This window comes from Drosophila subobscura, chromosome J (genome assembly GCF_008121235.1).
Source record: "Drosophila subobscura isolate 14011-0131.10 chromosome J, UCBerk_Dsub_1.0, whole genome shotgun sequence".
Classification (NCBI taxonomy): Eukaryota; Metazoa; Arthropoda; class Insecta; order Diptera; family Drosophilidae; genus Drosophila; species Drosophila subobscura.
This window is the reverse complement of record NC_048532.1, coordinates 2,755,065-2,969,106: the sequence shown is the minus strand read 5'-3', so window position 1 is coordinate 2,969,106 and position 214,042 is coordinate 2,755,065. Positions and strand designations below refer to the sequence as shown.

The 214,042-nt window shown below is 44.9% G+C and overlaps 41 protein-coding genes across 60 annotated transcripts; 22 read left to right on the top strand and 19 right to left on the bottom strand.

Moving 5' to 3' along the window:
- Positions 1-1,530: 1,530 nt before the first annotated feature.
- LOC117893177 (arginine/serine-rich coiled-coil protein 2) lies at positions 1,531-2,205 on the top strand. Its single transcript, XM_034799668.1, has one exon. The coding sequence runs from the start codon at positions 1,613-1,615 to the stop codon at positions 2,129-2,131; it is 519 nt and encodes a 172-aa protein (XP_034655559.1). The 5' UTR covers positions 1,531-1,612; the 3' UTR covers positions 2,132-2,205.
- An 866-nt stretch (positions 2,206-3,071) lies between these two features.
- On the bottom strand, positions 3,072-31,890 carry LOC117893175 (Down syndrome cell adhesion molecule-like protein Dscam2). 16 transcript variants are annotated; one of them, XM_034799657.1, is made up of 22 exons: positions 31,218-31,890; positions 25,543-25,875; positions 25,283-25,444; positions 24,586-24,732; positions 24,317-24,434; positions 22,566-23,014; positions 22,337-22,481; positions 18,156-18,307; positions 16,183-16,455; positions 15,282-15,569; positions 11,390-11,509; positions 11,155-11,328; positions 10,929-11,079; positions 10,589-10,869; positions 10,040-10,528; positions 8,667-9,983; positions 8,308-8,595; positions 8,104-8,253; positions 7,771-8,027; positions 7,253-7,379; positions 6,499-6,589; positions 3,700-5,462 (listed from the first exon to the last, which is right to left on the bottom strand). In XM_034799657.1, the coding sequence occupies exons 1-22, from the start codon at positions 31,264-31,266 to the stop codon at positions 5,045-5,047; spliced, it is 5,979 nt and encodes a 1,992-aa protein (XP_034655548.1). In that variant the 5' UTR covers positions 31,267-31,890; the 3' UTR covers positions 3,700-5,044. The 16 variants fall into 16 exon arrangements, with proteins under 16 accessions (XP_034655557.1, XP_034655548.1, XP_034655549.1 ...); XM_034799658.1 differs by having other exon boundaries at positions 7,867-8,027; positions 10,040-10,525; XM_034799659.1 differs by lacking the exon at positions 15,282-15,569 and adding an exon at positions 14,473-14,757 and having other exon boundaries at positions 7,867-8,027; positions 10,040-10,525.
- A 57,731-nt stretch (positions 31,891-89,621) lies between these two features.
- LOC117893802 lies at positions 89,622-90,419 on the top strand. Its single transcript, XM_034800546.1, has 2 exons — positions 89,622-90,180; positions 90,236-90,419. The coding sequence occupies exons 1-2, from the start codon at positions 89,657-89,659 to the stop codon at positions 90,375-90,377; spliced, it is 666 nt and encodes a 221-aa protein (XP_034656437.1). The 5' UTR covers positions 89,622-89,656; the 3' UTR covers positions 90,378-90,419.
- A 1,347-nt stretch (positions 90,420-91,766) lies between these two features.
- On the bottom strand, positions 91,767-92,480 carry LOC117893202. Its single transcript, XM_034799717.1, has 2 exons — positions 91,972-92,480; positions 91,767-91,908 (listed from the first exon to the last, which is right to left on the bottom strand). Exons 1-2 carry the CDS (start codon positions 92,478-92,480, stop codon positions 91,767-91,769), a joined length of 651 nt encoding a protein of 216 aa, XP_034655608.1.
- Positions 92,481-93,449: 969 nt separating this feature from the next.
- Positions 93,450-95,134, top strand: LOC117893911 (folliculin). The gene is given in 4 exon segments (XM_034800692.1): positions 93,450-93,607; positions 93,610-94,672; positions 94,744-94,846; positions 94,911-95,134. Coding segments are annotated over 4 exon segments (1,404 nt in total). The 5' UTR covers positions 93,450-93,490; the 3' UTR covers positions 95,032-95,134.
- LOC117893919 (60S ribosomal protein L18) lies at positions 95,084-96,109 on the bottom strand. The gene is made up of 3 exons (XM_034800701.1): positions 95,976-96,109; positions 95,750-95,836; positions 95,084-95,680 (listed from the first exon to the last, which is right to left on the bottom strand). Exons 1-3 carry the CDS (start codon positions 95,976-95,978, stop codon positions 95,204-95,206), a joined length of 567 nt encoding a protein of 188 aa, XP_034656592.1. The 5' UTR covers positions 95,979-96,109; the 3' UTR covers positions 95,084-95,203.
- Positions 96,110-96,812: 703 nt separating this feature from the next.
- On the top strand, positions 96,813-97,690 carry LOC117893918 (39S ribosomal protein L50, mitochondrial). The gene is made up of 3 exons (XM_034800700.1): positions 96,813-96,957; positions 97,018-97,127; positions 97,188-97,690. The coding sequence occupies exons 1-3, from the start codon at positions 96,928-96,930 to the stop codon at positions 97,621-97,623; spliced, it is 576 nt and encodes a 191-aa protein (XP_034656591.1). The 5' UTR covers positions 96,813-96,927; the 3' UTR covers positions 97,624-97,690.
- On the bottom strand, positions 97,642-98,929 carry LOC117893912. Its single transcript, XM_034800693.1, has 2 exons — positions 98,442-98,929; positions 97,642-98,377 (listed from the first exon to the last, which is right to left on the bottom strand). The coding sequence occupies exons 1-2, from the start codon at positions 98,864-98,866 to the stop codon at positions 97,678-97,680; spliced, it is 1,125 nt and encodes a 374-aa protein (XP_034656584.1). The 5' UTR covers positions 98,867-98,929; the 3' UTR covers positions 97,642-97,677.
- A 176-nt stretch (positions 98,930-99,105) lies between these two features.
- Positions 99,106-100,473, top strand: LOC117893201 (meiotic recombination protein P22). Its single transcript, XM_034799715.1, has 2 exons — positions 99,106-99,531; positions 99,810-100,473. The coding sequence occupies exons 1-2, from the start codon at positions 99,114-99,116 to the stop codon at positions 100,400-100,402; spliced, it is 1,011 nt and encodes a 336-aa protein (XP_034655606.1). The 5' UTR covers positions 99,106-99,113; the 3' UTR covers positions 100,403-100,473.
- Positions 100,474-100,630: 157 nt separating this feature from the next.
- LOC117893910 (cell division cycle protein 27 homolog) lies at positions 100,631-104,476 on the bottom strand. 2 transcript variants are annotated; one of them, XM_034800691.1, is made up of 4 exons: positions 103,915-104,476; positions 103,725-103,800; positions 103,114-103,619; positions 100,631-102,795 (listed from the first exon to the last, which is right to left on the bottom strand). In XM_034800691.1, exons 1-4 carry the CDS (start codon positions 103,936-103,938, stop codon positions 100,924-100,926), a joined length of 2,478 nt encoding a protein of 825 aa, XP_034656582.1. In that variant the 5' UTR covers positions 103,939-104,476; the 3' UTR covers positions 100,631-100,923. The 2 variants fall into 2 exon arrangements, with proteins under 2 accessions (XP_034656582.1, XP_034656581.1); XM_034800690.1 differs by having other exon boundaries at positions 100,631-103,619.
- Positions 104,477-107,206: 2,730 nt separating this feature from the next.
- On the bottom strand, positions 107,207-108,239 carry LOC117893916 (mediator of RNA polymerase II transcription subunit 4). The gene is made up of 2 exons (XM_034800698.1): positions 107,931-108,239; positions 107,207-107,850 (listed from the first exon to the last, which is right to left on the bottom strand). Exons 1-2 carry the CDS (start codon positions 108,165-108,167, stop codon positions 107,317-107,319), a joined length of 771 nt encoding a protein of 256 aa, XP_034656589.1. The 5' UTR covers positions 108,168-108,239; the 3' UTR covers positions 107,207-107,316.
- A 167-nt stretch (positions 108,240-108,406) lies between these two features.
- Positions 108,407-116,323, top strand: LOC117893908 (protein KIAA0100). Its single transcript, XM_034800686.1, has 10 exons — positions 108,407-108,565; positions 108,635-108,761; positions 108,830-109,363; positions 109,429-109,707; positions 109,774-109,917; positions 109,986-112,072; positions 112,134-112,614; positions 112,677-113,715; positions 113,769-115,876; positions 115,942-116,323. The coding sequence occupies exons 1-10, from the start codon at positions 108,513-108,515 to the stop codon at positions 116,002-116,004; spliced, it is 6,915 nt and encodes a 2,304-aa protein (XP_034656577.1). The 5' UTR covers positions 108,407-108,512; the 3' UTR covers positions 116,005-116,323.
- Positions 116,324-117,556: 1,233 nt separating this feature from the next.
- LOC117893909 (trafficking protein particle complex subunit 11) lies at positions 117,557-131,515 on the bottom strand. 2 transcript variants are annotated; one of them, XM_034800687.1, is made up of 10 exons: positions 130,529-131,512; positions 130,239-130,469; positions 129,733-130,173; positions 129,277-129,675; positions 128,799-129,209; positions 128,505-128,695; positions 118,771-119,285; positions 117,927-118,697; positions 117,677-117,871; positions 117,557-117,598 (listed from the first exon to the last, which is right to left on the bottom strand). In XM_034800687.1, exons 1-10 carry the CDS (start codon positions 131,266-131,268, stop codon positions 117,569-117,571), a joined length of 3,924 nt encoding a protein of 1,307 aa, XP_034656578.1. In that variant the 5' UTR covers positions 131,269-131,512; the 3' UTR covers positions 117,557-117,568. The 2 variants fall into 2 exon arrangements, with proteins under 2 accessions (XP_034656578.1, XP_034656579.1); XM_034800688.1 differs by lacking the exons at positions 117,557-117,598; positions 117,677-117,871; positions 117,927-118,697; positions 118,771-119,285 and adding an exon at positions 128,225-128,332 and having other exon boundaries at positions 130,529-131,515.
- Positions 120,566-121,379, top strand: LOC117893921 (trypsin alpha). The gene has a single exon (XM_034800703.1). The coding sequence runs from the start codon at positions 120,566-120,568 to the stop codon at positions 121,352-121,354; it is 789 nt and encodes a 262-aa protein (XP_034656594.1). The 3' UTR covers positions 121,355-121,379.
- LOC117893913 (trypsin) lies at positions 121,415-122,650 on the top strand. The gene has a single exon (XM_034800694.1). It carries the CDS (start codon positions 121,547-121,549, stop codon positions 122,552-122,554), a length of 1,008 nt encoding a protein of 335 aa, XP_034656585.1. The 5' UTR covers positions 121,415-121,546; the 3' UTR covers positions 122,555-122,650.
- LOC117893914 (trypsin alpha-3) lies at positions 124,499-125,435 on the top strand. Its single transcript, XM_034800695.1, has one exon. It carries the CDS (start codon positions 124,591-124,593, stop codon positions 125,374-125,376), a length of 786 nt encoding a protein of 261 aa, XP_034656586.1. The 5' UTR covers positions 124,499-124,590; the 3' UTR covers positions 125,377-125,435.
- LOC117893917 (seminase) lies at positions 126,465-127,393 on the top strand. The gene has a single exon (XM_034800699.1). The coding sequence runs from the start codon at positions 126,483-126,485 to the stop codon at positions 127,230-127,232; it is 750 nt and encodes a 249-aa protein (XP_034656590.1). The 5' UTR covers positions 126,465-126,482; the 3' UTR covers positions 127,233-127,393.
- Positions 127,479-128,423, top strand: LOC117893915 (trypsin alpha). Its single transcript, XM_034800696.1, has one exon. The coding sequence runs from the start codon at positions 127,614-127,616 to the stop codon at positions 128,385-128,387; it is 774 nt and encodes a 257-aa protein (XP_034656587.1). The 5' UTR covers positions 127,479-127,613; the 3' UTR covers positions 128,388-128,423.
- Positions 131,516-131,937: 422 nt separating the features above from the next.
- LOC117893920 (stress-associated endoplasmic reticulum protein 2) lies at positions 131,938-132,529 on the top strand. The gene is made up of 2 exons (XM_034800702.1): positions 131,938-132,042; positions 132,368-132,529. Exons 1-2 carry the CDS (start codon positions 131,959-131,961, stop codon positions 132,476-132,478), a joined length of 195 nt encoding a protein of 64 aa, XP_034656593.1. The 5' UTR covers positions 131,938-131,958; the 3' UTR covers positions 132,479-132,529.
- A 1,361-nt stretch (positions 132,530-133,890) lies between these two features.
- On the top strand, positions 133,891-134,437 carry LOC117893101 (UPF0235 protein C15orf40 homolog). The gene has a single exon (XM_034799532.1). It carries the CDS (start codon positions 133,975-133,977, stop codon positions 134,392-134,394), a length of 420 nt encoding a protein of 139 aa, XP_034655423.1. The 5' UTR covers positions 133,891-133,974; the 3' UTR covers positions 134,395-134,437.
- Positions 134,438-134,514: 77 nt separating this feature from the next.
- Positions 134,515-138,063, bottom strand: LOC117893099 (heat shock protein 83). Its single transcript, XM_034799531.1, has 2 exons — positions 137,911-138,063; positions 134,515-136,970 (listed from the first exon to the last, which is right to left on the bottom strand). Exon 2 carries the CDS (start codon positions 136,968-136,970, stop codon positions 134,817-134,819), a length of 2,154 nt encoding a protein of 717 aa, XP_034655422.1. The 5' UTR covers positions 137,911-138,063; the 3' UTR covers positions 134,515-134,816.
- A 2,741-nt stretch (positions 138,064-140,804) lies between these two features.
- Positions 140,805-142,030, top strand: LOC117893006. The gene has a single exon (XM_034799362.1). It carries the CDS (start codon positions 140,862-140,864, stop codon positions 141,966-141,968), a length of 1,107 nt encoding a protein of 368 aa, XP_034655253.1. The 5' UTR covers positions 140,805-140,861; the 3' UTR covers positions 141,969-142,030.
- Positions 142,029-142,524, bottom strand: LOC117893008. The gene has a single exon (XM_034799364.1). It carries the CDS (start codon positions 142,481-142,483, stop codon positions 142,064-142,066), a length of 420 nt encoding a protein of 139 aa, XP_034655255.1. The 5' UTR covers positions 142,484-142,524; the 3' UTR covers positions 142,029-142,063.
- Positions 142,075-144,978, top strand: LOC117893011 (cell wall protein IFF6). Its single transcript, XM_034799366.1, has 5 exons — positions 142,075-142,875; positions 142,935-143,150; positions 143,214-143,229; positions 143,827-144,769; positions 144,835-144,978. Exons 1-5 carry the CDS (start codon positions 142,852-142,854, stop codon positions 144,953-144,955), a joined length of 1,320 nt encoding a protein of 439 aa, XP_034655257.1. The 5' UTR covers positions 142,075-142,851; the 3' UTR covers positions 144,956-144,978.
- A 92-nt stretch (positions 144,979-145,070) lies between these two features.
- On the bottom strand, positions 145,071-145,594 carry LOC117893009. Its single transcript, XM_034799365.1, has 3 exons — positions 145,496-145,594; positions 145,276-145,415; positions 145,071-145,212 (listed from the first exon to the last, which is right to left on the bottom strand). The coding sequence occupies exons 1-3, from the start codon at positions 145,577-145,579 to the stop codon at positions 145,086-145,088; spliced, it is 351 nt and encodes a 116-aa protein (XP_034655256.1). The 5' UTR covers positions 145,580-145,594; the 3' UTR covers positions 145,071-145,085.
- Positions 145,595-145,820: 226 nt separating this feature from the next.
- Positions 145,821-147,736, bottom strand: LOC117893007. Its single transcript, XM_034799363.1, has 6 exons — positions 147,617-147,736; positions 146,763-146,830; positions 146,601-146,697; positions 146,335-146,539; positions 146,025-146,267; positions 145,821-145,962 (listed from the first exon to the last, which is right to left on the bottom strand). Exons 2-6 carry the CDS (start codon positions 146,793-146,795, stop codon positions 145,836-145,838), a joined length of 705 nt encoding a protein of 234 aa, XP_034655254.1. The 5' UTR covers positions 146,796-146,830; positions 147,617-147,736; the 3' UTR covers positions 145,821-145,835.
- On the bottom strand, positions 146,939-153,140 carry LOC117893005 (girdin). The gene is given in 10 exon segments (XM_034799361.1): positions 146,939-148,051; positions 148,222-148,326; positions 148,505-148,668; positions 148,736-148,811; positions 148,879-149,117; positions 149,185-149,259; positions 149,261-151,238; positions 151,294-151,572; positions 151,637-152,376; positions 152,733-153,140. Coding segments are annotated over 10 exon segments (4,182 nt in total). The 5' UTR covers positions 152,802-153,140; the 3' UTR covers positions 146,939-147,594.
- An 854-nt stretch (positions 153,141-153,994) lies between these two features.
- Positions 153,995-159,823, top strand: LOC117894664 (titin homolog). Its single transcript, XM_034801840.1, is given in 5 exon segments — positions 153,995-154,307; positions 154,668-155,431; positions 155,501-156,938; positions 157,005-158,050; positions 158,052-159,823. Coding segments are annotated over 5 exon segments (4,413 nt in total). The 5' UTR covers positions 153,995-154,228; the 3' UTR covers positions 159,138-159,823.
- A 247-nt stretch (positions 159,824-160,070) lies between these two features.
- Positions 160,071-161,019, top strand: LOC117894669. Its single transcript, XM_034801846.1, has one exon. The coding sequence runs from the start codon at positions 160,090-160,092 to the stop codon at positions 160,927-160,929; it is 840 nt and encodes a 279-aa protein (XP_034657737.1). The 5' UTR covers positions 160,071-160,089; the 3' UTR covers positions 160,930-161,019.
- On the bottom strand, positions 160,934-163,205 carry LOC117894671. The gene is made up of 3 exons (XM_034801849.1): positions 163,093-163,205; positions 161,315-161,473; positions 160,934-161,226 (listed from the first exon to the last, which is right to left on the bottom strand). The coding sequence occupies exons 2-3, from the start codon at positions 161,471-161,473 to the stop codon at positions 161,053-161,055; spliced, it is 333 nt and encodes a 110-aa protein (XP_034657740.1). The 5' UTR covers positions 163,093-163,205; the 3' UTR covers positions 160,934-161,052.
- On the bottom strand, positions 161,508-163,081 carry LOC117894667 (tRNA (guanine(37)-N1)-methyltransferase). Its single transcript, XM_034801844.1, has one exon. It carries the CDS (start codon positions 162,952-162,954, stop codon positions 161,557-161,559), a length of 1,398 nt encoding a protein of 465 aa, XP_034657735.1. The 5' UTR covers positions 162,955-163,081; the 3' UTR covers positions 161,508-161,556.
- Positions 163,206-163,803: 598 nt separating the features above from the next.
- On the top strand, positions 163,804-168,273 carry LOC117894668 (short/branched chain specific acyl-CoA dehydrogenase, mitochondrial). The gene is made up of 4 exons (XM_034801845.1): positions 163,804-163,983; positions 164,065-164,173; positions 166,683-167,161; positions 167,464-168,273. The coding sequence occupies exons 1-4, from the start codon at positions 163,948-163,950 to the stop codon at positions 168,085-168,087; spliced, it is 1,248 nt and encodes a 415-aa protein (XP_034657736.1). The 5' UTR covers positions 163,804-163,947; the 3' UTR covers positions 168,088-168,273.
- A 25-nt stretch (positions 168,274-168,298) lies between these two features.
- On the bottom strand, positions 168,299-168,979 carry LOC117894670 (ninjurin-1). The gene is made up of 3 exons (XM_034801848.1): positions 168,718-168,979; positions 168,502-168,656; positions 168,299-168,444 (listed from the first exon to the last, which is right to left on the bottom strand). The coding sequence occupies exons 1-3, from the start codon at positions 168,950-168,952 to the stop codon at positions 168,313-168,315; spliced, it is 522 nt and encodes a 173-aa protein (XP_034657739.1). The 5' UTR covers positions 168,953-168,979; the 3' UTR covers positions 168,299-168,312.
- A 1,425-nt stretch (positions 168,980-170,404) lies between these two features.
- Positions 170,405-182,105, top strand: LOC117894665 (long-chain-fatty-acid--CoA ligase 5). Of its 3 annotated transcripts, XM_034801841.1 has the most exons (8): positions 170,405-170,698; positions 172,544-172,737; positions 173,075-173,229; positions 179,219-179,392; positions 179,472-180,649; positions 180,724-180,952; positions 181,033-181,206; positions 181,266-182,105. In XM_034801841.1, the coding sequence occupies exons 2-8, from the start codon at positions 172,671-172,673 to the stop codon at positions 181,401-181,403; spliced, it is 2,115 nt and encodes a 704-aa protein (XP_034657732.1). In that variant the 5' UTR covers positions 170,405-170,698; positions 172,544-172,670; the 3' UTR covers positions 181,404-182,105. The 3 variants fall into 3 exon arrangements, with proteins under 3 accessions (XP_034657732.1, XP_034657733.1, XP_034657734.1); XM_034801842.1 differs by lacking the exons at positions 170,405-170,698; positions 172,544-172,737; positions 173,075-173,229 and adding exons at positions 177,822-178,027; positions 178,188-178,223; XM_034801843.1 differs by lacking the exons at positions 170,405-170,698; positions 172,544-172,737; positions 173,075-173,229 and adding an exon at positions 177,823-178,027.
- Positions 182,106-182,396: 291 nt separating this feature from the next.
- LOC117894663 (UDP-glucose:glycoprotein glucosyltransferase) lies at positions 182,397-187,588 on the bottom strand. The gene is made up of 2 exons (XM_034801839.1): positions 187,200-187,588; positions 182,397-187,135 (listed from the first exon to the last, which is right to left on the bottom strand). Exons 1-2 carry the CDS (start codon positions 187,423-187,425, stop codon positions 182,721-182,723), a joined length of 4,641 nt encoding a protein of 1,546 aa, XP_034657730.1. The 5' UTR covers positions 187,426-187,588; the 3' UTR covers positions 182,397-182,720.
- A 93-nt stretch (positions 187,589-187,681) lies between these two features.
- On the top strand, positions 187,682-189,371 carry LOC117894063 (cell cycle checkpoint control protein RAD9A). Its single transcript, XM_034800916.1, has 4 exons — positions 187,682-187,800; positions 187,861-188,087; positions 188,144-188,295; positions 188,354-189,371. Exons 1-4 carry the CDS (start codon positions 187,767-187,769, stop codon positions 189,315-189,317), a joined length of 1,377 nt encoding a protein of 458 aa, XP_034656807.1. The 5' UTR covers positions 187,682-187,766; the 3' UTR covers positions 189,318-189,371.
- On the bottom strand, positions 189,300-189,994 carry LOC117894066 (biogenesis of lysosome-related organelles complex 1 subunit 3). The gene is made up of 3 exons (XM_034800918.1): positions 189,887-189,994; positions 189,673-189,814; positions 189,300-189,613 (listed from the first exon to the last, which is right to left on the bottom strand). The coding sequence occupies exons 1-3, from the start codon at positions 189,947-189,949 to the stop codon at positions 189,375-189,377; spliced, it is 444 nt and encodes a 147-aa protein (XP_034656809.1). The 5' UTR covers positions 189,950-189,994; the 3' UTR covers positions 189,300-189,374.
- Positions 189,995-190,114: 120 nt separating this feature from the next.
- Positions 190,115-190,853, bottom strand: LOC117894067 (glutaredoxin-C4). Its single transcript, XM_034800919.1, has 3 exons — positions 190,564-190,853; positions 190,371-190,475; positions 190,115-190,312 (listed from the first exon to the last, which is right to left on the bottom strand). Exons 1-3 carry the CDS (start codon positions 190,708-190,710, stop codon positions 190,217-190,219), a joined length of 348 nt encoding a protein of 115 aa, XP_034656810.1. The 5' UTR covers positions 190,711-190,853; the 3' UTR covers positions 190,115-190,216.
- Positions 190,854-190,890: 37 nt separating this feature from the next.
- LOC117894065 lies at positions 190,891-192,277 on the top strand. The gene is made up of 3 exons (XM_034800917.1): positions 190,891-190,997; positions 191,070-191,449; positions 191,567-192,277. Exons 1-3 carry the CDS (start codon positions 190,897-190,899, stop codon positions 192,079-192,081), a joined length of 996 nt encoding a protein of 331 aa, XP_034656808.1. The 5' UTR covers positions 190,891-190,896; the 3' UTR covers positions 192,082-192,277.
- A 165-nt stretch (positions 192,278-192,442) lies between these two features.
- LOC117893226 (dysbindin protein homolog) lies at positions 192,443-193,536 on the top strand. The gene is made up of 2 exons (XM_034799763.1): positions 192,443-193,256; positions 193,315-193,536. The coding sequence occupies exons 1-2, from the start codon at positions 192,506-192,508 to the stop codon at positions 193,422-193,424; spliced, it is 861 nt and encodes a 286-aa protein (XP_034655654.1). The 5' UTR covers positions 192,443-192,505; the 3' UTR covers positions 193,425-193,536.
- Positions 193,537-196,190: 2,654 nt separating this feature from the next.
- Positions 196,191-197,391, bottom strand: LOC117893827 (trypsin 3A1). The gene is made up of 4 exons (XM_034800584.1): positions 197,255-197,391; positions 196,831-197,169; positions 196,477-196,772; positions 196,191-196,414 (listed from the first exon to the last, which is right to left on the bottom strand). Exons 1-4 carry the CDS (start codon positions 197,319-197,321, stop codon positions 196,259-196,261), a joined length of 858 nt encoding a protein of 285 aa, XP_034656475.1. The 5' UTR covers positions 197,322-197,391; the 3' UTR covers positions 196,191-196,258.
- Between the last annotated feature and the right edge of the window lie 16,651 nt (positions 197,392-214,042).

The following is a 214,042-nucleotide window of genomic DNA, read 5'->3' as shown; positions in this document are numbered from 1 at the left end:
ACATCTTTTATCAACATCTACATCACTTCTCACGCTAACACGCTCCTTTAGCTCGCCCCCTCCCCAAGAACCACACACTGCAGAGGCAGAGGCCGTACACTGAGTGAAGCAGAGTGTGAATGAGAGAATGTGCAAAAAACAAATAAAAGCTGCGGGACGGGGTGGGTTTAGCCACTGCAAATTAATTTCTTCATTCTGACTATAATAATGATCCAATCGGATCCCAATTCTGTGTTTTTTTTAGTGTTCTTTTATCTTCAAAATTGTAGTTTTGGGAGGTTTTCGCCCTTTTGTGCTCATTTTTGAAATACAATTGTAACAATGAGAGAATACAGAAGGCTGGATGCAAAATTTGGTGGCTCTAGCTGTTAAGGTCTCTGAGATCCAGGCGCTCAACAAGACGGACGGACGGACGGAAGGACGGACGGACAGACGGACATCCGGACGGACAGACAGACAGACAGACAGACATGGCTCAATCGACTCGGCTATTGATGCTGATCAAGAATATATATACTTTATGGGGTCGGAAACGTTTTCTTCTGTGCGTTACGTACATTCACTTTGTGCACAAATACAACATACCCTATTAACTCTTCGAGTACCGGGTATAAAAACCCTCAGTCTATCAGAAAAATTGGGTTTGGTTCGAAGCGGAAAAAAAGTTCAATTTTGTCGAGTAGTTTTATCGAAGGATGAAACCACCGTTTCGGACCCGTTTCCATTACAAAGGATATATGTACATATGTACATATGTATAATCTTGAGCATTTTAGAATATATCATTAGCCGAGTCGATATAGCCATGTCCTTTCCGCCTCCACAAAGGATGAAAGTCTGCATCCATCTGTGATGCATCTGCTAGCTCATTCTTTCTCGCTCGCACAGTCTTGCTGGGGAGATCGAGCTGAATCGGAGTGTTGTTGTGAGCAGATGTGTAGACATAGATGATGAACTTACATATGTACATACATACGTACATAATTATGTACATATGTATGTACAAATAAAACTGTAAACAGAAAAAATCTAAAAAAATGTAATTGTTTCTTATGTATGTATGTATTTATGTTCATAGAATATTATGTATTTTAATGTATGCACTTTGGACGCGTCTCACAATGTTCCTCCTCGCTTTTTTTGCATTCTCGGCTCTGCCCATTGCCTTATTCTTCAAAGCAAATAAATTGTATATTTTTGTATTACTTTTTATTTCATTAATAATTGTAATCCAATACGTTTCTGGTAACATTTTACAACCTTCGAAACACGAGAGATACATATGTACATACAAATATACATTTTTATGTACATATGCATGTACAGCAAGAACAACAAAATTTCGCATGAGTATGAAATCATTTGATAAAAATAGACTCGATGACGTCAACCAGCGTGACCGGCGAGCGTGCGAAGACTCATGTTTACAGAGCAAAAGCCGCGATAAGCTTGGAGCGAAACTAGCGTATAAAAGGTTGGACAGCATTGCAGAAGTTATCATTTGTTTGTGTTCCAGGTTCCAGTGAAGCAGCAGCAGCAAAACCGACGGAAGCGGATATAGTAAGGTGTTACTCGTATTATCGTTAAAACAGGGTAGCGTATTATTGTGAAAATGTCGAAACCTGATAGCGTGGAAAGAAAGCAAACTGCTCCCCATGAATGTATAGATTGCAGCGGTCGACTGCCACATCCAAATCCCGTAGAGGTGGAGGACATGGGTACTCCTGCGTTGGAGAAGCTCATACGCAAGGCTAACATTGCTCAGAAAATGTTGGAGGATGTGCTGATGCATCTGCAGAAGCAACAAGCTACAGAAAATACAAAGTCGAAGCACCGACCTTCTGCAGGAGGTAAACGACACAAGAGTCATGATCCTGCCACTCTTTCCTTACACAGCTCCAACATCGATGGCAGTGCCAGTGAATGCGAGGTGATTGCTGTGGCGGAGGAGAGGATTTCGAGGCCGAGGCACATTCGTGACGATCGCAAGCGGGATCGTTCCCGCTCTCGTGGCCGTTCCCGCGGTTACTCTCGTGGCCGATCCCACGGCCGTTCTCGTTCCAGGTCCTACACAAATCCCCGACGACCCACTGCTTTGCCCTTGGCGTTGCCCGTTCGGATTTCAGTGTGAGTAGCACCTGGTTTGAACACTCTTTTGTGACAATATTATTTGTGAAAAAAATACAATAAAACTCAATAAAAATTTATTTTAATTATTTTAAAAAAATATATCAATTTGAATCTGATTTTTCTTTATAAAGACGCTGGTTATGGTGGGGCGGGGGCATTCTTGCCATGATAATATGTTCCGCTTTCCCACTTATTTTCATTGGCATCACGAAGCATTGATTGCATATAATTGACTCAAAATAATCATAGAGTCAAGTGGGCCAGTAATCACATTGTGGAGGAGAGTTACTCGTAGTAAAAGTCTTCTTAACTCCGCTCCTGACAGATTCCAGTGTATTCCGTACTTTCTGGAGTTGTTTCAGGCGTTTGCCTATGTCCTCAACCTCTACAGGTGTGTGAAGGGGCACTTGACCACTGCAATATCGGCATGCAGGGGGTACCATTCCCTCGGCAGTTATCTTACGATCGTCGCAAAAAGGTGGCAGCATTTTTGCACTGGTTTCCATCTGAACTGAAGAGAAAATGTTCTCTGGTTAAATCCGATTGCCTTGGATAGTCGAATTATACTGCTTAAAGCCATCATGTATCTTAGGGTTTTTATAGGGAACGAATCAACGCCAACCTTATCGCAAAGTTTGCTCTGTAAATGTTTAGAAATCAGATTTTCAGAAGGAGCAGACACGTTGATGCTGATGAGGTCATAATGCTGCTAGTTTTGATGAAAAATGCGGGATACCATTTGTTTTTAAATATTTCTTATATTTTTTAAATGCTGTTTGTTTTTACATTAATAGTTTTTATTATTTAGTTGTTGTGCTAATTATATGTTAAACATAAAAATTGTTTTCCGTTCTTATATTTTTGTTGTTGTTGCTTCTCGATTTGATTGTGATATATTAAGTAATTTCTCTTTTGATTTTAAGACTTTGCTGTTGTTTATTAAATTCGTAAAATTCGATGTGAATGTAATAAACAATTTTCTTGTATCGTATAAATAAATTCATATAAAAAACGGAATATACATACATCTGCATCGCTAGTGCGGCATTGTAAAGAAAGACTGCCCGGATCCCTGGATCTCTGTTGTTCTGCAGCAAATGGGACTCGAACGAATTAATGATCCATAAATTCCCCCGAGCGAACACCTTAATCTGCAGTTTGTCTTGTGGCTTAGTGTCTTACTTATTTATTGTACTTGTGTATTGTATAATTTAAGAGAGCTTTGTCTAAAAACAAATTTTGGCACATGGTTCCGAAAGGGGTGGTCTGATCTGTTCCTTATTTAATTCTGGCTGTTCTTGTTGCTGTTGCTGTTGTGGTATATGGATTTTGTATGGATTCGTAGACTAGTTAAAATACAGCTATGTACTCGTATTATGTGGATTATTCGATACAAACTAAGAGTTATGTATATTAATTTGTAGTTTGTTTGTCTGCTCTTAGATTGGCGTTCTGCGCTGCTTCTGATTCTTGATTGAATGTTTTGCAATATTTCAAAATTTGATTACGATTTTTTTTTTGATTCTACTTTCCCTTCACATTCTTCTCTTCATTTTAAAAACATTTATCTACAACTCGACGAACGACAGTTTATTGTAATGGAAACACTAATGAGTGGATACTGCGATATTTTGTCATATTATATATGAATACTGCTTCAGCTGGCGACACAATCGACATACATATGTACATATGTATGTTAATATGTATTCTTCGAGCTACTACATTTAGTTAACATTTTCATTGTGATTTTCTGTTGGTTTCTTTGGAGTAATGCATGCATCATTGTCAGTCCATTAACGTGGTTGCCTTTTTGTTATATACAAAATATATCAATATGTAGATTCGCTAACAACTAAATAGATCGATCCTTTGTTTTGTATATCTATATACATAAATGAGCATTATTTTGACACCCACACCACATACATTTATAATCGTAAATATACAAGACATATAAATTTGTACATAGCATAAATCTGAGTTATGTCCTAGATTCCTCGTTTTTTTTTATCGTTTTACTCGTAGCTCTACAAACTCAAACCTACAAAACCTACTTAGGAGTAGCAGCCATAGCCAAAGTTTTTGGTACTACTCGTATTAGTGAGTGAGTGGGGGATATTCGCTCTCTGCAACACGAGTCTACACACGATGAAAGACAGTTCCGGTACGAGTACAATTTGATACTCCGCCATAAGTACCAAGCTAGTATTCGATAGTTTAGTTTCTTGCAGTTAGTAGTTTGAGTTACAGTTTCGAGTGATACACGCATTAGTTATTAATAGATAGGTATATGTATGTATGTATATGTACTTAAAAAACTATGTTAGTATATGTATGTACAATGCACATACATACAACAGTTGTGGAAGTTCTACAACTGACCTGGGTTCTGGACACATGCCACCATATACATAAACATATATGTACGTATGTATGTATGTATGTACAAATGTACGTACGGGCATGCACAAACGTTAATACTTACATAGAGTATTTGTGGTATTACGATTACGAGTACGAGTATGACCTCTATTTAAAGGGGGAGGAGAGAGATTGCAATGGGATGTGTTTCTGAGTATTCTCGTTTTGGATGGGTGTGCAGAATTTTGATATTGATTGTCCGAAAGTTTTCACTGTGTCATTGTGTGACTGGGGAGGTTTCGTGGGGTCTTGGATTGGCAAACTGGTTACGGGGTCAACAGGGTGGGGGTGACTCAGGGTTCGGGGTGTTCAGGCTTCAGGGAGTTCAGGGTTAGTGGGCAAGGTAACAAATGTATTATAAAATGTACAAAAAACGGCCCGGCTGCGGAATGACTCACTTCCCTACTTTGCTTATATTTTGTTTCCTATTGCCTCGGGGCAGGGCCTCATCCTATATATGCTGATCCTGCGATCAGATCTTGCCAATGTCTCAGACGGATATCGAGTAATCCGATTTTTCGCTAAGCAATTTCTGGCCTGGAGCGGGTGAATGCTGTTGTGGGCGTGGTTGCTGCAATGGCTGCTGTTGCTGTGGTTGCGGCGACTTGGAATGCGCCCTCTTGTGTGGTGGCTGCTGTTGCTGGCGCTGCTGCTGCTGTTGCTGATGCTGGTGCTGTTGCTGCTGCTGCTGCTGTTGGTGATCCTGCTGCAACTGGGATGTGGTGGAGGAGGGGCGCGACCAGAGCGAGGATCGCTGGCCGAGCTTTAGTTTCTTGATCGTGTCCACATCGCACTCCACTTCTGCCAGCTCGATTCGCTCGCCCAGGCCCTCCTCGGCGTGATGGAAGGCACCAGGGGTGCACTCCGCCTGCAGCTGGAGCGGATGCAGCGTTCGCAGGATGCCAGCCCTGCATGTGGAAGCATGTGAGAGCGTGTGGAAGGGGACAAGACAGACACAAGAGAGAGTCCAGAGTTGGTTCAAGAGTTGGTGCAAGAGCAACCACAGCTCAAGCTTCAGTTAAGACTTAGTGGTTGTTGTTGTTGTGGTGTTGGTGGTGGTGGTGGTGGTCTGTGTCTCGGCCAGATTAATGGGCTCCCTCGGGTCCACACACCTCACCGTAGGCCAAGTCTCATGTCTGATCTATGGGATCCATGTAGGTGCAGGAGATCTCTCCGCTGTCGTAGCCGAAGCCACCACCGCCTCCAACTCCCATGGCCATGGCCTCCCTGCCAACATATTCACTCCCCCCATTGGCCGTATCCTATTTGGGCAGCGTGGGCGCTGTAAAGAACTTGGACGAGAGCAGGGCCGTCGAGGGGTTCAGGAGCGTGCCGCTTGTGGCGGACACGCCCTGATGGTGATGGTGGTGCGGTGGCTCATGCGCGGTCATAATGGACTTGTGTGGTATTGGTCGGAACTGTGAGGATGGGGGCATGCAAGTCACAGGCACAACGGATGCTAGGGGACTACCGACAACGCCATCGAGACCCACCAGCTCCTGCCCATTCACATGCATCGACGACGATGGGACGGACTCGAGCTGGTGGAGCTTGGGCGTGATCAAGAGGGGCTGCTGTTGCTTCAAACTACTACTGGTCTGGTTGGGGTTATGGTTCTGGTTCTGGTTCTGGTTCTGATTGTGGTTTTGGCTATTTATCTGCTGTTTGTGGAACTGTTTCTGTTGCTGTGTGCTGATCGATGGCGATTTGACCAATGTGGGTATGTGGCATTGTATGGAGTCTTGTGATTTGAAGGTGCTCGATATGGATTTCAGATTGCCGCCAACGCCGCCAACGCCGCGTGGAGATAGAATTTTGCTCGAGTTTCCGGATGATGTGGCTGTATTTGTGGCAGTGGTGTTTGTGGTGTTGTTGTTCATTTTGTTGCTGTTGTGGTGGCGCGGTGTGGTGTTGGTGGAAAACTGATATTGCTGATGATGATACCTGGAGCGACCGCGACGTGGCAGTGACTTTTGCTCGGACATTGGCGACAGGTCGGAGGATGTGCTTGATTGTGCTCCATGGTAGATGATGCCTGCAAACACAACGATACGATGCACGATGCGGTTCGGTTCGGATCGGATCGGTTCGGAGCGAGAGGAAGAAAAGAACGGAGGAGAAAAAAAACGAAAATCGATATCGGGCAGATAGAGAGAGTTGTTTGGAACGGGACGGCACGGCACAAACAACAAAAAAAAACTTATCGCTAACTTAGGTCTAGGCTTAGGGCTAACATAGTCTTGGTGTTGGTCTAATTCGGTTGGTGTTGATTTTGGTGCTGTGTCAGTGGATGTGGCATGTCTGCTGTACGACAGCAGACTACAGATAGGTTATCGAGATATTGTGATTTGGAAAGTGTTGAATTAGTCTAGAGTCTGCAAAAACAAAGCAACACAAAAAGAGAGCAGAGCTGGCAGATTACATAATTTCAAAGCCTCCAACATTATGGGTACCCTGAGGGAGAAAACAGGAGCATACTGTCTACATATACTGAATATATTATATTTATATATATATTTATGTATATGTATTGTAGTTGTGTTCTCTCCCGAAGTACAAATAAGAAAACCAACTAAAATGCTAGTTTAGATGATTTGAATGGAGAGAAGGTCCATTGCCACATCCCATTCAAACCCATCCAATCGGATAGAAATCAATAGAAAATAATTAAAGTATAACCCTCACGACATGAACTTACTGTGCTTGATCTTGCCCTCGTGCTGGTTGGAGGACTCGGTGCGACTGGAGGTCAGCTGGTCCTGGTCCGACTCCGATTCCTCGCTCTCCGGCTCGGTCTTGCGCGAATGACGTCTACGGTTCTTGGACTGTACATGGAACAGAGCAAAGGGAATTAGTGGGGTCTGTCTGCGTCGGCCGGTGGCTGAAACTAGCGACTAAGGAAGCGCCTCGGGGATGGAGCGCCTCTCGAAACGAACAAAGGAGAACTCAAGACTGGCAGGTGACAATCACACGATGCAGGGGGCGAGCACTCGCCCCCCCTCGTACTCATTGCTTACAGTTATGGCATTGCAATTAAGGGATTTTCGGGAATATCGGGGATAAAACAAACAATAGTCGAGCATAACAACATAAAAAGCACGTTACATTATTACTGGGAAAACACTAAATGTCGAACCACTGACAGAGCCAGAGGCACGAGCACAAAGACAGAGAGAGACAGAGAGCTAAATCAAGGAAATGATTAAACAAACGCACGATATTATGAAACGGTGAGGTCTGATAATAATTATGAATTGTCTTTGGAGGACGTTGGTTGTGGTGGTGGTGGTGATGGGTGGTTGGTTTTAGTACCGCAGCTGGTGGTGGCGATGAACAGCCCTCGGCCAGAGCCCTCTCGTGGTACATGAACGAGTGCAGCAGCGTGTTAGCCGGTCCGCTGTGGTGCGGCTGGGACATGTTGCCCGCCTCCGACAACTGGAAGGTGGCATACGGCGAGATGTCCTCTGAGGTTTCTGCGAAATACACAGGCCCATGGCAATGAGTGACAGCTGATTCCCCGATTGAGTGACAGCACTCCACACTGCTTACCTGGAATCTTGTCATTATTCTGCATGGAAACCTTGTGGATTGTGGCGTAGTAGCGTTCACGCTGCGCCGCCTCGGAATTGGCACGATTCTCCAGCGACTCCTTTTGTATGTGATTGCTTTGCTCTGCGGGCGACGGAGCAGGGGGCAGAACTGAGTCAATTAGGAGCGACATCCTTCACACCGCCTCCTCCCCCATATACTTACTGTGTCGGTAGCAAATGATGACCATGGCGATGGTGCAGATCATGCCCGAGAGCGCCGCTATGCTGGGTATTAGCAGGTTGATGTTTCCATAGAAGACGGTCGGACCGCGCTGGCCCCTCTGCACGATCTCCGGCGGCGGTGGGTCGCCGTCCTTGGTCAGCGTCACGAACGAGAACTCTGCCTGCGAGGCTCCTGCTACGTTGTGCGCCTCCATTCGCATCTGATAGAGAGTCGAGGGCTGCAGATTGGACACTGTCACACGTCGCTGCGGCTTCAAAGCATTGGACACTGCAAGAGGAGTGGAGATCACACATGAGTGTGATCCATGGATCCAGCCATTGAGCTGTCTGCGCACTCACCTAGTACCCACTCCGTTTCGGGATCGTCAGTCACGGCGCGGTACTGCAGCACAAAGTACATCAGGGGGCAGCCATTGTCCGGCCACGTGTGGAGACGGATTAGCACCGACGTGGAGTTGGGGGCCAGCAGACTCGTGGAGGCGGGCATGCCCGGCGCCTGTCCCTGGGTGCGCACGTGCAGCATGATGCTGGTGGGAGAGGTTCCCACCTTGTTCTGGGCACTCAGGTGAATCTGGTAGGTGCTGCCGCAGACCAATCCTTTGAGCTCGTGGCTAGAGGCGTGCCGCGAGAGCTGCATCTCGTCCGTGTTGCCAGAGCCGCGGCGGTAGAACAGGGTGTAGCCAGTGATGGGGGCGTTGCCGGTGAAGCCGCACTTCCAGTGCATTAGGATGCTGCTGGATGTGGCGCTGGTCACGTAGAGGACCGGAGCGGAAGGTGGAACCTGCACCAGCAGCGTGTGGGTGAGGCGGTCCGTGCCAATGCCATTGTCCACCTGACAGCTGTAGTTGCCACTGTCGGCCAACTGGAGGTTGTTGATGATCAAGTCGCCCGAGTCAAGCAGCTGGGAGTTGTGGAGGCCGCCTTGCCGGAGGGCCACATCTGACTTGAACCACTCACGTTTGGGCTTGCCCACCGCCGTGCAGGGCAGCGTTACGGTGGCTCGCCAGGGCCGCACCGCTGGCCCTCCGAAGGAGATGATTCTTGCCGGCACCCGATTGGTGGTTATCTGAGAAACCACCCTTGAGCTCTTTCCCTCACCCACGCGGGTGCTGGCAGTCACCCAGAACTGGTACTCCATGTGGGGGTGCAGGCCCTTCGACTCGTAGAAGTGCTGCTGCGATGGCAGGCTCCGCTTCTCGTTGTTCAGCTCCTCCCGGCCATTGACCACGCGCGTGTACAGACTGTACTTGGTGATGACTCCATTGGGCTCGGTGGGTGGCAGCCAGGAGATGTAGAGCGACTGCGTGGAGCTCACCACCACCTTGATGTCTGCCGGGGCCTCGGGCACATCCTCCTCGCTGTGACAGAAGAGGGCCTTGGACACGGACCCGTCTCCCATGCGTGTGTGGGCCAGCACCTGTATGCTGTAGTTAGTGTATTTTCGTAGACCAGTCAGCACCATTGTCAGGGCCGTTGTCTTGCGGGACTCCACCTCGTCCTTGCTGGGCAGAATGTCGTCCATGATGGGCTCGAAGACCAGCTTGTAGCCCTGCAGCAGTCCGTTCGTGTGATATATCGGAGGAGGCTGCCAGGAGACTTGCAGCGACTGTGAGGACAGGGCGGCACAGCGCACATCCTCCGGCGGACGACTGGGCACTGAAGCGGGGAAAGTTTTAGCATCTCTGAAAGAGCGAGGATACCTAAAAACTCACCATCTTCCATGGTCTGGGCTGCGCTTGGTTCGGAGAGGGGTCCAGGACCAACCTGATTGAAGGCCTGCACCACAACATTATAACGGGCGAACTTCGCCAGTCCGCTCAATAGGAGCTCCCCGCTGCTCCCATCGCCGTCGCCCGAAACGGAGGTGAAGTTGTAGGCCGTGTTACCGGAGCTGGCCAGCTTGTAGCCCACATTGTAGCCCTGGATGTCGCCGTGTCGGAGCTCTGGCAGCGGTGCCACCCAGCTGATCAGCAGCTCGGTGGAGGACAGAGGTCTGGCGGAGAGATTAAGGGGCGGGCCCGCTGGCCGCTGGGGCTCTGTGCGCACAATCAGCTCCTGGCTGGGTGCACTACGTCCCGCATTGCCCTCGGCTATGACCCTGAAGGCGTACTTCGTGGCCGGCTTTAGGTTCTCTATCAAAGCGTTAAACGAGGGCGGATCCTTCACCTCCAGCTGTTGCCACTGTTCCACGAACAATGCTGCTGCCATAAAAAATATAAATCATACAATCTTTGAAAACAATCCACTTGGTCTGCACTTACGATCGGCCTCGCGGTACTCCACCAGGTACTTGGATACATCTCCCGTGCCCAGAGACTTAGGCTGCCACTTGAGGTTCACCGATCGACTGCTAATCATGGCCGCCTCCAACACACTAGGTGGCTGCGGTGGCTCCTGGACCTGCAGCTGCACCAGCTGCTGATCGTTACCGTACAGATTGCTGGCTCTGCAGAAATATGGCCCGCTGTCCGTGGCATCCACTGTGCGTATTTGGAGCTCAGCCGAGACTCCGTCCGGAGTGGCTTCCTGCTTGACGGATATCCTGGAAGCAATTGTTGAACTTAGGCCCTTCCTTACCCTCTTTACGTTGCCTGCACTCACTTGTAGTTGGTCGACGGGTTGAGCGTGTTCTTCCCAGAGCGCATCCACACAATGTTAATCGGCTTGTCGCCGCTCACGGCGCACTGCAGCAGTGCCGTGTCGCCCTTCTTCACAGTGACAGAGCGGGACGTGGAGGAGAAGTACGGAGACGCTGCACATTTGAGAGAAATATTTCTAAATAGAACCACACTGTGAAGGCAAACCTACCGAGGCGGTTGGTACTTACAGTTCACTTTTAGTTGGATCACCTTTCCGATGCCAGTGCCGATGCCATTGTTTGCTTGGCACAGATAGAATCCCTCCCGATCCTCCTTCACGTGCTGCAGCAGGAGCGAGCCGTTGGCTAAGAGCTTAGTAAAGGGACGCTCCCGAACCTCCTCGTACTCCCCGGATTTGCTGCCTACGAATGGGATGCAAATGGGTGAGCCTTGGACCTTTGGGTGGGTGGGATGTGGTCTCACCTGTGGCCTTTTTCCAGACAATGCTGGGAGTGGGAACTCCCTGGGCCTGGCAGTGCAGCATAATGTGACGATTACGCTCAACATTCGCATCCGCTGGCTCGATAATCCAGCGCGGCGGCACTACAGGGCGTATGTGTAATACAATATATACGTTAATGGAGTTTAAAATTCGACCTATATTCAAATGAAAACTGCTAGGACATATAGAAGGAGTAAAGGTTCTTAGAGATAGATAGAGACAGAGACAGAATGAGAGAGAGAGAGGGAGGAAAGGTGAAGAGTTCTGGCAAAGTAAAAACGAAAATAATTTTGGTTTACGTTCTTTTGGATTTCCTTGTGCCTAGCACAAATGTAAAAACTTGGTAGCATATAGTAGAGTAGAGTATGTAGTAGAGTAGGAGGAAGTTTCAACTAATGTACAAAAGGATAGTTTGCTGGGGTAGTTTGCTTCAAAATCAAATACAAAATCAGTTTTCATATGCAACTTAGTCAAAAATCGAACAATCGAAAAATCGAAAAATGATAGTAGTCGATGCTTTTGTTGGTTTGATTGTTGTTCATTGTTTAAGAGTATTTTATTGGGGACTTCCAAGGGGAATTTATTGACTGTGATTTGTTGGTGTGCAAGGATTTTTATCTGAACTTTTATTTTATTAACATTTAAGTCTTGTTATTTTCGCCCACGCTCTGTGCCTCGCTGTTCGTTATTTGTGGGACAACAAATTCGGAAAAACAGTTAAATGTATTCTGGTATATTTGGCGCATAAATTATAAAACAAAGGCATGCCAGAAATGGAAAATATATTTGCATGGAAATGATAGAACTCGCAACATAAATGGAACGCTATGTGGGGGGAAGGGTGTTTATAGTTGGGGCACTCAGCTAACAAAACTCAGGCAAAACACGAAAAAGCGAACCAATAAAACTGAAACTCCAAAAATAATCTCCTCGATAGGACACGGCTCCGCCCAGTGAATTGTTTTTCAAAATGTTCCATAAATCATGAGGCCAATGAAAACGTTTACTTAGCAGCTGCATTTAATTGCCAAGCTTTTGTTTGTGCAGCGCTATTAAAATTAAAAATATTAATTAAAATGAAAGCCGGACCAGGATCAAACATAGCGCAATAAATTAAATTAACTGCAGGTCCCACAGTCCAGCCTGGCATATATTTAATGAAAAGCATTTCTGGTCATTTTATTAATTTTTTCGGTTTTTTGCAGTTTTTCTTTTTTGGCACGATACAAAGCGGGTTAGATATGATAATATATTTCAAATGCGTGGGAAATCATTGCACACAACAACAGCAGCCTGGGAATTCGAGCATGGGGCGAAAAATTAACAAATAAATTTAATATTGGATTTGTCTTCGTCAAAATATATGAACGTAAGGGCCCCCCGGAAAAGCGCTTTGCGGACCAATTTTGGGGTGTGGAAAGCACATAATCGGCAAACGGAAAACCAACTGAAAGCAGGGGCTTAAGAACGGAAAAGAGAGCAAGCAACTCATAGATAAATGGAAATAAAAATTCATTTTTTCACCGCAGCATGCGCATGCCATGCAGTCATCAATCGTCATCCTATGTACAGTTTGCATGCGGAAACAAAAAGTGCACTAGCTATTGGGTGGGGTGGAACAAACGAAAACACTCATTCTAACTACATTAGCAAATACTGCGAAGCTTTAAATCTTATCTATTTATTTGGTTTTGTTTCATCTTTCATCTCGTTTTGTGGTTCTGGGGGGTTCTTTTAGTATCAGCTGTATTAAAAGTATGTATGGATGGGGTGGTGTTTTTTTTCTCTGCAACAAGATTATGTTTATTCTTTTTGGGTACAGTCACTTGCACTAGAACACACACACACACTCGAGAGAGAGAGAGAGAGAGAGAGAGAGAGTTAGCAATTAGAGAGACCAAAGCCGAAAAGAAGCGTAAGCGCGTGTTTTGTGGCATCTTTGGGGGATTTGTAGCTCGTTCATTCTTTTGCAGCATTCGTTTTGTTTCACTCATTCGTTAATTAAGCATAGTACAGCACATCGAGGGATTTGGGGATGGGTAAAATGGGGAACAAAAATGAGCAGAACTGGTCATTTTTTAATTTCTCCAGTATTTTCTAGATGCAACCGTGGCAGCAGTAGCAGAGACAGAGCGCAAGAGTTCGGCAGCGGCAGCAGCTTCAAAACATCAGCGACGGAGGCTAAGGCAAAAGGCGAATGCGGCAACCAAAAAAAGTGTATGAAGCGAATAAAGCAAATGAATATTAAAGCAGCTTAAGTTCCATATTTATGCACGAGTAGTTGTATAAATTATAAATTACAGCTCATCGCGAATGCAGTGCGCTCTCCAAACTCCCACAAACTCAATTTGAATGGGGGTCTGGCTAGACTCCACAATTATTTTCGGGGCGAGAGCTGGGATAGTGCACCTGTCGCGACTGTCGTTCAAGAAGCCGCTCAAATAAAATTCCGCAAATTAAAATATACATTATATAATACTGGATACAGTGTGTGAGAATTGTACAAGGTTCTTTGTTGTTTTTGTTTTTTAGTTTTTTTTTGGTTACGAAGCGCATAAGAAGCAGTGCAGTAAAACGGTTTACCTGGTGAGAGACTGTTGTCAAAAAACCCACAGCGTGCCAAAGCGACTTAAGGGTGGATGGACTCTTATGTGGTATGTAGGTTAGTTTTGATTTTGGGTTTTTTAAGCGGAGGGCAGGGCTTTCATTTAGTTATTATCGGGTTTTCCGGGAGTTTTCTTTTGTGAGACTCAAAAAATCAAAGCACCTTCGGGCTCGCACTCGCACTCGGGGTAGAGCCAGAGCCTGAGCCAAAGCGAGGTAATGGGGCAGCGATCAACTGCTCCAAAAAGCTTGTCAAGGGCTTAGTTTATTTAAAAATCAACCAAAAATCATACATATCATCAACAACGGAAAATAACCATTAAGAAGCTTTCTTGAATACATCAGCAGGAAAGCAAAAAGTTCTTGAGGGGCAAGTGAAGATCGCTTAGTTAATATTCGTGTATTTTGTGTGTATTGGGGTTGGGACAGTTGGTGTTCGGTGTGCAACCTTGTACGCTACCTTTGACCTGCAACAGAGCTGTGTACTTGATCTCGGCCGCCGGATTCTTGGCCACGCACGTGTACTCCCCGGAGTGCGTGGCCGACAGCGACGGAATGCTCAGAAGCGAGCTGTACTGATCTAGCATGGTCACATTGGCCCCCAGCAGTTCGGGCAGTGGCTCGCCGTCCTTCAGCCAGATGAGCTTCAGGGGCGCGTCGCCCCGCGATACACCACAGACGGTGCGAGTGCGCATGCCCTCGGCAAGGCCCTCCTGGAAGGCGAAGGGTTCTATGCTCGGCGGCACTGCAAGAGGGAAAGATCATGCGAAACTGGTTAAGAATGGATCTGGATGAGGAGTCCATCACTTTCGAAGACTGCTGAAGACACTGTTGAACGGCTGAGGGCGGTCCATCCCCGATCATCAATGCGTTGATTCCCACGTTGAGAGCCGTTTGCTATTTCGTTCTTTCGGTTTGTGTGGAATTGGTTAATGATTCGATTTACAGCTAAACCTTCGCAGTTTTGTTAACACATTTTGAATGAAAACTCTACTAAATATGGCACGTATATTATCTCAGATATTTGTACAAACATTCCAAAGTCGAAACATCATTTACAGAGGAGAGAGAGTAAGGAGGAATATGCATTGTAACTTGTAACGGGTGGTCTGCTCGTGTGTTTGTGATGAATCAAAGTGCATACGGAAAGAACTCAACTACTTGCAACTAAACAGGATTACTGGTATACGGGATAACGGTAGACGGTGGACGGTGGACGGTTGCAGTCTCAGGCTGTGCTGAGAGTGCACCGCCGCCTCATGTGTTTACCATTGACCAGGAGGGCCTGAGAGTTCTCCACCTCGGCCGCCGAATTCCGCACCACACAGGAGTAGTTGCCGGTGTGGTCGCTGCCCAGGTTCTCGATAACCAGGATGCTGTTGTACTGGTCCACCTGCTTCACGGACATGTGCTGCGTTTGATCGATGGGGCGCCCGTCCTTGCGCCAGTTGATGGTCAGCGGCAGGTCGCCCTTGACCACGGAGCACGTGAGCGAGGCTCGATCCCCCATATTCAGCTGCAGGATGTTCGTTTGGAAAGGACTAAGCTTCGGCGGCACTGCAAGGGATTTGGTCAAGCATTCGGTGAGCACAAACGGAAGCAGAAGGAGTCAAATCAGAGCTCATCACTCCACAGGGCCCAGGCTTGGGTCCAGGGAAAAAATTGGTTGGGTTGGGAATTATGAAAATTTAATCAGCGTCACGCTTCATTAGGACGCGAATTCATTAACATTAACTCTGATGAAAAAAGGGACGGATACGGCCCTGTTTCTCCCTCTGCTTCGTTTTTAATTTACAAACTTTTAAGCTTAGATTATTGCGCATACTTAATTACAAGGGGTGCAAAAAGTATACACACACCCGCACCCCACAGAAGACCGAAACAAAACAAAATTAAGCAGAACCAGAAAAAACCCGAATGGAAAAAGGTTGGCAAAAGGAAAGCCTGAAGCGCCATAGGAAACTACTTAGTTTGCTGTAAATAATTAAAATGCAATTTTCACTTCGTTTCGTTTGGTTTTGCTTGGCTTGGTTGCCCGCCATCAGACGATGTCATCGCTGTGAACAGAGCTATGAAAAAGAAATCAACCTCGACCCGATCTCGGGTCTTCTTCTCTGTGTTCTTGTTGGGGAAACACAGGGCTATGTGCCCTGGACGAGTGAGTACTAACCTATGACCGTCACCTCGCCGCTGCGCCGGGCGCTGTGGCCCTGCTTGTTCCGGGCCCAGCACGTGTACACTCCAGAGTCGGAGTTCTTCTGCACGGGGCTGATAGTCAGTGAGCCGTCCGGCTGCACACGCTGCCGTATGTCGTCGGGCAGCTCCCGGCCGCCGCGCTCCCAGTGGATCTCCTCGATGGGGTACCCAGCCACGGGGCACTTCAGATTCAATGTTTCGCCCGAGACGGCGGTCACCTTTGGAATCAGGCGAATGTACGGAAGGCCTGTGACATATATGCAGAGAGAGAGAGAGAGGAAAAAATATAGAGGAAACGGAATGGAATGCAAATGCTTAACAGATTTGAGCGCACGTTGTTTTTTTAATAATGCAGTAAGCAACTACAACTACAACTGCATTTAGGGAACAACAAGGAGCAAGGAGTCGGAGTCTGAGCAACAATGTAATATGCATATCCTGCCTTCCTGCGTGCCCATCCCCTATGCCAAAACACTTTCGGGAAGCGTGGAAGGAAATAATGCAGTAAATGTCGGACCTGGCGGCTGTCGAGGGAGTCGGAGTTTGAGTGGTAAAGGGATTGTGGTTCTGGATTCCTTGTGGGTTCTTTACTTTTTTTCTGCAGAATATGCATAATTTTCGAGCATGTCATACGTGAGTCCCAGTGTTCCTGTGCCTGTCCCTGTCCTTGTCCGTGCCCATGCTCATGCTTATGTATGCAGATGTGCAGTGCGCGGCAGAAGAGGATTTTTGTAATCACCGCCATTACCAAGTCGCGCAATCAGCGACATCGCCTGGCTTTAAACTAAATGATGATGGGGGGAGTGGGATTTAATGCCTCTCTCACCAGCAAACAATGTTTGAAGGGTATGCGAAAATTTATATCAGGCTGGAAAGTACGAGTATGCAGTACATTCCATTTGATTATTTGACTCAAACATTTCTCTTTTGAATTTCTTCTCTAATATTACAGTCGGCAGAGCCTCTTAAGATTATTGTAAAGCCTTTTGATTTTTGTGTCGGCGTTGAGGTTCCATTACAGGTTATTATCTATTGTCATTATGATGGAAATATATTGCAATCTTTTGCGAGTATTTACTCCAATCCGCCAGAGTTTGTAGAATAATTTTTACTGAAGAGCATTAAGAATTCGCTGCTGGCTTCTTCAGGAGCTTCCTTGACTTTATTTTTCAACTTTTCCACTGCAAAACTTTGTAAACATGGCGCAGTTTTTGCCGCTGCTGTCGTTTTGTGTTTGTGCTCCTCCGCTTCCCGTCTCCGCTCGCACTCGCTCGTGCCTGGCAACGCCATTTTGTTTGCCTGGCGACACAAAAATATTTGATTTCTTGCAAAAACAAGGCAGATGGTGTGCGGGCAGTGCTTCTGCACTGCACCCGAAAGCCGAAAGCGGAGAGAGCGGATAGAGAGCCAAGAGCCATGTTCAACAAAAGTGTGCGCCTCGAACAACACTTCACTGCTGCAAAGGCACAAAAGCAAAGATTGGAGGGAGGCCCTAGGTGGTGGAGGATGATTCTGGGGAAACGTAGGACATGGCAAACGAGCTGTAAAACAAAATCAAGCAAATGTAGGCGAATGCCAGACAGCAGGGAAAACATTGAAGTGCATGTGTAAAGTAGCTGGCCATGTTTGAAATGCATATAGGAGCAATGCTTGTATAAATTCCACTAAAAAGTGATGCTTGAATGTCGCAGGAAGTCCGCTCAAGTTGGAAAAGGGATGACCAGGCCAGCCCAATTTCGAATATGTTATAGATTAAGATTAATTAAGTTATAGATTATAATTATTTAGTTTTGTTAAGCTTTTTATAACATCAATTAACTCTTGCCGAGTGATTAAGTGATGAAGTCTTGAGTTGCGGCTTCATACGCCAGCACGAAGAGTGAAATCTACCGCTTACCACACATGCATGCAAAAACATAGAGAGCCTTAAATGAGAGTACAACATACCATATATATTCAGTCGGGCCGCATGCTGCACTCGGCCCGCACGGTTCTCGGCGATGCACGCGTACTCGCCACCATCCTCGACCATGACGTGGCTTATGTTAACATGACTAATTACATCGCCATGCACTGTGATGTATTGTCCGATCATAAATCTGCAACGACAAAAAGAGTGGAGAAACAAAGGCGAGAGAACACATTAATATAGCGTGATTTCCGCGGGTGTACGTGGCGTATGTGCAGTGTGCGGGTTTTGGAATTGTTTTCGTGTTGTTCTGCATATTTAAGCGAGCTTGCTTACTTTCACACCCCTTGCGGCTCTTGTGGCGGTGGCCCATGCCACACTGCACCTCACCACTCGTCATCCTCAGGCCCGGGCACATTTGAAATGCAGCCTGACCCACATCCTTCGTTCGTAGGCATCATTTTGTTTTCGTCGCTATGTTCGGGCCGAAGTGAAGGCTGTCAGATTGTCAGTCTGTCAGTCTGTCAGGAGCTGGCCCCGCAGTCGGAGCTTAGCATAGTTTCTATATTGCTGCCAATGTCATGTGCCACGCCCATACACACACGACTCCTATTCTCCACTTAATGCGGCCGTTACGCTTCAACGAAAATAATGAGAAAAAAAGGATTTCGTGAGAATCCCAAGTTGGCATTAAGTTCTGCTCACTTGCTCGCTCGCTGGTTTGTTTGCCTGGCTGCCTGGCTGCCTCTTTTACTGTTTGCACTGTTTACTGTCTGCCTGCTCTTTGTATTGGCACAGAAATTAATTACAGCTAACATTGTTACGCATACGCCATGTGGCATTCGGGAAACGGCTTCCGTGGCGTCTTGTGTGGGATTCGAATCTAAGCCACCCCGAGGCTCATTAGTTTGCGGCTCAGCGGAAACTTTTCAATTGGCATTACGGTTGAAGTTCGAGTAGCAACTACTCGTTTAATACAACTCGCAGCAGCGGAGGGAAAGTAATTACAATTTTAATTAACTTTTTCAGGCTGTGGTGGGGCTTATGAATGCATAAGCCTCGCCAGATTGCAGCCCGTCGCTTCGATTTCGCTTGCAGAAGGCGGCCAAGCCAAACCGAAACCGAAAAATCTTTTGCAGTTTTAAGGAGTGGAGTGGCCAGGCTTGTAAAAACAGCGAAAACTGAAACTGTAGTTAAATGAAAATGAAGCTGTGGCACAGACAGAGTGCGGGTCTGCTGCAGCACTTGAGCGCACTGAAACAATGGCGGGGACATAATTGCAACAAAGTTGCACACATCCGCATCCGCCAAAGAGGGCGCCTCACCCTCCAACGGCTTAAACGGCATTGCACAAGTTTAAATGTGTGTGTTTTCTCTGTGTGTGTGTGTGTGTTTCTGTGTGTGTGTGTGTGGGACATAAAACGCTTTGGCTGCAACAATATAAACCTAATAGCTTGGCGAGGCTTTTGTGTGCTGTTTTAGCCTGATTGTTGTGTGAGTCCCTCCATCCGCACATTCGCCCGCCTCTGTAGGTGGCTTAATGCCAACCAACTAAAAAGAGAAACAAGGACAAGAATCCCTAGGTGCGACTTGGTGGAGACGAGGTGAAAGGTATTTTGCTGGCAAAAGTTTCCGAAATTATGAATTTCAATTTACGCGAATGGAGTTTGAACTTGGCCCGGTGGAAAAAGAGGCTGTGCCTGGCCTGGATTTCGACGGTGGTTGGAAAAGGATCCCAATCACTTGAGTTTGCAGGCACAGATTAGGGCATCCTCTATCCTCTGCGAGTATGGAATCGTGCTACGTACAGTGTCTGCTTAAGAGCCTTCTCACTTTACCCGAAATTACACACAACATTTTCATAGCGCCTGCAGTGGCAGACTAACGCATCACATCACGCACACACGCCTCCATCTTGGAAGCCCCAACGCCCGAAACGGAAGGAAGGAAGGGGCAGCCACCGCCGCAGACAAACTTTTGAAAATGGCGTAAAATGAGCGTTTGAGTGCTGAGTTACCTCGTGCGCGCAATCATTTAATTTCCGCCCCAAGGCTCTTCGTCTGGCTCCTCGCAGAGCCTCTCCAACCGTCCTGCCTGCTGCCTGCCTGTCTGCCTGCCACTGCGATTGCCTTGTCATGGTGGGTCTGCGAATGTGTACGTCTGAACGTGTGTGTGTGTCTGCATTAAATAAATACACTTACCAAGTTGATATGCCTTTAAACCGAATAATGTAACCCACTTAAAACTCGGCAATAACAACGCAAACGAAAAGCAACACAAATTTATGCAGCATTGCGGAGCAGGCAAATTAGGTTGCCAGGCTCGGTAGGATAATGCCTCCTTCAGGCACTGTGTGTCAAAATTGTGTTGCTCAAATAACTTTTAAATTAAAGCCATCGGCGTCAACTCTGCCAAGCTGTATCCCCTCCCACCCAGTCCGAAAGCAAATTTTCACACCGACCACAGCCCACAAATTTTTGTAATCAATTTTGCCTTGTGGTCAAGCCCTCCTCCGGCACCAACTCTGCCGGATACAAGTCATCCTAAGCTTCCATCCAGCCAGAAGGCCAATAACAGACCGCCTCTTGAGTGAAGAAAATTCATGACAACAGCTTTAAGATGCAGTCTTAAGTGTTTTACATGCATAATTTTTGGAATGCTTTTTATGAGATCTTAGATTCAAGGATTGAAGACCTGCAGAACTATCCTTGTGGGACTTTTAGACTGTGATATAGCACTGACAGACAATAGATTCATGTAAGCTGTGGAGTATGGATTCATATTGTAGCCAGGCTAAAAAACTTTTGTATGGACAGTCTTTTAAAGCTCTTTTTCCAGCACATGCACCAGCGATTTGCAGATAATAACTCGGAATTCCTAGCGGCACATACAAATATGATCGTTTATGACCGAACGTGATCGATTTCCACCAAAGTATTTCTCAGGCGACTCTCGTCCCACACAGCCACGCTATCCATTATGCCAGCAGAGTGATGGCACTCTCGATAATGGCTCCTGCCCTCGACATATTGCATAAGTTTTAATTAAAATACTGTGCAGACGGGCGACGCAGGACAACAATCAGGGCACGACTGCCATCCCTTTTAGCTTTTGGTTTGGTTTCGGATCGCATCACTAAGCTAGAGCCAAAGTCAGTGGCAAATGCAAATAAAAATCTGTTGGGGATGCGGGCAGTGCCAACTGCTGCCACTGCCACCGCCATGGCTCATGCTGCTGCCGGTAAGAGTATTTTTTAATCAACAATAGAAGTCAACAGTCGCCGAGTGAAAACTTTGACTTGCAAATCATTACAGACGTAACTCAAACAATTAGTGGCAGCTGCCAACAAACTGCAAATGAAGTGCGGTTCCGGCTACAGTCTGCGGCAAAATAAAAAAGAAAGACGGAGTGAGAAAGGGCGATAAAAATCCAATGAAAAGCCGATGACAATGTCGGAGAGACCGAATTGGCAATCAATCGATTCGCTGTTGAATTTCACTGATATTTGTGTGTTCCCTAAGCAACCAAACTATTCCGAATTTTTCGAATTCGAGTTGGAGTTGATTCGCTTCTTTCCCTATACGATACCGTCGACTACACTCGATGTGACGCAAATGTCAATGTCATTAGGTCTCACTTAGAGGATTTAATAAAATTGGCAAATAGCCAACTAAAAATGCAATTAAATGCGTACGCTGTAGGCAGCTCCATTGGAATCAAAGGCAGACCAGGACTCTCTCGGCCAGGGCTTAATTAACAAATAGAAAGCCTGGCCAAAACCTTGGGCCAGACACAGACTCAGTCGCACAGTGGCAGTGGCAGTCCCGAGGTCCCACCAGGAGTGAATGAACGCTGAAGCAGACGAGGACGACGACGACGACGACGTCACACAACTTTCCAGCCACCCACCCACCTTTGTAGGCACGGCAGCAGGCAGCCAGTTTCTATGTGTGTATGTGTCTTTTTTTTTATTTAAAATATTTATGTGTGTGTTTTTGAAAGGAAAATGCAAAAAAGCAATGGGGGAAATTCAGAAAATACACACAACGAGTGCAATAAATGCAACCACAGCCACAGCCGCAGCCGCAGTAGGGAGCCGCAGTGAGATACATTTTTTTTCAGAGAATGCCCGCAGCGCTGCCATTGCCAAGCCCCTTTATCCCCCCACAGATCTGTCAGAGCCCCTCCCCCGCATCTACTTTTCAACAAGTTCAATTACCTTCCGTTTGATGGCAGCGGAAATCCGTCCAGTGTCCATGAAATTTGCGGAGTGGGATTGCCGGCAGCGGAGCACTTGAGGCTCACAGCTGGTCCCGGCTGCAAGGTCTGCTCGATGAAGCTGTATAGGAGCACGGGCGGGGCATCTGTTCGGAGGGGGAATCACATTTATATTGCAGCCATAAGCTAGTCCTCGGATAGTAGGAGTCAGTTTTTCCGACGAGACTTACCCCCCAGCTGCAACTCGGCGGTGGCCTGGAATGTATCGCCCTCGGGTCGTCGCACCACACACTGGTACATGCCCCGATTTTCGCGGCTCACGCGTGACACCATCAGCGTGTCCTCGACGCGGCCCGATGAAGGCAGCTGGCGCCCGTCCTTGTACCATAGGATATTCTGCATGCCCACGGGGCTGCCGTTGCTGGTCACCAGGCATCGGAACTCGGCTGTGCCCCCCATGTGCACGCTGAGCACATTCGGCGAGATCTCCACTTGGATGGGCGTGGCCACGGTGAGGCGAAGCTCCGCACTGGCCTCACCGCCCACATTGCTGGCCGTGCACTTGTACACGCCGGAGTCCTCTCCCGTGACGGCCTCAATGGCCAGGATGGGGCCGAGCAGACGCACCCGGGGCCCACTCAGGACGGGTAGTGGTCCGGCTCCATTGTGGGTGTACCAGCTGTGGGTTGGAGGAAGAAATTGGGAAGATTTATTCGGTCCAACTATTATAAATGGTTCCCATTAATCGCTGTTTTCAATTGGGAAACCTACAAAATGACTAAAACGAAAGATGCGGTGAAAAAGTAAACGTGCAACGTTTCCTTTCGGCAATCCTTGCACGGCATTGGCTAACTAATGCACATACATACTGAAATTGCTTTTAAATAAATGGTAATGGAAATAGCCTCTTTGATAGCATACTTTTCCTCACTGACTTTAATTAATGGAGCACCATTTCGGACTGTCATTTGGAGTTCATTTGTCATGGCTTTTGCTGAACATTTTTCAACCGAGACTAATGTTTGTGGTTCAAGGACTTGGGGACATGTAGTCCCTTATGCTCTTCCACAGCTTTTTTAGCTTCCACCTCTTTTGTCTAATGTTGCATTAATCCCGTGCTGGCTCATTATCCCCATGCTACTCTTTCCTTTATGTTCTATTAATTATGAAATGGCTGCAACTTTGTATCCTCGCACTGCAATCTATCTATATATCCATCCATCCATCCATCCATACATCTATCCTGCTGACGTCGTCTGGTCTCGCTTATAGATTATTTTGTTCCCAGCCGCCAGTCTGACATTGCCCCTCATCTGTCTATTTGTGTGAGTACTCGTACTCCTCCCCAACAGTTTATACTTTGTTTTACTTGTCTGCTTATCAAAGCGTAATTATGGCTGTGCATACGCTGGTCTGTCCGCTATTCTGTCCGCCCATCGTACGTTCTCTCATCTGTCCGTTATTACTGCAGATTTGCGACTGTGCACACATAGTTACCTATGCCATTGTTGTTGATGTCTGGGCTCAACGTGGCATATACTCAAAACATATACATTTTATATCATACATATTTACGTTCCATCATCAGTTGAGAAAGTTAGTTAACGCTTTTAGCTCACATTTCAATTAGGGCCGTCTCTTTAGACATATTATATGCACTCTTGTTCGTGGAATACAGCTATCCTACCTTCTACTTTTCCCCCCGATAAAAGCCAGTCTTCATTTGCTTGGCCGCAAACTAAATGCCCTGCCCGCACATTTTATAGATGTATGCGTTGCCATTAACGCACACAAGTTGCTGCCACTAATAACTAATAGCAGTGTGTGTGTGCCACAGCCAACGGCAGAGTCATAGCTGGAGCCATAGCCTATCAACGTCAAAAGTTTCGCCAGAAATGTGTGCTAAAGCCTTCGTTGAGCGGTGTGTCGTTTGGTCGACTTTGTGTGTGTGTGTCCCATCGATTTCTGACACCATACACACCTGTATTCGGGAGAAGGACATCCCTGAGCGACGCACAACAGCACTGCGCCCTCGTCCTGCGACACCTGCACATGAGCCGTGTGCTCCACCACACTCGGCGAAATAATGCCGCGATGCGCTGCGGCGGTAGAGATGATGAAGAGATATGACATTGGTTAGGTATACGAGTAGAAGCTACGTGGCGACGACATGTGCCGTGATAGCGTGCCTTCGGCTTTTCCGCGGTTCGGTTCGGGAACCCGAGGTGTGCCCGGTGCAGGTATACTCACAATTAATACGCAATCGTGTGGGCGAGCTGACGACAACCTGGCGGGTCAGGCGATGCATGCTCCGACAGCGGAAGGACTGCGATTCATCGGTCTCCTGTAGATTGTGAATGAGCAGCTCGCCAGTGGGCAGCAAATGGAATTTTCCATCTGTGGAAAGATAAGACTTAATTATCGTGCGAATGTCTTTTGAAAATGGATGTCCAAAGTCAGTCCGAAGTTCAGCTATATCCCCTAAACACTCGACTCTTTACCGAATACTTAAGGTATCCTTGGAGGTTAGAGAGAAAGCTGTTTTAAAAGGGGAGATTTCCAAGCAAAGAATGAGTGGATTAAGGCAGTCCAAAAGCTCTTCTCAAATTGCTAAAGGACAATATTAATTATGCGCCAAAGAACGGGAGAGCCAGGCTCGGTGTAGATGGTTGCGGCAGTTCAGCAGGCAAACATGTGAGGCAAATACTGCAAACAAACAATGCACTTTGTTGGCTTGGGAAGCCGCTGCCACACAGGGACAAGGATGCAGACTCGAGGCGGCTCTAGTCGAGTCGAGTCGAATTGAGCCCCGTTCCGTATCCTTTTGGTCCGCCTAGTCAGCAGTCAGTAGTCAGTAGTCCCTGCAGCCAGTGGCAGGGACGCACACGAAGCAGACAGAGAGGAGATGTTGCCTCATCCCTTTCTGCCATCCTGCCAGGTTACTTACCGCCTTGCAACGAGGGATAGATGTAGATAGCTGGTTCATGAACCCACGAGACCACTCGTACCAATTCCTTGACAAACGTGGGCACCACACAACGCAAAATGGCGGTGCAACCCCGCGACGCAGATAGGACCTCCACATCCACTTTATAGGCCTGTGCCACGACTGCGGAGCACACAAAAAATACGAGAATATTTAATTTGACTGGGCCATGCCACAGCCCCATAACGCATTTAGCAGCCCGCATCTTACATCCCACTTACCAGCCCTCACTTGCACGTCCCGGGACACAATGCGCCCCACGGAGTTGCTGGCGATGCAGCGGTAGATCGTATTGTGTATGTCCTGATGATACGCAGCCGCCGCAAAGGGCATCAGGACCAGGGTTCCGTTTCGTAGGACACGTCGCACGCCGTGGATCTCGGTAACGGCGGTGCCGTCCGCGTGCACCCAATCGATGGTGGGTTGCGGACTGCCCGAGGCGGAGCAGTCGAGCCAACCGCCCGAGGAGTTCGAGAACTCCACTCGACCCGGCGGCTCCATTACGAATCCAGGACCACGAAGATGTGTCTCAAACGGTTCACTGTAGGTGGCATCTGCAAGATGTAGATGGTATTTATGAAAATGAGTTTAGAATTAAGACTGAGAAAATTCACAAAATTTGGAATATATATTCCGGATATTGTGTGGATCTAAGTTAATTATTTTTAATATATACATAAATACCTACACTTTATTATTTAATTTTCGGATATTGTATTATGACATTTTCTGTACTTTGAGAGTATTTTACTTGTCTTGAAACTTTTCTTCAGTTTATTTACATTACTCGTTAAACTAAGAAAATATTGAGTGAAGAAAATCCACAATTGCTTTTTATACCCGGTACTCGAAGAGTAAATAGGGTATATTGTGTTTGTGCGAATAACGGTTGTATGTAACGCACAGAAGGAAACTTTTCCGACCCCATAAAATACATATATTCTTGATCAGCATCAATAGCCGCCGAGTCGATAGAGGCATGTCTGTCTGTCCGTCTGTCCGTCCTGATGAGCGCCTAGTACTCAGAGACTATAAGAGCTAGAGCCACCAAATTTTGCATCCAGACTTCTGTATGCTCACACTGTTACAAGTGTATTTCAAAAATGAGCCCCGCCCCATCAAAAGGGCGAAAACCTCCCAAATCTACAATTTTGAAGATAAAAGAAAACGCCATTCCTTAAGGAATGACCATATCTATGGGATCCAATTGGATCATTATTATAGCCACAATGAAGAAATTAATTTGCAGTGGCCAAACCCACCCCGTCCCGCAGTTTATATTTGTTTTGCTTTCTGCTTCGCGCAGTGTTTGCGGCCGCTGCCTCTAACACGTCTCTGCCTTTGTCTCTGCCGCGTCTCTGCCCTGACTCTGCATTGTGTTGCTCTAGGGGAGGGTGGCGAGGTAAAGGAGCGTGTTGGCGTGAGTAGTGTTGTTGATGTAGATGACAGATGAAGAAAAATGTAAAATTTGACAAATAACCGCTAAGGTGCAGATGTAGTACGGCGTGCCGGGTATAAAAGTTGTGACGCGTAAGAAGCGTCTCACACGTCCCTTCTCGTTTCGTTTAAAGTGGGATGTAAATCAGCACAGATCTGAGGATCATTTCCCAATCAACTACTAAGAGGAAGTTCATCATATATTTCAAGCACATATAAGTACATTTATATTATAACTATGATTGCAGTGCTTAATATTTCTTCTTAAAATTCAGGAGAAAGGCATGAAAACATTTATTGCTACTCTCATTAATGTCAGCTTCCATTAAAAATGCAATAATCTGTAAAGAGTGATATAGAAAATGCACAAAAGTTCAAAGTCCTCTTGGGAATGTTGTGGGAGTGTCCTTTTAACCTTTTTGCTCCTTAATAAGCAAGACGATTTTGTAGGATACCCAAATAGCAAGGAGTTGTTGCTTTTGAAAACCATTTCCATTTCATCCGAACCCCCTTTTTCAAAAACAAACAGATTTTGCCTTATCTTAAATTAGAATAACAATTTCGTCTTTAGCTTGGGACTTGGTCTTCCAGTTACCACTCCCTCCTTCCCATTGGGGAGTTTTGGAACCAAGTACGAGTACATACATAAATACATATGTATATATATATCTCTAAATGTATGTATATGTTTCTCAAATTGACATTTCGCTTCATATTCCACATGAATGCGCCTCGGCTGTCTCTCGTCTGCCCCTGCGGCGCTGTACAAATCCTTGCAACTCGTTCAATCTTCAACAACCTTCCCCCTCTGGCATTCTTCCCCTTCTCCACGAGTCATTGTGTCTGCAATTAGAGTTGTTTTTTGTTGTGTTTTTTTCCTCTTTCTTTTCCATTTTTTCCGAGTTCTTGTTGTTTTTTTTTGCCTTTTGTACGGGTTTTTGTTGTGCCTGGCCAGGCGCTTTTTGTTTTATGCTCGACAGCATGGATTTTTATGTAACTGCTTTCTGGTTTCCTTACAGGCTCCGTCTCCGTCTCCTCCTCGTTCTATTTCCAGAAATTTCCCCGCTGATTTCATGGCTACCATATCCCGCTCCTACCCAGATTCCTACTCCAGCAGCCGAGCAGCTCAGCCGCAGCTCCCGGGCAAGGGTCCTGGACGCGGATGAAGATGAGGCCTCTGCCAGGCCATAAAATTATTGCAAGTATGTCTTGAGTATGCCCAGCACTCGTCTCTCATGGTAGAAAGGGTATGTTTTACGAGCATGTGCCTTACAGCAAGTTCTCATGTGTGTGGGTGGGTCTGGTACTGGGTGGTTGGGTTGCTTGAGCGGTTAGGTGGGTGCATGAACGTACATATATCCACTTGTAGGGTTTTTTATTCTTTCCTGCGAAAACAAAAAGTCCACACTCTCCTTGTTTCTGTGCGTGTCTTCCGCTCTTCATTTTATGTATGTGTTTGTGTGCGTGTATTTGTGTGTGTGGGCTTTGTCCCAATGCATATGCCTTTCCTTTGTCCATTCGACTTGGTCTTCGGCCATCGCCAATGGCTCCAATGGCGAATTGTAAATTCACTAAACTCCTGCTCTGTATCCGCTTGGCAGAGCATTTAGATATTTCGACAAACCAATTGAAAGTTCAGTGGAATAACTAGAAATAGAGACAAGATCCATCATCCGTCTAAAGGTTTAGATTACATTTAAAGCTACTTATAGTGTTATGCCATTTCATGATGCTTTGAGGATCTTTATTTTTTTCCGTGATGGTTAAATTTAATTTCAAGCAACAATGAAAAAGAATTTGAAGACATAGTTTATTATTTATTAATAAGATCGTCTTCGATATCGATCAAATTCTTTTATATCTCGAATGCTGCTCCAAACATCCCTCGTTATGGCATTCAGTAACTGTTTTCTAAAGGTTTCCTTTCCTATTAAAATTGTTGACTTAACGAGTTGAGGTGCAAACGTTCATAGGTTTGCACCTCAACTCGTTAAGTCAACAATTTCGTTTTACAGCCTTCGTTTCGGCCAGTGGAAAAGCGCATTAAAATTGTCTCCATTCGCTGCAAATTTCCTTTCCAAATGGTTTTCTCCAGTTCCCTGCGTTTGTACTTGCCACTGGCATTGCAACTGGATGCATCCCCGCATCGGTCTGTCTGCCCCTCGGCTTTGGCTCCCATTTCCGCTCGTTTTGTGTCGAGCATTTCCGCGCCGCATTCCCCCGTTCCACTGCCTCACCACCACTCCCATTCCCAAGCGAATATGCTCTTCTCCGTCCACTTGTGCGAGTCTTGAGGGGTTACTTTGCCAAGCTTCTCAGACATTATTTCTGTGTTCAGCTTTCTTTGCACTCGTTTCTCTCGACGGAGCTTCTTTTTCTCTCAGTTTGGATTATGCCCTTTTGGCACTTTTCAAAATTATTTCGTAGCCTCCAGGCGGGCGCATACGAGCATGCACATATGTATGTACATTACAGATGTACATATGTGTAATGCATGCAGTAGACTGCACTGGCTGTTCCTGCCACAGACTGCAGAGGTAATAATTCTAATGGTGCACGATCTGGGCACAAGTTTTGTCTGCCTGCCGCCAGATCCCCTTAGAAAGAGATGGACTCAAAGGGGCTAAGTAGCCACCGATATTCCTGAGCGAACGCCTTGAACGGAAATGGGGGACGGACCCGTGTAAGCAATCAGCTCGAAAAATGCTGGAAATTCAATTTTTATGCTCATAAACAGGCATGGAGGCGTGACCGAAACACCCAAAAGATATCGACGGACGCTCAATATTGCTTGGGAAACGGGAAAAAAAACCGAAAAATATAAATTTGAAAGAAGTTAAAATGCTTACAGACCAGCGCGTAAACCCACAACAGAAGCAAATACTAAAACAACAAACAGGCTTTAATAATTGATAATATCTTGATTTTGTTGTTACTTTTTGGGCAGACTTTTGGTAAGCCTACAAAATCTCTTATTTTGCAGAATATCTACGGGCCGCTATGAGTCTATGACAGTCTGAGTGGCTGAGTCTGAGTGTGAGTTTATTAACAAAAACTCCTCTATTTAACAGAATTTAAACTTTTATCATTACTAATAAATGCAAGTGCATCCGCCAGAAGAGCTGCCATATGGCACGTGCATATTTAACTAAAACTTTTCCCTCGCACTTCATTAATCCTCCAGCAAATTAAAGCGTTTGTCACAAAAGGTTTAAAAGACAATCAATCAAAGAGCTCACAAACACGAACAAACTTCTCCATAATTGTTCATAATTTTTTCCATCACAATTTCCCTATGTAGAGTCCCATATAAATGCCGTCTAATCGGATTTGCGACGATGCTGTTGCTGCTCCTGCTGATTTGATATAACGTATTATATTTTTTATGTATCTGCATGGAAATGAAATAACAACACCGAGAAACGTGAGCCATCTCTCACTCTGATACGGGGACGTGGACGAGGACGAGGACGAGGATTGTTGCCCCCAGAGCAAAGTGTGTGAGCGGTTAGACATTGAGCAACAATTTCATTTGCATATTTTTCATTTGCTTCCAAAGCTTAGTGTACCAGCGAGGCTGCACATACATATGTATACCGATACGAAAACAAGAATACATACAAACTTACATATATAGGAAACATGAGATATCTGTGTGGCATTTTAATAATTTTTTTGGATAAAATATTCGAGCTTTGTAAGCCATCCACCGAATGCCGGAGCTAGGCAATGAAATTGGAAAATATGAAAAGGTCGATGGGTCGATCGAATGCTCTGCTCCTGACACATTTCATTAGGCAGCCCGACACTCACTCACATGCCGAGGCACACAATGGGATATTACTGGAATGACGGAGAGGTTGGAAGGGCTGTTCTTTGGAGCATAAATTGACGCCTGGTTTTTATCATGGGAAAATTTTATACGAGTATTATGTAGAGGCAATTCGGCTTTAGTTTGCCTGTCACATTTATGGCCGTCTGCTCTTCTTGGCCCGTCCACAAAGCGGCCAAGTAATTTACACTTAGCTCGTATCATAAATAACGTAGCCACTCCTTCCCACCACTCACCAAGTCTTCACTCATGTGAATCACCATCAATTCGGGTCTCTATGTGGTACTGAAGATTGCGTCTTGAAGAATAATAAAGTGAGTAATTGCTCCGTTCATAATTTCCGCCAACAGTTTGAGTCCTCCCCCACCGGGCGTCTAATGCCGCCACAAAGCCCTGTAGAAATTCCCGCCCAAATCCCCAAAATCCTTTTGTTTTATTTTCACGAAAAGGCGTAAAACCGAGATCCAAAAAATATGCCGACAGCTGTTGCGACTTGTTACAAAAACACATTACAAAAACAAACGGGTATAACTTGGAGCCGCGCGCCGTGCGGCTTAGACGGGATACAGGGAAAGGGACCGGGGCAGCCTGGTCTTAAGAGTGTGGCAGGAGATTTGTGGCACCTACCATGATGGAGCAGCAAACAAATCACGAACAGGCGGCTACTAATCCACATTATTTCCGGATTCTGTTTTGATTTTGGTTTCTATGTTTGGTTTTGATTCTTTATCTCTCTGTCTCTCTCTCTCTGGTGCAGGTTTCTGACGATTTCCCCTCGCGAGGCAATGAATTTTGTAATTTGGTTTAGAGCTTTACTTTGCAGCTGGTTTACATTTCAGACACTTGACTCCTTGGTCTTCTTTGGCACAACTTTTCAATCTTTTTTTTGAATATGTCGGGTGATGATGATTTGGTGTTTTGTTATGTTTTGGAGGATTGCATGGCCGGGACCTTCACTCACTTCACTGCCGGCACACACTCTATTCGGAGCAAAACACACACGTATAACATAGAGCTCTCCCGTCCAGACAACCGACTGCCAGCAAGGACTCAACTTGACTGCGATGCTTGGACGTTTGAATGGATGCCACCGTGTGGCACGGCACTCTCTTAGTCTAGGGACGGCCCGGCTCTCTTCCGGAGGCTCTCTTCTGAAAAAATTCACCACACTCACGGAACCATTCGTACTCGCACTTCGCTCATTCACTTCGCACTCAGTCTCCGTCTTTTTCCGCTTCGTTCTCTTCGAGTTGCATTTCCACTTTCTGCATCCGCGAGAGCCGTGCGTATCCTTCGAGCCTCGAACAGCAACTGCCAAATGCCGATTCCGATTCCGTTGGGTTGGCTCAGTGGTGGCTCTACTTCGGCGGTGCAAGTGCCAGCTCTGCCAGCTCGACGCATGCGCCCCCCCGCCAATTGTTGTCTGAGGTTAGGCAAGTCGTTTCGGGCGCCTTCTAGAACAGCTGTGATTACACTGTTCCCCCAGATGACGAACAAACAGTGTGGGGTAGTGGGATAGTAGCTGCCACATGCGTGAGTACCTTGGCTAATGTTTCAATTATTTGGACAGTTCTTTTTTTTGCATGGATTACGCCCTTCGAACTTTGCGATGATGATGAAGAATGGGTTTACTATCTTGCTTTTCCAAAGACTATCAAGTAACTAGATTTAGGCTCTGAGACATAAGACTTGTAAAAACAATATTTTATTACGGAAAGCCATATGATTGCCCAATGTACATACTTACATATGTATGTATGTTCCAATGTATCTTCTCTGTGGATGTACTGTCTCTGCTTACCACGTACTTTATCTATGATAGTCAAACTATTTGTCATATTGTCGACTATACCTTTTCCTCTGAGCTGGTAAAATCGTTGTTGTATCGCTGTTGAAGGATAGACACAATGAAATGAAGTGTGGTTGCTTTCACTTGGGATAATTATTTCCTTTATAAGGAATTTTAATTAGGGAAACAGACATTCGAGGGAGCCTGCAAAGCCCCGTGAAATTCAACAGTCCCTAAAAAGTTGGCCAAGCGAAATCCTGTTTCGCATCCTGGGGCACCGTTAATGGACTCGATCTTTATTTGCATACTTTACTTGGCATTATACAAAACAATTTCACACTTAGGGCTCTGCCTGCCGTCGCATAAATGTTGTGTGCTCTTTTGGCGCTCCTGCTAATGAGCGTCAGGGGAAATTATTGCAAACATAGAAGGGGAATAAGAGCTCTGCCAAAATCATAATACTTGGCCTAAAAGCATGCGGACTGATTCTATCTCAGTCGGCATTGGGGCTGTCGCTGTAACTGGCCAATGTGTTGCTGGTTTTTTGTTGGGATGCGTAAAAAGTGTGAGGTGGTGTGGGTTGTGCTGGGGGATGGGGCATAAAGCCGCAACCGCATGCTTCTTTCTGCCTTCTGCCTGCCGCTGACACACATTAGGCACACCAAGGACACCAGCAGCAGCAGCCAAAAAAAAAAAACAACAACAACAATAAAACATAAGCCAGAACCGTGTTTGCTGCCAAATTTATTGCGGACCTACTCGCATTTCCCTCAGAGCCACAGCCACCAAGGCAGCAGCAACCAACAAACAACCAACAACCAACAGCCAACAATAGCAATATTCATGAGTGTGTTTCTTGTATCAGTGCCAGTGCCTGCAACAGGATGTGTTTTTGTATCTGTGGAGAGTGCTGTGTGTATGCTGTGTGAGGCAGCTGCGTGCGTGTCTGCGTCGTTACTAATGACAACGGGACCGCGTTGCGCATCAACGAGCGACACCAAAAAGTCATTGACTCATTGAGTCCCTGTCTCTCTTCCTCTTCCTGTGTACGTGTGTGTGTGTGTAGTGGTATGGCAAGAGCCCTGTGCTGCAATCACCCACCCCTTTAGCACCCACCACACACACAGCTGCAGCAGCAACACTCTCTGGCTCATGCATCGTGGGGCTTGTTTGTTTGTCGGTTGGTTCGCTGGTTGACTGCGTCCGTCCTTGCCTCTCCGCCTGCCAGTGCGTGCTCCGCCGTACCAAACACACGTTGCACTGTGCAAAAACAGCATCCACATCAACCGTTACGGCTGCCCACTGTTCATTCTACTTCACTCACACTCTGCTAGCCCCACCCGCCCCACTTCTCATCATTAGACATTGTCAGGTAGTGGTGTGCCGGCCAGCAGCCAGCTACAGCCACTGCCTTGGCCCTTTCGGCCAAGCAACGAATGCCAAAAACTGTGTATGCCAAAAAACCAGGCCATGGCATAGCAGTGACAAAATATTTTGCGTAAAGTTATGCATGATTTTTCTTTATAATCGTTTAAATTTGCATTTGAATTGCAAACCCTCTTCACCAAGGAAAAATGGTGAATAAAATATTCCCCAAGGCCAAACATTCGTTTGTTCATTTTAGAAAAACTTAAATATTTATTTGGATATTAAGAATTTATTTCAATTTCATTATTTTATTTTATTTTTATTTATTTTATTTATTTCATTATTTATTTAATTGCTAACCCCAAATTTTGTTATATGTACATACATATGTATATATGTATGTATGTATGTACATACTTACATCATATACTAATGAAATGATCAAATCATCTCCATAAAAATAAATGATATATCCTTCAGGATTCTCATTCAAGTCATACTACCAAATTACATTGCTTTGAGCCGTGAATGTGTGTTATCAATCTTAAATTCTAAGACAAATTGAGTGTTCAATATTTTTTGGCGTTCCGTCTTTAACCAAAATAAATAATCTCGATAGTTCGCCCACTCGAAAACATGCCACGTATAATTTAGGAGCATAACATAGTGTTCCTAAATATAATATACAAACGGTCATTGATGCTGATCAAGAAAATATTTTCTTTGTGGGGTAGAAAACTTTTCCTTCTGTGTGCTACATGTGTGCTCTTCGAGTACCGGGTAGAAATATTATCGAAGCAACCATTTTGAATAGAAAGTTCATAGGAAAAAAGGTTTTGTTACCAAGCATTTACCGACGTGCAAATTGAATTCAAACGCGTTCAGTTTCCTATTAAATTAACATTTGTAATGAACATTAATATGTCGCAAGCATTGATGGAATATTTTCCATAGCCCCTCTAACACTACTCGAAAAAATCGAACTTTATTTAACCGCTTCTGTTAACCGCTTATACATATATGTATGTATATATCTTATTTATTTTTTTTACTTTTCCTGAGTATGCAAAATCAAAATTTCATAAAGAATTAATTTCTTAAAGAATTTTAAATATTTTTCCAACGGTAAGCTACACCACAAACTGTTTGGGTATAAGTACATGCATTATAGATGCATTCATCAGCTTTATAGAATGACTGCAACCAGATGTAAGATACTTAAGTTATGTGAAAAAAAGAAGGCGAAAAAGTGTCATTCCGAAAAAGTTAGTTTGGTTCGAAGAGGAAAAATCGTGTCGAGTAGTGTAATTATTTTGCAAATGTTTCAGCCGTAAACTTTTCCTTTTATATTAAATAAGGAATTGTATTGTTGATTATTTGTTGCAGTATTATTGACTATTCCTGTTACTTCGAACGATGTAATTTGGAAACATGAGTTGAGTTTTTGAATGAACTCAGGGAAGACGTTAAAATCTGGATCGGTGCCGAGGAGCACGGTTCAATGGTTCCGGTGGTGTCTCAATTCCAGGTGGTTGCACTTTCCTAATGCATAACCATTTGACTCAGTAAGTACATATGTATGTATGTATGTATGTACATACATATGTATGTATGTATTTATGTTACCTTAGTATGATAGGAGTACATATGTAACCTTATGATATTTTCAAATTTAACATTAATGTATTTATTTCATACATAATTACATAAAAATTATCCGATCTAATCCTTATTCATTCTCTACGGAACTGCATGTTTAGTTTTCTCTTATTAATTTTCTTTCTTGTGGATATAGCTGATGTTCGCCCTTTTGTGGGGGCAGAAGGGTGCGGGGCGAAATTATAAAAAAAAGTTGATTCAGTGTGATATCACGTACATAAGTCTTCAACCAAAATTTGATGACTCCAGCTCTTATGGTATCTGAGAACGATGCAACACACAAGACGCACGGATAGACGGACAGACATAGCGATATCGTCTCTTTATGGGGTCGGAAACGTTTCCTTCTGTGCGTTACAAACATCCACCTTCGAGCACAAATACATTTTATGTATTCTATTTACTCTTCGAGTAAAGGATATAAAAAATAGATCAAATATACACACAGAGACCAATTTTATTTATGTCAAAAACTGACAGCTCCCTCAAATCCAAGTTTAGCCAAGATTAAAAGGTAACAGGTTGTCATACATATGGTGATGATATATAGAAACAAAAATTTCAAAAGAATCAATCGAGCCGTTAAGGAGGAGTTCAGTCAAAAACCCCGAGACACGAGGGTCTTAGTTTGAAAAAGATTTCTCCCACGTTTCAGAGGATTTCGAAATTCGAGAAGTTTTCTTCAGTGGAGGGTCCTCTCCTTGTATTGCATTCAGAGCCGTTATTCAGTTGGGCAGTTGTCTTTTGCAGATGTGCATCCATTGTTTGAGTGCATTCAATGGCTCGGTTCATATCCGATGCCGGCCACTGGTCACCGCTCTACACCGCCCCCACCGCCCACCGCCTGGCAAACCAATTCTATAAATCTGCATAACAATTATGATCCTGGTCCTAAGTATTAAAAACAATAACAAAGAAAGGACTGTGCCCCAGACCCAGCCCACAACTACGGCTATTAACCATTCCGGCTCTGCCGTCCGTGTCCTCTGACAATTTCTAAACCAGAAGAGAAGGCTAGCTTCGGAAGTCGCATCTTTTGATACTCTTTTAGTTCAATCGTTGCTTTGGCATATATATGTATGTACATCTGTATGTACAATATGTATGTAAATAGTGCAAGGCAGAAAAAACAAGGGTATGTACAAGTTATTTTTTCAAGTAATAACTCATCCCGTACACTGCCAACATTAGATTATAATCGGAGTACCCTCTGTTAGGAGACAACAATACGTTTATGCTGCCAGCTGGACCCAGGATCCAGAAGGACAGTCGGACACAGCTATATGCACTGAGCGATGCTGCTCTTCTTGTTGTTGCAGTTGTTGAGCGTGGCATTTATGCGCCTGTTTGCTCAGCGTTTTGTATGTAGGTCAACATTTGCACGCTCTATGACTGACGTCAACATAGAGCAGGCCTGGTCCCGGAGCCTGTCTCCCTCTGTTGCTATTCCTCTGGTCCGTTTCCGTTTCCCGTGTTTATGCTGTTGCTACACCTCGCCCGCAGTCGCTGCTGTTGCTGTTGTCGCTGTTATGACAAATCCCCACCCATGCGCTTATGTACGATTCATGTACTCGTACAGCAGCTGACCAAACCAGCCCAGCCCCCATGGAAACCTGCCTCAACATCGTGTGAATAGTGCGTTATATAGGACTATTCGTTATGTATTGGGCAGTATGTATCTATATATATTTGTGTGTGTGTGTTTCATGTCCATGCATATGTACATATGTATGTATATGTGAATGCAGGGAAGAGGCATGCATCACTATTGATTTTCATTTCTGCGCGTTTTACAACACGCTTTGTTGCATTTTATTTGCGCTGTCATTGACAGCAGCCGAACAGCCACCATCTGCACTCCACATGCCACACGTTTTTTTGTACCGTTCTTGTTTTGGGCGTTGTCCACTACATTTTTAATTGGTATACAGATGGGGCATTGGGACGCTGCGGATCCAGATCTGCCTCATATGTGTGTATGTGAGTCGCCGGCCTGCCTGATGCACTTGAAAAACGCAATCGTCAACGCACTTTGCATGTTTTCATTTTCGCTACGAGCTTTACTCGCTTTTTTCATCGCATTTCCTCCCACAATTTCTTTGACGACATTCATGGAAACGTCATTCACCATAATTACAGCCTTGAGGCCGCCGCGTCTCGAGTTTTCATATTTGGATGTATTTTTTATCCTTTACTTCGCCCCGTTCATTTTTTATTGATTTTCGTGCGGCACTTGTATTTAGCATTTTTTAATGACTTTTTTACCATGTTGTTACTTCATTAGGAGCCAGATATGTTTGCGCAAATGTTTCATTTCTTGTCGAAAAAATATTTACAAGTGGTGGAGCACTCAAAAAGGGAGAAATAATTAGAGTGGGAATTGGAGGCTGAGGTGGGAACCAGTGTCGTTGTCAGCATAAAGAGATTTTAATAAACCGATGATAGGGCGGGAGATTCCCGAACAAAGGGAATCGCATACATCATTACAATATTTACCCACTCTTAACCTCTCCTCTCCTCCGCTCCAAAGACAAAGGAGCTCCCGCTGCCTGTGAGGCGGCGGCATTGAGGAAGCGCATTTGCATGTAACACGTGAGCTTACAAAAGCCAAGTGACATTGTTTGGGGGCATGGCATGGAGGGTCGTGGCACATAAATTAAAGTGAGAGTGTAAATGTGTGGCAAGAGAGGGTTGATGTTTGACACACACATACACAGACAGGCACACACTCACCCCCTGTTCCGTGCAGACAACTTTTTTGCCTCAAACTCTATCTCCTTCTCCTCTTGGTGTTGACAGTCTGCAAACGGATCGGGCTCGGGACTGGGGGACGCATTGGCGGACAGGAGATTGATATTCGAAGCGATACGGACGAAGACGATGGCTGCACACGCCTCAACGCACACACAAATTATGAAAAATGCATTTGCAGTCAAGCTCGAAGGCTTTGTGTTTTCCCAAAACGTTGCACATTAAATAATTAAAAGCTGTTGCAACAGTTACTCAATCGCCTAACTTGATGTAACTGACAGAACTAAGTGCGCCGATGTATTTTATACCATAATTGGGATGTTTAAACCTATCTATTTTATAATGTCGGCTCATACTTGACCTGCAAAATGTAGAAACTATACCACCAGGCAGCTCGCATTGCTTGAACTTTTAAGACTTCTCTAGGCAGCAAAAACCAAAACAAATTATAATATTTACTGCGTTAATTCTGTATAATAATAATAATTATATACTATACTTACGTTAGTGCTGTAAATACAAAGAATATACTTAGCCCCCTCCAAGGGTACCACATAACAGAAATGAATCGAAAATCTATTGCGAGCCATAAAAAAATACATAGATTGTTTTAGGATCGTTTCTGCCAATAGCGAACGGAAATTGCAATGGCAAACAATTTGCCAAGTAGTTGTTGAATTGATATCATGGAGTAAGCAAGTTCAAGGATTGCTGCCCCGAAATGCGTGGCAGAGGGAGACTTCTCTAAAGTTTTCCCCTGAATTTCCGAATTCCTATCCGTGGAGCGGAAATTGCGATAAAATGGACACACATGCACACGAACACACATATACATACATATGTACTTATGTATGTTTGTACATGTATGTACAACATATGTATGTGCATAAGTATGTATGCAGACAAAAAAATGTTGTTTAGTTTCCGCTTTAGCTAGAGAGACAATTGAGAAACTGTAACTGCTTGACGGAGAAGTTTATTAATGAAAAGTTTACTTTATGCGATTTGGGCATAAAATAAGACATTTTCTAATCTTCAAAGTTTTGTGGAAATTGGCAAAATGGAAAACGATTCCGAATTAAAGTTTTGCAGGATAGAAATTCAAATCGCAACAGCATAGGTTTGATTTTATGAGGATTTTATTAATACAAATTTCGGAATATTTGGAATTGTTGAAAACGACTTAATGTAAGCGTAACTTAAAAACGTATATTCTTTTGTCAAAATGGAATAGATTTTTCTATTTGTCACTAGCCACTATTTATACCATTCTGCTTTAGGCTGTGCTGATCAGATACTAGTTATGGGTGACTTCAATATCCCATCTCTATCTTGGCAACAGGATGATTCAAACATGTTGCTACATGGAAGTCAACATGATTTCGTCGAGGGGGTAACTGACGTCTCGCTTACCCAAATTAACTCTGTCAGAAATAATAGAGATAGACTGTTAGATCTCATCTTTGTCAGCGATACCTCTCGTACAACGGTTTTAAGAGGCAATCCGATATCTTTTCCCGAAGATCCGCATCATCCTACTTCATCTATATTTTTCGAAGCCTCTATTACTAACACCATTTTACCTTCAAAAAGTCGTATAAAATGTTTTCGCAAAACAAATTTTATCGATCTTTGTCTACATCTCTCGCAAGCGGATTGGTCCTTTCTTCAGTCCTCATCACATATAGAGCCTACTGTCAATCTGTTTTACAAAACATTATACTCTGCCTTCGATACCTAAGTCCCTGAAGTCACCGTATTTGTTTCCTCTAAACCTCCGTGGTTTTCCAAGTATCTGTCTTACCTAAAAAATAAAAAATCTCTGCTCTTCAAAAAGTACCAGATAACTGGCTCTTTGCCTGTCTTTGCCCAATATTCTTCGGTTCGCTCTCAATTTCTTACATTCAATAAGTCATGTTACAACGTATATATTTCCCAATGTGGCAAAAATTTCCGTAGTAATCCCAAAAAATTCTTTTCGTTCGTCAACTCAAAACGCAAGTCTAACGCGTTCCCTTCTTCCCTTCAGTTACAGTCTAAAACAGAAACTTCAGATCAAGGAATTGCAAATTTATTTGCCACCTTCTTTCAATCGACGTACTCCTCGGATACTTATGACTCTTCCACCCCTTTTCCATTCCATCTACCTCATGTTAATAACATGTTTCTTCCCATCCTTGATGAAAGTACAGTCTTCGAAGGGTTTCTCTGCGGGTCCAGATAAAGTTCCGAGCTGTATTTTAAAATATTGCGCTCAAGCCCTATCTCATCCTTTGTCCTTCTTATTTAATTTTTCCCTGGAGCATTCTCGCCTCCCCATGATCTGGAATGAATCCTACCTTATTCCTCTTCACAAGAAAGGGTCCAGATCTAATATCGAAAATTATCGTGGTATTGCTAAACTATCTGCCATTCCGAAGTTTCTCGAGCACTTTGTCACTCGTCAATTGCAACATGCATGTTCTAGCATTATATCCCCGACGCAACATGGTTTTTGTAGACATCGATCTACATCTACTAACCTTTTAGAATTCTCGTCTCTAATCAATCCGTTCAAAAACAATTTTTAATATTCGCCCTTAGACATCTAAACTGGGACTCTACCAGACTCCTTCCACCATACCTATGTAGGCTAAAACTACTGAACCTACCCTCTTTACGCAATCGCAGAATTTGCAATGGGGTGGTATTCATGCATAAGCTCATTCTCGGGATTGTGGACTCCCAAACGCTTTTGGGACGAATCTATTATTCGGTTCCCTCCAGACCAACCCGCACTTTCCGCCCCATCCGATTATGAACCATGAACCTTTCCGGGTTTTATGCAATAATTATAATTACTTGTACCATCTAATATCTCCCGAATTATCCCTTGAAAAAATTATATTTAACATTTATCATTACCTTAGTTTAGAAAATGTGTAAATTGTATCTTACCTTTCTCTCTTGTACATATGTATGTATGTATATAATTAGTTTATTATTATTCCTATTCCATTATTAGCAGATAATTGTTAATTGAAATAAATAAATAAATAAACTTCCCTTAAATGCATGGAATATCATACTTTCCATTTAATAAAAATACTACACGTATTCATTTAAAATCGTTTTTTCCTATATTCGTTTTAAATTACTCCCTTAAGCTTAAAAGCCGCTTAACGTGCATTTTTCCATCACAGTTAATAATATAAAGAAAATAAGCAACATGGAAGTGGCAGCGTCCTTCTGTCCTATCATGCCGCAAAGTGGCACAGAAAATACAATAATCACGCACTGAGAGCAATTTTCAATTACCGTCCTCGAGCAGTAGTCGGAGCAGACCATAAGGCGCTGGAGCTCCCGAAAATGTCGACCGGACTCTCGCCAAACCACATAAAAAACTAATCAACTTATTTATGAACATTTATTATGAACAATGGGAACGTGCTGAATAGCGTATTTCGCAGAGGAGCCAAGTAAATACTTGGGAGAAAAAATACTTTGCGGACAGACAATGAACTCCAGCGAAAAATGTCCTGAGGAAGCAGTGGAGAGCCCGGACTGGAAAGGGCCCCTGCTGTTTATAATTTCCTACAGCACATTTTACGTTTTGCGGCAGAGAGAGCAGTGTGGCAGACGACTGTCATATTTGCTCCGCCCCAAGGTCTGGGATGCACATAACACTGCCCGAAATTACTTTTGGGAAGGTACTCGTGTGCTCCCAAGAAGGGGCAAGATTTTCACACATGTAACAAAGCATTTCTGGCAGCCACGATAATGGGCCATCGGCACTGGCTCGCCTTTTCCCAGTTGCCAAGTTAGTGTCCAGGGTTCAGGCTGAACGCAACCTCTTGACCATAATTTACGCCACTTAAATTACATTTCGGGGCGAGTCCTGGGTCTGGATCTCAAGAACTACTTCAGAAAGGGCATGTGCTGACCATAAACATTCTCCTGCTGTACAACTAAGGGACACAATATACGGACACGGTCATGGACATGGATAAGGCCTTCGCTTCGGACATTTGACATTGACGGCAAGAACGGCAACGGCGACGGCGACGACTTTTTTATGGGTGCCGCAAAAGCCTTTTATGTAGCTTTGAGGCAAATTTGATGATTTTATTAAAAGAAGTTTCGGAATATTTGGATCGTAATACTCGTATTGATGGGCGCCGTGGAGAGCCGTTGCCAGCCGTTGGCTTGCGGCACGTTAATTAGCCATAATTACCAGCACAGCTTTTGGCTTTTGTTTGCTGGATTGGTGCCCTGTCACGCCCCTAATTTATGACCGTCATTTTCCTTTGCTGCTGCTCTGAAGCTACGCCACGGCTCTTTGAGCAGCTTAAAGTTGCGCAACTTTAACGCAATCAAAATGGCGTCGACTCACGTACACGCACAAAGAAACACACAGATGCCATACGAATGCAGACTCTGACAGCTCATGCGTGTGCTAAATGGTTCGGAATTGATTAGAAACAGCAAAGGAGAATCAAGGAGGCAAGAAACTGGCAAAATGAGCTGAGCCACTGTGAAAATAAATATAAATAAAATATCAAAGCAAGTTCTTATGAGATTTTAATGTGCCAACGCTGGCCTGGCGAAAACTTTACTGAAAAATGGCGGGTAATATCCTTCCCCAACAGATAAACAGGAGCCACCGCCATTCTTGACTCAATGTTGCCACATGCCAAATAAACTTCCAAACTGTTAGCGCCTCGACGCTTCGGTTAAGCTACGTTAGGATGACAGTTACAGGATCTGACAAAGGATAAGGCTGGGTTTTTTTTTTTTTTTTTGAGATGGCTTTTAGTGAAATCGGTAGTAGAAAATGGTCAGCATATAAAAGACAGTATTAATTAATGTCAAAAAATATCGTTGCTAAACAGGATATTTTACAAAAATATAATTGAAAAAAAAACTGCCAGAGTTATTTTAACCACACAATCGTCAATTACTTATTCGAGTAGATGTGACTGTCATTCGTTTCGCCTACAGCTCGTATCAATTGTCACGCTATTGGAATCTCCACATGTCACCAGATCCGCATCTCCACTTCACTCATTCACGGCACCAATATTTTATTCTTAGAATGCCTCAGTCGCCTGAGGGTTTTACTATTTTTTTAACATGATGTGACTGCGGCTGTGACTGCGGCTATTGACTGTTATTGCTGATGAAAATGTATTCAATTTATTATATTTTATAGAGACACTTATTTTCTGTTGACACAATGATACGTGGATACCATGCGGAAGATGTCTCCCTCTTTTTCTAGCCAGAGGATAGAACCATTTAATGTGTGTGTGAGGATATGCTCGACATGTTAAGGTGTCTCTGTGTGTGTATGTGTAATGAATCTATTATTAAATTGATGTTCTTATGAAAACAGCAAAAACAATAGCGTCATCATCGACAGGACAAACAAACACGAACATCAGCACCATTTAGGGCCTTGCAGCACATTTTAGATCTGCTTGCTCCACTCCTTCTCGTCTGAGGCTGCCTTCATCAAGTATCAATCAAAAGCAGACAACTCCAAAGGCAGCCACGCCATCACATCCGGCTAGTCTCTGCTTTGCTATGCCACTTGCTCATTGGCTGCTCTCTCTCTCTTAAATTTTTGAAGGATCTTAATGCCAAAGGCCATGAATGTTGTCGCCTCTGTCGCAGAATTTGAACAAAATCAACAACATCGGCATCCTCCAGCGCTGAGTGGCATAATGTGGCACTATTTTTTCTGCTTTTTATACCCGGTATTCGAAGAGTAAATAAGGTATATTGTATTTGTGCGAATAACGGTTGTATGTAACGCACAGAAGGAAACGTTTCCGACCCCATAAAGTATATATATTCTTGATCAACATCAATAGCCGAGTCGATAGAGCCATGTCTGTCTGTCCGTCTGTCCGTCCGTCCGTCTGTCCGTCTTTCCGTCTTGTTTGTCGGCTAATTCTCAGAGACTATAAGAGCTCGAGCCACCAAATTTTGGCTCCAAACTGCTGTATGCTCACACTGAAACCAGTGTATTTCCGTCCCACAGCTTATATTTGTTTTTTGCACATTCTCTCATTCACACTCTGCTTCGCGCAGTGAGCGGCCTTTGCCTCTGACACGTCTCTGCCTCTGCCGCGTCTCTGCCGCGTCTCTGCCCTGACTCTGCAGTGTGTTGCTCTAGGGAAGGGTGGCGAGCTAAAAGAGCGTGTTGGTGTAAGAAGTGTTGTAGATGTAGATGACAGATGAAGAAAAAATTTTAAATTTGACAAATAACCGCTAATGTACAGATGTAGTACTGAGTACCGGGTATAAAAGTTGTGACCGGTAAGAAGCGTCTCACACGTCCCTTCTCGTTCTTGTTGGATTTCTATATTAAACTAGTTATGCAACTAACATGTTGTTTTCGAAAGCTATGCGTCAGTTTCTAGCTCCGACGGAAAAGATACTTCCACAGAACCAGTGCATTCTGATGGTAACAGCCAGCATCATGTGATGCCCGGCTTTGTGAGACTTGAGAGCACCTCCTGCTGCTTGTTTTTGCTGGATGCCTGATAATCGCAGCCAGCTTTCTAAGCTCTCATTAGCAAAACGTTCAAAACTCTTTTGGACCGGTTGCCGCCCCAACTTTTGACTTCATTATGTCGCGTTTGTCCCGAGCCCCGGACCCGGACCCAGATCCAGCCCACAGCTCCGGCCACGCCCTGCCCATCTTAGCGTTGTCGCCGCAAAATTGTGCAACGTTTCCGTTGCTGCTTTTGGCGCACATCCGTTGCCGCCAACGATCTGGTCGTAGTCCTCTCGTCCTCGTCCTCTGGCTTCTCCTCTCTGCTGTGCTATTCGCCATTTCATTTTATTTTGCACATTTTATTATGACTGCCGCTTGCCAGGCAGCCAGCTCATACATTTTTTATTATTATGTCTGCTTATCAGCATGTGGCAAATATACTCGTACTCCAGGACCTCCAGGACCCCCTGTCCTGGGGCCATGGACGGGGCAAGCCAAGCGTTGAACTGCGCGTTTAGAGCCGCTCGTTTGGCTCCGCTCGGCTTCACAGTTGGTTGCTGGTTTGAATGATGGCAGCTACGACCCAGCGCAGTCCATCGTGCAAGCCCGCTCTCCGAAACTAATGGCACAGGATGTTACGCCCAGTTGAATATCAGCACTCAATAAATGCAGCCAGCCCTCACTTTAGTTGCTACGCTCGCTGCGGCAATAGTTTGTAGGAATTATGGGAATAGTTATGCATTTCTTCCAATTTATCGCTTTAAATTTCCTGCTAAAATATTAAAACAACAACTCTCTATCTAAAGCCAACCTTTCCGGTTGATAATTGTTCAATATTTTGCCGGCATCCACCGCATTTTAATATCCGGGCAAAGCCGTGGACTTCCGTGACTGCCATTGTCATTGCAATAAGGGGCAATGTCAGGAAGGGACTAGGCAACAAAAAACTGAGGGCACCCCCAGCTACCAGTAGAGCCTACGGGGGTCTAACCAGAACCGCAAAAACTCGTACATTGGTGTGTGAGTGAAGCAGGGGGGGAGAGGCGATGAGGTGATGAGTGAGAGCAGTCAAACAGCAAATAACAAAAAGCACACAGCAAAACACTCAGCTTGGCCAACAGAGTGGCAGGAGGTCGAGTAGGAGGAGTAATAGCAGTGGCAGCGGCCGCAAGAGGAGCTGTAGCATCTGAATCCTGGAACCATCATCAGCCAGCAGGCAGGCAGGCAGGCTTGCAGGGCGGTAAAGTAATTTTAATTAAAACTTATGGAAACGTCTGCGAGTGAGTAAAACACGGTGAAACGAGTTGATAAAAGCGCCAGCACACACACAAACACTGACACAGCTATAGTAAGAGTAGCGGCTCACACAAACAGAGCCAAAGGAGTAGGATCGTTGCAGGTACACACGCAGCCAGAGCTCTGCAGAGGAACGGCTCACACACACATATGCGTTTGTTGGAGAGAGGGGGCTACGCCTTAAACGAGGTAATTAAAAAAAACGTGAGCACCTTTATAGCCAGGCATCAACTCACCCCAACATCCCCTCTCTCTCCGTGTGATTCCCAGTTTATTTTATGCGAGCGCTTTTTGTGTTCCTGTATTTTTCCTTCTTTCTTTTTCTGTATTTACCTTTGTTTTTTTCTGTTTTGTGATTTCTGTTTTTTTATCTTTTTTATCCCCTTTTGTTTTCTCCTTTTTCTCCATCTCCATCTCTCTCCTTTTTTTATGTGGCTTTAATCCGTTGCCATAGGGTGATACTACGTATACGACGTGTGCGCCAGCTATTTAATAGAATTTCAACGTTTTGAGCTTTTCGACCAATAAAATAGAAAACATTTATTTTGAATCAAGTTTTTGTTTTTGCTTTGTTTTAACAGATAGTTAAACTGTCAGTTGTGTGGCCCGAGGTTCAGCGGAATGGGGAGGTAGAGGGATTTACTATTGCATCTGCTCGTATTTATTCTGCTGTTTCTGTTCCTGTCCGGCCTGCAGCATAAAGCAGTTTACGGCGGTCCTAAAAATATATTTTATGCTTAATTTTTGCAGAGAGTAAATACTAAGTTTTTATTCCCCGATACTCGTAAGAGTTAAAGGGGTAGATTAGATTTGTGGTCGATGCGATGAGCGTAGCGCAAAGAAGGAAACGTTTTCGACCCTATCGAGTCTATATAGCAATGTCTCTCTCAGAGCTAAGGTCACCAAATTTTGTGTAAAGACTTAACTGATATCCCACTGAATCAAGCTTGTTTCTACCCCTGCCACTTCCACAAACAACGAAAATCTGTAGCATTAAAAATTTTGAAGTTACTAGAAAACCATATCCATCAGGGTCTCGAGTTAGGGTCAGATTGAACAGAACACTCTGCTTCGTGCAGTGTGCGACTCTGGCAGAGGAGAGCGAGCTAAAACGGCGTCTTGGTGTGAGAAGTAGATGACTGATGTAGCAGAATATATTAAATGTAAAATTATTTATTGTATTTTATTATTTTTTTGGTTCTTATTCTCTTTAACTACTTTATTGGGCGGTCAAATCAATGAAGAAGCCGGAGTTGATCAAAGTCTTAATTTAAGTACATATCAATGCACAATCTTGCCTGTGTGTAGGTGTAATCCTTAGCCATGCCTTAGAATAACTCTCATATGCTACCCAGTCTGTGGCCTTATCTCCATGTTAAGCAAGGCTTTGTCCCTACTGTGCGTTCTGTACATTATATACCAACTCTTGTGCTAGGTTCGGGCCTGCCGTTAAGCAGCTGCCACTTGGAGCTCGGCTTCTCGCCCCCATCCTGCGGAGCTCCTTTGCACTTCAGTTCACACCACCCCTCCCCACTTCACTCCACTGCCAGTGCAATTTTCTGTAAAATGAAGCCAAAAGCTGTTCGGGCCGGCTGCTTGATTAACCATTCATTGCAGTTTTGTAATGGCTCAATGGAAGGACGAGGAACTGGAAACTGGAACTGGGCGCTCGATCCGCTTCGCTGCCTTCCTTGGCTCTCACGTTTATTTCATTTGCTGCTGCTCGTTCAGCACACCTACTCCCTCCGACCGAGGCTTCACCCGCCTGACTGCCTGTGTGTTTGTATTTGCGGCTCTGAAACTGACTCTGACTCTAACTCCGACTTCATCTCCGTCTCCGGTTGTGGAGCTGTGCAATTTACGCTCAAGTGGCAAGCAGGCAAAGCTGTGCCAGCTACGGAGCCAAAGCAAAGACTCGCCAAGTGGCAATTCATGCAGAAATTATGTTTAACTTTAGTTTCAAAGCCCCAGCAATGCAATCCTCGACAAACAATTGTTTAAACCTACTGAATTTCTCGTTCTCCTTCAGCCCCACGGATGATAACGTTTTAATTAACATTTAATTTGGGTAGAAAGTTGTGCCTAGGCATCTTGCCACAAGACACACACAGAGAGTATCCCCAAAGAATCCACAAAAAACCAGCAGCCAGCCGTGCAATCCATGCAGGCTGCACTCGAACTTAGTTTTTCTCACCCGCTGACAATCGCAACAAGGCTGCCAGCCAGAGTGTTGCAGAGACAGCATATGCATAATAATGTTTACTCTCAGAGGGTGGGAGCTGTGGGGGAAATCCCTGCACATCCAAGCGCGTTTCGAATCCTTGCACGTAGCGGAAGCAATGATCTGGCAAATTTTAGTTTTACTTGTAGTTCTGTGCAAAAGTTTCGCAGAATCTCCCACTAAACAGTGTTAGTTGATGAGGTTGCTGGTTGCAGGGAGGAATTTGGTGTCCCTGTCCCTGTTGTTGACGTGCTTGGGTGTTGGCTTATGATTGCGCCCTTAGCAACCGTGTCAGATGCTGCTCTCCAGCTTCCCAGCACCAGAGGATGATGCAGCGGATGCAAGGAACTGCAAGTAAGTTTCTCAAATTGCAGAAAATTCAAAGGGTACACTGAGCGTCCTTCTTTGCGGGGGCCAGGAACTAAGCCACCTTTGGGCGACATTCCAGGTGTTGCATATTGCTAAGAGGAAAAGGTCTTCAGACTAGTTTGCAGCCGTGCATCTATCCGCTCTTTGATCGGATAACCAGATTCCGATTACTGCGCAAGTTTTAGCGCCAGAAATCCGCCATCGGAATTACAGGAATGCAGTGAGTTTTTTTAGTCCTACACAAGCACATCTCTCATTCTCATTATCTTATTATCTACATATGTCTCCTTTTCTTGTAATATACAATTAAGAAAGAGGAGGGACGTGATAGACGTTTCGTACGCGTCACAACATGTAAACCCGGTACTCAGTATATCTTAATTATCTTAATATTTATTTATAAAGTCTGCTATTTTAAGTAAAGAAAAACCCGATAAATATAAACACGATAATGGAAGGTAAACATATTTCACCCACAAAGCAAATTATATTTACTAAATCTGAATGGTAAGACAACAATGGTCAGTTTGGTTTTTTTTCAAATTTTACTTTATACAATTTTTCTACATATCTCAACTACATCTACATCACGTCTCCCACCAATACGCCTTTTTAGCTCGCCACCCTCCCTCAGTGACACACACTGCATGAGGCAGAGTGAGCGAGCGGGAAAGAATTAGCAACAAAAAACAAGAACAAGCAAAGCTGCTGGGTGTGGAGGTGGAAACCAATGCAAATGAATTTGCAAATTCGGCTAGACACTTGTAACAGTGTGATTCCCAGCCATCTGGATGCAAAATTTGGTGGTTTTATCTTTTATGGTCTCTGATGTGCAGGCGCTCATTAAGACGGACGATCAAGAAAACTTTATGGGTTCGGAAACGTTTCCTTCTGTGCGTCACATGCATCAACTTTCGAGCGCAAATACAATATACCCATCAAATTCTTCTCTCAATTTGAAGGTCTATTCATTGGTTTATGAATTCATTATTTCATATACAAAAATATTTATTAGGGTTTTGGTCAAGCTGAAGGTTAATATGGCGCTGAATCAAACACTCAAATTGAGAGTTTTTTTAATAGAATTTGCACTTGAAGTATCAAAACAGCATAAGCAATTTCTGTATTTTCCTGAATCTAAATTATATAAAATATACAGGTGCGAACTATAATCTATGCATTTACATTTACAGATTAAAGGATGTACCTATACTCAGTTGTAAGAACAATAAATCACTAAATGGTAAACGATTCTCCATATTCTAGATTCATTCTAAACCCATCAAGCTTTGCCAGCTCTTTCAACCTTTCCACCCTTCGAAGATTTATCAGTCGTGGTAAACTTTGGCTCAAACTTCACCATCTGGCCACCCCCGGAGGGAACGCCAACGCCTCTGGTTTCTCTCAGTGCATCCCTAACTAAGAAACACAATCTCAAATCACATTCACACAGTCATAACCTTTGGCACCGCCCACTGCAGTGCACTGCCACGTCACGACCGCAACTTACAGATCTCTCTCCGTGTGCATGTAGGCGGCACGTGTACATACATATGTGTATGGATGTGCGCTTGTGTATCCGTGTGGGAGTGTAATTTTGCAAGATTTTATATTCATAGCATAATCCTTGGGTATAAAATGGAAAAGTTTTCGAGCAGGCGGCGCTGCAGCGGGTGCCACGGCACGCAGGATGCAATTTTCAATTTGTAGGTAATTTTATTTCATACACCGAAAATCTAAGTCCTGTCGAGTTTACCGAAAAACGTTTTACTGTAGAAAAGATTTTCACTGTGCCACCTCCGTCTAACCCTTGGCCATGCCACCAGCACGAGACCTCGACCCGACCCGGCAGGAAACTTTCCCTGCAAATGTTGCTACTATAAGCAATGAGCGAGTGAGTGACAAGACAGCGGAAACTAATGGAGAAGATGGAGTTGCAGCTGTAGCAGCAGATGGAGCAGTAGATGGAGTCTTTGCCGGCGGCTGAGGACAAAGTTTTGCTCCGTCCCTTTTATTGTCATTTTCCATTCCGCCCTTTTGCAATCAGCAAGGCGGCGATGAAGTCCGGGCCTTGGAGGAAACTAAATTCATTCATAAAACGCACAATCACACACACATTCAGACGGCAGGTGGCAGCATCTCCTAGTCCTAGTCCTAGCCAGGTCAAATGGCCTTTACCGTGGTAGTGTAGCCTTGCGATAGAGGAAGAAAGTTTAAGGCGATGGCAAATAACAACACAATTACGCCAGGACAACGAAGGCAGAGTTTTGTTAAATGTTAAAAATTGTAACACACGTTGGAAGCTACAGGGAGAGGGATGAGAGACGACCTGCAGCCAGGGAACCCACAAACGTATGCCTGCTGACATGCCAATTAAACCGACACCCATAAATATATACATACATATGTGTGTGTAGTCACGCACACGACGTCATTCGCATACGACTTGAATCGTAGTGTAGTCGTATTTCTGACGCACACTCGCACTCTCGTATTTGTCGCAATTTACGTCCTTGCCACGGCTTCACTGCCTTTTTGACTTGCCCCTTTAGCAGCAAACAGGACCAACAGCAAATCCAACTCTGCCTCCACCAGCATCCCTCTTCAGGTCCTGGATTATTTAATCAGTTGTAAGATTTGAGCTTCATGCGGAAATATTTAATTTGGATTTTAAATGCGTGACGAGGTGTAATATGAGACCAGCACCAAGAGCAGCAGCAGCAGGTAGGAGAGCACCGGAGATGCTTGACGGCTACAGAGGAAAATGAGACAAATGTGGAGGCGAAAGTTTTTTATGCTCGGAGTTGGAATGTCCTTGCCAGCGCAGGTGCGAGGTCCCGTCGTTCTGTCTGTTCTGAAGCGGGAAGTGGATAAACTTTTGAGTGTCAGCTCCGTAATTACTCAGATTTCATTCGGAGCCACGTTGATGTTGAGTCTGATGTAAGTCCTACGCATTGGACTGTATTTATCTCTGTTTATCCTCAAAAAACAACGCAATTTTTTTTTGCATTAAAATTGTGGCATATGATTGGCCACAGTCAGCCGGAGGCTTGTGAAATTTCTGCTTTTCGGTAAGAACAAAATATAACTTACGACTTTATTACAATGACTTTCTTAAAGCTTTTTGATGATGTTTTTCACCTTTTTATACATAAATTAAGGATCTGACCAACCCTCTTACCTTGCCTTTTCCGTTAAATACAAACTTAGTTTACAATTTCTATACCCGTTACTCGAAAAGTAAATAGGGTATATTGTATTTGCGCTCGATCGTGAATGTATGTAACGCACACACGGAGGCGTTTCCGACTCTATAAAGTACAATATATATTATTTATCAGCATCAACAGGCGAGTCGATATAGCTATGTCTCCCCATTTGTCCGTCCATCTATGTACTTCACTCTTCCGGCCCCACAAAAGGTGAAAATCTGCTGTATCCACAATTTTGAAAATAAGAGAAAACTAAAAACGCAATTCCATTGGGAATGACCAATGGGATGTGGAGAGTCAGCTGAGAAGCTAAAATTTATTAATACATTTTTCGTATAATTTTTTTGAATTTTTCGAAAACTGATTTTTAAATTTTTTTTATTTCTTCCGCCACCACGCCCTTAGAGACCGCGACCGTCCACCAGTGACGTATACTGCATGAGGCAGAGTGTGCGTGTGCGAACAAAAAATGATCAACAAAAGCAAGCACAAGCAAAGCTGCTAGACGGGGTGGGCGTAACCACTGAAAATTAATTTCTTCCAGTCTAATCCCAATCAATTCCAATCCCATCTACAACACTTCTCACACCAACACGCTCCTTTAGCTCGCCACCCTCCCCTAGAGCAACACACTGTAGAGTGAGGGCAGAGACGCTGCAGAGGCAGAGACGTGTCTGAGGCAGAGGCCTCTGCCACTGCGCGAAGCAGAGTGTGAATGAGAGAATGTGCAAAAAAACAAATATAAGCTGCGGAACGGGGTGGGTTTAGCCACTGCAAATTAATTTCTTCATAATAATGCTTCAATCGGATCCCAATTTGGTGATCTGATAGATATGGTAATTCCCTACGGAATCGCGTTTTTAGTTTTCTTTTATCTTCAAAATTGTAGGTTTGGGAGGTTTTCGCCCTTTTGCGGGGGCGGAAGGGGTCGGGGCTAATTTTTGAAACAGAAGTCTGAAGGCAAAATTTAGTGGCTCTAGCTCTTATAGTCTCTGAGAACTAGCCGACAAACAAGATGGACAGACGGAAGGACGGACAGACGGACAGACAGACATGGTTCAATCGACTCGGCTATTGATTCTGATCAAGAATATATATGCTTTATGGGGTCGGAAACGTTTCCTTCTGTGCGTTACATACAACCGTTATTCGCACAAATACAATATGCCCTATATACTCTTCGAGTAACGGGTATAATTAATTAAAAATTTTTCAAGAGTCAAACAATGAAAATAAGTTTGTCTGGTTCGAAGTGGAAACAGTTTGATTTTGTAATTGAGTCAATTATTTTGGTCAGAGTTGGTTTTATTCAATACTTACGATACAACAAAGTCCAGCTTTTTTTGGAGGTGAACAGTTCAACCTCTTCTTAAATTATATAGCTGAAGTACTAAAGCGAAATACCGTTTGCAATCGTATGGCTTATAACCTGTAAGTTGTTTGATGCATTTGCATTTCAAACGAGTTAATGCCCAGGAATGGCTATAAACATTACAGATCCTTACCCCCATTTGAAGCATTCGTGGGAAATTTTGAAAGCAGATAGTTTCTAAACTCCAGATTTCCACCCTACTACTCATAAACTTCCATCCTAGGTGGAGCCCAGAAGTGCACTCCTGGAGCTGCAATGCTTTGAGGATGTGTGTCAGGAGGAGATGCATCTGGATAGCAAACCCACTTAACTCAATCGACATGCGACGACAAACTGTTTAAGTAGCTCAAAAGGCCCTCCAACCCATTCCGCTCTCTTTGCGCTTCTTTCCCTTACGAGTACATACATATGTACATATGTATGTACAACGTCCGAGTACATGCATTTAATTTATTACATAATTACGTAATTAATAAAACGCACGACACACAGCAGATACACACAGGAGCACACTGGGGCGTGGGCGTATTTAAGGGCGTGTCCAGGACTCACATGGCAGACAGTGTAACTTAAATAAACATTCCAGCGACCGACTCTAGGAGGACGGTGCTTGACGGTGGCTATGCGCAATATTGACAAGCGGCAAAAGATTTACCGGAAGCCACAGTGAACTTTGACTCAGCACACACTCGGGGCCATCTGCGTGTGTTCGTGTGCTCGTGTGTGCGTGTGTGGAGGATCTTGAACAACCAGAGCAACTAGCAAATGCTTTCAGGCGATGCTTATACATTTGATTACAATGTCATTGAGTAATTAATGTGTCCTTGTCAATAAAAATGCCAACAGGCATACGGGACAAGCAGTCAGTCTTACAAGCAGAGGGAGCAGGCATCCACAGCTAGGACTAAAGTATGTCAAGAGTATCTACAACATGACACTAAAATCCTTTTGTTTGTCTTGCTTAATTAATCTCATCAGTCAGAGTCAGAGCTCTGACTGAATTTGCTGGGTTTATATCCTTCGGGCGGATGTAACTGAGACTCTGTTGTTTTTGTGCAGGTGACTAGACAAGAGCCGGGACATCCTGCCCCATACCTTTTGCCTCTTGCAATCTGCAACAAGGAGTCAGTCCCCTCCCAAAACACATATATCACCCACTGTGGCATTGTCTTTCTAATTAATGAACATAAAAAGCACTTTTTCGATATTTATTGCGCATGTGTCGAATGCGAATCTTGTTGGAAAGACGAGAAACCTACGAAAATAGTTGCAAAGACATGGGTCTTGGGTATAGTTTACATTATTATATTATATTATTATTATTACAGTTTTATACATTGCACTATGGGTAAAAATCCATTCGGGCTTTGTAATTTTATGTAATTTTGTTTGGGGAAAATATTTGAGTGCGACTTAAGTTTTCTGATTCCTAAATATCCAGAAAGAACAAATCTGGTTTTAGAAGATTTTTACCTAGCACCATATGTGTTTTGCGCGCTTTCAAAGTCGGCTGATTTTGAGATGCTTTGACTCTTGTAAAAGTACGGGAAACATTGACCAACTTGCAGCATTAATTGTAGCTCGATTTCAAAGTTTAAATAAAAGTAAAAATATGGAAATAATAGGTCGGGGTATTTAAATTAATGACTAATACATGTTTTTTGATAGTTGTGTATAGTTTTTTAATTGTCCAATGTTTTGTTCGCGTATATTTTTTGGTTGGTCCTAAGAATTGCACGTGTGTTCTGTGGAGTATTACTTTTGCACAGCACACCACTACACAGAGGTTCAAGTATCATGTTATTAACCAACTATTATAGAATCAGGTGGTGTTAATGCTTTTTGCCCGTTTTTGCCCCTTTTCGGGAAATTTAAAATTTTGCAGATGCTTACGAGTTCACTCAGGCAGCACTGCTGGAGGTCTGGACCAGCATCAATCGCGAAGCAGACGCAATAAAATGTTGTAATTTAAAGAGTATTGACGAATGCTGACTAACTAAAGATGAAAAAAAACTGAAACAATGCATTGTTAGTATTCGTATTGTAGCACAATGGAATTTGCCTTCTTTTTTGCATTAAAATCATCTGGACGTAGGGATAATAAGTATCCTTTGGTATACTACTTGAAGTGCCTTCCGCCTCTGTGTTCGAAACAGAGACGTTGACAAAAAGCAATCTGAAATATAATTAATAGCCCAGGGTCGGCAGGAAAAGCAATTACAGCATTTTGCGACAGTCAATCTGGCACATTTGAAAAGTTTTCGGCCAAATGCGGCGACAGGATATTAGCTGAAAGTCAAGTCGAAATTGGCTTTGGCTGAAACAAAACCTGGTTTAATTTGTTTGATTGATAAGCACACACAGATTGCCCACAGACCCAGACCCAGATGAGGCAGACCCTTGGGCATAGTCAAAGTCAGAAGAGATTTGCATTCATTTTGGGATTTTACATATTTTGCCAACGAATAAAGAAACCTCTGCTGGAGATTGCGATTACGTCTGTACATATAAAGTTATTCAGCATTTAGTACGCTTTCTCATTGAATAACTATTCCTTTGTCTTTTGTTTGTTGCAACTTGTTGCACAGAAACTACAAAGAGCTGCACCAAATTCGGGCAGCAGCAAAAAGTATTTTAAATAAATTAAAAAGAGACCCAGAAGCAGCCCAGAGTCCTTCAGTGACAACCGCAGAGCGAAATGCTGAGGCTGAAAAGTTATGTCACTGTTCCGAACGTACCCGGCGTTGGGAAACGCGGGAGAATAGTGGACTGCTGCATCTAATAAATGCCACAACTTTGGTCTCTCTTCTTGTTTTGTGTTCGCCAGTTTGCCAGTTCGCCATTCGGGGAGAGCTCTTTGGGTCTGGGAAGCCTCCCTAGAAATTGCTTAAGAAACTTTCGAGTCGCTTTGCCTCTGGCTAAACAAACGTAAAAACTTTTGCAGCATTGTAAACAGTTCCCAATACACAATTCAATGCGCTTCAACACGCTCTAATGTATGCTCCGGCATTGAAGGCTCCGTACAGAAGAACGGAACACGGACGGAGAGCCGGGACTTGGCGGGATAGTTGGGATATGACTGGGGAAATACGAGAAAATTGGGCTGCTGCTTATGATCAAAATACTTTTTCTTTTGTTTTTTTTTTTTGTTTTAAATATTTTTCGTCGAGCAATACGCCCCTATAGTTGGTCATGTAGCTTATATTAAGGATAATCTCCACTTGGCTTCCATACGATACGAATTTTTTGTTCTCCGTTCTCATTCCCAGACGCCCATGACACACCCTCACTACTCACCCATTCACAGCGCCATCTGTGGATTTGTCTTGACCGTATGGCTAAGTCGGGTGGGTGTGGAAACTAAGGACCAGTCTGTTGTCAATTTGCCTTTGGCATTTCTCTTTGCAAAATATATCAAAAAGTTTTTCCATTCACTTATCGCTCAACTAACACTCGCAGGCTTTCGCTCATGCTCGCTCCGGCTCTCGGCGTCAACATCTTTTATAAGATTTTGGGATTGGTCATCATCATTGTGGTCTGATTATTATAATATGCTCATCGAATGGCTAGCCGGGTTCAGTGACCCCTGTATGGGTGCAGCATTGAATCGTTACCTAAATAAATCTGGATTTCCATAACAACAAATAAAACCGAAATCAATTTCCGTTATTCCTTCATGTGCAAACACAGACCCAATTTCGTGTTTGTGGATTTTGTGGCCGTCGTTTAATATTGGAGCACGCAACGGAAATGGGAATCCAAATACATAGAAAACCGGCCTAATTACGTGTAATTGACTGTCGTTTTACATTCACGTTTCAAGCTCAGAGTCAAACCCAGCACCAAAATCAGGAACCGAATCAAAACGACAAAACACAAACGGATGTTATTAGTTTTGGCTCCATCCCCCATTGGTTCCCCGAGACGATGGGTGAACATGGTACTCGTATCTGTAGGTCTATAGTATGGACTCCACACCAAATCTTGAATTGTGGGTTCTGTCCAGCAAAATGAAAGTGTGACAGATATCCAAATGGAAGTGGCTGTAAACAATGCTATTAAGAAATTGGAGTTAATAAAGCATGATTTACGCCTAGATACCTTTCTTATGAAGTATATTAATGAAATCAGTCGATTGATCAGTAAACATTTTTTCTTTTTTTCAAATGAATACCAATACCATAAACTAGCCTCAGTACTTTCAATTCATGTTTCATATAAACGCAAGAGTCCGCAATGGTGGAAATACCTTACTATAGAATTATACTATAACTTTTCAACATTAACTTAATGTAATGAATTTTTTGCGTGTGAGATAATTCTTTAATCCGCTATAGAAGAAGAAAGTCCAATTAATTTTTCATACACATGCATACTCGTATTTTGCAATGCTAATTTATTATATATTACTATTTTGCTTGCCAAATCCTATTGCAACCCTTTTTTCGCATTCAATTAAAATAAAAATCATATTTTGCAAAATAATATTAATTCAAAATCCAGCAAAAAACACGGGACAAAGAAAATGCCGCAAAATAAACCACACAAAAATACTCCGCCCTGCTCGTAAAAAAATACTTTACTGACTTTCCCTTGCTTGGCAATTTTAAATGCAAATTGTGCAATTGCAGTGTGCGTATGTGTTTGTAGATTCCCCTTGACGAGTATGCTATAATAATGATCCAATCGGATTTTTTTAGTTTTCTTTTATCTTCAAAATTGTAGGTTTGCGAGGCTTACGCCCTTTTTCGGGGGCGGGAGGGGGCGTGGCTCATTTTTTAAATACACTTTTAACAGTGTGAGCATACAGAAGTCTGGATGCAAAATTTGGTGGCTCTAGCTCTTATACTTAGTCTCTGAGTACTAGGCGCTCATCAGGACGTACAGACGGACGGACAGACAGAAATGGCTCAATCGACTCGGCTATTGATGCAGATCAAGTATATATATACTTTATGGGAAACGTTTCCTTCTGTGCGTTACATACATTCACTTAGTGCACAAATACAATATACCCTATTTACTCTTCGAGTACCGGGTATAAAAACGCCATTCTGTAGGGAATGACCATATCTATCAGATCACCAAATTGGAATCCGATTGGATCATTATTATAGCCACAATGAAGAAATTTATTCGCAGTGGCTAAGCCCACCCTGTCCCGCAGCTTTTGTTGCTTTTTTCACATTCTCTCATTCACACTCTGCTTCGCGCAGATGAAGAAAAAATGTAAAACTTGACCGTAAAAACACCGCTAAGGTGCAGATGTAGTACTTAGTGCCGGGTATAAAAGTTGGGACGCGTAAGAAGCGTCTCACACGTCCCTTCTCGTTTTTTTATTTTTTCAGTATTTTTCGAGTCTGAAGCCAGAAATACTCTGGCAGTTGGTAGTGTAATTTGACAAGACATACCAAACCAAAATTGTGTATACGAATACTTCTCTTTAAAAATTTGTTTTTCTTAAGATAAAATATTTTCTCTTTCAGTAAATATCAAAATATAACATACTTCTGAGTTATATATACGTTCGGAATCACACGAAAAGAGTACTGCATTTAAGAAGGACAGTTTAACAAAATTATCTAAGCAACACTCTAGTCTTAATCAAATGTCCTCTTTAGTTTGGTTCAACATCCTATAAGAACATCAAATGAATATATTTCCTATTTATAGAACAAGAATTCGAGGTGGTGGATAATTATACAATATAACCCACGGAACATAGCTATATGGCTACCGCAAATAGCAATTTGAGTTGTCATTCTGTAAATGCTTTTTCCTGCAACCAGCGACCAGCAAGTGGGTCAATAAAAACGTCAGCGACAGCAAAATTGTTGTCCTGCTAAATAAATAATAAAATAAAACAAAATATAAGCCCGCGATGCGAGTACGCGTGGCCCTGCTCTAGTTAGCCTTTAAAATTACACTTTAAATATTTTATAATTTTCGCATAATTTATGAAAATTCATAATTCCTACTAGAGCTTCAAACTTAAAATTTTTTGTATCCCGTTGCGGCATATCTGGCACTTGTTTACGTATTTATTGGTCCCAACGCGAAAAAAACGGAATAAAAACTAAAATTACATAAAGTTTTTGCTCCACTCTGGGGTTTGAGCTTTTAATTATGCTGCTGCTGATGATGATGGCTCTGGCAACCCTTCGACCACCAACCATTCGCCTCTCAAAAATTGTGCCTCATAAACTGTTTCCATTGTTTAAACTTTCAAGTTGGCGACAATAAACGTTGAAACTTTTAGTTTTATTGCAAAACTTTCGTCGAGATTTTTGGTCGAAACAGAATACGAAAAGACCAGAACAAAAATATCCCGAAAACAGAGCAGAATACGTAAATGTATAACAATAACCGCACGGTTTTTTGGGTTGTGGGTCACAAAACTTGCCTCCAAAAACACTTCACCCGAGTCCTATTCGCAAATCAGCGCAGGGCAATCAACTGGCTGAGTCTCGCAGAGCCATATGCAAAGTGCCTCCGAGCAGAAAAGAGCAGGAAGGAGGACGGGGAACATTTGTGGCCTTCGCACCCGTAAGCTAGTCGGAATTTAAAGGGGAAGCCCTGACAGTGCGACCGACAGGCAGCCCCACGGCAAACGGCGCCCAAGTCAAACTGTGCAAACCTGCACGTACCTGCACTTGATCTATGCGGATATTAAGATATTGAATTACCTTTTTGTTCGTGCAGCTCAGACTAAGAAGGATACAGATACGAGGATAGGAAGAGGGTGATTGACAGGGCTGCGCTGGAGGTGGACACGGATACGGTCTCACTTCCCTCGTGGATTTCCAAGGCAAACAGAAGCGGTTGGTATGAACAAATTTGGATTCCGTAAGCGGTGACGATAAATCTTAGCGTCAATGAACGTTAATAGTTAAATAATACAGTTGTGGGAAATATGCTGAAAATTATGTTTAAAATTCCGGGCATAGCCCTCCTAACCCTAAACCCCTGCCCCTGTGCAATGGATTAGGCTGTGAAAATCCATTAAATATTCAACACGCGTGCCAAAGCCTGAATCCAAAGGAAGTTGGCAGCTCATTAATCGAGGAGGGGTCTCGAGCCAGTTTTTCGCCTAGAAGTAGTTAATCTACTTATGATTTCTCCAATGACCTGTTTGCATTCTCATCCAGTTCAAAACGATTGTCGGGTAAAGTTTCTTGCAAAATACTCGAAGGAAGATTTGGTATTTAAGCGGTTTTCACTGGGAGAATAAAAATGGTATGTTTACATTCTAGAATCTACTTTAATTATGCGGGATATGTGGTTAGATTGCATTTCAGGCCATCTAATTGATTTAAGGGCTTCTTTTTCAGTCAAATCATAATCATAAAAAATTAGCCAAAAACTTTTCTTGCTAACACCCGTTAGCCCTTTCCTTGCCTAATTCATTTGTTTTCAACATCAGAGATAGGCTTGCTTAATTTCCATTTTCTCCGCTCCTTAGAAACTAAAACCCCTTCGAACTCATCCCCAGAGTTCAGTCTTAATAGACGTCGCGTCCTCAGCTTGTTTAATATTTTATTTCATTTCATAAGGCGGGGGTCGTAGGAAATCATTTCCCAGAACAATGCGTAATCGTATTTTAATAAAACCGCCGAATAAGCCGAATCGCGTTCAGTGATTTGGGCAACAAATGTTGTTAATGGCCACAAAATATTTCTAATTGGGGAGATTTCTTATGTATCAGCTGCTGTGTAGATTTGGGAATGAATCAGCTACTTTAAAATAAATTTCTTTTGATTTATCCAGCGATAAATTTTCCACCTAATTATTTGTGATGTGTGACACACAAAGTGCACTCACTCGGATGCAATTCGTACAGCAAGTTACTTCTGGGCTCTATAGCCGCCAATTTGTTATTTCAATTAGCCCAAAGCCACACCGCATTTGTGGAACTTTGCCAGTAGAGGGTTAGAGGGCTAGAGCCGAGTGAATCTTATTATTTGAACATTTACATAATTCACAAAACACCCCAAAAAGAGAGAAGGGGAAAAACCGAAAATGCAAATGCCGCAACAGGGGCCAGCCAGCCAAGGAGAAGAGTATCACTCTCAGACTTTGACTCACGGCCTGTTGCAACATTCAGAGGCAGAGCGCAAAGGAAGCATCCGAGCTAGAGCTAAAGCACTTGTTGCTGGCAGCACCCAGAGGAGGACTACTGCTGCCGCTATCCTTTTCAAACTTTTCGAAATAAAATTCACTTAGAATGTCGTGGCTGTCGTGTGCGTTGAATCCTGCAGGCATCTGCATACATTTGTAGCTGCCGGGGCAAGGACATGTAGCGACTTGCATGCAAATACAATTTGGCGCTGGCTTGTTAGCAACTGCTCGGGACCTTCGTCTACGTCTGCCTCCGTCTCTGGATCTGCCTTCGCGTCTGTGTATCTGTATCTGTCTCTGACTTGGATATCCCTTCTTGCAAAACAATAAGACGATGCCTGGCTGGGGTGCCTTCGCTTTTCCTTCGTTTTCCCTTCTGTTACTTTGGTTTTTCATGGCTGTCACATGGACAGCCATTGGAAATGAGCTTATGCGATGGTTGCGGTTGTGGTTGTGCCTCTGATCCAGCTTCCCTTTCCATCCGCGTGGCAACTTTAATAAATGCCACAGCTTATCTGACAGCCCTGACAGTCGGGGACCGCCTTCGCTCTCTACCACATCTTGCGGCTCCCAATGTTATTTGCGTGCGACTCCTTTTACGAGTCGCTGGGGTGTCATAAGTGTGTAAAATTCATGCCCCTAATGCACAACATTTGTAATACTCGCATGTGTTGGCCAAAATCCCCCATTATTAATTTTAAATTGCGTTTAGAGCAGGCGCCGAACGGGGAAATACTCTAATAAAATCTCGGCAAAGGTTTTCCTTGCCGACGTCTACATTTTGAGATCCAATATCTCGCCCATTTTAGAAGGCAGAGCTAATCAGATTTAACATTTAGATTTCTGATATATTTAATCATAAGAATCTGAACTATTTGCGGAAAGTGTTAAATGGGCCCTGAAACCCCACGACCTCCCCCACCTTTGCTCAAAAACAAGAAATAGATGCCTTTTGAACAAAAATTCAAGCAGTTATTTCAAAGTAAAGTAAGAAATTATTAATCAATCCGGTCTTAGTAGGACATAAACAATTTTAATTGAAATCCAATTCAGTTCAGAGGCAGCTGGGTATCATCTACAAAAGGACGAAATTAGCCAGTCAAGGACTCCGCTTTGTTAAACTGGACTCTTCAATGGGAGTGGGAAGACCGTACGTCAGAATAGAGCTGGGGACAGAGCCCTATAGCCATACAGCCAGAGGGAAGATTTTGACACACATTTGGTAAATTGTTCGAGATCTGGGCTGTGCTTTGTTTGTGTGTGTGTGTTCGAGTGTGTTTGTGTGTGTGTGGTCGAGTGTGTTTGTGTGCATCTCCACTATGATGCGGTGTTAGTGCGCTGGTTGTGCGGTTGCTGAAGTGAGAAATGCCAAAGCAAAAGCCGTAACCACTTTGTAAGTGTCAAAAACATAGCAGCAACGAAAATTGGATTGCAGTGGGAGAAAAACCAAAGGACCAACACTACCACCGCCAACAGGCAACAGTCGGAAACGGAAACGGGAGCGGTAGCAGCCTGCGACCCCTGAGCGTGGGCCTGCGTTATGACCAATGCGAAATTGCTGCCTCCATGTATACATATGCATGTTGTCGTTGCCTACCGCTGTTGCTGCTGTTGCGGCCATTATGTTGGCTAATACAATACACACAAATAAGCACATGTACAGGGAGCGAACGAGCGAGCGAGATAGAGAGACATACAGAGCACGAGTGGCCGAGTCAGAAGCACTCATTCGCAATGTGGTCTCTGGTCATTCATACGCAGAACACAATTGCATACAATCAGTGACAGGAGGAGAGGCAGAGCGAGGACAAGGCGGAGGGCGAGGCTTGGGCGTTGGCCGAACACTGACCTGCCTCCGAACCGTAAGCCCAGCATCGTACACCCAATGCCACACCGACACGGACACAGACGGGCACACATCTCGATACACATTTGGTCTATTGCGCCATCGATTTGTTTTGGCGGTCGATGTTTATTTTGTTTTGCTATTTCGGATGCATGTAAATCTCTTTCATTTGCTTGCCAAAAATTATTGCATAATTGCCGATACATTTGCAAAACAATTTGCCTACAATAGCTATGGCCATGAAAGGTTGATTGAACTGCATTGCATGAGGAGAAGGAGAAGGAGAAGTAGGTAGGTTTGTGTGGTAAGGCTTTTGTGGGTACACATTTTGTCATATGACATACTTTATGGCCAATAGAAAACAGTCCAGCTGCACGCACTTGGGGAATATAAGAATACAACTTCAGCATTTACCGTTGATGGCAAAGTTGACGTTGGTAAATTTCAGTGGCGCCTCCCCAGAGGCGTGCAAAATCCCCCAAAGTGTCAAAAAGAACTGAAATTATGAAGAAAAAATACATTATGGAAAAGACCTCTTAAATTCCATTTTCTCTTTAGTAATTGCGAGGAACGTAAGCCGCAGTGGACGTTTTTAATTCTTGCAAATGTGAGCAGACTCAAAATTTAAGCAAACGCCAAAAGGAAAAGAAATTGTCAGAATAGGACGCCGCGCCGTTCCTATGTACGGCTGTTTACACTTGTGCCTATGTATTCGCACTCGCTCTTGCAATCGCATTCTCTGCTTTCAACAAGCCTTGCCACTCAGCCCAAGTGGCATTGAGGGCGAGCAGCTCTGAGCCAGAGCCTGCCCACATATTTTCGCTTAACTGCTCCTCCAGAGAATTTGTGTCCAACTGCAGCAGTCACCCGGAGGACAGAGGCAATGGGCTGTGACATGCATATGCCACACAAACGGGACTCACTCACACTCTAATACAAAGCTGCCACAGCGAGTGTGTATGCATGCCTCACTAATGTGACGTGATGACAAAAATGTAAGTTTTGGATGCATTACAAAAGCTCAACGAGAAGGGACGTTTGTGTGGCACTTCGTACGCGTCACAACTTTTATACCCGCTACTCAGTCAGTATATATTTACATCCATTCATATTTACATATGTACATTACCAAACATTAACATTGCATAACCTTAATGTGATACATATTTACATATTGTCTGCATGTTACGCGCGGAACCCAAAACACAGTTATCTGTTCAATCCAAATACTAACACAAAGTCCATGCCGGAGCTAAAGTCATTTCCAGCAGAAATCCTATATACTACTTTCAGCTGCTCTTTGAAACTTTAAAACTAAGAGCTAGCCAGCTATTTCACATTTTTAATTATTTCCTTTTCGCAAAAAAAAAAAATGTAAAACAAAAACCTTCAAAACTTTGCGCTGGCGTGGCGGCGACACTCGAAGAAAAACAACATTTTATGAGGCTGCACCGCAAAAACTAATAACACTTTTGCATCATGTTCGGTTCCCTCGTCTCTGGCACACCTCCTGGCTGGACTTGAGAGGCAGGACTTGAGGTTGACCCAAGAGAAGATTGTCCGAGCCGCAGCTCAGCTGCTTTTGTATTTAGTTTTTTTTTTTTGTTACTTTATTTTGAGTCGCTCTCTACGATTTTTGCGAAAAAGTTTTGCATTCGGAGCAACAGAGAATAACGAAAAAAAATTACCAAAGGAAATACCAGCAAAGTGCACATAATGAGAGCCGATTTTTTTGCAGCTCTTTCAAAGAGCAAAGTCATTATAAACGAGAAGGGACGTGTGAGACGCTTCTTACGCGTCACAACTTTTATACCCGGCGCTCAGTACTACATCTGCAACTTAGCGGTTATTTGTCAAATTTTACATTTTTTCTTCATCTGTCATCTACATCAACAACACTACTCACGCCAACACGCTCCTTTAGCTCGCCACCCTCCCCTAGAGACACACTTTGCAGAGTCAGGGCAGAGTCGCGGCAGAGGCAGCGGCAGAGACGTGTAGGGGCAGAGGCCATAAACTGCGCGAAGCAGAGTGTGCTGCTATAAGCTGCGGGACGGGGTGGTTTTGGCCACTGCTAATTAATTTCTTCATTGTGGCTATAATAATGATCCAATAATGCCCCAATTTGGTGATCTGATAGATAGATCTGAAATTGTAGATTTGGGGGTCTGGTGCCAATTAGGTGGCTCTAGCTCTTAGAGTCTCTGAGAACTAGCCGACAAACAAGACGGACAGACGGACGGACGGACGGACGGACAGACGGACAGACAGACATGGCTCAATCGACTCGGCTATTGATGCTTATCAAGAATATATATACTTTATGGGGTCGGAAACGTTTCCTTCTGTGCGTTACATACAACCGTTATCCGCACAAATACAATATACCCTATTTACTCTTCGAGTACCGGGTATAAAAACGCCATTCTGTAGGGAATGACCATATCTATCAGATCACCAAATTGGGATACGATTGGATCATTATTATAGCCACAATGAAGAAATTAATTTGCAGTGGCCAAACCCACCCCGTCCCGCAGCATTCACACTCTGCTTTGCGCTGTTTATGGCCTCTCCCCCTGACACGTCTCTGCCGCTGCCTCTGCCGCGACTCTGCCCTGACTCTGCAAAGTGTGTCTCTAGGGGAGGGTGGCGAGCTAAAGGAGCGTGTTGGCGTGAGTAGTGTTGTTGATGTAGAGGACAGATGAAGACAAAATGTAAAATTTGACAAATAACCGCTAAAGTGCAGATGTAGTACTGAGTGCCGGGTATAAAAGTTGTGACGCGTAAGAAGCGTCTCACACGTCCCTTCTCGTTAGTCTTATTTAAAATTGTAGGCTTGGAGGTTTTTGCCTTTTGCGGAGGCGGGGTCGGAAACGTTTCCTTCTGTGCGTTACACACAACCGTTATTCGAAGAAATACAATATACCCTATTTACTTTTCTAGTACCAGGTATAACAATATGGTACAGGTACGCTGACTAAGTACCGGGGATAAAAGTTGTGACGCGTAAGAAGCGTCGCACACGTCCCTTCTCGTCTTGTATTTATTTACAGAAAAGTATTTTGCTACACATTATAATTAAAGAAAGCAAATTGAATGAGATTTGTGGATCCTATTGTTAAGCAATCGTTAATTTAAATATTTGTTTCTAATATGCTTTCCCTATTCAAACCCTGTGAGTCCAGAAATGTGGACTTTTGCCCTGAACTTGTTGTTGCATTTTCATTTCCGGTGGCCCCCACAGGGGCCAAAACGGCTTGCAAACGTATTAGCACATTCTATGCAACAAACGTGTGTGTGTTTGCATGTGTGATTGCTTCTGATTGTGACATTACACTTGACATTTACTCGAACGGCAACGAACTGCAGTATTTCAACTCTTTATCCGTTACCGCTCTCTCTCTCTCCCTCATTCTTTCTTCTCTCTCTCTATCTCTCCCGTAGGCCGCCATTTTGGCATTTTAGCCTTGCGCATGCTCACCATGACGCCGAGAGAGAAAGAGAGAGAGCAAGAAAAAGGCGCGATGTTGTGGCTCTTGAAAGCCACAGAGCCGCAAAAACCAACAGGCAACATATTATGCCGCAGTGTGCATGAACCCCACACTCAGCTCCCCGCTCCCAGTCGATGGGAAATCCTTTGCTTAACGATTTCACTCCCCCATCGTGCCACCGCAGCCTCCTCCGACAGTTCTCTGCTAAGTGGCACATTTTTATGAGTCTCAACGGGTTCGAGGTCCGAAGTTGATAATTTCTGTTGCTGTTGCTGTTATCATTTTGCATGCGGCGCTTTTAATCAATTTAATGCAAAAATATCCCAAGCGTATTTGCTCTCGTTTTCCCCCAACCCCCCTGCTTCCGCTGAAAGATTGTTATTTATCACGTTCGCCTTTTATTTAATTATGCAGCACCAGAAGCAGAGCCACAGAAGCAGCACCAGAGCTGGTAATTTGCTGATTTATGCATCTCTTGCCTGATGCTGATTATTATTGTGTTGCTTAATTACCATTCCCCAAAGAGAAAACCCAAAAAAAGGAAAGATGATTATTAATAAGCGCAGGCACGAAGAGAGAGGCCAAAGAGACCAAAGAGCGAGGAGTCAAGTGGAGCCAATTTGCTGATTTAGTTGAGCTAGAGGGGTCCGGACTCCGGAGAACCTGAGCTGTTGACACACTTATCAACCCAGCACGGAGACATCTACATCTAGTCCGTGCAGTCATGCTGCCTTCCCAGAGCCATCTCCATCTACCCCGTCAACCCATCAAGTATCGCTTGGAACGTGTTCATTTGAAAATTTATTTGTGTGTGCTCGGTTAAGTGGCAGTTTGATGCGCAATGTGGCTCTTCAAACGCCGCCCCATGTGCAGGACGTCGATGTCCTTCTCCCACTGGCACACAGTTCCCTCAGCTCAAACCAGCCCCCAGTACGATGTTGTTAATGTTAAGGCACATCAACGTTGACACCAAGAAGTCATTGACTCGACTCGTTGAGTTATGCTTAGATGTTAGGACATCCCTACCTCTCCCACAATCCACCGTTCTCGTCGTCGGTTACACAATTTTGTAATGGGCCACAAGCATAAGGGCAGAGGGAGCGGAAAGGGAAGAAAGGCACTGAGACAGACAGCAGCGCATTCGTGCCTAAAATTATGCTAACGTTTTGTCCGTGTGTCGGCTTCTCCGTTTCCCCTTGCAAGAGAAAGGCTCTGCTCTCGTGTCTCTATGTGTCTACTTGTGCGCTCCTTTGAATGGCGGAAAAGCCGCTTTTTCGTAGATTTTTTGGGAAATGCACTCTCAAAAATATTCTTAAAGTATTCTATGGGATTCTTTTGTAACACATGTTGAACGAACTAGCAAAAAAATGATCAGTTACTAACCATATATGATTTTACGGAGTTTGGGTGGTAGAAAAAATGGACTCTTTATGTCCCATTTCCCCCAGTGCATTGCTGCTTTACGTTAACCGATCATACGAGTGGCAGACCACGAAACAGTCGCCAACAAACCCCCAGACCCTGGGCTCGCCGAAAGCTCACTTCTCATCAGCTTTACGCCATGGCCAAGTTCCGTTTTGCACACGCCCCGGTCCCTTACATCTCACTGCCACTCCACTCTACTCCTCTCGACTTCACCCATTCCCTTGAACATGGGGCATAGCACCCATGGCGACTTTATATACTACGCACGTTGCTTAATGCGGCATTTTGCGACAAGTGTTGCTGAAACGTCGCTGTGGCATCGTCATCAGCACGCACATACACAAAGACGTATCCCACACATACATACACATGCACATCTACAGCAATTGTACGTAAATTGCGTTGAGGGGGCAAGTGGGAGTTGGTTTGGGCTTTCGTGTGGGTGTGCCAGGGGCAGATAAGAGGAAAGGTTTCATTCACACACTCAAGCAAAAAAAACCGCATTTCACATGAAAGAAAGGAAGCAGTAGACGCCACCGCCTTGAGGATGGTACAGTGACAGCGTTAAGTGTACGCCATGTTATACATTCGCTCTGTCACCAAATTAGGCAGTAATCAAAATACACACACACACACACAACAACCCTCATTGGCGGGGTTGCTGTTTGTGGACAACCTACTTTTCACTTTTCAGGCGAAAATTTTAGAAACAGTTTTGCGCCAGTAGCCGGAGAGGTTGTCGTTTTTTGTATCCCTCCGGTACAGTAAAGCCCACTAACCTGTTGACCTTAATATTTTCTAATCTGGCTGCCACACATGACTGCGATGGGAGACGCATCGTCCCTTTGGTTTCTCTGGACTGTAACTTTAGATAAGCTGAAAACGAAGAGCCCATTGCTTGCTTGCTGAGTATTTTCCCTTTTTGAATTTGCCATACCCCATTTGGCACTAGACGGACACTTGTCCGCTTCTGTGCGATAAGCCAGAGATAAATGTTTGGTATACATCACGCCATTGCAATCGACCATTCCGTTGCGTTTCGTTGGGTTTCCTTAATTAACAACATGGCAACTTCGTTGCTGACAATTAAAACAATTTAATTATTTGTGCGTGCATAATTGAAATTGCATTTCCTCGTGTAGAGGCGTGCGGGATGCTGGATGCGGGGTACGGGATTCAGGGCCCCAAAGCCACCGTAAAACACTTGAAAATCAATCGATAGAGCGGCCAACGCCCAATACAAAAAAGTGTCGAAAAAACTGCAACTGCAACAGCAGCAACAGCAACAACAGCCACATCAGATGCAGCGGCAATTTGTTGAGAGTTCTATATACAATAAATAAATTGGAGCAGGCGTAAATACAAAATGCACAGCATATAAGTACGTTGCACACACATACACTCTGGCGATGGAGGTGGCAATGCAAAATGTATGCAACATCCACAGTGCGTGTGCATTGTAAAATAAGATGAAGCAACGAAATCAACAGCAGAGGATCCAAAAAGAGAAGCGACACAGAGCACAGAAATGATGTTTGCAGTGGCGCCCCACAACACACAGGGCTGGATCGAGCATATACATACATATGTATGTATACATATGAATAAATATGTATTTACATATGTACATACATATATTTATGTATGTTTGATATATCCATGGGTGTGTGACCAAAGAATGCAGTAAGAGGTCAGACAGAGGCTTTAAGTGCCATAACAAATGGGTTAAGTAAGACAGAATGAAGGGAGAGCTAGATGCAGAGGCAGAGGCTAAGTTTGTCGGTGAGGGGAGAAAAGTACTTTTGCTATGCATAACAAAGATAAATGGCATATCACAAGAATTGAGGCAGATATATGTAAAAGTACGAGTGCCACTACGCATGCTGAAGCATTAGAAAGTAATAGATTGAGAATTCAGCTCCATCATACGCAGGCTAAATATTTGATTCACATTTACTTGCCACCTATTAAGAGTCCAGCGCACAATGCAAATGTTTGAACAATTATCGTGTATCTGGGTTAAGGAAGGAGAGGAGTACCTGAGACTACAATGGCAGCTCTTTCAACCTCACAAGCATTATTTTGTATACGTACTCGTAGGATGTTATCCAGAGATCCTGTTGTGATAGGAAAGTTAGCTGATCAAAGTCCAGGCGTTAACTCAACAAAATTAAAACCAAATCTGATAATATAAAGATGTAATAATACAAAACCCATTAATCAGGCAGAATACTTTCAAAAATGATTGAATTCTGCTACCAGAAACTCCTGAAAACCTATCAGACTTGAAAAAAATGAACAACTTTGAGGTAAGGACTTCACTATCAATACATAATGCGATTTAAAGGCTTCAATGCGTGACCCACTTTCGAACGTGCAACCAAACCCGTACCTGGTGCCTCATCGGCTGTGGTCCAGCCCTGGTACTGCGCGTAAATGAATAAATGTTTTGCAATTTTTTATTACTTTTTCGTTTATTTGTGTGTGCATTCTGTTGCATATGAGTAATGCAACACGACAGGAGAAGAGCGCGAGGAAAGGCGCGGCTCACAATGGGCCACGCTACGTATACGCAATACACACACACAGGATGATAAGTTGGGGAACATCGGTAGACCGACGGAGAGCGGAGACTGGACAGGGTCCTGTGTGTATGCGTATTTGTCTGTGCATCATTCGACGTATGTTTGCCTGTTAGTGTGAGTGTTGGTGTGTGTCTGTGTAGGGGTGGCCGGGCGGGAAGCGGATTCCGTGTGCAGAGTGCGAATGCAAATGGAAGCAGGCAGGCGTCGAAAACATAAAAACAGGAGAGGCTCAGGAATGGGAATGAAAATGGGAATGGAAACGAGACTGAGAATGGGAATGGGGACGGGAATGACCCACAATGAACATAGACGGGCAGCCGCCTGCACATGGAATGCACATGCCTATAAATATAGCACACACACACTATCAAAAGAGAGAGAGAGAGAGCGAGAGAGAGAGATGCAAACATGGGCCTACTATATGCAGCTGTCGAAGTGTACATAGGTTTACCATATACCAAGGTATACATACATACATACATACATATATACATAGTATGGGGGAGTATCGTAGTAAAATGCCTTGGCAGGTGACTGCTCTAGCCGTGGGGACGCGCGAGGCAGACTCCAATAGTACGGAGAGTGCTCGTACTTTACAAAATTTTTCAGCTGAAAGCTGCGCTTTGAACAATCAAGCGGCAGGACAATGAAAACAAACACACAAAACGAAGGGAAAAGCTGGAAGCAGTTGTCGAAAGCGTAAATGAAAGAGGGAAATGGGGAAATGAGAACTGGATACAGGACTGCGGACGGGGAATTCGGACTAAAAACTGGATGTACATATGTATGTGTAGGCAGATCAAAAGCAAATTGAAGCAAAACAGCAAATGCAACACATGAAGTAAAATAAAACCAAAAACAGAAGCCAGAAACCAGAAAAGCATTTCCATTGCGTACGAATGGCTATGCAATGCAATGTGTGTGCGGCAGGGTCCAGAGTTAATCGGTTGCAGGCTCTTCCGTATTCAGGTCATCATTATTGATTCGCCGATGTGTTGCCGCTTGTGCGTATAGAGACATGAATTTTGCGTACGCACTCGGCAAACACACACACGAGTATGGTCATGCACATGCAAATACACATTTTGGCCATTATGTAGTTGCACGCACACGGACACGCATTGCGAAATTGCCACATACTCTCTCTCTCTCTCTCCCTCTCGCTTCCGTTATATATTTTTGAGGCCTACTGCAGCCGGGCGCTATTAACTGTGACCAAAACAGCCGCTGGAAAGGGGGTTGAACAGGGCTCCGAACAGGGGCTGGGAAGGACCCTAATCAGGCTGGCATTATGTAAAGTCAGTCAGCCAGCAGGCCACTGGGCAATGCGGTAGCCACGCAACCCAATTTAAAGCGTTCCATAATGCAGCGGCATAACTGAGAAATCGGAGTGCCGAAAGATTTCTCTAGATTTCCGAATGACCTGCAGATAAACTTTCAAAACCTGATGCAATTTTCAAATTTTTAGATTTCACAAAGTCTGTCATTGGAAATCGTACAGGTTTCTACAATTGTATGCTATTTTTATATTTTTAGCAAATAGTTCATATAAATATGAATAAATATAGCATATGGAGTCACGATCCTTCTCCAGATAAATCTAAGGCAAATCTCAATCTCTTACCGAAACTCCATTATTAATACGTTTTAATATGTGGTTGACGAACCTCAGTGATTCTCAGCGACAACTACAATTACAATTTAAGTTGTTGTTCATTTAATTTAAACTGAGGGTAAAATCTGCCGTCGGCGCTGTCTGTCTGTTGTAACGAGTCGACACCGCTAATTCGTACGGGGGGAAGCCGGCTCTGACAGCGACTGTAATTTCAAAAATTAAAACGATATCCATTCTGGCTCAGCCATTTTCACTGTCGTATTTCAACACCGAGAAACGAGCACCTAACACCGCACCACGCATCCGCAGTCCGTTTGGCAATTTGCTGACTACCATCAAATCCGAGTCAAGGATGATGTTGCCTAAGCCAGCACAAACTCGTTTAGTTTTCATTTTCTCCCACAGAGAGAGAAAATAAAAAAAATAAACGAGTAGTAACGTTTGCGAGACGCTTTGTACGCGTCACAACTTGTACATGTACATACATATGCAACAAGACGCTGCAGTACTAGGCGCTCATAAGCACGACAGACAGACAGATATACATACATACACTCGGCTATTGATACTGATCAAGAATATATATACTTTTTGGGGTCAGAAACGTCTCCTTCTGTGCGTTACGCACATTGCACCGACCACAAATACAATATACCCTATTTAGTCTTCGAGTACCGGGTATAAAAATTGCGTTTGCCTGGCAATTTCAGCCATTTTTACAGCTGCCGTGGCATAACCTTCCCCATAACCTCATTCAATTTCTTTTACATTTATTAGAATTTGCGAGCAGTCTACTCTACCATTTTCCCTACTCATTCAAAAATCGCTGGCAGGCCCCTATGTGTAAACAGCATCATCGGCACACTCCTGCTTGGCATCCTCATCCTCGTCCTCGTCCTGGCTGTCTGCTCCTGTCTGTACATCCGGCCGGAGCAAACGTCTTGTGTTTAGGTGTCGTAAAAATGCCTTTTGCCAACAAGTCGTTGGCGACAACGACGCACAAAAAACCCCAGTGCCACAGTGGATGAGGCAGTCAAATATTTACGTAAAAAGTTCAGATGTTCAACAGAGAAAATTAAAAATTAGGAACACTCTATACGGAAACCTTGAGTGTTGGATAAATTTTAAGTAAAATTGATGAAGTCTCGAGCTGCTTCTTTTTCAACTCATGTATAATATATGTACATATGTATGTACATATGTATGTACATATGTCTCACTCTTCTGCCTCGCTAGCCCACCGTGCTACTTGGGTTGCACCTTTGGCATCTCGTTGTTTATTCTTTACCCTCTGTCTCTTGTGGAATTATTTTGTACACACTTTTCGTGCCGCTGCTGTTGATGCCGTTACTGCTGTTGTGGGTGTTTGATGATGATGTTGTTGCTGCCGTTGCAAGCCAAACAGGTCTGGGGCAGGAGTATTTCGTTCGTTACCTTACCCTGATTAGAGACGCTGTTGATAAAACATATTTTATTTTGAGGCTTGTCTTTGTTATGCATTAGGCGGTGATTATCTCATCACAGTCACAACACCCCGTTAAAGCACCCACCGTCAAAAAGCATAAATATTTAGCATCCGCATCCACATCTGCGCTCAAAGTATGCAACGGCTTCGGAATCATTTCCACTTCACTAAAACTTAAATTCGGTTTTTTTCTGTCCAAATGTAGTTCTTTCCTCCAACAAGTAAGCAAAACAAGGAAGCGCTCTGCTCTTTTTGTCGATGGAATAGATCGTGGTCGTGGTGGCGTGGACACGTTCCATGTTCCATCCTTCACTCAGTTTTTGGGTAAAGAAAACAAATATTCCGATTGATCCATGGACAGGCGTTCAATTCAATGAGAATACTAGTATGAACGCATTTATATGTCACGTCGGAAAATCCCGTCAGTGCAGGGACTGCGTAAAAACTAAAATTCAATATGAATCTCGAGATGTTCCTTAGTCTGGTTGACTCCTTGAAATTCCAGAGAGCAGAAATCAAATATGCGCCCACAAGAAAACTTAACAGCGGGTAGAAGACAAAGTAGAGCTGCAGAGAATCCACGTTCCAGCCAAGAAAAGCGGAAAAAGCTAAAAGGAAATCGCGACCAACGTACACCGGCAGCATAGGAATGAAGGCACCGCAGGACATACATACAGGAGAATGTTGAATGGAGAATACGATTCAAGTTATTTTTGCCTTGAAATCTCTAAGGAACCTCAGTCTGCCCGGAACTATGTACGTGGGGACGGAAACCTAGACCACGTTCGCCTCATCTCCTGTTGGATGTTGGATGGCTGCTCAAGTAGCTTCAAGTTAGGAATTCATTGTTAGTTATGCGATTTCAGTGCTTGTTTTCTTTGCGACTTGTCTGCGACGTCGCAGGACTACGACACCGAGGCGAACTAAACGTCTTTCATTGGATTTTGGCATGCCAGGCATTACGGATGGAATGGAATCACGACATCAGGACATGGCTTGGCCACCTCCCTTAGCGTCTCTCACTCCCACTGCCACTGCCACTGCCACTGCCACTGCCACTGCCACTGTGCCTTCCATTGCACGGCGGCAAGACAAAGTCAAAGTGTTCGACATTATTTGAAATTCATGAATGGCATCCTATCCTTCGAATGCCACAGAGTTCACCGCCATCTCAGAGCGAGACGTGCTTCCCGGGACCTTCTTTGTTTTTTATGCTTGTGTGTGTGTGTGTGTGTGTTTTGTCTGGCAAATACGAGTAAATTCTAGGAACAGCAGCTGATAATGGCTTATTACCAGGACAACAGCAGCACCACCCCCTTCCTAAATCATCGTCCATCCTCCAACAATCCTTGGCTGTGGCGCAGTGAGCTCTTCATTGTAATTGAACACGCACGCTAATTAAGGCCCCAATAGTTTTAGTTAGTTTTCTTACACATTGGATTTGTGTCTTCTGCTTTGCTTTCTATCGCCTTGTCCTTGTCTTTCCTTTGCTTTCCATTAAAACCAATTATTCCGCCAATTAACTGTTCAAGTTTATGATAATTATGTACACCAGCGCAACATTTTCTTGCCAGGAATCCGATCGAATGTTTCTTAAAAGGATAAATATAGCTCAAACTTCAAGTGCGCCCGCAAAAATAATAATAGTCTTTGAAATGTTAGCTAAAGAGTGACAGATTGATGCGATTATGCTAAGTTAAGTTGAGTTGAGACGGTCGCTAACGGGAGAAGAATTCCCCCCAGCACTTATAGATTCTCATTTTGCTAATAGTTCAATTTAACTTTACACTTCTTTTTTGAAACCATTATGAAATACTTAAATGTTTGTATTACTGGAGAAAACTTCGTAACATGTATGATTATGATTTAATTGAATCGGTATTCGAATATCCATTTTCTTTTTGATACGTTCTTTCCCTTAGGTAACCATAATGGGCTGCGTCTGTGGACATGTTATCTTGGTCCAAATTTGATCCCAAAAATGATCGTTGCATGCAGGCAACACGAATGATAACACTGCTACTGAACGCTGACTATGGTAATCTAAATCGTATTTGGTCTCTCTTTATATACATAGTTGTTGTTGGAACAAAGATCACTATTTTCTAATAATTATTTTTTTCGCTTCGTAAGCGTACGCGTTCGGAGCGTCGCACACGTCCCTCCTCGTGGAAATTTGCATAATTTAATCAATTTATGATACCGTTTCACTGCCTTCAATTCCGTATAAGTGTCTTCATGTAAGTACGTACGTACATATGTACATATGCACTTTACCCTGGAAACATCTTCATAATTTGAAAGAAAGGGGACAAATAGTATATTTTGCTCCAACTTGGGCAGATGCATCCACTATGTCATCACAATCACATTCACTTAACTTTCCTACTTCTCTTTCCTCTTTACCTTTCTCTCGATTCTCTATTCTTCTCTCTCTCTCTGTCTCTCTGTTCTTTTTTGACTTTTTCAGACTGTGTTGCAATGCTTCTTCATTCCTGGCCTTAGCACGCCACTCAGCATCAAGCGGAAACAGTTCGCAACCATCATGGCTACCTCACCAACGCCTCTCTCCTACTTCCGCTCTCTCTTTCTCGCTTTCTCTACTATATACATATGTATAATATTAACTATACGTATGTGTGTGTATGGGTGTTCTTCTTCTTCAGATGTGTGTGTAATTACTGTAGCAGCAACATCATCCTCATCGCCAGTCAACATCAGCTCTAGCATCGTGTTTGTGTCGAGACGACGCCACCGCCAGCTTGTTTGCATACAAATTAAACTCGTCATTTATGTTAGCTCTCTCTCTCTCTGTTTCTCTCTCTCTCTCCCTCTCTCTCTCTCTCTTTGTCCACTTCGCTCTCTACTCTTTCCTTCTCTCCCTTCGCATCTCTGTCCCTTTCGTTGCGCCCACTCAATGGCGCGCCCCGTTGCCCACTGTAGATTAATTTATCATCTCGCTTTACAAGCATTCTATGAGTTTAATGAACTTTTAACAAGCAACCTTCCACACCCAATACTCCACTGTACCCCTTTACATCCCCCTTTTGCAACTCCACCCAGCGTGCTCTCCCCTGCGTAGTGCTAGTTTTTTCCTGCATATCCAATTAGTTTTTGCATTTTTTCCAGCTTTTATTAGCGCAATGCAAATATTTGTATGCTATTCAACCATATGGAACCTGGAAAATGATAGTGGGATACACTGAACCCCAGAATTAAGGAGTGGACCCTCTGATTTCGAGCAAGAATGAACACCAAAACACATTATATAAATTGTTCAATGTGTCACAGATACTCGTGAGTAGATTGAAGAAGTGACATAAAGCAATTCGATTATAGGAGCGGTTCTTATTTCTTGTAACATAATCGGAAGCCCATCTCTACCACTGTGATATGATATCTTTTTAGGTTTTTCATTCCATTGGCGAAATGGGCAAGTGTTTTGGAAGAGCTCTCTGGCTCAAATCCGATACAGATGCGGCTCATTAAACTTTCAAAACATAATTAAAGTTTTAGTCAGGCCAAGAGTCCCTGGGGCGAAGCCAGCGGCACAGGCACGGGTAAGGCTTCCCGTCTAAAGGTTGACTAATGCGCACAGCTTTCACGCGCCGGAGAGGTAATTAAAATGCTAATAAACACTCGTTAACTACATAATAACCTCCGCACGATGGAAGGCCCGACTAATGCTACTTATCTGCAAATTTACACCCGTCCCTTCTCGCCTGTGTCCTTCTCGAGCCTCGCACAAAACACAACACGCTACGTGTAGCGGTAGCGTTAGCGGTGTCGAAATTTTGCTCAATTTATGTCTCAAATATTCGCACACGCACTCACAAATAAGCACACTCGCACCCACACTCGCGGAGCGGCAGCCCTACGCATACACAAGTAAGAGCTGCTCTGGGGAAGAGTTGCTCGGATATTCTGCACTATGTAGCTCTCGTATTAGTGGTAGGGCCCTTGGCATTGCTTGTTATGCACCCAACGTTGCCTCTGAAATATGAATACAAGTGAGATTTAAATAAATTAACTAGCGCACATTAAGGAGGATAGGGGGCACAGACGCATCTAGTATTTGAAACCTTTTGTGCACAAATTGGAGTCGTAGTTCATGTCGCAGTCATCCTTATGGTGAAGGTGGATTCGCATTGCACAATTACACTCCAGGAGCTCCAGGCAGCAAGGGTACGTTCCTCATTTGAGCATCTTAAGAGTCTGTACTTATAATTATAGGCAAAAACCATTTTAGAGCTTTTATATAATATCCATATTTAATGTGATTTCCTCAATCATTTTCCCAGCTACGTACAGAAAGAATATTTTCGTATCTCGGTATGCATTTTGAACTTTGGCTTCGAATTTCTTTACCGGAAGCAACTTAGAATGACAGTTCAGACTCATTTTCGCCTTTTTATTTTCATTGAAGATACAATTTATACTCTAGGAAGTAATGATAACAGACATTCGCGTCATCCTTCTCCCGATATGGCTTCTATCCTACCAGTGACTAAGAGTATTTACTCTATAAAATAACCCCTCAATGGGTAGAGAATTTAACGTCCCTTCCTGTTGACTTAGCAACAGATTAATAACTCGAACCTTCTTAAATTTTTTTATACCCGGTACTCGAAGAGTAAATAGGGTATATTGTATTTGTGCACATAACGGTTGTATGTAACGCAAAGAAGGAAACGTTTCCGACCCCATAAAGTATATATATTCTTGATCAGCATCAATAGCCGAGTCTCTGTCTGTCTGTCTGTCTGTCCGTCTGTCCGTCTGTCCGTCCTGATGAGCGCCTAGTACTCAGAGACTATAAGAGCTAGAGCCACCAAATTTTGCATCAAGACTTCTGTATGCTCACACTGTTACAAGTGTATTTCAAAAATGAGCCACGCCCCCTTCCGCCTCCGCAAAAGGGCGAAAACCTCCCAAATCTACAATTTTGAAGATAGCAGAAAACTAAAAACGCCATTCCGTAGGGAATGACAATATCTATCAGATCACCAAATTGGGATATGATTGGATCATTATTACAGCCACAATGAAGAAATAAATTTGCAGTGGCCAAACCCACCCCGTCCCGCAGCATTCACACTCTGCTTCGCGCTGTTTATGGCCTCTGCCCCTGACACTTCTCTGACTCTGCCTCTGCCTCTGCCGCGACTCTGCAGTGTGTGTCTATAGGGGAGGGTGGCGAGCTAAAGGAGCGTGTTAGCTTGAGCAGTGTTGTTGATGTAGATGACAGATGAAGAAAAAATGTAAAATTTGACAAATAACCGCTAAGTTGCAGATGTAGTACTGAGTGCCGGGTATAAAAGTTGTGACGCGTAAGAAGCGTCTCACACGTCCCTTCTCGTTTTAGATAAATTAATTCCCTCTCGCTAAAATCATGCATCCCAGAATACGCTGACCTGCACAACTCAACATCCATTGAGTTTCCCAAAACACTTGAGAGGAGAGCACAACACAACTTTTAATTAAACATATTCGAATGTTTTTTGTGATTATGCTCCCTGGAAGCAGGCAGCCATGTTATGTTACGTGTTAAACCCGTGTTCTCAAATTACCAGTCAGCCACGTGGATGTTGTGGCTCCTGCTCCTACTGCGGCTGCTGCTGCTTTTTAAGGGACTTGGGGCTCTGTTACACGTCAAATTGGTTTGGTCTTGGCCCAAGTCATAGGACCGGCATGGGCGGCACATTATAAATTATGACATAGAGTCTAATAAACTGGGGGACAGACCACCACGGCAACAAATTTCGAGATTAAAGTTCGGCCTGCCCCAAAGTGTCAAAGCGTATTGAATGTGTGTGTGTGTGTGTGTGTGTGTTTGTGGTGTGACCCCGATAGGAATCCCTACAGTCGAAGTGAGCGAGAAGTATTCATTATTCAAGCCTATTGTCAGGCATTAAATATGTAACAAGGAAAATAGGTATACGAGTAGACTGCCACCAAGGACAGGGAGTTGCAAGCTACATAAGTTTCAGCTATTGCCCTAGCTGCTGCTGATGCCACTAGCTGTACGACTTGATGCTGGGATGCTGTGAAAAATGGGCAAGAAAATGCGGCCGGTTAGGAAATTTGCATAAAACAAGTGGAGGAGTGAGAGAGTTTGGCCCATAAACAGGGTCGAAACAACGTCAAGAAAGCCTGCAGTCGATGCCAACAGGTTAACCATCCTGCCGCCACGCGTGCCCCGCTTGCCCCGCTTGGCCACCGTCCTGTGTAGCCATTATGACTTACAACAAAGCCCAGGTTGCCGGCAAAAACACAGAGAAACGAATTTACATAAATAAGAAAAAACATATTTAACCTCCGCCCCTGTTCCGGGGTCACAGTTCATGCCCAGGCCAAGTCAGGACTCTAGCTTTTACCTCACCCGATACTTTTCTGCGTTCTCGTCTTTTCTTTTTTCCTGGTTTTATTTTTCTCTTTTTCTGTCTTAGTGCCGCGCATAATTTAGGGGAACGCATTAAGGGAACCTTGGGAGCTGCCTGCCCTCCACAGGGTGTCCTGCTGTATTCCTTCTCGTACAACGGAGAGGGATCACAAGGCTGTCTATCTCGGACGGATTTAGCTTTTTGCTAGATTTGCCCTGTGCTCTGACGCTTGCCAGAGTATGTGTGCAAAAATTGTTTGTAAAGATGCGGCGAAAAATATTTTGCAATAAATGCAAAGCGGCAAGTAAGCGACAGCACCGGGATGTGCCAAAAAATGGTGCAAAACATACCAAAGTCCAGGAAGGAATTTCATAGTCAGGCAGAGGGCCACAGAAGAAAGTGCTATGACACTCACTAGAGTGGATTAATTTCGAAGGGGAATTTATGTTGGAGCGATATAAAGTTCCATAGAGTTTCGAGTTTGTATATAGACTCTATGAAGACCTTAACAACGATTACTGTTTTCGAATGTTTTAAACTTAAGAGTTAAATTGGTTAAATTAAAACTCTTAGTGCTTTTCTAAAAATATCTACTAACAGTCGAGATAATTCATTGAATAAGTCAACTTGTTAGCTTTATTGAAGAACAAATCAGTTATACAGCATACACTTATTTACCTGAAAATAGTATACAATTTTGAGTGATTGCCATTTTAAGCTATTTTATGTGAACATCTCACAAAATCACACTTTATTCTCAATGGCACCAATAAAGCTCTATTTCGACAGGGAAGCCCGCACTGGATTTATATTAATAGACGCGATCTTTATCACTATCAACGGCGTCTTGCGGCAACATCTAATACTACGGCTCTGCCACACCAATCAATATGCCCCACAGACCGCAGTGCATCGTGTCACCCCACAAGTTTCGCATCTCCGGGCGGCGTTCAAATAACAAGCCAAACCCTGTGATAATGTTGCTGCGGTGCGCAAAACAGCGACAACGACAGCGGCAGCAAGAACACGGCGGCAATAGCAGTACGGCAATGGCAACGGCAACGGCAACCGAAACAGAAACGAGAGAAACCGCAACGGCAGCAGGAACAGACAGATGCGACGCCAAGCCCAGGAATGGGACTGGAGGACTGAGGAAGCAATAATTTAATTCTGCATTGCAAATGCAAACAAATTTCGCCAAGCCGCAGATGCAAAACAAAAAAAGAGGACAAAGAGCGAAAACTTAACCGCAGAGCGCGACAAAAACGCCAAGGAGGAACGGAGCGTGGAATGGAGACCCGGATAACGCGACAAGGAGCTGCGGAAGAAGCAGAAGTGAGTGAGTGTTTATTTTATAGCCTGAAATGGAGTTCTGCCGGATACCCAATCCCACGTAACCGGCAAACGGTTTGGCCCCCGTCCGCACTTTCCGGCTCCCTCTTCGGCCCTCTGCTCTGTTGTTATTGGGGAATTATTACGCGATATCGGGATGTGGGGAATAGCGGCGGCCACTGGTAACAGAAGTTGCCAATGTTGTCGACTAATAGCAGGGGGAACGGGTAGAGCAGCACTGTAGAGAATATCCCTTTGCCAAGCGCGTTGTTTTCCTTTCCTACCCACTTTTTCCTTTCCTCGATTTATACATTTTCGCATAAAAAGCAAGTGTAAAAGTTTTGCATATTCATGGCGCTTTAAATGTCGTCGCCAACCACGGCCACGGCTACGTCTGAAGTGCAGCACCAGCAGCAGTAGCAGCCACAAAGGCAAAAAGCAATGCTCCAACGGAGCAGACCAACAACCCATCATGAACCGGTTGTTGGGTTAGATACCCTACAATGCAAGGACAACTATGTAACATATCTAAATATGATAAAAAAGGACTATACAATTATTCTGGTACATTTTGTTATGGTTTGAAAATATTCAAATAATTAGAGAATTGGTAACCCCTACCGGTACCATTCCATTTTAATTCTTTCAAAAGGTACTTATTTGATATTTGCATGCAAGTTTTCAAAGAAGCGCACTCCTAGTTTTTACAGGTATTGGAATTGGGAAGTCCAATCCAGTCCCAGCCTAGGACAACTCTTGAGCACATCCAAAGGGTATATCATTTTCTAGGGTATAAAGCAGTTGTAGCTTCCTCCCTGTCCTCCAGATTGTATTCAACTTTTTATGCTGTTGCATGCCGCAGTGTCAGTCCAAAGGACAGTTGCAGGAGCAAAGAAAAACTCGCAGGCGATAGAGAGAGAGAGAGAGAGAGATTCAACAAAAAAAAGTAATAACATCAACCATAAAAGTAGCTACATCATCGGTTGGCAGATGCAAGCAAAACCGTAAGGATAGTTAGACGGAGAGACAAACATACTGACAGATGGACAGACAGACAGACAGAAAGACAGATGTATAGACAACCGACTGCCGCAGACATATTGTGTCTGGGTTAACTTTGTTGGCAACAAAAGCCAACACTAGCAAGATGGGAAAAAGTGTCTCGGGTGTCAGCTCTCGCCTTGCCTTTCCGATGCGTGATAAAAACCACGCGATAAGGCGCATGTGAAAACAATGAGATTATTGCCTGAATTTATGTGAGCTCTATGAACTGTAACGCCCAACACCCTCCAACGTGGCACCTCCTGGCACCCTGGCGGCCATCTCTTTCTCCTCTCAAAAACAATCTTTCTCTTGTAATTGTCGACATGTCAGCACATTAAACGGCCATAAAACGGCAAGCGAAACGGGAATCGGGCAAATCAAAGGCAACTTGTTCGCATCAGAAGAGAACTTTTCTAATTTATAGCCATTTGCGAGTTTCCGAGGATGCAACAGTTAAGCACCACTGGCCTCTGAACATCTATCCTGGCCACATTTACATTGGCCGCCGTTGCGCGCTCACCTGCGAATGGCTCGCCCCTCTTGTCCACTGGTCCACTGGTCGGCACCGGTATGGCATGCTCGGGTCAGGTCGGGTCGGGTCTGGTTCCGTGCTTCTCCAATTTATCATGACACTAATGAGCATGAAATGGGACAAGGTTTATTAAATTTCCCTTTTAAAATGTGCACATGCCGGGGTATCTTGTGAGGAAGGAGCCTTGGGTAGAAAAGGGAAATAGACCTGTGCAGAAGTCAGTGATGAACCAGTTCGTGTTGAGGAAGAGAAATTTAAGAAGAAAAACGGACAGCTAACACCACAGATTTTGAAATATTAATTAACTGAAATTAATTAATTGATTCTAAAACTAAATTATTAATGGAAATTAATTGAAAAACGGTTAAATACATTTTTGATGTGTGGAATCCATTTACACCAAAAATACAAAAACATGATACGTTCACGCCATGTAAGATCCCACTTAGTGATCGCTGCTCGACTTTACTGATGGGGCTGTTTTTACACGCAGTACTCGAAGAGTAAATAGGGTATTTTGTATTTGTGCGGACCGTTTCCGATCCTATAAAGTATATACATATATTCTTGATCAGCATCAACAGCCGAGTCGATATAGCCATGTCCGTCTGCCCGTCTGTCCGTCCGTATTGTTGAGCGCCTGGTTCTTAGAAACTGTAAAAGCTAGAGCCACCAAATTTTAGATGGCTGTATGCTCACACTGCTACAAATGTATTTCAAAATTTCGCCCGCCCCCTTCCGCTCAAGCAAAGCGCGGATACGCTCAAGCGGTATCCACAGTTTTGAAGATAAAAGATACCTAAAGACGCCATTCCGTAGGGAATAACCATGTCTATCAGATCACCTAATTGGGATCAGATTGGATCATTATTATAGCCAGATTGAAACAATTAATTTCCAGTGGCTAAAAACCAACCCCGTCTCGCACCTTTTTTTATTATACCCGGTACTCGAAGAGTAAATAGGGTATATTGTATTTGTGCGAATAACGGTTGTATGTAACGCACAGAAGGAAACGTTTCCGACCCCATAAATTATATATATTCTTGATCAGCATCAATAGCCGAGTCGATTGAGCCATGTCTGTCTGTCCGTCCGTCCGTCTGTCCGTCTGTCCGTCCTGATGAGCGCCTAGTACTCAGAGACTATAAGAGCTAGAGCCACCAAATTTTGCATGCATACTTCTGTATGCTCACACTGTTACAAGTGCATTTCAAAAATGAGCCACGCCCCCTTCCGCCTCCGCAAAAGGGCGAAAACCTCCCAAATCTACAATTTTGAAGAGAGCAGAAAACTAAAAACGACATTCCGTAGGGAATGACCATATCTATCAGATGATCAAATTGGAGCATTTTTATAGCCAATATGAAGAAATTAATTAGCAGTGGCCAAACTCACCACGTCCCGCAGCTTATATTTGTTTTTTGCACATTCTCTCATTCACACTCTGCTTCGCGTATTGTGTGGCGTCTGCCCCTGCCGTTCCTCCGCCGTTCCCACCTCAGCCGTGGCTAAACCCACCCCGTCCCGCAGCTTATATTTGTTTTTTGCACATTCTCTTATTCACACTCCGCTTCGCACAGTGCCGCGTCGCTGCCTATGCCGCGAGTCTGCAGTGTGTGGGTCTAGGGAAGGGGAGCGAGCTAAAGGAGCGTGTTGGTGTGAGAAGTGTTGTTGATGTAGATGACAGATGAAGAAAAAATTGTAAAATTTGACAAATAACCGCTAAAGTGCAGATGTAGTACTGAGTGCCGGGTATAAAAGTTGTGACGCGTAAGAACCGTCTCACACGTCCCTTCTCATTATTATTTTAGTTGGATTGCTTCACCTCTGATTAAAATATTGAGCTAAGTGGAGATCGAAGAGCAGTTCAGCCCCCTAGACAGCTTGATTCTCGCTACATTTAAAATATTTCTCGTCTCCTCTTAGTAATTTTCGTTTCATCTTCCTCATGTTCTGAAAAAGAGGAGACAAAATAGGTGTGTGTGAGGATTAAACTTTATAGGACTGTGCGTCTGCTGCTGTGGCATTCGTTGCTGCTCGCCTTCTTCTCCCTGTGTACAGCATTGTACCCACTGTGGTCTTAATTCCAAATATAACAGAATGTTCGTATGCAATGGTAGTACGCATAGATTATAATGAATACGAATTAAGGTCATTAATGGTCCTCAATTGCAGTTATCAAATGCGCTGCAATGTTCATTCCTAGCAATGAACTGAATCAAATAATCGCAAAAAGTATTTTCTCCCCAACAGCAGCGCAACGAGACCATCAGCACAGCAACATGAATGTGGCGCCAACGGCACATCCTTCACATTCTCGCCACACCCGTCCTTCCCGCTCCCCCCTTTCCCACCTCTGTCATCGTCATCCTGCCAAGTCCGAGCAGCTGCTGCCCGGCCGGCAAACGAAATGAAAAATGTCCTCAAGTGCGAAAATGAATCTGCCACATGTTGCAATTTATTATGCCAACATAATAAATATTATATAGAGTTAGTGTGAGAAATTGAGGAAGAAGAACCTCGATCCGTGGAGCAGTTTTTTTTCGGTGGTCGGATGAGGTACTAAGTATCTACGAGTCCATTGGGCGGCACAATTTCTTTTCGTCTTTCCTGTTTCCCTGTGACGTTTGAAGAAATGTTTTCGAGGGTGGTCTTTCCCACTTCAGTGATTGTTTTTGCTGCCTCCTTCGCTTTTCCTAATTGTGGCCAAGGCAAATAAAGTTCTGTCTGTGCCAAATTGGCCAAAAGGAGGCAAAGCACGAATGTGGCAGGGCACAAGAAGCAGCAAAACATACTGTGTTTATCCTTATATCTGGGGATGGGAGTCCAAGGATGAATCTAACGACAGGACTCAGGTAAAAAAAAAGAAGATATTTATATGTAAGAACTTACAATTCAGTGCAACATACTGCAGATGAAGTGCAGGTTGCAGTGGCATCAAAAACCTACATACAATACTAATATGGAAATGGAAAGGCATTTAGTACAGAAAACTAGAAAGTTTCCGTTGCAAATTAGCTAATCATTCATGAAGGTTTTTGAAAGTGTTGGAAGCTGCCGAGCTTTTTCGGCAACTATGACTCCACATTTACGACAATTATTCTCCGTTTTAGTTTTGATATATTTTGTTTATTAATTTACCAATTTATACAATTTAAAGGGGCGTGGCCGTGAACTACAATTCGGGTTGTTAAAATGTACAATGATTTAGAGCTCGTTTATAAAAGTTAGCGGGTTCGAGTTGGAATTTTGTAGAACTAATTTGGACTGCTCGGCGATGCGCGGCGATCGACAATATTTTAGACTGGGACCAAGAAAAGGGCAAAGCACTGCAATATAAGCAGTACTGAGGGTGCATACATATGCGTGCGCTTCTATGCACTGTAAGAGGGAGCGATGAGCGCGACAATAGCAAACTAGTATAAGAGATTAAAAAGAGAGTATGAATATAAACAAGGCGAGCTGCTCCGAACATACTCCCCGTTGAAAGACCAGGGCTTTTAACAGGATCCTCAACGGGTAGGACGCACAGCTTGTTGACAGCTCGACGAGTGGTTCCGGATGGTGTCCGAGGACGGCGACTCGCACAGTCCCATCAGCTCCAGCGATGACCTCGTTCACCCTGGCCAAAGGCCACTTCAACGGTGGCAGGTTCTCATTCTTGATGTAGACGACGTCGTTGACTTGAATCGAAGGTTTCGGTTGAGTAGAGTCAAGTACTCCTCACTCCAACGTTTTCAAAAGATCTGCTGTGCACAGGTGATTCGCTGCCAGCAATCCAATCTATTGTAGTTTAGACCCGTTACGTCTGGCCCTGGATACTCCATCAGCGGACGACCCATTAGAAAATTTCCTGGTGTGAGGACGCCAAGATCTTCAGGATTTTCTGAAATAGCGATAAGAGGTCGAAAATTGATTACAGCCTGGATTTGGTAGACCAAGGTCCGCAGCTCATCGAAAGTAAAGAGGGAAGATCCCACGGAGCGATAAATATGAAGTCCTTTCTTCTTGAGTGATGCCAATAGTCCCCCGAATTGGGGATAGAGGAGTGGTATGAAACTCCAATATGTGTCATTGTAGAAGGCACAGCCTAAGTCAATTCCAGTGCACTCGATCCTTTGGCAGGTCAGCCATAATGTGTTCTACTAGACGAGGTCTGGATCTACAGCAGATAACGCATTTCCGCAAGGCTCGAGATACGGTTTTCATGCCGCCGACGTGCAAGAACCGCAGACGAATCGCTCCAAGTAGCGACAGTATACCAGCATGATGATGTTTTCGATGAAAATAATTTATTATGGCGAACGTCAATGGATGATCCCTGGCAAAATGATTGGGTGACGATCATCGAAGCCAAGAGTTGAGCGATGTAGACGGCCATCAACGCGAATGAGACCAAAGTCATGGTGAAGGTGGGCGAGTTGAAGGATTCTTTGCACACGTTTTTAGACGAGAGATGCCGTGATTTCGTACCACTGTTGAACTTCTGAATGCATCCAAAAAAGGGCATCATGACTCCGAATAAGTTAATGTGCTTTAAAGAAAACGAGATGTTGACACTCAGACGATACACGACGAGAGAGTGGGGGCCGAGAGCCCGCCACCAGACGAGTTTTAGTAACGAAATGCTCCTTAAGACATTAAGACATTTCTCATAATAAACGAAGCAGATTTAATGAATTTATTAAATAGTGCCTATGTTGTACCTGAGACAGAAGAAACAATATCTGGAAAATGTAAATATTATTGTGTAGCTCACTGAAAATGGCTATACGACAGCTAATACTGCTAAAAACATGGCATTAGTCTATCGGTGGTGATCAGAGTGGAAAAGAAGCAAGCCAAGGTCGCCCTAAGGCGCTAGCAGACCCAAAAGCCACACTAATAATGTCGCAAATTAGTAACAAGGATTTTCTAAGGCCAAAGGATGCTCTTTTCGCATAATACTATCAATGTTGGTCTAGAATCTAGATGGCCAAGTATGGCCATCGTACCACCATTTAAAACATCCTCACACCATCTTGTTACAAGTCCTTGTTACTAAATTGGTTACGTTTGCATTATGCGTTTAGAAGTTATGGGCGACGAAAGTCAGTTTTTGTGAACATGTACTCATCATTGCTCCCCACTGTAAATTGGAACCCCCATCGCACTTTTACATAGATGTGCATGAGTATGTACAATTTTAGTTTTTAGGATGTTTGGGAGCTCACCAAAACAATACAAATCAAGTGTTATAGAATCAATTTATTCGCAAATGGAAATACAATTATCAAAGAATGAGGAGCTTTGCAGTCGATCTAAAAATATTGAACAGCTATGATATGTATGTACAAATATACACACACACATACTACTTACATATGTACATACATATGTATATCGGTAATTCATATAAATATAATGTGATAAGCATCCGACAAGTGTGAATGAGGGTACGCACGTTTTCTGATCCAAAATCAGTTTGATTGTTGGGCTTTTCATTACAGAGTAGATAACACTATGAATGTGGCCTAGACATTGGCTGTCTACTTTCTCGCCTCGCCACCCACCACCGCTGTGATATGTGCTATTTTGTCTGCACGCGTTTTCTATAAATCATTTAAATTGTCAACACAAATGTATTTCTTATGGGGTATGTACGACTTCCCTACACAGCTGAAACTTCCAGGGACAGGTGGGGGAGGCCAATGTGCTTTTGTCAGGCATGTCAGGCCATGTGTCTTGGTGAAAGAGAGAGCCCAAGTAACGGACTATGTGTGTTCCCGTTACAACGGTCGGGGGCTGACCTCGTCTTTGGCTTTGCGGTTGGTAGCTCTGCTATTTGCCATTTTTCGATTTGTTGCTGCTGTTAGTTAAGCAAATTTATTTCCCTGCTGCCGCATCGCTGTTGCTGCTTCTGTTGCTGTTGCCCCTGCCCCTGCCGTTTGCTGTTTGCTTTTCATTTCCGGTCACGTCGACAAATCACAGAACAACCCAAAAAAGGATATTATCTGCACCAAAACTGTTTGCCTCAGTCTGGGCTTCCTTTATTTGTCTAAATAATTTGCAAAACATTTGGATACCCCGTAATCTTCGAATATTTATAGGGTATAACTTATGTAGTGTCTCATGCAGTTTTTATCCATAGTCTGATGGCCTGACCTTCAATTATTATGTACTCTAATTGGGCGCAGACATCGTCTAATACACCCAACGGAAATTTTTTACAGTACCTGTGTATGTATGTATCTGCATAGTGGGTATCTCATAGTCGAAAGGCCGATCAAAACGTGACTACTTGCTTATTTTGTGGATTTTGTGTGGGTTTTTTGTGTCTGTGAGTTTTGCCCACTTTCTAATGGTTTTATAAGTGGGGCTCTTTCTGTACTTCGGTGGCCCGTAATCTTGATCTTGGCTGCTCGGTTCACTTCATTTGGTCCGGTTCCAAATCGGTCATTGCGGTTCACTCAATTCTCGACTCACGTGTGCAAATAGAAAAGAAGAACCGCCCAGTCATACGCATCAGTCCAATTTATTCGGAACGCCTATCACCAACTAAATGTCAGTCACATTCGTTATGCTAATTGACTACACAAATGTTTGCGACACTGAAATTTCCACTCGTCATTCAACGCTGATGATGGCTCACTTAGAGTGATTCCAGATCTCGGCCTAGTTATGCCCGGAGTGCAGTTAGTCTTGTTAAGCTCTCCCATGTACAATGTGCCGACTGGGTGTGCTTCTTACGGGTCTGTTCTTGATTGCTCGGCCGGCCCTTGGCCTTACCACCACCTACCGTAATGTCACCGAGTTCCTTGGGCACCGCCAGAAACGTTATCTGATCTATCAGAACAGCGGATCGATGAAGTTTAGCATCGGACCATCCCTGCCAATACCCTTGGAGGATCATGTCACGTTTCGCTCCTGTGTACTGTCCTTCACGCTCCAGGGAGGAACCTATTCGCTCCCCACCTCTCCCATCTGGCCCTGGGACAAGTGGGAGGGAACTTTCGCCCGATCCCTGACACAGATGAGGCGAAACATCGAGAGGCTGGCCGCCAGTGGAGACATACGGTATGCAGACGATGCCAGACTGCTGGTCTATACCGCTCTGGAGGATTACATGAGCAGACGGAATGAGGACGTGGTCGTGGGGAGACAATGCCTGCTTCGCTCCATATGCGAAAATGCTCAAATCCACCACCACATTGGGGTGTTCTCTGAAATCTTGAACATTGTCCTGAGGTAAACGCTTAAATTTACTAATTTAGTTGATGCCACTAACCAATTCTTACTTTAGTCCTGGCAAGGCGGATCTGGATAAATCGTACCACGATGCCTATAGCGCCGGCAAGGCAGGCGCCGATTGCCTCGCTCTCTATAGTTCCTGCCCACGCGGCGCCAACTTTCTGGACAATCTACTGATTGTGGAGCATGATTGATTTACTGCTGGCGCTTCTCGTGATCTCTCTCGCAGTGGGTGCAGCCGCAATAAAATGTTCGACTAAATCAAAGGACATTTCTAATGGGTCTCGTCCTCTGTCGGGATGTGCTTGTTGCATAATTTGGGGCGGAAATGCACGTATGCACGTCTGCGGGGCAGGAAACTGTGTTGTCAGAGGATGGCTCAAAGACGAGAATGCGTGGGTGTGGTTGTATGTGTAACCATGCATGCACAATGCAAGTTTATGCGTCATTTCTTAGATGAAATGGACTGATATGGTTGAGAGACTCCTGCAACCATCAAAATATGGTTGTTTGGTTGTTTTATTGAACGACTCTAGAAGCACCAAAAAAAGAGACATGTATTATCGGATAAGCTTCCAGCTTGTGCACTTCACGGTCTCGGCATCGTGATGTTGAGCACCGCATGAACATGGCAGCCATAGACACACAGTTACCTATTCCGATGCACCATCACAAGTTCAAACACCGCAAAGATGAACAGGCGGCCCGGCCCCCACTACCGCCTTCCGCTCTGCTCACAAAGCTAGCTGCACTTTGCATAGTTCCTTCATCCCATGCTCTCTCTCTCCCTTACTCTCCTCCTGCTCTCGTTGGTCGCGATGGTTGTCATAATCGCATTTGAATTAGCTGTGCACACAAAACGCTGATGTGGAGAGAGCGAGAGAGCAGTGGAGCCCCAACAGGGTGATGCACGCAAGGTGTATTCGAGTCTTTTCGAGTCACATTTTATTCTTATCTACATCCTATACCTGGAGTGAGCTCTCTGGAAATTCCTTTCCTTCTATTTATAGAATTTCTATAATTCTATCTATAATTCTATTAATAATAAAAACCGCCCTGTATGGAGGAGCGTCTGCAAGCCTAATGTACCACTTAAGACCCATTTATTGTCTTTCCTACCCGTCGCCGTCGATGTTGCTATCGCTGTTGCGGCATTTTAGCTTGGCTGAATTTTCCATTTAATTGACGCCATTGTTGACAAAATGGCGGTCGTGTGTTGACTTTGGCTGCAGGCTGCAGTTGGAAGCTAAAGTTTGAGCAGCAGCCACCGCCACAAGCCATTAATGTTAAGCGATTTTTCAACGAGTGGAGGAGTAGGGTCAGGTTTTGACTCCATTCCCGAGAAGATACATACTCGCTCATCCGCAAAAGGGAGGTCTGCGTGAAGTAGACGTGGCTCAAATCACTTGGAATTACCGCTAGGAATTTATGGTTGTCTGGTCTCAGTGCTGATGGTGTGTTGAGTCCAGCGGAGCATTTACGAGTTAAGCCCCACTCCTTTAATTTTATGGTATAAATTATCTATCCTTTATTGTAAATATGTTATAATTTTAAGCCGTAACTCTACTGAGCTCGAATTACCTTCAATAATCCACATCCACTGCAAAAGCATCCAAGACACTCTTTCCTCGTGGACACTCTGCGAACTGCTCCAAGCAGTGGCTGCCCGCTAGTCCCGCAGAATGTGCCTCCGTATAGGAAAAATCTAAGAGCGCCTTACCGGGTCTGCAACAGTTGACGAAAAGCATGAAATTGTCTTGAAAAATTTTAACGGCTTGCTTTACTTACGTAAGTAATATGTTTAGGAGCTCAGCCATGATTCCCACATGTCGATGGATCTGGGCATTTTGGCAGATGCCACGCAACAAGCACTGACGACCCAGACCCACCGAGCCACTTTCCTGGTCCATGTACTTCTCTAATACATCGTATACAAACAGCCGGGTATCGTCCTCGTGAGAGGCATCCAACCGTCGGGCCTGCTCCTGCAGCGATCGCGCATAGATCGACTCCCATTTATCCCAGGGATAGAGCGGTTCTGAGGGCAACGTATATCCGCCAAAGTGCAGCGTCCAGAAGTAGAGCAAGCCACGCCAGGTGACCGGGTCCTCCAGTTGAGTGGCCATCACGGGTCCGACTACCAGACGTATGGTTCCGCCGTTCCTGTAGATCATCTGATGGCGTTTCTGTCGGGTTTGGAGGTAGTCCGTAAGATTGTGGGTGCCCGTAGGCACCAGAACGTCGTAGACGGCGCCAGCCAGGGGAAGTAAGCAGCCATAAAGAATCACCCAAATCATTTGCATAATCGTCGTTGTGCATCAGGCGCGAAACTTTTCAAGAATGACTGCCACTTGAGAATGCGATCCAGCGCTGGCCGGCTAACCGATTTCAATACATCTTTACAGTTCCAATTAGCACGGAACACGAATTGGGTTATAAAGACGTCCAAAATATGGGTCTGAGCCACACCCACACCAACACCCACATGCAAGATAATTGATAAGTTACCTATTGTATTTTTTTAAGACTTATTTATGCAAACGTGCTCTTAATTCATGCCTTGAACTACAATAACTTCAAATTTCCCGGAAAATTGGGCGCGTTTTACAGCACAAAGTTTAAATAAGCTTATCTCGCAAAAATACCGATAGTTTTGTGTGCGTCAATAACATTCAACATTCTTGAGAAAAGTTCTTTCACAAATTATTTTTAATATACAAAATACGAGATAAATGGTTCAATTCAATCTCCTCGTGCGTGTATATTTTATTATACATTTTATTACCATTACACCCAAAAATTGATTAGTCGAATAATTATATACTTTTACTGCTGAGTGTAGTAACTAACTCGTTATATTAAATAGAATATCAATTTAAGAATTATGAAACACAAGAAAAGGAAGAAATTATTATTTCCGAAGATTATCGTAAATCAATCCGATCATGGACACCAACCATATAGTATAGTAGATTCGACTTTTGGAGTAGGCGAAACGTCACTATACTATATGGTTAGTGTCATGGACATGAAAGGCTTTACCCATTGTCGACCATTGTTTATTTCTATTTGAGCAAAAGGTAAAGGATAGGATGGATACAAGAAGTTACAAAAATATGTGAGACAAATTTTCCATAATTTAATTTAAGATGCTCACCTGTATATTGGAGGTGTTAAGTTGGTTTTTTTGCACGGTATATTTACGGTATATTTTAAACAAGAGGAGGTATATCAGTATAACTTATCGATAACACAGTCTGTAAACAACAGAAAATTTAATAAGAAATTATATTATTTACAGGCTCCGATGAACGCCGTTATTGCGCTCTGCCACTTCTGCGAGGCTCACGGACCCTGCGCAATTTTCTGCACCCAGACGCTGAGGGACACAAAGATTGAGGATCTGCCGCTCGAGAGCAGAATCAGTCGCAATCGCAGAAGACATGCTCCGCCTGCAATTACTCAATGGGACGTAACAACAGTGGGATATACAGCAAGGACACAGAGAGCGGGGCCACATTTGTGAGCACGCGAGTGGCCGTGCTGACGGAGGTGGCCACCTTGGTGAAACAAGCGGCGGTGCTGAGCCTCAGCAATGGGATAGACTCCAACAAGGATGGAGAGTTTGTGTTCTTTGGCGACTCGACGCGAGGCCACATTCTTAGCCACAAGTTCCGAGTGGGTGATATGCAGGCGCGGGGCTACTTTCAGCTCTACTCGATCATAGTCCTCATGAAGGACAAGTATTTCCTGCTGAACACGAAGCCGTTTCTGGCCGAGCACCTAAAGAAGGTCTCGTCCGAACTGCAGGCGGGTGCAAACAAAACCAAGGAGGCCGAGGAGAGGCGTCAGAGCGAGCGACAGAGACGACTTTCCGGAGTACCGTTTTTGATGCATTCGTCTCGCTCCCTGCTGGAACTCACGGGCGAGGAGAACGTATTTGCCCAGCTGCACTCGCACTTTTCCTGGCTCCTGCTGGCCGGCTCCCGTTTCCTCACCGAGCATGTCACCTTCGGAAATCTCCCTTGGCTGCCGCATCAAAGCAGCGGTCGGCCGCCCGCCCAGCGCCTTACCTACAACAGCTCCACCCTGCCCATGATACAGAAATACGAAGAGAGCATTGACGACCCCGACCAGGAGGAGTTCTTCTCGCTGCGCCACATCAAGAAGGTGGTCCGCAAGGATGAGTTCGCAACAGTGTGCTATTGCGCTCTGACGGGCGTGAAAATCATAGTCCGCGGCGCACCCGAGCGCACGTTCCGCTTCATGGTGTGCTTGAAGAAGCTTCTGCCCGAGCCGATGCACAATCTCATGCGCATCGATGCACAACACCAGCACTCCATCAGCTCCGAGTACAAGATTATATCGGTGTCCAACGACATTGCCGTGCCCATAGCCAGCGCCTCCGTGTTTCGCATTGATTTTCTGGACAAACATGTCAACGGACACGAAGTATCCGTCAAGTGGCCGGGAGAGTTACCCAGAAAACGTAAGCACTGGCACATATTGTCCGTTTGGGCTAGTTGTATGTAAAATGTATGTAAATATATTTTCCCGCAGTTCCCGATCTCATGGTCAAGCTGCTGAAGGCGGTGGAGGAGAAGAACTTCACAGAACTGGTGCTCAACAAACAGACAAAGGTGCTCATCGAGGAGTGGAAAAAGTGAGTTTGAAATGCTTGAAAACCCGAGATCGAATTCCTTAATGCCTTCTTTTCCCTGCTCCAGCAAAGCCACCTGCCTGAATCACGCCAAGTCCACCAGTGTGCAGGTCAAACTGAAGAAGGTGTTAGGAGTCCAACCACAGGACCAGCCTCTGATCAACTATTGGAGCACTCACTTGCACTAGGAGCAGGTCTATTACTTGTATATAGCTTGAGAATATTCTTTTCACTTTTTGGAATAAAAATTCTTTATTGCCGCATCGAGTGCGACGGCTAGTTTCCTCCAAACTGACAAATCAATATCTTAACCAAAAAGTGACGACGGCCGTTGACGGTCCAAGTCCAGGATGTTGTTGCTTACTTCTTGTAACCGCAGCTGGAACGACGACCACGAGCACGCTCGAACTTGCGTCCCTTGGAGCGGACATAGGGCCGCGTGTGCGAGCCGGGAACACCAGGAGCCTTGCCGAAGTGCTTGCAGGCGGTGCGAGCTGTGCGCTTGCCCTGCAGCAGCAAGGTGTTCTTGCCGGTGGGCGACTTCAGGGCCAACTGGTCGAAGGTGAGGACCTCGCCGCCAGCCTTCAGGATGCGCTCCCTAGCCGTCTGGGTAACGTGCAGGGCGCACAGCGTCAGCTTGGGAACCACCAACAGACGGGCATCGTCGGTTACTGTGCCCACAACAACAACAGTGGACTCTGGCTGGTTTGCTGCCTTGAAGAAGCGAGCGATGCGCTGCAGAGATAGTGGTGGCCGATTGATCTTGCTCATAAACAAACGCTTCAGGATGATGCGGTTGAACTTCTTGTTCGTACGGCGCTGGAGGAAGCGGTACAGCTGGGGAATGATAGAAATGTAAATTAGTAACCCGTTACTCATTGAATTTCAGCCAGCAATTCATCTTACCTTGACGAGCAATCGCAGGTAAACATCCTGGGATTTCGGCTCGGTTCTGCGAACCTTGCGATCGTATTTGTGGTTGATATCAATACCCTGAAAAGGAAATATTATTATAAGCAGCTGCGCACTTGTCCATTCAACCCATTTTCCAGTTCACAAGCAATCACTTGCAACCACTCGTGAGATGTTTATAAATTTATTTTCCAGTTTTCGATTATACTGCGTTGCTTACCATTTCGCGACCGGAAAAAGAAAGAAAGAGCAGTGTGGCCGTAGGCACAGTTTGGCAGCGGAATTATCGATAAGATATATTTTTTTTGGTATTTAATCGCTACAGCGAAATTGGATGGTCGCACGACGATGAGTCCGCATTGAGAAGGTACTTCAGTTTTTGTTAAGGGAATATTAGAAAAAAATATATTTTACTGAAAATGTTGAACTCAAAAATGAGTTGTTTGCTGAACGGACACCAAAATAGAATCCGATAAGATATACAGACTGACCCTCACAAATATACCGAAATAGACCTTTCCATTTACAAAATACACCGTAAATATACCGTTCAGCGCAGTACTCTTGCGACAGAAAGTGCCATATACTTCGCTCTGTGCCCAGTATGACCAAATAAGACCAAAGTGCATGCTCTCTGGGTACACTGTTTTGTGTTTGTTTACAAAATGCAAGCCGTTAAAAATTTAAATTTTGTATGAAAGCATGAGGAGTTTGTTATTTCAGAGTAGATATGGAGCTTGGAGGAAAACAATACATAGAAAAAGCACCGCATTATTGGATAATGGCGTTCCGGCGGGACAATGCAATAAACATGTGTTTTATCTCTTTATAAATTGATAAAACGAGTACCGAGTATAAGATTAATAAATTATAATTTCCATATAATCCGTTGACGTCAAAAGATACAAAATTTCTTTGTTTCGCTTAGCGATGGAAGTATTTAATCGGCTAAGTTTTCTGGTATATTTTCAGCTGATCTGAGTTCTCAACTGCAGAATACTTGCTACAAAACATTTTGTCCAACAAAAAACAGGGTTGATTTCTTATCGTTTGTATGCGAAAATCATCCCTGATTATGTGGCAAGAATATTTTGCGAGTCTGAGAACTGGGCCTTATCAGAAAAGAAATACCATCATCTAAGGCCACTAAAAATACCATTGTCGTACGGAAAATGGCTGCATATTTACGTAAAGGCCAAAATGTGAGTACCAATCAATTTATTAATTAATAAATACAGATTTGTTCACATGGTTCCTCTTAGCTTGTGGGGACTCTGCACAAATGTTACGCCACGGGGGCCAGGGTGAAAAAATCGGAGCCCGTCAAAGGCAAGACACTGGCAGCTGTTGGTGAATCAATTGCCGCAAAGGGGTAAATATTTTCAGTATGTTATGCATTCTTTTTATAATTATATTATCCACTTTATCATAGGTTTCTGCGGCCTCACAAGCCCTATGCTCCCCCTAGCAATGTAGCGGAACGTGTGCGCTCTGTGGCCGTTTCGCTGCAGTTGACCAGTGACAACCGAAGGCTGGACAATCTGTCCGAGAAGTTTGCATTTCTATCAGCATGCTTTCAAGAACTGCAGCACGGAGTTCCAAACTCCCAGGCGCATGAACTCATCACCGTTGCCGATGTGATTGCATTTTACCAGACTCCTGTGGATACGACTTCGCCTTTGGATGCTCTCAAGCGCACAGACCTTCCAGAGAATTTGCACATACAGTACGAGTATTTGCGTTTCAATCCGGACACCGATACAAAATTCAATGGAAAGACAGCGTTCCCGAAGAGCTCCACGCTGGTAACGGGTCTAAAGTATCGTGGAAAGTACCAGGGGCATGAAGCCAAGCGGTCTTGGCCTTAGATCTTTTGTTGAGTTTGTTAGTCCGTTTATATTTTATTAATAAACTTTGAGAACTTATAGAAATTCGGCTACAGCGTCTAATAAAGTGTCGCTCTTGAAAATAGTCTCCATTGCTGCCATTACACGCTCGTCCCGCAGAAGCTCCATGAGCCGTTTGTCCTCCTTAACGGCCTCCAGGTTGGGATACATTAGCTCAACGTCCGTTTCGGTCACCGCAGGTCTGTTCATAATACTAAGAATTTTCTTCTGCGCCTCAATATCTGGATCGGGCTCCTGAAGCTTGACAGCGGCGTTGACCTCGCCCACCTCCCTCTTCAGCTGTTCCTGGCGCTCGACTTCGACATATTTGATTATGCATTCGTATTGCAAGGCCGTCAGCGGCCGATTGTCTGCAAGCATGTCGATCAGTTGCTGCATCTGGTCAGGATGTCGTCTTTGGTGGTGGGGCCTCGCAGCTGGAATAGATGTCGTGTTTACTGCATCACGCTGAGCCTTCAGCCTAAAGTCTGTGGCGATTAGGGTGACGGCATCCTCGAGCGGCATGTTGCGATGCTCCGCAGGGACTCCATACAATATGTTAACTGTTATGCTATTGAGAGATTCGTGCTGGGGCGTTACTAGCACAGCGTAAAGGCAGCCACGAGAGGAAATGTTGGCCAACACCTTGCCCAACATGACTTCCGCATTGGGAAACAGAACATCCACTCGCATACCCATACTCCTCAGCCGGTGCTCAATGTATTCCGCATATTTTCTGTATAAATAATAAAATTTAATTATTTGTTGCTTAACTCTTGCCGAAGTTAACTAAAACTTACGTATTATCCCGATTTACCACTATGATCTCGCAATCATTTATGACTGGCTCTCCGGCTGCTGCAGCCGCTGCGGACATCACAATGCCTCCTTGAACTGTCACAGGAACATGGGGCATCTGGGTGTTTTTTGGATTTCCGTTTGCATTCACCCCCTTTGGGCCTCTGTTGTTCGCGTTGCGTACTCTTAATATTTTTGTCTTGAATGTGGACTTGTTCAGGGCTGTCGCACATTTGTTGGCCACCTCCTCTGACTCCAACTGCACGAATCCAAAATTTTTCTGTACCACCGATCCCAGGACTTGGCCGTAGGGAATGCATATGCTGGCCAGCTCCTCTCGCGTGCATACCGGCAGATTTCCGACAAATATACGATTTTTCACTAAAGCTGGATCTGTTATTATATTATAGTTATCGGCTTCATTCATTTTTATTCTATTTCGATACACAAAAAAACCAAACCTAATCAAAATTATTTAGGACCAGCCAATGTGACCGCGGGCTTGTCGATTAAATATACCCGTTGACACTCATAAATATACCGAAATATCGAGGATTCGATATAGCGATATAGCGTGTCATGACAAACAATGGGCTAACGTTTTTTTCCGTTTATCGAAAATAACGGAAGTTGTAGGATATATTTTAATTGTTGTTAAAAGTAATTTTTTAAGAATGGATCATCTTTCCCCATCGCCTGGTCGGAGTGTAGCAGCTTACGCATCGCAGGTTGTATCTGAATCACAAGTAGAACTGCGCAGATCGCAACGATTGCTGGAAAAGGAAAGTCGCTTGAAAACAAAAGCAGAATCCCTAACAAAATCTGGGTCCCCGCAACTGTTCGAAGAAACAGATGAGGAATGGAGTCAGCCGCTACTTTGTCAGCAGAAGCCTCTGCCTCAAATTGTGCACCAGGAACAAGTGGCAGCCAAAAGACGATTGAGTTCCTCGTTTGTAGAGGAGGCTGTTTCCGCAAAGCGTCGGAAGGGCCGACCTGCGGCACAAGTAAAAACCAAAAATGCTTACAATAGCATTAGATTCAGCAATGAACAACAGAGGAACCAATCAGATGTGGTTAAATCAACTTCATGGAGTGAGCCGTGCCCTGCCACTTTAAATCAAAACTCACTCCAGCTGTTTGGAGAAACAGCTGCAGAGTGTAGTCAGCACCATTACACTCAAGTTGTGCACTTGAAACAACCAATTCGACCTTTGCTTTCTTCCAGTGAGAACATCCCTTCAAGACAGTTAAAGGTCCAGACTGCAGCTCATGCCAAAACAAAACAATCTACGGAATTTTTCGAACAGAATCGGCCTAGAGCTGCATCACCTATTAAAGATAAAGGTTTGTCAAATTGTAAACTGCATAAAACTCGTCCACTATTCCACAAAAAGTTCTTCCTTTAAGGCAGTCTAACGGGGGATCCTTAACCCAAGGCAAACCTAAGCAATTATCCTCTTTTAGACGTCACGAGACGGCGCATCAAAAGCAGTCTCCATCGAAGCTGCCGCCTAAGTATCCAGCACATTTTTTACACCAGCTGCCACCACTGGGAGCGGGAGGCGGAGACAGGAGCTACATGCACATGCGTCCCAAAGCGGCTCCAGCCGTCCAACTGCGTGAAATGTGCCCCACACCAGAGTTCACTCCCGTGGCAGGGCCGCAGAAAGCAACCTTTGTCGACCGTTCGCTCTCGCCACCCAATCCGTGCTCGGAGAGCTCTGACACGCTCTCCCTGAGCGACTCCATTGGCGAGATATTTGGAACCAAGAACATCAGCTGCATTCTGAACATTGAGTGCCCGCGCCAGTATATCCTCCTCGAGGATCACCTGCCGGCCATGGCAATGATGCTGAATGTCGAGTTGGTGCGCCTTCGGGCAGTCCTTGACCTGACACAGCGCCTCACCCACGAGCAGATACTGAATTGGCCACTGAAACTGGAGAAGCCTACCAAGGATTGATTTTTACTTTATTTTCAAATGTTCAGTTTTTCAATAATTCGGTATATTCTCTGCTTTTGTGGAGGCGCAGGAGTGGGGACGACAGGACAGGAAAGGTCCAAGTCAGCAATGAAAATAGCGCCCTCGGGCCACAAAGAAGTATCGGGAAGCTTTTGTAGCAATTTCTTTCTGTATTCTTTTAGTTGGTATTTAATATGTATTGTTTTTCTGATTGTTTTTCTTTTTTTGTTTTTTATGTTATGTTATTTTTGCCTTAGACTTTCAGAGTGCACAATTTTGTTTAAACCTTTTACGTTTGTTTTGTTTTGTTTTGTTTGTTGTATATTTTAAGTAACTAATTCTAAACGATATCTAGACTTTATTTTACTTCAATAATTGGTTTTCCTTCCCATTCTTCTACTTTTACGACAATCGACAGCAGCAATCGTGGCTTTACTTTGTTTTTTTTTTCAACGTAAATGTATGTACAACCGCATCAGCATCGCAACATGGCAGCATCGCATCAGGAGTCACAGACCCATTTAATAGTCACTGTCGTAGCTGACATCCTGCTGAGCCTGCGTGGAGTCATCGGATCGCTCGGATGTGGGCTCGAGATCGACATCGAGGGCAGTCGTGTTGGCCGTACAGCAGCTGGGGTGGGCCATCGAGTCGAAGGCATCTTTGATTTGATTGTTGGCCCCCTTGGGATCGAGATCTGTGGCCCAGCTGAAGTGCATTAGGGCCAGGTCCATGTTGCCCAGAGTCTTGTGTATTTTTCCAATGAGATAGAACACCACAGATTCCTTTGGCACAATCTCCTTGAGCTCCTCCAGCTCGCGCAAAGCCTCCTGGTACTTGCCCAGCGAGTGGTATATCGAGCCCCGATGGAATCGCGCCAGCGGATTCTTCGGATCAAGCGTGGCAGCCGTGTTGAGGGTCTGGAGCGACAGGTCCTTCTTCTTCATGTAGAACTGAATCGTCCCGATATGCACCAGGATCACAGAGTTCTGGGGATTGATCTTCAAGGCCTTCATGTAATGGATCTCGGCCAGTTCGTACTTCTCCTGCTTGGAGTAGATGGTGCCAATGCCGAACCATGCATTGTAGTGCCTGGGATCCCGAACGACGGCCGCTCGGAAGTAGTCCATGGCCTTGTCGAACTCCTCGGTGAGCACCAGCTCGTGGCCTAGCAGGGTGTAGCTGTATACGAAGTCGGGATCCACCTGGACGGCGCGCTTGAAGAACTTAATGGCCGTCTCGTGCTCCTTGTGCAGGGAGAAACAGTTGCCAGACACACACCAGGTCACTGGACTGTTCTTGTTCTGGCTGATCAGGTCCTGGGCCAGCGAGGAAAGCTCTACCTCCTTCTGCAAATGCCATAGGGATGTCGAGTAGATCTCCATGTAGTCCAGGCGACATGGCTCCGCCTTGTGTATGCCCTCGAAGAGCACTACCGCCGCTTCGTAGTCCCTCATCTCGTATCTGCACACGCCAATCAGGGACTGCACCCAACTGGAATTCAAATGATGCTTTGGTATCGTCTCTAGCTGCTTAATGGCAGCCTTGCACTGAAATGTCGAGAGCAGCTTGTAGGCCTCGGCCAGATCGCGCAGCAGCGACATGAGACCGTCAGCCGACTGCTTCTTCAGACTCAGAAGCTGATGGGCCATGGTCTGGGCATTGTTTAGGCTGTTGTTGAGCAGCACCTTGGCCTCCTCGGCGGCACTGCGGTTATTGTTATTGTTTCCCGCCGACGTAATGGTCTCGACCTTCTCTTTGCGCGCCTGTTTCTCGCTCAGCTTGTCCGACAAGTGGCTGGCCTTCTCCTCAATCAGCTCGTTGTTCAGGCAGATTTTCGTCATGCGGGACTTGGTTTTCCTGGGCGGCGACCGTGGCTGCACAAACTTATTGTTGCCTATGTTCGGCGACTTGTTGTTCTCCTTCACAGAGTAGGCGGAGTTGCTGAACAGGCGAGAGCTGCGACGCACAGCGGCGTTGGGATTGGGCGGTACATTAAGATTATTGCCATTTCCCACATTATTGTTGGGCGTTCGCGGCGTTATATTGCCTGTTTGGGTGAAGACGGCGGGCTTGTTGCTGTTACTGCTGCTGTCCTTGCGGCTTATCAGTCCCCCCACATGCGTCTTTAGCTTCTTGCCCATCATCTTGGGCTCCTGGTTAACCTCGACCAGCATTTGGGGCACGGGGGAATATGTGATATTCATGACAGGAGTAATGGTTCCGTTGCCGCTGCCGCTGCCACCGCCTCCGATGAAGGAACCATCGCTTCCAGTGCAGGGACTTGTCAAGGGCCATACGCCGAAGCTGGGAGTGGTGGGCGAGATTGTGGATAGGTATTTGAATTGTTTACGAAACGGAGTCCCACTGCTGACATCGTACAATTGACTCTGCTGCTGCTGTTGACCCGTCTCTTGGGGACAGCCCATGGGCGTATCTTCCAACATCGCCAGCATGCTGGAGTTCTGGGTCGCACCTCCGCCTCCACCACGTAGAATGATCATGGAGCTGTTGAGATTGTTGTTGATGTTGTTATTGTTTATGGGCGTCATCAGGTTGCTGCTGTTGTTTATCCCAAGCTGATGCTGGTTCTGATTCTGTGGCTGTTGCTGTGACTGCTGTTGCTGATGATGATCCACCGGTGTGGTCCAAACGTAATTGGAGCTATTGCTTATGTTTGTGAGTAGATTCTCCAGAGCCGTTTGCTGTACCTGCTGATGCTGCTGCTGTTGCTGCTCGTTGCCAAATAGCACCATGGAAGTGGCATTGGCACTGCTGCCTTGGCAGGTGTTGAACACATCCGTGCTCTGGATTTGGAATATTGACGCTGTGTCGATGTCCTGACCCAGCAGGCACAGATCCGCGAAGGCGTGCCACATGAAGGGGTTCAGCTTCAGGGCCCGCCTCAGGGCAGTTACGGCAAGCTTGTTGCGCTCGGTCTTTATGCAAATTTGGGCTATTAGCTGGTAGGCAAAGCAGGCCAGTTCGCCAAAGTCACGCTGCAGCTCTTCAAAGTTTTTCGCGTCCGCAAAGCCAGTGGTTATCAGAGCGCTCTCGGCCTCGGCAAACTTCTTCAGCTCATAGGCGCACTTGGCCTGCAGGAAGCGGCACTGGGCCGATCGGCGTCCCTTCTCCTTGAGCAGCCAATAGGCTTGGTGCACGAGATTAGAGCGAAAGTAGCTGGTGGCCAGTAGAAATATCGTCTCGTCGCATTCCACTGCAAGCAAAATAGAGCGAATAAAGCATTAGACACACACCCACACAAAGAGCCTTGACACACACGCCAAGGCCGCCAGCGCCAGCAAGCTGCAGCAGTACAAACCTTCCGAGCACAGGCGCTCCGCCAAAAAGACAGCATCTTTGTGGTCGTAGTAGTTCATGCAATGCCATATGGCTGCCTGCATGATTGATGAAAAGGGGCAGGTAAAGAGAGGGAGAGAGAGATAGAGCGAGAGTTTAAAATCAATGTTTTTCTGCCTTTCTTTTCTGCTTGTTTTTTGCTATTGATTTACCTGAACAGGCTCCTGAATCATCATGTTTGGTTTTGTTTGGGGAAAAGTTATTTGGATTAGGGAACGGGTCGCGTCAATTCTAGTAATCCGGTTTCTTCTGCGGCTCTAATCTTGTTCTATAACAATTCAGTTCAGACGTGCAGTGTATAAATCCAAACAACTATCATGTCGCCATGATGCACACGCGTTGCAAATTTTCCAACAATATAAGGGACAAGAAAATGTGTTGTGTGTAACTTGAGTGCTGGGTGCCACAGTGGTGGCTCCCTGACCACTTTAATATATTGCAATTGGTTTGAGTTTTGAGTCGTCTCTGCTGCTTCTTCGCTTCTTCCAATATACTCGGGCACACACACAGCACACTCCGGATTGACTGGGGTCAATTTTCGACAATCTTTTCAAGGCCTTTGCGTTGGGTATATACACGCACGAGTTAAATTAGCTATATGCACCAACATTAAACTACACTTTGGCCACATCTTAGTTAGATAAAACACGCTGCACCTCCATTTTTAAAGCAAAAAAAAACGTCAGCGTCAAGTAAAACTGGCGACCAGTGTGACCGCGGAATTATCGATCAAATATACCGACAGAACCTCGGAAATATATCGAAATATACCCTTTCATTTTCAAAATATACTGTAAATATACCGTAGATCTTAAATAATTTTCCTCGACTTTGATCTTCTGTTTAATATTACCAGCTGGTTAAGACTCTCAGCTTTAAAAAGGTAATTTTACTCAAATCATCATTCAATTCTCCACAAGACTGGCTGATTTTCAGGCCTGACTGCGCGTAACAGGCTTTGGCTTGGTGTCGCATGGGCCACTTGATGTGCAGTCATTGCATATCAACGTCCAGACAATTGGATTGATTGCAAAATAAGGATAAAACTATAAAGGTCAACCAAAAAAATATAGCATTAAATGTTACGTAGGTTTGAATGGAATGTTGCGTTATATGACAATTTGCTGCTGGCCAACCCATAGTATGGTATGCTCCACAAGACTGGCTGATTTTCAGGCCTGACTGCGCGTAACAGGCTTTGGCTTGGTGTCGCATGGGCCACTTGATGTGCAGTCATTGCATATCAACGTCCAGACAATTGGATTGATTGCAAAATAAGGATAAAACTATAAAGGTCAACCAAAAAAATATAGCATTAAATGTTACGTAGGTTTGAATGGAATGTTGCGTTATATGACAATTTGCTGCTGGTATAGTATGGGCACTTGTGTAACATATTTGTTATAATAAATATTAAATTTCAATTTTACCAGCTGCTTTTGAACATTAGCAATGACTTTGTCTTAACACCAACACAGATTGAATTGTTTTTGCATTGATTTTAAGTAGAGATTAGAGATGGAATAAGGACTAAGATGTTCAAAATTCTGAAGAAGATACAGAAAATACGGATCCAGACCAATCCAGACATAGAAAATAATTCGTCTATTCAGCTGGCTCCGAGAGCCAGTTGACAAAGTGAATGAACGCTCAATCGGCCCGCGTCACCTTAATAGTTCATACACCATGAGTCACTATCGATAGAATATCCCTCACCAGCTATTTTCCTACATATGATAACACTACCCGACAAAATTGAACTTTATTTACGCTTCGAACCAAACCGACTTTTTCTGATGGATTGAGAGATTGCTTGCAGTAAATTTTGATATTCTAAAAATATGATGAACACATCTAAAAAGTATCCCCAAACACTTTGTGGTGGAAGGCAACTGTAGAACATAGAAAGACTGTAGCTCTCCTATTTTTTTATACCCGGTACTCGAAGACTGAATATATGTAACGCACAGAAGGAAACGTTTCCGACCTCATTAAGTATATATATTCTTGATCAGCAACAAAAAAACGCTAAGGTAGAGATGTAGTTCTGAGTGCCGGGTATAAAAGCTGTGACGCGTAAGAAGCGTCTTACACGTCCCTTCTCGTTTTTAAACCAGGTACTCGAAGAGTAAATAGGGTATATTGTATTTGTGCACATAACGGTTGTATGTAACGCACAGAAGGAAACGTTTCCGACCCCATAAAGTATATATATTCTTGATCAGCATCAATAGCCGAGTCTATGTCTGTCTGTCCGTCTGTCCGTCCTGATGAGCGCCTAGTACTCAGAGACTATAAGAGCTAGAGCCACCAAATTTTGCATCCATACTTCTCTATGCTCACACTGTTACAAGTGTATTTCAAAAATGAGCCACGCCCCCTTCCGCCTCCGCAAAGGGCGAAAACCTCCCAAATCAACAATTTTGAAGATAGCAGAAAACTAAAAACGCCATTCCGTAGGGAATGACAATATCTATCAGATCACCAAATTGGGATACGATTGGATCATTATTATAGCCACAATGAAGAAATAAATTTGCAGTGGCCAAACCCACCCCGTCCCGCAGCATTCACACTCTGCTTCGCGCTGTTTATGGCCTCTGCCCCTGACACTTCTCTGACTCTGCCTATGCCTCTGCCGCGACTCTGCAGTGTGTGTCTATAGGGGAGGGTGGCGAGCTAAAGGAGCGTGTTGGCTTGAGCAGTGTTGTTGATGTAGATGACAGATGAAGAAAAAATGTAAAATTTGACAAATAACCGCTAAGTTGCAGATGTAGTACTGAGTGCCGGGTATAAAAGTTGTGACGCGTACGAAGCGTCTCACACGTCCCTTCTCGTTTTTTTAAATAGTAATTCTTACAGGTTTCTGCGCAAAACCGTTGCCAGAAAACAGTGGAATTTTTATCCCCCGGGAATATATAAACCAGTGGCACAAATATCTCCTAAATTCTCTTAACCATTACAGGCATTTAGGTAGGAGAGGTAATTTTAATTAATTCATTAATTTTCCTTCTTTCCGCACCACATAGACAGTCCAAAAGGGAGATAGCAGCTTTAGCTATCGAGAACAGAGTGCGTTGTAGTATAAAATAGAGTTGCGTGTCGAACTAACTAACTGACTATCTAACTATGTTATGTTAACATGTATATTAACAATGATCGTATGGTAGAATCGAATCCAGAACAATCTAATTTACGATCGGAATCAGCGGGTAATGCCTATAACTTCCTATTTATTTCCGTCTTTAAAAGTATATCCAAACGATCTCAGCACCTCGCCTACACCACATACTCACTACTCTCACACCAACCCAGCCTGCGGTATAGGGTGTGGATGGGGTCTTGGGGAAAAGCAGTCATTGAGCACCCCTCCAACATCACAGCATCGAATAACTCTGGCTTGGGGGTCTGGTAGCTGGAACAGCAGTCGGCCAGTCGGTTAAATTTTCTTTAATCCTATGATCGTTATTGGGTTTATTGAATACCTACTAACTAGTTGTACGCTATATAATATAAGAAATTATAATAATTTATCTGCTGCCCTTTCTGCACTCCTATTGTGAGTCGCTCGAGCTTGAGCTGGAACTGTCGGTGGACATTACTTCCACATCATCTTGAGCACGTGTCTCCAGCGCTACCGAATTGCCAGAAGCCCCCATTGTCATGTGCAATTCCCCAAGATTCCAGTTGAATTGGTTTTGGAAGGCGTTCGGCACTTCGCCAGCTCCTCCGCTGCCGGCTCCACCAGGGCCAGATAATCCGCGATGAACATCTGGTGTGAGTCCGCTGTTCTGATGTGGTACCGGACCGCCATTTAGGTTTTGATCTGACTTGCCAAGTAAGCCATTCCGCATCTCAATATCGGTGGGATACGGGCGACGCAGATCTCCGATGCACCACGTGAGGGGAGCGCTAACTGCGTTCGCAGAGCTGATGCGGTGGGCGTATTTGATGAGCTCCTCTGAAGAGACTGGTCGCTTGTTGGCCTGGTTAATGCTAGCTAGTTTTTGACGCGCTTGGAAAATAGCTGTGGAGAGTATAAGTTCGGCATCCTTAAGCGACTTCTGTAGCTTTTGTATTTCCCGGTCCTGTTCAAGTGGAGCAGAGGAAAACAGAGAACAAATCAGGCACCGCACGCTAATAATCTTTAAATATCGATTGGACTTACGTGCACCTCCACCTTGGCACGCAACTTGTCCATGGCATCCTCCACTTTTGCCTGCTCCTCGGCCAACTCAAGCATTTTGCGAAACTCCTCGTCTTTGGCCACCAACAAATCAAGCAAGTCACCGAGCTCCGTGCTGGATATCTTTTGGTGCGCCTGCTCGATCAGTTCCTTTGCGATCATTTCGATGTCGTCGATTTGCAGAAGCAGACGCTCCTTGGTACTTAAGTGGAACGACATTTATATGCCCGCTCTTTAGATTTTCAGCAATTTTGCAAAATTTGTTTACTTTCGACTAGTGATGATACCAATAAATCGATATACATTCATTGTGATTCGACCAGTCACCAGACCAAAACCAACGAGTATATTTTTCTCGTTCTCACTGCTACGTTTTCCAATCAGACCATCTCTTTCTTTTTTTGCGAAACATTGACAGAAAAACATCGATACCATCGATAGTGTTATCTCTTACCGACCAGCTGTATCATGTTTGATAAATAAATAAATTTAATAAATAAACCTATAACCGGACCACTCAACTTCAAAATTATATTGTGGCACTATGGTTATTGAGCCATAAGCATGATGATTCGTATGCTAATATTCTGCTTTTTAATTTTTGTCCTGGTCTATTGGTAAGTGCAACGTCGCGCCACCGGCCCTGACCGACCCGACCTATTTTTACACACTTTTCTGTTGATTAGGATATTGCCAGCGGGAATTAGCTGGTATTTGGTAAAGCGATTTCGGGTCAGAGTACGAATCGGGCGCATTTCGTTTCCCTACTTGTCACTCAAGAATGTTAACATCCAGAAGAGTGGATTCGGTGTGGTAAGTCGATTTCGATCAATGATTCACACATCCATACTTTTGTAATATTTATGATACCGTGTCTCTAGCAAATCGAGGAGGTATGTCTTCGCAGCAGTTTCTTCACAACCGAGGTGACCAAGCTGCTGTCCATCTACATCCGTGACATACGCATCAACAAGGACATACCGAGACGCCACTATGAGGGCAGCGTTGATTTCGTTGAGACCCTCAATACGCATAGGGATAAGGAGGGCGCGGCCAAGGGCGTGCCTGATTTTCGAGAGTCCAAGGTTCCGGCCAGTATCATAACCTTTGCCCAGTTCATGGCCGTGCACATAAACAACATTTCGGTGGTTCTGATGAACAATGATTTTGACCCGGGCTGGTTCATACATGCCACAGCAAAGGAGCTGCATCTAGATGGCAGCATTGTTCAGAACGCCCGAGTTTTGCTCGTCAATGCGGCTCTGAGCGAAGCGCAAGCCAAAATGCTAAGGCATTGCAGTTCCCGTCGCCAGTCGCTGGAGAATCTCAACAACATTCGGCCGTGTCTGGGCGAGGTGAGCTTTGACGTGACCCTGGATGCTTCACTCTTTGCCCAGGGACCACTATCCATGGATGTAAGTAGACCGTATACCTTTGGGTATTGCTTAGCTTTCTTCTATATGATAAATTTCCTCGACAGACGCTGAGTCTGGTCATCAACAATGCCAAATCCGTGATACACGGAGGACTTTATGACTTCCTCAGTGAAGCCAAGGAAAGAACAACGCCTGGCCAGCCGTCCAAGCGCCTGCAGGACGCCTTCAAGCCGTCTAAGAGCTCCGCCTACGACAATGACAACTACGAGAAGCTGGCCCCGATTATACCAAAGAACTTTAATTTTAGCATCAAAGCGGCCACCTTTTCGGCAGTCAAAGAGAACTCGCAAAACGATTTCAGCGCCAAGCTGCAATTGTTTCACGTAAGCAGTGCAAAGCCCAAAATCATTAACATTTGAGATTGGCGTTATATTTCTTATTTATTGCAGATTACCGGAAAATTCAACTCGAGCGTGAGGGACGCGAAGACTTTGCTGCCATCAATGCTGGCCAAGCTGGTGTTCAAGCACTTGGACATTGATACCAAATATGAGAAGCTTCTTTTTGTCGAGCAGTTCACCATAGACTCTGTGGCAAGTACACTGTGGAAATTGAAGAGTGTACAAAATCTGTAAATGAACCATCTCTGTTTGCTTTTTAGCTGGAGGAAGACATCTTCAATCTGTATGTGAAGCTAAAGACATTCCAAATTATCTACAACCACAGCGAGATCTATGACTTTGTCAACAACAATTTCCTGGCCCGCCAGCGCTCCAGTAATCAGCAGCAGGTGCATCCCCTGCAGCTTATGCACAAGCAAAAGTCCCTGCCCGATCATCTGTACCTGGACAAGGCAGCGGAAAGTTGCCTGCGAGAGAAGCAGCGCCGAGAGGGCGAGAGCAGTGGCGTTCTGGAGTGGATTATGCAGCGAATTGTTGTCAAAGGCTGTGCAGAGCTGTTCAATGTGTCGCTGCTAATGAAGCTGGAGGACGAGCACATAGCCATGAGCGTCAGCCACACGCGGTTCCTGCTGGAACAGATCGAGGAGAAGCGCAGCTCCTTCTATGGCAATAAGTTTCTGAATTTGCTCCTGAACCAACGTCAATGGAGCATGGAGCTAATGGTGGAGACGCTGTGGTCCAATCTGGGCAACTCAATTAACGACACGAACAACTTGAAGAAGACCCACTCGCCGGGCTCCCCGTTCTTTCTGGGCGTGAGCCTCGTCAAGCTCTGTTCGTATGCAAACACCACCAAACTGGACATTTCGGTTCACACCTTTCGCACGGAGTACAGCATGCAGCTGGCGGAGTTTGTGGTCAAATCTGTGGAGTGCCTGCGCCAGTACAGGGGAATGGAGCCAAGGAAATCCCCCGAACAGCAGCCCCAGCCAATACGTGAGCATTTGTCGCATTCCGAGCCATCATCTACCTCGTTGCGAGTCTCTGTCAAGATCAAGGACATTACGGCCTACTTTGTGAACCATCACAATGTCTACGTGCTTGTCAGTTTCTCGGAAATCAACCTGACGCGGTCGCAGCTCTTCACCACGCTCAAACTGGAGGAATTCCAGATGGCCATAATGCGCTCCATGACCGCCTCTTCGTTGTGCCTCACAGACTTCTCCGATGTATTTGCCACCTGCAAGATGATCCGTCTGGAGCATGAACAAGTACCGGGCACGCTGGGAAATCTGTCAATTTATATACCCGGCAACACGGAGGCCATGTGGAACTCGAATCTGCACATGCACTTGCTCACCTTGGTGCGGGATATGAAGGATCTAAAGGCGGAGCTAGCCTTGCCAGCGACTGCCGCACAGACTCCGCCGACTCCGCAGTTACACCAGGGCGGCCTTGTGATTGAGTTATCCGCAGAGCGTAGCACTATCTTCGAGCTGAAGCTGTCTGAGCGTCATTCGGTGCAGTTCTTTGTGGAGGGTCTCTTCTTCAGCCACAAGGAGCGGCACATCATCTATGCGGAGAATGTTTTTGTCAAGATCGACGATCAGCACATCTTCACGGTGAAGGAACTGGACATGCAGTCGTTGCCTCGCGTAGAAGCCTTAACCCACGAGCGTCTCAACTTTCCTGGCTTTCAGCTGGCCTCCAACAGGGTATGGGTCACGACAATTGGCTCCTTTAAGGCCATATTTCCGTATGACCACGACTTTTACAATGCCATCAACAGCGAGTGCGTGTCCCACTTCAAGTGGCTTAAACTGGTGCATAACTACAAGAAAAAGCCCTTCACCGTGGACTCACCGCTGCCGAGTGATTTGGTGATCAAGATCAAAGAGTTCCTGCTGGAGATCAGCGACGATCCGTTCGAGGTGAAGCTACGCGACAACTACGTCCTGTTGGTCGACGAGTACCTGGAGAGCCTCAAGCGCAAGTCCCTGTTCGATAAAAAGATTGCCGAGCTATGCTCTGAGAGGCTGCTCGTTCCCGCTGGCACCATCGAAAGCCTTTATGCGAACCTGGTGAAAAAGAACTCGGAAATTTATATCCAGCGCTCGAAGAAGATCCGGGAGAGTGGTCCCGTGCGCACCCGCCTGCTGGCCTGGATAATGACAGACGTGGAGATCATGGCCATGGCAGACACCTCCATACACGGCTACGACAATGTAACACGCACCATGCGCGAGATCGACCACGAGAGCCCCTGGCCAGAGGAGGGACTGGAGTTCAGCACGCTCTGGTGTCGTGGCGTGAACATAAGCTGCTCAGAGTGGAAGTTCATGCTGAGGTAAGAGTCAATCATATCTTTCCATTCATATTTCTTCTAAAATTGATCTTCTGACTCGCAGGGACTTTCCGCAGCCAATGTTCTACGTCAAGAGCATGCGTCTCTACGGAAATTTGTGTGGAGCCGAGCAAATGGGCTCGAAGCGGGCCAAACGTGATGTCCATATTGAGGTGGGAGATCCCTTTGGGACGAATGTGATTCAACGCAGCATGCCCTCGCTGAAGTTCTATCACGACTTTGACTGCGAGCTGGAGAGCTGTAGCTATGCCTTCGGAGCCTGCTGGGAGCCCGTGATGGCGCAGTGCAATCTGAGCTTTGAGAAGATCTCGGCTCCCTCGAAGGACCCCTCTCCACCGCTGCCGTTCTGGGATAAGTTGCGCCTTCTGCTGCACGGTCGCTTGACTTTGATTGCCAAGCAATTTACCATTCTGCTGCATGCCTCGCTAGATCCCTACAACACCACGGAGGAAATGGAGCTGACTTGGAACAATTGTGGCATAGTCTTGACGAATGCAAAGATTATGTTCAAGGGTGAACTGAATGTGAGTGTCAGACCAGTTTCTGTCTCGAGTTTCTCTAGTTTCGAATGCCAATATTATTACAGGTCACGGTACGAACAGCCTCCCGCTATGACGATTGCCGCCTGCTTCATTTTCCCAACCTAAAGCTGACGGTGAAGCTGAATTGGGTCTGCCTGGCCAATCCGAATGACCACCATGCTGTGATGCCCTGTGCCCCGGACAAGTTGCCCGAGTACTCGAGCAACCAGGTGCACGACTCGTTCCGTGCCTTTCGATCGCTGAATCTAAACATCTGGATATCGTTTGAGACCAAGCCAAAGCCCGGCGATGATGTGGAGATCGATATTCCGAGTCTGGTGCTTTACGGCAGCACCCTGCGTTGGTTCGAAAGCCTCCAGCTAATACTTTCCGGCGTGACACGGCCCACGCGACGCGGTCCTGTGTTCAACAATGTCAGACCGAAGAAGAAGCCACTGAGTCGCCACTACAAGAAGGCCAATCTGCAGATGTGTCTGCACAAATTTCAGGTGCTCTACTGGATGTCCCATGCCCTGCACAAGGGCTTCCAGTTGAACGGCAGACGGGTCTCATTCAGCTCCGAATACTGTCTGACACTGAACCCCATTGACGATGGTCTGATCCACAGACCGCGTGCGGACTGGTCCACGGTCTACATGAACTGCGAACTGAACGATGCGGAGATCTGGCTGAAGAGCATTGTAACCGAGAAGATGGACAGCAGCTCAGAGAACCTGGCCACTGCTGCGGACGCCTTCAAAATAGTTCGCTTCTACTTCCTGAGCGTGGCCAAGGTGTCGTATGGACGCGAGGCCCTGATGCCCATCACGGCAACCACTTCGGATGAAGATGTGAAGGCAAAGTCTACGACACCCACCCACAAGCTGGTTGTGTACGACTTAAAGGGCGCTTGGACCAAGAGTAATCGCGACGTGGCCTTTGCACTGTTCGACTCCTTCATGAAGTCGCAGAAGCTGAAGAACAATCTCTCCACCGAAGCGGTAAAGAGCTACCGAAAGGAGGGCGGAAATTCGGCCATGATGAAGCACAAGCGAAGCGACAGCACCATCACGCTGTCCAACACGAGCGCCGAGGTCCTGCCAAGTGAGTAGTAGTCCGGCTAGATATTGGAGTCCGCTGACCGATCTACATTTCAGTTGCCAATGCAAATACATCGCTGAAGAAACCACCAGCCCAGATCCATGCCACGGCTATGCTTCAGCAACTTATTGCTGAGGCAGACCACAAGTTTAACGTTTACAGTGACGACCACAGCACGCAGTCCAGGGAACTGCAACTGCAGGGGCTGCAGGCGTGCGCCTCCCAGGACGTGATACACGAGAACTGGTCTATTAGCTTGGTCAACTCTCAGGTGCTGCTGAAGGGCTGCGAGACCTCAGGCTATGTGATCATCAGTGCCGCCAAGGCGGAGATACTGCAGCGAGAGCATCGGCCTGTCTGGCGGGATCGATCGCTGATCTCTAAGACCACGTGGAAGGGCCTGCTGGAGTGCATGCAGTACTATGCGACAGTCAGTGCGGGAGACAACAACTCCCTGCTGGAAAAGGAGATTATGTGGCTGACGGTGGACAACATACAGGACAAGGACGAAACCGTGATCAACAATTTGCCGGAGGATATCTCCCATTTGGTGGGCAGCGGTCGTAGCGTGGGCGGAGTGGTCTCCGAAACAGTCGGTGCCTTCCTGAGCGACAATTCGGGCGAGGCTCAGCCCGTGCAGCTGCAAAGGATCGTGTCCAAGTGCAAATGCGAGTTCTTCTACGTGAGCTATGGAGATGCCATCGACCCCAACAGCATCACAGAGGTGCCGCCGCCCCCATCGGAGGAGCTGTTGTCGCCCTGGGAGAAGCAGGACGATCCGGTGGACGCGTTTACTTTGATGCATCACGACCTGGATGTGTGCACCAACTCGCTGCAGTATGCCATGATCCTGGACATTGTCAACAATCTTCTGCTGTACGTGGAGCCGCAGCGCAAGCAGGCAGCCGAAAAGCTGACCAGAATGCGCTTCCAGCTGCAGCTGCACTCCACGGAGGATCAGAAGCGGCCCATTCAGCAAAAGCAGACGGTGATCAGGAGTCTGCTGATGAAGATCCGCTCGCTGGAGAAGGACATACACATGATCAGCAAGGAGCGCATCGAGGAGGGCGACACCCTGGAGCTCCGACTGGACTTTGACCGCGTCCAGCAGCAGATACGCGAGAGCAAAGAGGAGCTCAACACGTACAGCGAGGACCTCGACATGATGCTGCTGTGCTACAAGGAGACGCAGCTATCGCAGCTCAGCAAGATATCGAATGTGCGGGCCGACGAGTCCGTGACCATGGTGCGGGCCAACGAAATCTGCTTCAAGCGCGCCCAGTGGCGGCTCACAGAGACCGATGGTCAGATTGGCATAGCCGATCTGGTGCTGAGTGCATTTCTCTACACGAAGAAGTCGAAGAGCGACGATTCGGTGGAGCACCTGCTCGAGCTGGGAAACATACGCATGGAGAACCTGTTGCCACGTGAGATTTATCGCGATGTTTTGCTGGCTACTGAGATACAGAAGGACATGCCCGTGGACACCCACAAGCGGGTGCTACGAATCTTCTGCCGGGAGAAGGCTCCCGTCGGGGGCATCTCTGTGAAGGAGCACTTTGAGATTAACGTAGCGCCGATTACCATAGCCATCACTAAGAAGTTCTACAGCACGATGCTGAAGTTCTGCTTCCCAGATCGGGATGCGTCGGAAACGGAGGTCATCGATGAACTGGACGACAACGCCTCCACAAGTTCGGCATCCACAACGAATTTACAAGCCAAGTCTTCGTCGTCGTCTGCGTCCTCGAAGCGCTCGGGAAAGAGCAAGAAGAGCGTCAAGGATTCCGAGTTCTATGTGAAAATCGAGAAGGACGACGTGGAGAAGATGAAGGAGCGCGCCGAGAAAAACAAACTGTTCATCTACATCAAGATACCCGAGGTGCCGGTTCGTGTCAGCTACAAGGGCAATAAAGAGAAGAATCTGGAGGACATCACAGACTATTCCCTGGTGATACCCACTCTCGAGTACCATAATGTGACCTGGACCTGGCTGGACCTCTTGCTGGCGATGAAATCAGTCAGCAGACGTGTGATCTTTTCGCAGGCCATCAAACAGAAGCTGCACATCCACCAACGTCAGCCGATTCTATCGGCCGGCGAGCGGGCCACCCCGCAGGAGGCCGAGGACAAGGCTAAAATGCTATTTGGCAATCGCCTGCTGGTAAGTCCCGGTAAAGACCGATCCAATGATTTATCTTAATACTACATCCATTTCCTTCTATACAGAACGAGAGCCGGAATCAGAAGAAGAGCGGCGGCGTCTTTAAATTCTCATCAAGCGGAAAGTGATGCCAAGGAATTTGACACCCGGTGTAGTTCCTATATCGTTGGAATATAGTGGAAATTTATTGTAATGTACGTTCAAAGGATGTACGAAAATACATATGTGCAACTCGGTTCTGACAAATCAATCCAACCATAGAACAAGAATGTCGAGTGCGTCTTGGCCCATTAAGAGATTAAAATATACATTATACACTACAATCACGCACTCAGACATACACAGAGACTCAAGTATTATGCTATGTAAATCTATAAACCTATAAATATTTGTGGCTATTTATGTGTTTAGTGGGTAGCCATTTAAACCACCGTCCTCTTAAAACCCTGAAACCCTTTCACTTTCTTTTGAACTGAATATCTGGAATGGTTTCCACATAAGTATAAGCCCCTCACAGTACTAGTGAAACATCATTACAAACCTAACGAGAAGAGACGTGTGAGACGCTTCTTACGCGTCACAACTTTTATACCCGGCACTCAGTACTACACCTGCACCTTAGCGGTTATTTGTCAAATTTTACATTTTTTCTTCATCTGTCATCTACATCAACAACACTACTCACGCCAACACGTTCCTTTAGCTCGCCACCCTCCCCTAGAGCAGCACACTGCAGAGTCAGGGCAGAGACGCGGCAGAAGCAGAGACGTGTCAGAGGCAGAGGCCACAAACTGCGCGAAGCAGAGTGTGAATGAGAGAATGTGTAAAACAAAAATATAAGCTGCGGGACGGGGTGGTCACTCCCTACGGAATGGCATTTTTAGTTTTCTTTTATCTTCAAATTTGTAGATTTGGGAGGTTTTCGCCCTTTTTCGGGGGCGGAAGGGGGCGTGGCTCATTTTTGAAATACTCTTGAAAAGTGTGAGCATACAGAAGTATGAATGCAAAATTTGGTGGCTCTAGCTTTTATGGTCTCTGAGATCCAGGCGCTCAACAAGACGGACGGACGGACGGACAGAAAGACATCGCTCAATCGACTCGGCTATTGATGCTGATCAAGAATATATATACTTTATGGGGTCGGAGACGTTTCCTTCTGTGCGTTACATACATTCACTTTGTGCAAAAATACAATATACTCTATTTACTCTTCGAGTACCGGGTATAAAAATGGGGATCTTCCACAGAAAAATCACCGACAATTACAAACATCAATATAAAGTTGAATTCTTGTCTATAATAATGTCTGACCTGCCTACAGCAATCAGATCTGGTGTGCATACTTTTATGGTGTTTAATTTTAAGTATAGCTGCAATTTCCATTCCTGCTTCCATTTTCTAGGATTTCTAGGAATTGGTTGTGTATTAAACTTAAATGCTTAATATATCTGACAATGTAATTCATTATTGCATATGCATCAATCAAGCACTGTGTTCCCCGGCCAACATAACAATGAGGTAGCAGCAGAAATGTTTATACCTTTTTAGAGCCCCTGTAGAGGACGACGGTGTAAATGGTCCACTCAATAGAGGATTAGGTGTAGTTTAATTGTATAGATACTCGTAGCAATGATGTTTTAAACTTTAAAACTTAAAGCTACCTGCATCGCTCTTCAGCTCATTACTGTGCCTCTACTTGGTGGTCTGCTGCTTTAGTGGTGGCTGTGGGAGATTGGAGGAGAGACAGGCAGGCATTAGAACAGAAGAAGACCTGCCATAGAGCAGGCTATGAAAACTTACCAGAACAAAGACACGCTTAGGGAGCGCCCGCAGCACCAGTTCGTCGAGCAAGGCATTGTGAATGTCGTTCTTCTGGGGATCCGCCTTGCTGTTGTACTCCAGGCTGAGGACGGGCAGCTCTTGCCATCCCACCTGAAGAGGATACAGATTGTAGACCAGCTCCTTCTCATCATAGGCCATTATGGAGATGTCCAGCTGGGAAAGATACTCAATCAATCTAGGAACAACATTTTCTGTAGATGGTCCTCACCTGCTTGTGACCGGAACAAATAAAGTTGTCCGCCTTGCTGATGCTCAGCGTGGCGATGAGGTGGAGCACATGAGTCGTTGGATTCTTGATCACCACCTTGAACGCCATTGGCATCTTAACGAACATCTTCTCCTCGATGGTGCAGTAGATGTTCAGAGGCGGCTCTGCTATGTCGAGACCACTGATAATAAACTTGGACTCGTTCTCCTCCTTGGCATTGGCTCTGCGCCATCGTATACAAAATACCCCGAAAACAGGGGCTGGTGACGGGTTCTCCTCCAGTGTATAGATGCCCTTGATGAAGCCCCGGCAATGGCCAGTTCCCTGCACCGCTTCCAGCGCTTTGTTGTAAACAACGCGAGTGGTCCTGACACCCTCCATTGTAGGGCCTGTAGGCGCACCATCCTCAGCAAGCTTCGCGTCTTCCGAATGCAAGGAGCTGCTCATTGCGGCCGAGTTGCTATTGATGATGGTCATGGTTGTGGGAATCTTAGCCACCAAGCTCTTGCTCATGTAGGCGCTGATTCCGGCAGGCGGCGTAGGTGCAGAGGTTTCCTCGCTGTGGCTCTTCGGAGGACGCCTAATGAACTTGCTGGATGTCACATTGCCCTCCAATTTTCCACGCTGATCCAGGTCCCGGGCAGTCGTCCAGTCCTGCGCTTTGGAGTTCGTGCGCAGCACTATCACACTCTCCAGCTGGTCCCCGTTGTTGTACTTGTTGGTGTACTTCTTCCGCTTAAAGCTGTAGTTCGATTGCACTAGGTTGTGATCCTGCATGGAGAGTGCAAGTGAGTGAAAGAACATCAACCAGAGACAGCTTTTATCTAGCCAAGGGTGTACTTACACATATAAAGAAGCTATCCAGTATCTCGACTTCATCGACGGCCAGCACCTCCGTGTTGGCCCGCAGCAGAAAGTTTTCTCCGCGATAGACCTGGTTCAGTGGCTTTCGGTTGAGTGTGTAAAAGCGGGCACAGAACTTGAAGTCGCTGTAGCATCTCACGGTCACCGTGTCGACGCGCGACTTTCGCAGCCGCGTCTCGTCCAGGTACTCGATCTGTACCGGCGATATGGCCGCCAGGCTGAGCGCTATGCTCTTGACATCGTGATCGGGTGTCGACTCTGAGCTGTTGGGCGCCGTGCTGGGTCTGGCTCCAGCCGCCCCACTGCTCCCTTCCCCTCCATTGTCCACATCCAACGTATAGCTGAGCCTTTGCTGCAGCTTGATCTCCGTCTCCGCCATGCTGAAGATGTAATACGTGGCCGTGTTGCTGCTCTGCCCGGACAGCTCTCCCACATCTATTTGGATTTGGGTGTGCAGCTTCTGACGACCCGGAGAGATGTCCGTGGTGAGGAATACTAAGAATAAAAGAGCAATAAATATAAGTATTCAAATAGTGCTTCCTAAATAACATACAGAGTTCCAACCGGTACGGATCACGTAGCATTAAAAGCTTTAATTTATATGGCGTTGCTCAATGCATTGTCCACTGTACCACAGACTGTACTATACCAAGCTTTTTTAAATCGCGCACCTAATTATTATTATTTAAACATTTTAATGTTTTGGAGGAGGAACGTTGTGTGACGCGCTGGAACGCGTCACAACTTTTATAGCCGTTGCTCAGTCAGTATGTACAGTATGTCAAAAGTTGTGACGCGTTCCGGCGTCTCACAACGTTCCTCCTGTACATACATATGTACATATACATATGTTAACCTCGACCCCTCCGCCAGAGCCACACACTGCACGAGGCATAGTGTGCAAGCGAAAGAGAGTGAGCAGGAATTGGAAGGATGATGAAAGGGGTGGGTGGGTGTTAGCCACTGCAAATGCATTTCTTTATTCTGGCTATAATAATGATCCAATGTGATCCTTCTTCATACATATGATAGATATAGACATTCTCTACCGAACTTAGTTTTTTGTTTTCTCGTATCTTCAAAATTTTAGATATCAGAGATTCATTGGTTTCTGAATAAACAAAATTTTAATTTGTTTTTTTGCATTAATATAAAAAGAACATTTTAATTAGGTGCTCAGGGTCTTTATAGCTGGTTTTCGAACACTTTAGAGTTATGTTAATTCCAGTGTACCATCATTTATTGGTAAAGAGTGAGACAACTGTGTTGCCTTAAAACTACATATGTATTTATTCCTTAACTGTCGTCTGGAATCGATAAATTTGTTTAGCTGAGTAAAAACCACGCTTTAAACCTTATCATAGTTCTGAACTGAAATGAACTGTACACCTACTGGTATATATCAAACTGAACATACTCTAGTTATTAATTTACTATTTCGCTTACTAGCTTAGCAGTACTCTTATATTACTCTTATATTACAGACGGGCGTTACTTAAATGCCGTAGCGTTCACTTGTAAAGTAAACAAAAATCAAGAGGTGACGGCGACGCATCGACGACCGTTCACTTCCTACTCGAACGAAGTTCATTGCTGTGTGCAAACAGGTGTTTTTTTGTAAGGTGGATACGGAGCTGCTGTTGGTGGCTGTTACTGGCTGTTGGGGAAGGTCAGTGCGGCTCCGCTCTATAAATAATTGTAGAGTGGTGCTGGGTGCCCCAGTCGAGTGCAGTTCACATTACAAGCAACACCGACAGACAGACAGATAGAACGAGATGCGCGCTGGTTTCCCGCTGCTGATTCTGCTGGTATGCGGCACGGGTGTGACGGGAGAACTCTTGTTCGAGGCGATCGACCTGCAGCGGAGTCCACGAGTTGTTGGCGGCCACCGCAGCAAGGTGCGGAACCAGCCGCACATGGTGAACATTCGAAGAAATGGAAATTTTGAGTGCGGCGGCTCCCTGGTGACCCCGCACTGTGTATTGACGGCCGCTCACTGCCTTGTGAACGGGCAGCCGGAGGAGTTTGTGGTGCGCGGAGGCGTCACGTTTCTCAGCGACATGCGACATGCGCGCCACGTGAAGCACATCCTGCTGCCCTCGGCCTACAGCCACTCCACACTGAACCACGATGTGGCGCTGCTGCAGCTTCAGCAGCCCCTCAAGGAGCCGATCGCCAGACCCATCAGCCTGGCCATCAGGTCGCCACGGATCGGCTCGTTCGTCCGGGTCTCCGGCTGGGGCCTGACGGACGAAGATTCCACGCACCTTCCGAATCAGCTGCACAGCGTCCACGTGCGCGTCATACCGCGACAGGAGTGCCAGAAGCTGTACGGCAGGTATCGGAACATCACTGAGAGCATGTTCTGTGCTTCGGTGCCGGGCCATAAAGATGCCTGCTCCGCCGACTCCGGCGGACCTGCAGTCAATGCCAATGGCCATCTGGTGGGTGTTGTCTCCTGGGGCAAGGCGAACCGCTGTGCCCATGTGGACAGTCCCGGGGTGTACTCCGATGTGAGCTTCTTATCCGGATGGATCACGGATACCATGCGGCGACACTGCTAGGGTAGACAGGGGATTATCCCCAAGCCGATGCCGCCGATCATTAAATAGTTTTTCGCAGCCCTGAATGGGCTTGGCATAACGACGTCACCTTCCTCCAAACACCATCTCAAGAACAAGAACTATTGATACTCTGCCTCCCATTGTGGGAGCAATATTTGCACAGGTGTCGTGCCGCAGCTTGTTTTCGGCGAAATGCGAAGAGATAAAAGCCGGGGCAAGGTCACCGCCAGAGCAGTTCACATCGAGATGCGTTGCCGCTGGGAGTATCTGATCGTGGCTGTGCTGCTGCTGGCCGTGCTCGCCGAGATGAGCCAGGCGGCACAGGCCAACCAGGCAAGGAGAAGATTGAGAAACGGAAACGTCCGCAGACTGGCGGCGAACAGGAGTCAAGCTGTGGCCAAGAATACCCAGACAAGAGCAGCTGTAAAAAAGGGCACCTCTGTGGCAAAGAAGGGCACCTCTGTGGCAAAGAAGAGCGCACCGAGCAAGGCAACAGCGAAAGCGACACCCGCCAAGATCCAGTCGAAGATTGTCGGTGGCACCACGACTACCATCAGCACAGCGCCGTACCTAGTGCAGGTGCGCCGCGGAACTAGCCTGTGCGGCGGCTCTTTGGTATCCGTTCTTTGGGTACTTTGCGCCGGACACTGTGTGAAAGGATACAGTGCCTCGCAGATCCTGGTGCGTGCAGGAACCACCACTCTAGACGGCAGCGATGGCGTGGTGCGGTCCGTGGTCTTTACGGCCGTGGCACCCCGTTTCACGTCCACGAAGATGAACATGGATGCCTCATTGCTGAAACTGAACGAAACCATGACGGGCACCAACATTGCTACCATATCGATGGGATCCTTCGTCCCCCGAGCGGGCTCCAAGGTGCGCATCGCGGGCTGGGGGCTTACCAGTGAGGGCGGCAGCACTTCCAGTACGCTGCGGGCTACGCAAATCACAGTGGTGAGGCAGCGTGTCTGCAGGCAGGAATACGGCAGCTTGGCCTCCATCACCAAGTACATGTTCTGCGCCCGCGGCAGGAACAAGGATTCATGCAGCGGCGACTCCGGCGGTGCAGTCACCAGAGGTTCAACGCTGCTGGGCATTGTATCATTTGGCTATGGCTGCGCCCGGTCCGGATACCCCGGCGTGTATACAGCTGTGGCCCGAATCCGAACATGGGCCAACCGCATAATGTCGAACAATTGAGATCCTAAATCTAAAGAGTCAGCGAACCGAAATCCTACAATAACAAGTCTACAAGACAAGGCTGTTGCTTAACCCATAAATAAATCCAGATATAAACCACACCACACTCCACTCCACGCCCACTTTTTGATACCAAATCGGAATTCAAAGACGGCACACGTCACAGATCACATTACTAATAAAAGCCTAGAACCAACAACTGGCTTAAACAAAGGCTTTTCGCCTTGAGTTTGTACAGAAGTCCAACTAAATATAGGTATAATTTTTCTGTAGATAAACTTGTCAGTTGAAGGTCTAGCGAATTCCAAGCTATAACAGCACGAAGTGGGCGATTCTACATCAATATTTGTATATGGCACGTGTGCCGATACTGTTTGTACACTCGCTTCAGATCTCCTCAAAACCAAAAGATGCCATTTACCAAGCAGATCAAATCAGATGTTATTCTTCCTGACATATGTACATATATAAAATAATCAAATTTAAACGAGAAGGGACGTGTGAGACGCTTCTTACGCGTCACAACTTTTATACCCGGCACTCAGTACTACATCTACACTTTAGCGGTTATTTGTCAAATTTTACATTTTTCTTCATCTGTCATCTACATCAACAACACTGCTCACGCCAACACGCTCCTTTAGCTCACCACCCTCCCCTATAGACACACACTGCAGAGTCGCGGCAGAGGCAGAGTCAGAGGCAGAGACGTGTCAGGGGCAGAGGCCATAAACAGCGCGAAGCAGAGTGTGAATGCTGCGGGACGGGGTGGGTCTGGCCACTGCAAATTAATTTCTTCATTGTGGCTATAATAATGATCCAATCGTATCCCAATTTGGTGATCTGATAGATATTGTCATTCCCTACGGAATGGCGTTTTTAGTTTTCTGCTATCTTCAAAATTGTTGATTTGGGAGGTTTTCGCCCTTTTGCGGAGGCGGAAGGGGGCGTGGCTCATTTTGAAATACACTTGTAACAGTGTGAGCATAGAGAAGTATGGATGCAAAATTTGGTGGCTCTAGCTCTTATAGTCTCTGAGTACTAGGCGCTCATCAGGACGGACATACGGACAGACGGATAGACAGACAGACAGACATAGACTCAGCTATTGATGCTGATCAAGAATATATATACTTTATGGGGTCGGAAACGTTTCCTTCTGTGCGTTACATACAACCGTTATTCGCACAAAAACAATATACCCTATTTACTATTCGAGTACCGGGTATAAAAAGATCTGCGAATATTTGTAACAGAGTCTCCGTCTAAATATTTTCGTTTGCTTGTTAAATGTTAAGTATCGTTTGATTCCTTATGCTTATTCGTATCTCACCATTTGTTAGTCTGTAATACGTTTTAATATAAAATCTAACATATATATGTAATTCTTTTCTATCCGCTATTCTGACAATTAGACTTAGTGGCAAACAAATCAGCAGTTTTGTCTAAACAATTAAATGGATTTACTGGGTTTTCCCTATTTAATTTGAAGAACAAAAAATGTAGATAAATATAAGGAACTTTTCATCATTCGTCTCTTCAAAATTCTGGCTCTAATAAATATCCTTTCGTCTGCAACATCACAATTATAGTCATTAATTGTGGATGGAAACTTGATCGCTTTAATTCAACTCAAGCACACACACTTGATGTGCATTATGATAGTAGCAGACTTTCCGAACACAAGGTTTATATACCACTACATCCCTAAAGATCCTTTGGTTGATTTGGATAGACAGACTTGGCTAAATCGTCGCCGATATATAATATCGCCAAGTGCTTGCTTCTGTGTGTATGATAATTCGGTTAAGTAATATTTATGGGTCACAAATATTTAAAGTAGATAAATCTATCAAATACAGAATTTTGTTCTGACTTCCGCCCTCCCACTCTTCCGAACTCTTCCTGCTCGAATCGTAAATTGTTGCTCGAACATTTGTGCAAATGTTGATCCCTCGTTTCGTCAGATTTGATTTGGATGCTGTGATATAAAAGCCGATTTTCTAGCTTCGCCAAGTGTTAGTTGGTTATCCGCAATGTTTGTCCGCTGCCTGGTTTCCATGATGCTTCAGTTGCTTCCCATCCTGGGAGTCCTAACATTGCAGGGGGTTTCCGCTGGCGGTGCCGACAGTATCCAACCCCGCATTATTGGGGGTCAGGTATCGAGCATCAAGGAAGAAAAGTATCTGGTGCAGGTCACAACGTCCACAGAGATGTGCGGGGGCTCGCTGATTCAACCCAGGTGGGTGATCACGGCGGCCCACTGCGTGTACAGAAAGAACAAGGACGATCTGAAGATATACGGTGGAGCGTCGAACCAGGCGGGTCCCTATGCCACCATCCGTCTGGTGGACTTTGTGGCCATTCGTCCGGACTTTAGCATGAAGACACTCCACATGGACGTGGCCGCCCTACGGCTGCAGTCGGCGATGGTGGGCGCTAACATCCAAACCATTGCACTGGCCTCGCAGCCCGTGCCACCTGGAGCGATAGTGAAGGTGTCCGGCTGGGGCTCCACCAGTGCCACCTCCTCGGACACAGCCCTACGAGTGCACAGTGTTCTGCTGCCCGTGTGGTCCAGGTCCTCCTGTTTGGCCGCCTTCAAAGGCATCCATGGTATAACCCGCTCCATGATGTGCGCCTCGAAGCCATATAGGCGCGACTCGTGCGATGGCGACTCCGGCGGTCCGCTCGTCTTCAAGGGCCAACTGGCTGGCATAGTGTCGTTCGGCTACGGCTGCGCCTCGGCTCTGCCCGGCGTCTACACCAGCGTGCCCACAATCCGGGAGTGGTTCCTATACATCGTGAAGCTGCATTCCTGAGCACTCGTATGCTCACAGTATTCCTAATAGCCAATAAACTTCTTTAGCTTTTATCAAACACCATCGACACTCAATTTACTGGGGAATGCGGCAGCCGAGCGTTGACACCGCATAAAAGCTGCGACTCGATGATCCGAAAATGAAAATGTTCAGACTAGTGGCCTGTTTGGCGCTTCTTGGCCAGCTCCATGGGCTCTCCTTGCCGCAGCTGGTCAAAATCTTCGGCGGCATCGAGGCTCCCATCCAGGGGTATCCTTTCCTGGTGAACCTGCGGCGAGGCGGTCGCTTCATTTGCGGCGGCTTTTTGGCTACGCCCAGCTGCGTGATAACGGCAGCCCATTGCCTGCAGGGGCGTCACCGCCAGCTCTACGACTTGACTGTGTCCGCACAGCAGCAGTGCCTGGGCGATGGGTCGGCGTCCGACGATGTGCGCCACGGCTGGTTCTCGTTGGTTTCGCCCCACTACCGGCCGTCGCACGGTGTGGACTCGGATGTGGCCATAATCAGGCTGAGGCAACCTTTCAACATTCCCAATGAGAGTCTGCCCAAGATTGACTTCAACGAACTGGGAGAGAAAGCGAATCTCACAGTCTTAGGCTGGGGCATGACAAGCAACTATGGACACCACTGGAACCAATGTCTACAGGCGGCACACGTGGGGCTGGTGCCGCAAACCGTGTGCCGCGTCGCCATGAGGCACCCCATCACCAGCAACATGCTCTGCGCCATTGGAGAGAATGGCAAGGACGCCTGCCAGGGCGACTCCGGGGGACCCCTCCTACAGTCAGGCCGTCCCGTGGGCGTTGTTTCCTGGGGCTATGAGTGCGGCGGTGGCTTTCCGGGCGTGTACACCCGCCTCAGTAGCTCTCCCATCAAGCTCTGGCTCCAGAGCCTCCTCTCCCGCTACTGCAGAGTGTAATCCAGTAGCGTCACCATCGAAATAAATTAGAGTTAATCTCTTTGGTGCACCCATTGTATGGCAGCCGACTAATTCGATTATAATCACTTGAGAAATTGATTGATTGTGGGTTGCGATGGGTCAGACGATCAGCTGACGATCAGAGGCTCCACAGTCTGAGCACGGCATGGAGTGGCTGTGGCTGTGGATGCTCTGCATCGTACAAACCGCGATGGCTTTCGCTTCCAGTGGACCCCGCATTGTGGGTGGCAAGGAGACGAGCATCGCACAGGTGCCGTACCTGGTGTATCTTCGGCAGGGAGGTTTCTTCCTCTGCGGCGGCTCTCTGCTCTCGCCCACCGTCGTGCTCAGTGCGGCGCACTGCGTGTATGGGGCCCAGCCCGAGGACTACACGGTCCACGCCGGAGCCAGTCGACTGGACGAAGCCGCGCCCGTGGTTCGCGGCGTAGCCAGCTTCCGGCTCGCGCCCAGCTACTCGCCCACCAATTTCGACATGGACGTGGCCATGCTGCAACTGAGGGAGCCCGTTCCCCTCTCTGAAGGCAGAGTGGCTACCATTGCTGCATGCCGCAACCCACCGGAGAGCAATGCCTATGCCAGGATCAGCGGTTGGGGAGTGACGCGCGAGAACAACCGAGAACCCGCCGTCCAGGTTCGTACGGCCATGGTGCGGATGCTGCCCGGCGCAGAGTGCCGGCTGTCCTATGCCGGAGTGGCCAAGCTAAGTGATTCCATGATTTGCGCCTCGGTGCGCGGTCTAAGGGACTCATGCTCCGGCGACTCGGGAGGTCCGCTCGTGTATCGCGGTCAGGTGTGCGGCATTGTCTCCTGGGGATTGGGCTGCGCCCGGCTGGCCTACCCGGGAGTGTACACCAGTGTGGCCAGTGCCCGAGTGCGCACCTTCATCGAGAAAACGTTGCAGGAGATTGGCAGCTAGCTTTGCTGATTCTCATATCCCCCCCGCAAGGTCAGTAACGTTTTAGAGTTGTGGGAGCGAGTAAGCTCTAGCCGGGCTTCAATTTCAATTCGAATTCCATTTTGCTGATGAGGTCGTCGCGATAATCCAGACAAAATGGTTTGATTAAAGTAATTATTATTTGCGCAATAAAATAATGTGTGTGCGGTTGCTCTGTAATGAGTACTTCCTAAAAGACCCCACTCCCATACAAATATAAAGCAAAGCAAACAGACGCGCGCCCCGAGTCGGAACTGGAAGCTGTGTGCACAAGTGAGCAGCTGCTGCTCGACAACACAGCCGCAAACACTCGCCTTTTCTGTGTGTAAGCGCCGGGCGGGAACGCTTCTCCGATGCCAACAGATGCCAGTGGCGCTCTGGCACCACCTGCTCCTGCTTCTGCTTCTGCTACAGATCTGTCTGCTGACAATTGTCGCGGCCAACAACGAGGCCAACGGGCGTATTGTTGGCGGTGTTCCGGTGGACATCGGTACCGTGCCCTATCTGGTAAATCTTCGCATTGGCGGAAGCTTTATTTGCGGCGGCTCGCTGGTCACAGCCACGCACGTGGTCACGGCGGCGCACTGCGTGAAGGGAGTCGGAGCCGCCAGGATCCAGGTGGTGGCTGGGACCACGCGACTCACGGATCCTGGCGTTAGGAGCGACGTAGCCAAGGTATACACTCCCAAGGCGTACAGCAGCCGCACCCTGCACACAGACGTCGCTGTGCTGAAGCTGAAGACGCCTCTGACCGGGCCGAAGATAGCTACCATCGAGCTGTGCAACTCCAGCTGGAACGCCGGTGACTTGATCAAGGTCTCCGGCTGGGGACTAGTCTCGGAGCGCAGCAAGAGTGTCTCCGCGCAGGTGCGCAGCGTGGACGTAGCCCTGATCCCTCGCAAGAGCTGCATGAGCCAGTACAAGCTACGGGGCACCATCACAAACACCATGTTCTGCGCCTCCGTGCCGGGCGTAAAGGATGCATGCGAGGGAGACTCGGGCGGACCCGCCGCCTACCAGGGCCAACTGTGCGGCATCGTCTCGTGGGGTATAGGCTGTGGGCGCCGAAACTCACCCGGCGTCTATACAAGTGTCAAGACTGTTAGAAGTTTCATCGACAAGGCATTGAGTATGTAAGCAAACCCAACCCAATAAACCTTCTAAGCACACGCATTCTGGAACAGATTCGTTGTCTAATAGATACCCCAATCCCCCCTTACAATCTACTCGTAGCATGGAAAGTGTTGCACTCACCGCTATTCCTTAGGGCACCAGGCACACTGATGTGTACACCCACATTCATCAGGTAGACATTGAAGGGATTGCATATGTTTATCACAACTGGATAGTACTCGTTGACCAGCATTCTCGGGGCGGCCGCTGGCTGCCCGTCCACGCCATTGGCATGCCCATGGCCGAGGTGTGTTTGCGTGACCAAATGGAAGCTGCAACAAAAACACATGTTCGGTGGAGCATTAAATGATGGATTGTGGCATGCAATCGTCCGGAAATCTACTTCAGCTTCCGGTACGAATCGGTTTGACCTACGTGGGCGCAATATAGCAAATGGGATTGATCGTCACGTTGTCATCGAGATCGCGACTGCGCGTGTGGTGTCGAAACGGCTGGCGTGTATAATTGGAGCTGCACGTGAGCAGGGCGCCAATTTGATCGGTTCCCATTAAAGCCTCAACACGGACAATGCGCAGCTGGGTGTTTTCGTGGAATTGCTGTGCTTCGGTGCTGCAGAAGAACTGATAGTAAGAGCCTGGCTCCAATATCATGTTTTTCTCGAATGCCTTCGGCTGATCCACAGGTCCCCGCTGAGCACGCAGCTGCAGGAGATGGGGAAAGCTGAAATACTTTTGCGCCTCCAGTTTGTAGTTGTTCTGGCTGTTTCCGGCATCGGCAAGCACCACATGGAAGCTCCGTATCCTCAAAGGTACGTCTGTTAGCACACTAGAGAGCAGTTCGAAAAACAATTATGAAACTAATTATTTCCATTGGAATTGGAGCCAGCACTCACCGGACTATGAGCTGCAGCTGCAGCACATCGTCGTTGTTCAATTGCACTCGCTCGAATGTGGCACACATCTCCACGACGTCGCTGACCTTATCGAAATCGATTGGAATGGGAGATTTCACGCTGGACAATGCACTGGTCCACAGGGACGTAGACTCTTCGGTTAATTGAGTTCTGGGCATTGGGGGCATACCCTGGTAGACCTGCCAGAGGTTATCCAGCAGCAGGAGCCGATCTTTCTGCTCGCTTTGATGGCGCAGGGACAGCGCTTCAATGCTGCACGCTATGTAGTCCGCCACGGAGGCTGAGAGTAGGGCACACCGCAGGGTCTTTAGCAAGACGTCGGTGAAGATAGTCGACCACTTCTCTTGGCGATAATCGGGCAACATAAGCGAATACAGACTGAAATAAACAGCATTCAAATATATGTAGGTACTCATTCACGCATTCAACACTCACGTCAAAGCCTTGGCATGATCGCCACTTTGTAAGTACTCCTCGGCCATGTCAATGGCTAGTTTCTTTCTAAACCTGAGGCACTTGTAGATCTTGAACTGCGCCATGGCCTGGCTTAGTAGAGCTATAATGCCCGCTGAATGGTTGTAGCCGCGTTCCTGTTCACACAGATGCACATTGGCCTGCTGTTCGGCTACAAGATCACCCGTTTTCACGGCCCGTATGCCAAAGAACTCGGTGTACAGCGACAAAGGGTTGGGGTTGTTCGTTGCCTGCGCTGCCTCGCCTGAGTCGAGCAACGCGGCAAAGGCTTGCTGGGCGGCATCGCGTCGTTTCATCACATACTCGGCTGACTTGTGGTAATAGATGCCGGGATGCTGAGTCTGCAGAGCAGGCAGTCCATTTTTGATGGCCTCACAAAACAGCTCGGCAAACACAGAGTTTCTGCAAAGAATGTTTGCACCTGCAAGTACTCTTATATGTAGAATCGAAATAATTATCGTTCTTACTGCGTGCTTAGCCAGGCATAGTGCTCAAAGGCCAAATCCTTGAACCCCACGCGGGTCTTGCACTTCTCGACATGACTGTTGAACTGGGTGATGGCATCCCGTGGGGTCTTCAGCTTAAACATGAGCCGACAGATTTTGTAGTTGAGAAACCCGGCCAGGGTTTTGAACTCCACGCAATTACTATCGTTGCTGCGTATCTCGACCAGAATCGCATAGGCTTGGATGTAGTGTCTGCGAGGGGATGAATTTGATTTGAGGCAAGTGAAACCTAGGAAACTAAACAAACTTACTTCTGGGCGGTGCTAAAGTCTTGCCGCATCTCCGCCACAAAGCCGAGCTTGAACTGGTGCCGTATCTTGAGGGTAGTATGCGCAGCCGACAGCTGGTCTCGATGATTACGTATTCTCTTGGACATCAGAGCGTAGTAGGACTGGGCCATGTCCAGGAATGCGGACTCCAAGCGCAGCGTGTAGCCCATGAGGTGCTCCGTGTGGGGCAGTATAAATAACATTTTGCTGGTTATGCCGCAGGCTGAGGTCAAACTTGCAGCTCGCTCGGCGGCCAGCAAATCATCACCTGGAGGAAGCGGCGCCGCCTTCTGCAGAAGCACCAGGCACAGTCGAGTGTTTCGCTCTTGGAGAGCATTCTTTAGAGCCTGCACAGTGCCCGCACACTGCACCTGTTTCTCCGTCCATTGCTTATCATTCCACTCCATGTCCTGAAACAGCACCACCACAGAGGGCAGCACATGCAGGTGCTTAAGCATCCAGTTCCGCTTCAGTATGCCCTTGGGGTGGTACCTTTCGTAGGAGGCCCGCTTGGGCTTTGCCACTGGGAACTCATAGTTCGGAGGCAGCAACTTGTACTGGACCGCAGCGCGATCCGCCGCTTTCCGTTGCAGACTCCCGCTAAACGCCTCCCAGATCGCCTTGTGTACGCCCTGACGCGCTGTGTCCAGGCCGCAGAATCCAATTAGTGGCTGGGGGGTCACGAGCAACTCCGACGGCAGAGCGGTGGCATCAAACGTCATAGTTTGTGATTGTAGTTTACTGCCCTTCCTGCCTCAAGGCTGCTCGCGAATTACAGTAAGTGCTAGCTTCACGTGTTGCACCGACTTATACCACTGCTAAAATGTACTTTCAGGACTTTCAGGACTTTCAGGCTACGTCCGGCCACAGGGCTCCAATTTCTTTTACAGTTTTTATGCAAAAAAGTGTAAATAATAGCCGCACCAGAAATCAGCTGGACGTCGATAGTCGATAATCTTTCCATGCCCACTCACGTAACGTTGTATGCTATTTTTGTTAGTTGACCTTTTTGGTATTCAACTTATTTGGAAAGACTCCAGCCAGAGAACAGTTTGATTGAAAAATCGGATAAGCCAAGTAATATTAAACAGAACATCAAAAGAGAGGAAAATTATAAAAGATTTGCGGCATTTTAGCCGTATATTTTGAAAATAGAAGGTATATTTTTGAGGGTCGTGCGGTATATTTGATCGATAAGGTCCGCGGGCACACTGCCTACGTGTCGTTTTTTGGAAAGGTAAGCTGGGCGTGCTGTGAATTGTTAGAAAAGTAATGAAAGATTTAAAATCTGAACAAAGGAATTTGAAGTGCGACAGAAAGAATATCAGTCAAGTCTCTAAACTGCAATTGAATGGAAAATAAATATATAACGCAACTCTTTTTTTTCGTAGCGCTTCACAACAACCGAGAAAATGGCTCCTCCACAGAGAATGCGCGTCGCCAACGAGAAGGCCAGCAAATATGTGACAATGCGTGGCAATGTACCGAAATCCTCGGTAAGTTCCAACTGATATAAACCTGCATCAAAGGTGCATGCGCCTGGCACGTACCTAGCGTGATGCATTCAATCATAAAAAGTGCCACGCCGTCATTGATTTTATTATTGCTTGCTGCTGCTGTGTGCGTGGGTCAGTGTGTGTGTGTGTGTGTGTGTGTGTGTGTTCGTGCGTGGAGGAAGCTGGTGTATGGGTAGCGAATGTTATCACTTCTTTGGGAGAAAGTGATTAGCTATTGCGTTTGTCAGCTCATACACCGGCCCTGCAATAATTGTACATATCTGAGATGCCTTGGCTAATTCTGATGTATTATTGGCATTTTCAGAAGGCGAAAGAGGGACAGTACCCCGTCGGACCCTGGCTCTTGGCGCTGTTCATCTTCGTTGTCTGCGGCTCGGCTATTTTCCAGATCATTCAGTCGATTCGCGCTGCGTAGACAGTTCCATGTGACAGACAGTAGAAATAAAAACAAAACTTCTTTCTGGAACTCCAGATCTAAATTCTATATCCTTCCCAAAAATCCTTTAATAGCTGAATTAAAATTATCCCCGGCAATATGTGCAACGTCCGCTGAGATGACCCCCAAAACTTGGCCTTCCACTTCATTTTATGTTTGCAATATGAAACTCTGTAAAGTCAAGTCCATTACACTTATTTTGTATTACTTTTAAGCTCACAAAACTAAACATGTGCATTCCTGCAACTCTCTCTGTACACTTACGAATTAACTGAACTATGGCTGATTGTGTGCTGGTGGCAGGCACAATTTGATTGACGATTGAACGCATTTCTAAGATGCTTCTCAACGCAGTTTTAAATAGTGCAAAGTGTTTAAGCGTGGTTTTCAAAAGTGAAGACGAATAGAGAGTAACTAAGAGTACATACATAATAATGATGAATAATATATGATAATTTTTTACCTAAGCTCTATGACTCAATTTTGGTAGGGGATTTTCAATCTCTTTTGATTTAGACTGTCCCCGCACATAGTCGCACACATGATCTCTAAAAGGATATCATTTGGTATTCCAAATTCTAGATCCGCGTGCGACTGGTAAGAATCAGAGTAATAAACGTGTACGTGAGCGGCAGAGCCTTTTCCTATGCACAATAGATAGGGCCGTGCCGAACCCTGATCTAATGCACGAATGGGTAAGAAACATTTTAGTCAAAAAAAATGTCGACAGCTATGAAAAGAAATTTTTAAAATTAATTAAATGAAAAGTTATAGATCCAAGATCCTTCCTCCATAAATATTTTGTTGATTTGTAGCAATTGTGTATTTACCATGAACAAATATTAAATTTTGTTTAAATCTTTTTTTTTTTTTTTTTATATTTAATCGCTACAGCGAAATTGGTTGGTCGCAGAGATGAGTCCGCATTGACCAGGTACTTCAGTTTTGTGTTGAATATTATAAAAAGTTACTGAAAATTTTGAACTCAAAAAAGAGTTGTTTGCCGAACGAACACTAGAATAGAATGAATGTGTTTAAATCTTTTTTTTTTTTTTTTTTGATATTTAATCGCTACTGCGAAATTGGTTGGTCGCAGAGATGAGTCCGCATTGACCAGGTACTTCAGTTTTGTGTTGAATATTATAAAAAAGTTACTGAAAATTTTGAACTCAAAAAAGAGTTGTTTGCCGAACGAACACTAGAAATAGAATGTGTTTAAATCTTATTTCTATACACTCCAATAAATGGGAGTCTTTAAGGTATAGGATCTGACTTATCAATCAGAGTATGATTTTCAACGGTATATTTTTTAAAAGCTGGTGAAATTTCGGTCTTTTATTTTGCCGATTATACGGTATAATATTTCGACAAGTCCGCGGTCACACTGATAAACAGCTGCTTGCAGTCGCCCACAATACAGTTTTGCAAAAATGATTTTAAATTAAATAATGTCCGGATAACATATTTAGAAGTCTATGCGGCGTTTAATTACCTCGGTCAATGCACACAAAATGTCGAAACAAAAGGGGAAAGCCAAGTCCGGCGTTGATAGTACCAACACAAAGCCGGCAGCAGCCCCGGCCAACGACAGTCCAGTCACCGTGAATAAAAGTGGAAATATATGCATTAAAATAGTTGCAAAACCGGGAGCCAAGCACAATGGCATCACGAACATTGATCTCGAAGGCGTTGGCGTCCAAATAGCCGCACCGCCCAGCGAAGGTGAAGCCAATGCAGAGTTGGTGAAATTTCTCTCCAAGGTTCTGGGGCTGCGCAAGAGCGACGTGGCTCTGGACAAGGGATCACGCTCCCGCAACAAGATCATACTGATCAGCAAGGGTGCATCGACAGTAGAGACCATTGAGCAGTTGCTTCGCAAGGAATGTGAATCGTAAAGCTAATCCAATAAATATATCCTCATTTATATGTATTTTAAAACACAATTTGTTTATTTGGTTTTATCATCGATCGATCTGGTCATCAAACCTTAAGATATATATTTCAATTCTAAAAACTAGAGCGTGTAGTCTTTAGATTATTTTTACATAAATTATGTGGACTCTAAATTAGAAATTCTTAAAACGACAACTGCTTCTGAAGTTAGTTTTGGGAACCTGGAGGATTCTATTCTGAACGCTAGTGAATGTGGGATGGATAAGCGTATAATTGCCGCATATAACGCGACAAATATGTTAATGAAAATTCAAAGTTAGCTCCTTTGTAAACATAAGCTATAAGCAGTCGAAACTTAGACAATTTTGTGTGTGTTGTGTGCTTGTGTGTGTGTGAATGTGTTTTGTTTGAGTAAGCGAATGGTTTAGTCGACCTCCTCCATATGGGAAGCATCCTCGGTGTCCTCGACCAGATTGGGGGCATCACCACCACTGTGGGCGTCCTCGGTGGTCATGGGCTCATCCTCATCAATGCCAAGACCCAGCTTGATCATACGGTAAATGCGGCTGGCATGAACCTGAGGGCTGTCCAGAGAGAATCCGGAAGACAGCAGCGAGGTCTCAAACAGAAGGATGACCAGATCCTTCACAGCCTTGTCGTTCTTGTCGGCATCGGCCTTCTGGCGCAGGGCCTCGACAATGGGATGGTCGGGATTGATTTCCAACTGCTTCTTGCCGGCCATGTAGCCCATGGTGGCTGTGTCGCGTAGAGCCTGGGCCTTCATGATACGCTCCATGTTGGCGGACCAGCCGAACTGCGAGGTGACGATGCAGCAGGGCGAATCCACGAGACGGTTCGAGACGACCACCTTCTCAACTTTGCTGTCCAGGATGGACTTCATCAGCTTGCAGAGACCCTCGAACTTGGCCTTATCTTCCTCACGCTTCTTCTTCTCGGCATCATCCTCTGGCAGCTCCAGACCCTCCTTGGTGACGGACACCAGCTGCTTTCCCTTGTACTCCTTCAAGTGCTGGATGACATACTCATCAATGGGCTCGGTCATGTAGACAACCTCAAAGCCTCGGGCCTTGACACGCTCAACGAAGGCAGAGTTGCTGACCTGGTCCTTGGACTCGCCAGTGATGAAGTAGACGTGCTTCTGGTTCTCCTTCATGCGGGACACATAGTCCGACAGGGAGCAGAAATCGTCACCAGAGGCCGAAGTGTGGAAGCGCAGAAAATCGGCGAGCTTGGCGCGGTTGTTGCTGTCCTCGTGGACACCCAGTTTCAAGTTCTTGCTGAACTGGTCGTAGAACTTTTTGTAGTTCTCCTTGTCCTCGGTGAGCTCCTCGATCAGCTCCATGGTCTTCTTCACCAGATTCTTGCGGATCACCTTCAGAACTTTGTTCTGCTGCAACATCTCACGGGAGATGTTCAGGGGCAGATCCTCAGAGTCGACCACTCCCTTGATAAAGTTCAAGTACTCGGGAATGAGATCCTCGCAGTTGTCCATGATGAACACGCGGCGCACGTACAGCTTGATGTTGTTGCGCTTCTTCTGGTTCTCAAAAAGATCGAAGGGGGTGCGACGGGGAATGAAGAGGAGTGCGCGGAACTCCAACTGACCCTCGACCGAGAAGTGCTTGACACACAGATGATCCTCCCAGTCGTTGGTCAGGGACTTGTAGAACTCGCCGTACTCCTCCTGGGAGATATCATCGGGGTTGCGGGTCCAGATTGGCTTGGTCTTGTTCAGCTCCTCGTCTTCAGTGTACTTCTCCTTGATGGTCTTCTTCTTCTTGCCATCCTTGTCCTTCTTGTCGGCATCCTCATCCTCGCCGACATCTTCGATCTTGGGCTCATCGGTGTCCATGTCCTTCTTGACCTCCTCATCCTTCTTCTCATCATCAGCCTCATCGTCGCTGACCTCCTTCTCGCGCTCCTTCTCCACCAGCAGTTTGATGGGATACCCAATGAACTGGGAGTGCTTGTTAACGATTTCCTTAATCTTGCTCTCCTCAAGGTAATCGGTCTGATCCTCCTTGATGTAGAGCACGATCTTTGTGCCGCGACCTAGGGGCTCTGAGTTGTCGGCCCTCACGGTGAACGAGCCGCCGGCGGACGACTCCCAGACGTACTGCTCATCATCGTTGTTCTTCGAGGTGACAGTAACACGGTCGGCAATCAGGTAGGCCGAGTAGAAGCCCACGCCGAATTGGCCAATCATGGAAATGTCAGCACCAGCCTGCAATGCCTCCATGAAAGCCTTGGTGCCGGACTTGGCGATGGTTCCCAAGTTGTTAACCAAGTCGGACTTGGTCATGCCAATACCGGTATCAATGATGGTCAGAGTACCAGCCGTCTTGTTGGGAATCAGCTTGATGTACAGCTCCTTTCCCGAGTCGAGCTTGCTGGGATCCGTCAGCGACTCATAGCGGATCTTGTCGAGGGCATCAGATGCGTTCGAAATCAATTCACGCAAGAAGATCTCCTTGTTCGAATAGAATGTGTTGATGATCAACGACATAAGCTGAGCAATCTCAGCCTGGAATGCGAAAGTCTCAGCTTCTTCGGGCATCTGGAAGAGCAAGAAAATACCATACCAGAATTAGTCACATTTCATTGCTTATGCAGCTGACTATTTTCGAGAAAAAGTGTTTCCACCAAATGCAAAAATGTTTTTACTTCAAAATGGCAGACGCCTCATTCTTTGTTCTCTTTCGCACACTAACACATACATTACAGCTGGCGAACACGCATACACACGCACGCATAGGGATGTACCCATTGTATGGGAAGTTTCTAGACTCATGGGGTTGTCCTCATCCCCGAAAAACCACTCTAATTGAAACTTTCTGGAAGAAAAACTCTCCTTGACGAAAAAGGTATTCTGTACATTTTGTATGGCACATTCATGTGTGGCTGTGGTCGAGTACATGTGCATTAGGAATCCCAGAATGCCAATGGAAACTTCTAGAACCAGAAGGAAACTAAGCCTCTCCGATGACACCTCTTAGATATTCGATTCATGCCCCAAGTTTGATTCACGTTTTTCGAATTTTCTCGATTGTGGCCATCCATGCCTGTATGTATGAGCTGCATGTGTGTGTATGCCTTGTGCAAAAGACTGAATTTAAATAAGAAAAAAAAGGCACGTGTGCCAAGAAAATTAATTTGTGCAAATGGTCAAACAGAATTGGTTGGGCATGGTTGAATGTCCGAAAACCGGTCTTCTAGAAAATTCGCACAGAGCACAAATTACTACCGGCATAATTTTTCAGTGTCCGTGTGTATGTTTGCATGTGTGCGAGACTTTGTTACTTTTTTACCGCTTGTGGTTATAATTTCGCGGAAAACAGGCGTTTACCGATTATAAGATCTTGCAAGGAATCTCAAACATTCTATTGATTTTCTGCATTTGGGTCAAGAACTTTTCAGCCGCCTACGCTCCGCGAGCACTGCACACCGCACATCTCTACGTTTTGTTAAGTAAATGCACTCTCATTACAACAGCTTACCTTGAATGTGTTTTATTTCACAGCAAAGAGATACAATTATATGTATTTTCACTTCGATTTGTGTAGAATAAATTCACTTTTACACTGCGCTCCGCAACGCACTTTTTTCACTGAACGAAAATTTTACTCGAGCCTGCTTTTATAGAAAATCAACCCCAAGCGTAGAATGTTCTAGACGTTTCTAGAGGCTACGAGAATCCAGGGCTGCTACTTCCGGTGCTCGCACAGAGTTGCTCCGAGGCTAGTGTGACCCTCAGAAATATACCAATCTCATTTTGAAAGTATACCGAAATAAAACTTATTCCTCGATATTGATGTTCGCTTCAACATTACCTGCTGGATAGGTCTCTAAGCCATTAAAAAATAGTTTTATCCCATTGTTGAATCACTTGTGCCCAAGATTGGCCACATTTCATGATTTTTTTCATTGGATATGCCTACAAAATAAGGTTCAGGCCAGAAAGGTCACAAAAAAAGCTTAAAACCCAGTACTCAGATTCGCTTATTTTTTCTGCGAAAGAAGGTGCCGTAAATTTCGGTTTGTACACAGTATGACCAAAGTGGGCAAGTTACATGCTCTCTAGGTACACTGTTTTGTGTTTCCTTACAACATGAAACCCGTCTAAAATGAAAATTTATTATGACACCGCATTAATGGATAATTAATGGATATAAGGAACCATACCGACCTTTTCTGATAGATTTCGGGAATTACATTTTTTATGAACTTTTTTTTAAGAGTTTTTAAAATCTGGTATTTTTTTTAAGGTTTTTTCAGAGGTAACGGTTTCTTTTTTCACACAACTTAAGTATCTTAAAATCTGTTTGTGAAGAACTTTGTTTTCCTGAAAAGCTGATTGATGCGGCTAAGACCTTTGTGGTTTAAGCCTACCGTCTGGGAAATATTAAGCTTTGAAATGCAAAAATATTGATTTTGTGAGGTATTTTTTACGAAATTTTGACTTTAAAAACTCAGGAAAAGTACAAAAAAAATTATACCCTGAGTTCTTTATTTTCTTTTTGTATAAAATATATATAAAAAAACTATGGTAGCCTGTCAGTATATCTGTACCTTATTGTTTTTAAAACCCAGTACTCGAAGAGTAAATACGGTATATTATATTTGTGTGGAAAAGTGGATGTACATATGTAACGCACAGAAGGAAGCGTTTCCGACCCCATATAGTATATATATTCTTGTTCAGCATCAATAGCCGAGTCGATATAGCCATGTCTGTCTGTCCGTTCGTCCGTCCGTCTGTCCGTTCTTATGAGCGCCAAGTACTCAGAGACCATAGGAAATAGGGCAACCAAGTTTGGCATCCAGACTTCGGTATGCTCACACTGTTACGCAAATTGCGAAAATCTGCTGTATCCACAAATTTGAAGATAAAAACAAAATAAAATATTTAGTAAAAATGCCATTCCGTAGAAAATATATTATATTAATAAATTTGTGTTATTATTATTATATTTATATATTAAGTATACAATTCGAAAAAGAAACCCTTTATATTACAGACTGGTACTGAATGAGAACCGGTTAGAAAAGTTGTGACGCGTACGAAGCGTCTCACAAACGTTCCTTTTTCCGTATTTTACATTTGGCATTTTAAATTTTTTCTAAATCTGTCATCTACATCACTTCTCACGCCAACACGATCTGTTAGCTACCTACTATGAAAAATAAAAATGAAATATGTACATATGTATGTACATACATACATACATACATACATAACTCAAATTTTCCGCGTACTTCTATCGATAGACAGAAGCAATCGATGTTAGGAAAAATGTTCAGCCTACCTTTTTATTATTTCTCTTACCAACACTTGTCTCGGTATATCGGTATATAAATATACCATTTATTGAATTTCATCGGTCTATTAAATTCCAATTTTAAGGTATGTATATTCAAAAATATAGGGTATCCAAACCCCCATACGCATGTTTTTTAAATGTCCCTTCAGGATTTTCTCTCGTCTCCGTAGGGATTTTTCTCTCTCGCTCTCTGGCGGGTTCTTTATCTCTCGCAAGATGGGAATTTTCATAGCAGCAATGAGTCTTTATTCTATTCCACTTACGTTTTTACCGTTGGCAACATCATTTGTATAGGCTACAAAATGGCAACAGGCTGCGAAAAGTGAGCAGCATGCTGCGAATACTAAGCAGCATTGTTCCCCAACATTTTTTATGGAATACGCAACATTTAGTACCCTTAGAGGGAAGGATGTCCTCGAATTGCGAAAATGCTGGAAATCTTTGCATCTAATCAATGAATAAACAAGTAAATCTGCGTTGGAGAGATATCTTAACAAATTTCGAATAGTATAGAAACATTGAGGCACTACTATGTTGAAGAGCTTTGAAAAAACAATTTTTATTTTAAATAATGGAAACAGGGTACACAAAGACACATACTACTGGGCGGCGTAGTGGTAGCGTTTATCTATTTCGTTGTTTTTCTAAACCTTTCAGCTAAATCGTTATTTTTGTAAACAATCCAATAAAAGAGGCAAGAAGAGTGGGCCAATCTTATGGCGAATGTATTGTACAATCGTAGAAAACTATATTTCCACGGCTGAGAGTCTTAGTTTGATGGCAATATTAAACAGAATATTAAAATCGAGTAAATATGTTATTGACCGAGACCGATTAACCTTCTGTTGACCAATGGGTGTTTAAGAGCAAACTAAGAACTAAACTAACTTAAAGATTTTTAACGCAGTTTAGCTGAATGAAACGGTGCCCATTCGAATTCATTCGTAAACAGGGGGGATGGGTGGCTACAATTAACATTTACAAGCAGTTTTATTTCGCCAATTTGGACAAAGTGCTTACCTATTTAAAAGGCGGGCGTTCAGGGTGTTAAGATTAAACACTCACTCGGAATGAGCCATTAAAAACCAAAACAAAACAAAAATTAATAATTGTATATCTACTGTACAATGGGCGGCACTCGTTGCACTTTTCGAGATTGCAAAGTCTCTTCAAACCGCAATCCGTCGATGCACTTCTTCAAGTTTCCCGTACGCGACCCGCAGCAGTTGGAAAAATGGCAACAAATTTGCGCTAATAAAGAGATTTTAAAAGTGTCTCAAGATAAGCTGGCCAACAGGGCTGTGTGCGCACGCCATTTTCGCATTGAATGCTTTATGAACTATAAAATGGACCGGCTCATTGCTAAGCAGACGCCGACATTGATGCGAGTGAACAAGGATCTCGCGTGGGACTTTGAATCTCTGGACGAGAACGGCGAACCAAGGCTTGTAAAATTGGCTTCTCCCACTTTGGCACATCTGAAGCCACCAGAGGGGTTCGAGTGTCCTCTAGGATATGATATGTCCGACGCTGCTGGAGACGTGATTAACTTGGATCAATTGGTAAATAAGAGATCCGCTGCAACCTTACCAGAGAGGGCAATCAAAAGGCGGATGGTGGATTGTACCAAGGAAAAGGAGCAGGAGCTGCACCAAATCAGTACTACAATTTCATCAGAAATGATTGACTTGCCTCGAAATGGATTGCAAACGCAAACAAAACCAATTTTTAGGAAAATAAGTTCACGTACAACAATTGAGAAACCTTCGATGGGCGCAGGGCAAAGTCAGGAAATGCCTATGGGCGAAGAAGAAACAATTCCAGAGGAAAGACAACTCCAGCTGGATTACAACAAACTGAAGTTTGAGGTGGAAAAGCTTTCAGAGGAGAACGCGTACTTGAAGCAACTGACGGCGTCCATGCCATCCGCCAGTGGAGTGTCACCATCCAACTCGTCGATAAGGATGACCAAGCCGCAGCTATACAACGGCATAAAAAAGTATCTGGGACCCACTTTGGCCGCTCTGGTGCGGATGGAAATGTTCGGAGGCTCCGAGGGTCGTACCTGGAAAGGTGACGAGCGGCGCTTTGCTGTTGAGCTGCTGCAGCTGGGCGAAAGTATCTACGAGCATTGCTGCGAGGAGTGGCGTTTTCGACTGCCGTCGCTTAGAACTGCACGCTCCTGGCTGGGTAGCAAAGAATCGGAAGATGTCGATGATTCAATCGATTTGTAGTCTTAATTATTGTTTAATTCATTAACTTTACCTTACTTTACTTTAATAATTAAAGTTAATTCCTAATTTGCGTGTATCTATCTACGTTCAATTATTTACAAGAGTACGATGGGTTTGTCCAAATGGCATATGATCGAATCATCTGTGGCCTTCTTCACGCATATCTCTTGGGTAGAGGCATCGCAGAAGTAGTCTGTAGGGCAGCTCCCGGTAACATTTGTAGGTTTGGTGGCGCCGAAGCAGAAGGCGAACGTGGAACGGGAGGTGCATGCAAAAGTGTAGTTGGGGGCACACTGGCCACAGCTATCCGTGTCGCCGCAACTGGCAGGAGTCTCGCTGCGCTGGAAGCAAATAATGGGCTGATCTGTGCAGACCAGGCCTTCAGTGCATGTGAAGGTCTCTGCGGTATTGGGACTGCTGCCGCCAAAGCAAAGATTGTACGATGTCTGATTTATGCAAGCTGCCCCATTTGACTGGCACACATCACAGGTAGACCAGATCAAAGTCCCCTGCATCGCCACGAGGACCAACTAAATGTTGAGACACAATAAGTCAAGTAATCTCCCTCATTAGGACCACCTGCACCTTGGAAACACTCACCAGAACAGCGCACTTGTACATCTTTTCGCCGTAACTTATCTTTTACGAATGGTCCACGCTGTAGGAAGACATCACATTTTTAGCACTTTCGTCAGCTCTGCCGAATATGCTTTATGGCGCCACGATTCATTTGGGGTCCGGTCCAGAACCTTGAGCGTATATCTCTCTTATCTTTATGTAAGCAAACCACTCCCACTGCTAAGCCAAGACTGCCTCCTATAAAATGAATTGGCAGAAGATCTACCCTCGATCACAAGAAACTAGAGCTTCGCGCTAAACAGACATGCGTGCAAATATTATTTTAAAAGTGGGTAAAGTAAAAGTAAATAGTAAACGTCAATTTCACACATTTCTTTTCCATTCTAGCTCGTTCTGTTCCTCCCGTTTCTCAAAACGGCCCTCGGTCAATCCCCTAGCTGCTCAAATTGTGCACTCACCAATGGAAGGAATGTGTGCCTCGACGAGACCAGCTATGGATTCTGCTTTAACCAGGAATCGGTCGTTGAAAACACAATCACTGCGTGTCCAGAGGGGTATTTTTGCACATTGGATAACATTTGTTCACCCGCGGAAACGTCCTCAGTGAGTGTTCCGATTTCCGCCATATGGTTCATTGACAATTTTCTCATTGAATTGAATTTGCAGCCTTCTTGTGTACCTGGTGATACGACATCTACAACATCGGATGTAGCAACAGGTTTGCAGATAGCCGAAAATCCAATCTCTTATGTATCTCTTATGTATTTTTTTTTTTTGTCAGATTCATCTTCCCCGACCACTACAGATTCATCAACAGAATCGTCCACTTTAACGACAGATTTATCAACCGAATCTTCCACTTTAACGACTGATTCATCAACTGAATCTTCCCCTACCACTACAGATTCGTCCACTGAATCTTCAACTGTAACCACAGATACTTCAACAGAAACTTCTACATTAACCACGGATACATCCACAGAACCGTCCACTTTAACGACAGATTTATCAAGCGAATCTTCCACTTTAACGACTGATTCATCAACTGAATCTTCCCCTACCACTACAGATTCGTCCACTGAATCTTCAACTGTAACCACAGATACTTCAACAGAAACTTCTACATTAACCACGGATACATCCACAGAACCGTCCACTTTAACGACAGATTTATCAAGCGAATCTTCCACTTTAACGACTGATTCATCAACTGAATCTTCCCCTATTACTACAGATTCATCAACAGAATCTTCCACATTAAGCACGGATCCATCCACAGAATCCTCCACTTTAACGACGGACTTAACAACTGAATCTTCCACTTTAACGACAGATTTATCAACCGAATCTTCCACTTTAACGACTGATTCATCAACTGAATCTTCCCCTACCACTACAGATTCGTCCACTGAATCTTCAACTGTAACCACAGATACTTCAACAGAAACTTCCACATTAACCACGGATACATCCACAGAATCGTCCACTTTAACGACAGATTTGTCTACCGAATCTTCCCCTTTAACGACTGATTCATCAACTGAATCTTCCCCTATTACTACAGATTCATCAACTGAATCTTCCCCTATTACTACAGATTCATCAACAGAATCTTCCACATTAAGCACGGATCCATCCACAGAATCCTCCACTTTAACGACAGATTTATCAACTGAATCTTCCACTTTAACGACAGATTTATCAACCGAATCTTCCACTTTAACGACTGATTCATCAACTGAATCTTCCCCTACCACTACAGATTCGTCCACTGAATCTTCAACTGTAACCACAGATACTTCAACAGAATCTTCCACATTAACCACGGATACATCCACAGAATCGTCCACTTTAACGACAGATTTATCAACCGAATCTTCCACTTTAACGACTGATTCATCAACTGAATCTTCCCCTTTTACTACAGATTCATCAACAGAATCTTCCACATTAACCACGGATCCATCCACAGAATCCTCCACTTTAACGACGGACTTAACAACTGAATCTTCCACTTTAACGACAGATTCATCAACTGAATCTTCCACTTTAACGACTGATTCATCAACTGAATCTTCCCCTACCACAACAGATTCATCAACGGAATCAACACCAGTAACCACAGAATCAAGCACGGTATCTCCACTAAATGCTGATGTTTATTGTTCTAAGTTACGACAAAAAGGATACTTTCGGGTGGAGAGTGATTTAACCTGCAGACAGTGAGTCTAGATTGTTGATTTCGCGTTAAATAGGAATTATTCATGTACGAATTTTAAAATTCCAGGTACGTGTACTGCTATAAATTGAGCTTAGATTACCTGGGTTGGCTATACTATTGCAACACAAATGAATTTTACAATTCTGATACACAATCTTGTCAGACCGAACGGCCCGCGAGTTGCTGAATAAGATACCATTAAAGAAACAAATTGTCTTGTTGTTGAAGAACCAATGTGATTATGGCACAGAATATTATTTATTGTTTTGGGGAACCTGATCCATATTGTTTAATAAAATGGAGAAGCTTCGGCGCTTCTATATACATCCCTCTGCCTTTATGGCAGTGCAGAGCCGTAAAGTCGAATCAAAGTATGGGGTATTTGCCTTACATGAAAAGATCACCGCAGTAGCTCCTCCATTTGACACATAGCAAAAGACGTAGCTGCATGTAAAATACAAGATGAATTAATTAATTCGCAAAGGTAAAGAAAATATCACTGCTTACCTGCCGCAAGTGGGATCGTTTTGATTTTCAAATATAGCCGATTTAGTCACTTCCAGGCAGGTCTTTTCAGCACTCCATTCCGGTGTGCTTTGGTCATCTAATTCGGGTGCTGGGTGTGCAGCCAAGTGTTGCACAAGTAACTGCAATTTTAAATTTCTAAAATATGTCAGATGTACATACGTATGTATATCCCCAGGCGGATCTTCTGCTAAGTAGTCACCAGTGATATAATAATTTTCGTCCACATGATGATCTTTTTCCTAACGCTCCACTTTGAAGTTTGGAAACGTTGAAGGCCACTCATGGGTCTTTAAGTCCGAAAATCGTAATCTATATACTTTTTTATCTCTCTTCCTACCAAGGTACAGTGATAAACTTTTATGGCGGACTTATTTTGGTTTCATATTTAATGCTATAATGCCAAGCGTAATGAGAATACTTGCAAGAGGGACAATCAGTATTTTCGCTGGAAATGGGGTATGCAATAAAGCCTTTTCATGAAACTCAGTAAATAAATTAATACCCAAACGGGTACTCAAAATATAATTCAAAACTTATTTTTATGTACAATCGGCTGGTTTCTTATCACTGCAGCCCTTTAAAGTCGAATCAAAGTATGGCTTTGTTCCTTTACAAGAATAGATTTGAGCCGTTGCTACTCCATTCGACACATAACAAAAGAGGTAGCTGAAAGAAAAAAGGAGGTTTAGTTTAGACCTGCTGTCAAAAATCGGAACAAATCTTCTTACGTGGCACATGTGGGATCATCTTCATTCTTAAATGATGCAGACTTGGTCACATCCAGACAGGTTTCCTCTGCGCTCCAAGGTTTTTGAGTTGTTGTAGTTGGTTCGGTAGCCACTGCAGTACACCCATCGGGTTTTGTGCCCGTACATGCATTTAAGGACACATCAAAGTATTGGTTAGGTTTGCAATTCAAAATTGTAGCGCTTTCTAATGTGCCGTCCTCGGCGACTTTACAATACAAGTAACTGTGAATAGATTGGGGGTTTTAGTTTTCATTCGGCGGTAACCTTTTCAGAATACTTATGTTCTTACGAAGTGCACGTGGGATCATTTTCGTTTTTTTGAAAGCCAGTTTTTGTGGCTTGCTGGCAGTCGGCAGTCCAAGGCTTCACTGTTGTAGTTGTGATAGGAGCTTCATCTGCTTTGCATACCGGCTCAGCATTTTCATAGCAAGTGTACTCGCCATCGGTGCAAAAATAATTGGTCGGACAGTTAATTATATCGTTAAGAGGTACTCCTGGAAGTTAAATTCTGCTAATTGCTATTCCTCCAATATATGTGTGTTTTTTTGGGCTTACCTGACGAGCATGCGGAAAAGGTGTTTTCGCTACGGCATGCCGTTTTGCTGAGCGTCTGGCACACACCGCAAGTGGCCGCCGCGTATGGACTAAAGATCTTGAATTCGGGCAAGAGTGTGGTAAGGAATCTGCACCAGGAATGCGATGGGCCAGGATAGTTACCAGCGGAATTATAATTAGAGCCTTCAACCACATGTTTTTTGTCTTTAATCGTTATTCATACTAAGATACTGTGAGTAGAGGATTTATCTTATATGTAGCTCCACAACATTATCGTAATTCTTATCTTAAATGGCAGCCCAAAACACACACACACACAACAGGAGATATAGTATAACATATTCTTATGCATGTTTTTATTGCGTTATCATTAGGCTCTGAGGCATCAATAAATAGACGTACGAACACACAAGGCCACACGTAATGTATATGAAAATATATTCACAAATTGAAGGCGCATTTCTTAGCTGTTTAGCAGGGTACGAGCATAGCAGTAGTATACAATGTATAGGAATAGACAGATTCGAGTACGCTAAATAGATACATATGTATAAATATTGCTATTAAATAAATCTTATCAACGAAAGTATAGTCAGAGTATAGCTAATGGTTTGTTGTGTGTATAAAGGTGTATACTGGGTAGTAGTTATTAATTCGCATAGTTGCCGCGTAGTCTTGCTTGTTTCAGAATTACTCAGATACATAAATAGCTATGGGTATGGGTATATAGGTATTGGTATCGGTATAGGTATAGTACATAAAACTAATTGTAAAACATTTCTTAAGTCAAATCATAGCAGTTTAAGGAGCACTTTATACTTTATACTCGTTCCACTTACTTAAGCTTAAGGCAACATCGATGTTCTAATATTATTAAATTAGTAAAAATAAATTCGTAATGTCTAACACGAAATAATACTTCGTCAGAAAATGCATTCAATTTAAATTCAAGTTCCAGTTGTGGACCTGTGTATACTGATTACATATTTTATTTCTAGACGCATCCGTACTCATACCAGATGCTATTGCTCTTGTCCTCGCTCCGTTTTCGGCCAGACTTATCATCCTGAGTGGGAGTACCAGAGACATTCCCACCTCCACTGCCGCTGGCCACAGGTGGTACCAGCGGAGTTTGGTCTGTAGTCGTGGATACTCCCCCAATCGTGGTGTTAATCCGATTGTACATGAGGAACGTGGCAGGTCCAGGACTGCTGCTGTTGCTGTTGTTGTCGCTATTCTTTTGTGGGGTCTGAGGTTCTGCGTTGGGAGCTGGTGTTCCGTCACTGGCGATACTGGTGCTGGCAGACTGTTGCTGTTGTGCGTTAGATCCAGGGCTGGAGCTGGATCCATCGGGTAATTTCTGGTGCTCGTCAATAAGATACACAGTACGGCGGGAGCCGGCTGTGCCCAGGGTAAGGCTACTGCCAGTCACGTCTGGCGCTTCAAGGCTTCTGCAAATCCAAAACGAATTGTTAGTACTTTATCTAAATGATGTGTTGTCCGAAAAACAACGACAGAGACGACAGGGCAGTGGAAGTCTTGCGGAAATGAAAAATGGGGATTTGATACAGTGGCAGTAGTTAGAGGTACCAGAGATTGTTATACATTTAAAAGCGCATACCCGTGCACGCTATTTCTACGTGAGTTATTCAAATCCGTACGTTTCTGTGCTTGCAAGCTACTGCGCACGGCGCCACCACGTTGGATCGAGTTATCCAGCAAATCCCTACTCATGGAGTGTTCGGTTTTTGTATTGTGCATGTGGTTGTGCGTTGTTGTTGGTGTGAGGGTTGTTGTGTGTGTGTGTACATGTAAATAGAACAAGAACCATATCCCCAACAGTAAATTATATTATCCAATAAACCATATACTCGATTCGAATCTTTTTGGAAGTGCGTGCTTACCGCTGAAGGCTCTGGCGAAGTGGCATGTTTCGCTGCAACAAATGCGTATCGGAGGCAACGGACAGGGGTTCTTCATTGCTGTTGTCCGATTCATTGCCACCAGACTCGGATCCAATAACAAATTGCGAATTGGTGCGAGCATCATCTACCCAGGAGCGACGGTTCTGAAAAACGAGAAATGAGCATTATTTTTCTGGGCCTTTCAGGGATTTTTTTTCAAATCAAACCTACGCGACTGGGCACTTTGTTCATTAGATCGGAGCTAGCTTTCTTTACACGACGCACCAGACTTATGGCAAAGGGTTTTCTTAACAAGGGAGGGGTGGAAACGATTAGAAATTTCGAATTAGAAGTGTATTTGGCTGGTGGCTCACTTCTTATGCACCGTCGTCTCTGACTTTTTGTAGTGTTCCATGATTTTCTCTTCTAGCTTCTCCTTTTGCCGCTTCAGGCTGTGTACCCGCTCGGTATAGTTTTTCTCTTCTTCATGAAAATGTTTCTTGTCCTCCAGGGAAATGGCCAACAGCTCTTGATACTGGGAAAGCAGCTGCGAAACATTGTCCATCAGGGCCTTGCGCTCAGAGTCCAGGTCGCCGTTGTTTTGTATAAGCATCTGAAAGTGATTGCCAAGATAGCCATCACATGATGCCAGCGAAAATAGCTGCTCGGTGTAAACTTACCTCACAGCGCTGCTGAAGTTTGCTGTACTCCATTTGAAGTAGACGCACTTGATCACTCCTGGTGTTGAGCTCCCCCCGAGAGCTCCGTGTTCTGGAGCTTAAGGCTGCTGTGCTCCATGCGTATCATTTTGTACTGTTCCTGTATGTTTTTGTACTCGTTCTTGAAGCGGTCGCTGGTGGCAAACAGATTGCGGAAGTCGTCAGTGAGCTTCGAATGCTCGGTGCGCAAGATGGAGAGATCCTCACTGCAGGTCTTCATGCTCCCATTTTGAGTGGTGAGTTCCTCAATGCGCTGTTCTAAAGCCGTTTGCTGTTCCCGGGTGTCGCGCAACTCCTGGCGCAGATCTCGAACTGCTGCCTTCAGTTGCTCCTTGTCCTTGTTTAGAGATTCATATTCGGCGGAGAGCTGGTCGTGCAGACATTGAAGAGTAACCTGATCTTGCAGCGCATTTTTGTGCACCTGCTGCAGGGAGTCGATGTCTTTGAGCAGCGTGTCCTTCTCCGCGGCCAGTTGAGAGTTTGCCAGCTGCAGAGCCACGTGCTGGGTATTCAGGGAAGTGATCTGTGACCCCAAAGCAGCCACATCGACACTTAGGCGGGCGTTTTCGGTCTGCAGCTGCGTGTTGCAATCCTTAACACGCATAAGCTCAGCGGATTCTCGGACAGGAGTCGGCCTAGGTTTGTGCTCGAAGCGCAGTTCCTGGGAAGAGCTGGTCGGGGCCAGCTCAATGTTCTTCTCCACTGTGAAGATCTCTTGGCGATGGCATAGAACACACATGTCCGATTTAAGGCCACCCTCACCCTCCTCCTCATCAGCATAGCGTTCCTCCTGCTGCTCGCGTTTTACGTTCAACATAATCTCACGCACCGTTTTAAAGGTCTCTGGATTGCGCACCAGTTTCTCAACCACATGCTCCACATTCAGTTCAGTCGGCTCGCTGTCGGTGAGGCCGAGCTTCGCCAGATTGTGTCGCACCTTCTTGGTCACCAGAGTGCCAGTGACCAGGTCTTCACGGAGCGTGTTAATCATCTCCTGATCGATGTTTCGTTGCGATGCCAGCTCTTGGTTTTGTTTCTCCAACTCGATGAGCTTCTGCTGCACCTGCTCGGTCTCTTCGAGCACTTTGCTGAGCCTCATAATCTCTTTGGTCTGCGTGTCCAGTTGATTGATGCTTTGGTCGAGCTGAACGGACTTCTCCTCGCTGCCCTCCTTCAGTTTCGATACCTCTTTGAGCAGGCTGGCATTCTCCCGCTCGTATGCAGACACTTTGGCCTCGATCTCGTAGAGTCTTTGTTTGGTCTGCTCGCACTGCTTTGCCTTCTCGAAATGCTGCTCCAGCTCCTTGCTCTTGCTTTCCGCCAGCCGCTCCAAGTCATCCGCACGCCGTTGAATGCTTTCATTGAGCGTTTGGATGCGCTGCTTCTCCTTGTTAAGGGTTTCGGCATGCTGTTCGGCATCTGCAAGCCTCTGGCGGTCCACTTCGCGCTCCAGGCTTTGGCGATCGTAGCTCTTCTGGCGACTGTCCACGGCATCTTGCAGCTTCTTGTTCTCTTCCAGGGCATTCTTGAACACGCCCTCCAGCTCCACATTCTGCTGGGATAGCCTCTGAATGTTCTCCTGCATCTGATCGATCTTCAGGGAAAGCTTCTTCTTCTCCTTCTCCAACTCCAGCATTTTATTGGTGGACTCGTGAAAGCTGCTTTCCTTCAGCTGCTCCAAGGCAGCAGTCAGCCGCCGATTCTCCAGCTCCAGCTTTAGGGCACGCGTCTGAGCATTGTTGGTGAGCTGCTCGGACAGACTATTGTCCCCCGAGTTGCATTCGTCCTCGTTCTCTGAAAAGGACTTGTCGCCCTCGTGCGTCGAGTTCAAATTCCTGGCCACCAGCTGCAGCTGGGCGTTTTCCTCCAGCAGCTCCTCCAGCTTTGAGCGATCCACATCCCGTTCCAGGGCCATGTCATTTAGCTTTTGCTTGTATTTTATAATCTCGGACTCCAGGGAAATGGCATGCTCCGAACGTTTGCGGTAGCGTTGCAACTGCTCCTCCAGCATTTCTCTAATGGACATAGATTTGGTTAGTAAAAATCATTTCCGATTCTGTCTTCTTATACTTTGACTCCAGCAGCACACGGTTGTCTTCGCGCAACTCCTCCACCCGAGACTTGTAGAAATCAGAGTCGCCGAGTTTCTCACGATACTTTTGTACTTCGACCTCCAGCCGATCGGCGCGCTCAGCTCGCTCGCGTAAGATGTCCACCTCGTCTCGATAGGCAGATGCCCGTTTGGCTTCTGCAAACCAATCCTGACTCTCCTGCCGCAGCCTGTCAAAACGCACATTCTTTTCGTCCAGCTCCTCCCGCAGCTCCAGAAGGTTCTCTGACTTTTCCTCCCTGTAAAAGTAATATTATTAGCAAATCAATCAAAAAGGAAGCCAAGGGACACGTTTCAACATACAGCTCCTGGCGAAGCTTGCGATTCTTCGATCTAAGGTCTGCACACTCCACTGCTAAATGGTTGCTATCCGAGTTGGATGACGATGAGGGTGTGGAGGTGGCGGTTCCGTTCGAGGGAGAACGCGGCACACTGACAACGCCTTGGCCACACTCCGCCAAATTGTCGCCCGTCGTTATTTCGGGCTCCATGCACACCAGGTCAATCCATTTCAAATACATGACATCGCGCTCCTTGGTCAGGCGAAGGATGTGGGTGTACATGTTTTGCGGCGATAACCGTTCCAGCGAGTCTTCGGTGAGCACCAGACTATGGCTGTCGGTCACCTGTTTGATGAGTGCCACAATGGCGTGCTGTGTCTCCAGATCGAGCTCCTTGATGCGCGCTATGAACAACTCCTTGTTGGGACATTGCACTGCCGCACCCAGAAGCAGAGTGAGCAGCGTTTTCATTTGCTCCAGTCCGCTCCTGCTCTCCGGATGATAGCCCAGCGTGACCGCATCGGGCAGGACCAGTATGGTCTGACCCAGCTCTTCCTCAAACAATGATTTCAGATTCCGAACGATGCACTCAAAGTTCTTGGCCCTGGCCACACTCAAAGATTTTCCACTAAACTCGGTCAGCTCGCTGGGATTGTTTTGCGGCTCCGGGTCGATTTGGAGCCAAACGCTGTGTATGATATGGCCATCCAGCAGCGAGGTGTAACCGGCAAGCAGTTCGGCACGTGGCAGACATGACTCTAGCTGGGGAGGCAAGAAAAAGAGAAGTTAACTATCACAGATGAAGAACAGAACAAAACGAGCCATGACCGGACGCGAACATGCAAACAAAGCACACTGCGAATATAACAGCATTAAAGTTCTACCGTAAGCTGTCGTAAGCCAGTTACAATGACCTTGCTACTAGCTACCTGGTGAGTGCTGTGCTGTGCTGCTGCGGAAGTCTATGCGAACGAGCGAGCGAGCAGGCTGTTCTCTTTGTTGCTGATGTTCGTGTGTGCCCATGGGAATTACTTGAGAGCAAAACATTCAATTACTTATGCCAAGCACATAGCCCAATTTCGCAGTAGATATTGAACATGTTTATTCACTTTACTCACCCAAGAAACGAGTGCTCCATTTATGAATTCATCAATTTCCATTGGCGTTGCCGCGGCCGTACCAGCCATTGTTGTTGCTGCTTTTTTGTAGATTTTCTCAACACAGGGATGGGTATAGCGTGTGTGAATAAGTGCGCGGGCCGTGCCACAGACGTAGCTGCACCTGTTATAATTTTGCAGCTGCACCGCAGCGGCTTTTCCGAGATACACTGCTTGTTTTTATTCTCATTAGTACCTTACACAGGCTTCCAAACATTCCAAGGGTGGCAGGGCATATCTAAGCCGTGAGGGCACGCATGTACACAGAAATATGGTTTAATTCATTCAGATTTATTGATTCAGCACAAACAACAAATAAAATTGCAATTATATTAAACCAGAACAACAAAAATTAATAAATGGGCAAAAAATCACTTTTTGTAAGGCTGAAAAAAAGTGTGATCGCGGATTTATCGATGAAATATAACCTCAGAAATATACCGAAATATACCTAACGTATATATATCCCATTTTCAAAATATACCGAAAAATTCCGATGTGTGTCTATAATCGGAAATCGTATCTCCCGGTTTTAATATTGTACGCCTAGTACTCAGATCGAAAAAAAAGGGGCCGCTAGAAAATCAGGGATGATATTCGTATGCAACCAATAAGAAATGTTGTCGCGCACAAGTTACTTTCTAGCGGCTGTACGTAATTTTTTTTAGGTCAAAACTTTTTTTATAGAATTTATAAAGTCTGGTATTTTTCACATAATTTAAGTTATGCATTTTTTTCTACTTTTTTTAATACAGATCAAAATTAAAAAAAAAAAATCCGCACAGAAAGCTACATTTATGCTCTTCAAAGCTTAATATTTTTCAAACGGTAAGCTAAAACCACAAAGTGTTTGTAGATTCATTCATCAGCTTTATAGAATGGCGAAGTACATAAAAACCAGATGTAAGATACTTAAGTTATATGAAATAAGATGCGCTACCTCTAAAAAACCGTTACAAAAAATACCAGACTTTACAAAAAAGTTCTGCCATAGAAAAAAAACCAAAATTCCAAAAACCAATATCTTTTGTCGAGTAATGACCTTTTTATCTTTCAGGATGACCTGAATGTATCTAGATAACTAGAGATGAAACGATAAAAAGAGCTGACACTTTAACAGCAGATATTGCTGTTTCACGTTAAGTAACAGCACACATCGAGACACTAATGTCTATCGATAAGACGACGTCTATCAACGCAGAAAAGCTTTTCGAATATGTTAATTGATTTGACCAACGAACGGATTATTTAACGCGCCGTAAAAATGGCAACGCTTGCAAACAACAAATTTATGTTACGAGAATTACACTATTAGAATTTAAAATCGATTTTCGAAAAATACTTAGTTAAGGCGACGGATCCGCGAGTGTCTTCAGTTAAATTCGACTGTCTATATATAGAATCTTCTATATATGCACACAAAAACTGCAAATAGGTTAAATATTTAGCATCTCGAGATGGGAAATCAGCCGGGAAAGCTTCACGCCCATGCACAGAGCGGTCGACCAAAGAAGAATGTCCATTGGAAGTCTGCAGGCAAGTTTCAGCATTACTTCAAAAACAAATCCAAAAGTATTCCCAATCCCAGTCCGTATAGTCTGATATAAACCATTCAGATGGGCTATAATCAGCGCAGACGGAGCCCACATAGCTGGTGGGAGCGCTAGAAATGTTTCTATTTATAGCGACTCGCACACTCAAGTGGTTGCCGTGGTCTGGTCCGTCATTGTGTGAATGTTTTGGCCTAAAATTTGAAAACGACAAAGTAATGTTTTCGAAACTACGGCTACAGCTAGAGACAGGCAGAGAAAGAGAGAGAGAGAGAGCCATCGGTCCACCGATACTAAGAGAGGGCCTAGTTTTCAGTGCATCTTTTATGCTTGCTTCTGCTTTCAGAACGACCCTCTCCGCCTGGTCGGCCCATATTGACGCCACTGTCGCTCTCGGAGCAGCAGCCCGACGTGGTCAACCTGCGCTGGGATCGTCCGCTGCTCGACGGAGGCTCCCCGATCACCGGCTACACTGTGGAGCACCGTCGCATGGGCTCGCCGCACTGGGTGCGCGCCACACCCACACCTGTCTCCAGGTGCGATGTGTGCATCAGTGGACTGGAGCCAGGCTGGCGGTACCAGTTTCGCTGCTTTGCCGAAAACATCGTGGGACGATCCGACGCCAGCGAGCTCTCTGATCCCCTGACGGTTACACTGCAGCGCAATGCGATAACCGTTCCCCGCTTCATAGACGAGCTCTTGGACACTGATGCGGTTGAGGATGAGCGCATTGAGTTCCGGGTGCGCATACTCGGCGAGCCACAGCCGGAGATCAACTGGTTCAAGGATGGCTACGAGATCTTCAGCAGTCGCCGCACCAAGATCCTCAACGACAACGACGCCAGTGTCCTGATCATTCACCAAGTGGCACTGACGGACGAGGGCGAAATTAAGTGCACGGCAACGAACCGGGCTGGCCACGTGGTGACCAAGGCAAGGCTCATGGTGCAGGCGCCACCCAAGATTCGTTTGCCGCGCACCTACGAGGACGGCCTCATTGTGGAGGCGGACGAGGTGCTGCGTCTGAAGGTCGGCATTGCCGGCCAGCCGCCGCCGGCCATTACCTGGCTCCACGAGGGCGAAGTGATTGCCCCTGATGGACGCTTCGAGGTACTTGAGTGGTTTCAATATCCTACTCGTATCTGCATGGTTTTCATCCGTTTTCTGTTCTCTTTGCAGGTTACCAATACGGAGAAGAACTCGCTTCTCAAGATAGATAACGTGCATCGCGAGGATCGCGGGGAGTACATGGTGCGTGCATGGAACAAGCTGGGGGAGGACAACGCTTCCTTTCTAGTCACGGTCACGGCACGGCCCAATGCTCCGGGTACGCCCCGTCTGAACATGTCGTTCGGCAAGTCCGCAACGCTCGCCTGGACGGCACCACTGGACGATGGTGGCTGCAAGATCGGCAACTACATTGTGGAGTACTTCCGAATGGGCTGGAACGTCTGGCTGAAGGCCGCCACCACGCGGGCCCTGACGACTACTCTGCACGATCTGATCGAGGGCTCGGAGTACAAGTTCCGCGTCAAGGCTGAGAACCCATATGGCCTGAGTGAGCCATCCGAGGAGTCGGAGCTGCTCTTCATACCCGATCCCAAGCGTGGCATCATCAAGCCAAGGTCTGCGACCAAAATCGCTGGCGATGAGAAGGATAAGCCCAAGTCGGAGGCGGTCCAAGTGCCGCCTCGTCGCAAGACGCTCTCACCACCGCGTCCCCATGCAGATGCCGCGACGGGCATGTCGCCCAAACAGTCGCCAAACGCCAAACGCAAGCCAAAACCTCAGCTCATCGACAACGAGCAGTTGCACCATGAAATGTCGTACGGCACCTCGGACCAGGCTCTGAAAATGGATGTGCGCAAGAGCCCCTCCCAGAGCAGTGCCGACTCCTCGGCCAAGCCGGCGGCTGGATCCAGTAACAAGCTCAACCTCACGTTGATCACCACCACCGCTCTGGCGGACAAGACAGGGCCCCCGGCTGGGCTCCAGAAGTCGCCAGTTGGCTCACCTCTCAAGTTGTTCAATGCCAAGCCCACGGTCGAGCCCAAAGAGAAGTCCCCACTGCGCTTCCGGCCCCAGGCCCTGCCCTCTCCGCCTGAGGAAAAGCCGTTGAAGTCAGTTCTCCATCGAAAACGAAGTCTCAGTCCACCAAGCAAGCGGCAGCACTCCGAAACGCAACCAACACCCCCACCAGAGGCCATCAAGTCAACTCCAGCCCTGCAGCGCAGCGCGGAGCCAGTCCAACTGGGAGTTAATCAGAACGTGAGACGATTCTCGGGCCAAGCCCTAAGCCCGGCGAGGAACGTGCCCACCCTGGCATTGGCAGTGGCTGCCAGTGCTAGTGCGGTGATTGGTGAGCGGCTGCCCACCATTGAGATCAGTGCACCACCACCAGCCACAGCCACAGCCACAGCGGTTGCCACAGCGACTGCCACAGTTCCGGGCTATGAAGAGTCCCCCAGATCCAGACCCAAGTCCAAACAGAGACCAGACGCTGCTCCAATTTCTAGACGTGCCCCCAGGTCAGCGGACAAGCACGACGAGGTGCACACCAGTAACGAGTTCATGCTCGTCGTCTTCGACAAGAACAGCAAGGTCAAGGATAAGGACAGTAGGTATACCCAGAGTGCATCCATGTTTCCAGTCCCATTCCCGTTTGCATTTGTTCTCCCCACAGAGCAAGACTCCTTCGAGCTGGACCTGGAGGATGCCATACAGCCACCGCCTATATCCATCTCCGCCCCAGATCTGGCATTTCTGGAGTTCAATAACCTGCACACCACCTTCCCGCTGCGTCGCTCCGTGAGCTCCACCGAGCTGCTCTATGAGCGCGCAATGGCGAGATTCTACGAGGCGGTGGAGTTGGAGCAAGCGGCCAAGTCGAGAAAGGCCTCTCAGGACAGAATGGCAAATAGCACGCAGGCCTCTGGTCCGCCGGCCAATCTACGCAAGCGCCTCGGCTCAATTTCAGAGGCAGAGCGCGTCTCCTTCGAGCGGAGGAGCGAGCTGCGCCGGCAATCAGCGGACATGGTTAGCATGGGGCGAAAGTGGGACTCAAGGGAGAACGTCAACGATCTGGGCAGCCTCTCACGCACCCACAGCAAGGCACTGAGTGCGGATGAGCAACAGCAGCACATCCGGGAGCAGGAGCAGGAAGCGCCTGACGACGAAGAACGGACCGAGAGCACTGCAGAAGACAGTGAAGATATTAACATGGAACTGGACGAGGACTATCCAGTGCAGGGACAACAACACTCTAGCTACGACCTGGGCTCTGACTACACGGAGAGCACAGCCTCCTCGGAGCAGGACTCCATTGAGAAATTCAAGATGGAACTGTTGGCTCGCACCCGTTCGCCCAGCCCCCGCGATCTGGAGACGTACCATCCTCGGACCATGGCCGCTGGCACCTTCACACCCTATCGCGCCCCCACACCGGAGCAGGCGGCTGTGGTCCTCACCCGCCCAATGCCACTGCCCAGTCCCGACTTTGTACCCAAGCCGATCCTTAAGCGCCCGCCCAACGAGCAGGGGGAGCAGCCCATGAGCCCACCCATCCCCATCAGTCCATCTCTGCCGGGAAACGGCAATGGTGCCACACCCACCGCAGCAGTGACACTCGCAACTATCCCACACGCCTCACCAATCACGGCCCCCAATCCCAATCCCAGTACCAGCAGTAGCAGCAGCCTAAAGATGGATCTGGCCAAGGGCATAAAGTCGTTTTTTTAGCCGCGACAAGCGGTCCGCCACCGAGAAGAACACTGAAGCCAATGAGGAGATATCGAATCCCTTGGAGAAAACCAATGCCGCTGCCATTGCGGCCGATTTGGAGGTCAAACGCAGAGCCAAGGAGGAGGAGGAGTTGCGCCGCCAAGAGGCAGAGCGCCTCATGCAGGAGGAGGCACACGCCGCCGTCGATCACTACAGTGACCTAGTGCGGGAGGTCGGCAGCTCCCACAAATACCACACGCCCCTCTACCTAGACCGCGACGAGCTGAAGCGGGCAGCCGCAAAGGCAGCAGCCGAAACGGACGAGGATGAGGGATCGATGTCCAACACGGAAGAGCACAGGAAGAGACTGGCCACAAAGACCAACGACGACATGCTACTGGCACCACCAGTGCTCAGTCGGGAGCGGCGTCTGTCCATCTCGGAGCGGGAGCAGCTGGTGCATGTGCGGGATGCGTCCAGTAATCTGGCGTATCACAAATCACGGGACAAAGACGAGGAGCGTGAAGCGCAGCAGCAGACTCAAAGCCAAGCGGAGGAGGAGGAGCCTGAGTACCCGACCGTTCTAGTGGTGCCCCCACCCAAGACAAAGAACAAGAGCGAGACGGAGAGTGAGAGCGTCATGAGCGAGACCGTTGAGGCTCGTCCCGATGCCCGGGGACGAACGCGCCTCGTGAAAATCAAACGGGTGATTAAGCGACGGGTTCCATCCAGCACACGGTCTCGCGACACCTCGCTCAATAGACCCACAGCACTAGCCACGGGAGGCCTGGCTCTAGCCGTGGAGCGGACCTCGCAGACGGCCCTGGTTCTCTCAAGCGCCGAGCGGGATCTTCTGGAGCGGGCATCCGTACTGGCGGTGCTCCAGTCGGAGGAGCATACGCACGAGAAGGTACGCTCGGCTCTCAGCTACTGTACGGATCTGGTTCTCTTCCTTGTTGCCTGTTATGTGTACTTGTTCAAGGACGCGCGGCTTGTCCTGCCCATTCTTGGGCTGATCATTTACCGCCAACTGGGCGAGGCAGTCAGGGGCTATATACCCAGTTGGTTGCGTCGCAAGGGCAACGACCAGATCTGATCCTCTCTTCGCTCATCCTCACATGCCTTTACTCGTACCGGTTAAGCTAGTTTTTATTGAAGTCGACTTATTTACGTATGTATCTATGTGTGTATGTATCCTAAGATAAAATTATGTTTCGGATCGGACTGTCAAAGAATCCATCCCCAAATTTCTGTATACGCCGAGTCCTTGCAAATTCCCCATTGAATCCCATCCAAAATGGGTCGGAAAACTAGGGTACATCATTGCAATGATTTACTGTTGACTGTCCCACAGTTTCGCCAGTGGAGATCAGTTGATATTTATGACTTAATAACCTCGGAGATAAGTTTATATCAAACATTTCGATAACTAATTAACAACAATCGTGTTCTAAAGTGTCTTTTTACAGAGATGTGAATAATAGCAAGCTACTTTGAAATTTGCAAGGATATCTCACTCTTCGGTCACCGAAGTTGGAATTCTTTCCTTTTTGTTTGGAAATGATGCGTGGAAGTGTCTTACATTTCGTGTCAGTTGCGGGTGGTTAGGGTTGCTCATTGAAGAGCTAATTCATAGACATATGTATATGTACGGATGTGGATGTTTCATTTAGTGCCTCATCGTGTTATGAAGTGTTCGTTTGCGGTTCTTTGTCGCCTATCTGCATTGTTGGAAATAAAGCTTGGGCCAAACTAACTATCTAGGGTTAGTTTATTCCGAAATTGGTCTTTGTTTTGGTCTTGTCTTGTTTGCTCCCCTTATTTATCCCGGACGCAGACTTCCTCGGGGGGATTACGAGCCGAGTAATACTATAAACAGATCGAATCCGGCTCTTATCAGTTGATGACGACAACTGTCAGCAAAGATGCTGCGACAAATTCCGGGAGGCCGCTATCAGCAGATAACTTGGATTTGGATATATGAGTTTGTATAAAAGGTACACACCTTCGCTTGGCTGGCAGACAGTCGCAGTCATAGCTCCCCAACCATGGCTATTACTCTGGGGCTTCTCTGCTTATTCGCCCTCGGCACCGGATCACTTGCCCAATGGCCGCTGGGACAAAAGCAGCCCCCGCTGCACCCAACTGGGGGAGAATTCCTGCAGCCATTCCCTGGAGCTCCGATGCCGCCGCCACCTCCGCCTCCAACCCTCTCCCGGGATCTGGACGAGATTACACGGCTGATTCAGTTCAAGCCTCTGAATCAGCTGCTGGTGCGTTACCTGATCAACGATTCCCAGTTCCAGGCCTTTGTGAGGATTATCAATAGCAACGCTGGCTTCACGGCCCGCTGGCGTTTGCTCTCGCAGCCCGAACTGATCCTTTTCCTACAGTGGGTCGACCAGCAGCTACTGGCGTCTGGCGGCGCCTTTGAGATGGAGGAGCAGGAGCTGGCCGTCACTCTGTTCAACCGCTTCCCCTACTGGTCGGGCACCGTTTTCGGCTGGCAGGGATTCCTCAACGAAGCGCAGCTCTACTTTCCCACATATGCGATTCGCGCCCATATCGACGCCAAACTGCTGCAGCCGGGCATCTTCTCGCAGTTCTGGTCAAGACTACAGGCTTTGCGCGTGGTCTACGAACGCTGGTTGGCCTTGCCGGGCACTGCGCAGGTTGTGGCTGAGCTGCAGCAGGCGGGCATCGACACGGCTCAGTTAGATGGAATTATACGCGATCTGTTTGGGTGGAATATTGTTGTCTCTGCACCAACCACTGCAGCAACTACAGTAACTGCAGCCACCTCGACGCCAGCACCTCCCACAAGTAGTCCAGCTGCTGTGATCCCTCCGGGAAACGGAGCACCTGTGCATCCCCTGCCAGTTGCCTAGGGTGGTCAATATATCTATCGTATATTTGTTTGATATTTGCACTAGCAACATTCGGCCGAGGCCTCTAACAATGAATGGGAACTAACTACATCTATGTAAATCATTGGGCGGGGTGGTCTTCGGCTAGAACTTCAGCTTGCCCAAAGTGTCGGAGACCTTCTCGGTGTTGGCAGCTGGCTTCCGTTTGTTCTTGATGGGCGACACGGCTGGCTTCGGCTTCTTGACCACCATGTCCTTATGCAATGTCTTGAGAGTGGCATCCACCTTCTCCTGCTTGGCCTTGACAGATTCTTTGATCTGCAAAATGGGCATTGGTTGAGTGAGGATGCTTCACATTGGCTGGGAGTTCGCTGTACTGGCGAATTCTCTGTGAATCTCCACTCACCTGCTTCAGCTTGCCCTGAACTTCTTTGGGCTTTTTGCCCTTGCCCTTCCTGTTGTCGGCCACTTTGAACACATTCTTGGCCTTCTTTGATTTGTTTAGCTGTGTCTTCGGCTTCGCTGCAGGTGCCACCTTCTTGTTATTGGCCTTGTTGCGACCCATCTGCAAGTAGTCAAAGGAAGAGACGCTGCTAGTGTACTTTACTTGTTTCAAGGCAACTTTATTGTCAAAACACAGCTCTGCTCTTAAACACATTTCACTTTTGCTTCCGCCACCTCAGTCTGAACTTTCTCATCCCCAGCGCCCCGCTTGCGTCCGTTACTTGCTTCGGGTTCCTTCGGCGTGGTTAGCAAATGTCGCGTAAGTTTAAAGGATACTCTGTACATGTCCTTATTTGGCGCTACATTCCGCACAAAGCTAATGCCCTGCAACAGCTTCTCGTCCAGTGTGGAGGCCAGGTTCTGTTCCACCAGCTCTCTCACTAATGCTTTGGTATTCTCGCCCTTGGCAAACGAATAGACGTGCACAGTGGGAAAGACCACAGCATCGGAGAGATCAGCCAACTCTTTGTCAGTGTAGAGACCGCGATACGCATCTAGGAATTCCACAGCCATGGCTGGAAGATTCATTGCTATGTGAATGGCATACTTCGATGTGTCCGTAGATAGCAGCCGTTGCAGCAGATCGTCCCGCAGCTCTTCCAAAATAAACTGTCTCCCATCTTTGTTGAACATTTTGATGTTGGTCAGGCACTTGTTCCGTTTCGCGTTGTGCTGCAGCCAGTGGAAGCTGACGGGGTTGAGATCGTTGGCCAGGACATGGCACCGTTTCTTTGCCGCCGGCACGCTGAACGGACCCACGCCGGCGAACACATCGTAGAGAACATCTCCGGGCTGGAGCAGTTTCACGATGCGCTCGTGCTCGGTAGAGAGGCGCGGGTTCCAGTACACCTTTGAGAAGTCAAACTCGAAGGGAATGCCATTCTCCTTGGTCTCCACTTGATACTCGGGTTCCCCGCAAATCAGCTCCAACTGGAAGTTGCGGTATGTATTGTCTATGGTTGACGCTTTATTGACCACCGTGCGGCAGTTCGGCAACTTGTCGCGCAGCACCTCCCCAATGATCTGCTTGAACGGCAGCAGGTGGTCACGCAGGTTCAGGTGCACGATGTGTCCGATGCGCGAGTAGGATGTCATTCCCTCCTCCTCCTCTGGGAGCACACTCTTTAGAATTTCGTTGACGCTCCAGTTCTCGTAGTTCAACTCAAGTTCGGCAAAGCAGAAGTGCTCCTGCGTGACTTTTTGCTTCTGCAAATCTACTGTGGGCAGGGATTCCCAGCCTTGTATGGGCATTGGGTGCAACAGGATCTCGCGTGACTTATCTACGGCCCGCACAGGGTGCAGGTGCTCCATTTTGAGCAGGAATTTCTTAACCAGCGGGATTACAAGTTGGACCTGCGATTCGGGCACTCGCAGCCTGGGAATTTGCACACGCTTTTGGAACTCGTCGCGCTGGAGCTCCCGCATCCCCCTCACCGAGGCGGGCGGCAGCAGCTCGGAACAGTTCATGTTTCGAAAGTAATGACGTAAACGCGTAAATATAATCGTTATTCGTGGTGCCTGCAGCCTCGGGACAAAAATCATATAGCACGTGGGCCGTGCCCTCTGTGTTTTGGAAGCTGTGAGTTTACAGTGAGGGCGTTTTTACGGTGTTTATCCTGGCCCACACTTTAATACACTTGCCAACTGTAGTACGCTGCAATTAATTCATTAATGAATTACCTTTTAATTATTGTAATTAGTAAATAAAACCAAACAAAATTCTCAAAGCAGTCGATAGTAGTATCGATTAGAATTGTTGATACCATATCGATATATCGAAATGGATGATATATTTTATTTTTGATCCGGTAGCATCGGCGTGAAATTTTTGTCGCCGATAATCAGGTACCCTGATGATCCAAGGATTCAGATTTGTATATGATATTTAACGACCGATCCCGGAACGGAACCGGATCGGCTCGAAAAGCCATGACGCCTATCGAGACGTGATGTATCGATGTGTAGCCATCGCTAAGTGCGGATATGGCAAAATCCAGCAAGAGCGTGCGCTCAACAGCACTTTGAGGCCTCACTGTTAAGAGTTATGTGATTGGCGCTCTATTAACAATTATAAAAGGTGGTCTCGTCGCTTGACGAATCGTCGGCCATCGGTCAATTATTTTTCAGTACGCGCTTGCTTTTGGCTGTTTGGCTGCTCAATTCGTTTTCTTGTAATGGGTAACTTTAAACCCGATGCCATCTAAGGGTTAATCAGCACACTCCACTGTCGTTTCCCTCACACTTACTACCCAGAACGCTCTCACTAGCGCTTATTAACATCAAAAATAGTGGGCTACTTTTTGCCGACGAGACACCTTGCCCTACCACGATCGGGTCGCGTCGCTGCTTTGGGGAAAGCTTTGGCTCCACTCCACTGATCTGCTATGTGTCTGGAGAATGGAAGATCATTCGCGTGCAGCCAACTGTTGCTGCTGTGTTGCCTTGGAAAAACCCACCTACCCCAGAGACGGAGACCCGTTAGTGTCCAGTTTTTAGAGTCCACTTGATCCAAATAATACTTCCATCAAATTCACAATGATGAACAGCCTGAAGAAACTGCCCATGCGCATGGTAAGAGCGACACCTACAACAAACGCCTACACAAAATACTTAGCAGCTAATTTAAATGAGATTTATTTGTATTAATTCCAGCTGGCTAACGCCGCAGTACGTCAGCCAAGTGCTGCCATGTCCTCGGCTAATGGTTTGCCCCCACCTCTGACCTTCCTCACCGAGGATGAGAAGATGATGAAGGAGACTGGTGAGTGGTTCCACTGTGCACATAAAAATGGCTCTAGTGGCCGCCCCTGTAACTGTAATGGGTTACAGTTCCTTATTTCAATTTTCCATAAATTTCGTTAGAGGAATTTTAGCAAATTTTTTATTGTTTCGGATTGGGTGCCGCTCGTTACGTAACTCTCCAAGCATCGTCAATGGAATATTTTTTTTTTTCAATTATTATTGTTAAATTGGAACAATCTTGCTGCATCTCTGCAGTTCTCACAGTGTTAGTTTTTATTTTTTCCCTTTTTGTGTGTTTTTCTTGTTTTTTGCTGATAAAGCTGTTTAGTTAGGTGGTCGGTCCGGCCTCACTGCCAGATAAGCACAGTTCCCTTTTTTGATAGCGTGGACAAAATATCATTTAATATCAGCTTATGTGTTTTGCAGAATTTTCATTATGACATTTTGTATTTCATTTAATTTTTTGAGTATTTTCTCAATTCTATTGCTCTATTCCTTCTCTTCCCCTATTTCTCAGTCACTTTCCATATAGGCCACTTTTTTTATTGGATTCAATTAAACCAATAATTTAATTTATTTATTTTGAAAAGGCACTAAATATTATGTAATTTCTGATACTCAAAAACAGGCCAAGACATTCCGCTGAATAATGTGATTCCTTTCTGAAAATGAAACATTCCCAAGAATAATCTAAATCAATTCTTTAAAGCGATCTCGCAACTAAAAAGGACATCTGTCGGTCAGATAAGGATACGTAAAGCTTTTAAATTCCTTAAAAAATGTGGGCAAACTTGCACCCTCCTCTTCTCTCAGACACACGCGGCCTATGTATAGGTTTTTGGTCGCTTCAGTTCCAGCTTTAGCTGCCGACTCTGTCTAGCAGTCACTGGCGCTGTTCGCTAAGGGGGAGCACAGAGAGTGTTCTTCTTTCCGTTCACAATGCGAGTTTTTTCTTTCACGGAAACGCGTGTTCGAATCGTGGGTGTGTTCAAACTTTTCTTAATCATTCTTTCTCTTTTTCTCCCACTCCTTGTGCACAAAATTCCTATCATCCTTTTTCACAAGTCAGTCAGCTGTTCGGTTCTGGTTTAATGTCAACCAAATAGCGTTACACTTGTGATAGATCAATAAATGCGACTTGCCACTCCCCCGCCCAACTGTAGTCACTGTTCTAGTGACTGCGCCGGGCAATGGGTGTGTGTGGCGTGTCGGCGCACTCCCCTAGAGAGTTGAGTCAGTTGAAGGTGGCGCTCCTCGGAAGCCATCCTCCATCCACCTGACTCTTAGTTGGGGAGCAGACACTTCTTTGCATATTTTACCTAAAATATGGTCTTTTTTGGCTTATTAATCATTCAATTCATCTCAATCTATACTGGTTGTTAAACCTGTGTATGTGTATTTTTATTTATATGAGTGTGTATGTATAGCATATGGTCTGATGATTGCGTAATCTGAGCTGCATGCAAAATAGTGGACAAATGCATGACTTCAAACTGGTTTTCTCAACAAACAGACACTTTACGTACAGTAGGTACAGATATTTTTACATACTCGTACATATGAAAATATGTAGATCTCAGTTAATTTATATCTTAATTGCTGAAAATCAATTCAATTGGTCAAATAAGCAATAGAAACATGGGTTGGTTGTCTTCTTCTCGGAAGTAGTACAGTCTCCAAAAAAGCATACCATGAAGAAATACAGCAATAGAAATGTAGGATTAAAATAGCTTAGGAGGTAGTGTAGTTCATATTAGATAAGACTCCCTTGAATGCAGGGCCCCTAGGGCCCTTAGGGCCACGTCACAGCTGTTTGAAAATATCGCCAGCCGCACATATGGCCCGAGCTACTAAATAAATATATTATTTAAATGAATTATTAAAACGTTTCCCATGATAAGTAAAATATGACTGCCAAATGGTCTGACCGCAGAAAAACGAACAGGTATTAGAGGGTATGGCTGTGAGACCATTGGTAGGTGTGTGCCAGTTGTTGGCGTTTCTAACAGCAGGAAAACATGTAATGCTTAAAAAAAGATCAATAATAAATACGAAGAGAGAAGCACAAGTAGAGACCAAAATATTCCGATATGGAGAGAGTAAAATTGTGAGAGAAGGTGAGAGCCGCACGCGATCCGAGAACACAGAGAGAATCTGCTGATAAAAAAGACACACGCACTACCCACACATCCATCTATGCATACAAACATATGTACATACACACAAATATAACCATATACATATACATATATGTATGTATATAAAAATATACATATTTGTATACCTAAGCTTATACAAACAGGAAAACAGGCCCCTCTGTGAAAAGATGAAGAAACCTTAGACCAGTTTGATTAATTTAATGTGTTTTTTTTTTTCAAAGAAAACGTGCAGTTGAAAGTTCTCGAAAGCTTTATAAAAAGCTTTATAGCCATTTACCAAATAAAATTAGAGCTTACAGCGAACCAATTTATTTTCTAAAATGCGAATTTTATTTAAACAAATTTAAATTTATTGAATTCTAATTTCAGTTGCCAAGTTGGCCCAGGATCAAATCCTGCCTCTGGTCAAAAAAATGGACCACGAGCACAAATTCGATCCGTCGGTAGTCAAGGCCGTCTTCGACAATGGTCTGATGGGCATTGAAATCGACACGGAGCTTGGCGGCAGCGGCTGCAACTTCATGACTAACATCATTGTTGTCGAGGAACTTTCGAAGATCGATCCCGCCGTAGCAGCCTTCGTGGACATCCACAACACCCTTGTCAACTCGCTGATGATTAAGTTTGGCAATGCCGAACAGAAGGCTAAATATCTGCCGAAATTGGCTCAGGAATATGCTGGCAGCTTTGCCCTAACCGAGCCCGGAGCAGGCTCCGACGCCTTCTCTTTAAAAACTGTTGCCAAGAAGGATGGCTCTCACTATGTGATCAACGGCACCAAGATGTGGATATCCAACTCAGATGTGGCTGGAGTCTTCTTGGTCTTTGCCAATGCCAAGCCAGAGGATGTAAGTGCTAATTTATAATTATAATCGTCTTGATCTTTGGTCTTCAATTAAATGATCGAAATACTAACTAATTTATAGAATATTTCCCCCTGTTAATATTCACTATCACCTTAATTGACTTATCAAATTGTTCATTAAGCGATCGCTTCACAGATTTCACATTCAATATTTTCAAGTACTATTTATGAACGATCGGAGGCACAGCTTATCTCCTTAGACCAAAGATCATCTAATCGAAGATCAAGTAATCAGAACATTGAAGATTATCTTACTGATCAGCGTTCGCTGTCTTTCTACTCCAGGGCTATCGAGGCATTACTACCTTCATTGTGGATCGCGAGACGCCGGGACTGATCGTGAACAAGCCCGAGGATAAGCTGGGCATCCGTGCCTCAGGCACCTGCATGCTCACCTTCGACAATGTGCGCGTACCGGAGGAGAACATCCTGGGTACCTTTGGTCATGGTTATAAGTATGCTGCCGGCTTCCTGAACGAGGGTCGCATCGGCATTGGCGCTCAGATGGTGGGCCTGGCGCAGGGCACCTTCGATGCCACCATTCCGTATCTGCTCGAGCGCAAACAGTTCGGCGAATCCATCTACAACTTCCAGTCCATGCAGCACCAGATCGCCACCATTGCCACCGAGATCGAAGCGGCTCGCCTGATGACCTATAATGCGGCTCGCCTGCAGGAGCAGGGTGTGCCCTTCCTCAAGGAGGCGGCCATGGCCAAGTTCTATGCTTCGGAGGTCGCCCAACGTGCGGCCATCAAGTGCATTGACTGGATGGGCGGTGTGGGCTTCACCCGCGACTTCCCCCAGGAGAAATTCTACCGCGATGTGAAGATCGGCGCCATCTACGAGGGCACCTCCAACATGCAGCTGAGCACCATTGCCAAGTGCGTCAAAAAGGAGTATTCGGGCTAAGATAAATTGCGAAGAAGCAGTCACCCCCATACACAAGCTGAGATATCGTACGTCAGATACTTCAAGTGCATTTACATATGTGAAGGAACTGCTGAAACCCTCATCGGTTATAGTTTCTTTCCATGTTACCATAGCATTTACTACATAGTTTTCCCTGTTATATTGTATCAAATACAACTAAATATACTCGTATATCTAAAAGTATATGTTCAAAACCATTCTCTTCTAATGCGTGTTTCCGTCTGTTGTGGTGAATGCTGCCAGCAGGATATTGATCACAGTAATCATGAAAACTCCCATTACCAGTAGCTCATTGGTCCTCGCATAGCGACTATGCTGACATCTTTTGATACGCCTCTATGGGGTGGTATTATTCGGCTTAACTGTTTATGTTAGTGGCAGACATTAACTTACTTTAAAGATCAGCATAAGGCCTACGAGCAGCTGCAGACTCAGCGAGAGTATTACCAGAATCAGGCTGTATATGTAGGTGGAAGCCTTGTCGTTGTAGGTGATTAGGAAACGCAGCTGATTTGCATTCGCGGACAGAAGAGCTATATCCATGAGGCCTTATTTGGGGGAGTGAACACAGATGAATGAATATATTTTGTGGATAATTATTTTAATTACCTTCAGCCACATTTTTATTTGTGGCATAGCTATTCCCGCCCGAAAGATCGCTGGCGGATTTCCTCGGCTTTCCTTGAGCTGCTTCCACCTGATTCACATACTTCGGATCAACTAAGTTCTCTGCCTTCTCCAAATCCCTGTCTGAGCTACAGCACTGTGCGCTTGCAGTGCTTGAGAAACTTTCCTCCGAACTGGGCGATTCCTGCAGAGATAGTTCCCCATCTTTTTTGTCCATACTGAGACCCCCGTTTACTTCCAATGCTAATCCAATATTAAATATTCGAGTCTTCTGCGTAAAGCTTTTGGTGACCAGAAGTAAACATTGAAACTTTTGAGGTCTCTGCGGTTTCTGATAAAAGAAAAGGGAATGACACTGACCCTGTTCGACAACCAGCTGGCGGCGAAATTTAGAGCACAACAACAACAACAACAACAACAACATGACCCCATAAGCCGAAAAGTATCTCATGATTTGGGACAACCATTTAAGTATGCAACACGATATTACTTTAGTGGAAGTGTAAGTGTAAGAAGGAAGCTGAAAGGGATCCATGTGCAAACAAACTCTTCCGTTATCTTTTCTTCTCTTCCTCGTAATGAAAAGTCATTAAAACGTCACCAAAATGGAAACCAAGGACCTGAATAAACAAGGCCCAAACTAACTAAAGAATTTATGGGATGCGAAGAGTACAGTTTTCTCTAAGTCATTCTAAATTTATAGGTTCGATTTAATCGGGTTCGGGTAAATCGGGTGAGGCTAGCCTTTAAGCCCCAATTAGGGATTGTGTGAGAAACTTTTGCGATGCTCATACAATGTCCAGCTGTCGCACTGGAAAGAAGTGTGGAGGACTTTTATTACTCTGTTTGTGGGCTGTTATGAGAGTATTAACTATTTGACTTTGTACAAACTGTAATTTCAGCAAACTTAGATAGGAAATCAAAAGTAATTATCTGTTTTCCTATTTACCAAATAACATAATTTTGTATAGCATTTCAAGGTATCTTCTCTTTTCTTTGATAACATTAACATCTCCCCTCGCTGTTCGTGTCGCATTGCAGGACCTAAACGGAACAAGTGCGTCACGCGAGGCAAACAACTGTTCAGGACTCCGCTGTTCCTCCCCCTCTCATCAACAAGCCACTGAATCACCAGTTTTTGTTTTTGTGGCCCTCTCTTGTCTCACCCGCCAGACGTGATGGTTACGCTCCCACATGCCGGCTTCAGGTCTCTCTCTGGCGTTCGTTCTCTCTTGGCATTCGCTTTCTTTCCCGCACACTCTCCCGCTCACCTTGTGATTTCCAGCACGTGCATTTTGTTTGCCATTTTGGCTGCCGTGCTTGACACCCAATGTTTGTTATGACGTGGAGCTTAGAACGCGCTCTCCAGAGTTTCCCTCTCTTTGGTGCTCAAAGTGTATGAATATCGGGTGAGGTATTACCAGAGTGCTCCCTGACGTTCTCACGGTTTGTGTGTTGTGTGAGTGCTAATGGTATAAATGCCTCACCTTTTATGTACATGTTTATACACTCTCGTCTGCCTCTCCTCTTGCGGCTTCATTCATGCAGTGTTTTATAAAGATAACGTTGCACGCATGCTCAAAACGCAAGTTACAAACAGGCTTTGTTTGCCTCCGTTGGTCTTGGTCTGGTCTGGTCTGGTCTGGGGTCTGGTCTGGGGTCCAGCCTGGGGTCTGGCTCAGTTCTGTTCCGTCGGCCGAAGCGTTTAGCAGTAATTTTTTCAGTTCGGCATTTGGTATCCGCATTCTTGGTTCTAAGACTTTCTCTCTTCTCCCTCTCGGCCGTTCTCGCGTTCTCGCTCAACCCGGCTAAAAACAACACAACTGTGAACGCCGAAACGTAAACTTTTCATTGATTTTCCCTCAGTGCTAATTTCAGTTTTGTGGATATATGTATATTTAACACCTAAATATAAATAAAACCCAACAAATGTGTTTCATCTACGAGTAGTCCAGATTCCGAGGTAAGTTTCTGCTCACAGAAATGCCCACTTTTCCGTAACCCGTAACGTAACCGTATCCGGATCCGTACCCCGTACTCTGACAAACTGCCAAAAAATCAATGACCAAAAATTGCATGTGCGTCCGCCGTGACCTCCCTCAGCAGAGCCGCCTAAGAAGAAGGCAAGGCTCTCCATTTTGTTTCTCTTACTCACACTCTCTGTTTTTGCTTCTGTGTGTCTGTTTCTTTCTGAACTGAACCTGATTTGACCCGGCAAAAGAAGACTGCCTATAAAATCAATAACAAGACCTACATAAAACTACATTACAGACTATATTGCATAACCACCACTCTACTGACAGTAAGACGAATCTAAATCTTCCTTTCGGCTCAGACATTTTTGGGTCATCGCCCGGCCCGGTCTGCACTGGCCAAAGTATGCGTGTAATCGTCTTAGGAGCACTGTTGTCTGGGGTGCAAAGTTTCACTCCACAACTGATAAAGGTTTCTGCACTGCTTCTGTTCCGGCATTATCAGCCAGCTAGTCAGTCAGCCGCTTTGGTGATGCGCTTCGTCTGCCTCTGCCACATACGGTATGTGGGTGGTGTGATTCGAGTAAGACAGTTTCTGCACCAGAAGCGGAATCCCATAAAGGCAGGCCGATATTTCCCAGTACTAGCATTTTATTTCCTCAACTTGAATTTATCATTGAGCGATTGAACAAATTTATACAAAAATAATTGAGTTATTCTAAAAAAAAATATATTGTGTTGTATATGCATTTCAAAACCAGTTTACAGGTACTTGCATTTAGAATTGGGAAGTTCAGAAATTGATTATTCAAAATATAGTTGATAAACCAGTTTTCCTCCATTAAACCTTAGACAGCAGTTGATATTGGCTTATTCATAAGGTCAAGTTACATACATACATATGCACATAAATATATTAGTAATTATAATCAGGAAATAACATTTGATATGTGGTTTCAAGCTTTACTACAAATCCAAGAAATATAAAACAAAAACTAATTTTTCATTAATGTCTCTTAAGGCTTTATTATCTTATTTCTATTTTCTGATTTTCCCTTATCATGTCATTTGTCTTATTTTTGTGATACATCTTTATAGATTCGCTGATAGAAAAGAGTATTCAAGCCTCATCGTAGCTAACTTTAATCGTTCTTAGTTTTATTGCTTGCATTTTTTGTTTTGCCACAGCCTGATAAGATGAGAGTCATCATTCAAAACATTACAGATAAAGACACAATGGTTCGGCCGACGTATATGTACAAACATTGTACGTACATATGTATGTACATATGTATATTGCCAGTGTATGCATATTATACTCGTATATAATAAGTATTTGCACTTTTTCAGTAGTGTGTATGTGTTCGGCAATTGATCAGTGGACTTTGACAAATGATTTTTGTTGCATGTATGCACAAACATACATATGTACATATGTACATACATATGTATGTAGAAATTACGTGTAGTTCCCATATCTCGACAACCAAATCTTTACTCTTCAGAGCTGATGTACCCATAACCTATTTGCATAATCATCCTCAACTGAACGCATTTGAATTGTTGCCACTTGACTGGGCCAATGGCAATTATCTCTCTGTGAAATTATACGTACGTGTATATTCATATGGATAAACCTCTAATTAGGCAGAAAATGGATGGGACTTTATGACTTGGCCTCTGGTTTGGCTTGATTGCATTCTGTTATTGTGGGATACTCAAATTCCGAACTCCGAGCCCACCAAATCCAAACTTGGCTATGAAAATGTAGCAGAAACTTGTTGTAATAATTCTACTTATAACTGATGCATGCACTTTTATTGATTATTTTTCAGGCTATCTATTGTGGGCAATCATTAAGCTAAACACGTAACATTCACTCAGGTAGCTAAGAATAGCAACAAAAATCAAAACCAAAACACAAAACATCAGAAATAATAGCGAAAGCAAAAACAAAAAACAATGACGCCAGAGAAATCGGTTATAGCCTATATCAATCATTTGATAGTCAGCAACTTTTCATATTTCTGTAAGTATTATTGATAAATATACAAACAAGCATAATAATTCAATTACGAATAGAGTTACTAAAACTCAATGTGAGGATTTACTTATTGAGAAAATGTTGTAGTGGTCAGCTTTCGAAAGCAAAAATTGAGAAGTGAAATGGAAGAGAGTCAACCCTCCAATGACGGACTCCAATGGCTATGGAAAACACCCTCGGACCATGTCCCGATGTATACCGATGCATAAATAAAGCAAATTAAGCAGAATATTAATTGGCAGGAATGTTTTTTATAATTAAATTTCTAAAGTTAATGCATACTGGGGAAGCTCTATTAACTGGTGCAATCTGTCTTTCACAGGGGACGAAATCGATGGATATCTGTATTATTTGGGCGGAACTCTGGGCACCCTCACTCTCAGTAGTTTGGCGGCCAGTATTGCGTATTATTTTGCAACACGACCAGTACCGGAACAACCATTAGTGCCTCTGGAAAACCAATCTCCATTGTTAGAGGTAAGACACAAGTGGTTTCGATTCGATTTGATTTCGATCGCTTAGCCATCCCATACCATACCATCCCATCCCATCAATTACATCATCGATTGCTCGATTACGAATTGTTTGTCTTGGGTTCGCTGTTTTTTCTCTGCACAGTGGCCGTTGTTGTTGTTGCCTTGTATTATTTGAGGTGGAGCAGGCGAATCCCATGATGGCATGGCCAAGAAAAGCCTTTGATGTGCCAGCAGCAACCATGTGCACATGTCCACAATCACGTTGTGTGCGATTCCGATTCTGATTCCGATTTGGATTCACAAAGCGATTCTGTTTCGTTGTTGTCGTCACATGATTTTCACACTCTTTCTTCACCATTCTTTCACCATTTCGATTTTCATTTTCGCCATGTTGGCCTTTGTTCTGTGGCCACAGCAGCACAGGCAATGAATGACGTGTTGGCCACAGTGGTGCAAATGACGATCAAGAATAGAAACAGGCCCCCACGCTCTACTTGAGACCCCCCAAAGGGGTGGGCACACTAAGACCGAGAGACACGTCAGGACGAGCGATCTTTCCTGCCAAAATGTGCAACATTCTGGCAAAATAATTTATCAAACGACGGCGGTGCGGCCGCAATATATCTCGCCATGGCTCAATTGGCATTTTCCCCTAATTAGTCGCAGATCCTCCCCCACAGAGTCTTCCCGCGACTCACGCCTCTCGTTATTATTTCCTCCTTCTGACACCAGCCGGCATTTCATTTGTTAACATTTTTCTTCCTTGTAATGTCATGTAAATAAACAAATATTGATACAAAACCACATTTCTCGCGATATTTGGCATTGCATTGCCAAAAAGGCCAACAAGCTTCCCAGGGACTGGGGGAGGTCGACAGAAGAGCAGGAAGTCACAATTCGTGAAATGAAAGGGGAATTCTATGGAAATAAATATTAAACATTTCCAATACAATAGGCCCAAAACTTAACTACAATTCTGATATATATCTTCAGGAATTCAAAGCCCCATCCTTAATCAATATTTTCCTTACGTCGTATGAAAACAAATATGCACGAAATATTTCCCCATAGGCTAAATTGACAGATACCCACTTTCTACCAGTTGAAACCACTTTAAAACCAGTAAAAAATGCATAAATGATTTAAGTATATTTGTTTCACTTGAACATAACATTTCCATTTCCATTGATGATTATCCCCCTTATATTTAATCCCCGTCAAACCAAAGCTTCACCTTTGCACGTACCCCCCAAGGAATGGTCAGAAATACATAACAATGAGATTCTAAAACATCAAAACAATAGGGAAATATCAAACTTTTGATAGCACTCGTATGTAAATCTATAGAATAGATTGTATATACACATGCACAAATGTACATATGTATGTATGTACATATGTAAACACTAGATACATATATGTACATATGTATGAATGCTTGTCATTCTGGGGAAAATTCTTGGCACACTGCCGGGCATTTTCACTTGCATTGAGCGTTTCCCAATAAGAGAGAGAACATTAAAAATTAAAAAGAGTGCAAATTGAGGTGTAAATTATGTGCGTGTGAGAAAATTAAATTTCGTGAGAGAAAATGCAAAGCAGAGTGCTTAGTATTTACTCATAATTGAGTGCGTTATGATGAATTTTCAGTACCAATGGAATTTAAAAACAAAATGGAACGAAGAAAGAAAATCTCACACTTGTTGTTCCATTTGTTGCCTAGAATGGTCGAGGACCAAGTGGACAACTCATATTAAACATCATAGTCATATTAGTTTGATGCAAATTCACCATCACGAAGAGTTCCAAAGCAAGAATTCCTGCACATTTGCCCCATTAGCAACAGGCCACGTCACATGCCGCCTTAGATCGCGTGCACCAAACACAGGCATAGAGAACAGACAGGAAGACAGGGACGGGCGGACAACTTGATCAACGAACCAAAAAGAAAATACATGAAAAACTATGAGACAACGATGAGACTATGAAAAACCAACCGTTTACGAGTAAAATCAAAACCAAGTGAATATAAACGAATTAAATTCCTAGGCAAACGCTGCAGATTACCCATTCCCCCTACAGATGCTTCTTCTCTCTGTCCTGGCTCGCCATTTCCCTCTCTCTCTCTCTCTCTCTCTCTCTCTCTCTCTCTTCCTTTCGGTTGATACCAAATTCAAGAAGATTTGCGGGCGGGCCAAAATAATTTTTAGCTGCGGCCAATATTCCTGCCTTCCTTCTGCCATTCAGTTCGAAATTAAGCATCGTGTCGCGCAGATCGTGGCGGATCAACGGAGCATACATCCATACATACGTATATTTGAAAAAATATTTCGAAAAAACAGAAAAACAACGAGATAGTATATACATATGTACATATCTGTGAAATAAGCGTATTTTTGTTATAAATAATAGCTCGCATATCCTAAACAAAAGGAAAATTAAGAAGAGAGAGAGAGAGGAAAACGCATGACAATTTGCAACAAATTGACAAAAATACAAGCGTTTAATCTCATTACGTAAAACGCCTGAAACCAAAGAAATAATACTCAAATACAAATTTAACGAAAATATCAAAGAATAAACTTAAAATAAATCGATTTGCCAAAGTGTCAAAGTGTCCGTCGTCGTGGTCGTTGCCGTTGCGCCCCCAGTCCCCCCCGTTGCCGGAACCAAACCATCTGAACCCGAGCCCTCAAGTTCAAGTTCATTCTGGTTCTACATGCATAAATATACATACATACATATGTACATATGTGTGTATACATATGTATTGTATATTTCCCCCCAGACGGACCACAGCCCACCTAAAAAAACATAAAACTGATTGTATAAAAATACATTAAACATCATTTCTGTTCTAATTCGATGTGATACACCATGTATGCATGCTTGTGGTTTCAGTGAACTTTGCTTCCAGTTGAGAGTACCATAATTTGAATGGATTTACGATGTTTAAGCAATGTTCCATCAACTTTTACGATTGTTTACAGTGGTAGCAACTTTGAGAATACCAATCGGAATATTTTTGAGCCATGTGCGCGGGTATGGGAAAGAAAATATTCGAATAATTATCCAAATTGTTTTGAAGTGGGTTTTCGAGATTAATAGCTTAAGTAGCGAAAGGAATGCCAGAACTATGATTTCATACTTGAAAAATCTGTAATATCTGTAATATTTTCTTGGCCCATCTTTCTGTAGATCTTCTACACCCTTTTGCTAGGCTAATACTCAATCATAATCAATCAATCGAAATTTCAGGCTACTTATCGTGATATAAACAAAAGTCATTTGTTGTATAGAATTTTAAATTATCTTTTGCAAAATATTTACCCAATCAAAATACCTATTTGTGGGTTTATTTAGAATCATAATAAATGTCAAGTTGAATCCGAATTTTGGGAATATAATAAGTTATGTTGATCTATACATGCAAATATATATTTAGTCGACATGTCGAATGTAGAATAACAACAATAAACAAGACTAGATTAAAGTAAGGGTTAGAATATGGTACAATTAGGGGAATATTACAGTTTAAGCTAAAAGAATCGAGTAATTCCTTCCAATATTCTTGCTTTTATGAATCAACTTTAAAACATAGCATTCCCCTGAACAAAGTTGATGAGTTAAATGATTTGTTGTTTAGTTTTTCAATAAATATGTTGGTCATAAACATGTCGCTCTTTTTAGCTGAAATTAAAATACAGCTCAAATCATTCATATTCTCATTAGGGGTTCCTTCCTGACCTTCCTGATATTTTGATGTAACCACAATTTCGTGTGGCATAACTCAAATGGAGAATTGCTCATTCAGTAAAATGTTGGCAATTGTCAGCCTCGTGGCATCGCCATCGGCACTCCAATGTCCAAAACGCTTTTCCGCATGACTCAGGTTCTGATCGTAGCTGCTACAGATATTCTCATATCTTGTCGGATTTTGCAAAATATCTTTTGTTTTTCGTCTTGCTCTCTGAGTGTTATGCGGCCACACACACACCGCCTCTCATAGATAACAGCCGAGTGGAAGCGTTCTTGCCCCAAAGCGTACTATTTATAAATTAATTTGGGGCAGGCCACGCCAAAGCAACAGACGACGACGAATTGTCGATACAGCAGTGTTTTTCCTCTCTTTCTCTTTATTCCGCCCCTCTGTTTCTGGCCTGCAGCTGACAATATTGAATAATTATAAACAAAATTGAATTTGCCCACTTTGTCAGAAGACAAAATTAAGCGAACAAGGAGGCGTCATAATTATGCTTTGGTTCGGGATTAGTTTTCTCTTGAAATTTTCTCATTGAGAAAGGGATAATGAGAGGGGAAAATCATTTTGGGGAAATTTGACATTGCCATCATATCCCCCATTGAAGTCAGATGTTGTACAAGTCCAATTTGTTCAAATCAAAAAAAAGAAATCTATTTATAAGCGCCATAATTAGCATTTAAATGGTTCTGCGATTATGAAAGACTTCAAATAGGAAAATTGAAAATACAACCTGCAAGTCGAACAGATGTCGCGGCGCCCACGGCAACGACAAGATGGTCTAATTGTGGGAAAAGTGAGAAATTATCGTGGGTGTGTGTGCTTAATCTATTTGCAGTTGCTCGTAAAATGTGCATATTAAAGGCTGATCCATAAAACCCAGCCTGAAAAAAGGTGCCTGAAAAGCAAACAGAATTCAAATCCGTAAGACAATAAAGTGAACCCGTGAGATTGTGAGATTCGAAACATGTCTTGTTGTGGTCAAATCACCAGCATACGGGTGCCCATCGAGCTAAGCAATCAGAGCGATGTGCTCAAGGTAAACCTCACGAAGTCCCCTGAAAGTTCCCTCAAAAAGAACAATTTAAATGTACATATATCCCTAACCTCCAGCTTGACTATGCAATGTACTAATAATTCTTTTATTTTTTTGCTTCTTTTTTTGCTCATTATTCTTGACACACGCATTCGTTGGTTAGATCATGTACGATCATCGTCAAGATATCCATCACAGGGTGGGTAGACTAGGAATCATTGCCCCGTGGGGTATGCTCTGAAAGTTCTCACCATTCAGTACCATTCAGTGCCGCGTGCGTCATCAATAAAATCTAAACAAAATCGAATTGGAAAGCACTTTAATCTATGAAAAGCATTTATTTTTGAAAAATATTTGCATTTTGCTCATTAAAATCAGCCAGCACAAACAAACTAACTTTTTGAACCTCCTCCCTCCCAGTGCCCAAAATAAACTTTTCTCCCACCCCATTCCAATTTCCATTCCCGGGCTGTACAATATTATGATATTCGTTCTCATACATCAACACTTTCGGATATTGTGGTAATTTCTTTCACATCTGTGGGTCATAAAGGAAGTGCTCTGTGGCCACATCGCATCGATGCCACTTTGTTCAAGTATCTACTGCCCGACCTGGCCAAGGCGCCCAAATGAAAGTCCGTTGAGTGATCGGTTTATGTCTTAGCCGCAAAAATATACCATATGTCATAGCCCCGATTGAAAGCGCAGATATTTATTGAACTGAATCTAACAATTGGGTGTGATTTATTTTTCGAGTGGCATAAAATAAACACAGAAATGAGATTAAATCGATTGAAGACTGGTCCGAACTCAAGGTTGGATGGAAATGGGAAACTAAAGGCAAATATAAATAGTTATAGCTTCATGCTGTTAACCTGTACGTAAAAACTATCTTCAATTATGTTAATCTAGATTCTAGATATGCTGAGGATGGCTTAGATATGCCTAAGAAGAGTTTCGATTCCACTGAATTCAGCTTAAGACAAACATATCATGAATCAGAACCATATTTGTGTGTGACATATGAACCCCCTATCAAATCTGCTCCCAATAAAAAACGTTTCTCTGATTGATTATCGCTCATGCTTCTACTTGATGTGTTCTCATAAAAAGATCTCTCCACTCATTGCATGAACACGATTTCTCTCTCTCCCTCTATCTGTTTCTCTTGGGGTCGAAATAATCCCATTGCAGGGTCCAGAACAAATACACGTCTCCAAGTTCTACAAGGAGTCGAAAAATGGCAAATTTGTATCCTACATCACAGAGAACGTCCGCACGCTATATCAGACGTTCCGCGAGGGAGCCTATGCCTCCAACAATGGCCCGTGTCTGGGCTGGCGAGAGACCCTAACGTCGCCCTATCAGGTGAGTCGAGGCAAGGGAGCACCGCCCCACCGATCAGTCTCTTGTATAACAGCTCCATCCTCCATCCTCCATCCCACAGTGGATCAACTATGATGAGGCACTGTTGCGGGCCAAGAACTTTGGCTCGGGCATGCTGGCACTGGGAGCTCGGCCCAAACAGTTGATTGGCATCTACTCGCAAAACCGTCCGGAGTGGATACTGTATGAGCAGGGCTGCTACTCGTTCTCTCTGGTGGTGGTGCCGCTGTATGACACCCTGGGTCCCGATGCCTGCGCCTTCATCATCCGCCAGACGGAAATGTCGATTGTAATCGTGGAGGATGATGCCAAGGCAGCCATGCTCCTGGAGAAGGCTCCGCGCAGCCTGAAGATCATCGTGGCCATCAAGCCGATACGCCAGACCACGCTGGAGCGGGCGCGCAGTCGCGGTATACAGATATTCTCGTTCATCGACGTGGAGAAGCTGGGCGCCAAGGGCAGTCACCCGGAGATTCCTCCGGCGGCGGAGGATCTGTGCACGGTCTGCTACACATCGGGGACCACTGGCAATCCCAAGGGCGTCATGCTGACCCACGGCAACGTGGTGGCAGGCGTCTGTTCGGTGATCCTGCAGATGGGCGATCATCGGATCCGGGCCGGGGATGTGATGGTATCCTTCCTGCCATTGGCCCACATGTTCGAGCGGTGTTGCGAGAATGGCATGTACTATGTGGGCGGCTGTGTCGGCTTCTACTCGGGCGACATCAAGGAGCTGACCAACGACCTGAAGATGCTGAAGCCCACGGTTATGCCGGCTGTGCCTCGCCTCCTAAACCGCGTCTATGATAAGATCCAGAATGACATTTCCGCATCGGGTCTGAAGCGTGGGCTCTTCAACATGGCCATGCGGGCTAAGGAGAAGGAAATTGCCCGCGGTGTCCTGCGCCGCAACGGCTGCTGGGACAAGCTGGTCTTCAAGAAGGTGCACCAGGCCTTCGGTGGCAACCTGCGCCTTATGGTCGTAGGCTCGGCGCCTTTGGCCGGCAACGTTCTCACCTTTATGCGCTGTGCCTTGGGCTGTCTGGTGCTGGAGGGTTATGGCCAGACGGAATGCACTGGTGCCATTACACTCACAGTTCAGGGGGATCATGTCCCCAACCATGTGGGTCCGCCCGTGTCCTGCAATGCAGTGAAGCTGGTCGATGTGCCTGAGATGGAGTACTTTTCCAACCAAAATACGGGCGAGGTCTGTGTGCGAGGCTCAAATGTGTTCCATGGGTGAGTGAACGCCGAGACTTTTTAGGGAGCGGACTGGTCAATTCGGGATTTACAATGTCCATAATCCATTTCAGTTACTATAAGGATCCGGAGAAGACGGCGGAGGCGATCGACTCGGAGGGCTGGCATCACACCGGCGATGTGGGCATGTGGCTGCCGAATGGCACCCTGCGGATCATCGATCGTCGCAAGCACATCTTCAAGCTCAGCCAGGGCGAGTACATAGTGCCGGAGAAGATTGAGAATATATATACGCTCAGTCAATATGTAAATCAAGTCTATGTCTATGGGGAGAGCTTAAAAGTATGTTTACGAGGAATGGGAATGGGAATGGAATGCCTTGAACTTAATGCAATTCTTGACACATCTTGAAACCATTTCAGAGCTGCATTATTGCTGTCGTTGTACCTGATACCGATGTACTGAAACAATGGGCCACGGAGAACAATGTACGCGGCACACTCTCCGTCCTGTGCAATAATAAGAATGTCAAGGAACTGATCATGAACGACATGCTCAACTGGGGCAAACAGAGTGGACTGAAGTCATTCGAACAGGTGAGAGACATCGCAAGCCCCTTACGCGAGTATTTAATAAATTAATGATTGCATTGCAGGTCAAGGATGTATACCTTCATCCGGATCCCTTCTCCGTACAAAACGGACTGCTAACGCCCACATTCAAGGCCAAGAGACCACAACTTAAGAGCTACTTCAAGCCACAACTGGAGGATATGTATAAGCACTTGGATTAAAGCAATACTGACTATTTATATGCATACATAGATACAAGAGAAAAACACACCAAATGCCAGAAAAACAACGAACCGAACTAAAGATAATGATAATAATGAGCAAAAGCATTCAAAAGGATTAAAATATATGCCTAAACTAAACCACATTAAACTGATGATAACTAAGACTACAGACGCAGATACTTGAAGACCCAAATGGGAGAAGAGCAGATTCGAATTTTGTAGTTTCGTCAATTGTTAGCAATTAAGAGAAGCGCAAGATACACCAGATACAAATACAGATAAAACAAAGGACGAGAGGAGAGGAGAACCTTTTGACAGCCGCATTTTTATATGATTTAATCGAGAAGCGAACTATTAACTAATATGTTAAATATACATACATATTTCCCCTAACCGCCCCTTATGCTCTAGTTCAAAGTGAAAATAGCACGAATGCGTAGTCTGAGCAAAACACACATACATATACCATAACTAACTAACACATATTGAGCCAGTTGAATAAAAGGAAAGCTTTAATTAACTATCTACGAGTGCGAACGGCATTCAGCGTTAGTTTAAAAAATTTTAAATTTTATATTAATTCGAAATCCTACTCAAGTGCTGAGCCACAACTAATCGGAGAAGCAGATCAAATTCAATACAATAAATATATTTATGATAAAAAAGAAACCACTTCTATTGACTGCACTATCTGCCTTATGAAACGCAAAACCAAAATTAAACGCAAAATTTGATCAAAAATTTGCAAGAAATCTTTCTTTATAAGTAGATACATACATTCAATATGCTGGAAAAAACAAAGAAAACCAGAAGGATAATAAAATTAAATAAATAATTTCTTTATGTAGATACAAAAGCGAATAATTCAAAATATGATTTGAAATAAAAACACAAAATAATACGAAATACTGTAATATTGAAAAACGGGAAGCACCCTAAGGGACAGGTTACCCTTAGACATTTCCTCCCTCCCAAGAAATGGAATTATTCTGGATTTCATTCATCATTTAATGGCTAGGCAAAACTTTTACTTATGCGCGCCCTCTGCGTGGTTTGACATTCAAATTCAACTTAGATCGAAAGTGTGGTGTGGTGTGGCAAGGCTCTGGGAATGGAATGCAAGACAAGAAGCAAATTTCGAATTTTTTTTAGCTGAGCCACTTGCTTTTCGTATCTATGTTTGCATTTCGAATTAAAATTTACAAATTACTCTTGGGATTAGGACTTATCTAATTAGTAGTTAGGCATGCATCAATGACATTCGACTTAAATTCACTAAAGACCACGTTTGGGGGAACTTTAACTAAGCGGAAATCACAGTTCGCCGTGCTTGGGCTCAGGCGGTGGCGGCTGAGTGGTGACCACCACATGATCATCGACCGAATCGTCGTCAATGTCCCTGCTATGTGAGTTCTCATGATCCTCGATGCGGGCTAACAACGCTTTGAGTTCTGCATCATAGTCCTTCCACTCTGGAACAATCCTTTGGGCTGCAGTCAGCTTGGCCTCCTTGGTCTGCGGGTTGTTGCACAGGTCGATGACTTTGGCACTGCTGAATTTGCTGTCGCTGCACCAGGTCTGACACCACAACCAGTCGTCGGGCAGCGATTTAATGGACACTTGATGTATCATGTTGTTGGGCAAGTCCTGATCCAGATTGGACAAGCTGTTGGGGTCCTGGCTGAGGGCCTGGTACTGGCCACGCAACCTGTCGCCAGCCGCAATCTTGCGAAAGCGCTTCAGGTCTACCACGTACAAGGCTGAAATATGATAACGCCTACCCATCAGATGGCTGCGCCAGTAGCCCTGCTTCCAGAAGCGGAACCCCTCCATTTCCTTGCGCGAGTCACAGAACGGGGTGTAGGCATAGGGAGCTCCGCCCAGATCTAGGTCGTACAGCTCCTTGATGTCCGTCCTGACAATGGCATCTGCATCCACAAAAATAATCTTTCTCACATTGAGAGGGAACAAGACATCTAGGAAGAGGATCTTGTAGCCCCAAATGGTGCGCTGCTTCTCAGTTTGCTGGTGCAGCCAGCGTGGCCATTTGTACTGGACCAGTTCGTACTGGAAATTGTACTCTTTGGCCATGTGGGGCAGGAAATCGGTGAACTGTGGCGACAGGTAGTTCTTCAGGAACCAAAACTTCACCGGGGATTTCGTATGCTTGAGCAAGGAGATCATCATAATTCTAAGAAGGCGTTCGTACAGGTGTCCTGAGGCCACGGAGAATATGTTGATGGTCTCCGTATCCTCATCGGCTGCTGCCTGATTCCCATTGCTGCCACCGAAGCTGCTGGCAATGCTGTTCCAAATGCCCGACTGTGCCGCCTGGTCGGTCTCGTCGGCAAGCAGCTCAGCCTGCTGCATTCCTGGCTTCTTTGACACTCGCAGCTTGATGACATGCGAACGCAGAGAGGTTATTAGGACCTGCACTACCGAGGAACCTGCATCGTAATTGGCATTCTCGCCATCGATATGACTTATTCCATAGATATCCGTTGATTTCCCTTCGCGTAGACGCAGCGACCAGGCTCCGGGATTGGCCTTTAGCTGGAAATACCCCAGATTGGCCATCACTATGGTGTCCACGAGAGTGGTCTTGCTCTTGGTGCCTAGCACCAGTTGCAAGCCTCTGGGTGGCGTTCCGCTGGACGCATCGAAGCAGTGGCCCTCCAGCAAAAGATACTCCAAGTCGAACTCACTGTGCACGGGTCCTCCGATCTCCGACAGCTTGATGTTATCCAAGTCGTAGACAGCGCGCACAGCCTCGACCAGCCAGTTCTCGGGAACCTGAATCTGCTGGGTCAGTAGAGGATTGGCCGGCAAGCCGCTGAACTTTGCCAGAGGACCGTCCGACCTGACTCCGTTTGCTTCAAACTGGATCTCCGGCTCCACAACGTAGCGGTAGAAGTTCTTTACTGGCATATCACTGTGCTGGGGCACGGGAATCATGAAGAGACTCAGCTGGCAGTTGAGCACCTGCCGCAGCAGGATCAGCAATGGCGCCATTTTCTGCGCCCCCCTCGAGGCAGGGTCCAGCACTGCGACAACATCAAAGTGAGGTAACTTTTCCTGTTTGGGGGGCAGCAGCACCACCGAATGATCAGACTTCAGATCGGCGGGCATCTTGAAGCGATTCTTTGTCTGTCTGGGCAGGAGGCTGGCGTAGAGCTTTAGCAGTGTGTCGCTGGTGAAATCCGCACCGACATCTTGGGCAGATTCCCTAAGTACTTGACGCACCTTATCTCCGTATTGCAGGGAGCTGAACCGCGCCAATAGTGCAAAGTCCGCACTATGGAAGCTCTCGTCAGCGGAAAGCGGTCCATACAGTCGTCCGTTTCCAATGACCAATCGCTGGGACTTGTTCAGTCCCAACACACGCTGGGCATACACTCGCAGCATCTTCAGATGAAGCTCCGTGGAGCCCAGTATGTCCAGCACCTTCGATGGTGTCTCAAGCTTCTCCTTGGGCTTCTTCAGCCACTTCAGCACCTGCTCGGTGGCCTGAGTCGATGGCAGGGTCTGCATGGCGGCCCAAGCCAAACGATTGAGGTTCTTCGAATCCCCTGCCGGAACGTGTTCAGTGTTGGGTATGAATGCCAAGCGTACGCTCTCGCTCCCCTGGACATACTCCAGGGCATGGGTGAGCAGATTGCGTCCCTCTTCCGTGTCCAGGTCCGCAAACACCCAAATGGTAAGGAATTGCAAGGAGGCTCGGCCAATCCGCTCTGTGGATTTTTTTCCGCCAAAGAACTTGAGGTTCTCCATCACCGTGGCAGTCATGTCCCGGTTTGAGAGCCGGTTCAGAGCGGCTACATTGCCCAGCTGCTTGTAGGGCACGCCATTAATGTCTAGGTACTTTACATCCTCCTGGCTGAGAATCCGCTGATTGAGTCTGGGCATGACATGGGGCTGGTTCATGAGGTAGTCGATGGCCACGTCATTGTCTGTCATCTCGCCCTTGTAGACGGCCTTCTGCAGAGTGCTCGTGTGAGTCATGATCTCGGTGAAGATAGCCTCTTCGAATTCGCTGTCCGCAGTGACAATGTTGCTTGGCATGGGCACCCCGTTGAGCAGAGCCTGCGGCTGTCCCTTGTCTGAAAAGCCCAGGCGTTGTACAAATTCTGCCGCCAGCTCGCGGCCATAGTCGTAGGTGGAGTCCTCCTCAATGAACTCTTCAGCCTTCGCGCGGGTTAGGGTGCTGAACTCCTTTATCAGCTGCTTCACGATGTTCTCCTTCTTTACCACCTTCGTCTCGCCTACGGCTGCGTATATGTCAGTGAGGAAGCTCAGAGCAGCTCGGGCATCCTTCTTCTGGCTTACGTAGTTGAAGGCGCACGTGATGGCTATGTAATCCTCGGCATTTTCCTTGCTGGCCTCCCTGGCATCGAAAACCAATCCGAGACGAATGGGAGCCTGGTGTATGACAAAGGACTCGGATAGCTTTATTACACTCCTGGCCGTCAGTTGAAGGGCATCCACAATCAAGACTAGGTTGAACACATTCTTCCTGATGTTCCTCAGCATTCCGGGGAAGGTGGGGCGCAGCAGATCCATTACCGACGATGGCCAGCGTCTGTATTGAGCATCGGTTTCGATATCATTGATCCATTGCACGGCCGTGTCCCGGATATCAATTGCAAACTCCTTCTTGCTCGAGGCCGTCAGATCAAGGGCCAGCAGGGAGCTGGCCAAGCCTCCCCTCACATTGTTACTGTGCAGACTTTCCAGCACTCGCATCTCTGAGCGCAGGGTCTCTACCATAGAGTACAGGTCCATGGTGTCTGCATCGAAGAACAGGCCGTTAATGAACAGCGCACCGTCCGGAGGTGCAACGTTCAAGCTGCGTCCGAATGTCTCCGTGTTGTGCTTGACCTCAGCCCTCAGCGATTCCGTCACCTTGTGGGCCAGCAGAGTCCTGGCAAGCATGGGGAAATTGTGCGCAGTGTATTGCAGAATCTGCAGGGTCTCATCCCCTTGAATCTCCGCAATAGCAGCAGTGGCTTGCAAGCCCAGATCCTGGAATTCCCAGGCCTTCAGCTGGGCGATCTCGTCGTTGCCCTGCAGCAGACGTTGGCGCAGTTGGTCCAGGGCCCGCTTCAGATTGGGATGCTTGTTCTTTAACGCCTTAAAGTCGAAGCCCTGCACGTCCGATTCATTGTCCAGGTCCTCATCCAAAGTGGAGCCAGCTTCCGGCTTGGGAGCATCGTCTTGACTCTTGTACTCGGTGCTCTTCAAGTGCAGCTCCACACCATAGCCAGATAGGCGCACCGGCTTCTTCTCCGTTTTGGCCAAATGATGGCGCAGGATGTATCGAATCTTGCCATTGTTGGCCTCCTTCTCCAGGAGCTTGTGATATGTGCGAAACTGCGAGCTTCCAAGGTCGCCATACAAGACCACCGTGCGGGTATTGTTCTCACTACCCGGATAGATGTGATCGAAACTGTAGGTATCCACGGGCGCATCCAAACTGTCCACGACCCGCGACAGTTCGAGTTTCTTCTCCAACTCCACGTAGCTGCAAGCCAACTCAGTGCCGACCTGGGCGAAAGTAGAGCTCTGGCAGGCGCCCCCGCTGCGCAGTTCGTCGGACAGCTGGAAGTGTGTCTGGATGCGCGGAGTTAAGCTGTGCATGGACACCACCAGCTTGAGCAGAGGCAGCTCCGGCGAACTAACATGAGCTTTGACCAGTTCTAGGGCGGCATTGTACATCTGCGACTCAGTATCTAGACGAAAATACTAAATAATCAAGCAACACATGGCACCTCAAGCATTCAGTCAAGTACAAACCATATTCATTCAGAGCCGTGTCCAGCTTCGCCACTCCTCGGATGTAGTCCCAGAAGAGGCCAGCCTGCTCGTCCGCCAAGTACTCTGCAATCTCCAGGTACAATGGCGTCTGTGTCCACTTGGCATTGATGAGTGTGGTTATGGGATAGCTCTGGCTGGATTCTGCTCTGGCCAAGATCGGGGCTGCTGACTGCAGCAGTACAAACACACACAAGAGACGTAACATTGTTTGCTTCCGTGTTTATTGTATGTTTTCGGTCATCTGCATAGCTTGCAAATAAGGTTGTGCCTAACGGGCCTGCACTCAATTTACTTCTTCAACAATTTGAAACTGGCACTCTTTTTCTATTAATTAATTTAGTAAAATTAAAAAAAAGTTAGAACTGATGTGGCGTTTGACCGGCTGCATTTCAATGTGGCTGCATTTAATACCAGTATCTTTCAGTATATCCCAACAACAGTGTATTGCGGAATGTTCGGTAAATTGTTCTACGTTTTGGCCACACCTTTCCGTTTCGAATCGTGACGCCAGCAAAGTTGTATTAACATTTTTATTGTGATTTGCAAATGAAATACACTTTAGAAGGCACCAATGCTCGCGGTAAGCCATGGCCAGGACAGGCAATCACCCAATGCTTTCACTCAATCCCCTTCTTCATAGTTATGGCCAAGGCTGTGCAGTCCCTGTCCAAGGTGGGCAAGGAATTGTTTATTGAGATTGAGCAGCAGGGACTACAAATGAGGGCCATAAACGCAACACAGTCGGCGGTGGGCAGCATATTCTTCAGAAGGTCCATGTTCGAGGTGTTCGACAAGCCACCATATTCGGACTTTTATTGTAAAATATCCATGAAGTGCTGTCTGGCCGTGTTTCGCAATATGAGCGAGGTAGGAGACCTACAGTTCGTACCAAGGCTTTATTTCTAACAATATGCACATTTCAGGTGGAGTACTGCGAGCTGAACCTAATCGACAATCAGAACAGTCTCCAGGTGAATCTGCGCTGCAAGCTTGAGACCACCAAAGAGGCCACTATTTCCATAATCGATGATCAGAACATCAACACGAACATCGACACGGCCCAGAGATCAAATATGTACGTTCATGCCTCGAGCGAATTCATTCAACGTTCAATCAATTATGCCCTCTCGTAGCCTACTTGGTGACCACAAGCTGTTCATGGACATCTCAAACATTTTCAATTCCACTGAAGAGGAACTAACCTTGGAGGCCAACGCAGACAGTTTGGTGGCGAAGAACTACATCGAAGGCACTCGGGTGAATGATAAATTTATGCGAACGCAGTTGAAACTGAAACCGAAGGAATTCGACCGGTATCAGGTGATCAAGAACACAGTCATAACGTTTTGCATCAAGGAGTTTAGGGCCTTTCTGCTCTTTGGCGAGTGCTTGAATGCTTCGCTGTCGCTGGAGTTCGACGATGCAGGCAGTCCCTGCATGCTGAAAGTCAAGAAACACGGCGAGATTGAGTGTCTCTTGATTATGTCCACACTGTCTCCAGATGATTTTAGCTTCTCACACGATTACTGCCAGCAGGACCTGACCGTTCACCAAAAAGATGTGCGAGCTGCAGCTTCAAAGCGCAAGAGCAGCACCCCGGGTCCAAGTGTGCACCAAAAGCGACGACAACAGGACGGCCAGGCGGAGATAGATTCGAGTATGGAAAGCCCGCTCTTTCAGTTTCGACCCTCAGAAGCACCGTCCGTACAACAGGCTCGAATACTGGCAGAGGTGGACACTGTAGTCCTGATCGAAGATGAGGCTGAGGCAGAGGCACTGATGCTGGCAGCAGCCGATGCTGTCCAGGAGGCCTGCCGGTTGGCTCCTCCGAAAGCTGTGCCTGAACCAGCAGCCACCCCCGCACTGCCGAACAGTACAGAAGTTTGCTTCTACAATACAGACGATGTGCCAGCCACTCAGTCTCCCGAGCTTTCTCCCGACGATCATGGGGACGATGATGAGAGCATACCTCAGTCCCCGGAACGCGTCCCCCAGATGCGCACCATCTTCTCAAGATGTTTCCAAAGCACATACGTTCCACGCGAGCCCTCGCCCAACAGCCAGGCGTATGCTCCCAACTCCGATACAGAGGACTAGCCTATATTTGTTCGTTCATAAATAAAATAGTGTGTTGTGTGTTTTTCTAGTTAATTCTCAGGCATTCCTAATGTTTATATGCGGCAGGAAACTGCCGCCAGTCATCACAGCCGCCGTGCGGGACTGCAGCTCACTGACATGGCGCTGCGCCTGTTGCAGGGACGTGTGCGCCGACTGCATGGAAAGCTGGGACTTGATGAGCATTTGGTCCGTGGTCAGCAACTGCTTAGAGGCGTTCACCACCAGGTTGCGGGTCAGCGCTGTCAGAGATCTCCAAATCGCAATGTTGTTTTCAACTGGAATATTGAACTTTTATTGGACTGGACTCTAAGGGAGGAGCAGGTCTACTGTGTACTTAGTTTGCGCTGCAGCAGGTTGTTGCGGTAGATAGAGGCTGTGCTGGAAGCCACATGGGTGCTTCGCCTCTGCTCATAGATGTCTTCATCGTCGTCGTCATCCTCCTCGGTTGCCTCGCCGGGTACCTCTGCGGCAAAAATCTACGGCAACCATTGCAGGCTGTAGATCAGTAACGAAGCGCAACTATCCACCCTTTCCGACCAAATATTTACCTTGTGCTTGTCCTGGATCTCCTCATCGGACTCTGAGGCTTCTCCTCTAACCAGATCGCCCATTGCAGCAAAATTGTAAGCTTAGTATGACCAAATCGTGAATTTCAGAAAATGTTACCAGAAAACTATTTTTGTGTTTCCTCTATGGTGCAGACTGAAAAATAGTTCCACCCATGTGCAACGAATGACTCATGGATTGGATCGATATTAGCTGAAATTGTGCAAATGCATTTGTTGATTTAAAGGACTTTAATCATGATAATAACTTTTGTACATAAAAGCGCGCACCAGGCATACGTATACACCTGGTCTCTAGTCTTGCACCACCGATTAGGCAAAGTATTTTTGAAGAGCACCCGTATCGTACATCCTTTTAATGTCCGTGCCGCCGCCAATAAATTTGCCATCAATAAAGACTCGTGGCACCTGCAAATTTACCAAAAAGAGGATAAAAACAAAGCTTTTATTATCAAATAGAACATACCGTCCTGCCACCTGTAATCGCGCCCAGCACGGACTGGATCTCATCGCCGTCTGGATTTCCGTCCAACTCTATGACTGTGGCCTGCACATTGAGCTTCTGGAAGGGCTACAGAGACAGATCATAAAATTATGTTGTGGCGATTACGCCATTATTATCGCATTAGCGATTGTTGAAAATATTTTCACTTATTTACCTCCTTTGCCATTTGGCAGTAGGGACAATAGGTTTTGCTGAAAATAACCACTTTATTGCTGGCAACGGTGTTCTCAACGAACTTGGCAGACTTGGAAGACATGTTGATGGCAATTTGTGGTCGCAGCGAGGAACCAATTGAGCCCATAAGATCAAGCTCTTAGAGGGGAATAGAAATTTCACGGTCTGGATGCGTTTCGTCGTTTAAGTGGATAGGCTGGCTGTCAAGGAACAGTTGTTTGTGGTTGTTAATGGTACTGTACTTCTTATAATATAAATTTTATGAATTTACTCTGTACGAGCAAATGTGTCAAGTAGGACCGTATTTCCTTACATGCCAGGCGTCATCGATACTATGAAGAGCTCGATAGTCGCGAATCGCGATTGTTACACTGAAAAAAGAAGAAGAATGGAGGATGGGGACGATTTAACCAGGTAATTTATATCAATAACATTAAGAATGTTGAAGTGCAAGTAATTTAAATTCGAATTTTATATTGTAACCAGTCAGGCTATTGCCGAGCTCATTCGAGAAATCGGGGGTGGAGATCCCGGGTCATCCAGTGGAGTGCAAGAGCGAAAGGTGAATCCTCTGGGCAAGCCAAACAAACGATTTCTTGGACGAACCATTAAGACTGCGCTGCGCCATAACCAGCGGGAAAGTGAGCGAACGCAGGCCGAATGCCAGCGAAAGTTGAAGGACTTGGATGAAAGACACGAGAAAAGGAAATCCAATTACTATTACAACCGAGATGCGGGCAGACATCGGAACAGAAGCAGCAGCTCAAGCCGCATCCGAAGCCGAAGCCCGTCCAGGAAAGTGAAAAAGCGACGCAGTAGTAGCAGAAGGAGTAGCAGCAGCAGCAGCAGCAACAGAAGTAGTCGCAGTTACAGTCGCAGTCGTCACCGTTCGCACAAGAAGAGAAAACATGAAAGTAAACGTAAACGGCGCAAAAAAACCAAGTTTAGGAGAAGGAGCCGTAGTAGCAGCAGCAGTAGCCCAGAAGAGCAACCAGTACCCACCGTGACAGGGATGTCATCATCAGAATTATTTTTCCACCATTCCAGGCAAATGGCCTTAGCCGTGGCCATGGCATACAGTCACGGAGCTAACGGAGCACCGCAGAATGGAAGAAAGACAAACGATCGAGCGTCTTCTTCTCTCAGTGATATAGATATAGCCAGGGAGCTAATGTCTGACGATGAGCATGGAAATCCAGACTCCCCACTGATTGAATCCCTGTCCATATCATCTAGCTATAATAGACGAGAGCTGCTAACCATCAATGTTAGTTCGAGTTCCGCGGAGAGTAGGGGTACAGAATCGGATCCAGTAGATGTCGCTGGCAACTTCATAGTCCTGGATGATAGTACAACCGAATTGGAGTCCGGCCACAACAGTGATATAGAAATAATCAAAGAATGTCAAGTAGAGCAAAAAAACGAGGAACCTGAACATGGGCAGCAACAAGCAGCTGCATGTTCTGCCATCGACTCCGTGGACCTGACTGAAGATTAGTTTGTTAATTACTAAGTTTAATGTTTTACTGAAAGAGGTGACTACTGTGGGAAAAGAGATTACTTCCACAAAAATGCTTTTCCTTCACAGTCAAGACTATTTACTATAAGGATTCTACGCAGACAATATATGCATGTAGGAACAGATGGTTGCTTTGAGGAAAAATATTTATTTTCGAATTATTTAAGGAAAAATTTATTAAAACAAGGGTTTCTATTGAAAATAAATACTTTTTTTGTTGTTGAATAAACGTCTTTCCATAATAGTGGTGCCGTATCTGTGGGTAGGGTATATTACCATACATCGAAAAACAATCAGCTGTTCTTTTATTTACATTTTCGGGCACACTGCGCTGATGTGAGTTTACATTTTGTGCTGTGCTGTGCATTAAAGCAGATAAACTAAATAGATAGTCGCTTCAGCCATGTTTGGGAGTCTGAAGAAAAAACTGAGCAGCGCCATTCAGGAGGGCATTGTGATCTCAGAGAGTCTGCAGCAGCAATATCGCCAACGTGTCAGTTCTGGCCAGTCGAGCGCCGCCACAACACCCACATCGCCCCTGGGACTCAACGAGAGTCTGGCCTCGAGTCGGAGTAGCTCTCTGTCCCTAGGTGCACCCTTCCATTTGGCGGATGCTTTGCCTTCGCATCTAAATGTGGCGGCGGGGTGCAGCCTCTTGGCCATGTACGAAGATGACTGGCAGCAAATTCATGAGACCAACGAGGAGAACGCAGAACGCGCTACCGCCGTTGCGACACAGATAACTGCCGTTCAGCAGAGAGCGGAGCGACAGCGGAGGACCATCAGCGATCTCAGCGGCAGCCTGGCTGGGATACCCACGCTGATACCAAAGCTCCAGGCGAGTATCGAAACTCTTCGCGCACTGGAGGATATGGGAAATCGTCTTGAAACCGAGCTAGAGAAACTCGAGGACCTTTGCGAGGAATGCGAGATGCAGGAATTCATGCTGGACAAGCAGTTTGATCTGTCGCGACATAAGCAACAGAAGTTGAATGAACTGGAGAAGTACAGGCAGCACATTGCTTCCCAACATCAGGCGAAGATCCAAGATCATGAACAACAGTTGAGGAAGCTTCAACGCGAGCGCCAGGCGGTCTTTGACGATGCTTTTCGTTGTGACATGGATGAGTATAAGCAGTACGGCCAACTGACAAGTATGTGGAGACACAGTCCACTATCAATAGATGGCTTAATCCCTTGTTATTTTTGCAGAAATTCAAGCCACTCAGGCTACTAGCAACAAGTTGGCCCTGGAGGAAGTTGTTTTAGAGGCCAACGATGTGGAGACCAAGGACGCTTTGGAGCAGTTTCTCAACGGATGAGAGCATGTTCGCCTAGAACAATTTGAGTGTGCCTTTACATGTGCAATTTGCAGTTATTTCGGTTTTATACGTATTTAAACCTGCCTTTTTTTAGGCAGTATAGCTTCAAAACTATTTTTTAAATTAATATACATAGCTAAAATGTACTCGTGTATTAGTATAAATAAACTATTTTTTTTAGAAATAACCAGACGCGTGTCTCGGAACTATCGGACCATCATTGATATCCTTATCCAGGGCCGTGCCAAGGAATTTCTTCCAGACGTGGCGAAGTTGTAAAATGGCCCCCCAAGCACCCTACATATTCCAAATCGTCGCCATCGCCTCTCGGCACGACCCAATGGAGAAGTAGTTGGTCCCAAAAAGAAAACAACTTAACACATTTTGTTAACAGCCATGCCGAGTCTGTGTCTTGGCAACATGAAGCTACTGGGGTTCAAATAAGTTAAACAAATTAAAATGCAAATAAATTCAATATATTCTCATTAATCTGAAACAATTGTATCCTTTTTATTGCAGTTTGATGGACTCAAGCTCTTTGAGAAGCACGGTGGACCATTTTATTGAGACTTTACTCTCTGTTTGCTAGGTATCCTCGCGGAACATACAAAATATGTACGTTTTTCCAGCTACTGGAGTACTACCAACTACCATCGAATACCATCGGCTTCTAGTATTTATCGGCCAGTTTTTTTTTCAATCCTAGTACTGCCAGGCTTATAGTCGCTAAAAGTTGTTTGTGATGGACAACATTTCTTATCGGTTCCAAACGAATATCTTCCCTGATATTAATAGCGGCCCTTTTTTTCGATCTGAGTACTAGGCTTTACAGTGTAAAGTTTACACCAAGCGCAACAGGCTACCGTTTACGGTATATTCTATACTTTTCAGTATATTTTGATGTCGAAATTGAGTTGTCGGTATATTTACGGTATATTTTGAGACTGAAAGCACTAAGCAAACAACGCATAGAGGCGTCAAATTGACTAAAAACTGGCTGCATAACATTAATACATTATGTACATGTTATGTAAAATCTAATGTTATATGTAAAAAGATATTACATATGTATGTATACATAACTGTGAACCGTTTACGGTATATTTTTTACCTATATATATATTTATACCTCTATTATAATATTTACCTATGGGCAAAGTGCATGCTCTCTGGGTACACTGTTTTGTGTTTGTTTACAAAGTGTAGTCTGTTAAAGATTCAAATTTTGCATGAAAGCAGGCAGGAGTTATTTGAGAAGGTTAGAGGACAACATGCATGGAGAAAGTAACGCATTATGGGATAAGTTCTAGCTCCAGCTCCTTACTGGCTCCTGACACCCTCTGCGGTAGTACTCTTGAGAGAATTTCATTGGTTGATGATCTTGGTGTTAAACTAGACCCCAAGTTAAAGTTTTCTGAACACATTTTTACCATGGTAAATAAAGCTATGGGCGTGCTTGGGATAATAAAGAGGTGGTCAAAGGAATTTGATAACTCCTATATAACGAAGATCCTCTTTATCTCGCTTGTTCGTCCGATTTTAGAATACGGCTCATGTGTGTGGTGCCCCCAGTACAACATACATCAGGACCTTATTGAATCAGTGCAGAAAAACGTTTTACTTTTTGCCCTGCGTGGCCTCAACTGGGATGCAACTGTGAGACTGCCATGCTACCGTAGCAAATTATTTCTAATAAACCTTCCATCCTTAGTAGTTCGTAGAGAAATGCTTGGTGTAATTTTATGCACAACTTAATCAAGGGGAAAGTAGTTAGCCCCGACTTGTTGAGCCGCATTAACTTTAAGATTTCCTTTAGACCTTCTAGAAACTTTATTCCTTTGTTCCTTCTACTTTGTAGATCGAATTATGCCTTACATGAACCGTTTAGGGTCTTATGCTCGGTTTATAATTCCCTCTATCCTATTATATCCTCCACTAACTATCTAACTCCCTTCCTCTTCTTACCAGCCTATCCCTCCCGTAGTTAGTTTTATTTTATTTTTGTTTTGCCTTTGATTTTGGTAATTTTGCTAGCTTAGCTCTTTTAGTTGTGTTTAGCTCTAATTTTCTTTAAATATTTTCCTAACATCTATCGGTTAAACGCGCCGAGCGCCATGTGGCAATGCCCCTCGGTCGGTTGGGAGGGAGGAGGGCTGCGTTCTGCTAGGAGTCGCATGCGCCACTTGATGGTGCAGTCATTGCATATCCACCTCCAGACAAAAAAATATATATATACATACATATATCCTTAATTTGATCAAAATTGTCTTCATTTATTGCTGTTTTTTAGCCGTCTTGAGAATGCGTGTGTATGTGTTTTTGTCGACAGAAATAATCCTCTTTCGGTTCGATATGGGAATATGTTCCCATATGGTATTTTTCCCCCTGATCTGAAATGTGTGAAATATATTCTCGATCAGCATCAATAGCCGAGTCTATGTCTGTCTGTCTGTTCTTTTGTCCGTCTTGTTTGTCGGCGTGTACTCATAGACTATAGAAACTAGAGCCACCAATTTTTGCAACATTTCGCGCCACACCTTCCTACGTCAAAAAGGTCGAAAATCGGTGGCATCCACAGTTTTAAAGAAACCAAAATCGCAGATCCTGAGTGAATGACCATTTCTATCAGGTTCCCGAATTAGGGTCAGATTGGATCATTATTAATGACCGAATGAAGAAAAGAATAGTATAATATTATATGATATTAAATTGATTATATAGGAATAATAATACATTTTGTAATTGTTTAATTTATTAATTCACATTGTAAGACTAATATCACACTTGAATCACAGCCATTGTGTTATTCCTCGGCTATTATTTGTATTAAGCTATTATTTCCTACTTCCAATTACATTCTGAATCCATGGTACATATTTACTGACCCGCGTGTAGATGCCTGGTAGGCCGGGACGCGCACAACCGATGCCCGTTGATACTACACCAACCAAGTGGTGCTCCTTGGACATCAAAGGGCCGCCGGAATCAGCCTGCAATGGTGAGTGGTAACATCCATAACATTTGTGCTCTATCAGCCCAGTCTCATACTCACCCAACACGAATCAATCTGACCGTTCTCGTAGCCGGCGCACAGTTGTGTCTCCCCAATGCTGTTGCTCTTGCCGAGGGCGCGATATGAACGCTCACAATCTTCGTTATTCCATATTTTGACAGTGGCCTTGCGCAAGACATCTGCACGATCGCCCTCCGCTTGGTTTTCATGGGTCCATCCCCAGCCGGAGACGGTGCCGTACTCCTGCTCCAAGCTGCGCTGTCCCTTGTCCGAGCCAACACAGCTCGGTTGCACGTTAGCGGTAAAGCTGATGGGCCGCTCAACTTCCAGCAGAGCTGGATCGAAAAAATGTCACTCAACTTTTCCAGAAGGTAAATATATGTAAATATCTACCAATATCATGCTGAACACTGTTGCAATCGTATTGCGGATGCGGCACAATGTTCTTGAAGGCCACCCTCAGTGCATCCGGGCCATTGCCTATTCCATTCAGGTACTCCCTGATGCTGTGCAGACCCACAACGCCCTGAATTTGTGCTGGTTTCATGAACTTTTGCAATCCATTGCAGATGCAGTGTCCGGCCGTGAGGATCCACCTCTCGGATATGATTGTTCCGCCACAGAAGTGTCCACCCCGACGCATCAGACTAACCATAAATGGCATTTCGTTGCGTTCCGCCTCGCTGCCGCCAACAATCTTTGGATTGCGCACTGTACAGGGCTGGCTGGTGACTATGAAGATTTTGAGAATATTTGTAAATATGGGATGCATTGATTTTTATCACTGGAGCTTGATATATGGTTTTGATTGACTCACAAGCAATTTGCGATTGTACACAGCTCATAGTAAACACCAACACGCATATGGATACAAATTGAAACATCTTGATATGTATGTATGTAAAACTAGAGGTTTGTTCTAAGGACCGAAAACCCCGTTAAAGTGGCTGCACTGCTGTTGCGGAACGAAACTATTCAATGAACTGTCACTGAAATTCTGTGCGCCAATTATTTTATATATAGGTGTCTAGGCGTCGTCTCTGTTCCACCGACTTTAATGTTTCTGTCGCTGTTCTATGCGGATTAGCTGGAGAGCTTTGCTTCGCTCGCTCTCCCTCCGCCGCCTGTCTCTCTCTCGTTGTGATAACAAACCGAACGGAAGTCTGTAGAGCACCTGTTGCGTCAAGCTTTGAGCTTTATTTAGGCGGGTGCAATGGGTGCGTGGGTGTCATGTGCACACGTTTTGGCATTTCAATTAAGGAGCTGCCAAAAGCAAAAAGAACGAAAGCAAAACCGAAACTGAAACCCAACAAAAACAAATTGTTTTGTATGTTTTGCGTTTTACGACCCAATGAAGTTCATGACATTGAATTGGGCGTACAACAATGGGTGTGACAACATTTATGCTGAATGGTTGCATCAAAGTTTATTGCTCTATTATCCTTATTTTCGTACCATATTTACGCAATTAATAACACGTACTAAATGTGATATTGAGACGATTGTGAAATGAGAATGAGAAGGAGAGGTAGAGGAAAGTATTGGAGTTTTTTCATTACTTGTAAGTCTCATTCCAAGCCAATCCATTCAGAGTTTTGTGCTATTCACTCCTGGAGTTTAAAAATGTTATAATTATTATTTTTATATCAATCAATCATTGAAGATTGTAATGTTTATTCTTCAATGTCCCTTTATTGTGTATAACACCATACGTATGCCTTTTCTTCTTAATCTATTAATAACAATGTGAGATGATATCAGACTATATCCATACATACCTCCATAGTACCTTTCCCAAATTTCCTCCATAGAACAAAACTGTCAGTTATGTGCTCTACAAACCTTGAAATTATGGATCCGTCATAGCTTTGACATTGCAGGTATTGGACATAATTAAGTTCCCACATTGTAAATAGCCTTTAACGTCATAATTCCATCAGCAATTGGACCTGGTCTAATCATCGGTAGTATGCAAATGAAGACGACGTCTGCGCTGTTTATGAATAGTAATGAGACCGAATAATAATTGAAATTCAATGTCGGTATAATCAATGTAATGTTAAAAGCTTTGGCATTAACATTGCCCTTAAAACTCAGGCAAACGTGGCTTGCAATCTCAATGCAATTGGCGACATGAGGAGGCTATCCCATCTAATTATAAACGCCTCAGTTTTTAAATACATTTCTGCCGGTGGAAGTGCAGCGTTTAATTAATCGCAATCATTTACGCACACACACATAATACATATAAAGTGACAGCAATAAGTAAATGAAAACAGGAAGCAGGAATTGAAACTGAAAGTTGAGAGAGTGACAATTCATGTGGACCGAACATAACTAATTTATAATCAAGAATCTCAAAATCAGATCAGTAAACCAATCCAAAACGCTTGAATATTAATTGATTTCTTGACTTTGGTTCTTTAGCCTGAAACCAGATACAATTTTTCGTACGTTTCCCATCCCATTCAAGTTCATTGATCGCGACTGCTCGTATGAGTAGTTCTGTAGTTTCGCACCAAATGCTAATTCACAAAACAAATTGGCCATAAAAGCGTATAGCACTGACCATTGTCTGCTGTTGACAGGCGATACGAAACCAAATATACTCGTAAATAATAATAACAAACCCCAAACAGAAACGAGTTTCAAGTGCACTGACACCTGACTCTGGCAATACTTGGGCGCATTCAATGTGAAGGTCGTGTCGTTTCGTTTTGTACCTTTTGTTGCGGAGAGCACTTGTTTGTCAATTGTTTTCAGTTTTTTTTTTCCTCCTCTATTTTTCCAAAGTTCAACGACGTTTGTTTGGATGACTAATTGCAAGAGGGAAGTCTTTGGCTTTCGTTAATGCGGGTGGGGAACAGCAATAGGAAGTTGTTGGGGGAACAATGAACCCACGAAATTGCATGAGATTTGGGGAAAAAAAACAAAACAGTTCATTAAAGTGGCCCACAAATCTGGGACATTAGTTGGAGGGACTAACAATATAAGTGAGTATCTTGTTGCAGAGATGACTGCCTAAGGAATGATCCGAAATATCTTTTTTCGACTTAAGTGAAAATAGGTTTTCAGCGTCAAAACTGAATTTAGACTAAATAGAAATGACAAGTCTTGAATAAAAACAATTTGTACCTTACCTTTGAGAACTTTCTGCACCACAAATGTTGTTGGGATCACTTATTTGGCTTTAATTATTGCTCGAAAGCCAACTAGCTAATTATTAGGGCTTTCTGAGCAACAATCAAAATTATATAAGTGTCCATTCAGATGTCCACACTTAAACTCACATAACTTATATTCACAGCTTAAATGCACAACTTGGGATGTAGTTTTGTGGCAGACAAGCACGTCTGCACGGTGTGAGAGTCGCACTGGAACTGCAACACCGTGGTACCTGCTGTCACGTTGTATCCTTCTGATCCTGGCATATATTGCCATGCCGCACGAACCAAAGTTCTGGCTGCATCGAGGTACTGGCCCGAAGCGCACGAAAGCCACACGGAAGCAGCATCCCTGCCTCGTCGTCAGCGGCCTTTGTTTTGCGCCTATACGCCGTATCCTTGTTACTGCAAACGACACGGCCTCGGCACTGCCATCTGCTCGGCGTTTTTCCATCAGGCGACCAATGAGCGTTCCGGCATTTACTATTGTCGGGCACATGATATACTTTCCTCTACTGCGCAGGCGTAAATTATGTCAAGATTTGACATTTTATTTTTAGTTAATTTTAGCGTATTACAGTTGCAACGCCCCTAAATGGTGTGCAATTTATTTGAGTATATTTGCATAAGTTTACAATTGTTTTAATGGTTTGTATTAAGTGTAAATGCACATTGGCTTTGACCGAGATATGTATGTACATACATATGTATGTGTGAACATAAGTCCATACACATGCAATGCATTTTGCATTTGAAAGATTTGCATTTCCCAGACAGTAAATAAAAACCATAAAGTACTTTGTTCAGATTTTTTGCTGCAACTTCTGCTTTTTAAATTGGCAATCTTCTTTACAAGATCTAAGATAGTTACGTTATTTGAGAAAACAAACCGCTACCTCTGCAGAGGTACCGGAGCTCTGGGATAAACATTAACAAAAAATACCAGCTTTTAAAAAGTGATAGAAAATATATTATAATTCATTAATTCATGCCCCAAATCTTTCAAAAAAGTTTTTTTGGTTTCTTGAGAAACAAAATTTTGATTTTGTCGAGTAGTGAAATAGATCTGAACACCATTAAATAAATAGACAACATCCATAGTTAGAAATATCTTGTTGTACAGATGAATGCTTAAGGATTGATCCAAAATATCTTTTTTTTGTATACAATTTAAAGAGGCGTTTGTAATTTATTACGGATTATGTTAAATGGAATCGATTCAAGTAAATAACATCACTGTTCCGTCAAAATGAAGTAAAGTATATAGTGAGGAGATAATGGGAGACTTTCAGAATTTTTGAGTTGCAAGTGAAAGATGGGTACTCCTAAGAGGATACTGAGGATATCGAAACCTTTATAGCATGTCAATTATCTTGAACAACCGCAACTAAAACACAATCAACACATTTGCAAACTAAATTTCCATAGGCTGACACTTACATTTTATTTGGCAAATTGTGATTGACAAGCTGTTGACACGCTTTTAGCAGGAGGCCATCCATAGAGCTAGGAGAATCGAACAGAGTCCATGCAACCCCTTTCGCGGCGAAACGATTTTTCCCAATTAAATATTTACAGCAACACGGGAAGCATGTTGCTGTTTCAAAGAAATGGAAATGCAGAAATAGCTGCAGCAGCAACCGTAACAGAAATGCATCAAGTTTTCCTTGTGCATTATTGATGAGGATGTACTGGGGGAGGCCTTCGCTACATTTCAATATGCTAATTACTTTCTGACTCGTGGATATGGCAGAACAAATGCATGTGGGCGCCAACCAATAAGAGGGAGCACGGGCACTGAATCTGAACCTGAACCTGAGGCAAGTGGGCGCAAGTACTAATCGTTGCAAGATGCCTGCCTGCCACGATTTCCCCAGGTGATTGCAAGTTTTGTAACAAATGCCAAAATCTATTGAGGGCGACACTTCCACCGAAAGAAACAAATCCAACCCCACAACAGCACACAGCTCGGAGAGTGAGCAAAGGCATGGAGAATGTGTCTACAATTTGGAAAAGGCAACTTCACAGACCTGACATCACATCGTCTATGGGCATAAGAAAACCCTTATCCATCCATTTCGCGGCATTGTTTTTGCGTGACAATTGGCCCAATTTATTATTCATTAGGTTAAAAAGTCACAGCAAAGCGCACAGAGAACAACGGAACAGAACAACACGAACTGAACACAACTGACAGCCAGCCAAGTCACAGCCATTTGTAATGTCAGGAAGTGCTGGGCCTCTACCGGATTCTGGTACCGGGAGGGGGAGAGATGGTTGATGGGTCTCCGGTTCTGCGCTTCACTATTTAACGTACAACTTTTAGGGGAAATTTTCTAATTGATTTCCCAAAAAATACTCTTGTTTACCTTTTTGTTTTGTTAAGTTTTGGCCTAAGTTTAATGATGGGTTCTAATTAGATTGCAGTGAGAATCGAAAGTTTAGTGGGGAGTAAGAGATGAAATGACTTTTAAGGATTTAAAGAACATTTAAAGTAGCTTTCCCATTGAGCCAATGATAATCATGATTTGTATGCTTTTATATTGATTTTGAAAACACATTGAAAACTTTGTTTGTGGGTTGTTAAATGTATTTGAATGATCAACGATAGTTATTCTCTCTTTTTTGAAGAAAAAAATTGATTAACCTAAGAAATTATAAATGAGTGTCAAACAGATTTTAACACTCATCCTCTTTACGATTAAAAAAACACTTTTATTCATCTTGAAAGTCACTTCTTATTTCGAGTGAACTTTAATTATATTTATCCACAATAATTTAGTTCATTAATTCATCCACATCCATCAGCTGACATATTTGATCATTTTTCCTGGCGTCCAGATACCTTATACATATATGTATGTACATACATATGTACGTATGTATGTATTTGCAGCAAACACTCGCAGGGAAAGCATTACCCAGGACTAATGGACATAAATGGAAAATCTATTAGGGATATTCCTTGACTCTACCCCTACTTCTGCCTCCCCACGACGCTTGACACCTCCCACAGAGTACTCGTCAATTAAACCAACCAAATGGAAAGCAAAAAAAAAAGAGGAAAATCCATCCAAATTCGGATGGGGCCTACACACTTGCTGTGGCTTTCCGCCTGCCGACTTCGACTTTCAACCTTTTCGGATTGTTACGTAAAAGTGATATACATACATATAGTCGTGATGTAAGGGAGGAATCGGCCGGCGGGAGTGTGTGCGGTAAGTCAGTTGTCACTTTCGTAGGCCAAATCGGGCGGGGCGGGGCTGGACTGGGCTGAGGGTTGCAGGTGGATGACAGTAAAAACTGTCAAGCGGGTTAATGTCTGTTGATACAAAATATTTCCACACTTGCCGCAGCAATTTGGTCAGGGCATGGACCCTCCTCCCATCCCCGAAAACCCTCTCTGGCCGCATATTTTCCGCTCTTTTTGCCTACTTTTCTGCATATTTAATACGCAATTAAGCAATTTGAATAGCAGCTAACATGGAAAATGCATTTCCATGCTTTTCATTTGATCGGCTCACCTGGTGTGAGGAATGCAGAGATTGGCTTGGTGGACTGGGGATGCTGGACAGCACTTTATGTCGAAAGTTCAGGTGTACGCACGGGCATCGCAGTGGGGGGATAAGGAATAGGCATTCGGTTTTAATTGCTGAGAAGTGTCGTAAAATGTTTTTCTTCTATTTAAAGATTTATCCAAACCCGAGGGAATGGAGGAATGATATATATTCGATTAGATTTGTACACTTTTTCAGTGCCTTTATGTTGTGAGTACAGAGAATGAAATTTGTTAGTGGAAAATACTTTAGCTGATAATTTGGTCACGCTCTTATAGTAGCAGTTCTCTTTAATTGTTTAAAGAATTACACATATGTATGTATGTACGTACATATGTACATATGTATGTATGTACATACATACATACTTATTGAGATCTACAGAACCTCATTATTTTTTTAAGTCAAACCCATATCTTCAAAAGCTTTATCATTAATTTGAATCCAGGGTAGGATCCTCTATGAAGGAACCTTCCATAACCTATCAAATTCCCATCTGAGTAGAATCTATTGATATTTATAGTCGGAAGGCCACTCAGCATTCATCCGAATTTTAAATAGTTTATCGCAGCATTTGTTTGCACTTAAGGTATGTACATACAGATCTACGTATGGTAATTGTAATTTTCCTTCAACATTGCCATTTTGAGGCCTTACCACTTGGCCATTGGTCGATTTTCTTTTACTGACCAGCACAAGGTCTCTCCACACTCTCTCACTCGCACTCTCCTTCTCGTCCTCCCTGTCAACCATCCCGCTATTTTTATTGTTGTTTCCCATCAAAATATTCCGCTTGACCATTCCACTCCACGCCACGTTCTGGCTCTGTTCCGGCTGCGATGGTGGTGGTACTACGTTTCTTTCTTAGGGGTTGCTCTAGCCATATAGAGTATAGAATATTGCATGGCATGGTCAATCAGTGAGTCAGAGAGACGACTTAGCAGAGGGCCGGACTTAGCGAGCGATCTACTTGCCCCCGCGAGGGATGGTTCTAGTTTTTGTTTTGTTTTGAGCCTATAAAATGGCGTCCGAAAATTGGAAAAATATTTCATATTGTTTTTGGGCAAATTATTGATAGACAAATGTATGTAGTCCATCCAAATACATACTTACATATGTACATATGTACATACATACATACATGCATATGGAGATAGGGTAAACTGCTTGTATGTGCATGCACATAAGGTGCAATCGCTTATATGATGTATACTTAAAACGTTATACATATTTATGTACATATGTACATAAATACATGTTGTTAGTCTAAAATTTCCTTATTTTGAAATCAAATACCTTATGGAACACAATCTTGATCAGAATATGAAAGCAGATTTAAATGAAATAGAGTAAAGTCTAAATTCATAAAGATTCACAGGGTGGCTAATATTTACTAATTCATTGTAAAAGTTAAGTGCTGTACATACATGTACATGCATACATATATACATATGTATATACATATGTACGAATGTATGTAAGTCTTGAAAACCCTCATAAGGTAGAATCGTTTTGTAGTCAATTTCTCAAGATTCAGCTCCCATTAAATTGGATAAGGATATGTTCTCTATTTTGATTGTGCATTTGTCTAAAAAAATGTCTAAAGGTACATCTCATCTGAAAACTCTAGATTTTTCCTGATTATATTGAATATTTCCACTTTCCGCATCTAAAGCTGTAATTTCAAAGACATTTGCAATATTTTCATTTGCAAAGTTATAGTTTGCCATAAAAGAGCAACAGCCGTGTCCACCCCCTCCTGCTACGCGGCACACCGCCTCTGGCGTTCTGTTAGCGGCCATCTTTGAACAAGTCTCTGCCGGCAATACACACACACACATGCCTCAAGCTCTCATGCACGCACACATATGCCACAAAATCTCGTACATGCACGCACACATATGCCACAAAATCTCGTACATGCACGCAAAAAGGACTTGAAACTTTTAAACAAATACAAAATGATAAGGACATCAGGGTCTGATTTGTTTAAACAACTTTACAAAACATAATTCCAATGTGTTCGATTTGTGCCAATTTTGATTCCTCCGCAAAAAAAAACCTTACCAAAAGAACTGTGTCGCCAATTTTTGTATGAATGAAATTTTGTATTGTTCGTAATTCTTGGTAAACTTTTTTTTGATTTTCCTTGAGAGTTCATTTTGTATAATTTTGATTTTTCGTGGAACTTTTGAACGTGTTGGTTAAACAAATAAAACGGAAACAGAATGTCGTGTTAGACTTTCATAATTTGTCTGCTTTGCTTTTTTACTATTCTGTCGGCGTTTTGCACTTTTTTTTCTCTCCACGCGGCGTCTGCTTTGGGCTCGCTTTCGCTCTCTCTCCTCTCCTACATATACAATCTCTCTCTTTGGCAGTTTTTTACACTTTAAAATTTCAAATGCGCAAAATCCAAAATCCGTTTGCAGAAACACCGCACCAGAAACACGTGCTTTATAAATTATATGCAGCTTATAGAATTAGATTTTTTCGCGCACTTTTTGAACTTGCTGTCTTCTTGGGTAGCAGAAATCGATTTTAAAGATATTTTTCTTGGCTTTCAAGGTACCAGAGCAGTTGCTTATTCGGCCACGCACTTTCCACGACTAATTCCCCAGTCGAATGCGTCGAAATGAATTTTTTAAATGTTTCATAGCGGCTGCTGCGAAATAAGTTCGGAGCGATCGCTCTCGCCTCTTTTTTTAGAGTTTTACAAAGGGGTGAAACGTAATTTGCTTTATAAATTGGGAATAGGCCGGGAGGACGAAGCATCATCCCCTTGGATGGCAGTTGGGAACCCTTAAAAAACGGGTTGCCCTGGCCGCTGCCTATTGTGTGGTAGACTCTGTTTGCCTGTGTATGTTTGTGTGCCTGAAAATTGTTCAAATACAATCTCACATCATCATCATCCAAATCCTCATCATGATCTTCGTTTGCGTCATCAGACTCGACTCTGATTTCTGATCCGCACCACTCTGACTCTCTGCTCTCCTCTCTCTTTCTTTCTCTCTCTGTCCGTCCTGTTATAGGACCGTCGTTCCATATCTCTTTTGTTTCTTGTGTTTTTTTAGTAATCTTCATTTGGCGCGCTTTTTTGCGTGTTCCCTTGATTCCTTGCCGTTTCCATGCCCTTTCTTCCCGCTGATTCCCTTTTGAAAGGACATTTGGCTGCTTACCTTTTAAAGTAATATAAGCATCTTTAATTGGTTTTCACTTCCACGTTCTTAACTCTATGAATTCTTCTCGCGATGTGTGCCTAGAATTGGTATGATATCAGGATATTTGATTTATTTAAGCTGTACTAATCTCCAACCCAGATTAATTAATTCTAGATTCAATAAAAAATTATTACTTAAATTCAATGAATTTAACTTCTAAGCATATTTGTACCTAAGTAAGTATGTATGTACATACATATGTACATACATATGTACATATATGTATATAGGCTTTTATCCCAGCAATCCAATATCTAGGGAATACCTTACGTTTGTTTGCCATCAAAATGTGTACCTAATTTTTTCAACATTTTCTGCAATGATCCCCCGGAGCGCAAATAATCTTTAAAAATGATGCAGAAACAGACATATCATTGCCTGATCTCTGCTCTCGAAGGTGAATGAACTGTAAGAAATATGGGAAAAATGTCATGAGCCAGGTAAAAAACAAAAATTCCTCCCCATTGCAAGACGCCTAGTTAGAAAGAAAAAACGAAGATTCGTTTGAGAGGATTTTGTCCTTCTTTTGTCAACCTCCGAAAAGGTAAGCGTAGGGACAGGGAGACGCAGACAAATGAACGCAAGATGTGCAACTAATTTGGGACTTCGAAGGAGGGATAAATGAATTGGGAATAGAGCAACCCCTAATTTGCATGGGGTCCTTAAGAATTTACTTTAGCCGCACATCATCTATCATCTGCTCCACATGCAGACGATCTCTCACACACACAAACACACACACACTTAATCAAGCAATTTTTCTATCTATTCGAGGAGAGTGCATTAAGTTCAGATTTCGTTTTCCCGATCATTGCACAATCACGCTCCTCATCATCTAGCCTTTTTGCACATTGAACACAACCCGAAACGTTCTCTTCTTTCTTTCACTTTTTGTAGTTTTTTCCTTTTTTAATTACAAACAAGGGGAGGTTTGGCAGAAAAAAGGGAGTTTTTTGGGCAAAAATATAAAATATTTTCACGGATATCCCAGCAATTACTTACGGTTTTTTGAACAGTTCCCCTATCCGTCTGCCGTCTCTTTGTCACTCTGGAAAAACGGGGATGGGAAGGGGTTATGTGGAAGCGAACTCAAGCCCCCTTTTGGTGGCATTATTTTACATAGTCGGCGTAATTTTAGAAAGCTAATTTCCAGTCTTTCCCGCATAAAAGTTTTACCCTTAAGAGTGATCTGCAACCAATCAACACCTACACACCGCCGCTCGGAGTCGGGTCTCGAGTGGATTCATATCAAGTGGCGATCGACTTACAGACAACAGCGGGAATTGAGATCGGAAAACCGTAAAACCCCGAAGCAGCTGCGCAAAAAAAAAATCCTTCAACCCGCTGCAAAAAAAGTGAGGCAGAGCATAACAGTCTAAAAAATAAAGGGGGAAATTCAATGCCGTGAAAAGGGTAGACGTAGACGGAGAGGTCGTCTGATTCAATGAATGAGACTGAAAACGACCGAGACTGAGAGAGAAAGAGAGAGAGCCAACGTCGGGAGAGTACTGGGTTCGTTATCCTTGTCCAACATCGTCAAGGGGGAACACAATGCGGCTCCTGCTGCATCATCATCGCAATCATCATCATCTGACAGCCAGCCCAGCGCAACTGCAGCGTCAGGATACTAGTTATAGGGTTGGGATTTGGGGTTTACGCGGAGTTCCTTTAAAAACATTTAATACAACGGACAAAAAAAAAATGCAATGGGTGTTAACGGCTGCTGCGACTGCGCTGATCCTGTTGCCTGCTGCCATCATGATGCTGACGATGATGATGACTCTGCAGTAGATTGATAAAAATATATTGAAAATCAAAATAGTGAAACCAACATCCGTTCTGTTTTCTCTCTGTGAAATTTGCTTCCGTTTTGGTTTCTTTTTATGAAATTTAATACGGTCTCTTAACGAGATGTTCACATTGGAAAACCAGTTTCAGTTGTTAATTACCAGTTGGGTATCCATTTGATTAACTACAACATACAAATAATGACCGACGCAACAGTAGCAGTAGTTTGTAGTAGTAAGAAAGAAATATCAATGCAAGAGGCGACATTCTGCCTCTCTGGACACAAAATTGGCAGGTTTCTGTTGAGAAATCTTCGAGAAGAAAACCTTTTTATAGATCCCAGCATTAAAACTTATAAACAACTTCGAAGAGGAAGCCTACTGCTACCTTTCCTCCGGAAGAGGAGAGGCCACAAATACAAATTGTGTTTATTAAAGCCTTGAGTGCTGACTGCTTGAGACTTGGAGACTTTTAGGCTAGGTCCAGGATCGGCTGCTAAAACGCGCATTAGAGCAGGCCGATTTCTGCGAAATCAGATGTGTATTTGAAGGTCGTCCATGCCCTGCTAGATGCCATGGGACAACTTTGAGAACAATGCTGCATAATGATTAATAATATTTCAGTTCCACACGTAATGCCCGCGGCGGGATGAACCATCTCATTTACTTAATATAATCATTTTGCCCCTGGATCCTTAATTTGCTCGAGTTCCATGTTGTCCGATGGATTGGTGTGCTACTGAATGTTGTACAGGCACGGCAAATCAAAGGTAAGGAGCAAAAAATGCCAAAGAGTCGCAGCATGCACAATCGCAAAATTCTGCAAAAGTCAAGCTTGACATCCATCTGCACCGCTGCCGCATCCACCCCGAAAGGGTCATCCGGGAGCAACCAATTTAGCAAGGACGAGGCGTTATCATTGGCATCGCCACCATCAACATCGCTCCGGGCCAGGACCACCAGGACCACCAGGACCAAGCACCATGTCCACGTCCACTATGTTCGAGGCAGAAATACTTCCAACCACCTGTTGTACTTGAAGAAGCGCCGCCAGGGTATTTTAATGCACATCAGTGCCCAGGACACTGCGGGTATTGCGTGCTACCCGCGGTGACAAACGTCACGAGTTCAGCTCACCGACATTCCCCTTGTGCCTCTATGTCAGGACAAACTCGATTTTGACGTTATATTTGATATTACAAGCTAGTTAGGCTAAAACCATAATTTTATCCGATGTATGAATAAATTCTCCACAAGATTGGCTAGTTTTCCCGACGTCCTTTTCTTAGAATGTTTTTTCAAATTAAGTTTTAAACTAAAAAGGTGAATTAACAAAAATAGCATAAAACTATACGTGAGTGGGAACGTAATTTGACAATTTGTTGCTTGTCAAACTGTAAGTATTGTATGGTATGTCCATTTGTATACCCTATTTCCATAAATGATTATTAAAAATTCATTTTCAAAGCCTCTCTATTAAACATTAATAATTCATAATAATAATCTAGATACATATACTCTCAGTATGTGCATAATTTTGTTGAGATGGATTCCAAAACAGATAAAATGTTTTTACATTGATTGGAGCCAGAGATTTTCCAAAATTTCTTCAATTCGAGGACATCTATCCCTACAAGGGTACTAGGTGTTGCTTGTTCCGTGCCAAATGCTGGGGAACATTGCTGCTCACTTTTCGCAGCATGCTGCTGGTCCATAAAAGTTATGTTGCCAACGGTAAAATACGAAAGTTGTGGTAGAATTCATCGTACGTGGGGATTGAATAAAGACTCATTGCTGCGATGAAAATTCCCATGTTGCGAGAGAGAAAGATCCCTTCAAATGAGAGAGAAAATTCCCTACGGAAAAGAGAAAAACTCTTCGAAGGACATTTGAAAAACATGCGTCTGGGGGTTCGGATACCCTATATTATTGAATATACCTTAAAAATTGAATTTAATAGACCATACCATATTATACCGATATACCGTAAATATACAATGAATTCAATTTCGTAGTCAAAATATCCTGAAAAGTATTTATTATACCATAAATGGTCATCCTGCATATGACAAATGAAATACATATATAACCGATTTCAAATATCGATATCGAATAAATACCGACTTTTGTTTAAATACCAAATACCCAAATGTGGCGCCACTTTTTCCACTGGCGCCAAATTATAAAATTTCCGTCGTAGTTCCTAAAATTGCCCATAGGCCACGGTTCCGGTTCCGAGCAGACCATCAGCTGATCCGAGTGGAGCCAATACCGTTCCGGGGCCGACAATTAACGGTCGATATATTTCAAATTTTTAATTGAATTGTAATTTATATTAATGTTGTTAGGATCCTCCTTTTGGCCGCCCTGGTCTATCGTTCCCGGCTAGCTCTCGGGGAAGTCAGGGGTGTCTTCGACCCGATAGCCAGGGGACGGATTAAACAAAAAAAACCTACTCTCTCGCGTGTAACGGACAGATCTCATTTTTTTACACGCGTCTACGTTGGCACTCTCTTCGGCGGGGTCAGTCGGTGTTCCATGAGCGTTTAAAATGTTGAGCGCTCCCATTACAAAGAAGATTGGTTCCACTCTTCCGCCCTCTCTCGTCCCACCCAAACTAACGATTTTTACTCCATTTTCATTTTCTTTTCAAACATTCAAATATAATTCTTTATTCCTTTAACTTTATAAATCTACTTAATTTCTAAAACATTTTTACCTTAATTGACTCACCTTGCGGAATACTAACATAAAACACTAACATTCAAAAAAATACACACGGATTCTATTTTTTTGCACGAGGTGGCATCCCCAACTTTAGGTAAACAAACACTGCTGAAATATAAATTTAAATGCAAATTGAAATGGTTAACTTAAACTAAAAAGAGATCTTGTTAGTAGTTATTTCATTGCGTGTATAAATTGAAAAAGGGTGTGTCGCTCGGGGGGAAAGTAGACTCCGCTTACATAGATTAATTAAACCTACCTAAACCAACTATTCTAGAATATTGTTTGTATTTGTTGTTTTCTCTTTTATTTTATTTTATGTGATATGAGTTGTGTGTGGAATATTACATCCAAAAATATATGTTGTGTGCTAAGTGTAAATTGATAATAGTTTCCGGGAATATTTATATGAAGTGCGGAGGAGGTTATAGAGAATGAATGAGAAGAATGGTGTGTGAACATGTGATGGGGCTTGTTGGCCGCAGGGTATTATTCTGATTTAAATATATTCATGTTGGGGTTAATATGTGTGGCTATTTATACCCGGTACTCGAAGAGTAAATAGGGTATATTGTATTTGTGCGGATAACGGTTGTATGTAACGCACAGAAGGAAACGTTTCCGACCCCATAAAGTATATATATTCTTGATCAGCATCAATAGCCGAGTCCATGTCTGTCTGTCTGTCTGTCTGTCTGTCCGTCTGTCCGTCCGTCTTGTTGAGCGCCTAGTACTCAGAGACTATAAGAGCTAGAGCAACCAAATTTTGCATCCATACTTCTGTATGCTCACACTGTTACAAGTGTATTTCAAAAATGAGCCACGCCCCCTTCCGCCTCCGCAAAAGGGCGAAAACCTCCCAAATCTACAATTTTGAAGATAGCCGAAAACTAAAAACGCCATTCCGTAGGGAATGACCATATCTATCAGATCACCAAATTGGATACGATTGGATTATTGTTATAGCCACAATGAAGAAATTAATTTGCAGTGGCCAAACCCACCCCGTCCCGCAGCATTCATACTCTGCTTGGCGCTGTTTATGGCCTCTGCCACTGACACGGCTCTGCCTCTGCCGCGACTCTGCAGTGTGTGTCTATAGGGGAGGGTGGCGAGCTAAAGGAGCGTGTTGGCGTGAGCAGTGTTGTTGATGTAGATGACAGATGAAGAAAAAATGTAAAATTTGACAAATAACCGCTAAAGTGCAGATGTAGTACTGAGTGCCGGGTATAAAAGTTGTGACGCGTGAGAAGCGTCTCTCACAGTCAGAGGACGGACAGACGGACGGACGGACAGACGGACAGACAGACATGGCTCAATCGACTCGGCTATTGATGCTGATCAAGAATATATATACTTTATGGGGTCGGAAACGTTTCCTTCTGTGCGTTACATACAACCGTTATCCGCACAAATTTACTATTTACTCTTCGAGTACCGGGTATAAAAACTAACTAACTCACTGAAATCACTGCGGGATAACTCTTCTTCTCTTCTTCTTCTTATCAAAAGCAAGAATTCTTTTTATCACTCAGTCCTTAAAGATAAGACTGCGATTGACTAAAAAGATGCTTCTAAAATACTTGCATCATCTAGCAACGAGTTGCCAACAGTTTGCCATATAAGGTGCGCGCAAGAAGTCACCTTACCATGCTTATGATCTGCTGTCAAAACTTCTTAGTTGGGTTTGGTCTATTGTTTTTTGGGCAGAGATTCGTGCAATATAACTTAATGGCAACAACAAAATTCAGAAGAAAATCCAATTAGGTTCCGTTATAATTTTTAAAAAGCTCGCGCCCCTCCTAATGCAGAGCGAAATAATTGACCGAACATTAGTAGTCGATGGCATCTTAAAAGTGCTCAGAGCTCCAAATTGATTAACAAATATTTTATTGTGGCTTAAATCAACCTTTCAACTTAATTTATTTTTGTAGTGAGCTGTTTTATATTTAAAATTAGTTTATTTTCGATAGAGTGTCTCAAAGCCGATATACATATTTCTAATGAAGAGCGTGAAAAAGTTTCAACTTATCGCGAAAAGTTGATTCCACCACAGCAATTTGCTAGAAAAGTTAACAAAAGCTATTTTACGATCCGAATATTGGTAAAAGATCCTGAAAATCACGGAAAAAAACCTTGCTTGGGCCGCCCACCATTACTGCAAGAGCGCACCGTCAATTTGTCTCGAACTGGCTCTCTCCGTATCAAATTATCGAGTGCAACAACTTTTGAAAGCAAATCAGAAAATTTCATAAGAAAACGAGAGGGGACGTGTGAAACGCTTTTTACGCGTCACAACTTTTATACCCGGCACTCAGTACTACATATGCACCTTAGCGGTTATTTGTCAAATTTTTTATTTTTTCTTCATCTGTCATCTACATCTACAACACTTCTCACACCAACACGCTCCTTTAGCTCGCTCCCCTTCCCTAGACCCACACACTGCAGACTCGCGGCAGAGACAGTGGCCACACACTGCGCGAAGCAGAGTGTGAATGAGAGAATGTGCAAAAAACAAATATAAGCTGCGGGACGGGGTGGGTTTGGCCACTGCTAATTAATTTCGTCATTGTGGCTATAATAATGCTCCAATCGGATCCCAATTTGGTGAGCTGATAGATATGGTCATTCCCTATGGAATGGCGTGTTTAGTTTCTTTTACCTTCAGAATTGTAGATTTGGGAGATTTTCGCCATTTTTTAAATACACTTGTAACAGTGTGAGCATTCAGAAGTCTGGATGCAAAATTTGGTGGCTCTAGCTTTTATGGTCTCTGAGATCCGGCGCTCAACAAGACGGACGGACAGTCGGACGGACGAATGCTGATCAAGAATATATATACTTTATGGGGTCGGAAACATTTCCTTCTTTGCGTTACATACAACCGTTATTCCCCACAAATACAATATATCCTATTTATTCTTCGAGTACCGGGAATAAAAATCTTGTCAAATGTCTGCTACTTCCTAGACATAAAGTTGCACATTTTGAATTTTGAAAAATCATAAGTTTAGGGTTTTGAAGTGGCCAAATATCATCTTCAGTGATTAGAAAAAATCGAATTTAGATGGTTCAGATAAATATCGGTATTACTATAGGGATATACAGGCTCCAAAGCATATGAAAATGTCTCGAAATGTCCAAGGAGG

What these genes read in the sequence shown, in the direction of transcription:
- LOC117893177 (XM_034799668.1), top strand. Translation starts at nt 1,613, where the DNA reads ATGTCGAAACCTGATAGCGTGGAAAGAAAGCAAACTGCTCCCCATGAA.
- LOC117893175 (XM_034799651.1), bottom strand. Translation starts at nt 31,266, where the DNA reads ATGTGGATTAGTAGCCGCCTGTTCGTGATTTGTTTGCTGCTCCATCAT. An exon ending in TGTCCTTCTCCCGAATACAG is followed by an intron (nt 23,015 to 24,316) that starts GTGTGTATGGTG and finishes TCCAACCCACAG; the next exon opens with CTGGTACACCCACAATGGAG. An exon ending in CGAAACGGAGTGGGTACTAG is followed by an intron (nt 8,596 to 8,666) that starts GTGAGTGCGCAG and finishes CTCCTCTTGCAG; the next exon opens with TGTCCAATGCTTTGAAGCCG.
- LOC117893802 (XM_034800546.1), top strand. Translation starts at nt 89,657, where the DNA reads ATGTGCCGACTGGGTGTGCTTCTTACGGGTCTGTTCTTGATTGCTCGG. An exon ending in ATCTTGAACATTGTCCTGAG is followed by an intron (nt 90,181 to 90,235) that starts GTAAACGCTTAA and finishes TTCTTACTTTAG; the next exon opens with TCCTGGCAAGGCGGATCTGG.
- LOC117893202 (XM_034799717.1), bottom strand. Translation starts at nt 92,480, where the DNA reads ATGATTTGGGTGATTCTTTATGGCTGCTTACTTCCCCTGGCTGGCGCC. An exon ending in CTCCTAAACATATTACTTAC is followed by an intron (nt 91,909 to 91,971) that starts GTAAGTAAAGCA and finishes CAACTGTTGCAG; the next exon opens with ACCCGGTAAGGCGCTCTTAG.
- LOC117893919 (XM_034800701.1), bottom strand. An exon ending in ACCTGCGATTGCTCGTCAAG is followed by an intron (nt 95,681 to 95,749) that starts GTAAGATGAATT and finishes ATCATTCCCCAG; the next exon opens with CTGTACCGCTTCCTCCAGCG.
- LOC117893918 (XM_034800700.1), top strand. Translation starts at nt 96,928, where the DNA reads ATGGCTGCATATTTACGTAAAGGCCAAAAT. An exon ending in ATTTACGTAAAGGCCAAAAT is followed by an intron (nt 96,958 to 97,017) that starts GTGAGTACCAAT and finishes GGTTCCTCTTAG; the next exon opens with CTTGTGGGGACTCTGCACAA. An exon ending in GAATCAATTGCCGCAAAGGG is followed by an intron (nt 97,128 to 97,187) that starts GTAAATATTTTC and finishes ACTTTATCATAG; the next exon opens with GTTTCTGCGGCCTCACAAGC.
- LOC117893912 (XM_034800693.1), bottom strand. Translation starts at nt 98,866, where the DNA reads ATGAATGAAGCCGATAACTATAATATAATAACAGATCCAGCTTTAGTG. An exon ending in GTGGTAAATCGGGATAATAC is followed by an intron (nt 98,378 to 98,441) that starts GTAAGTTTTAGT and finishes TTATTTATACAG; the next exon opens with AAAATATGCGGAATACATTG.
- LOC117893201 (XM_034799715.1), top strand. Translation starts at nt 99,114, where the DNA reads ATGGATCATCTTTCCCCATCGCCTGGTCGGAGTGTAGCAGCTTACGCA. An exon ending in GGTTAAATCAACTTCATGGA is followed by an intron (nt 99,532 to 99,809) that starts GTGAGCCGTGCC and finishes AAACTGCATAAA; the next exon opens with ACTCGTCCACTATTCCACAA.
- LOC117893910 (XM_034800690.1), bottom strand. Translation starts at nt 103,938, where the DNA reads ATGATGATTCAGGAGCCTGTTCAG. An exon ending in TGATTCAGGAGCCTGTTCAG is followed by an intron (nt 103,801 to 103,914) that starts GTAAATCAATAG and finishes TCAATCATGCAG; the next exon opens with GCAGCCATATGGCATTGCAT. An exon ending in GGAGCGCCTGTGCTCGGAAG is followed by an intron (nt 103,620 to 103,724) that starts GTTTGTACTGCT and finishes TTTTGCTTGCAG; the next exon opens with TGGAATGCGACGAGACGATA.
- LOC117893916 (XM_034800698.1), bottom strand. Translation starts at nt 108,167, where the DNA reads ATGTCGTTCCACTTAAGTACCAAGGAGCGTCTGCTTCTGCAAATCGAC. An exon ending in GTGCCAAGGTGGAGGTGCAC is followed by an intron (nt 107,851 to 107,930) that starts GTAAGTCCAATC and finishes CCACTTGAACAG; the next exon opens with GACCGGGAAATACAAAAGCT.
- LOC117893908 (XM_034800686.1), top strand. Translation starts at nt 108,513, where the DNA reads ATGATGATTCGTATGCTAATATTCTGCTTTTTAATTTTTGTCCTGGTC. An exon ending in ATTTTTGTCCTGGTCTATTG is followed by an intron (nt 108,566 to 108,634) that starts GTAAGTGCAACG and finishes TCTGTTGATTAG; the next exon opens with GATATTGCCAGCGGGAATTA. An exon ending in AGAAGAGTGGATTCGGTGTG is followed by an intron (nt 108,762 to 108,829) that starts GTAAGTCGATTT and finishes CCGTGTCTCTAG; the next exon opens with CAAATCGAGGAGGTATGTCT.
- LOC117893921 (XM_034800703.1), top strand. Translation starts at nt 120,566, where the DNA reads ATGCGCGCTGGTTTCCCGCTGCTGATTCTGCTGGTATGCGGCACGGGT.
- LOC117893913 (XM_034800694.1), top strand. Translation starts at nt 121,547, where the DNA reads ATGCGAAGAGATAAAAGCCGGGGCAAGGTCACCGCCAGAGCAGTTCAC.
- LOC117893914 (XM_034800695.1), top strand. Translation starts at nt 124,591, where the DNA reads ATGTTTGTCCGCTGCCTGGTTTCCATGATGCTTCAGTTGCTTCCCATC.
- LOC117893917 (XM_034800699.1), top strand. Translation starts at nt 126,483, where the DNA reads ATGCTCTGCATCGTACAAACCGCGATGGCTTTCGCTTCCAGTGGACCC.
- LOC117893915 (XM_034800696.1), top strand. Translation starts at nt 127,614, where the DNA reads ATGCCAGTGGCGCTCTGGCACCACCTGCTCCTGCTTCTGCTTCTGCTA.
- LOC117893909 (XM_034800687.1), bottom strand. Translation starts at nt 131,268, where the DNA reads ATGACGTTTGATGCCACCGCTCTGCCGTCGGAGTTGCTCGTGACCCCC. An exon ending in ATTTGCTATATTGCGCCCAC is followed by an intron (nt 128,696 to 128,798) that starts GTAGGTCAAACC and finishes TTTTTGTTGCAG; the next exon opens with CTTCCATTTGGTCACGCAAA. An exon ending in TGGATAGCTTCTTTATATGT is followed by an intron (nt 118,698 to 118,770) that starts GTAAGTACACCC and finishes CTCTCCATGCAG; the next exon opens with GATCACAACCTAGTGCAATC.
- LOC117893920 (XM_034800702.1), top strand. Translation starts at nt 131,959, where the DNA reads ATGGCTCCTCCACAGAGAATGCGCGTCGCCAACGAGAAGGCCAGCAAA. An exon ending in GCAATGTACCGAAATCCTCG is followed by an intron (nt 132,043 to 132,367) that starts GTAAGTTCCAAC and finishes TGGCATTTTCAG; the next exon opens with AAGGCGAAAGAGGGACAGTA.
- LOC117893101 (XM_034799532.1), top strand. Translation starts at nt 133,975, where the DNA reads ATGCGGCGTTTAATTACCTCGGTCAATGCACACAAAATGTCGAAACAA.
- LOC117893099 (XM_034799531.1), bottom strand. Translation starts at nt 136,970, where the DNA reads ATGCCCGAAGAAGCTGAGACTTTCGCATTCCAGGCTGAGATTGCTCAG.
- LOC117893006 (XM_034799362.1), top strand. Translation starts at nt 140,862, where the DNA reads ATGGGCGGCACTCGTTGCACTTTTCGAGATTGCAAAGTCTCTTCAAAC.
- LOC117893008 (XM_034799364.1), bottom strand. Translation starts at nt 142,483, where the DNA reads ATGCAGGGGACTTTGATCTGGTCTACCTGTGATGTGTGCCAGTCAAAT.
- LOC117893011 (XM_034799366.1), top strand. Translation starts at nt 142,852, where the DNA reads ATGCGTGCAAATATTATTTTAAAA. An exon ending in GTGCAAATATTATTTTAAAA is followed by an intron (nt 142,876 to 142,934) that starts GTGGGTAAAGTA and finishes TTTCCATTCTAG; the next exon opens with CTCGTTCTGTTCCTCCCGTT. An exon ending in AGTGATTTAACCTGCAGACA is followed by an intron (nt 144,770 to 144,834) that starts GTGAGTCTAGAT and finishes TTAAAATTCCAG; the next exon opens with GTACGTGTACTGCTATAAAT.
- LOC117893009 (XM_034799365.1), bottom strand. Translation starts at nt 145,579, where the DNA reads ATGAGTGGCCTTCAACGTTTCCAAACTTCAAAGTGGAGCGTTAGGAAA. An exon ending in CGAAAATTATTATATCACTG is followed by an intron (nt 145,416 to 145,495) that starts GTGACTACTTAG and finishes TTAAAATTGCAG; the next exon opens with TTACTTGTGCAACACTTGGC. An exon ending in AACGATCCCACTTGCGGCAG is followed by an intron (nt 145,213 to 145,275) that starts GTAAGCAGTGAT and finishes TTTTACATGCAG; the next exon opens with CTACGTCTTTTGCTATGTGT.
- LOC117893007 (XM_034799363.1), bottom strand. Translation starts at nt 146,795, where the DNA reads ATGTGGTTGAAGGCTCTAATTATAATTCCGCTG. An exon ending in CTTTTCCGCATGCTCGTCAG is followed by an intron (nt 146,540 to 146,600) that starts GTAAGCCCAAAA and finishes TTTAACTTCCAG; the next exon opens with GAGTACCTCTTAACGATATA. An exon ending in GATGATCCCACATGTGCCAC is followed by an intron (nt 145,963 to 146,024) that starts GTAAGAAGATTT and finishes TTTTTCTTTCAG; the next exon opens with CTACCTCTTTTGTTATGTGT.
- LOC117894669 (XM_034801846.1), top strand. Translation starts at nt 160,090, where the DNA reads ATGGCTATTACTCTGGGGCTTCTCTGCTTATTCGCCCTCGGCACCGGA.
- LOC117894671 (XM_034801849.1), bottom strand. Translation starts at nt 161,473, where the DNA reads ATGGGTCGCAACAAGGCCAATAACAAGAAGGTGGCACCTGCAGCGAAG. An exon ending in TTCAGGGCAAGCTGAAGCAG is followed by an intron (nt 161,227 to 161,314) that starts GTGAGTGGAGAT and finishes CCCATTTTGCAG; the next exon opens with ATCAAAGAATCTGTCAAGGC.
- LOC117894667 (XM_034801844.1), bottom strand. Translation starts at nt 162,954, where the DNA reads ATGATTTTTGTCCCGAGGCTGCAGGCACCACGAATAACGATTATATTT.
- LOC117894668 (XM_034801845.1), top strand. Translation starts at nt 163,948, where the DNA reads ATGATGAACAGCCTGAAGAAACTGCCCATGCGCATG. An exon ending in GAAGATGATGAAGGAGACTG is followed by an intron (nt 164,174 to 166,682) that starts GTGAGTGGTTCC and finishes TTCTAATTTCAG; the next exon opens with TTGCCAAGTTGGCCCAGGAT. An exon ending in CCAATGCCAAGCCAGAGGAT is followed by an intron (nt 167,162 to 167,463) that starts GTAAGTGCTAAT and finishes TTTCTACTCCAG; the next exon opens with GGCTATCGAGGCATTACTAC.
- LOC117894670 (XM_034801848.1), bottom strand. Translation starts at nt 168,952, where the DNA reads ATGGACAAAAAAGATGGGGAACTATCTCTGCAGGAATCGCCCAGTTCG. An exon ending in AAATAAAAATGTGGCTGAAG is followed by an intron (nt 168,657 to 168,717) that starts GTAATTAAAATA and finishes CCCCCAAATAAG; the next exon opens with GCCTCATGGATATAGCTCTT. An exon ending in GCCTTATGCTGATCTTTAAA is followed by an intron (nt 168,445 to 168,501) that starts GTAAGTTAATGT and finishes ACCACCCCATAG; the next exon opens with AGGCGTATCAAAAGATGTCA.
- LOC117894665 (XM_034801841.1), top strand. Translation starts at nt 172,671, where the DNA reads ATGACGCCAGAGAAATCGGTTATAGCCTATATCAATCATTTGATAGTC. An exon ending in ACCAATCTCCATTGTTAGAG is followed by an intron (nt 173,230 to 179,218) that starts GTAAGACACAAG and finishes ATCCCATTGCAG; the next exon opens with GGTCCAGAACAAATACACGT. An exon ending in CCCTAACGTCGCCCTATCAG is followed by an intron (nt 179,393 to 179,471) that starts GTGAGTCGAGGC and finishes TCCATCCCACAG; the next exon opens with TGGATCAACTATGATGAGGC.
- LOC117894663 (XM_034801839.1), bottom strand. Translation starts at nt 187,425, where the DNA reads ATGTTACGTCTCTTGTGTGTGTTTGTACTGCTGCAGTCAGCAGCCCCG. An exon ending in CACGGCTCTGAATGAATATG is followed by an intron (nt 187,136 to 187,199) that starts GTTTGTACTTGA and finishes ATTTTCGTCTAG; the next exon opens with ATACTGAGTCGCAGATGTAC.
- LOC117894063 (XM_034800916.1), top strand. Translation starts at nt 187,767, where the DNA reads ATGAAATACACTTTAGAAGGCACCAATGCTCGCG. An exon ending in AGAAGGCACCAATGCTCGCG is followed by an intron (nt 187,801 to 187,860) that starts GTAAGCCATGGC and finishes CCTTCTTCATAG; the next exon opens with TTATGGCCAAGGCTGTGCAG. An exon ending in TGTTTCGCAATATGAGCGAG is followed by an intron (nt 188,088 to 188,143) that starts GTAGGAGACCTA and finishes TGCACATTTCAG; the next exon opens with GTGGAGTACTGCGAGCTGAA.
- LOC117894066 (XM_034800918.1), bottom strand. Translation starts at nt 189,949, where the DNA reads ATGGGCGATCTGGTTAGAGGAGAAGCCTCAGAGTCCGATGAGGAGATC. An exon ending in AGATCCAGGACAAGCACAAG is followed by an intron (nt 189,815 to 189,886) that starts GTAAATATTTGG and finishes TGGTTGCCGTAG; the next exon opens with ATTTTTGCCGCAGAGGTACC. An exon ending in CCTGCTGCAGCGCAAACTAA is followed by an intron (nt 189,614 to 189,672) that starts GTACACAGTAGA and finishes TCAATATTCCAG; the next exon opens with TTGAAAACAACATTGCGATT.
- LOC117894067 (XM_034800919.1), bottom strand. Translation starts at nt 190,710, where the DNA reads ATGGGCTCAATTGGTTCCTCGCTGCGACCACAAATTGCCATCAACATG. An exon ending in ACTGCCAAATGGCAAAGGAG is followed by an intron (nt 190,476 to 190,563) that starts GTAAATAAGTGA and finishes CTGTCTCTGTAG; the next exon opens with CCCTTCCAGAAGCTCAATGT. An exon ending in CGATTACAGGTGGCAGGACG is followed by an intron (nt 190,313 to 190,370) that starts GTATGTTCTATT and finishes GTAAATTTGCAG; the next exon opens with GTGCCACGAGTCTTTATTGA.
- LOC117894065 (XM_034800917.1), top strand. Translation starts at nt 190,897, where the DNA reads ATGCCAGGCGTCATCGATACTATGAAGAGCTCGATAGTCGCGAATCGC. An exon ending in GATGGGGACGATTTAACCAG is followed by an intron (nt 190,998 to 191,069) that starts GTAATTTATATC and finishes TATTGTAACCAG; the next exon opens with TCAGGCTATTGCCGAGCTCA. An exon ending in CAGCAACAGAAGTAGTCGCA is followed by an intron (nt 191,450 to 191,566) that starts GTTACAGTCGCA and finishes GCAGTAGCCCAG; the next exon opens with AAGAGCAACCAGTACCCACC.
- LOC117893226 (XM_034799763.1), top strand. Translation starts at nt 192,506, where the DNA reads ATGTTTGGGAGTCTGAAGAAAAAACTGAGCAGCGCCATTCAGGAGGGC. An exon ending in GCAGTACGGCCAACTGACAA is followed by an intron (nt 193,257 to 193,314) that starts GTATGTGGAGAC and finishes TTATTTTTGCAG; the next exon opens with AAATTCAAGCCACTCAGGCT.
- LOC117893827 (XM_034800584.1), bottom strand. Translation starts at nt 197,321, where the DNA reads ATGTTTCAATTTGTATCCATATGCGTGTTGGTGTTTACTATGAGCTGT. An exon ending in TGTACAATCGCAAATTGCTT is followed by an intron (nt 197,170 to 197,254) that starts GTGAGTCAATCA and finishes AAATCTTCATAG; the next exon opens with TCACCAGCCAGCCCTGTACA. An exon ending in GTCAGATTGATTCGTGTTGG is followed by an intron (nt 196,415 to 196,476) that starts GTGAGTATGAGA and finishes TCACCATTGCAG; the next exon opens with GCTGATTCCGGCGGCCCTTT.